This window comes from Camelus ferus, chromosome 6 (assembly GCF_009834535.1).
Source record: "Camelus ferus isolate YT-003-E chromosome 6, BCGSAC_Cfer_1.0, whole genome shotgun sequence".
NCBI classification, from domain to species: Eukaryota; Metazoa; Chordata; class Mammalia; order Artiodactyla; family Camelidae; genus Camelus; species Camelus ferus.
Window position 1 is genome coordinate 78807291 of NC_045701.1, and position 288358 is coordinate 79095648.

A 288358-nucleotide genomic window follows, 5' to 3' on the forward strand; every position below is an offset into this window, starting at 1 on the left:
GAATTTTCACAGGATAAAGGGCAGGCTCAAGTCACATTCTGTAAATGATACATTGTTTTGGTAGCTGTCTTTCATACAACCTTAAAGGGCTTTATCATTCTCATATGGAACTCACCCCTGTAATCAAATAGCACCATTCAAAGATGATAATTGCCTTTTATTCCTATGCTAACAATAAAAAGTATATCATGTAATACCCACATTTTCTTTTTACTGTTTAATGAGTAATTTAATAATTATGGAAGCCTGAGGGAGGTAAAGTAAGGGGGAAGCTAGACTATAAGCCCATAGCATGATCTGGATATATAATATTCTTGTTCTTGAAAATTATTTTGGGGTTATCTTGCCTTAGAAAAGGAGAGAGGGAAAGGTAGCTATTGAATATTATAGAAGTTTCAGAAATGATTCAATAACAGGAATTGTTGACAGTATTCATGTGACATGCACATACGATCAAAGTCCACTGTTGGCAAAATTTAGACTCATTGGAATTTTGTTCTAGCATTGTCTCTCTTCCTCAACAAGATTTCTTATTGCTAATCAGCTATACTGACACTCTCTACCTTTAGGCATCCATTAGTCTCATATTGTTTTTCTACCAAAATCTCCTCTTTAGAAACGAGCTGCAAGTTCTTCTCATGAAAAGCAAAGTGACAGAAAACCATTGAAAATATGACTTCTAGGGAATTTGCAATTTAAACAAGAATGAAGGCCCTGTGATTGAAGTTGACAAATGACCCTAAAGTGTCTCTTTGTGACCAGGAAGCTTCTTCATCCATGGCAAGTATGATTGGCTTTGCCCACAGCAAACCCAATGCCAATTTAGAGTCTGGGGAAGAATGGTAAGAGAGAGAGATGGTGAAGAGGAGGTGAATTAGATTAAGAAAAGGCCAGGAATCAGAGCTATGCCATCTCAAGCAAATCTTCTCATCCTCCATGTGTTCTTGTCACACCTAACATGTAGGCATTATTTCTTTCTGTTAAGAAGGAAAAAACCTAATAGGAAAAATAAATGTGACTTCCATTTATCAGTGATTTTGGGGTGGACAACAAATCATTCCAAGACCTAGCATTTAAAACAATGAAGATTTATTGTTTTTTGTGGGTTTGTGGATTGACTATGTGTCTTCTGGTCTAGGTCCAGTTACTCATGGGGGAATGAATTTGGAATGCACCATGAACATGTCTGGTGGCTGGCAGTGGTTGGTTTGGGGTGCCTCACTTGCCTGTCTGATGGCTGGCTTGATGTTACAGGAGCACGTCCACGTCCGTATCATCATCCACCAGGCTCAGTCTTATGGAGGCCATCATCATCATCATCATCATCATCATCAACATCATCATCATCATCATCATCATCATCAATCTATTCCAATAGATCTTGATTTCTTGAGGCAAGAGCTTATCCCTTTAAGGAAGACCCTCTATGTGGCCACAGACATACACTATGCATCTTCCCCTAAGACATCCCCAAAGTAGTCAGTGGCCGTTTCCAGAGTGACAGTGATCTCATAAAGTTAAATGCCCAGGCTTTCTTGTTGCTATTACACAGTGACATTGAACTTACAATAATCACCAGGCCTCAAGTACCTCTCTGATTCACTGGCTGCAGAGGCTTATGGAAATCAGGTGATAACTGGAGTCTTAGATAAATCTCATAGTCTCTCCAGTGGGATTGAGGGTCCATCTATTGTTTCATGTTGTTTTGTTTTTCAGATCCAGACTGTACGGTAAAAATACATATACTAAGTAATTGAAGGAATCTTTGCAATGGTTCCCTGAACTATGGTCTTTTATAAGAAATGGCATGTGGAAACCCCTGGAAATGCCCCTTCCAAGACAACAGATCAAAAGCTATATAGAATCTCCAGGAGGCTGACAAATTAGGACTTTTATCAAAGTCTTAATAGATATCAAAGTCTTGATTACCATCTCATCTCTATTTAACTTGCACATTTTGATTGGTATAGAAGCTAGATGGTTCATGAAAAATGACTTGGAGTATTGTAGACACAGTCTGGTCATGCTGTAACTCACAGTTCTAAATCCAAGTGTGGTACCTTTACTAAAACAAAGAAACAGAGACTTTAGGATCTGGTGTACAATTGCTGGCCTAGAAAATCCTTTTTTCTGCATCCTTAATGTCAAAGATAATCAGAAATTATTTTCAACTGCAGTATGCCCACCGGCACTCTCTTAACCCTGGGTTCTGACAACTCTCCCACTTTCTTATTATATAATCTAGATGGGATTTGGTTATCTTTATTTCTCCTTTCCCCCCAGCTTTCTTGAGGTATGTTTGATAAATAAAAATTGTATATACTTAAGGTGTACAACTCGATGTTTTGATAAACATATACATTGGGAAATGATTACCACAGTCTAGATAATTAACACATTTAGCACCTTTTGATTTGCAAGTTGTGTGTGTGTGTGGTGAGAATACTTTAGATATACTCTGTTGACAAATTTCAAGTGTATAATACATTATTATTGACTACGGTCACCACAGTGTACATTAGGTCTCCAGAATTTACTCATCTTATAACTGGAGGATTGTACCCTTTGACCAACATCTTCCCATTTCTCCCAATTTGCATCCCCTGGTAATCACTCTTCTACCTGTTTCTATGAGTTTGTTGTTTTAGAATTCAAGTATAAGTGAGATCATGCAGGATATGTCTTTCTGTGTCTGGCTTATTTCACTTAGCATAATGTCCTGCTGGTTAATCCATGTTGTCACAAATGGCTGGATGTCCTCCTTTTTAAAGACTAAATAGTGTTCCATTGTATATACATACCACATTTTCTTTATCCATTTATCCATTGACAGACAGTCAGGTTGTTTCTATATCTTGGCCATTGTGAATAATGCTGCAATGAACACAGGGGTGCAGATATCTCTTTGAGATAGTAATTTAATTTCCTTTATACACATACCCAGAAGTGAGATTTCTGGATCATATAGAAGTTCTGCTTTTAATTTTTTTGAGAAATTTCCATACTCTTTTCCATAATGGCTCTATTAATTTACATTTCCACCAACAGTGTGCAAGGAGGAACATGGTAATCTTGGTAGCAGGAGGCATTGTCCATTATATTAACGATATGAAGTTAACTGGACTGCATAGGCAGGAAGTATGAAGCACACTAGAAAACCTCCTAAGTTTCATGCATGTCAGAGGGTGACAATAACACCTGAGAAACTGTAGAGACTTGTATTGGTGAAGTTTCTAAGCATCTAGTGTTCTGGTGCATGTCAGTATATTACCTCTAAACTGAGAAACAAATGTTGCTTCTGCACTTTCCACCATAAAGAAGGAAACACATTTGTGTTTGATCAATATACTGTATAGCCTCAAGGCTGCCAGTTCCAAATGGGGTTCAGAGCAAAAAAAAATAAATAAATAAAAGGCCCTGAAGAAGGTACATATTGTGACCCAAGTTTCTCTTGGGTCTTATTTAGCAAAATCCATGGTAAGGAAAGTGTCTGTGGCAGATAGAGATACTGTATGGAGCCCCTGGGAAACCCTCACAGGAGAATCAACAGACTAAATGTCTACGCTTTTGAAGAAGGACAATGCTTTTCACTGTCAACAAATATTCCCTGCTGTAAAAGAGATATTTGACTTGCTATTGGGTCTGGGTAGAAATTAACATCTTACCATAGGACAGCTAGAAGCTAAGCAGCCATAACTGGGTGTGTTACCAACCATCTAACTTCCAAATAATGGAAATTATGTGGAACCCAAACCTAGGGAGATCCTGAAGTCTAATGCAAACATCATGAGCAGGTGGCTCAGGTTCTCGTGGTACCTGCTCTTCTTGCTTCACTGCTCTCCTTTATTTCATCTTTATGGATTCATCAGGAGTTCCTGGTTATAATTTAATGGAGGAGGAAGATATCCCACTTGCTACATGAATGGATCTTCATGATAAGCTCTCAGTAGCTAAAAATAAATGTAACCCTATTTAAGGGTGACCCTATAATTCAGCAGTGAAAGAAAATGTCCCCAGTGGGTAGAGCTTTGGGAACAATATCTGGTTTTCTCCTTTGTATGGAAGAAGACTTGGCCTGAGGTATGGATCTACACTACTTTATAGGCAGTGACCATGAATTTGTCATAAGAATAGCAGGTTAGAACAAGATTGGAAGATTAGTAGCAAAGAGACTGGGGAAGAGTTCGGTGAACACATCTCTCAGGATGTGCAGAGATTTTAGAGGAATTCAAGCCCCAGGTAATGTTCACCTGTTTTTATACACCATACAGGAGGCTCAAATAATTAGATGGAGTAGATGACTAAATATATGAATGCCAGTGAGCTTCATTTCCCAAACATCCTAGTGCTAAATCAATGACTTCTCATAAAAAGTACCCACAATTGAAGGGAAAGAGGCAACATATGGGCTTTAAAATTCCATATATGGGAGATCTCTAATACAAAGGTTAATCTGCATATCACCGCAGCTGAAAGCCAGTTTACCAAAACCAGAGGTTAGTGTTAAATTACAACATAATGCCCTACTGTGGAGAATTCAGCAAATTTAATGTTGGCAGGGTGATTAGAGTGACCCTCATCCATCATGCAGAGGAGAGGATATTTTCCTCTTGGGAACAGGAAGTTCCTAGATTTTCAAAGTGTCTTATCTATCACTATGGTAGCCAGGATATCAGTGTCTCTGTCCCGGGCATGTTCTGGAGAAGGACGAATGGCATAGGCTCATGTCCATAGAGTTCATATGCTCCTCCTCCCCTCATTTGCCCCATGACCCTGTTGAATGGCCTGATGAAGGCTCAGTTATGACACTAGCATTGTGACCTTTGGCTTAAGTGACAGTGAATATCCTAGGGCTCAAATAATAAATGCTTTTATCAGGCTTTATAATCAGAGGTCCAAATCCTCTTAAATTAGAAGCTAAGACTGGCTTTTAGGCTCTTTGCGCCACTGAACCAACAGTCAGGGGCAGGAAGTTATACTGGCCAAGATAATGCTTCTAATCCCAAGGGAGAGTGTTGGTTTTCTAATTCAAAATGAGGGCAAAGAAGACTAAGTATTGACATAGGAGACACTCTGAAAAGCCTCTTAGTGTTCCTTTGCCCTATAGCCCTGATCAGTTAAAAACTCTTGAAATCCGGTAAATACAGGGATGTCAAAGGATCAAATTTTACAGGAATGAGGATTTAGCTCATCTCACTAAAAGAAACACTCTTTTCCAGCTATACTGCTAGCAGTTGTTTGACTTTTCTACGTTCTGACTGACTGTTTACTTAGCTTATTGTCAATTATTGAGAGAAGTGTGCTAAATTCCCCAACTATGTTCATTTCTTTAATACTGTCAAATTTCTGCTTCATGTATTTTGAAGTTTCATATAAGGTGAATATGTGTTTTTAACTGTTATGTGTTACTGACACATTTATCCTTTTATCATTTAAAGTGCCCCTGTTTCACTTGTGGGGACACTCCTCGTTCTGATACCTATTTTGTCTGATATTTACATAGCCATTTTCACTTTACAACAGTTACTTTTCCCATGATATATTCTTTTCATGTTTGCTTTACTTTAAACCTGTGTTTCTTGGATTTAAATGTGTCTATCACAGAATACAGTTGATTCTTAAAAAAAAAAATCAGTCTAATGGTCTCTGCGTTTAATGAAGATTTAGTCTGTTTATATTTAATATAATTTTTATACAGTTTTATTTACAGTTACCATTTTGCTATATATATTTTCAATTTTTCTGTTCTTTCTCTCCTGTATTCTTTTTTATTAATCAAATATTTTTAGATTTCCACTTTAATTCTCTTTTGTTAGCAAGGGGTTGCTCTAGAAATTATAATATGCCACTTTAAATCATCAAATCTACTTAGAGACAATAGTGAATTGCCTCAGGCAAGTATAGGAAACTTGCAGCAATTTGTTTCTATTTACTCTCCCCATACTCTTCCTTAGTACTGTCGTCATGCATGTTTCATCCATATAAATATAAGCCCAACAATACAGAGTTAATTGTTTCTTTATACAGCCATAGGTGCATTTAATTAATTAAGGTAAAAAGAAAATATATATATGCACACAAATATACATTCTTATATATATATATATATATATAAAGCCTTTTATATACCAATTTATCTTCATTCTTTCCTAGGGATCTGAATTGTCCTAGAGTGATGTTTATCTTGAGCCTGAAAAATTCCATCATTTCTAGTTTGTTGGACATGTCATCATATCGTCTTCATTTTTAGTGGATCATTTTGCTTAATAGAATTCTTAGATACAAGTTTTTCTTTTTCTTTTCCTTTCATCACTTTGAATACATTACTCCAGTTTCTTCTGGTGTCCTCAGTTTCTGATGATAATCAATCACTTATTATAATTATTGTTCCTCAGTGTACAAAGTGATATTTGTATCCACCTGCTTTCAGGATTGCCTTTTTACCTTTGGCTTTCAGCAGGCTGAATATGATGTGTCTAGGGGTCGAATTTATCTTTGTGTTTATCTTGCTTGGAGTTTTATGAGACTCTTGGATCTGGAAGTATTAAATTTATTTTCCACCAAATTTGGTAGTTTTACTCATCACGTTTTTTTTCTGTCCTTTTCAATCATCTCCTTCTAGAACACAAATTACATGCTTACTAGGGCTCTTGTTATTGTCCACAGGTTGGACTGAAAGTTCTTTAAGTCTCTGAGTCTCTCTTTTCATATTTTCTTTTTATTTTGCCATTTTCCTCTATTCTTTAAATTGAATAATTTCTATTTATCTCTCTTCAAGTTTTCTAATTCTTTTTTCTGCTATCTTTATACTGCTATTGAGATTATCTAGTGAACATTTATTGTCAGTTATTTTACTTTTCAGTGAGCTAATTTCCATTTTTGATATTTCACATTTCCCTGTTGAGATTTCCTATTTGTTAATACTTTGATACTGTATTTCCTTTAATTGTTTTATAATCTTTAAAAAAATAGGCACATGAAAAAATGCTCAATATCACTAATTATCAAAGAAATGCAAATCAAAACTACAATGAGGTATCACCTCACACCAGTCAGAATGGCCACCATTCAAAAACCCACAAATGACAAATGCTGGAGAGGCTGTGGAGAAAGGGGAATCCTCCTACACTGCTGGTGGGTATGCAGTTTGGTGTAGCCACTGTGGAAAACAGTATGGAAATTCCTCAAAAGACTAGGAATAGACTTACCATATGACCCAGGAATCCCACTCCTAGGCATATATCCAGAAGGAACCCTACTTCGGGATGACACCTGCACCCCAATGTTCATAGCAGCACTATTTACAATAGCCAAGACATGGAGACAGCCTAAATGTCCATCAACAGATGACTGAATAAAGAAGATGTGGTATATTTATACAATGGAATACTACTCAGCCATAAAAACCAACAACATAATGCCATTTGCAGCAACATGGATGCTCCTGGAGAATGTCATTCTAGGTGAAGTCAGCCAGAAAGAGAAAGAAAAATACCATATGAGATCGCTCATATTTGGAATCTAAAAAAAACCACAAATCAAGCATAAATACAAAACAGAAATAGACTCATAGACATAGAATACAAACTTGTGGTTGCCAAAGGGGCAGAGAGTGGGAAGGGATAGACTGGGATTTCAAAATTGTAGAATAGATAAACAAGATTATACTGTATAGCACAGGGAAATATATACAAGATCTTATGGCAGCTCACAGAGAAAAAAATGTGACAATGAATATATGTATGTTCATGTATAACTGAAAAATTGTGCTCTACACTGGAATTTGATACAACATTGTAAAATGATTATAAGTCAATAAAAATGTTAAAAAAAGAAGTTGTGGTATATTTATACAATGGAATGCTACTCAGCCATGAAAGAGAATAAAATAATGACATTTGCAGCAATATGGATGGACATAGAGATTGTCATTTCTAAGTGAATTAAGCCAGGAGGAGAAAGCAAAATACCATATGGTATCACTCATATATGGAATCTAAAAAAAGAAAAAAGAGGACACTAATGAACTCATCTACAAAACAGAAACAAACTCACAGACATAGTAAACAATCTTATGGTTATGGGGGGAAAGGAGGTGGGAAGGGACAAATTTGGGAGTCTGTGACTTGCAAATGTTCACCACTATATATAAAAAAAAATTGAAAAAGAAAGTTTTTTTCTGTATAGCACAGGGCACTCTATTCAATATCTTATGGTGGCCTTTAATGAGAATATGAAAACAAATACATGTATGTATAGGCATGACTGGGACATGGTGCTGTACATCAGAAACTGACACATTGTAACTGACAATTGCTACGAAGCTGTTGGCTGCTAAAGTCAACATCCAGTTCCCCTCAGATTCAGATTACTTTAACTAACTGTGGTCTACTTCCTGGCTAAGAGTATACTTTCTTGAGTTTTTTTTTTTTTTTTTTAATGCCTAAATTTTGTTTGAAAAGTGAATATTGTCAATAATATATTGCAACATTGCCAAATTCTGTTGTGTCCTGAGAATTATTGTTTTTTGTTCTACTAGACAACTAATTTGCTCAAGTTCATACTAAAATTTGTCCTATTTCTGTTCTGTATTTTTGTCTTCCAGTTCCTACCTTTCTGCCCAGATCCCTGGGGTGTCTTGCTTATATCTGAATAATTTGATGGTCAACCAAAGAGTTGGGCAGAGATTATTCTCAAATTTAAGGATTTAAAGTCTATGGTTTTCTTGCTTTAGGAATTCTCCGCTCTTTTCTAGCTGCTCTGTCAGCCTTGGGCTGTAGTCTCTAATGCCTCAGACCAGGAAGCTCTAGCTTTTTACTATTAAGCTACAGACAACTGCAAATTCTCTCAGTTAAAAAAGCCACAAATTCATGGTATCTGCTTAAGTGTGTCTCAAGCTTTCAGGAGCAGGTTACTCTTTCATCACTGTTTTTCTTCTTAGCCCTGGGGAACCTTGTGCATGGGTGTTTTTGTTGTCAGCTATTGAGCTAAGTAGAGTTTTCTTGCTTTCATAATTGTTATCTGTGGGAGAGTCTGCATAACCGTATCACTCCACCACCTTTGTCAGGAGTTCTTCGTTTCTTTGTGAACTTGCCTCAATTTCCCTGTGATCATCCTACTAAAGATGTAATATTTAGCACAGTGCAAGTTCCCCGGACACTGTTACAGCACTACAGTGTTTATTCTAATTGCTCATTCTTCTGCCGTACCACTTGTTAAATCTTAGTGTCACTCACTCCTGGTCATATAAAGGCCTTGAAATATCCAGGAAATAAGAAGAGCCAGAAAAAAATAAATATCACACTGATCACCCTAAACAGTATTGTTTAAGTGATCATTTTAAAGCACATCTGATCAAATTACTTCTCTACTTGAAATCTGCCTTTAGCTTCCTACTTCCTATAAGATAATGTCCAAGCTCCCTACAATGTCAGGTAAAGTCTACATTGTGCTTATTCACTGCACAGTATCTGACATGGGACCTCGGTAAATTCCTGTTCAGAGTTATCTACAGAATTTGGGTGGTGCTACTCACTTGGTGAATTCATGCTGTATTAGTTATATTGACTTTTAAAGGAATTTTTCTTATTTCTGTAACAAGACTGGTGCATCTAGAGTATGATGATTATGTATCAGTTTGACTGGGCCACAGGGTTTCCAGATATTTGATCAAACCGTCATTGTGGGTGTGGTGGTTGGGGGTGTTTGTGGATGAGATTAACATTTAAATCAGTAGACTAAATAGATTACCCTCCCTAATGGGGGTGGGCCTCATCCAATCAGTTGAGGGCCTGAATAAAACAAAAAGACGAATGCTTACAAGTGAGAGAATTCTTTCTGTCCCACCATCGTCACACTGAGACATTGCTTATTTTTTCTGCCTTCAGACTCAAACCAAAATGTTGGTTTTTCGTAAGTTTCAAGCCTGCTAGTTTGGGGACTGAGATTACATTAATGGCTCTCCTGGTTCTCACGCCTTTAAATTCATCCTGGACCTATACCTATACCAGCTCTCCTGGACGTCCAACTTGTCAACTCATTCTGCAGATCTTAGAACTTGTCCATATCCATACTTGCATGAACTAATTCCTTATAAGAAATCTCTTTATATATCTATGTTGCTGAGTCCAAACTCATTCTGCTCACGCACGACAGGCCAATAAATCAGGAGACGAGGTGCTGGGGCAAGGAATAGCAACTTTATTCGGAAAGCCGGCAGACCGAGAAGATGGCAGACTGATATCTTGGAGAACCATCCTGCTCTAGTCAGAATGCAGGCTCCTTTTATACAAAAAATAAGGGAGGAGGAGAAGGGAAAATAAGGGAGAGGGGTGGTTGTAGCAATCTTCTTGCTGCAGGCTTTCTTTGTTCTTGCAGCCGACCCCGTGGGCCAGGTCGTGGTGTTCCTGTAAACCTCCAACAAAACAAAGGTTATTCTCTGCTACATCTGTGTCTGTATCATCTCTCTCTCTTTATTCGTCTGATCTCTTATTGGTTCTGTTTCTCTGGAGAACCTTGACTAATACATAGAGTAACGGATACATACTAAGCAAGTACTTACTGAAAGAATAAACTATAAGCAAAAAACCCCAAAGGGTCACTAATTCAGATTCTTTTTTATGTAACTACAAATACATCATCTGAGTAATTCAATCACTGATCTGTCATTGCTCTAACCCTTATTTTTTGATCCCCATTCCTGAATTAAGATTACTGATCTTGGCACATTCATGGTAAAAATAAAAATAGCTAATAAAATTTTTAAGAGAGCACCAGTATGCACCAGAGTTTATTCTAAAAGCTTTATCCATTAATTGGTTTAGTCCTCACAGCAATTATATGAGGTAAATCTTAATGTTACTTTGGAAAAAAGCAAATACACTCTGTTAGGCATCTCCTCTATGCCAGCTCTTACATTAGATTTTTTTTATAAATTATCACATTAAAATTTCACTATACATCTTCAATCATAGATGCAACACTAATTTTCAGTGGTTTTAATGATCTGAAGTTCAAACAATGTGAGAAATGTCAGTTTGAAACCCATGTCTATGTAATTCCAAAGATCTCTGCCCTGTGTTACTCTTAAGAAAATGTGTTCTTTCCATCTAAGTAAGCACTGTAGAACTTAGTTTTTTAGGACCATGATAATTTTTTTCAGGGCTTTTCCAGGGTCTGCCTAGAGAGGACATTATAAGCTGATATGGGTTCTGTGCACTAAAGGTACCGAGTGCTTGTCAGAGAAGGCTGGTAAGTAGCAAAAACTGGTAACATGTAGATCTTAATAAGCAGTAGTGTTAGAAAATTCAAAAGAAAATGGAATTTGAACTCCAGCTGCAGTAGAGAATAGCCTTTGTTTTGTTGGAGGTTTACAGGGACACCACGACCTGGCCCACGGGGATGGCTACAAGAACACAGAATGCCTACAGCAAGAAGATTGCAACAGTCAACCACCCCCCTCCCTTGTTTTCCCTCCTCCTCCCTTATTTTTTGTATAAAAGGAGCCTGTATTCTGACTAGAGCAGGATGGTTCTCCAAGACATTAGACTGCCATCTTCTCGGTCTGCCGGCTTTCCAAATAAAGTCGCTATTCCTTGCCCCAACACCTCGTCTCCTGATTTATTGGCCTGTTGTGTGGGGAGCAGAACAAGTTTGGACTCGGCAACACATACAACCAGAGAGAATGTAAAGCAAGTATAAAAATGAAACACATTCAAACCTGAATGTTTGCTGTCTCACGAGCTTCCTCCACGACTGTTTTTTTTCTCTCTCTCTAGTACACTGTGTATTTGTTGCTTCTGAACCATGACAGACAGTCTTCCTTGGCTCTAAATTGAGTCACTGTCCTTAATAACATAGTGACACGTCTATCAGATTATATTTCTTCAGTGTCCAATTCCATCCATTGTGTACTTTGTCCAATTCTCCAATTAATCCAATGATGTGTTTTTCTCTCTCATCATGTTTCCAAACATTAGTAGGGAGAGAATTGTCTGCATCCCGAGGGAAAGACAAGCCTTCACACTGTTAAAAGTCCTTTTTAAAGGTACAACCCTGCTGGGTTTTGCTCTGAGGCATTTTTCTTGCTTGTTGCAGGCTCAAAGGCCAGGTGACTGCTGATGGAAGATACGCCCATCCCTTAAGGGCCACACATTTACCAGTTGTCATTTGGTTTCTAGTTCAAAGAACTTATTCCTGATCTGGCCAGTCTGTGTCAGAAGTTTTAGCAGATCTCTTAGCTGTATAAGCCATAGTAGGTTTCTTCCCCTGCGTGGAGGCTTTAGGAACCAGATTTAATGACCCAACAACTTGCAATCTTTAATTAGAAAATAATTGCTAAATAGAGCTGTAAATTATCCTTTTGTTTTCAGTGGAGGTACTAGGGATTAAACCCAGGGCCTCATGCACGCTAAGCATGCCTTCTACCCGTGAGCTATGACCCTCCCCCTAAATTATCATTCTTTTACCATGCTTTGAAATAAGGGAGATTTGCCTTGAACTATTTAACAAGAATTTAAATTGTGCAATAAATAAAATTCAGCTGACATAAAAGATAAAATACTGAAGACGCTGTTTCTTAGAGGTACTAAAACTTTGTACATGAGGGTAATAACAGTTGGTATAAACCCATGTGAAGATCTCAAACCATTTTTACATCTCTTTCGCTAATATTATCTCAATTCTGCTGAATTATTGTCTTTTCCTTGTTTTGTTTGAGTCTAGTTTAAGCAGATTTAAATAACTGCATGTCATTATTTAAACATAGGATAGTCAAGTTTGGCATAGTTCTGGGGATCTTAAAGAGTTATTCTGTATTCCTACAAACACAGGTAAATTTGCAAATGCCCACGTCTCTTTTCTGTGGACAAAAATAAAGTAGTTTGGAGAAATATTTTGAAAATAATGATAATTTCCCACCCATGACCATATTATTTGATGAAGGTGAAAAATAATTCTGGCTTTTCACTTATTTTCTTGGCATATACACAAGCTTTGCATATTTATATGATGCATGATCATGGCTAGGAATGTTTTCAAAACTATTCTTGGAGAGAAAAATACCAACATAACTCTAGCATCGTGATATATGATGTAAGTTTAAGACTATGAATACATTATATTCATATGTATATATATACAAATAATATGAAACCTTATTCCAACCTATATTTGGTCACTTTTTAAACAAAATACAAACTCAGGTGTGAATTCTTGGTCTTTCTTTCAAATGACTGTTAATATGAGTATTTAGGATCAGAGTTACAGAATGGAGGTTTTTGAGTCAAGAGAGCTTTTGGAGGAAAACTTTAAACTTGGTGCAAACCATGTTTTTCGTATCTACAGCTCTTTGTAATGACCCTAACTAAAGTAGAGAATTATGCAAAAATGTTGCTTATAAAACGGATAGATATATGGAAATTAAAAATCAGGGCTGCATTAGTCAAAACATAAACATAAACACCTATGTTCACCTCAATAAACCAGGTGAGCTGATGGCAGAAAAGGGTAGTAGTGGAAAGCATTAAGGGTAAGTTGGGGCACAAATATTCCCCTGAGAAGAAGGGACAATTATAATAACATAAACTTTATCTGTCAAGACAGGGGACCTGGACTGCAGAAAAGAATAGATGAAACATTCCCACAAGCAGGTGGGGGCCACCAGGACCCAAGCTACACTGGAGTCTGAAAGTTAAATCATTAGATCATAAACTGATAGCATGACAGCTTCTATCAAACCACCAAGAGATAGACCTCTTTTTTTTTTTAGTCTAGGTTGAAATTCTGTGGGCAGCACCATGATTTGCCCACTCTCTTACGTATAATGATTGGAGATCTGCTGAGATTTGCTATGTCAGCTGTGCATTGTGGGTGGCGGAAAATTACTGAAAGCATCATCTTATTGTTCTGAGATACAAGGTTTCCATGCCCTTCCCTTTCCTGTCTTTTTCATCTCTCTCTTGAAAACGTTGATTTCCTGGTAAAAAAAAAAAAAAAATGAGACATATTAATCAGGGTCCTGACAGGAAACAGATGGCATAGTGAAAACAGTCATTTGAGGAAATTTAGTAGAGACTAGTTAAAAGTGCTTTGGCAGAATTCAGACACATCAGTAAGGGAACATAGAAGACCCTGGGGCTAGAAACAGTCCTGGAGGGGCAAAATGTTGTAGAAGTTCAAGAGATTTGGAAAAAGTTAGCTATGAGGACAAAAGCTCTGGGTGGGGATTGCAGCCAGACATCAGTCACCTGGCAGGGAGGAAGTTAGTCTCATATTCCTGAGACTTTCTCATTTCCTGTTTATACCTTCTGTTGGCTAAAACCATCACAGTGACAGAGCGTAAGGGATCCTCTGCTGTCATCCTCCCCAGGTCCAGAGTAGAGTGGAAAATGAAGAGGTGAAGATCTGAAGAGGCAAAAATGATATTGAACACATAAGGATAGAATTAACAATCTTTTAAAGAATTTTCATATCTGCCTTGGGGCAAAACTATCTGATGCAAATAATATGATTAGTAATTTTTCTTTAGATTTTTGGAATTCTGTTATAGTCATTTCAAGATAGAATCAGATATAGAAAAGTTTTATGGAATCAGAAATGAAGAAATCCACAATGTAGAAGGGGTTCAGAGAAGTGGGGTAAAACAGGAAAAACTACAGATTTAGAAGCCGGTTGTAGCATGAGTAGGCATCTGACTACCCAAGGAAGAATTCTCTGGAATCTACTATATGTCGAAGGTTGACTTGTGTATGACTTTGCTAGTCTTTTCTTCTTTTATCACCCTGTGTAAGGATTTATTGATTGTTTTCTGAAATTATAGCACCTGGCCAGTTCATTTGAATTTTTCCTCCAATTAAGTGTTTAGTTGAAACTGGAGATGTCTTTACATCTCTTCATAATCTCGCTCCCATCTTTGCTCGCCCCTCTAACTGAGTGTCACTTTGCAAAGGCCTTTGGTATGAGCTGCATGAAGGAGTGACTTTCTTGGAGGAGTCAGAGTGAGCCCTTATGCTATTTCCTCTCTCTATTCAGAGACATTTTTTTTGATCTATTCCCTTCTCATAAGTTGCTCTAAGAGTGTCACATTAATTGGTGCAGGTATGCAAACATTGCACAGCATCTAATAAGGGCTGTGTGAGAGATGTCCAAGGTGATCACCTAGCATAGATAGGAACGGTAATTTATAAAAAAGCAATTTTCAGAACTCTGTGTAGGTTATGTGACAATCTTTACAACAAATTCAATTCAGCAATATGTTTCAAATTGGTAGCATGAATTTGTACTCCGTAAAGTTTTAGGCATTACAGAAGAGAAAAGATGTATATAATATGCGGTCTGTGCATCCAGGATCTTTCCAACTAGTTAGGAAGACATAAAAATCCATTAAATGATGAGTTACACACTGCAGAGCATTGTTGTTTAAGTGCCCAGGGAGTGGTACTGGCATTGGAGTGTTGAAAGAGAACTCTACATAGCAAGGAAGCCTCAACAAGACGAAGGTCAGACCATGAGCTCAGCAACAGGGATGGTAAAGATTGTAAAAGGAGATGGTTTTCCAAAGGAAACATAAACATCTTCCTTTGCCACTTTCAAACTAGAGAGATAAGGAATTATAGCAGCCGCAGAGTTGGCAGGAGTAACAGGACTCTTGACCTCCAAAATCTTCCCTATCTATAATTCTCATGGATTTCCATCTGTTTCAGCAAAGATAAGAATATGAATTCTCTTGCATTGTCGTCTTATTTATCTGATATATGTCATAATTTATAGTGTCTAAGAAGTCTGAAACTATGGCCGTTTGGAATTCATGGTAAATCTAGAGTGTTTGAACTAAATCTCTTTGTGCATTTGTGTGTGCGTAAAATAATTGTATTTTTAAATGTAAATACATACATACACAAATACGAATATATTTACAGTATTATCAAGTGTTCTGAATCTGTGGGATTATGAGTAATGTACTGTTAGACATAGAAATACCACCCAGGTTTTAAAAGCATTATCAATTTTGTAGATTAAAATTCTAAATATTTTAGGAGTAACTTTCTGTTTCCCTCTGCTCCTTTAACTCTTCATCCATATTTAGTTCTCATTAAAAAATAGTATGTTTTTCCTGCTTGGGCTTCCCATAATTTCTCTCTTCATGCTTGATTATTTAATTTGATATTGAAATTGCTTGGTTTGGCAAGATCTTATAGCATCCAGGAAGTTAGAAAGCTACATTCTGCTTTATAAGGGGGGTAGGTCTTATTTTTATATATTGTCTCTATTATAACACAGTCTTCCTTTTTGAAAGTACATACAGAGGTAGTTATTTACATCCTTTGGGGCCTCCTATGAAGATGTAGAACCAGCAGAGTTAGAAGTCAGATTCCAGATGCTCTTTGTTTGTTAGTATTTATTGCCCTAGTTCAGATCCATGTCACCTTTGTGCTGAATTTTTAGAAGGCACTTTGCATCCTCCGTCCCCAACTCTAAAGTGTTTGTATAGGATACAAATCCTATTGTTGTATACTTATGGCAAAGCAAAGTTCTGAAAACCCACCCACCTCTGTCAAAAATGCTTAAGTCACTCTTGAATGTCTGCTGTTTTCATTTCCTAACGTGGCATTGGAAAACTTTTCACAATGGGATCTAACATCTATTTTCCACTCCCAATACCCACACTTCTCGCTTCACACATAGACTTGCCAATAAGACTGTGCAGTTGTAACTGAACATGAATTGGTTTTTTATCTTTGTGTATTTCGTTATATGCTATCTGCTTCCTAAAATGACATCTTCCCCTCTCTTGCTGTTGTAATGGCTGTCTTTTTAGGCCAAAGTCAAATCTCCCTGGTCATAATGTTTTCCTCTTCTATATATTTGTGTTCCATTTATACTCCAATAAAATGTGTGTCATTTTTGGTTCTGTATTATTATAATTTATATGCACCTCTCTCTTCCACTGTCCAGTACTTCACTCAAAACATTTAATATATCTCTACTGTGAGCCATGCTATTTTATAAGGAATTTTGGAAATGAAATAGAATACAACAGAATCTTTGTGCTAATAGAGTTTATATTGACTTCACGGGGTCAAGAGCTAAACACAGTTACAAAACAATCTTATATAAGTGATCATAAAAAGATATATGAAATATTATATAAAAAGAGAAGAAAAAGTACCTAAGTCTGCCTGGGAGAGTAAAGGAAGTCTTCATTAATGACAGGTTAATATAAAACTGAGACTTTAAGAATGAAGAGAAATTCACTAGTCAGGCAAAAATGAGGAAAGACTCCTAGAAGATAAAGAGATAAATAGATTTTTGGGCGAGTACGAGGGATTCAGTAAATTTAGGATCAGAGTGCTTACAGAGGAAATGCAATAAAACTCAGGTCATAAAAGAGCCATTCATGTCCTACTAAGTCTGTAAGGGATAGGAAAGAACTGAAAACAATCTGAACAGAGACGTGCGTATCTGAAATACTGCCCAGGCTGGGGCGTAGAGAGTGGATGGCTTGAAGTCCATTAGATCTGAGAAGGGGAATGAACACAGATGATTGCTTTGGTGGTTCAAATGAGACATGATTAAATAATGAACCATGGCAGTGGCCTTGAACATGGAGAGAGAAGGCAGATTTGAGGAAGGAAAGAGGTAGCAAGTAGAAATGGCAGGATTTCCTGGTTGACTGACTACAAGAATGAGAGGGAAGGAATGGTGAAACCACCCTTTGGTTTTGGCTGGGGCAACTAGAGAAGCTGGCCTTCCACCCACCCAAACAGGAACTAGGAGAAGCTTAGGCTGGTCGAAGAAGCAAGAGGGTGAGGTTGTTTTAGGACAGGCTGAGTTTGAGGTACATTTAGAACTTTATGTTGAGTTGTCAATTCGGAAGTTGGAAGACAAGTTGAAGAGTTCAAGAGAGAGATAAAGAGAGAGCTCAAGGGAGAATGAAAGTGTCCATTTGGGACTTGGGAAAAAACATAGATAATAAAATAGGTGCATGGAATGGGGTGCCTGGGATAAGATTATGGACAGAAAAGGATCAGAGAGCACTAAAAGCTCTCAGCATATAAAGAGGAAAAGGAAGCTTGTGATTTAGTTAAAAAAAAAAAAAAAGACTGAGAAGGAGGTTTCAGAGGAGTGTGGTGTGATGGAAGTTGAGAAGGTAGAGCATTTTCAAAGGTGTCAGGTAATCGTAAGCTAACAATTAAGTATTATCCTTTGGATTTGGGAATTAGGGTCCCTGATTACTTTATCAGATCATTTGCAATGGGGGTAAATCCAGGCTTCAGCAGTTTGAGAAAGGAAGAAGCAGAAACATTATTTATTGACTTCTGTTTTGGTATGGTGAGAAACGAAGAACTAGTACATGATAGGACAATAGCCAAAAACAAACAGTATTGGTGAATATTTTATTTTTGTGGTTTTTTTAATTGGTGAGAGATCTCAAGTATGTGTATCTTCTTGGGCAATGATCCAGGGAACGCAGTAAAGAAGCTCACTTGAGTAAGAGGGTACTTGATAGAAGTTATTTTCAGTTAAGAAGACTTGGAGGTTTTAGAAAGGAAAAGTGGTGGAATAGTCTTTGAAGAGTGTACGAATGAAGGCAAGATTTTAGATGGAGTAAGACACTTTTTTCTTCTGTGAATTGAAAAACTAGGTCATCCACTATGATGTGGTGAGAAGAAGGGGCCTTTGAAGAAATGGATATATATATGAAATATCTGCTGTGCGGATTCAGAGAACTTGACCAAGTGAACATGGCAGGACGTCTGAGCAGTGTTCAGGATCCATCTGAAGTCAGACACCATGAAGTTTCAATGGTACCTTTATTGACTTGGGTGATTTTTCTCCTACGTGCAGAAATGAAGAAGATAATGAGATAGTTTGATGCAGATTTGAGGAATTTAAGGTTGAATAAAATTGAAGTATATGTGTAATTGACGTAGAGGTGACACTATAAAAAGTTTGAAAGTAATGAACCATGAGGTCGTGAAGCCAGGAGTAGATTTGATTCCTTAGAAGTGGGCGGTAAGTTTAGGAAAAATGAAAATTTCTTTTTGGCTGAGCAGAGGCGTGTTGTTCTCAAACCTAACAGTATATAGGAATCATTAAGAATGTCATGTTAATCTGATAAGAACAGATACTACACTTAATCTTAGTGTTCCTGGAGAATGTCATTCTAAGTGAAGTCAGCCAGAAAGAGAAAGAAAAATACCATATGAGATTGCTTATATGTGGAATCTAAAAAAACCAAAAAACCAAAAAAACATAAATACGAAACGGAAACAGACTCACAGACATAGAATACAAACTTGTGGTTGCTGCAGGGTGGGGGTGGGAAGGGATAGACTGGGAGTTCAAAATTTGTAGATACTGACAGGCATATGTAGAATAGATAAACAAGATTATACTGCATAGCGCAGGGAAATATATACAAGATCTTGTGGTAGCTCACAGTGAAAAAAAAAAGTGACAATGAATATATGTATGTTCATGTATAACTGAAAAATTGTGGTCTACAATGGAATTTGACACAACATTGTAAAATGACTATAACTCAATAAAAAATGTTTTTTTTAAAAAAAGAATGATACAAAAATAGGGAACCAAATAAATACTTGACAAATAAACAGAAGAAAAAAAAAAAAGAATATCATGTTAAAAGTGCAGGTTTCTAGGCTACCTCCACAGATTATAGAGTGAGTTTTTGGAAGCTACATTTTTAAACCATCCCAGATGTTGATGCAGGATGTCCTCAATAACACTTAGAAAACAAACAAACACTGGGAAACTATGTCAGTTGAGAACGAAGATTGAGAATGAGTCTGGAAAAGTAAATGGGGCTTGTGTTGTCATGAGACTTGAGCATTTTATGCTAAGAAATGTGAGAGTCTTCCTTCAGATAATATAGTGGCCCAAGGAACTTAGCAAAACACTCCCAAGAACTAATAAATGAGTTCAGCAAGTTTGCAGGATACAAAATCAACAAACAAATATTGATCACATTTCTATATGCCGACAATGAACATGTGGAAATCAAAATTAAAAATATGACACCATTTGTAATCACTCCAAAGAAATTACATATCTAAGTATAAACTTAACAAAATATGTACTGGATCTGTATGCTCAAAATTATAAATGCTGATGAAAGGAAATAAAAGAAGACCTAAATAGAAGGGTAGACATATTGTACTTATGGATTTAAAGAGTTCACAAAGATGTCGATTTTTCCCACACTGATGTGTAAATTTAAAGCAATTCCTATCAAAGTCCTAGCATGACTTTTGTAGACAAGTCAAGCTTATTCTAAAATGTATGTCAAAATATATAGACCCTAGAAGAGCTAAAACAATTCTGAAAAAGAATTCCTCTGCTCAATATTGAGACTTGATTTATAGCTACAGCAATCAAGAGAGTATGGTCATGGTAGAGAGAGACACTTAGATCAATGGAATTCAATACAGGACTCAGCAATAGACATATACATGAATGACCAACTGGTTTTTGGCAAAGCTGCACACCAATTCAATGGAGGGAAGAAAGTCTGTTCAACAGATGGTGATGGAGCAATTGAACATCCATAGGAACAGAAGGAATCTTGACTAAATCTTTCACTTCACACAAACAATATATTAGGCAAAAGGATGTACAAAAAAATGGGAACAGATTGTCTTTGAAACAGAGATGGGAGGCCTGGAGTCTTTCCCTCAATGCCTAGAGACTCTTGATAGGATTCCCTCACCAGCCACTGTGACTCCTGAGTTAACTTCAGGGTTCTGCTTAGAAAGTAGATCTGAAAAGTGAATGTGCGTCAGTATCACCTGGAAGTTTCGTTTGAAGATGGATTGCCAGGCTCCACCCACAGAGTTTCAGTTTCTCTGTAAGTCTATGGGAAGAATCAGCAATCTGCACTTCTAAATTGTTCTTTGGGAATGCTGATGCTGCAAATACGGGGACCACACTGAGAACCACTGTTCTAGGTCTCCATAGAGCACTGGGGATATTTGCTATTCATGGAATAAAGAACCAAGAGAAAATTTTATGTAAGTGACCGATGTAGTGAAAATAATAATTTAATCCATATTTAGAAGATAGTTCTGAGTGAGAAGAGATTGGAAGACCAGTGAAAAGAATGCTACGTGGCCCAGAAATGCAGAAGGAAGGGCCATTTTTAAGGAGCCATATGTCTAACTAGAAGTCATTGGTAACATATTGGAAGTCAGCAAAAGGAAGGGAGGGTGGTCAGTGGTGTATTGAAATATTTTAGCTTGAGGAGCTAAGTTTCCCTTCAGTGACGTAACAGAAAATTTATCACTATCATTCAGCTATGAAATGAAACTGCAGTTATTTATTTTCTATAATTGATTTAACTTTCCTAAGCTCCTATTCCACCAACTGTCAAGGGATGACTGGAAACTTTAAATTGCCAGTTAATGGAAATGAGTCGTTAGAGGGGAAAACGTCTATTTCAAGAAGCTCCACCTTTTTCAGGTAAATGCTCAATTATACAATATATCCTCCTTCTCTCTGTGCTTATAAAAATACGTCATTTTGCTATTTGAGGAGGAGCAGGGGTATGGTGGCTTAGAGGTCTGTGAATGTCCATGGCACTGCCACCTCGTGATCTCAAATGTCACTCCCTCTGTGGTTGATTTGTGCCATCATCCGTGATGTTTGAATTCAGGATGGTCTCCTCTTTCTGACACAGGTTGCTGTTAGTCAAGCTTTCCTCTCAGCACCTCTTGGTCCTATTAACAAATTAGGTGGTAGCTTCTGCTGTCCAGCTGTCATGTGTTGACCATGGGCAACCAGCAGTGTAACCCAATTCTCTACTCAGGCATCTTCTCCCAACCATGCAGTACAACTGCTCCCAAGCTGCACGGCATCTGGACCTCAGCCAAATATGGAGCTCCTTTGGGAGGTTGATAACCTACCCCAAGCTTTTCCCAGGAAATCAAGCGATAATATTCTCAAGGTCTTCATATTTTATTTTATATTTTTATAACCTTAGATGTGAGCCCAGGTAATGGGCTCTTGTCTTACCATTTCACTCTTCTCACATGCCAAGGAAGTAAAGACCAGGTCCTCACTTTCTCTCAGTGTTGGGAAAAGAATTCCTCTATATCATATCTTCTTCATTCCTGAGGTGACGTCCATCCTGCCCCTTTTCCAGAAGCCACGCTCATAGATGAATATGGGTGGAAAATATTTATGTGAATAATGTAAGCTACGTTAGAAGGCAGTAAATATACAAAATATCCCAGATACACGGAGACACACAATATGAAAGAGGAGCTACTATGTGAGAAAAGACGGCTTACTCTGCTTGAACAGTGTTGAAATTTGTCTTACCTTCAGTCATCCAGATGGAGATCATCCAACAGTATTGGGGAAATAGATCTGAAGTTCAGAAAATAAGATTGTGTTGAAAATAGAGATATAATAATTGTCCAAGTAATTCTTCAGGTTGCCTGGTCATTTAATTAAAAGCAAAACAATCAGTTAATTAAAAGCTGTGTCCGTGGTAAGAATATATTCAAGCTAATTGGAGCGGTTTTACGATCATGTTTTTTTTCAGGATGTCAGACTAGTTAACTATTTTGACTATAATGCTGGAATAGTCTATGTTTAAAAGTTAATTTTGACATTTTGAGTTTGGAGAATTAATTTCACATGGCTATATTACAGTTAGTAACAGCATATTGTAGAAAAGATTCTATTTATTTATTACAAAAGTGATGTGGTTTCAACTCTTTCTGAGTTGCACTGAAGAAGGTACACATTTGTAATTAACTCCTGCTTGTTGTTAAGCTCAAAATTTCTATTTGATGGGGGGTTTGAAAACTCAGTCTGATTGAGGTGAGAGCCATTCTGCCTTTGCTAAGCTGCCCTCTCCTCTTTCTGCTGTCTCCTACTCCCAGTCCAAATCAGATTTTTGCTCTAAAATCCTGTTTTCCTTCTTCCTCATCAGCCACTTCTAAGATTTTTACCCCTGGATTTCCCATGTATTTCTCTAACCTCTAAATGTTGGATTTACCCAGAGCTCCAGGCTGGACCCTTTTTTTCCCCTCTTACCCCTAGAGATCTCATTCTGTCCCTGAGATTAGCTACTGTGTTAACCATCACTAATGCCATCTATCAGCAGATGACTTACCATTTATATCTCCAGCTCTGACCTCTGTGAACTCCAGAGCACCTCAACACCTGCATCTAGGCTTAGAATTATAAGAAATCTCGAATTTAAAATATCCAAGACAGAATTCTTGATACCTCTCCTGTATTAGTCTACTTAGGCTGCAATTACAAAATACCATGGGCGGCATGCCCTCAATAACAGACATTTATTTTCTCATAGTTCTGAAGACTGGAAGTCCAAGTTCAAGGCACCAGTAGGTTAGGTATCTTGTGAGGATTCTTCCCTGGGGGTGCAGATGGCTGCCTTCTCATTATGTCCTCACCCAGCCTTTCCTTGGTGCAGAGAGAGAGGGGGCTCTCTCTTCCTCTTATTATAAGGTAGCCAGCGCTATCATACTAGGATCCTACCTTCATGACATCATTTACCCTGAATTACCTCCTAAAAGCCCTGTCTCCAAATACAGTCACCTTGAGGGTCATGGCTTCAACATATGAATTTGAGGAGAAACACGATTCAGTCTATAGCCCTATCTCAAGATTCAGAAACTTTTGTTACAGGGGAAGTTGAAGACAGTGGCTACTACCAGGATAATTCCATTTTCTCTTCTTACAAGGGCACCAACCCTATCAGATCAGGGACTCACCCTTATGAACTCATTTAACCTAACCGCTTCCTTTGAAACCTTATCTACAAATACATCCACACTGGGAGGTTACGGCTTCAACCTGTGTGTTGGGGGCAGAGGGCACAAATATTCAGGCCATATAACCTCCCCACCTTGAATCTTCTCTTACCACAGTCTTCCATAGCCCAGTAAATGAAGGCATCCTCATTAACTCCAATCCACCATTCACATTATTGGCTGTATCCTCAAAAATCGGCTCTGAATTTGATCACATTTTACTTTTTCCACACTTTCCTCTCTATGTAGGCCTGTTGCAAGAGACTCCTAACAGGGCTTTCTGCTTCCATTCATGTTTGTCTACAATCTCTTCTCCACAAACATAAGTCAGATCACTTTTCTCCTGCCCAAAGCCTTTCCATACCTTTCATGTCACTTAGAATGAAATCCAGTGTCTTTGCCCTGGCTGTGAGGCCTTGCATGATGTATGAGGCTACCACCTGCCACCTCGTTCCTCCTCCTGTTACCGGGTTACTGTGCTCCACAGACAGCAGCCTTCCCGTGAGTGCTCGTGCTCCTGCGTCTGCACCACTGCACCTGCTCTTCTCTCAGTCTGGGATAGTCTTCCCCTAGCTCTGTGTGTGGTTGGAAGCCTTCATTCAAGGCCCGTGTGAAAAGCATCCAATGTTGCTTCCACATGTCACCCTCCGTGTTCACCTTGTAATCCCTTGTAGCTGGGTATCACTTCGGAGGATCAGCTCTGACTACTCGGATTGCTAAATCTAACAGAGATGTGCCGTCTGTGTGTAGCTAATGCTTGCCGCAGCACTTGGTTCTTGGACACTCACTTTCTTGAACTAGTCCTCTTTGCCTCGCGTTAACACTGCTTTCTAAATTATATATTTATTCAGGCATCTTCTAGGCGTTGTCTGCAGCCTGAGCGTCACTCTTGAAAATCCAGACAGTCTACTGAGGGCAAAGGTAGTGAATAAACAGGTGAGGGTACAGCAGGTCACCTCTAGAGAAGAGCCCTTTTCTGATCATTCTGTCTTAATAATAGTCCTTCATTTACTTTCTACCCCTTGGCTCTGTATTTATCACCACCTTACATACATTAGAATGTAAGCTCCCTGAGGGCAAGAGGTCAGGAACGTTTTTCAGCTGATCCTTGCCATGACTCTGGTTTTCAAAACAATTACTTAGCATTTTATCATAGTGGCTCAATCAATACTTTATGAGTTATGAAACCATTGCGTTATTAAGCCAAAAAGAATATCACTATTTAATGCCTTACATCTTGGTGTAACTTCAAGTAATTGTTTTTTTTCTTATTTTTGAAGTGGACAATTCAAGTATTCACAAGTTTTTAGAAAGTGTGCACAGCATCCGCAAGGTCCCAAGGGGATGTGAGTGCAACTTACACCATTGCAAATTGGAAAGCGAATAGAGAGGTATGAGATCACACCACTGATTGTCCCCAGGGAGAGGTTTATAGTGTAAAAGGTAGAGATGAAAGCGATAAACTATTTTTTCTTGATTTGAATGAAAGTCTCCTTGTGCCTGAACAGCCACTGCCTCTGCCTGCAGTTCTGTGAGGCAGAAGTCAAGGCAAGTTCACGTTCAGCTGATTGCCTTTTTTTACGATTTCTAGAAATAATTGCAATATCCCTGGTTGTGCCATCATTTTTGCCATTCCTTAAGTACATTTTGGTCAGTTGCTGGAAATAAAACTGATTCCTCAAGCTTCAAAATTTACTGGCAAACTCTCAGTGGAGCTGAGGAATTTACGAAGTTCTAGAAAAGTACCACCGTGTACAAATAGTGTCTTAGAAAATGCAAGTAAGAAAATGAATGCATTTTTGTTGTTTTGATCGTTAGAAACAGATCACGCTTACTGAATTGCAGGGTGTAAATATTCCCTTTTGAATCCATAATGAAGTCCTGGTTTCAGAGGACAAGACACACGTACACATAGAGGCACACATATTTAGAAATGAAGCATTTTGAGCATCAAGCATGGACAACTGCGTCTTGCTGATTATAATAGAATGGTAGACTCAAGCTTCTACGTGATGCCATAGCCTCCTGCTGTGTTCTTTCACTTGGTAGAGGGAACTAAAACTTGCCGTCTTTGCATTGATGGCGCTGGCGACCTCACTAATTGAAGGTATGTCAAGTCCTTGGTGGGCTATTTCTCCCAGCCCGCCTCCCACACTTGGCATGAAATCCTCCCCAGTGAGGAGCCTCCCTTGATGCTAAGTTTGAGAGGTTCTCTATCTCACTCTCTAACATCATTACCATCCGAAGACTCCTCCTAAGTGTGTGGCCATTTAGCTGTATGATTTGTGGCAAGGACTTCAAAGAAAAAAAAAAAAAACACTTTTAAATAACAAAGTTTGTGTTTTCACCATTATCACTGCTGTCTACAGGGGGATGGCTGGCGACCGTCGTGGAGGGGCAAATCCCTGACCTGACAAGATGTGATGGGCAGTATTTTGAGATGACCCCCACGATTCCTGTCTCTCCGATATACACTATCTCTCCCCCTTGAGGATGAGAGGAAACTGCAATTTGCTTCTAGAATTGGTAAAAATGGAGAGGATTTTTAAAATGTGATTACGGTCCCTAATTGTTTGACTTTGAGTTAGTCAAAGGGAGATTATTCTGGGCGGCCCAGGCCTAATCAGACAGATCCTCCTCTGAAGTTAGAGACCCTCTCTGTTGCTGGCTTTCAAAAAACAAAGTGCCTTGAATTCTAAAGCTGAAAGAAAATGAATTCTGCTAATAAATTGAAGGAGCTTGGAAGCAGATCTTCTAATCAAGCCTCCAGAGAAGAGCACAGCTCAGCTGATGTCTTGATTTCAGCCCTGTGGGACCCTAAACATAGCCCCCAAGTGCGGTATGTCAGCTTCCTGACCTACAGAACTTATGGAATAACAGACATGTTGTTTTAAGCTGCAAAGTTTGCAGTGATCTATTACACAGCATGGAAAACTGATACAAAAAGGTACAGGAAGTTAAAAATGGGTCCTGAGCAAAGACAAGTGTTCAGGGCATTAGATGTGCTCTTTGATATTAAGGCAAAAGAAAATGAAGAATAATGATGAAATTCCAGATTTAGAGTTTGTGATAAATCAAAGCTCTAGATGGTATTTTATTTTATTTTATTTTATTTCTTTATTATGGATTTTTCGGGGGGGATAATTAGGTTTGTTTATTTATTTTTGATGGAGATACTGAGGATTGAACCCAGGACCTCGTGCATGCTAAGCATGCATTGTACCACTGAGCTATACCCTCCCTCTGAGATGGTATTTTAGATGTGTCTAATTATTTGCCTCATAATATCATTTATATAAATCTCACATTCTCATCCTCTAAACCTACGTTATTTTTTTCCTTTGTATACTCACTAGACTGTGCAATTCATTTCTTTCTCAAGTATAAAATGCACCACCACCATCTGGATAGAAACTGAAAAAAAAAAAAAAAACGAACCAATGATTTGGAGAGCTTCAAATATACAGATGTTTAGTGATGAATAAACTAACATTCTGGATGGTTGGCTAATTTGAATTTCCTTTCATTCAGATGTTTTGGGACCATGCAGATATACCACCTGAAGCTGTAGATAATGATAAAACACCAGATTTATTTGTTAGTGATAACAATATATAATATGATAACATGAGTTGGAATCTTTCCAAGCCTGGGCCTATGTGTTTTTTTGATAAAATGTTTCTATTTCTCCAGTATACCAGAGTTTAATATACACTTGAAGGGAATTATAGTAATACTGACAGCTTTTCAGATGATTAAATTTACATTTGCATTTCCCTCTCCATAAATATAGAGCTTCTTATTTCTTTCTCTCTTGTTCACTGTCCCCCAGTTTCATTCTTAAATGCCCAGTCTTGTTGGCAATAATTTATCATAATGGAAGAATATCACCCTTTAAAACAGGAAAGAACTAGGGATTCAATTTGTCAGAGAAATTCTTGTTGGTCTAGCTTGGAAAATTCTGATCCTGCAAGATAGATAGTGGCATCCTGGCTTTGATATTCAGAAACAAAGCTAAGTGTTTACATGTGTAACTGTGAGGATTTTTTGGTGATACCACACTACTGGTCGCTGAGAATAACTCACAGATAGTAACACAAAATGTGTGCCTTCAAGTCTTTTCAATGAGGTGGGTGAGAAATTGCTGTTTCATAAATGGTACTAATTTAAGTGAATGTGATGAGAATCTCCCTTAAAGATGCATAGAGACTGGTAATTCAGAGAAAAGAAAGATGGGAAAGAAGGGGTTCTATTTGAGGGGGATAGAGTATGAATTCTCAACCAATTTTAAAGTTGAATTTATTATAAATATTTGATATCTGAATTTCTCTGGGATACAGGAATACTTTTTTTTTTTATTGTATTGAGCACTGGGGGTTGAATATATGTTTTAAAACTGAAAATTCTTAAGCACTCAAATTGATGTTTAGTTTGCATGTTTATACTTTTATCTGGTGAGTGGATAAGGGAAGGGGTCAGTTGCACTGTTGAAAATTGCATTTCGGGGACAATGTCTTTTAGATAACCAACCTCGGTATGTTCTGGGTTGCTTCCAAGAATCCGATGGTGGCAGGAGGCACGAGGTTGACTGAACGAGATGAAACAGGAATATTTTACCCAGAAAATTTCCTGGATTAAGTGTTTTTATGTTAATCTCTAAATGTATGGCCCTTCCAGGCATTTCTCATGCAAATAAATACCACTGTCTCACTATCAAGAGTGGCACTTTTTAATACAATGAATACTTGAGTTTTAAGGTGCGTCCATATATGTTATTTCAAGGAGACATAATCTCCTTTAGGAGGAGAGACACATTTTTGTTTTTGTTTCTGCTGAAGGTCACCTTGGGCGATTGAAAAGAAAAGCATTCCTATGCATCCAGATTCATTTATTTTTTGGCTTGAATTCTGTAGCAGAGAAAAGCACCAATTCCCCACTGTTTCCTCTTCTTCGCAGGTCCGGCTGCCTGCGGGTGGTCTGTGCAGTTGTGGGAGCAAAGCTTGTCACAGGAAGCTCGCCCCATGGTCTTTAAACTTGGGGTTCCTCAGCTGGAATTTCTGAGACTTGGTTCAAACTCTAGGGAGAGACTCTACTTTGGAAAACTCCTCTCTTTAATTAATGATTGTGTCTTTTGGTAGCCTTCTCCCTTGTTCGAAGCTGTGGTTACATTTACATATTATATTGGTTTCTTTGTGACATTGCCTGAAGTTAGCATTCTTACTATAAAAATGGAATTATATTTCCTATTTTTTTGTTCCAAGTCAAAGTGCAATGACTTTTGTCTGAATTAGTGGGTGGTTTGGCATCTTATAGATTGTTAAACATGGAAAGGAGAGGGTAGTCATTGCAACTTAAAACTTTAAAAAAAAGAATGCAAATTTTCAAATCAAATATATAACTTGAGAAAATATAAAGTTGAGTTCATGTTAAATTATTAATATGAGAACTTTAAATTTTATGCTTTTCTATCTAGGCTAAATATTTGACACCAACTTTGTTTCAGAAAGTCAAGTGATATAGTCTAGTCTTTGTGTTTTACAAGAAAAAAAATGGAACTTCTCTCTCCAGTACTATTTTATTGAACAACTGCTTGAGATAATTGTGTTTCAGAAATGGTGCTGTGTCCGAGGCATTCGGTGGTAAATATGCACCTGGTACTCACAGGCTAGTGAAGGCAAACAGACAGTACCCTCTGATAGGAATGAAATGAAGGAAGTACAATGAACTTGTAAGATATATTGTTTTCATCTTTTTGCACCAATGTGAAAATGAGAAAGAAGAACGGCTCATTTAGCAGCAGTTAATCATGTTCAGCCAACTTGTGGTGGTCGGTGGCCATTTGGTGTTTGGCTGACCATGTAGAAGTTAAAGATGAGAGAGCAGGAAATTGCAGAGAATGGGCTTCAGAGTCAGATGAGCTGAGTGCGAATCCCAGCCCAGCTCTCACTTCCTAACTCTGTGACCTCTGGCAAATGAAGAGGCCCCCAGTGCCACATGACTCCATTGCAACAGCAGGCTAATTATCACACCTCCCTCATCGGATGGTGAGGATTGAAGAGGTGGTACATGTAAGTCTGTTAGAACCCTGCCTGAAGTATTAACAATGCTATGGGTCTAGAACTGCACATTTCATGTAAACATTACAAGTAGGAATTTTTTAAAAAGTGAGTTATTGGCTCATGAGACAATTAGACACTTTTAATAAAGATAAGAGAATGCATTTGAAATCAAAATTAGACAAAGAAAAGTATCCAGCCTTTGGTGACACTGCACTAACCAATAAGATAACTAGTAGGTTATCAGTGATGAGGAAGTTCAACACACTCTGGTGAAGACTTAATATCAACTTTAAACTTATAAGAGCCTTTTCTACACTTGAAATCATGGCATTTGATAGACTCTTTAAGTAATCTCATTTAATGTGCACAAGAATCTTGTGAGATTGAAACGGTTACCCCCATTTTACAGGTGAGTAAACTAAGGATCATATAGCTAAAGGGAATTGCTCATGGTTTTACAGCTAGCAATATGTAGCTTCAGGATTTGAACCCATGACTTCTGACTCTGAAACCCCAGCAGTGAACCATTCCTTATCTCCCGTGGAGATGCTGAGCCTGGGCTGTGCCTATACAGTATGAATCTGGATAAGTCAAAAAGGAAGGGGCAGCTATCTCACATTGGGAATTAGCTGGAACAAAGGCACATGGATGAGTGAGCGAGCTGTGGCTGGGGGACAGGGAGAGACCCAGCTTGACGGACATTGTTGGGTTGAACATGGGATTTGGACGTTTGTGGATGAAATCTGAGGCTTATCCTAAGAAACTCAAAGTGACTCAAACTAATATGTTCCTTTCCATATAACAAGACATTTAGGGGTAAGTGGTTACTAGGTTACTAGGGATAGCTTAATGATGCCACCAGGGCTTCCATATTTCATTTTTACTGTTTCTCTTCTACATTTGTAATGGAGTGAATTTTTTCCATATGCTTGTCATTTTTATGGTTATATGTCAGTTCAAAGTAGAAAAATGGAAGAAACTTAAGAAAGAAGTCTTAAAAATCAGATGCGCCAGCCACATCTGTCTGCATTCTTCAGGAAATCCATAGGGGTCCCAGAATTACCACTTCCTCAACCCCCAGCCAAGTAGACTCTTGCCTAGGTCTCATGGCCTGAACTAACTCACATTGTCACCCTAAACTATGCGGGGTCTGATCAGCTTTCTGCATAATTGTTAGCTTTGGGGATGCATTATGTTGGAGTAGCACAATGACCCTCCCCCCAAATCTAGGTGGCTTTAAGGACAAGGGAAAAGAGAGCATGGAGGAGCTATATGGCTTCTCACAGCTTTGCTTTGGAAGTGATGCTTTCTATGTTAGGCACATGCACGTTACCCTTCACAGAATGCCCTTCATCTTTCCACCTTTTCCCTCAATGTCCCACTTCCCATCTTTTATACTTAGCTAATCCCTGCTCTTCCCTCAACTCCTGCGGAAAACATTTCCCAAGTCACCTGTATAGCATAGAAGTCTCTCTGACGGTTCACACCTTGTATAGAAGACTCATCATACTATATCGCTATCATTTCTTTTCTTTTTTATCTCTCTAAGTGAACTCTGAGTTTTTTGTGGCTTGGATCTTTGTATCTTTGTATTTATAAGTTCCAGGTCGGGGCTGAATGATCTGCACCACTGTTCCCTAGAGCAATGTGCTAGACCGAAATGGCAAAGGAACAGACTGAGCACTGTTCTTTTATCAGTTTCTGGAGTTTGAAGTGTCTTATAAATCTCTGTGATTCTACAGAGAAAAATATTTTCTACATGGGTCTCGAACAGAAAGGCTATATTAAAATTTCTTTTGTGAAATTCTCTGCTCCTGGTAACTTGCAGCTATAATCCCTGTAGATTTCTTGTAGTTGTCAGGTTTTTCTTACATGTTGGCAACAACATCTAAGATTGTTTGAACAATTGCTCTTTTGGTACGAAGCATATCTAGAAAGGACTTGAGAGGACCTATGATCTCTGGTTCCCTGTCACACAAGTTTATGACATATCACTGAGTATATAGCAGGATAAAACACGTAACAAATAGGCCCTGGTGTTACCTGGAAAGGTAACAAGTCCACCGTTAGTCTAAAGGGTAAATGAACAAAATTGCTCAGTGGCGCTTTCCAGAGCACAGCACGCTATGGCCAAAGAATACAGGATATGAAATCAAACAGGCCTGGGCCTGAATTTTCCCTCTGCTAACAATTATGTTTGCGTTTTGATCAATGTTCTTAACTTCTTTGAGATGCAGTTTCTTCATTGTAAAATGGTAGAATTAACATAGACTTTATAAGATTCTATGTGATATGGGTGACATATTATGGGTTATATCAGACCTTATTTTTCCCGTATCTCCCTGTGACTTGCAGAATCTCTTCGTCTTTCTGAAATCTGGGTGTTCCTTCCTGCCATACCTTTTGCATATTCTGGGATGTTCCATCATATAACTCCCTCTGTGTTTCCAATCTCTCCTCTTCCAGCAACTCCTATTGCTCCCAATTAAGCTAAGCTGTGTGGTGTTATGTAATAATCAAAAATTAAATATAAGTTCCAATTTTTGAGTTTATACTATTCACCAGAAATATTGCTAAGAATTTTCTCATTCAATTTTTATAGTAGCTCTTTAAAAATTATATTGTAGATTAAGAAGCAAGACTCCAACTATCGATAACTTCATTTAGCTAACACATAAAATTAAGTTTCTAATATGTACCCAGAATGAGGGTTAACTGACATGGGCTCCACTTTACCGTGAAAACCAGGATTCAAATCCCAGTCTATCAAAATTCAAACTCACCGTCTAACTGCTCTGTTCCATGCCCTAAACACTCAGGTTCGTCTTCACTAAACAATCTAAATTGATTATAACAAAATGTTCACAGTATAAGTGCATTCTTAAGTGTCCCTTTTCCAAATAGAGAACTTGTCCAAAACTTCGATTTTACCTCATCTGATATCTATATTTTAGAGAGAAGGAAATTAAAGAAAAGAGCAAAAACTTAGGAAATGGCAGAAATCGGAGTTGAATCAGAGTTTCTCACCTTTTCCTGCAGTTTCCCATTTTTAATGCACTACCTCTCTCAACATAGACAGTGTATTTTACATTACAGGCAGGGTGTGCTGGGTATGTCAGGCTAACAGGTGCGATATCGCAGGAGCCTCAATCCACTGTAACTTCTCACTCACTTTGCAGGTACAGCTGGTTTGGTGATTAGGCTCCACTCAGTGTAGGACTCAGGATGACTAATTAGCTTGTGTCTCCAGGATCATCGCAGCGGGGTAGGTAACATGGCAAATTACACAATCGCTCTTAAAAATGTTCTCATAGAAATAATATGTATGACTTCCACTCACATTTCATTGGCTGAAACAAGACACATGGCTCCAGCTAACGAAGGGGATACAGCATTCAATCCCATTGTGTGTTGTGATGAGGAAGAGCGCAGAACATTTGTGAAGTGTTCTGAGGCATTTTTTTAAAGATATGTCTCAACGAAAGATTTTAACAGTATTTTTAGTTCCACATCAAGCTGGAAAACCCTTCCAAGGGCCAGTGACTGTCCAGCAAAACTTTTTTCTTTTCACTTGTCCATAAAGGCAAAGGGGTTCAATGTTGTATTTCTCTATAACCAGGGAATACTTTCTGGGAAGTTTCATAAGATAGCTTTGGTAAAATGTCATTTAACACTTCAAATGCTCTCTTCAGGGTCTCCAGTTCCTTCCTCTTCTCTCTGAAATGAGCATTAAAAACAAGTCCATGAGAGTGAAGCCTAGACTAGTCTGGACAAGAGGCACTTGTTGCCACAACATAACTCAGCACATCCTGACTGATACAAAAGATTCCCTCTGTGTTGAGAGATTAAAAATGAGAAGAATCTGTGTTAGGAGGTGAAAAACCCTGATTCCAATGCTGCCTCTGCTCTATTCTGGGTTTATGCTCTTATTTACTTATTTGTTGATGAAGAGGAAGCTGTAGAGGCAAGTATTGTGTTAGTCCTGCATGCTTCCTGAGTAAATTCTTGCTAGAACAACCTTCTAGCACAACCTTCTCTGCATGGCTTTGAGAGTCAGAAAAACGTGGATTTAGACAACAACTTGACCGTATTCTCAACTCTATGACCTGATCAACTTCCTGAACTTCCCTAAAATTAATTTCCAGCTCTGATGAATGAAAGAAAACTCTCACGTGCAATACGGGGAAACTGACAAGAAGATGCTGGTAAAGAGGGGACCGTTCTAACTTATTAGGTCTCTGCAGTTTTCAGCCATTGTGTCACCTGAACTACGTGGCCCAGGGCCAACTTCAAAATGAGTGCTTAACTGAGTGAAGATGCCTAGAAATCAGGAAACCCAGGTTCTGAAAGGGATCCACAGAAGCTAACTCTGGCTTGAATAATCCACTGCCAGTCTTGGAGACGGCACTGGCATTGATGTTTGTGGGAATACATCCTGGTACCTGCCTTTATGTCTCCTCTTGGCAGTGTTCACTTTCACGCCTGCTCTTTTAAGTATTGATGACTGTGGCCTCTTGTCTACTTCACGTTTCTGCTGCTCAGAATAGGTTTGGCCTGTGCTGTGGATTCACAGTTTGTTTCTTCCCAACTCATAAGTTGAAATCTAATTCCCAATGTGCTGGCATTTGGAGGTGGGGCCACTGAGAGGTAATTTGATCATGTGGGTGGAACCATCGTAAGTGGAATTAATGCCCTTATAAGAAGGGCCATGAAAGAGTTTGCTCTCTCTCTCTCCCCACCCAGTGAGGATATAATGAAAAGGAATCCATCCACAAACCAGGAAACATGCTCTCATCAGATGCAAACCTTCTAGTGTCTTGACCTTGGACTTCCCAGCCTCCAGCACCATGCAAAGGGACCATCTCATTCTTCTTTTCAAAGAGATTCCTTGTATCAAATACCATTTCCCATTAGTGTCTCATACAGTAGTAATTAGCAATTGTATTTGTAGTAGTTACAGAAGGGAGAAGGAAGCAAAGTAGGTTGTTGTAGACACAGGCAATAGAGGGCCCTTCCTAAAATCCTACACCTTAGATGACCCTCTACCCTGGTTGTCCTCAGCTTTGTCCCATAGGACAAGAAATGCGTGAGTACAAGGGACCACTTCTAGGTCACATTAGGTTGTTTGCAGCCCTAGAATTCCCTGACTCAGTGTCCTTGAACTTACTTCTAGTCCTGCACAGGCCTCTTGAAGGCCCAGAAGAATGCCCTTCATCAGGGTCTGGGAGGAGCAGGGGTATGGGATTGGGTGGAACTTAGATGTTAAGTGATGGAGGTTCGTACACACACACAGGACATCTTTCCTGCTGAGGAAAAGAATTGGAGGTGGGTAGGGAAGAGGTGAAGTCCAGGGGTCTTTGGTGGTACCCTTTTCTCACTCAGGCCTGGCAGATTTTTAAGGGAGGGGCTTATAGGAGAGAGACGGAAAAAAAAAACAGGAGGCACGGGTGGGAGGTAGGGAAATACACAGATGCACTTGGGTTTTCGGGTCCTTGAATTTGCATTCTTATTTCTTAGGGAAAAGAGAGCTGGAGCTTCTGTGAAAAACTGGTAGGGTCGGATCAGGGAGCTTTCTCTGGCTTTATTGTGCTCTGATGGGCAGGAAGCACACATAGGCACAGCGAGAGGAGAGAGAGAGAAACTGACTGTTAAGATGATGATAATTGCTCCTGGGAAACCAAAGCTGCTGTTGTGTCTTGATTTAAGACAACAGCGCTGCCCAATTCCATGAGCCTTTAGATGTGGCTACCAAGGCAGCTTTGTGTTTCCAGCCCTCCCCAGTGGTTCCCTACAATTAACCCCGATTCCCTGAGGTTCCATTCAGTTGCTTGCAAATTCTGTTTCTGGCAACCTGGAAAAGCTGGACTAACATAGTTGCCCAGGGGTGTAATTATCCCCAACGCCACACCACTCTCCTCATGCCTCCAGAGACCCACGGCTGCGGTGCTGGGAGAGATCCTGTGTTTGGGGGTTTGGCGTTTACAGAATCAAAGTGCTTTAAGAAACTGCAAATCTACCCACTGTTCCCTAAAACTGACAGGAGGCAAGCGGCTGTGAAAGCCAATGGCTACTTTGCTGAAGGAGAAAAATGGACCCGGAAGCAATATTTCTGTCCCCAAGCAATGGCTGAATCTGTACATTGTCCACGGTACCCGTCTGACCTTCGTTCCTTCCTCCATCTGCACATTCATTCTCCTTGACTGTACATTTTAATTGCACAAGATTTCCTTGGTCTATTTCAAAAGTGTGGTACCAAATACAGTATCTAGTTCAAATCTTTTTCCTCGCCCACCCACTTTTTTTTTTTTTTTTTTTTTTTGATTGCTTCTGCAAAGCACTAAGAGATTCAGCTCATTGACCTTGCGGCACAGCCCATCCTTCTCCGAACAGTTGTAATTTCTAACTCCTGTTGAGGGCCATTGTGTGAAGGCATTGTTAGGTTTCCATGCCCACTCAATCCCCAGCCTCCCGTCTTAAACTGCCAACAGCACCAATTAGGACCACATGTAGTGTGAGTTTGCACAGTGGCTGTTGTAGCCAAGTCCCTAAAATGTGGCCAAAATGCAAATTGGCCTATAGACAAGTTCCTGGGTGTGAGTTCAGGGGAAAAAGTTTAAGTACCACAGTATAAATATCAGTCCTTTAATTCCCCGCACTTCCTGGCATGCTTTATACCTTTAAAGTGAAATGGGCAAAAAGACTTGGAGTGTTCCAAAAGAGAAAATATGACAAAATACTTTAAATAAAATTAGGACGGTAAATCATTTAAAACTTAGCTGAGAAGCATTAAAGAAAGAGAAGATGGGTGCCTGGGGTTTTGCACCTGCAACTGCTCACTTCACAGCAGAAGCCACTGAACTCTCGAGTCCAGACCATGGTGCCCCTCCCAGCTCCTTGGATCTTTTGCCAGTTACAAGAAATTCCACTGTCTGTGTCAGTTACCTTTTTTGTGAGTGTGGACATCGAATCCTGATTTCCCTGTGTGCTTCCTCTCCACGGATGCGCTCTATTATCCCGCGTTGTAACAGATCCCCTGAGTTTTTTTTGCCACCTTTTCTTCTATTGTTGTTCTGTCTTCATGCTGAATTCAAGTCTGGGTATATCTTCCCTGGAGAGTTAATAAAAATTCTTGAAAGCCTCCTTATTCAACTGTGTCCCAATCTTGGAAAAGTATGGGAAGAATAATGACTTAATAAACGGACATGATTAAATGCTGGAGACGTGCATAGGCACCTTATTATACCATTGATTTAATGATCAAATGATTCCTACAGTGTAATTATTGTTTCCCCCTTTATAAAGATGAAGAAACTGAAGCCGAATGAGGGAAAGAAATTTGTTCTAATTCATACATCTACGAAGGGGTGGATGTGGTTTTCAAACCCGTTTATCTCATCCACTAACTGATACTCTCACGGAAAACAAGCATCAGTGCGGGTGGCGGGTACTGTTTACAAAGCACTCCCAACCTCCAGGCACACTGTTGGTGCTTTCCACATATTTTCACTGAGTCTTCCTATAAAACTGAAGGCGTTACTTGCAAGGAAGGTGCAGGCAGGTTAGACGACTTGCCTAAGGCCACACAGCCGGAAGATGTAGAGATGAAAGTCAAACACAGGTCAGTTGATGGGTACCGTCTCTGCTCCTTCATTGTGCTAAACTTTCTCCTCCATTAAGAGGCCCCACTGGTCTGTGAGACACATGAGTCATGGGGCCCCTTCACCTCTCAAGAGGAACACCAGGGCAATGTGGGACATCCCAGCTCCAGCATGTCCTGTCAAGAGGGGATCTGTCAGTCACCACTTCTGTTTGCTCACTCATAAACTTAGTTCTTCTCCCGTGTAGGAGATCAGCTAACGCACTCTTTGAGAACCCTGAAACATGATGCCATGTTTCTTAAAATAGGCAGAAGACCCTCAGGCCCTGAACACTGGTTCTCACATTGCTATAAGATCCTGTTTCCCCAAGTCTCTCACTTCTGTGAATTTGCTGGGGCCAATAGGGCATTCAGTGGGGATTATTCCCATGCTCTACCCGGTGGCAGGTCATCCTCATTGAATAACTCGATTTTGGGGCTCAACTTGTGACATCACTGACATCACTCAGTGAAACTTATACGTACTTGTTCTGGCCAGTTGGCATTTTGGCCAAATTAGAATTGAGTTATTTCTCTGTATTTCCTCTGCCGGGCAAGGCACGTGGTTGTCCAGATCGTAATTTGGACTTTAGCAAGAAAAGAAAAATCTTGCTGGCCAGATCAAGTAATTTCCCTCACGTATCAAGCCCTCACCTCAAGATTAGAAGTGGTCATTCTTGATCCAGCTGGGTTTAGTCAGCGACCTGGGCTCCGTGTATATCTTATTACCAACGCCCAGCGGCACAAACCACAGCCTGTCTAAGTATTTGCATGGAAAACAACCCTAACCGAAGATTACGCAGTTTGGGCTGGGAAAAGCAATCCGTCCCATTTACAAACATCTGCCGGAAAGGTCAGATGTAGGCTGACTAGTCCCTGGGCTCTGATTCTGAAGACTATTTTGGTCCCAAGGACTGTGTCCAAGGGAAATTAAAATTCAAAGAGAGTAATCCAACTTCAGGCGGAAATCTCTGACAGTTAACTCAAATTCCATCCAAACTAAGATTTCACGGTCTTTTCTAAAGGTGTCAGACCAGAGAGACAAGTGAGAGAATTGATTACTTTTATTGAAATACATAGAGCAATAGTAGAAAGTGTTTGTATACGTGTGTGTGTGTCTTCAGAGAGAGAGAAAGAAGGAGAGAGGGAGAAATTACTGTTAGTACATCTTAAATTCAGGATCTTGTTCTCCTGTCTGTGAACCCTTAAATAAATTGTTTTCAGGTAACCAATGTGCTCCTAACAAAATATGGAACATTTAATCTAATTTTTTTCATGGGAAGTTATGCTACAACTCAAGTTAATTGAAAATAAAGTCCTTCATAATAATGTGCAGTTTAAGCAATGAGAACAACAGAGACTATCAGTTTCCATTTCAGAGTATTGGAATGAAACAGTCTTTCAATTTGGGGTCAGTGAACACATACTGTTATAATTCGGTACAAGCCAGTACCCCGAAGAGCTCATTTCCCTGATCTGATCTGACCAGGGATGTATCTGTCAGGGAAATTCATTACCAGTCTCCCAGCAATGCCAAATGAAGTGAACCGCTCAGCAGGGCACACTGCACGTGGACAAGAAGCAAAACCTACTACTATTTATTGGCTACTAAGAGAAATTTCCTTTTAGGATCCGCAAATATGGTTTTAATTTAGTGGGGTTTATTTTGAGGTGGTGGGGAAAGATGAGGGGGATAAAGGAGGAGGGGAAATTTCAGAACACTCTTTCTCATGTAAACGGAACAGCATGTTTCCACTCCTGGTCTACGAACAGGAGAAGAACACCAATACAGCCAACTTTCTTGCCTGTATCAAATTCCCGTCTCCACATTTGGGCTTGAGTGTGGTAAGGGCTAAATCCAGAGGGTGCCTTCTCCTCAATAGCTGGGAACCAGAATTTTTCATCTATCCCTTTATTTTGACTGTCTTCACTGTTATCCTAATTATGATCTAGCAATTGCCTTATCCATCAAAGTGAAGAGATAGAATTTGTTGCATTTACGTTCAAGGTTGTGCTTGGATTTGCAAGGGTGTTTGTCAGAATGGTATTAAGTCTTCACCCTTAATCAGAATTTTAGCGCAGGGAGCATTTGTTGGTTTGTTATTTGAAACCTATTGTGATTGGACGCTCAATGGGCTACCAGAGTGTGGTAAATTAAAGACAGCTGCAAGTTCTTTGAGGGATGGGGTCAAATTCTACTCCCCGTAGGTTGGTCTAAGTGACTTATTCAACTAATAGGATGTGAAGGAAGTGGAAGTTGGACATTCCAAGTAGGTTGTAAGAAGTTTAGCAGTTTCATCCCAGGTCTCTTGGAATGCTCACTCTGTTAACCCTGGACTGCCATCTAAGAAATTTGACAACCCCCCCCACCCCAAATCAAGACTTCCATCATGTAAGTTCTTGGTCAACATTTGGGCTGAGTCTAGCATTTGGGTCATCTCTGCTAATGTGCCAGAGACGCCCTGTATCCACTGGACCAGCCTATCCACCTGATTCTCAGCACCTGGAGCAAAAAAAAAAAAAAAAAAATTCACACCTCCCATGTCAACCCCAAGAATCATGAGGGCAAGTAATAAAATGTTTTAAGGCATTGCTTTCAGGAATATTTGTTAAGCACGAGTAGATTCCTGAACAAAGCATGATTCGACAATGGAAGCACACTACTTTATACACTGGAATGGTCTTCTAGTTTTTGTCTTTTTTTTTTTTTTTTTTCCATTTGTTTAATCCATTGAATTTCAGATTGATTCTCACTCCCTCTTAAAGCACCCTCTGTCCCTGTCCCTGCCCAGGAAAGATTAGATCCTCATTCTCTTTATTTACTAAGCCCTCCTCCCTCAAATCCAATGCCTTCAGGGGAGGTAATTTTAAAATTAATCGTTTGTTCATGCAGGAAACATGAATTGGACATCTACTACACGTAAGTCATCACGTTCACTGCTGGGAAGATTGAGGAACCACTCACTTTCTTTTCTGGACTCTGCAAACCTAGCACACGTGTAGTTGGAATTCGCCACATGCTGATTTTTGCTAAAATCACACTGAGGAGGTACTCTGTGTTCTCATGTAGCTAACTGGTTTGACCTGATTGCTATATTTATTGTTCTACAATAGAGATCATAACATTGATGGCAAATAGAACCTAGTTCAAATCCTGGCTGGTCAAATGTAAGGTGTGCGACCTAAGTAAAAAGCGTTTTTGCTTCCCTTCATGATGAAAGCATCCTGATGAAGCCAGAAGGCCTGGGGGTTAAATCCCAATTCCACCACATGTCCGCAAGTCCTCAGTTTCCCTATCAGTAAAGTGGGACTGGTGTTATTCAACTCCTAGGGTGATTATGAGAATTAAACTAATACGTGTAAAGTACCTTAGGACAGTGTCTTGGTAACTAGAGTAAACACTAGAGAAGCATTTGTAAATAAAATTATTTTAAAATGTACCATTTAGAATTGTACCTGGTGTAAGACAGGCATGATGAAAAGTATCTTTTCTCATGCCATGCTTTTATTTTGCCCCATTTACTTGGCCTTTTGGCATTTAAAAAGAAGTAGCAAATGTATATGTTGTTTATCTTTTTTTTTCCTAAGCCTGTGGCTTGTCTTTTCAGTTTTTTAACCATAACCTAGAGGATTTTGGGATTAGAAGACCAAGTCACAGGAGTTGGGGAGGGCAAAGGAAGAACTAGATGGTGCTAAACATTTTATTAAAGAGTACCTAGTTTTAAATGCACATTCTGATGAATTTTGACAAATGTATACAGCTATGTAACTACCGCAACCAAAATATAGACCATTACAGTCACCTCGAGGAAGGAGAAGTTCCCTCGTACTTTTTCACAGCCCGATTCCCAGTTCCACTCCTGGCCCGAGGCAACCACTGACATACTTTCTGTCACGATAGAATCATCTGTTTTCATTTCAAATAAAAAAGATGATGGAGTCTGTGCTTTTGGGTTTTGCTTCATTCATTCATTCAGAATGTTTTTCTTTTGGGATTTATACATGCTGTTGATGTATCTGTAGTTTTTCCCTCTTCAATTCTCAGTTGTAGTCTACTGTAGGGATATACCATCATTTGTCCATTCACCTACTGATGAACATTTGGGTTATTTCCAGTTTTTCGCTCTTGTGAATAGAGCTGCTGTGAACAGTAAAATTTTTGTGTAAACTCAAGTTTTCACTTTCCTGAGTAAATAACTAGGATTGCAATTTTTGGATTATATGCTAAGTGTATGTGTTTAACTTGTCGGAAACTGTGAAACTATTTTCCAAGTTGTATCACTTTACAATCCACCAGCAAATGCATGAGACTTCCACTTGCTCCAAATCCTTTTCAAAACTTGGTATAGTACGTGTTTTTAACATTAGCTAGTTTAGTGAATGAATCGTGGCATTTCATGTCAGTTTACTCTGCATTACTCTGTCGACTATTGATTTTAAGCATTTTAAATACTTTTATTGTCATTAATTCATTTTCTTTTGGGAAATGTTCAGAACTTTTGCCTTGGGTTAAATATAATTGAGCTATAAGTTCTAGTATCCAGTATATTCTAGATACAAATCCTTTGTGAGACAGATGTATTACAACTTTTTTCTAAGCCTGTGGCTTGTCTTTTCAACTTTTTAAACCATATCTTACAAAAATAAGAATATTTTAATTTTATAGAGTCCAAGTGATCAAGCTTTCTTTTATGTTTCACACTTTTGGGATTCCAATTTGAATCTATTCTAAAGTTATAAAAATGTTCTCTTGTGATTTCTTCTAGAAGTTTTATAGTTTTAGACTTCATAGTTAGCTCTGTGATCTGTTTCAAGTTAATTTCTGTGTGTGTCAAAAGACAAAAGCCTGGTTTTACTTTTTTTTTTCAAATTTATATATCTATTGTTTTAAACACATTTGTTAAAAAGACTATCTTTTCCTCACCTGGGCAACTGTGTGATATATAAATTAACTGTATATATATAGTTAATAAGCTATCCATCTATATGTTTATTCTTATACAGATACCAAAAGAGCCCTGGTTGTTCCAGTATTATAGAAGCTTTGAAATCAGGTGTTATAAGTCCTCCAGACTTGCTCTGCTTTCTCAAAATTATTTGACCATCCTAGGTTTTTTGTATTTCCATATATACTTTAAAAACCAGAGTTTTAATTTCTGTCAATCAGAAAGCTGATGCCCTAACCCAGGTAGGAGCCCTAGCAACTGACCCTCCAGCAGAGACAGCAGGTTGGGTGCATGAAAAGAGAAGCCACTGCAGTGCCCAGGTGGGATGGTACATCGCCAAGAATACCAGGTTGCCCTTGAAATGCAATGGCTTGTTTAATATGGTGAAAACATGTCCTGTGTCTTCTAAATGATGCCCAAGGCAACTGCCAATGGAGTCTGGAGCCATCCCCCAGAGTTCCTGACCAGTAAGTGTTGGCAAGTTGATTATATTAGCCTTTCTCGCTCAGGGAGGGTTTTAAATAGACTTGGTTTATGTAGACTCTGCAGCTGACCTAACACAAACTTTTCCCTGTCACCACAAAAACCAGGCTGCCACCTTGGGGGCTTAAAGAAGCCGAGTACCGTGTATGGACACCCTTGTTGAATAGACAGTAATTGGTGTCACATTTCAAAGGTCATGATGTACAAGACTGAGCAAAAGAACATGGCATTGAGTGGAGAGTCTACCCTCCCTATACCCTGAAAGCATCATGGCTGGTAGGAAGGAAAATGGAATATTGAAGCAGCAGATTAAATTATTAACAGGTGAAGCCGCTGTGGCTGGGTGGACTGAAGTACCATCCCAGGCTTTAAGGAATTTGAATGATCAACCAGTAAGGCCTATCGAAACACACTATACACGCATCATTGAAAGAGGGGAGAAAGTGGGGGTTCTGATCTGGCATATTCCACCCCCAGCCCGTCTCCTCACTCCTGACAGTGCTACCTCATTCAGCCACCACGTGTGGTATATACAAGGTCAAATTCCTAAAGCTACAGCCACAGAACTATCTAAGGATCAGGCCACAAGTGTAAGTTTTTAAAATTATTATTATTATTTTCTTTGTTTGCTTGCTTTGGGGGAGGTAATTAGGTTTATTTATTTATTTTAATGAAGGCACTGGGGATTGAACCCAGGACCTCCTGCATGCTAAGCACGTGCTCTACCACTGAGATACACCCTCCACCCCCACAAATGTAATTCTTAGAAAAAGATGAGAATTTCCCATTCCAGTTGCTACTAAATATCTGCCTTTTTGACATCAGACGTCTGCTACTGCCGTGGTATCTGGTCACGGGATGAGCATCTAATGGAGATTTCTTTTTACAGTGACTTTTGTAGACCTGGCAAAGAAATTAATCTAACTCTTAGGTGTGTGTGCAGCTGCCCCGCTCTAGTTCATCAGGAGTTTAGCAGGTATCACCACCACTCCAGGGAGGGGAGAAGGCCCTAGAGCAGGGCATTAAGAAAGAACAATCCAGAACTAGTGCTCTTAATTCATCTGATCTTACCAACACTGATCCAGAAACTTGGCCTGTGGCACACACCATCAACAACCCTAGGGAGCCAGTGCGCTCCTCAGCTCCTGTGCTGATCTCTCTCAGTGCTTCCCAACGGAGGCAGGAAAAGCAGGAAAGATCCACAGTGGTGCTTTTTAGATGCTGGCTGAGCAGATCTCAGGGATGGGAGAGGAAATCTGTGCTCACACCAGAGCTGTTCAGGAAAGGACTGAAGAAAAAAAAAAAAATTAGGCATGGATACTCTTTTCAATCAAATGACCCAGGCAGTGCAAACTGCTGGAAAGATCCAAAAAACACCAGCATTAGCGCCATGGGTGCTATGCTGAGATTTGGGATGGCTTATACTAGGTTATGGACAGTTGAACATCCAGGCAGCCGTATTCTGGGAATAGAAAAATCACTCTAAGCAGAACCAACCCAGTTGCACTGAGGATACACAATGGATAACACTGCAACAGTGTAATCATTCTGTCACATTGAAGGTTAGCCACCAGCTCGGCACTGACTGGTTGTGCTGCCCGGGTATTTACTGGGTAGCCCTGAATGGGACCCGGCAGTGTGTGGCACGTATCTTTGGCTATGGTTTCCATCTGGGGGGTTGGGCTGCAGCACCCTGAGTTTTCCCTTGGCACAGGAGAGAATCCATCACTTGGTAACAAAAATTGCTAACCTCTCTCTCCTCAAGGCCAGATAGGCATATTCTATTTTCCATTGATAGGATCATTTGGTTGCCATATTTGACCCCTCCACTGGCCCAGAGGACATTATAGCACACATAGAAGCCCTTACTAAATTTATCCAACAGACCTAAATGATAGTAGGCAATGCATGTCTTTACTGAATGCTAAAATGTCTCTAGTGAGAAAATCTGTCCTCCAAAATAGAATGACCCTGGACATTATTACTGTCTTGCAAGAAGACAGCAATGCTATTAGCCAGAGTGTTGTATATGATCATACCTGATGAATCTGCTAACGTATCATCTTTATTAAACCACAAGTCTACACAAGTGAATGCCTTGAGTGATTCAACTCCCAAGGGGACTTACCAAATCAGTGGCTTGAATCATGGTTCTCTTGTTGGAATTTTTTTTTTTTTTTTTTACTTAGTTTGGGAATCATAAACTTGATCTGTGTTTTCTCTGGTATGTGAGTCTGTTGCTGCTGTGGTCTCTACCTCCCGTACAGCCAGATAGCGACCAAACGAGACAGCTCCATACTAGTTAAAACCTGTTACTGGGACCACTCAGGGCACACAGTGGTAGAGAGGGGGGTGTATGATTCTAAGAGTTGATCACAAGGGGCAGAGTGTTGGTAGAGGTCATCGAATGTGACTGTTGGCTAATTCCATCATCTCTCTCATTTCTATGTTATCACAGTCAGTTACCAACAGTTTCTTTGGTGATATCTAGAGGTGAAGTAGGCAAATGAAATTAATACCTCTGCTGTGAATGTTTTAGGGAAAGAAATTCTAAAAAAACAACAACAAAAAAATGTAACTAAAAGCAAACCACAATGTTTGCTACCAGCTTTATTCTACACTTTGATTCTTAACATTAATCAGTCAACTTCCACATTAATAAAAGTTGACCATAGTTGTTCCCAAATAAAAAGAAACTAACTTAAAAAAAAACCTGGCTGCTATTTTTCTTCATCATGGTAACATTTTCTTTTCCCTTTGAATGTCTACTAATTTTTGAATACTTGTTAGACATTTTGACATTATGTTGTGGAATGTCTGGATTTTGTTTTCTTTCTTTAGGGATGGCTGAGTTTGTTTTGGCAAACAGTTGGGTTACTAGCAGATCAGTTTGATCTCTTTAATCCTGTTTTGAAACTTTGCTAGGGCCTGGCTAGAGTAGCCTTTTATTCAGAGATTGACCCTTTTAGTTTTTCTACTCTGGCTTGTAGAACTCAAATATTTCCCCTTCTGATGTGAGTTCAGGGAATTGCTCAGCTTATGACTTTCTGCTGCTTCTTTTCTTGCCTTTTCAAGTTTTACTTTTCACATGTGTGATCACTTTGTGATGTGCCAAGTTGTCTAGACTAAACAAGACTCCTCAGAATTCCATCTCTAGTGTGTTTCAAGTTAGAATGGGCTACAGGAGAGACAGCAGCCATTTTGTAGCATGCACACATCTTCCAGTTTACCAATTAAGCCATCTCGGTGTTGCTGTGAAGGAATTTTTCAGATGGAATTAAAATCATAATCATTTAACTTTGAGTTAATCAAAAAGTTATCTTGGTTGGGCTTTATTTAATCAGATAGAAGGCATCAAAAGAGACCTAGGCTCTTACTGAGGAGAGAGACCCCAAGCAGCAGCAAGTCTTGGCATTGCTTTCCCTTTCCTCTGGGTCTCCCTTCTTAACCACCTGCCTGTGGATGCAAGCTTCAGCTCAAGCTCATAGGGTTCCAGCCTACCCATGGGCTTCTCTTCCTAACTGGTTGCCTTGCTTCTGCCTAATTTTATCAGCCCTCACAATTTCACAAGCCAATTCCTTGTGATAATAATAATTATATATATATATGTGTGTGTGTATATATATATATATATATATATATATATATATATAAAATCTCTTTTCTGCTGATTCTGCTTCCATAGTTTAACCCTGACTTAAATAACATTCATGGTGTAATACTTATCCAATACTAATTGGAATCTCTTTAAAAAGTTCCTGAGCTCACTTCCTGGGTAGCTTCCTCTTTCTATGGAACTCTGTCATGTGAATTTCACCTGCTTTTGCATCCTCTAACTCTGACCTTGGTCTTCTGAACTCAGTAAGACTACAGGATTCTATTTAGATTCCTCCTTCCTGCTAATAATTGCCTCCAGTCAGAACACCAGGCTCGCCTCACTTTGTTTTTCCCCCTTTTATTAAGCATCATGTCCTGCATAGGATTTATTCATTGTCTGAAAAATAATTCTAGTTATCTAAGGTTGGGAGATGAAGTTCTAGATAATTACTTCAACACGGCTGAAAACAGAAATCCTTGGCCTAGACTTCCAAAATTTTTAAAATTTTTTAGTCAAGAACTTCCTTTTTAGAGCAATTTTAGGTTTGCAGCAAAATTGGGAAAGATGTACAGAGATTTCCCATATACCCTCTGCTCCTACATAAGCATACTCTCCTCCATTTATCAACATCCCCTATGAGAGTGGTACATTTATTAAAGATGGTGAACAAATATTGACATACTATAATGCCCCCAAGTTTGAGTGTACCTTAGAATCCATTCTTGGTGTTGTATATTCTATGAGTTTAGATGGTCTAGACTTTTTAATTCCTGAAAGTTAGACTGTTCTTAGATCTGAAATTTACCACAATCTTCCACACTATAACAGAGGATAGAAAGGCACTGATGAGGAAATAGAAATATACTGATCGTGCCCTTCCAAGTCCATTTGACTCACCTCTGCAATTGTATATATTACCTGGTACATAATATACTCTGAAAAAAATTTTGTTGGGCTACTCTGAGTTGCACTTCCAGCACCCATTTACATAGCACCTGATTCACAATTAATTTAAAGCAGTAAAATATAATGGCTAAGAAAAGTATAAGAGCTAGATGAAATCATATTTGAATTCCAGTTCGTTCTTTTTTTACTAATTATATGACTGAAATGCAAATGTATTCATTTCTAGTAGCCTAACTTTCTTTGAAATAGGAGATTATTATAATCTCAACCTCATTTAGTTGTTATAAAATTAAATAAAATAGTATTTGCAAAGTTCTTAGCACTGCTATCAACACATTGTAAGCACTCGATTTATTTTTGAAATTCTTGGTAGATTTTTTATTTTAAAAAAGCTTGATAAATATTTAAAGAAAATTAACATATTAAAACCCTTTTCTCCACTTTTGAAGACAAAGAAACGGGGTCCCAAGTTGTTTGGAGATTTGGGTGAGACATTGTAAGCCATCTAGATGAACCCCTTGTCAGATGCACAAAATTATTTCAGCAGATAATTGAACTTAAACTGACATGTGCAATGCAGACAACTTATAGATTAAAAGAACTGAGATGTCCAGGGGGTAAGCAAGACTCAAGCGGCGATCAGCTCTATTTCTCAAGGATTCTCTAAAACCTACCCTCTTCTTTATGTTGGTTGCATCCTCAGGCTTATTTCGTGCAAGGTAACCAAATGGCTGAATCCATTCCTAAGCTTACAGCTATCTAAAGTATGAGAGCTTCTGGCCACTCAAACGTAAAACAGTGATTTGTCCTTTCTTCAGATGGCACCACCTGAGATCACATGCCCTTCCCTTCCCTTGTAGACAAAGTAAAGACTTATCCTGACAGACCAGGGTGTGATTAAATGCCCATGGTTGAATCCTTTGGTACAATGAGTGGCCCATGGCAGTATACTTACTTTTTTGTGTTCCTCAGGTCCTACCTTTGAGTTGGGGCTGGAGTTAATCCTGCTCAGTCAACACTATTGCCGTTCATTGGGCAAAAATACAGTGTCTTCTACAAAGACCATGCACAACATTCACATTCTCTGTGAACAGACAGAGTGGGTTTGAATATTCTCTGTCATGGAAAACTTACCGCAACCTGCCCAAGTCACATGTTTTTACTTTTGACAATTTTTGATCTCTATGTCTCAGGTTTTATGTTTGAGGATGAACTGAAGGAAAAGACACCAGTCTCCCTGGACTGACTAAGGCAATTTGAGAGACACTCATTAAATGGTCCTTACATATAAGTCAGAATTCTAAGTGTATTACATATTTGTAATAATTTAATCTTCACAAACTTATGAAGCGGAATCTAGTACCATCTGCATTTTACAGATGTGGTAACTGAGACACAGTGGTTAAATAACTTCTACAAGATAAGGGTCACAAAGAAATTGGCAGAGCCAGGATTTGAGTCCAGCTATTTTGGCTCCCAAATCTATGTTTTTAACCATACAGCAATAAAAAAAATCACTTTATTAGTTGAGAACCCTTAGTCTAGAGAGAGGTGAAAAGGATTGTAAAGCCTGCTGGGCGGATTGGGAAAACTTGATATAATTTGATGGATCTATCCATCTATCTTTCTATCTATACATCAACCCTTCTATCAAATCTACCTATTTTTTCCAGGAGTACAATATAGGGGGAAGTATAATAACAATTTCTAAAAGTTTCTGTCTTTTATTTTTAATATGATGCATATGTATTACATTCATTTACTTATTTAATTACTCATTTATTTTTATTCACTAAAATTTTACTACCCATTCATTCAACCCTACACACTGGACTAGTTCCTTGAAATACAGAGATTTAAGATAGGCTTCCTGCTCTCAAAGAGATAACAGTGCTGCCTCTTAGTCCAATGTTTTTGAAATTGTGGGTCATGACTCATCAATTAAAGAAAAGGATAATAAATGTTGAGGTCTTTGTATGTGATAAGCGTGTTATCTGTTCTACATGTTTATGTGTGGGTAAGTGTTCTGTGTGTACTGGTTTATGGTATAAACTATGTTTCTCATTTTGGAGCACGTAGAGCATGTTCCAAAATATTCTAGAATGACTGCATTAGAGTCTAGTCAAATAAATCTTTAGACCTTTCCCAAACATTGACTTTCCTATCATTATATTACACTTACTTTAAGGAAAGGGTGGTACCGTATATTCTGCTTTATTCCTCCTGGAACTCATTGTAGTAATTTCCTCAGGGCAGCTACTTGATGTGATTAGTTATCTTCCTGGTTAATGAGTAAGTGTTTTATTTGAAGTTACTGGTGTCCATTATTGATTGATATCTTCTTTCCTTGGATTTAGTTTAGAAGCCATTTAAACAATATGTTTGATTGTGTGATAAGTAAAACAAGTGTTTGGTTGGCCAAAATTGTGAGTTTTTTCAACCAATTAATTTTCTTCTTATAGATGGAGCCCAAACCTAGCTTCTGATCAGCTATCACCAGGCAATAACTCTTGTTCCCTAACCTTATTAAAGTAGATTTGTTTTGTCAATATTGAGGTAAAATGGCTTTAACTAGTATTATTAAATTCTAAGCCAAGCAATGGTTTTACCATAGGAGTTTATGCTTTGTGGTTGCAGCATTTGACAGATTTATTCTCCTTGCTGTCAGCATAAAAAAGACCAGCTGGAAAAGGCTACATTAACTGAAAACCACAAGATTTTGGCCATGCCAGTGACCCAACACTGGGGAGTCTGGGTCAGAAATTTCATGTGTGGCAGATAATTTCATGAGGATATTATGTTTTTTTTTAATCATTTCTTTCTCTATACCTCTCAAATTCTGCAGGCACATAAAGATATGGATTGGTTTCTATCATTTTCTCTGAGCTAAAATCACTCTCTGGCATCTGACTTCTATGGAAAAGGGAAGAAGTAACCAAAGCAAACAATTTGTTCCTTAAGAAAATGGAGCAGAGCAAACTTTACAGGAGATTCAGGACTTTTCTACAAAGAATGCCTGTGTAGTTAATGTTCACATACTCAATCTACTTTCTTTTCTAAACTTACTGAGAGTCACCTGGGAAAGTAATTCTTTAAAGGAGTTATTCATGCTATAGAACACTTCTTATCTTACTTTCACTGCAATTTAAAAAGAGACTTTAAAATGTATCTATCCATCTATATAGCTATGTAATTCATTCATTCACTCATTCATTTATTCACTGTTTTAAACACTGCTAAAGGAAAAAGACAACCTCAGGAGCTTAAAAGACAGTAATTGCACTCCTCTGTGCTTAATCACATCTTTCACAAAATTTTCTGAGTTGCCACTAATGTAAGCATTTTTCCTTGGTAACATTGCATAAATATAAATTAATACAAAAGCCACATCCATGCAAACATCTTTAAAAAGCAGACTATTGAAAATCACCTGAAAACATTCAAAGGTAGTTCATAGTAGCATTATGTTTTATTGTTATATTTTGAAATCACTTATTAGTAAGGTAAGTTAAGTTAATATAAGAAGAGTTGAAAATTAGTTTACTAAGTCTGAAGAACTTTCTAGGGATAATTAATTTTGGTCTTGGAGAATTAATTTTTGTCACTTTCATTTGTTTTTGAAGTAAGTGTATTTATAATGAGGCATGAAATTCATCTATAAATATTGCTTTAGGTCAGAAGGGATTCTCCTACTGGTCTTTGTAGTTTTAGGCTTTTGAAAGAATGTGTTCCACTTATATTGACATAGTATACATTAGCAGCCAAGTTAGACCCAACAGTGTTTAAAGTAAGAGATTTTTGAACCCTATGCGGACAAACAGTGGAACATTTAAATATGTTTTAGCTTTTGGAAATCTTAAATGTGTTTTGGTCTATGTCTACATGTAACCCAGATTCGGTCATGCAACATACTTGTGAGTATTTCTGTCACATGCAAGTTGGGGTGGCGCAGAGTGGTTGATACCAAGTGGTTGATTTGGGGCAGTTGAACTAAACCAATATACTAGTGTTTTAACCATCAGGAATGCCATCTCTCTTTAAAATAACCCTTTAGACAATAGTCTAAACCCCATCTTGCTTGACCACAAGATTTTCAGTCTTTTGTCAGATTCTCCTCCCCAAGGATTTCTGAGTAATTTTAAATAACGTTTATGTGTTTCACAAATCCAGCCTGGCTGTCACATATCCCAGCTCCTATGTCTAAAGGCCATGATACACTCAAAATAACTTCAACCAACTATCTGCCTTCTCATGTCCTGGTCTTTCAGCCAAGATGTTGCAGAGACCACCTTATCTTCCATCAGTGGGATTGCCTTGACCTTGTCTTTACTACCCCCAAATGTCTCTATACTTTTTCAATCCTCTCTGAAGCAGAGCAAGAGGAAGGAAAAACAAAAAATACTGTTTACCTCTTACTCCCGATAATCAGCCCATTGCCCAGTCAACATAATAATAATTAGCAGAGATACAGTGTCACTCTGCATGAAAATATTTTACATATTTATTTTATAAGTTTAGCTTGCTATACTTGTGAGACTTAGCAAATAAAAGTGCTTAAATTCATATAAAGAATTATTTCTTCTTGACCCGAAATTTAAACTCAACCAGATATCCTAGATTTTATCTGGCAACTCTAGCTAATACTGAGAGTCTTTCCCCTAATACTGGTTACTTGAAAAAAAAATTTTTTTGCATAGGCAAAAATAATCAAATTAAGAATAAATCTAAATGGAAAAGAATCTGAAAAGAAAAAATATATATGTATGTATATGTATAACTGAATCACTTTGCTATATTCCTGAAACTGACATTGTAAATTAACTACACTTCAATACAAAAATAAAAAAAGAAAGAGAATAATCTAGCCTAAGGAATCTGAGTCTTCACTTAAAGAAACAGAGAAATTGATTCTTAAAAATAGCAGTTTCCCATCATCATTTAGGTATGAAAGATTCAAGGATTTTGGAGGTAAGTTTCAGATCATCCTGCAACATGGCTATTTTCCCTTCCTAACTGGCTGTTGCGATGCTCAGTGAGAAACTTTCCCTCAAGGTCGTGCCCTGACCTTGGGGTATTTCCTTTGTTTCAAGGTTGGTTAATAGGATGACTTCCTCGGATTCTCCTTTCCAGAAGTCTGAAGGAGTGAAGAAGGTTAATCGCATGTCCATACTCCAGTTTTTGCCGTCTCCAGTCCAAAGATCAGGATTGTATAAAGCATTCACAAAGTTGGGTCTTCAATATCTTCAACACCGTCCAAATGGGAGGACAACGGGGTGGGAAAAATTAAGTTTGCCCCAGGATAAAAATGACTTCAGGTCTAATCTAAATTAAGGGACTTCCCAAATACTGAAACTCTGAGTTATTTTAGAATTCTTTGCATTAATGATGCTGGAGGAGGGGACGGAGGCCACTTTCTGAGGTGTAGCTGTAAAAAGTTCTGACATCGTCACACTTGGCATATTTAGATTAATTCTGCGTTGACACAACAGGGATTCGGCTCTGACTCAGATCACCAAAATCTGCAAACTCAGTTTTCGTAACCTGTTTAATGTCAGATTTATATCAGTGTTGAAATGCTTTAGCAATCAAATTAATTCAAATCTGCCCTAGCATCTCTTTACCCCAAGATTAAAAATATTCACAATTATTGTCTTACAGAAATGTTTTTGCCTGTTTTCCTTACCAAGTTTAGACTTTGCTAGTACAACCTTTTGATTGGCTAACTACTGAAGCCTTAGCTCTATTATCTGTTACCTCAAAAATCGGTAACAGAATCTGAACCTTTGACCCCCATCCTAGCAAAGCAGTAATTAATGTCAGATACATTTTGATAACACTGTTAAAATTGTTTTCAACACTCGAGTAGCTAATTAGAGAGTAGATTCCTGTATTACTTTACCAAGCCTCATCCCAGGGTGAATATTATCTTTCTGATTAAACACAATGAAATACCTAACACTTTATGAAAATAATCAAATAAAGCATATTTTGGTATAGAGTGTGTTTACACAGGGAATGTACCTAACAAAACAGTAATTCTTTCTTCTCTGCCTTTGAGGGTAAAATGGTACTTTGACCCAAAACATTCTTTACATGACGAAGGCACTGTTTGTGTTTAGAGAAGTTATGAAACTCAGTTAAGGTCATTGTTGGGTCTTGAAATCTTGTACAAGATTAATTTTTCCAATATATTTTGTAGTGTAGAAAGGATCAGATGAGGCGTGTAGGTCATGCAAGTGTCTGATAAAATTTTTCTTTGACACCTGCTGCCCACCCCACATTTTTTTAATGAGGAAATGTTGCTTGAGCTTGATGAGCCAGAAATAGTTTGTCCGCAATTTACTTATGAATAAATAAATCCCAGAAATGTCTACATTATTTCTAGATTCGATAAATACTAAACTAGGCTTGGGGAATTAAGACATATTTTGCTCTCAAACATTTTTTTTCAACATTTCACATTAATTAAAGCCTAAGATGCATTTGGCAAAGCTATTAAAGTAATTTTAAATCTAAGACTTTAGACTGTCAGCGCTTGGTCAATGTAATCTCCAGTCTTTAATAAATCTCATGACTACTGCACACGGTATTATTGGATTTTTTCTCCTTAAAGTGGATGTGGTATGCAGGGTGATTTTTTTTCCCCTCTTCTAACTGCAAACAATAAATCAAGGATGGATAAGAAAAACAAGTTAATTTCAGTTTGAAACTTTCCAATTACCATTTTGAATACTTTGAAAAAATTATCAAAACGTGAAATGAATTAGTATACTTTTAAACGTTAAATATTGCTAAGGAAACATTTTGCAATTTTGTTAGAAAAGGAACTGGTGATAACTGGCGTCTACTTAAACATGTGTTGTTTTATCCGTATTTCTAAGATGTACTCAGTTCTATTAAAGTGGATAGATGCTGGCACACACTCTGATATTTCCCTTTGTCTTTGAGCATGTGACCGACCTCATCTAACAATTCCTCACATCTTTTATTTCACTCTCCAAACTCTACCATTTTCAAAGAAAATCCTCTACCAGGAGGACATTTCTGACCGAACACACACCAACCTCTCATTTATTTTTTATTATTTTCTTCCCAGTCAGTAAAACACTTAGTCATTCATTTTTTTCCTCTGATTATTTAGTTATACTCCTTGCAAGTGAATGCTACAATTCAGTATATATGTATGTATCACCAGAACCTTATTAGACGTAGCATGAACTGATTATTTACTATGTGCCTGGAATGCATTCATTCATTTAATCCTAATAACAATTCAAAGAGGTAAGAACTGCCACTTTCTCTCTCCCTTTTTTTTTTTATTTTTCTCTTCCTTTTCTTTTTATTTTAACTATGGCTTGCTTGACTAGCCCTTAAATTCTTTCCTGCGAGAAGCCAAGGACCCTCACTTGGCAAGGCCAGAAAAGATGATATAGGAAAAAGTGTGGGGAGGGGTGGGAGACGATGGCCGTGTCCCAGGTCTCAGTTGAGTCCCTGGGATGCCCCCCACCATGTGAGGGTTGTTGGCTTTGCACAGGAAAAAATTTAAGCGAGATCTGCTGTTGAGTAATAGATTTAGAGAGATGTATATTCCATAGAGTGTGGGCTATCTTAGAAGGCGAGAGAAAGAGTAACTATTTCTCTCTTTCTTAGCAGAGAAATCTTATCTTTAGAGATGCTTTCCCTAAAGACGTCTAGTTGTTCTACACTGAAACCAAGCCCTTTATACCATGTCTGATGGCTTCACAATCAGGGTCTACTCAATATTCCAAAGTCAACCATGAGTGTAGATCGAGGTGATGAGAGAAATGGTTCCAGAAGGCTTCTGACTTCCTTAGGGGAAATGGTCTTTGGAAACTAGTATAACCCAGTCCTCCGAAACCCACCCACATGAACTGGTCAAGATGGAAACTCGTGCACTCTCACATGCGCACATGGACACAGAGGCACAGAGGCGTTTATGTCGGGTGGTGGAGTAGGGAAAGAGGTGCATTTAACCAATGCCTCGTCTGCATTCGGGGTGCTGGGGCAGGAAAGAATCAGCAGGTTTCTGACAGGGCTCTCCGAGTCAGGTGACCTCCTCCTCTCTGTCTCTTTCAGAAGGCGAGCTTGCCGATCACCAGTTCATTTCTCTCAAGTTTGTTGTTGGATTTAATCACCGTTAGCTTATTCATCCCAAAATCAGCTAAAAGTGTTTTTTTTTTAAATGGGTTGTGGAAAGAATTATTTTAATACGAGATCATGTCTTGGTGAGACATACGAGTCCTTTTTGTGCTTTTCTTAGTACTTTGAGTTTAAAAGATTTAAAAATTGTTTTTTCCCCACACATTTTAAGGAGGGATTGCCACCAAGAAATCTTCACAGCGCTCTCAGAGTGAGTTACACACGAGGGCTTGTGATGACTGCCCAGGGGTAAAGCTGAGGTTATTACTTAAACTCTTTATCCTCTTCTTGGACTTCACAGCACAGTGGAGAGGCTGATGACAGGAAGCCTAAGACACTGGGTTAGTTACAAAACTGTAGGGACCCCAAATCTGTCCCAAAAGTAGCCCTTAGGATGACCAAATTCTAAGTTTTCTTACTAAGAACTCCGTGCTGGTGGACACTAAATTAGCTCAATCATTTCTCTTTGATTTTTGACAACAGATGAGGATAGCCACCTTTCTAGAATAGTTAGGCTTACTTCCCCACATTGAATTCATGGAGGAGTTCAGAAAACATACTGTTCCCTGCTCGTGTCGTGCACTCATGTATCAGCATCTTGCGGATAACACATGGTTCCTCCTGTGACATTGCTGCCCCGAGACTGAACAGCTGCTGTCTGTGGAGCTCCCAGCTCTGAGGTGGACTTTCAGAAGTTTATCCGTGTTTAATATTACTGAGCAATCAGTCCTCCCCTGCTGTATTTGTCAGGACTATCCAGACAAACATTATATATATAGTGAGAGAGAGATATATAGATATATAGATATATGTGTGTGTGAGAGAGAGAGAGAGAGAGAGAGAGAGAGAGAGAGAGAGAGAGAGAGATTCATTTTATGGAGTTGGCTTCCATGGTTGTGAGGGCTGGCAAGTCCAAAATCTATAGAGAAGGATGTTAGTCTGGAAATTCATATACAAGTTGGTGTTGCAGCCTTGATTTTGAAATCTGCAGGCTGGGAATGCAGGTAAGGTTCCCATGTTGCAGTTTTAAGACAGAATTACTTTTTATTCAGGAAACCTCAGTCTTTATTCTTAAGGCCTTCAACTGATTGGATGAGCCTCCCCCCACCCTTGTGGAGGGTAATCTTTTTTTAACTCAAAGTCTACTGACTTATCATGTCTAAAATAAACATCTTCACAGCAATATTTGGACTGGTGTTTGAGCAAAAAACTGGGCCCAGTAGCCTAGCCAAGATGACACATAAAGTTCACCATCACACACACTTTGCATGTTGATTTGAATGATATAGAAAGAATGTGTAAAGATAAGAAATATTAGCTGTTTAGAAACTAGGATTTGGATTTTTTTCCCTGAATTTTTAAGGTTATCTTTAATCAAGAATGTGTGAGAAATAATAACAAGCTTACCCTACTTCCACTGCCATACAGAAACAGATAAAATAAAAATAAAAGGATTAGTGAATACTATGATGCTTCATTTGAGTCACATGAGCTGGAAATAAAATATAAACTAGAGAAGGTGGTTCTCAATGTTCCTTTGTTTTGGAATCAATTTAATCAAATCAAGATATTTCAGTCTTGCAAACTTACTTATTCAACAATATCTGTTGACCATCTTCTATATGTCAGGCACTTTTTAAAGCTCTGGTGACATAGCAAAGAGGAAAACAAACTTTAAATGAACTTCACATTTTCGTGGGTATTGCCTGGTAATAAAGAAGTAAAGATGGTGCACATGCATGTTAGAAATTGATGGGAGAAGGTGGAGTTTTAGAGAGGTCTGTTATGTGAGGTGTCTCTGAAGAGGTGATGTTTGGGCTGAGACCTGAATGAAGAATGTGAGTTCTATTGATAACTGGGGAAAGAGGAAACGGCCATATTTGGAATATTCCAGAAACAGTTAGAGATGAGTATGGCTAGAGTTAGGAGGTGAGCCCTAGAGTATAATGTCAGAGAGAGGGTGGAGACTAGGATATCTATGCCTTTGTTGGTCATAATAAAGATTTTGAACTTCATTCTTAGTGAGAAGAAAGCTCTTAGAGAATTAGAATACAGGAGTAATCAGACTTCAGATTTTGATAGGATTCTTCTGGTAGCGCTGTAAAGATTTCTACTAAGAGGACATTGGGCAACAGTATTTGAAAAGAGTCAATGAACTAGCTGTGGAGAGGGTGAGAAGTGGTTGAATTCTGTATATATGAAAAAAAAAATCGATTTGAATAGTTTGAACGGTACAATGCTACAATTTGTATTAAGATATCTCCCAATGGGCAAAATAAACATAGCTCTCATTGGCAAAATGCATTTTCTTTAGATAAAAGTGTGAAACATCTATGGGTTTTAGGAGGATACACTGGAGAAGGCTTGAAGCCTACAGATGAAGTCAAGTTGTGTTGTGTCTCTTACCAAGCCAATGCAGTAAGTTAGTCATCTTCCAGCCTCATCCTCCTTCTTAAGTGAAGGGGAGATAGAGAAGTGGGGTGGAGAGAAGGCAACCCAGATCATCTGCTCTGACTCGATGTCTGCTCACAGGGGAAAATCCTCTCAAATTCTCCAACTGTGTTGGTGTTCACATGTGGGGTTCACATCCTTTCTCCAACCTTTTTGCCTGCTTGGCTCCTTAACTACAGTCCCCTTCCATGATTTTCAGGGAAAGAATAGGAACCACAAAAGCTACACAGTCTGATTTGCAAGAGGAATGGAATATCCAAGAGCATCTTATTCTACACAGGGGTGTGTTGGGCGGAGAAGGTATGACACCTCAGGGTAAGTCGGGACTGTGGTGTCGCATCCGGCAGCCCAGTGTCCTGTGACCTGAGAGAGCATTAGCACCAATACTTGGGGACAGAACCTCGTGAGTGAGTTTGTTAGGGAAAAAAGTGTTAGGTCCATCCCAGGGCTGGTTTGTACTAACAAATAATAGAAGATAAGGTTTTGAATTAGAGTTTTTGTAAATAGACTTCAAAATACTAACCCTACCATACATCTTGGTGTACATATGTGAGGGAGATGACACTACTATTTACCTGTCCTGTCTGGATCATAACTTTTTAAATGACATATATTTGATCTCATCATTCTCAGTACTTATGGTCTACCAAGATGCCTTGAACACCAAATTAGCAAATACTGAACCATCCCTCCTGCATGCCTGTAAGTTAGAATGTTTTCATAAACCACTGCACGATCTTGTTTTATGGTTGTTTATGTTTCAAGATACCTTATTGAATATGTGTATATCATTGCTTCATTAACCACTGAAATCCTGGCCAACAGGACTATACCTCAAGTCTGAGGGAAGCTTTTCTAATACATGTATTTTTCTGTAACGTAGATCACAGCTTTCTGGCTCTGAGGGACAATAGTTTCACTCAGGACTATGCTCTGAGGCCATTTTAAACAGCAAAATCACTCCCAGAGCATAAAAATGCAAAAAACAGGCACTAAATAGACCATGAAAAGGATACTTGTTTACAATATGAAAACTGAAACAAGAAATCAGAGCATCACCTTATTCGACCTCACAGAGGAACGTGCAATTCAGGCAGTGGTGACTCAGCGTTTCACCACTCTGAGTGTGTCCACTGATGATCATGATGATCAAACTGTGAGTTTGGACTTCGGGATTACAAGTAGCTCTTAGGGAGCAGGCAAATTTGCAAATACAAATTTGCAAATATGAATTTGCAAATAATTAGGATCAACTTTACTCCTCTGGCAATGGACTACAGTGACTCGAAAAATTATGAGCAACACGCATTCTACTCAAATTTCTTCCTTTCTATAATTTGCATTTGAATAGAAAACCCAGGGTCTATGTAATTCCACTGGAATTATTTCATAACTTTTCTTGAATACTAAGCAATGCATTTAGGCAGTTTGGAGTGTGAATCTTATTATCTGTCATTCAGTTTCTGTAGCCATTACCACCAATTACATATTTCTAAAATGGGCACAATAACACCTACCTCACGAAGTTGCTGGGAGAATTGAACAAAGTCTGCTCTACTGATATGTACCCCAGTTTGGAGCACCCAGTACATTTTCATAAATGTCCATTCATTTAACTAAGTCTATTCCACACCCAGCTCTGTTGTAACTCCATGGTCCCTCTGGTTATTCTTTCTCGCCATTTCTAGGAAACTCCAAGTAAAATAAAAGACTGTTTTTCAGGAATCATTACCATATTATGATATGACAAACTTGTTCCTTTTTTTAAGGCATGATTTTTTTCATCTATCTATTGAATATGATATTTTGGAACATAGTGGGGAATAAATCATAAATTAAAAACCAAGTGAATGAATATACTACTAATAAAGTCATATTTACTTCTTCAGGCTTCGGAAGAACTCGCTTTGTCTGAAAGATTTATGAAGGCTGGTATTTCTCTTCTAAATTGTAAAATATTATAAGTACAAAGAGTACCTGTGATAGGCAGTGTGAATTTAAGAGGGTAGAACTTACAGTGATTAACAGAACAATAATAATTAAGGATCAGAATTCTAAAATAGATGTTTGCCTGTTTTAGTGAAAGTATACAAAGAAGCATTTGGACTTACTGCTCTAACATGGCCGAGTATTTTTCTTCATTTAAAGTGGCATGAGAGGACTAATACTGAATGTCAATTTTAGTAGTGCAATTATAGTAACAATAATTGAATCGTTAATTTATTTTGAGCATTCATTATCTGTTGAACATTCTGCTGAAAGCGTGCACTATGTTACTTATTTCTCATAGCTATTTTGTGAAGTGGAAGAAATTTCTGTCTCTATTTTGGATCAGGAAGTAAATACAGAAAAGTTATGGAAATAATCTAAGGTCACAACGCTCACAAATGACGGGGCTGTGATTGGAACTCAGGTCCCTCTCTAAATTTTCATTTATCTTCAGTGACTGACCTTTCGGGTTAGTCCCGAATGCTCCGAAATAGTTTAATCAAAGTGCTAGGTTTGTCTATAACCTGCACAAGATCAGGATTCCAAAGCTTCTTCTAAAGACGAGCTTCAAAGCCTTATTCAAACATCTCTGTTCGACAAACAGATCCACTTCAAATCTGGGGCTCTTTCAACTGGGAAAGGCAAAGTAAAACGGGGCCAGCCCAACTGTACAGAGGATAATTACTGTTGCTAAAATGGTCTTCGACACAGACGTTTTGTCAGAAAGAACAACATAAAATTTAGAAGATACAACTGGATTCAGGTAGGAAAGAAGGAAAATTATTAAAACCAGAAAACATGGTTCATTTTAATAGAATAAAGCATTTTTTTTCCTTTCTTCCAGGTTTTCCATCCTGACCTACAAAGTATGGTTTATGTTGGAAAATGTTTTCATCTCAGTGATTGTAGTTTCAGAGAGAGGTAGAGCAGTAAAACTCATCTCTATCCTGACTGGTTTCTTTTTTAATAAATCTCAGCTTTCAGTGAGTAAAAAGTAACAGAGTGCCTGTGTGAAAACACAGAAAACAAGGAGATAAAGCTCTAAGATTTTTTTTTTCCCTCTATAAAGAGGCTTATACGATGATTGGAGCAGACATCAGGAAATTAGACCAAATGGTAGTGTTAAATCCATTAGCCAACCTACATTCTCCAGTGAAAAAATGACATAACTTTTAACAGTTTGGGTGAAAAAATTAAATATGTGGCTAGGATCTTTAATTCCTTCGTGGGTTACTCCCCTAGTAAGTATATGCTTAAGTTTCACCATATGCAACTCCTTGGCTCACAGTTCAGATCACGTGTACAGTTTATTTAACAGGCATATTCTCAAAACAGTTTAAGCCATGAGAGGTCCTTTTCCATCTCCTTGGTAGGTTTTTATTCCTTGTTATTTATTTTGGGTTTAGAAAAATACGGAAATATGTGTGTGTGCGTGAGTGTGTCTGTGTGTGTGTCTAAATGAGTTTTAGGAGATTTTAGGCTTATTTAGAAAGCATAAACGTTGAATTAACTGGTCTTCTGTTCCTTGGATTGAAATACTTTCTTAAAGTTAAAATAGTTTATTAAAATCAAAGGAAAACACGTAGAAGAGAAGTATTTCCTGTTGCTAACCAAACGTATTTGGACTTTCAGTTTTATCTCTGGTTAATGAATGCTTTTTCAAGTCAATATCACCAATAAAAAAGCCATACAGGGCCAAACATTAAATATCTTTTTAAGGGTCAGAACAAAATATTAGCCTTAGATGCTTAGAAGGTGCTTATTAACATAAAGTGGGAAAACCCCATGTGCTGGGTCTTGTTTCTAAGGAGAATCTCCTTTCTCTAACATAGGCAGAACTCGGGGAGGACAGAGTAGGTGGCTACCCCAATAGGATGCAATGAAAAGAATATTCAGTGGCCCCAGCTGTCCAGATTCTTGCTTGCACAGCCTGCCACGGTACCCGACCATCATTATGAACAATCCTTCAGTGTCTAATACAGGTTAGTCTGAACGCCAGCGGAGAGAGAGCAAAAACCATCCAGACTTGATGAGGGGGCGGGAAGACATCCAGTGGGCACACAGAGGTACAGGTTGAGACTGGAAAGGAAACAAAAGAAATTTTGAGCTGCCTGGCAATGTGAGTCAGGGAAAGCCTGGGTCTGATGGTTAGCCATTCTGACATGGATTCTCAGTAGAATCCACAACTGACACGTAGAGACAAAAGTCACTCTTTCACATCCTAGGCAGACAGGGCATACTTAATTTTGATGAAAAGATATGGCAGGACCAATTCTTTAAAGCCATTCTGTTCAAAATTTTTGCAATTTTTGTAATGTCTATCAGCAACTGGAAGACAGCCCGTGGACCAGCAGACAGGGATGAACTCATGAGTGTATAGTCACTCTGCTTTATTTGAGAAGAAGATGAGGATTTCATGTAATAGAAAGCCAATTCACATAAATGTAAACAGTAGAAGTGGATTTACTGGTTCACGACATTGGGAAGTCCAAGGAGGTGCAGCTGATTTTAGGCATGTCTCAATCTAAATGTCCAAATAAGATTTGATCTATTGGTTTCTCTCTTTCCTTTTGTTTGATCTAGCTCCTTTTGTGGTTGGTTGCAGACATGGGCATCCGAAGCCCCAGTTTGTGTCTCCCTATATCTATGATTCCAGAGAACAAAGGGAAATGTTCTCTGCTCCGGTGTCCCTGTCATTCTCCTCCAAGAGAATTTCTCTTGATCCCTCTTGTTGGATCTTACTCTAGCATTAAGCTTTCGTCCACACAGTTATGGAAAAGGTGTGGAAAAGGCCTCAGTTTGCTTCCATACTCAGGAAAAAAAACATGTGCTGAGGAGACATGGCTGAAAATGATTTTGGCAAATGTTCAGTTCTTTACTTCAATCACAATGAAAACATGCCTACCTACTGATAATTGCCATTTATCAGAGTTTTGCCTGATCTGACGAGTTCTTCCTGAAAGACATGTGCTCTGGGGAATTTCATACCCGTTCCTGTGCACACAGTCCTTCTCTATCCGTCTCCGTGGGTATCCACTGTGAAAACAATAATTTTCATGCAAAATTAAGAGGGTTTTGAAGCAAAAACAATAGTAAGCAGCACACTCTTTTTCTTCCTGCTAGTCATAAAGGGGGATCTACACTTTATAAATTCTTGAAGAATTTGAGCTAATTTACTGTTCTTTTTTACTTTCCAAACACTTAAGACAAATAAGAAATCATTGAGAGACAGGAGGTGGTGAAAACTAAGTCCAGAGAAAAACAGAGCTTGACTAAAGTTTTTGTCAGTACCAGAACACTTTAAGAAAATGCAGACAGGGGAGGAGGGTGGGAAGGGATAGACAGGATTTCAAAATTGTAGAATAGAAAAACAAGATTATACTGTATAGCACAGGGAAATATACACAAGATCTTGTGGTAGCTCACAGAGAAAAAAATGTGACAATGAATATGTATATGTTCATGTATAACTGAAAAATTGTGATCTACACTGGAATTTGACACAACATTGTAAAATGGTTATAAATCAATAAAAAATGTTAAAAAAAGAAAATGCAGATAAATCAGCAGGTAAATCAGTGAAACAACTATTGTAAAATATTTACTACCAGGCTTTTAAATATATAACTTTTGGAATCATTTAATCACTTGATCATGAACTTAAAAATAATGTGGAAGGCAGAGCAGAAAATTTTAAAATTTGGAACTAGAGTTTACTGAGAAAAAAAAAGTCTAAAATACAAATCTAGTGTAAGACATTGGGGGAAAAGTGGGATTTAATTCACAAAAAAGCTTACAAACATACTAATACACACAACTTTCCGGGAGGAAACCTATCACATAAAGGAAACATCTTGTCTGTGATACATTTGCTCCAAAACATGGAGACAGCGCAGTAGTTTACTCAGGCATCCAATAAAATGCAACCCGTGTAAATGGTGCTATTTTACTATTCATTCTTCAGCTCCAAAGAACACCATCGGCGATCCTTCAGAAGAGCTTGCGTGTCACTGGAATTATATTTTATTTATAATAATTGACTCTATTTGGCTTGTGTTCCAGTTTTTAAGAGACCACAGTAGAGAGGTCTTGATACATGTGAACACTGTAGCCCATAATGCATCTAATTATGCTGTATTTTGCAAACGGTGAGACACTTTTAATCTGAAACAGGGGCCTTTTTTGATGTATAATGATAGTTAATAGTATAACGAGATTTGAAACTACTGAACACAAACACCAGGTGACTTATTCACAGTTGTACAAGGATATAATACATACTGATTTCTTAAATGTAGTCTATCTTTACATACGTGTTAGAGGAAATTAGCTGTGGAAGCATCAATCAATCAGTCTTTATAAAGGACTTACTGGGCTCATAGAACTGTGATAACTCCTTGTTTAAAACTGAACTATAGTTGATTTACAATGTGTTAGTTTCTGGTGTACAGCATAGTGATTCAGTTACACACACATACACACATTCCTTTTCATATGCTTTTTCAGTATAGTTTATTGCAGTATATTGAATATAGTTCTCTGTGCTACACCATAGGACCTTGTTATTTATCTATTTTATATGTATTAGTTTGTATCTGTTAATCTCAAACTTTCAATTTATCCCTTTACCCACCTTTCCCCTTTTTAAGTTTGTTTTCTATGAATGTGAATATCCTGTTTTGTAAATAAGTTCATTTGTGTCATTTTTTTTTAGATTCCACATATAAGTGATATTATATGATATTTGTCTTTCTCTGTCTGACTTACTTCACTTAGTATGATGATCTCTAGATCAATCCATGTTGCTGCAAATGGTATTATTTCATTCTTTTTATGGCTAAGTAGTATTCCTATATATATGAATATATATACACACACATACATATATATACACATACATATATATAGACATACATATATATACACACACATGTATAAATATACATATATATATATAAATATACATATATATATATATAAATATATACATACTATCTCTTATTTATCCAGCCAACTGTGATGGACATTTAGGTTGCTTCCACGCCTTGGCTATTGTAGGCAGTGCTGCCATGAACATTGGGGTGCATGTATCTTTTTGAAGTGGAGTTTTCTCCAGATACATACCCAGAAGTGGGGTTGCTGGATCATATTGTAAGTCTATTTTTAGTTTTTTTTTTTAAAGAATCTCCATACTGTTTGTGATAACTACTTTTAACAAAACAAGAGGCAACATAAATGTGATATCTTCAAGCATGCTAAATTTTATCACACTGTCAGCAAATACAGTTTCTATTCACCAAAGTTACTGTCCACCATGAACTGGAAGAGACGGAGTTTAAGCTGGATCTTGAAGGATCTGTCAAATTTAGAGAAGCAGAACCATGGGTTTCAGAGAAGTGAAGGCAATATATACAAAGACAAAGTGGTAGACGTGGGAATGCATGTTCAGGGAAGAGGCATGGGATGAGGAGGAAGAGATGGAAATGTATTGTTTGGACATAGCAAGCTTGGCTGGGTAAGAAAGGCATAGATTATGGGAGGCTTTCAAATTCACTCATGAAATTTGGAATTTAGATTTAATTTAATAAGTGAAATAAAAACATTTATCATTCTGGGTAGGAGAATGATATATGAACAATCATAATGGGCAATGATATTTGTCCAACTGATGTTAACAAAGTATAATATATGTCTTAGAAGGAAAATAGAAAGTCTAAATATAGAAGAAAGTTTAAAGATTACAGTATGAACTATTGGGGATTTGGGTCAGATGGCAGTCAAATTTAAATGGAACACAAATTGAAACCTCCATTCTTAAGCAGTTTAACTTTGTATGGTCATCAATCACAAGGGCATTTTTAAGCTTGTTAAAAAGGAAATTTGCATGAAAATTATATTTGATTAAATGTAATGCAAATATCAGAGATGTTGTTTAGAAGAAAAAAAATCTTCCCAAGAATATATCTGAAATGTAGGAGAGAGAGGAGGTAAAACTACTTTTTCAAGTTCATCAGTGTGAAGCTCTTTGCATTGATTCTGCTCATACCAAGAGTTTAGTCACAAGCTAAATCAAGCTAAGAACTGGTATTTAAATCAGGCATTTGCATCAGAAATTTGTTTTTAGGCACAAACCACTAATTTGTTTGATCTGCTGTATTTTACTCTTTGGGTCACTAACTACTGCACTTTTGGGGGGCTTTCAATTTATTTATTTAGAAAAATGAAAGATTTATTGTAGCCTTTTCAACCTTACTTATTTCCAACTAGGTTTTATTTGTTTGTTTGTTTGTTTTAAATACTAGAATCAACTGCCTTCAACACTGGAGGCAACTTGATATTTCAATACCTTGACTTTCCTGGTGATTAAATTTAAACTGTATGCCACAGGGGAAAAGAGCAACCAGGAGTTATAAAGAACTTTATAAATGTGACACTTGTGACAGTAAAGATGATAATTAATTTCATGATGAATCCAAGGGGCAACTACATATCTCTCCGTTCATTTCCCTAATTCCAAGCATACTGCATTAAAGCAACAACAAAAACAAAGCCTGAATGAGATTTGTAAGATTTTAAGACTTTAGTTGGTCTAAGTTCCTTGGCACACTGCAGATAATTTGGCGCTATCTGATTGCATTTGTATAACCAAGTAGAAACATAAAACAAACTCTTTTGGATTGCTTTGGGGAGACATTTGCAGTGATTATCCCATTTGGTTAATACCTTGAATCTTCTTGATAGACTGTGGGAATATCATCAAATGATTATATAGTAATAAGTGTTTATAAAAGAAATAATCTCAAGTACTCTACATTAATTTGCATAGAATGTCTAAATACATTTTTAATATTGCTCTTCCTTTAAGGTGTTTGTTTCTTCAATATTTAGGAGTCACTAAAGGTATCCAAATTAAACTCAGAAATACAATATTTTCTTGGAGATTTTCTATCAATAAAATCAATTGTTGGTACTATCAATTGTTGGTATGGTGATTTGTAACAATCCAATAGAATACTATTATAAATAACCAATTTAGCAAAAAACAAAAAAAATCAAAGCAAAATTCTGGCCAATCTAATTTTTCTACAACGTGGACTCAGTCTTACTATTCCCCACCCCCCCAATTCCTTCCCACTATTCAACTGTGTCAACTAGTCAGATGATACACCAGAAGATCTTTGAATTGGGCCCAAGTTTTGAAGCCTTAGATCTTTGCTGTTATCATTTGCCCTACCAAGGAAATCTTCCCGTGTTAGCCTCTCAAATTATATCCATTTTTAAATTCTCAATTAAAATACCATATTTTCCTGGGAAGAATTTTTCACTCTTCCATTAGAGTTTCACTTGGCTTGTCCTGAAATTATTTTGGTGCCTCTCTTACGCTTGCTAGAAAATTATTAGTAATGATGGTGGGTGGGGGGATATTGTATCTCACTCCTTTTTTCTAATCTCTTGTGCTTCTGTTACCTGAAGAGTTCCTTGGAAATACAGATGTTAAGTAAATATCTTCCAACTGGAGGTCAACTTACTGTAAATTATTAACAAAAGCAAGAGCAGTTCTGACCTGTTACTTAGTCTGTCACACATTTGTGTTCTTTTCTGTTCATACTTTAGTTAGGTAGCTAGAAAGGGAGCACCTGCCAAATATCACATTTGTTGTTACTTAGAAAAGACCAGCTCTTGGGCTCCCATCGTTTCTCACTCACGCATGCTAGCCAAGAGGGTGGACTTGGGGTCAAACCAACCTGTTCCTGTGTGCCAACTTCACTGGTTGCTAACTGAAATTACTTAACTTCTTTCTCGAAGATCACATTTTCTTGTATGCAAAGTGAGAGTCAAAAGAGTACCTATTTCCAAACCTGTTCTGAAGATTAAATGCACAAATGCTGGCAATCGGCTTCACACAGTAACAGTATATATCAAATGTGCCACAAAAATTAGTTGCGTCTAGAATCTTGAGGATAGTTGAATACTCTTAATTCTTCCCTGCCTCACCTATGTATTTCAACCCTGGCCATTTTTTAATTTCAGGTGCATTTTGCCTTGGAATCTCAGCAGATAACAGATTTCCAAACTATCAAGCCTTCTCTACCACGTGAGCCTAAGAAAAGGAACATCTTTTATTTATTTTTATCTTTATTTTTATTTTTCACCTGTAATTGTTTCTGCTTTTTTTTTTTTTTTTGGTTGTGGTATAGTTGATTTACAGTTTTATATTAGTTTCAGGTGTACAACATAGTGATTCAAAATTTTTATAGATTATATTCCCTTTATAGTTATTATAAAATGGCTATATTCCCTGTGATGTACAATATATCCTTGTAGCTTATTTATTTTATACATAGTAGTTTGTACCTCTTAATCCCCTACTCCTATCTTGCCCTTCCCTCCTTTTTTGTCCCCTCTGGTAACCACTAGTTTGTTCTCTATATCTGTCATTCTGTTTCTTTTTTGTTATATTCACTAGTTTGTTTTATTTTTTAGATTCTATGCATAAGGGATAATATGCAGTATTTATTTTTCTCTAACTTATTTCACTAAGAATAATACCCATCAGGTCCATCCATGTTGTTGCAAATATGACTTTCATTTATGACTGAGCTGTACTCTATTATGTGCATACCACATCTTCCTTATCCATTCATCTGTTGATGGATACTCAAGTTGCTTCCATATCTTGGCTACTGTAAATAATGCTACTGTGAACACTGAGTTTTTTTCAGATATATGCTCAAGGGTGAAGTCACTAGATCATATGGTGGTCCTATTTTTAGTTTTTTGAGGAATCTCCATTTGTTTTCCACAGTGACTGTACCAATTTACATTCCTACTAACAGTGTACAAGATTTGCCTTTTCTCCACATCCTTGCCAAAACTGGTTACTTGTGGTCTTTTTGATGATAGCCATTCTGATAGGTGTGAGGTAATAGCTCATTGTGGTTTTGATGTGAATTTCTCTGATGATTAGCAATATTGAGCATCTTTTCATGTGCCTGTTGGCCATATGTATGTCTTCTTTGGAAAAGTGTATATTCAGGTCTTCTGCCCATTTTTAATTTGGTTGTTTGAGTTTTTGCTAATGTGTTGTATGAGCTCTTTATATATTTTGCATATTAACCCTTTGTTGGTCATATCATTTGCAAATATTCTCTCTCCCTCAGTAGGTTTTTTATTTTTTCATTTTTTCCATAGTTTATTTTTCTCTGTAAAAACTTTTAAGTTTAATTAGATCCCATTTGTTTATTTTTGTTTTGGTTTCTTTTGCCTTAGGAGACAGATCCAAAAAAAATATTGCTATGATTTATGTCAAAGAGTGTTCTGCCTATGTTTCTTCTAGGAGTTTTACGATTTCTGGTTTTACATTTAGGTCTTTAATCCATTTTGAGTTCATTTTTGCATGTGGTGTGAAAAAATGTTCTAATTTTATTCTTTTACTTGTAGTTGTACAATCTTCTAAGATTGAACCAGGAGAAATATAAAATATAAATATACCAATTATCAGTAATGAAATGAAATCAGTTAAAAAGCTCTCAATAAGCAGGTGAATTCTACCCATCATTTAGAGAAGGGTTAACATATATTTTTCTCAAACTATTCCAAAAGTTGCAGAGGAAGGAATGCTTTCAAACTCATTCTACCAGGCTATCATCACCCTGATACCAAAACCAGAAAAATATATCACAAAAAAAGAAAATTACAGGCCAATATCACTGATGAACATAGATGCAAAAATCCTCAACAAAATATTAACAAACTTAATCCAATACATTAGAAGATTCATACACCATGACCAAGTGAGATTCACCCTGGGGATGCAAGAAGAGGGACATTAATTAAATTTCATTAATTTCTTATATCTCTCCATAGATCTACTTTTCCACCCTAGATGTAAAGACATTGGGGAAGTGATGACTGTGTTTGAAGGAATGGCAGATTAAGAAAACAAGGAGTTGGGGATGGATGATATGTTGGAAACTTACATTGATTCGAGATTAGTTGAACTTTGTTTAAATCTAATATTTTTCTTCTCAAATGATTACATATTTTCCTACTTAATAATGACCAGTGCAGAAAGGCTGAGAGACCTTTGAAGTTCAATTGATAAATTATCTCCAGACCTTGTAAAACTATCATCATCCAGCTGGCTTACTGTATATTCAAATTCAATTTGGGCAATAAGAAAATTGTAGCCATGTGTCAACTTTAAGGCTTTAAGGCTATATGTTGTGTGTGTGTGTGTGTGTGTGTGTGAGCGAGTGAGCAAGTGTGTGCTTGTGTGCACACATGAGGTGCATATTGCATATATGATTGTTAGTAGTATGTATGTGTAACTGATTGTAAACATGGCCAGTTGAAAACTGAGCGTACATAATGAATGCTCAACAGGAGATTTCTATGTTCCAGGAAACTATCTGACTTGAAGCTGTTAATTTTCTCTGGTATGTTCCAACACACTGCCAGGGACATATAGGGTTTCTCCCTGGTGAATGCTATTGAGCTATTTATTTTTTATTCTGCTGCACAAGTGGAGACAAAGACCACAGGATCTTTGAGAGTAATTATTTCTTAGTCATATCAGAAAAGAGACTGCATTTTTATATATACAGATGAGTTTTTCTTTCATCCCAGTGGCCTTCTTTCAAAGCCCTGAGAATTTCAGCAAGTGGTCTGTTCAGCTCTCCAGCTAGTACACACAGGCTAATGCTGTGTTTTTGTTATCATGGTCTTTTATGGTGTTTTTAGCACTTTCTCTCTCCCTCTCTTTATATATATGTGTATGTATATATATATATATATACATACACACATATATATTTCATGTACAATGAAATTACTGTCTACTTTTAACAGTAAAATTCATAGTTTGTGTTTCACTTTTCACTTTTTTTAAAACATTTCTTTTTCTCCCCCATCCCAAATTCACTCTTCTGGAAATTGAAAATTTACTTCTCTGCTAAACCGCAAGGCATGCCAAACCCCAAATAGCTCAGGGATCATAATTCAGAAGCCACTAGTTTAGCCTCTTGTATGAAAAGTCTGTAGAAGTAACCGTGGACCCTGGGATAAGTTTCTCGGGACAGCCTGGAAACCCAGCAGGAAGATACTAAATTTGCCTGAAAGCACTTTCTGAAAGAATAGTCAGGGTGACGGCTTCATGTTTTAAACCAGATGATAATGCAGGCTGTGCTTTTCTCAGGTAGGCAAAACCTCCTTCTGCATGAGACAAGTGATTCCATGGGAAATAGCACTTGTTTCCCACCTTTTCTGAGGATTTAAGAGGACGGGACTGGGACTTAAGAGATTCAAGTTCTAGTCCCTGATGAAAAGTTAACTAACTGTGACCTTGGGAAAATGGCACACTCCCTTGGTCTGTTTCCTCATATGTAATTTGAGGAGTTTGGAAAGAACGATCTCTATGGCATCATCCAGCTCTAAAATCCTGAGATTCTAGGCTATGACTCTTTTCTACACACCTTCCCTCTAAACAAAAGAGTCAGAAGGTCTTTGTGTTTTGCTTTGTTTGTGAGTGGGTGTGTTCTTCATTTTATGACTTCTCCCTCTGTAAAAATAAAAGGGAATTCCCCCTGTGGTCTATAAGAAGGTTTCATGTTGAGCACTGTGTATATTAGCCACTTTTCCATTTTAATCCTGTAAAAATACCTGCTACTATAAAACAAGGGTAGATTGTTACCAAGCCTCTCTCTGACTTGCTCCATTCTGAGTAGGCTGCCCTCCTGACACACAATTTTCAATTGCTAGAAGAGTTGAAGTTTAAATATAGGCTGATAACCAGGGTCTGGAGTTATAATGTTGTTTTGTGAGCTCTGGATAAGTCATCCTGTGGTGCCCGGAGTTGGAGCAAGAAGAAGAAGCTGGGATGAATAACTATCTTTAATTCTATGCTTATTGTCCCTCTCTCAATACTTTCTCCTTATGAGGGAACCCTCCTACACTGCTGGTGGGAATGCAGTTTGGTGCAGCTACTGTGGAAAACAGTATGGAGATTCCTCAAAAGACTAGGAATAGATTTACCATATGACCCAGGAATCCCACTCCTGGGCATATATCCAGAAGGAATCCTACTTCAAAATGACACCTGCACCCCAGTGTTCATAGCAGCACTATTTACAATAGCCAAGAAAACAGCCTAAATGTCCATCAACAGATGACTGGATAAAGAAGATGTGGTATATTTATACAATGGAATACTATTCAGCCATAAAAACTGACAATATAATGCCATTTGCAGCAACATGAATATTCCTGGAGAATGTCATTCTAAGTGAAGTAAGCCAGAAAGAGAAAGAAAAACACCATATGAGATCGCTCATATGCGGAATCTAAAATATATATATATATAAATACAAAACAGAAACAGACTCATAGACATAGAATACAAACTTGTGGTTGCCAGGGGGACCGGGGGTGGGAAGGGACAGAATTGGATTTCAAAGTGTAGAATAGATAAACAAGATTGCACTCTGTAGCACCGGGAAATATATACAGGATCTTGTGGTGGCTCACAGCGAAAGAGAATGTGACAATGAATGTATGTATGTTCATGTATAGCTGAAAAATTGTGCTCTACTCTGGAATTTGACACAACATTGTAAAATGACTATAACTCAATAAAAAAAGTTAAAAAAATACTTTCTCCTTATGAGATAAAATTAGTTCATGCATTTTAAATAAATAAATTAAAAAATACATACATGTTTGTGTATGTGTGTGTGTGTGTGTACACTTCTATAAGTAAATCTGTAATGGGTAAAAGATATGCAACAATTAAAGGGCAAGCGTGTTAGGAAGAGCAGAAAGGAAAGCAAAACTAAAACAGAAATGATGGTTAAAGGGCTTGTAGGTAAGAACTTGGCAAATGATGGGACATGAGACAGGAGAGGAGTGGGAGGCATGGCTGCATCAGTTTTTGAACCCGGATAATTGGGAGGTGGGGGAACATCGTTAGCAGTGAGAAGATCTGTTAAAAGAAGAGTTTAGACCAGGACATGGGGAATCTGAGAACTTGTGAGGATGCCTAAAGGGAGATGTTCAGCAGAAAATTAAACATGAAGGATTTGAAGGCTCTGTCTTAGGTGATACACTTTAATCCATAGGAATAAAAAAAAAAAAAAAGACTAGAAAAGTGGTTAATTTAGGATTACAATTTTGTAAATAATGTTTATTTTAAAAACATATGAGTCTTATTCTGTGCTTTCAATGAAACTAGCTGATTCCATTAGGCTTGAAACTGAAGATATCTAAACTCATTGTTAATGAGTTCAAACTCATTCTACTCACCACATGACAGGCTGATAAATCAAGAAATGGGATGTTGGGGCAAGGAATAACAACTCTATCTGGAAAGCCAGAAGACCGAGAAGATGAGGGACTAATTCTTAGAGAACCATCTTACCCATGTCAGAATTCAGGCTCCTTTTATACTAAAAAGGGGAGGGGGTGTGGTTGGATGTAGCAAACTTCTTGATGTCAGAATCTTTTGTTCTTGCAGCTGTCCACATAGGTCGGGTCATGATGTTCCTGTAAATCTCCAACAAGACAAATGTTATTCTTTGTTCTGCAACTTTTTATCTATATATGAATGGAAAAGTGTTATACCCTTAAAGGTCAGAGCCTTGAGAATGGGCTCTCCTGTATATTTCAGGCTAAAGGCAACAGTCTTTTACAAAAGGTGCAGAACCAGCATGACTAAGCATAGGAGACAGAGCACAGGGCTAAAGTTAGAGGAACCGATCTAATATGGAATCAGATTTGTTCTTCCCTGTTACATCATGAGAGCATATATTAGTAACTGATCTTTATTTTATAAATTATTTTACTTTTTGATATTTCAATTGACTAACAGCCTAATAAGAGTTTTCCTACTCATGAACCAGTTTCCAGTCTACAAAATTCAATTTTATTTACCTAGCTATTATATGTACCTACATAGCCAACACTATGCTGAGGGTACTGTGGGATAAGGGGGAAATATATGATTTTGCCTTAGGTATGGCCAATTTAAGTCTAGTTGGAGAAATCACACACACTGGGAAAAATGGTAGCATGCAGAATAATAAGGTCAATCAACCTTTATAGACCAAACACTTAAATATATTTATTTTTAATAGTCATTATCCAGTGATATTCAACATATTGGATAAATATACCTAGAGGTTGAACATGAATTTCAAACTCAGAATGAAATCAAACTCATCATCCACCTGCTCTCACCAGTCCCTTCTTTTGTCCTTTCTCTTTCAGTGAGTATCTCCACAGTTCTCAACATCACCAAGTGAGAAGTCTGGAAGTCTAGAATAACTCCTTCCAGTCTACTTAGCCTTCTCTACCGATCCCCACCACCTCTACTCCCAGCCAATTTGATTATGTTCCTTTGCTTTATATTTCTAAGCAGCCATCGGTATTTTCATAATAAAGTTTAAATGGAAAGCTCTCTTAGTGCCAGTGTCCTCTCCCACCACTCCCTTGATCTCGATGTTAGGCTCTATCCTATATGAGATCCTTGGATTTTTAAATAATACGCTTCTTCGAGTCTGTTTGGTTTTGTATTTGCTGGGACCAATCATCCAAGCCTGCTTCAGCAGATGAAAACTTAGTTTTCCTTTGTGACCCCAGTTTAAGAGCCACTTTCTCCACACAACCTCCTCTGATTCTCTCTGGCTGAATCTATTGAGCTCCAATACGCCCCTTGTTTGCCCTTGACAAAGAGCTTATTAGTTGCTGATATCATGGCTGGTTTTCTTACCTGCCCCCTCACTGGACTCTGCTCTCCTGCAGGCAAGTAGTGTCTCATCTCATTACTGGGATTATTACAATGTTTATTCAAATAGTGTCTGATTCAGTATCTATCACACTGTAAGCATTTGAAGATGGAAGTGAATTGAAAAGATTCCCATTAATTTTCCCTTATAAACATATTTCTCTTGCTGCCTTTCTTAAATCACTGTTTTTAACACTGGGTTTAGGTTTTCCTCTCAGCATTTTTTATCTATACTTTTCTCCTTCTTGTTTTCACTCTCCATCCCCCAATCTCTCAAATTTCTTTGTCGATCAGAATGGGAAAAAAATTTCTTTCTCCCTGTTTTTTTTCCAGCTAGCAAAAATTCCCAGAACTTCAACTATATCCCCAACACAGAGCTGGGAGTTTTCATTAATTATCTCTTAAACTTCATAACAACTCTATGAAATAAGTTCCATCCTTTGTTACATTTTACAGATGAAGAAATTAAAGCCAAGAGAAGTTAAGTAACTTGTGCAAAGTCACACAGCAAGTAAGTGATAAAAGCCAAGGCAAACTGGGTCCAGAACCAGTCTTCACAACTGTGCTTTGTTATGTTGAATAGAATTATGTTACTTAATTTTGTTTAAAGTGATTTATTCTCTCTACCAAATCATAAGGGAATAATACTGTGTGTAGGTCCCCAAAGGAAAAGGACAAATAATACAGAGAGGAAAAACGGGTGAAATTTGAGGAGATTCTGTAAAAGCAATTTGTATCTATCTTAGTTCTGATCTAGTTACCACGGAAATCTAAATCAAGTACTTCTGACTTAGGTGCTGTTTCACCACATTGACCTGAAGGCAGTTGGGCTCTGGGACTTGAAATTCTGCAGTAAATATTCCTCATTCCAAGGTTTTTCCCATGCCCAGTATGCACCTCTCCTGTGGTTAGGTTTGCACACAAACAATACAAGCAGCAGACAGACATAAAATATCACACACACAAGGACCACATGCTTGCACAAAACATACGACCCTCTCATATTACTGGAGCTAGGTGAGCAACCAGCTCAACGTTGCCCTGTGCTGGATTTCCTCAGCATCCGACCGAGCTGCATCAAAGCACGATACAGCATCTCACTCAAGACCCTAAAGGAAACACTGCTGCCCTGGATCTATAGCTGTGTCAGCTACAAGCGTTTCAAGTTAAATATATTCAAGGGTTTCGCATTGGATTTTTGCTGGTAGGCTGACATCCTGGATGTGTTAAGTGCTATATTAAAAATAAAATTCTCGTGTTGCTGTACGGAATTTTGTAGGTAGACCTTGTGACTGGAAGGAACCTCCCTTTGACATCATAAACCAAGGTCAAGGCTGAGTTGCAAATGAGTCAGTTTCTTAGAGCAAGAAAAACATGGGCTTATTGAACTTTTGAGTCTCATTACACTATGATTGATGAAGGTCTTAAGCACTGGGATGGTCCTCTTCACACCCAAATCCTTGTGTCATATCACTGCAAACAGAAAGTGGAATGTTTAGGTTGGAGGCATTAAGCTAGATAAAAGTTTTGTACTTGCTAAATGTGTTTCAAATATCAGGCAAATTGTGCTCAAAGCCAGTGGGGACATACTTAAATGTAGTTGACCCTCTGTCTGTAAGTACTCACACTCTTAAAAAGAAATATGTTCATTTTAGTCCAATCTGGCTATAACTGAAGAAAGTAGGGTGGCTTTCATGTTGTCTGTCTTCAGTATTACAGCATAGGAGGTTGGGGCCTGACCTCACTTTTCAGTCTTCTAGTTTCAACTTATAAATGAATAATTAAGATCGGATTTGGCAGATAAATGAAGCTTCATAAATTAAAAAAAATAATAATAAAGTTAGTGCTGCAATCTTAAGTATTAGACAGGGATTGCTACCATAAATTGCCATAAACATTTTAATATGGAAAATTATAAACCCTACAGAAGAAGAGAGAGGATTATGCAGAATCCTAATGTTCTCACCAACACGCAGCTTTGAGCATTATCAACTCAGGGACACACTCACTGCATCTATATTTCTATCCACTCCCCTCAGCCCCATAGCGTTATGTTGAAATTTCTTTCCAGGCTATTTCACTTTGCCTGTAAATATTGCAATTTGTATCACTAAAAGGTACAATTCTAAAACTGGAAGCAATACCAGTATTTCTATAGTTTTAAATATACAGTCAGGTTTCATCCCCTACAATTACAGAAAATATTTGAAGTTAGTTTGTTCAAGTCAGGAACTGGGATATTTATTTCATATGTATTTTAAGATAATTTTAAATCTATAAATTGCTTCTCTGTACTTTGTTGAAGAAATTGGGTTACTTGTAATGCAGAATTCTCCACAATCTGGATTTTGCCAAGAATGAGTTGAACATTATGTTCGATTTTGTTATTTTTATTTTAAAAAAAACTGCTTCAGAATAAAAGTGTTCCTTTTATAAGATTCATCATTTTAAATAATAAAAATAAGAAGAGTATTTACCTCAGACTAGACATGTTTTATTTCCTCTATTGAAAAGCATTTTCCTTTGTGTTTGTGTCTCATGATAAAAGAACATTTGGAAAAGAAGTGATTTATCAGTTGTACGAGGCCAAACAAGTCTTGTTTCCACTGGTTGTTACAGTTGTGAAAGAATTTAGGGAGAAGTCTGTTTTGTTGCTTTTGATGGTTGGAAGAACTGAGGCTCACAAAGCTCAGGCTAGAATACTTATTCTCGAAGTTTGCTTTATGCAGGCTGAGAGTTCCTCAGAGATGATCAAGTTCCTCGGAGATGTTCTACTTCATAGGGTCAGAAGTGGAGACGTGGGGAGTGTGGGTGGTATATGGACCATAAGCAGAATCTTTCTTTGGTTCTTCACTGGCAAGGCTGACCTCTAGTCAGGGATATCCATGGTACTGCTGCTGACTTCTTCAGCAGCATAGTTTAGTACAGAATAATGAACACTGGGACTTGAATCTAGCTTTGAGCTGAAGTCCACACTCTGATCAATGACCACCTATTGTCTTCAAATTCCACTTTCCTCATTTACATAACATAGATTGTGTAGTAGATTGTTTCATATCTCAAATATAATCCTTAAGGGAGGATTATACATCCCACTGACATTGACATTAGGCTTGGCCTTGGGACTTTGCTGTGCCCACTCTTGGGGAAGGTGAATGCATCTCACTCGGAAGTCAGGAACTTGACCAGTAGAATATGGGCAGAATTTGAATCATTTCTGAGATGTAGTGGTTCACCATCGTTCTCTTTTCTTGGGAACTGTAGTATATTAAATAGAGACTGCAAAGACACAATGAATCTGTAGGACACATGGAATGAGCAAGAAATCAATGTTGGTTTTGAAAAGTCCCTGGGATTTGAGGATTCTTTGTTTCTGCAGCGTAACGGTCCATCCTGCCTGAGAAAGATGGCATGGCATGGTCTATTACCCTCATGGGGTTGTAGTGAAAATCAGATCCAGACACGGAGTTGGAAATTTTAAGTCACTGTGAAACATCTACCTTCTTCTCTGGACCTTATTTCTTGAACATCTATTTTATATCCTCAACCCAGAGTGTAAGTACCTAAGGAAAACTTCAAATTATTCTGCATTTTGATAGTTTAGAATTAATGGCCTGAACAATATTTTGTTTGCCCGAGGTTTAAAGTTAGAATTGTGTTTAGGGTGGGACTCTGACAAGTGTAAGCTCTATGAAATTAGGCAAATCAGTTAATTTCTCTGGGCCTCAGAGCTGTCCTGCTTTTGGCAATAAAGGCTATAACTATGTGAAAATATTTGTTAATGCCTTAGAACCAGATCAATTTTTTTTTTAAATTATAGAGGTTTTGTTGCATTTTCTCATACCTGGTAAGGTTATTTTTTCTTTTTTGTTTTTATATTAAAAGACTTTATTTTTTATATCACTGTTTTATTTTCAAAAATTCTCAAGCAAATGTGGTCAAAAAGTTGAAACATTTAAAAACTGATGATGAAGAGCAGATAAATTAAAAAGAGAAACATTTAAAATGCATATTAGTGCTTAGAAAGAAATATATAGTATTGTAAATTTTTGATGAGACAAAATTAAAATATATATAATGTTAAATACTTTCACAATGCTAAAATACACATTTTATAGGAGCAGAGAGTCTCTACTCCTACCAGCAAAGTCTTACCTATTTCACATTTCCTGTAGGTACTTCTGACATTTGGACAAATATCTTCTCAAAGAAGTGTTGTTAAAAGTACAAAAATCATCAAAAGACAAACCTAGTTTACACTAGGAAACTAGCGTAAGGAAAAAAAAACCTAGTTTACACTAGGGAACTAGTGTAAGGAAAAAAAAAAGAAAAAGAAAAAAAGAAGAATATGATATTTGTCAATTTTATTTCACATGGCAGTATCAGTATAATGTGAGTTGAGTTTGAGGGTGGTGTTTCAAACTGAGTTTATCTCTAGAGTCAGAGTAAAGCCAGTTTGCAGTGCCGACCACTATCAAAGGTGCTGGGGAAGCCACAGTGAACAAGACAAATGCCCCAGTGCCACGGAGATGGCTATTGTCGGGGTTGGAGATGGGGAAGGAGATGAGGATTCATGTATGTTATATATGCTGAGTTCAGAACAGGGCTTAGGAAGGGAGACCGGTGGGTGTCTGCTCTAGGAAAGTAACGTTGGATCAGAGATGTGAGGCAGTGGATGACATAGACAATGAACCCTTAGATAAGTGATGAAGAGAGTTCCATACAGAGGGGATAGCAGGTAAAATGTGGGACGATCATCTGTATGTCTGAAGAGTCATAAAGAAAGAAGATGTCTGGAGCTGGTGAGCAAGGGAGAAGAGTGGTGGGACCTGAGTTCAAAGAGGCGGCAAGAGAGGAGCCGCCTGAGAGTATTCCAGGTCATTGTCTGGAGGTGCAATTTTAATCTGAATGAACTGGACAGCTACCTACTGCACGATTTTGAGCAGAGAAGTGGCATGTTTTAACTTAATTTTTGAAGAGATGACTCTGGCTGCTCTATTGAGAAAAGATTCCTGAGGGTCATGGATGGAAGTGGAGAAGTGAGAGGTGGCTTGTGCAGCAATTTAGATGGGAAATCCTGACACTTGCATAAGTGTGGTTCTGGTAGGTGTTTGGAGAAATAGCCAGATTCTGGTTGTATTTGGAAGGCATAGAAAAGAGAGTAAATTGATGAGTTAGATGTGGGACTTAAGAGAATAAGAGGATGATGGCTCCAAGGTTTCAAGCATGAGCAGCTAGAAGAATTGAGTTGTCACTTATGATTTGGGGAAGGCTGAAGGTGGGCAAGTTGGAGGACTGTCTTCTATGTATCTCTAGAGGCTAGAATTTTAGGGTGATGTCCCCCAGGCACCACACAATGTATGGTGAGAGAGTCAATGGGCCTCTTTTTTTTTTTTTAATTTGGAAAACAAGATTGTTTTATCTTCTAGTGTATTGTATTTGCTTTTTTTCCCCGCTAAAGTATGTTTACTCATCTTTTTAAATTGTTGTATAGTCAGTTTACAATGTTCTCTCAGTTTCTGGTATACAGTATAACGTTTCAGTCATACATATACATACATATACTTATTTTCATATTCTTTTTCATTATAGGTTACTGCAAGATATTGAATATAGTTCCTTACGCTAGACAGAAGAAACTTGTTTTTTTATCTATGTTATATATAGTAGTTAGTATCTGCAAATCTCAAATTACCAATTTATCCCTTCCCACCTTGTCTCCCCCTGGTAACCATAACTTAGTTTTCTATGTCTGTGAGTCTGCTTCTGTTTTGTAAATGAGTTCATTTCTTTCTGATTCCACGTATGAGTGATATTATGATATTTTTCTTTCTCTTTCTGGAGATCGTCATTCTGAGTGAAGTAAGTCAATGGCCCTCTTGCTCCATGCAAAATCTTTGACTTCTAATCACTCTAAGCTCTAACTTTTGAGTGACATTCTTTAATACATGACCTTATACACACCTGGTGGGTCCCTTCGTCCAACAAAAGACCATTGTTCACAGTGCTGTGACAAGTAGTAAATTTCTACTCATTATTAAGCATGCATTTTGTTTCCTCAATCGGATTGTAAATACCTCAAAATGCGATTCCAGACTTACAACTCTATCTCTAATTGTACAGAGAATACTTTGACCACCTAGTCTTAGCAAATACATGCTTGTGCCAGTTTGATTTAAACTTGTTTACTTCTGAAAAGTATCACGCATCTTTAAGTCACAAAAGCACAATATGACAGAGCATCCTTCTAATACAAACTGTGGACAAATTGAGGGGACGTGGTTCAGGATAATGTTGGTTCATGAGTACTTCAAGCTGTGAAGCATCCTTTCCTTTATGCTTCCCTTTAGTTTACTTTCCTACAAGATCCGATTTGAGGTTAGTACTGGTCTCTAGTTAATAAGGATGATGATAGTGATCATCATTATTATAATAAGTATAACAGACTGAACAGTGTGCTGTCAGACTGTAATAGTATCCGTATCCCAGAAGCACCTACAAATTCTAAATTTTGTAGAGTTCTTTTTTACTTAGGAAAAAACATATTTAAAGAACATTTCAGATATGAAAGGGTAAACACACCGACCATGTTCCAGGCCCAGGTCCTTAGCAATTGTTCTTCTATTTGCTTAGTGCACCCATCTTCCAGACATGGGTATCTCTTTCTGGTCACCGCTCAAGTGGCAGCTCCCTGGAGAGTTCTTTCTTGATCACCTATACAAAATAGTAACTAATACCACTACCCTAATCCCCTATGAGAATGTAGCCTTGTTATTCTCAACAGTGGCTGTGTAAATGCCCATTCTTGTATTCGTTATTTGTGCTTTACCTTTTACTCTTCCTTAATATCAGCTCCTGGCTTATGAATTGCTATGTGTCTAGACATCAGAAAAGTGTTCAAGTTAATTAAATATTTGTTGAATGAAGAGCTGAATGAAGGTTTAGGATGGGAACAGTTGACCAAAAATGTTGTAAACGCCTTTCAAGAAAAGTCAGGTCTAATGTTTTTTTTGTTGTTGTTGAGGGCTGAGCAGGGACTCTGGAATGATTTGAATGCACTGATCAATCACCTTCTTGGGGGCAACCTAGAGACTTGGGTTCAACTGCCTTTGGGACTGGAGGCAGCATGAAAGCTTTCCTTACTCATAGTACTGGCCTCTACGACAGATAGGGAACTATGTATCAAAAGAAATATTTGGTTCATGACTTACACTGACTGCTGCCAAGGTCAGTTGAAGTTTCAGTGGCTCTCTGGTAGTGAAGAGCTCTTGAACTTGAAGTCCCCATCCTCACCCAAGTTTATTTCCTTCATAATATCATTGTTTCCTTTGGCAAAATTTCCTGAAGGCTCTCCTGCAAGGTGAAGCTGGATGGTCATGTGTGTCTCCACCTTGAAGTCATGTATTAGCTGCTGGTACAGGGAAATGGAAACCTGCACGTATTCAGTTTAGTTTGGATGTGGCTTGAGCTGTGCTCTTGGCTCATCTCACTCGAGTTTGGCAAGATTGTAGTCTCCTTTCCATATTCCTTCTTATGCTGTATGATTTCTTGATGAACATCAATATTCTCCTGTATTAAGATTTTACACATCCTATGTTCATGAGTCCTTACCCATTCCTCTTCTCCCATTAAGTCCTATTAGGCTAATGCCCTTTTAACAAGAGTAGTTGCAAGCAACAGGGAGCCAGGCTTGGCAGTCAGAAACCCTGTTAGTAGATATAGCCATTGACAGCTATTGTTTTTCATGCAATTCCCCACAGTAAACTGTAATATATGTTGACTGCTACTAGTCTGTTTACCAGTAAATGAAAGGCGAGCTTGTGGTCCCATGTTTTGGACCAAATTAGATTAGTGTGACCAACGGCTACAAGAAAAGTAGTGACAAGTTAGACAGGGTTGATCTCAGAGATGGATGGAAAATTAGCCGTCAGAGAAGTATGTTGAGTGGAAATCACGGCAATGTACGCATTAGCTAAGGAACCGCAGATGTATTATGGAGGGGAGAGGAGCTCTTAAACTTTTGATCACAAAAATGTAATAATGATATAAAAAGACATTTATTATTCAATTTATTACTTTGTGTCATCACCACACTAAATACATTTCATTAATTCTTTTGTTGAATTTTCACAATAACACCATGGAATAAATACCCTACTCAGTGCTGCCTTCTCCATGTTAACTATGTATGACAAGCTTGATAGAAACCTAAAGATTTTTCTCTGTTCAGGTGTTTGGTTAGCATTTCCTTGAGCTGTCCAAAAATGGACATTCCATCTTCAGGAATATGGAAATATTCTTATCAGCTTTCCCAATAGTCAGAACACAGTTAACTTCCCAATGAGAAAACATCATTATCTTGGCACAAGACAAAAGCTAATACATCCCTCTTTGATCATGCAGAATCTCATCTATGCATCTTATTTTTTTCATATATGCAAACAATTTAATCAAAGTAAAAGTTGGAAGCAGATGAATCTGGAGTTTCTGGTGCATTTTTAACAATTAAGGACATGTAAAGGATCTGGCAAATAAAAAGTATTTTTACTACTTACATATACTTTCAGATTTTCACAATGGATGTTGTACACAATCCAAAAGAGCATTTAAAACAATGAATATTCAAGTGTGTTAGCTAGATTAGACAGAAAACCAATACAAATTGAATAGAACTGAGGCATTTGGGTCTAGAATTTGTTCTCTGCTCCCATTTATTTACATGATTTGGCCCATTTCCTTTACCTTCTTCTCAGCCATCCCTCAAGTTTGATTTTTCCATTCTAGGATGTTTTCCTACACTTTGTATTAATTGTTCTCCCTTGATCTTTCACTCTTGATTTATTTTCCCTCAACTGAATGTGTTACTGTAAAGCACTCTAGGCCATGTGGGAGATCGAGGAGCCTAGAAATAAAACTCTTCCTGGTTCATTAGTCTATGCTCAATTCAATCAGGAGAAAAGTAGCCTTTCTTTCTCTTCCTTTTATTCCATATTTCTTTCTTGAGTTCAGATCCAAGTATAAATTTTGAGGGTCTATGAAATCAGTTAGCTAAGTGAAGGAAAGGTCAGTGAATTTACCAGAGTTGGTATGTCAGCTTTGGAAAGATATATTTCTTAGTTATGTTCTCTTTTTTCTCAAACCCCAATACGTCCCCTAATGAAGTAATATCTTGAATAGTGCTTGAGTCAGTGGCAACTAAATGACTTCTACATTCTAACATTAACTTTCTAGATTTTAAGATTTTATGGTGTTTAGTAATTACTTGAGGTAACAATAGATATTGTTTAGATAAGCAAATTTTTTTTACTTACACAAGAGCTGTATTCAGCAATCAGCTGTTTACAGCTGACAATACATCTGTTTACAACATACTTTACTAAATATTTTAAGCCCACTGTTGAAACTTATTGCTTAGAAAAAAAGAATCCTTTCAAAACATTACTGCTCATTGAACATGTACCTTGTCACCCAAGAGTTCTGATGGAGATGTACAAAGAGATTAAGGTTGTTTTCATGTCTGGTACAGCAGCATCCATTCTGTAGCCCATGGATCAGAGTAATTTCAACTTTCAAGTCTTAGTAAGAAACGTATTTTGTAAGGCTATAGCTGCCACAGAAGTGATTCTTCTGATGGGTCTGGACAAAGTAAACTGAAAACCTTCTGGAAAGCATTCACTGTCCTAGATGTCATTAACAACATTCATGATTCATGGGAAGAGGTCAAAATACCAAGATTAGCAGGGGCTTGGAAGAAGTTGATTCCAACTCTCATGGATGACTTTAAGGGAAAGACTTTAGTGGAGAAAGTAACTGCACATAAGGTGAAAATAGCAAAAGAACTAAAATTAGAAGTGGGGCCTGAAGATGTGACTTAATTGTCACAATCCTGTGACAAAACTTGAATAGATGAGTTGCTCCATATGGATGAGCTAAGAAATTGGCCTTTTGAGATGGCAACTACTCCTGGTGAAGAATCTGTGAAGATTGTTGAAATGACAACAAGGGATTTAGAATATAACATAAACCTGGTTGGTAAGGCAGTGGCAAGGTTTCAGAGGATTGACTCCAGTTTTGAAAGAAGCTCTTCTGGGTAAAATGCTATCAAACAGTATTTCCTGCTACAGAAAAATTGTTCATGAAAGAGTCAATCAATGCAGCAAATTTTATTCTCTTATTGTAAGAAATTGCCCCAGCCACCCTTACCTTCAGCAACCACCACCATAATCAGTCAGCAGACATCAGCATAAATGCAAGACCCTCCACAAAAACAATGATGATTCACTAAAAGCTCAGATAATGGCTTCTATTTTTTTACAATAATGATTTTTAAGTAAGGTATGTGCATTTTAAGATGTAATGCTGCTGTGCACTTAATAGACTACAGTATGGTGTGAACATAACTTTCACGTCTACTGGGAAACCCAAACTGTGTGACTCACTTTATAACAACATTCACTTTACCGTGGTGGTCTGTAGCTAAACCTGCTGCATCTCTGAGGTGTTCCTGTGGAACCTGCTGATCTTAGCACTGACCATCAGTGATGACAATGGAAGATGTTTCTGTCTTATGTTTGAAAAAGGACAATAAAGTTGTTCTTTGGAAGTTGAGCTTTTAGACCATAAACAATATTGATGTAGAAAAGCAATTTAAAGAGATGGTGTACTTTTCAGCTCTTTAAGACTTACATGTAACTCAGTCAAATATATGAAGATATCAAAAGAAAGAATGTGCTCATCAAAAATGGAATTGGACAGCCATGGAAGCACAGAAAAGGGAATCATAGAGATATTGTGTTATAAGTCCCAGCAAAGCACTGGCAAGAGAAAAGGTGCTGTACTCAGTGGGTCTAATGGGCAACATCCTGCTTGCAGCTGACACATTTTAATTAAGCCCTTCTAACTGGACCAACTGGTGACCCTAGCCCTGACTTCATGCTCAACAAGAAGTGATCTAAGTAAGATTTTGCTTTCCAATACACTGATCAGCTCATGTGCATATTCCAGGCTTTGAAATAGTCATCTTTCTTATTATTAAATAACTTTTTTATTTTAGACTTAGATCAGTCTTGGTTGATGAATGCATTCTTGGTGTGCTGAGCAAATAAAATTATTCACAGCTTAGAAGTTTGAGGGCCAGATTCTGGCCAGAGATGAATTGACCAAAATAATGAATGACATATTTTCATGTCAGCTTTCTAGGAAATAGTTTACTTATTTCTTTCAACTTATTAAAATCTCCTCTGTATCACTGCAATGGCTTAAACATTAGCTTTTTTAATTTTTAAATTTTAGAAAAATCTTAACTATCATTTAATACCAAAATCACTTTACTCAAATGAGAAAAAAACAATGAAAAAGGAAAAGAAAATTTAATAACTTCAATTGGCTAGATCAAGAATGCTAATAACAGATGTTGCAAAATGTATTCCCTATTCCATTTGAGTCTTTAGAAAAACAAATGTTACCTACAGGCATTATTTATCCACAGATATGTTCATGAATATATTTTGTAGATTATACAAAAGTAGATAGAGGCAAAAACTATAAATTTTGCCCACTTTAGCCCATAAAGAAATGCTTCCTTTATTGCCAATTAACTTACTTGGTTCAAATAGGCTAAATATTTTAAGCAAAACTGCTAATTTTTAGCAAAATTATTATTGTATCAGTGAAAGTAAACATTCTTGTGGTGACCTTTGCTGCGTTGAAATAGAAGCTTCCGTTCTGAGTTATAACAGGATTGCTTTCAGACACCTCTAGCTGTCAGGGACCTCATGTGGTTTAGGGACTACTCTGGATTCTGAAGCTCGAGTTCGTGTCACAGAGGAGGGAGAAAGTCTCTGCAACCACCACGTTCATTATAAAGTGCTTGCTCTGAGCTGAGAGCTCTCCTGTCACTGGTGAGCATGTGCCCCAGACAGAGTGTGGACTTGAACCCCCAATCCAATTATCCTTATCGTCAGTGGGAATCCAGTTCCCTCTAACTTTTCATCACTCTTAATCATCTAGGAGACTCACATAGGTTCATTTGCCAAAAATGTCAAAGTTTTTATTTTCACACTGATGGAATTCAAACACAGTTGCTATCCATTCCATCAAAAACACTGGTGAGGCCAATATCAGAACGTATCAGGACCCTGGTGGTTAGGATACTTCATGGCTCTAATTTCCATGACCTGCATTTTAAAACTTCACTCAATGTAAGGAATTCACACTTGATCTGACTACATGGTAAACACAGAGCTGCAGGCTTTGGTTGGGTACCGAGTCCTGAGTTCTAGTTCTGACTCTGCCTTTCCCGTATAGTCCATAAAATTGGCTGCGTGTTGATTTTGGTTCTCAAGATTTTCACCATCAAGACCCCCTGCTATTTCTTTCCCTTCACAGTTTATATGAGTTTGTCTACCAGAATTTGCTGAGACAAAGTTTCATGGAAAGTGAGGGTTGGGGAAATCACATTTATTATCTGTCATATCAGGCACAGTACATATTCACAGCTGCTTTTATTCCCATGGCCACACAACATGGTAGATTGTCTTATCCCCATTTATGGGAAACTAAGCTGAGTTTCACTGGGGTCTAAATTTAAAAAGCTAATAAATAGTCTTAAGGCTTTCTAACTCTGAACCCAAATTCTGTCCACACTGCAAATTTATAAATGAACTATGCAGTAACTGTCGTAATAATTTTGTATTTCATGGTCAAAGATGAGAATTACCATGATTTAGAACTTCTAATCAGCATTTGATAATGAATCCCTTGGTGAGAAGGAAGCCTGAATGATTGTGCATGTTCTAAAGCAAGCTTGGTGGGTCTAGGAAAATTGGAGAAGGTGAAGGTCAGATCTAAAGGAAGACACACATTGCCATGGATGAGGCTGGTTAAAGGTTGGTTCTATTTCAAAGGAAGGCATCTTAAGTTTCCAGTGGGAAGAAGATCAATAATATGATCTGATTTGTGTCTTAGAGAAGGTGCTGGAAACCAGATGGTCAGTAATTAGCCTTTGGAAAGGAAGGGCAAGAGGTAATAAGATTCTCAATAAATTCTCAGCTTATACAAGATTATCTGGGGGAAAACACGCTCATTTAGTTAGGTATTTAAAGCAAAAGAATAGTTTTCAGTTAGTGCAGTTTGCTAATATTCCCTTTAGAAAAAAAAATGTTTTATTTTTAGATAATTCTAGAGTCATAGGTAGTTATAAAGCAATGTACAAAAGTACTGTGAGCCCTTCACCCAGCAGCCCCTCCGGGTAACACATTGTACACCTATTAGTAGTGCCCTTTTGAAAGAAAAAATATGTTTATCCTTGCTTTACACTGTATACCAAATTGATCACCACTCCAAAATGGCTGTAATTTAAAAAGTAAGCAACAATATCATTAAACTACTAGAAAAAAATAAGTACAGAGTGATAGCCTCTTGAGTAAAAGTTCGAATGCTACACAGAAAGCAAATACCCTAAAGGAAAAAAAAATAGATTATAGTACATATATTTTAAAAAACTTCTTTATATTAAAATACAAACAACTAACTAGCCAAAATCCTATGGGTGATATTTCAGTCCCGATCACAGGCAATTCCAAAGACTTTACCTATCAGGTCTCATGGAGGAAAGTGGCCCATTCATACACCGGACTTGTTGCACAGACAATGCCTTCCATCTTTGAAAGAAGTTGCAGTCAGGGATGTAGGCAACCCCTGGCTGGCCATGTTCCTCCCAGACTTCGTATTCCGAAGGTAACACGTCAATCATCATCTAAAACACAACCTGCAAATGATGTAGGTGCTACAGAGAAGAGCTTCTTCAAGATTTGAGCGGATATTTCTAAGACCAGAGAGGTCAGGGAATTCTTGTTTAAAGGAATTCTAAAAACTGCATAGTAAATTAGTGGAGGAGAGGAGGAAAGACCATGCTAGGCAGGAAGGCAGCATGTGCAAAGGCCTGGTGGTGAGAAGAAGCATAGGGGAGGCCAGTGGAGGCCAGCTGATGTTCTGCAGCACAGAAGAGGATGGAGAGTGAAGTGATGCTCAGGAGGTAGGTAGCAGCCAAATCGTGTAGCTGAAGGGGAAGCAACAGCATATGTTCGGAAAGAAGAGATAATAAACGTCCCAGCCTTTCCTAACAGGCAAAAACTAAATTAGGAACAGTATTGAGTGGCCACCTGAGATCCTGCATTCCAGAGACTCTTAGAGGGTAAAGTGATCAAATCTGCATGTGTTGTCCACAGTGTGTTACAGGCTTTTCTTGCTCTGGATCCTAAATCTGAATGACCAGATCTGGTTAATTTTCTGTACAGTCAAGGTTTGAGATGTAGCTTGTTACACAAAAGCAGATCAGTTTGTGTCAGTTCTCTACAAAGAATCAATGACTGATTCCCCATCAATCTCAGAGTAAACATTTATTATTATTATTATTATTATTATTATTATTATTATTATTATTAATTATTATTATTATTATTAGATATTGTTGGCTTGGCATGTGTGTCCCTAATGATCTGACCTCTGCTTACTGCTCTTGAATCATCTGCTCGCCACTCTTGACTCTACAAATACCAAGAATCTGATGTTTTCCCAATGTGCCAGCCTTTCTTTCAGGTAGGACACTGAACTTTTGTTCAGGTGCCTTTTATCCCCCTTTCCCTTCTCCTCCTAAGAAATATTTAGCCACCCTTCAGCTTAAGTAAATCTCTTAGAAACCCCCCCCCCATAATCGCCTTTTGCCTTGACACCAAAGCTATACTCCTATTTGCTTTCTTCACACATAGCATCTTAATAACTAAAAAAGTTCTCTATCCCAGATCTGTGATGGCATGACGAAAAGTATATTTTGTATTTATTTCAGTATCCATACTTAACACGGTATCTGCCACTTATTTTGAATGAATGAAGGCATCTGTGCATATATTAAAAATTTGTTCCTCATTATTATCAGTTCAATGAATTCCTGTCTTGGTACAGAAGTAGAGAAGTTCCTATTGATGCACAATGGGTTGTTTTTGAATGACCATATCTGAGTCTATTTTAATCATTTTATTCTTAAACTATTTTTATGGACATTGTACTTTTATGGGAAGATCAGATTTAAGCTTCTGGTGGAAAAGATTGTGTTTGTCTCATCTTTGTATTCCCAGGTAGCACCAAACATAGATTATCACATATAGTTGACACTCTTCAATTATTTATTTCTTTTGAAAAACATAAAGACTGAGATTTAAGGGTAGGTTTTTACATCTGACACTGGATCAAATTCTCCTAGCTCTTGCTCATGGGGTTGAGTCTCCATACAAGAGTATTTTCTCCTATTCCCACAGCCAAGTTGAAATGGAAATTTAACTCAGATTTTGTCCTTGACATCCCTGCTTAGGCTGTTCTTAATAAATGCAGTTGTTATTTCTAAGCCAGTTGTTGTAATTATATTTTTGTTGGCTTTCTTCATTATATTTCTTCTCCAGATGGTCCACAATTTAGGTTTTTGGCTTCCTTCCTAATATCAAACTATAGGAATATTACACCATCCTCTTTTAAAAACAAATCTCAATTGGTTTCTTACTTGCCAATGGCTAGAACTTTGAAAGTCCTCCTCCTGGGGCCCTTCGTATCTCAATGATTTCATTATGGAAGAGAATCCCCTGGGAGATCCTGTTTTTCATTTCAGTCTGAACAAAGTTCTGGCAAAAGTCTGATACCGTGGATTAGATTTTTGACATCCTTACTTTCATATAAAGCATTATAAAAGCATTCTCCTTGGAAAATTCTGCAGAATTGAAACTCATGAACTATCTGACTCATGACAACATTAAATGGAAAACAAGGCCATTTTTTATAAAACAAGCAAGAATAGAGATCTGCGGTGAGAGGCTTTGAAGAGTTTAGCTCAAATACAAAGATGTTTTGAGTATGTATCTAAATTTTAAAGAACGTCATGTTCCTGTTCATTTGTTTAACACATGAAAGGCCAACATAAGTGCATCAATTCTCTGTGCTTAGGTTTCCTTTTATTTTAAAATAAAAATAATAATAGTACACATAGTTTCATTTTTTCCCTGAGAATGAAATAAGTTAATTCACAGAAAGTGCTTAGAAAAATGTCTGATTAAAACAAACACTTCAATAAATGCTGTTGTTAGTAGTAGTGGCGATATGTCCGTATTAAGATACTGTGCTAGCAGTAAGTGTTAGCCATAAACACAAAATTATTAAGTGTTTGTATAGAATTAATGGGACTTGCCTTTGGTCATATCTTGCAGGCACTCTTTTAAAGAAAATGAATAGTAAGAACCAAAATCACATGTCATTTTTTTTTTTACATGATCAGTTAATTGAACTTAGTCCTGGACAGAAATGCTTCAGGTTTAAGTGCTACTTAACCCTCACATTTCAAACTTTAACATGTTAACAGTGAGAGAATAATTGGGAAATAAATGAATGTTTCTGGCAGGAGAAAGAAAAAAAAAAAAAGGAATTGAAAGGGGAAAATAAGAAAAGCTCAGTTGGCTTTTAGAGGGAAGGCGCCTGAACACTTTGGGAGAAGGATTCCTTGTCATTGTCAGTGAGGTGCTGGTACCCCACGATGTCACTTCAGAAGCAGCTGTCTTCATGGCTGGAGGCAACTTCCAGTCATTCAAAGAGATGATTCTGTCTGGGTTGTCACACAGGGAGATGATGGTGTCATTTTGTGTAATAGACTCTACCATAGGTGACGATAATGGCGAATATAGTGGGTCCACCCCGGTCCTATTTACCAGCCTATTTCCTGCCGCTGCAGCATGGTGCCTGGCCCCTTGACTGGGCTGATACTCAACCAATACTTGGGGAATGAAAGAGTAAAAGAATGAACCTAAAAAAAAAGAAAGAAATATCACATAATTGAAACATTTACACATTTCACAAATTAAAAATAGTAAATCTATAAGTAGTGGTTCTGAACCTTAACTAAACACCTGGGAACTTAAAAAAAAAAAATCGTAATGCTCAAGCCGTGTCCCAGACAAATTAAATCTGAATCTCTGGCAGGGAGATCCAGGCTTCAACATTATTTTAAATAATCTTTTTAGATGTTTCCACCAGGCAGCCCATGCTGACAATGACTGGTCTAGACCAAAACCAGTGGAACCCAATAAATGTGACCCGAAGGAAGGGCTGATGCAAAGGAATCAAGACTGCCTTGTGGATTACTGCTATAGAAAATGAATTTGGGTTCAAGTTCTTTTACCAGGTGTTTTTATATCTGAATGTCTAAAATCTCAGCCTCAGTGTTTTAAGGATTGTGGTTATTTAGCACTGTGTATTGAAACTTAAGTCACTGAAGCAGTTCAGCTGAACAAACTTAACTTATACCATTAAAGTGATAGCTTACCATTAGCACTAATGCATTGTACTCTGCTTTGTGCTACCCTATAGATTCAGATGCAGTGTAGCTCACGTCCTTCAATGGTTGTTTCAATAATGGACCACACTTTGCTTTTTGTGGCATTGTCTACTATAACAAATGTAACAATAACAATAAAGCAAATACATATATGACTTCCCACCAGAAGTCAGTCTGCCTTCGCTCACTGCCCCTTTCCAGACAAGTACATTCACTCATGTCTTATACTTAACACCACTCTCTTATCCATATCTTCTAATCCCCATTCCAAGAAAAGAAATGCAGAATATTACTGTGTTGGCTCAGTAAAGCTTCAGGATTTAGGTCACATTACTGCTTTCTTCATTAATGTAAGAAATATTGACTGAGCCATATTATGTTACAGATTCTCTCAAGCTCTGGGAATAAAACAGTAAATAAAACAGGGGAAAAAAATCTCTGCTGTGTGGAATTTATATTCTAGTGGGAGAGAAAGAAAATAAACAAGGTGAAGTATTACAATATATCATATCTGAGATGTGAAACGTGTTTAAGAGGAAAATAAAGCAGCACAAGGAGATAAGTGTTAGAGGGTTGACATCACCAAGATGGTGCCTGAAAGAATCCAACAAAGATCAACAATTAGACAGCTATCCATGAATAAAAACAGCTCCTAGAGAGTTCTGGGGTCTACTTAAGAAACTTCAGCAACACAGTGAAACAAAAAACGTGAGAATAACATCGTGAGAAGGAAGACAGTTTCATTTTGCCTGCATCACCCCATCCTCCAAGCTGGCATTTCTCAGTGCCAAGGTGGAATGCCCCAGCTGGAAAGAGTTTCCTTTGCTGGAAAGGAAGAGCAGGGTGAGCAACCGACTTACCCAGCCTTTTGGAGGAACTGCACAAAGGTCTCTTCAACTTCACCCGACTCAGACCATCAAAGCCGAGACACCCAGACAGCTAGCAATGAGGAAGTAAAGCAGGGGCCGTCAATAGGAGCCACAAACAGGAGCAATTCTCAATTCAGTGTGACCTGTCTGACAGACGAACCCAGCGGCATTCCCTACTGAAGAAGGAACCGATGGCCAGCACAGCCGCGTCAGAGCCCTGCTGATTTCACCAGCTGTTGTCCCAGGTCTTCGCGTTCATTGATGCCAGGCACCCGAGGGCCTCCTCCTCACCGACCCCCAGCTGAGTGCAGGAACTCTGCATCAGCAGACATCTCAGGCCTCAGTGACTACATAAAAACAAGATGCCAGTCCGGACTCCTGTGGCTGACCTCCACTGCCATGCACCTGCTCGGGGCTGACGCCTCCACCTTGCACTTGCATGCCACTGGCCTAACGCCTGTCACCAGCCTCCACTGTGCAAATACACCTGTTGGGGGAGGTGGCACAGCCACAGGAGAGCACGCCTGACAGCCACGGCCTGCATAGCTGCTAGTGGGCTTGGATCAGGCCCTGCCTGCTGTCACCGGTCTGCATCACTGTGCTCACCTGCAGCTTGTTGCTCCGGTTGGGCACTTGCATGCCTCCAACTCAGCCCCTATCACTGGCTTCCACTGCCACGTGTCACATGAGAGACCTACTAGCCACGGTAATCTGCACTAGCAGCCAGGGTTCCTGCAGCCACTGGTGTGCCCACAGTTGGCCCCAGCCCTTGCTTCCTGCCCTGGTCCCCACCACTATGTATGTGTCTGCATCTGGGCCCTGCCACTGCACAGGCACCTGCAGCTGGCCCCCCAGGCAAGTGTGTGCACACCGCAGACTCGGAGCACAACTGCTGTCCCCTGGTCCTGAGACGCTGGATCTGAAGGCAAAGCTGAGGACCCCAATAGCTCCTGTAGATATCACAGACCTCCTGCAAGTGCTTGCCAAGGACCACACCCTTATCAGTGCTGATGATCTGAGCCAAAGGGACACTGCTTCCCATGATCTGGTGCCACTACACACCCCCACACTTGATGCCATGAACCACTAGACCCGAGGTCACAGCATGCTCCAGAATTCCCCTTCCTACAAGTGAATGTCTTCCCTTACCAATCAGTTCGTAAAGTCTGGAAGAAGGGCATACTCCTTGAAATGTGCAATGCTTATGCAAGACTACAGAGTGCACGAAGAATCAGGGAAATGTGACTCCACTAAAGGAATTAGGAAACTTCCAGTAACTGCCCCCCTCCAATAGAGATTCAGGTATTATCTGTTCTAAAGATGCTCAGAGAGCTACAAGAGAACACAGATAAACAAGTTAGTGATGTCAGGAGAATAACACAAGAACAAAAGGAGAAATTTAACAGAGATAGAAAACATAAATAAACAAACTTTGGAGCTGAAGGATACAATGATCAAACTGAAGAATTCAACAGGGAGTTTCAACAGTAGACTTGACCAAGTAGAAGAAAGATTGGGGACCATTAAAATAACCAATCTGCAAATTCTTGAATTCCTAGGATGAGAAGAGAGGGAGGAGAGGGTATAAAGCTTATTTAAGGAAATAATGTCTGTGACCTTCCCAAACCTGGGGAAAGTTTTAGATCTAAGTTCTTGCAGCTCTTGGGGCACTAAACAAAATCAACTTAAACAGATCCTTTCGAAGACCAGGTATAGGCTGCCTGCAAGACACTAACTTCAGTTTTAAGACTCAAAAGAAAGGGATAGAAAGAGATAGTTTGTACAAGTGGGAGCCAAAAGATATCAGAAGTAACTTTACTTATATCAGACAAACTAGACTTTCCGCCAAAATGGTAACAAGAGACAAAGAAGTTCATTTTAAGATGATAAAGAGATCAACTTATTAAGAAGATATAATAATCATAAAAAATATACACCCAACTTCAGAGTACCTAAATATATTAAACAAATACTAAAAGATCTGATGGGAGAAATAGACAGCAATACAATAATAGTAGGGGACTTCAACATCACACTTGTAACAATGGATAGATTTTCCAGACAGAAAATTCACAAGCAAATGTTGAACTGGATCCATACTCTAGCTAAATGGACCTAACAGACATATACAGAACATTCTATCCAACAGCAACAGAATACACATTTTCCTCAAGAACATATGGAATGTTTTCCCGGAAAGCTCACGATAGTTCAAAGAACAAATTTTAGCAAATTTAAAAAGATTAATATCATATCAAGTATTTTTTCCTGACCACAGGAGTATGAAACTAGAAATCAATAACAGGGGAAAAGCTGGAAAATTCACAAGTATGTGGAAATTAAAAACACACTCCTGAACAACCAACAGGTCAAAAATCAATCAAGAGGGAAATTTAAAAATCTTGAAATAAAGGAAAATGGAAACACAACATAACAAAATCTATGGGATGCTGCAAAATAAGTTCTAAGAGGAAAGTTTATAGCAATAAACACCTACATTAAGAAAAAAAGAAAAATATTAAATAAAGCAACTAGAAAAAGAAGAATAAACTAAGCCCGAAGTTAGCAGAAGGAAGAAAATTTGAGTCATTGAATTTTTTTTTTCTTTTTTTTTCTTTTAGTCAGTCTGGGTAAAAGTTTGTTAATTTTATCCTAAAAACCAATTTTTGGTATTATTGATATTTTCTGTTGTTTTCCTGTTCTCTATTTCATTTATTTCTGATCTAATCTTTGTTACTTTCTTCCCAATTCTGGCAGTGATGTGAAAGAAGATTTGAAAGGAACATCCAGTTAGGACACAGGTGTATCTGTCTAGGGAAGAAAAGTAGTAAAGACACCGAGGAGGTAATAGCTTTGAGAAAAAAACTTAGGAAGTGAACTAAGGGCCATGCCAACTGAGGGGAAGGGATGAGTGCTGGAGAGCAGCCATGTTCCCTGCTCTGTAGCGTGGACAACGGTGTGGTTTCAGAGGTCTAAATCAGAAGCAGATTAGAGAAGAAAGTCCAATTGCAGGAAGCAATTAATGAATTAGTGTTGGATGTGTTGAATTCAAGATGATAGATGAGGATCACTGAGGTCTAGCAGGTTATTTGGATATAAAAGTTTGAAGCCAAAGCTCATGGTCTGGCAAAAGGGAGACACTTAGGAATTATTAGCGCAGGTTTGTTTCAGAAACCATGAGAGTTCTGGGTGACTTGAAAGAGTCCGCAGAATCAGAAGAGCATGGGCTAAGGTGGGAACCTGAGAAGTCCTAGTGCTTACTGGGTGGGCAGGGGAGGGGGCTTCCATGAAGACAGCGAGATAGCGGTGGGATGGAAGCAAGAGGTAAGCTGAGCATTGTAAAGAAGTGAACATACTGACAAATGAAGCAGAGGACGGATTCATGCAAGTTAAGGACTGCAAAATGGCTGTTGGATTTAACAGCAAGGAAGTTACTGCTGACGTTAGTGACAGCAACGTTACTTGATTTGTGGTGGCAGAAACTAACTTCAAGGTTGAAAGTGAGAAAATGATTACGTGGAATAATGTCAAGTCTGTCCTTTCCAGGAGTTTGCATGAGCGAGGCAGAGGAGAGCGGGGTGCAATTAGAAGGAGTTATGGGATCAAAAGAGATTGTTTTTTTATTCTCCATCTTTTTATTTGGACTTTAGTATGGGGCACCTGATCTTAAAAAAAATGGAAGGGAGGTGTAAACCAGAATTGCATGAGAAACTAAAAATATAGAAAAGATAGTTGGAAGGCTTGAAGGCGCAGTCATCAGAAAGAATCTGTATGAGTACTGGTAACACATTCAACTTTTTCCTTTTTTGATGGTCTCCGGCAACCTCATCTCTCAGGGCCAACGTCACTCATGTACATTACCTGTCCTGGCCCACATTAAATCATATGATAATAATACTGACAACAAATAAAACTGGTTGAATACACCCTATGATCTAGACACTGTGTTAGATGTTTTACACATTGTCTATAACTGAGAAACGACCACTCAATTCAAAAGTGCTTACCCAACTTACAGATGGAAAACAGAGGCTCAGACTGCTATGAACAAATCCCCTAGGGAGACAGTGAATGAACAGCTACTGGGATTTAAATCCAGCTCTGTCTGGATCCAGAGCTCTACTCATCCCACTAAATCCAACTGACTTGACTCTTGTAATATTCGTATTTAAAAATGTGTGTCCTCTTGATGAAAATCTGGCAGTGATCAGTTCTTTTCTTAGCTGTTCAAGGAGGTAAAGCTTTTGTATACAATTCATCAGCTTTTATGTCCTGAGAGTAAAGAGTGAGCGATCTGTACTGCTCATTGTCCCTTGATGCACTAAAGCAGATTCAACTTCAATAAATCAAAGAAGAATTCTTCTGTCCCTTCCAAGCATCCACAGCAAAGCATTCGATGAATGTCTTTTCTAAGCATTCCTTATTACTAGCTACTAAACAGAAAGGCAGAAAGATTGGCTATTTGGTGTGGCTTTCTAATAAAGGACACTCCAGGCCTTAAGACATAATAAAACATTGTACTACTTTTATGGCCTTGGTTTATTTGAGTTTGGCTTGGCTGAATTTTAGCTAATATACTTTGCAAACAATCTGTATTTTAAGTAAGTACCTTTTAAATTTCACTGCTGCTTCTTTATAGATGAATTTGGAAGAGCAAAGGGAGAACAGCGTCTATATGAATCATGCCATTAGAGAGATTGTTCTCAGGCAAATCGTACGCATCACAATTAATGGCACTCCTTGGAGGGCTACAGACATGTTTTACCGAAGATGCTCCTGGGGAAATTCATGGGGCCAAGGGCACTCACTCTGGGAAGTGAAATCAAATTTGGGAGATCCAAGCTGCACATAAGTATTGACTATTCTCCTTGAGTAGCAGATACAGCAACCCTCCTAACCCCAAGGCGTGACAGGGTGTGCGGGTGGACATAGATGGCTCTTATGTCTCTTAAAGGCAGCTTGATGTCATCTGTTTCAGCTGCGACCTTTCTAATTCACTTCTGGAGCCTGTTCATTGATTTTAAAAGAATGAAGGCTGCCGAGTGAGATATTGTTCAGCTGTGGTTATGATGTTCCCTAAAAAACAAAAGCATAACCCTCTATCACACCTCGATCCTCTGGGTGAAAAAAATCACTAAGAACCCTTGGATGCTCTCACCTTTATCTGACACTTGGATTATATTAACATTTAAAAATTTTCCTTTAACTTATCCGTTTAACAAATACTTGGTGCCTATTCTGTGCTAGGCCATTCATTGACTGGGATGATTTTCTTGTGACTTTGGCATCTTTGTTGGGAATAAACTTGAAGCAAACAATTATAAAAATATACATGACACTAAAAATTGTAATCAATGTGGTGAAGACCAAGAGGCTAGGAGAAGGTGTAATGGGGTAGATAGATATCATTTTTATTAAAAAAGACCTCGAGGAGGCTGACGTTTAGAATGACATCTGAAGTAGGAGGTTAACCTGGTCCAGCGGAACAGTGAGAATTCCCTGGGCCACATGACGTGTGGGAGAATCACATATTTAGTGACCTGAGGCTGTGTGTTTGAGACAGTCTATGCAGGAAGGAGGTTGATACAAGGTGGAGATCAACACGCATTGCAGACAATACTATGTGCTGAGGATTTTCCACATACTATCTCCTTTACTCCTCACCACAAGCCATCCTCATCGTAAATACAACAACAACAACAACAACAACAACAACAACAACAACAACTACTGAGGTTCAGATTAAATAAATAGATTATCTAAGATAATGTCTTCAGAACTGACTGTCTGGGGATGCCAACAACTTTTTTTTCTATACATTTCTGTCCAAAATGTATTCTGATAAGACTTGTTCCATAAGAGTTAGTATTAGACATAGACACACACATGCACGGAGGCACACACAGACACAGTCATACACACACATGCACGTACATGAACACTGGGTTTTCTTGGCTATTGGGCAGTTGGAAGGAAAGCAATGCTAACATAGCTTGTAGCGCAAACAGTTATGCACTGAGCATCTCCCAGAAGCATGCTAGGCCTTTAGAGGGTCAATAATTAGCACCTCACTTCCCAATCCAAATTCAAAATGAATTAAAAGAGAGACATAAGGGTCTTCAAAATATCAGCTTTGTTACCTTTTGAGTAAGTTGGAGGACTTAACTTTAGATGTGTGGCCCTTCTGGACATGCTAATACTTCAGTTTAGAATTAGATAGATGTATCCAGCTGGTCTCTGGCAAAGCTGGGTTACAGGAAGGTCACAGCTACAGGGCCTGGCCTCTATAGAGACCAAGACCAGAATGGATCCATCCTGCAAAGATGCACACATGAAAAGAGGAGAGACAAAGTGGTTGATCTGAGCATCTTCAGCTCCTTTTCCCAAATACATTCATCAGAGAAGTAATTCTTCCCCAGGAGACTAAGGCAGCAGAGAGAGGCTGGGAGTATGTTTCTAATGGAAGTTCCTCCATGTGGAAACAGGAAAGTAGAGAGGAAGGAGTTTCCTAGAGTAGAGAATATATCCTAGATTTTTAAAAATAGATTTCATTTTTCAGAGCAGTTTTAGGTTCACAGAAAAGATTGAACAGAAAATATAAAGAGTTCCCATATACCCTCAGGGAACAGAGTTTTTTCCTTTCATATTTGATGATAAAAATAAATATTTGAACACTTCACTCTGTGCTACAAATTGCTCTATGAGTCGGTTAAGTTCATGTTCACAACAAGCTTATGATGGAGATACTGTTTTTTTTTCCCCTCTTTTACAAATGAGGGCACTCAGGCATAGAAAAGGTAACACAAAGGGTTAGGCAATTGGTAAATGGTAGAACCATGATTTGATTCCACATAAAACCAATCTCCAGATTCCAATGCTCTCAGCCAAGGCTATACTGCCTTTTGTCTGTACCTTAAAACTTTAAAATCTTTAGTTTGGATGATTTTTTTTATCATTAATATTTCATAGTTTATGGGGCCCATGGCCGTCCATTAAGCCTGAGCCAACTAGACAGAATGTTAGTTCAGATGAACCAAATGAACGAGCCTGAACTCAGACAGACTGTCAAAAGCGTGGGCCTCAATGGGTATTACTCTTGGGCTGCTCTATCCCAGATTTTTTATAATGTCATCCTCTTTTGAAGACAACCGTGCTTGTTAAAACATCTTAGGATAAGTTCTAGAGGTCTGAGCACAAGAAGTGTTTGCTTTTAACTTCTCCAGTTTTCACGTTGCTCATCTCCTGTGGTGCTTTTCCAGTGGTTTCCCACACTTTTATTCAGATCCTTTTGAAATGGGTGGTGGCAACCTTGGCAAAAAAAAAAAAAAAAAAAAAAGCATCATTTTGTAGCACAGGTTACTAAATGATTGCACATCCATTTTCTCTAGGAAATTTAATTAATTATTGAGTAAACATGGCTTCCTATTGATTCTATGTTGATTACTTTCTAATATGAAAAATGGAGTCGTGCCATAATGTCATTTGAGAACGGCTGACTGGAGGCTCGATTGTGGAACAAATGAGATAAAGGACCTCAGCATTTCCGTAGAAAGAGGGTGTCTGTTTCCATGTGAGAGAGGCTGTCTTTCTATAATCTCAAAAATAAACAACCGTGATAGGAAGGAAAAGTCGTATTAACAACAGGGTTTGGGTGACACAGAGGACTCCATCAGTCTTTTATCTGCCCTGTGATTTTGCAGTGCCCCTTAAACATTATTGAAGTCAATATGCAATCAATGACTACTTAGAACCAGCTCTAAATGCTCCAGGTAACCTCTGATTTTCAAATCAAAGGAAGGAGAGAGGAATAAGAAATGTTTACCATTACGTGGATTAAACAAACTTCTTTCATCCCACGTAGCATCTCCCCACCTAGCATCTGTGCTCCTGTGTGTATATCAAGGAGCTTTATAGCACAGCCACTATGAACACAAGGGAGAAAACTTGCTTTACCAAATTTAACAGTAACCCAAAATTAGTGCATCCATTGTAATACGCATGTTACAATTTTTTTGATGTACTGTGCATAGAACACAACAGTCACCTCTTAAAAGACAGTGTCCCCTAACCTTATTCTGGAGGCCAAACCTGCAAATGGAGGAAAACAGAGCATCAATATAGGAATATCCATTGAGTATTTAGTCATAAATCGAACAAAATTGCACTGATTCGTTTCCCAGGAGAGAATAGATTGACAGCTTTAGTTTATCTTTTATTGAAATTAAAATGTCAAGAAAAATATGAAAAGTTTATGCTGGAACTTTATTTGTATTAATAACTGTTCCATAGACTTGTTTCCAAAGGATTATTGCTGGAACTTCATGGTTGTATAAAATGAAAGGGGGGATTTAAGAATTAAAGTAATTTCTCTTCAGCTAAATAAGCTTTATACTGAAGTCCAGACACATGTGGATGTATTTTTCTATATATTTTCCACAACTGTGAGATTTTTCAAGTTGAAATCTGAAGGATTGCTATGAAATTCAAAACACATTTTACAGTAAATGTCTAGCAGAGTCTAAGTTGTACAATTTTAAAAGTCACACTTATTTGAAATGGGAACCAAGCAAGTTTCCCTCTTTAAATATGTTGTTTTGTGAGTGTAACAGTAATCCATCAATACATGTGAAGTAATTTCACCGAAACTATACAGAAAAATCAGACACGTTTTACATCAAACACAGTAAACAATAAAAGTAAAATCAAGATTAATAATCGTTAATAATTTGTGTGTAAATCCACACTGATATGACCCTCCTTTAATGTACTTACATTTGCTCTTATTTCAATCTTTTATTTATTGTTAATTTTGCTATTTTTTCAGTAATGCATGGAACATGTTTCTGTTGCTTTATTTTCTTTAAGATAGACAAGAGTTCCCAGCTTCACTTTTCGTAGAGGCTTCAAAGATCGTTGATTCTTCTGCTCCATGTAAGTTTGTAACGTATTTGGTTAGTGTGAACTTTTGATAGTTCAAAAACCATTCTTTTCCTTTTTATTTAGAGCCTGCCTCCTCACTCCATCCCTATTTTCTTTGAAAAAAATGAAATAGATCTGAATTTTCTAGCTTATCCCAAAAATCATAATTCCTTCTTTTCTTTTTTGACAGCAGTAGTAAGTTGCTGGTGGAGAGTGACATGGCCTAGGTGTTTTGAGTCTTCTGAAGGCACTGGCATTGTTCCTATCAGCATGTTAACAGATACATCTACTCTGTGATCTACGTGTCACTGTTAATTAACACAAAACAGATACACCTGAAATACTTGAAGTCAGTGAAGATGATATATTTCTGATTTTTTCAAAAATACAGATTTGGTATGCCTGGAAAAAAGAAAATTGAGACATAATTATTTAGACAAATAGAATAATTAGAGCCCACAAATAAAATATTTACTATTTTAAGAGTGAAATACGTTACTTAATGATTGGGGAGATTTAATCTTGACCAAGTTCACTCACAGACTCATGAATGGTTAACTGAAACGTACCAATGTTAAGTCAAATTTGAACAAGGAATGCTTAAAAATTGGCAATATTAGTAATACATGATGGAGTCCACTGGTCTGGCCTTTCATGGTGACTAGTTGGTAAAGGGTTGACAGGCGAAAACTAATCCTGCGTCACTTAAAGCCCTCCAACGTGTCAGGATTAAAGGAGAATTAGCCTAGTGACTGCTTGATCTCTAAGCAATTTAAAGCACTGAACTTTTGCTCAACAAAAGCCAGTTCGTTACAGTTATTTACTGTTTGTTAATAAAATGGAAGAAACAATCACATAGAATGACCATCTTTTACTCTTATAATATATGACTTCCTTCCATCCCAGAAGATTTGGAGCACAAATGAGGCCATGCTCTCCACAGCTCCCATCAGCCAGGCCAGAGGACACAAGGGCCAGGCTCAGTGTTCCAGCCACTGGCTGTCCAGCTCCAGCCTGGGTTCCTGGCTGACAGAGTAAGAGATGATAATCAGTTTCATAGTGATGGGCAATTAACCTGGATGACAATAGAAACATTCCTTAGATTCTTGGGGCCTCTGACCCCTCATTTGTGATTTAAAAAAAAAATACTATTTGTTTACTCATCAGAATTTTCATGAGCATAAAACAAGATAAAAAACTGAACGAGTATGGTTTGTAAGATTGCAAAGTGCCATGAAAGGTGTGCTGTTAATCACTGTAGTAGTATCAGTCCTCTCCAGGCAAACTTGAAGACATCAATGACAGATGCCCTTTCAGTTCCAGAAAGGAGCGACCATTTTGCTGTTTTAACGTGTCTATGATAATCACTTCTTATCCTTGAGTTTGTTTTTGTTGATTCAATGGAAGTCTTGCCAGAAAAACATGTGCCCTTTTGTTTATGACCACATCATGCATAAGCGTCAGCAAGTCTTTAAAACAACGAGATTTGAAGAAACTTGGTAGCATTGGTGAAGTGGTATAAATAAGGAATGCGTGTCTTCTTGTTTTTGGAAAGGAGGGGTCATTCCGACCTTCACTGTCTTAATAAATCATAATGCCTTTGAAAATGAAAAAAAAAAAAAAAAAAAAGAGGTACTTAGAACTGAAAGCCAGTTAGCGAAGGTGACCATTTCAAAGCTATATTTTGTTCTTCTTATCCTTTACTTCTGGGTGGGTCAGGGAGGAATTTCAGCTGCAGTGCTGGCATTTCTCTGTAGTTAGAATGAATTGCAGCCGTGGTTGCAATTGTTTTGTGATGCCTGTGGTGTCATTACCAAGATGCGATTACCAATTGCTATATGAAATTAGTTATGCATGAAATGAAAAGGAATCATAAATACTAGGAGGGAGAGTCTGAGCACAGACTTCATCCTCATTGTCTTCCGGATCCACTGATTCTTATGCATGATAGGGTCATAAAACTTTAATTTATTTCAGAGTCATAGGACTAGAAGGGATCTTTAAAGGTCATGCAGGACATCCCCCTGTTTCCAGGCCCTTGAGCAAAACTAAAAAGATAATGAATGAACTCTTTTCCTCAGGACAATATTAAAAATCTTCTAATGATTATAAGATGAGCTGAGGCAAGTTGTGGTAGTAAAAGGAATGTCTACCATGTAGTAATGCATGGTGCTCAATGACAAATGACTACAATGTGTGTGTGTGTGTGTGTGTATATGTATATATGTATATAACACAATATGTGTGTATATATATACACACACAATATATATAAAGTACCAAATTAATGTAGACATATATCTCTTAGTTTTAAAATTTTTTAATGTTAGAATATAATTTCAGCATAAAGCTTTGGGAAATTGATTGTCTTTATGTGTCCTTTTGAGAAATGACATGTTCCTAAAATTTTGTGTTAATTGGAATTTCTCAATGGAATATTTAAAAATTCAGTAGAAATAGTTTAAACGCTTTAGAGGAACATGTTTCACACAATGCAGTGAATCAGTCCATAAAGTTAGGCAGTTCAATAAAATTCTAAAAACTAGATTTTTGTATATGGAATTTACTTAAAATAGGATGTAACTGTAGATTTTTCTGAGATGAAATAATAGTACTAGTATGCTTTTCAGTGATTTCTAAAAAAGATTTTCATTTCTCCTTCTTAGATACTTTTTATGGAATTCAATTGCTATGGTTAATTGTTTAGTGTAAAAGGAGGAGTCATGTTCCATATTTAAAAATCCAGGTCATGTAGGTTAATTTAAAAGTTAGTCAAATCTCTTTGAATCCCATACTGTAAGATGATGTCCACCAAAGCCAAATGCCTTTGAAAACATAGGTTGATGTTTTTTTCTTCTGTAGGAAGACTTCCTTAGTGTGATGGAGTGAACACTGGGTTACCATAACTCAATGGCCTGCTCTGTGTCTCAGCGATGCTGTTAGACTTAAGTGGGCCAATTATTCTTCTTGGACTCAGTTTCTTCCTGTTAAATGGAGGCCATAATTCTGTCTTTTATTATGGTGAGGGTTGCATAAAATAACATACTCGGTTTTCTTAGCAAATTGCTGAACATATGATAGATGGACTGAAACTTGAGTTCACTGTCATACTTCCTCTTTTAATATAATGGGCTACAAAGAATAGTGACATATAGAAACTTTATGATTATCTGAGCTCTTTATTTGGGGCTAAAGAATATGATCAAATAAAGAGATAGTGACTGTCTTTGTGACCCTATGCCTCAGACTAGGAAACTATTGTACTGACATAAATGTTTGAAAAAAAGTACTATGCAAGAGAGAATTCTTTTTCATGCTTATGCATACATTATATTCAATGTTAGTAACCCAGGATCTTAATATAATTATGTTTTGAATGCTGGCTCATAAAATGTGGCTAATATTTACTCATCCTATGTGATACATCGATCTTTCCCTCCACCACATTTTCTCTAGAGAAGCTAGACTATTATTTGAGATTCCAAGCTGTGGAACCTTTAACCTTAGTATTCAGACTTACATCATTTTCCTTGTTAGTAATTCTGAGATTCTCAGACAGCTCTTCCAGCCACACATACATACTATTTTCCTATTTCTTATTAATAGGGGAACATCATAACACTGACCTTTATCTTGAGGAGTTTGGTGAAGTTATTTTGGCCACAGAATTGTCAAATTGCTTCCTACTGCATTCTCCTCTTTGCTTTGCTATCCTGGGAATATACAGATGATGATAATGAAACAAATAATCTACAGTGTCCATGGAAGTAATCTTTGTGGAAACCGAGCAAAAAACTGTGTTAGGGAGCCTTGAATGCAAAGTAAATGAAAGGATAGTAAAAGGATGAATAGGTCCTGAATAGAGTAAGGAAGAGAAAAATGATACTGTGTGATAATACAAAGGACAAATTAACCATGCTGTAGCCACATATTGGGGCCGGGATACATCTGTAACAAGCATATTTATTAAGCCAAACTTTCTTCTTAGATTATAAGACATGATAAGTATAATGGGGAATGACTGAATGGTTGAAATCAGGGAAGTGGCATGATTTGATCTACCTTTTAAAAAGAACACTGTATTGGAGCATAGAGAACAGACCAAAAAAGACAAAGGTAGAAGCAGGGAGACCAGTTAGGAGGCTGTTGCAACTGACATGTGAAAGACAATCATAGTTGGGATTAGGATAGTCATGGAGGATGTGGTAATAAATGCCCAGATGTAACATATTTTTTGGAGTTTTGATCAGCAGGGTTTTCTATGTATTGAATGTGGGTGTGAAACAAAGAAAGAAAGAGGGAAGTCAAGGATGGCCCTAAGTTTGGAGTCTGAGAAGCTGAGTAAATGGAAGTGTCATTTGTTGAGATAGGAAGGAAATCAAGAGTTGTGTGGGAGACTTGTGAGTCTGAGATGGAAACTGGATAATCAAATGGAGACATCATGGAGGCAGCAGAATATGAGACAGTTTTCAATGGAGAGGTCTGGGTTAAAGATGGAGATCACCCAGGAAGTCAGTACAAAAAAGCCTAGTTCTGGGAACAGAGTTTTAAGTCATGTCAACATCTGCACATCAAGAGATTATGGGATCTTAGCAGCACTGTATACAATTACTAAGACATAGAAACAATCTAAATGTCCATCGACAGATGACTGGATAAAGAAGCTGTGGTATATTTATATGATGGAATACTACTCAGTGATAAAAAATAATAAAATAATGCCATTTGCAGCAACATGGATGGATCTGGAGATCATCTTTCTAAGTGAAGTAAGCCAGAAAAAGAAAGAAAAATGTATGATATCACTCATATGTGGAATCTAAATAAACAAAAAAAGGACACTATGAACTCATCTACAAAACAGAAACAGACTCACAGACATAGTAAACAGTCTTATGGTTAACAGGGAAAGGGGGTGGAAAGGGATAAATTGGGAGTTTGAGATTTGTGAATATTAACTAGAATATATAAAATAGATAAACAACAAGTTTCTTCTGTAAAGCATGGGGAACTATATTCCATATCTTGTAGTAACCTATGATGAAAAATAATATGAAAATGAATATATGTATGTATATGTATAACTAAAACTTTATGCTGTACATCAGAAACTGACACATTGAAATCAACTATATGTTAATTAAAAAAAAAAAGAGAGAGAGGAATTATGGGGTCTGACAAAGGAGATTGAAGAGGAGTGAAGTCAGAGGAAAATCAGGAATGACTGGTGTTCCAGAACTTGAGGGCAGAAAACATTGTAAGGACCAGTTGATAACCTGTGTTAAATACTGCTGATGGATAGATTAAGGTGATCGCTAGGAACTGACTACAGAAATTAACAATTTGGCTGGTATTACTGATTTTGAACAATGAATTTAAGCAAAAAAAAAAATAGGGATGAAAACTTAAATGAATACTATAGTGAGTGTAAGAGGTGATGAATTGGAGATGATGGCAAAATATTTTAAAGAGGTTTGTTATAAAGTTGAGGGAAAGGGAAAGCAGTGGGCATAACTGATCTGTGGCAGCAAAACAAAAATCACCTCCTGGGAATGGAAATAGGTGGGAAACAAAATCAATCTACTTCAAGTCTGTTCAAATTTGACTTTATCCCATTAAGTCTTTTTTTTTTAATGAACACAATTTACAGTTTATTTTCTATCATAAGAACTTGTACATGTTTTTGTATGTAATTTGAGACACAAAATTTTGAGTGTTGGGGTTGCTTTAAATATATCTAATTTCCAAAAACACAAAAAATAAAGCAACTTAATTTTTAACGTGTTTCTCATGGTCATCCTGGAATCTCAGAACCAGCACTAGGATTAAGGTCTAGCAATTCTTTCTAGTCAAGTAATAGAGAGTTTTCAGTGTCATAAGTTTAAATTTGAGGCTAAAAGAATAAATATTTCAGTGCTTTGCTGCATCAATTCACAAATAAATCTGGAGCTACTTGTGTAGTACTTGTGTCTATTCTTTATTTTTGCTTGAGACAACGAGAATATTTTATTTGTATACTTATTAGTAATGAGTCAGTTTATTTACCTAATTATCTGTCTATCTGTCTTTAAGATTTACACCATTTAAAGCAGATGTCTTAAGATTTTCTAGGGTTTTTTTTTCCATCATTCTTAGAACATCTATGTTTAAGAGAGTTTTTGAATAAACACTTCTAATGCCACATCAAACTATCTTAAAATGCACTATTACAACTTTCACTATATAGTCTTCAAGACATGGAATTGTTTCTGATCTAAAAGCATTTACCCCCTTAAATGTCTTTACTTTATGTTATGCTTACCTGGCAAGTAAATTACTCTTCTATCCTTAAAACTTGCCAAGTTACTTAAAATGCAGTTAACAGGTTGTAGCTAATGGAGACACTTACCGCGTGTTGTGAAGGGGTTGTAGTGTTTCTGAGAAAGATGGTACTAAATAGTACGTGGTTTGCTGCCTCTCCATTCCAAATACTTTCGCGGTAATTTTGTCCAACATGTAACCTGTAAGCCTCTTTCATTTACCTCATTATTGGTGAATTATATTCTTCCAAAATAGCCAAGTTTGTAACCAAAAGGGTACCCCTTGGCACAACTCAAAACACCTTTAAAGGAAAACCTGAGAAACACTAGTAATAATCTCAATTTCTTTTGAACTCTCACACTGACCTGTCATTTGGAGAACACGTTTAACTGATTTCATTTATCAAACGTCCATAATGTGATGTGTTAGGTTGCAACTACACATAACAAAACAACATTCAAACAATTAGATTCAAAAAAAAAGAGAGAATTCAGCGATTATATCAAAGCAGTCACTTTGACTGATAAATGCTTTCCATGAGAGCAGGTACAACATTAATTTAATAAGATTATTGTGTAGCTTCTATTATGCCAGGAGTTCTTAGCACTTCACACAGATTAACTCATAGTTACTCCTCACAATAACTCTATGAGATTATTAATATTAGTATCACCATTTTGAAGATGAGGAAACTGAGGCAGAGTGAGGCTGGATCATTAATTTGCCCACTGTGTCACAGTCAGTGGTGCAGCTGAGGTTCAAACCCAAGAAATATGCTCTGAAGGCCCTGTGCACGTCCCCCGGGCTGGCCTGCCTCTCTCTGAGTCTGGAGGGCGGTATGTTTTGTAATATTTTACAGCCTAGGCTCTAGAGCCCAATGGCCTGGGTTCAAATCCTCTCTGGGCCAGAAGAGGTTTATTAGGTTGATGATCATGTGCAATTTATCTAATCTCCTTGTGCTTTAGTTTCTTCATCTGTAAAATAGAAATATTAATACATATAAATCATTAGAACATTATTTAGCATAGACTCAGCAGTTATTAATCAGCAGTTATTAAAAATTGTGTTGAGGGAGATTATGATCTAGCTGTGACATCACATTTTGTTAAGGGGGGTATGGTACACAGGTAACCAGCCTTTTCTAATACCCCTTATAACGTCCATTTTTATGATCTCTTCCTTTCTCTTCAGGACAGGTGATGGATTTAGAATAGCTGGACGCCCACCTCACAGATGTGGAAGGCTAGGCCATAAGAGTTCATAGAGTCTGACCACACGTAGTAATTGGAATTCAGTTTTCTTGTATTTGATGGTTCTGTCCCAAAGGTCAGTGACTTTCCTTTGAGGTTGCTTGTTATCCTCTCATGACTCATAACTCATCATTCTTGTCAGATTCTCATACCCGTGAGTATATCTATATAGATATATACACACACACATTTATGCATATACACATATATAATATAAATATTTCAATGCTATACACACATATAAAATATATATATATATATATATTCAATATAAAAGCAGAGTGTTGATTATTATGCAAGCAACACAAATTGTCTAGTCTTTAAAGTCCACCCAGTATAGAAATTCTTGAGCTGTTATTGCTGGGGTTAATTCACCCGCTCTCCTGAAACTAACTCTGAATTCTACTTAGAATGAATTTTAAAGCTTATACAAGTTAGCTTATAGATAACTTAAAAGAAAACTATCTAACGTACCTGAAAGTAGTTTTCTTTTGTAACCTAGGGTGTAATATGTCTCTCTATGGGTTTGTTATTGCCTCACCAAACACACCTTTAAACAGAAAATTGCTCAACTTTGTAATTTACTTTCCTTTGCCTTCACATTTCAGAATAAGTTTACTGCCAGTTGCTTTTCAAAGCACTTCAGTTTATGGAATACTTTTATTTTATGCATGCCTTAAACTTCAATTTTATCTTCAGTGAATATCCATGTCTTTGCAACAAGGAAACATACATGCACAGGCAGCAATTATTGGTTGTCCTGAACAAAATAATAAGTCATACATTGTTTGAAGAAACCATTGGGGAAGGCTAGTACTGTTTTTATTTGACTTTAGCTGGATATAGTGAAAGATTTATTTAAAAACAATACATTCTGGCTGAAGTTAATTTTCTTCTCTCAACAGATACAAGATGTAAATATTGAGTCCATTAATTTTTCCAAAATAGAGTTTAAAAACATATCTAAACACAGGTGTGTGAAATACCCTGATAGACCTAAGAAGTTATGGATTTGAATAAAATGTAAATTCAGGCTTCCAGAAACTTGAGCTCTAGTCAGGGCATTTGCTGGTGTGCAAACCAAACAAGACACATCATAGACATCAAGTTGCATCGCCATTTAAGAGACTTCTGACTTGGGGGATAACATCTGAAAAAACTACCTTTTTTTCTATGAGAAAGGAAGATTTGAAAGTTACAAATTCTACCTGACATGCAAGCCAGGGGAGCATTACTGGGCACAACCAGGTGGAGGGCAGTCCCCACCCAGAGAGGTCCAGAACTGCTGGCGGTTGTTGCTGTGGTTGTTATTATCTTCACTGACTATTTTGATCTGCCACTTGAGACAGGATTGACATTTTAATTTTAAACACAAGTTCCTGGGGGGCGGGGAAAGGTATAGCTCACATGGGAAAGACTATACTTAGCATGCATGAAGTCCTAGGTTCAATCCCCAGTACCTCCTCCAAAAATAAATCAATAAGTAAACCTAATTACCTCCCTCTCCAAAAAAAAATAAATACATTCAAATAAATAAATAGATAAATAAATAAATAAATAGTTCCTTCTGGAAGTGGCAGGTCCCTGTGTATCTGGAATATGAAACTGTTGAGGCCAGAATCCCAAACCCAGCCCTGACCTGCAAGAGACCCCCGTCCTCCATTCCTTATGCAGGAAACACGCTCCCCATGCCTTGTCCTGACTTTCCCTTTATGTGATCAGGGGGATTGTTCCCAGACGCCCCATGACAGATGGGCGATCTCTTGTCTCTCTTTATAACCTGATTTTGACAAACAGCCCTGACAACTCCCATTGGCTCCCCACAACTTTACTGAAGCACGTATGTATGCTCGGGATAGCTTTGATTCAAGTTTTAACCAATTTGAGGGATGAGTCCTGACTTCTAATCAGAGTGTAGTAAAAAAAAAACAAACAAAAAACAAAAAACAAACAAGCACTCATATATACCCTGACTCAGCCCAGAGCTGGGGTCCCGCAGTCCTAATGCCTGTGGGTGAGAGTACCCTGGACCTGCCTTGCGTTACCGCCAGCTGGGTTGTAGGAGGTAACTTCACTTCCCAGAAGCCATTTGGCTTGACTCTAATTAATACTTCACCTAATCTTCTAGTAATACCATTAATTGTCCACAAGCCGACAATTTAATCAACACTCTGCTCACAAGCAAAGTTTTCTTTTTTTTTTTTCCTCTCCACTTTTTTTTGTGCTCTGACACAGTGCGAACTTAGGCAAGTATGTCCCAATTGCTTTGTTTCCGTGTAATTTAACAGCAAGACATTATTTTCTCATAAGAGGTGCTTTGAATTTTTACTGCTAATGAATAAATTAACTAAAAAAGGTTAATCTGCCTACATGTTTATGAAACATTATGCAAATCGTTCTTTGAAAGGTTTAATGGTAATTGAAAGCAATTGAAAACCATGGTACATTTCCCCCAATTTTCATTTATTTTTATTTTCTTTCAAGTGTATAGATTACACAGATTTTTACATTTTACAGATGTGTATGTAGAGGGGATTTTGATACCACTTCTATGGTTTAAGTACATTAATACAAACATTCAGGGCCTCCATTTTTGATCAGGAAGAGCACTGACTTTCGTAGTTAATTCCAAAGCAAAGCTGTAAACATGAAAAGAATCTGTGTGATTAATATTATTACAGTGAGCAGCAAGGGAAGTAATTATGTTTAGACACTCATTGTAAAGCTTTGACAAAATGGTTGTTGCACTGAGTTCAAATTGCGTACGGTTTCTGACCGGCCATTCACTTTGGAGGTATTCCACGTGAATGGCACAGATGTTGAAGGGTGAAAAGATGTGGATCACTAAATATTTATACTAGTGTCACTTTGTAAGGCAACTTTGGCCTAATAAAAGGCCTATTTTTCCACTTCACTCTTCTCTTTTCTGCAGTGAAGACGGCTCGACTTACTGACTGGTAAGAGCATTTTAGAAACGAAAATGGGAACTCTGCGTGTGTGTGTGTGTGTGTCTGTGTTTAGGGGTTATCAGAGGGCATGCACTGGGGATGACATACTGAAATAAAAAGAAAACCACAATTTACCTATTTGAGTCTGAAATGCTACATATCAGAGTATCTGAAGAAATGACTGACTGGCTGATGAAGTCTATATCACAATTATTAAAAAGTGTATTACATAAAAAGATCTTCATCCTTTTAATCTCAGGACAATTTTACAGTCTTCAAAGTTATTGAAGACCCCAAAGAGCTTTTGCTTATGTGTGTTAAATCCGATAGTGCACTGGTGAACAGTTTAACCTTAGGCTCTCTAGGGGAGAAACAAAGCCGTTAGAATTTGTTGGTATCTGTGCTGTAAATGTGCCCATAATGATCGGCTGCAAGCTACCAACATAAGGTCACTGACGTCAGCTGGTGTCAGCTCCAGCACACAACAGTTGCCATATTGGAAGTTAAAACTCACGAGTTAAAAAATATCAAGGAAAAGAATGATGAGCTGCTTTAATTCTCCCTTTCCTTCTATACATCACCATCACTCAGTGTAACTGTTTGGCTAATACAGGGAAGCAACAAAGGTAAGAAAGGACATGATGGAGTTCTTTGGCTGTTATGGTTTCTTAGAATGCCACTGCTTTCTGCCTGCATTTAAGGCAAACTCTGATTCAAAGAGAAAGCATGTCCATTCAGAGCTGTCAGCCAACAGTCTCTCCAGACCCGAGTCTTAGAGGTAACATGCTCACCTTGCACCTGCTTTGGCTCTGGCTGGACTCCCATGCATGTGGGCCTGCCGAATTTTGTGCTCACATGGCACTGTGAAGGCTCTATACGAATGGGGTGGCCATGCATGTTGCACCAACAATCAAGTTTCATCGTCACATTGGACTTCTGCCATTAAGCACAAGTTCAAAGATAAAATAAAAATATTTTAAGATGGTGACAGCAGAGCATTTAGCTCAACCTGGAGCCCTTCTGGGTGCAGAACTCTGGACCACTGCCCACACATCCAAGAAGCCAGTCCTGAAAATACCAATAACCAACCCATGCCATGTCCATGTAAATATTTTCATGAAAAATAACTGTGTTTTCAAAAAATATTGTGGGGAAGTGACTTTTTTTAACTTTTTCAAATATCTTTAAGGTCTAATTTAATAAGACAGCTGGAATTTCATATCTGTTTCTGTACTGAATTGCTTGCAATATCTTGTTTTTGTTGAGGTGTTTAAACAATATCTGGCCTTTCACAAATACATGGCTGTGTAATGTAGGAGTATTTTAATAACCTTATCAGAAATTTGTGGATATTTTTATTTGAAATTGCACTAGAACTCAATAAATTGTAGTTTCTTATAAATTAATTGCAATATGCAATATGATACCATACTAATAAACATTTTTACTCTTCTGGATTTTACTCCATTGGTCTATCTTTGAATTGATCTTTGCCCAATGCATGATTTTATAACATCATCCACTGTTCATTGGAAAACACTGGCTCACTGAATTATGCAGATATTACAAATTTTGACACATTTCATTGTACAGTCTTATCAAAAGCTGTCAAGCTCACAGTGACTGATACAAGATTTCAAAATTTATAATAACTTTTGTTCAAAGCTCAAACAGTATCATTGACAACACATGTCAGCTGTTTTCCTTGAAATGACAAGATGAGGCTTCATTTATTTTTGAAAAAATATCTGCCTAATACCTACGTCTGGACAAAGCCAATTTGTCAATCATTTTTCCAAGTAAAAATTGTGTATCATGATAAAAGAGGCTAGTTCAGCTGGCAACCTAAATGTCCATTGACAGATGACAGGATAAAGAAGTTGTGGTATATTTGTACAATGGAAAACTACTCAGTCATAAAAAAGAGTAAAATAATGCCATTTGCAGCAACATGGATGGAACTGGAGACTGTCATACAAAGTGAAATAAGCCAGAAAGAGGAAGAAAATACCATATGACATCACTTATATGTGGAATCTAAAAAAAGTGAGACAAACTTATTTACAAAGCAGAAACAGACTTACAGAAATAGAAAAAAAAATTATAGTTATGGGGTGTTGGAAAGGGGAGCAAGGGATAAATTGGGAGTTTGAGATTTGCAGATACTAACCACTACATATAAAACAGATAAAAAACGAAGTTCCACTGTATAGTACAGGGAACTGTATCCAACACTTTGCAATAGCCTAGAATGACAAAGGAGATGAAAAGAAATATATATGTGTGTGTGTATATATACATATATATATATGTATATGTACATACATATGTGTAACTGAATCACTATGCTGTATACCAGAAATCAACACATTGTAAATTGACTATACTTCAATAAAAAAATTAAAAAAAAAAAACTCAACACAGACATGAAAGCTTTACAGGAATTTGGAAATAAAGGATACTTGATTAAACAAGGGCTTTCTCATCAGAGACCTCTGACTTCTTAACCCTGCTCTGACACTGGCCGTGTGACATGGCGTAAGTGTTGAAACTCTCTAACCCTCAAAATGAGAATAAAAATGCCTACCTTGTGAGTGATGACTTTATGAGTTTTGACTAACAGAGCATAAGGTAAGCCCTAGTCCAGGGTCATTTCTACTAAATAAGCAGAGGGCCCTTCTTCGTAGTTGTGAGTCTAGTGCTAACTGCAGGCCTGAGATCAGAATCCTTGTTGTGATGACCTTTTCCTTGACTCTGAGAGTTTACACAATTGTGGAAAAACCGTCTGAAAGAATAGGACTCTTTACATGTTCACATCTGGGGTTTGCTTTCATTCTCCCCTCCAGTCTAATAGCTGAAACCTGGGAAAAACCAAGAGTGTTGAAAGACAAGGAAGAATGAAAATAGTTTATCCATTTTCTACAACCAGAGCAAAAGGTGTGTTGTTACTATTTTGATGAATTGAAAGTTTGTGATGTTTCAGAACACAGTTCTCCAAATTTTTGGCTAGCAAAAGTCTGTGTCATGGGGCCACTGATTTTCTGCAGAAAGGAGACAGGTGGAGTAAAGTTTGGAAAGAAGACTTGATATTTACATTTGAAGTATCATCCATGTGCCCTGAAGCCTATAGCAGCTCGAAGGAGGCTGTATGTTCTCCTTCTAAGGAGTCAGTAATGAAGAAGTAGACTGACTGGCCTTTCACAGTAAACTAGATAGTAGGTAGAAAATTGAGGCAAAGAAATGTGAGTGCATTTCATACCACTCAGAGAAAAATTCAGTGATGGAACTGGATGTGAAACAACTTTTGGGTATCATTAACCTTGCTACTTAATATTTAGCCACTGTTCTAATACAGGTACATGTTTAGCTTGCCAATATATTGCCTGTAGATTTGAATAATTTTACCAATATGATTGAAAGTAACACTGTATATATTTAATATTTCATAGCACTCCTATTTTCCTCGTGATGACTGCTTGGAAACCAAGAGAAAGAGAATGAAATGAAAGGTACTGCAAGCTGGAAACAAGCAAAGAAATTCATATTATCACGTCAAAGAAGTTAGGCGAATTCAAAATTGTAACAACGATGTTAACACAATATGCAAAAGAGACTGTGACTTCTGTAGAGTGCTCTGAAACCTTAAAAGTAAAACAAATGTAAATATTTAATTTAAATATTAAAACCCTAAAGCGTAGAAAACAATGTCGGTAATCTGGAGAGAAGAGATGTCACCATTGCTACTTTCGGTGACTCGGATGGATGGCAGTGTTGTCAGAGTACTTCTATCGCATTTACTTTTGACAGCTAGAATTGTGATTTTAGTTTCAAACTGAGATAGAGGCTTCAAATAATTCACTACTTCATGTTTAATTCAGTATTCAGTTTGAAATAATCTGTAAGTCACATACTGTAAAGGTGTGTGTTTGTGAAACATGTCTTCTGTTTTACTGCTTTCACAAAACTTAATCTGTCACACGAATATTTTGAGATTTTGTTGATTTTCCAAACTGTCTTTGCAGTTTTTCAGTCACGGTGGTCTCAAAATCCAAACCATTCGAGCCTCTGGTTTCATTTTCACACAACACATTGGACTGTACACAGTCTCCTGATGTCAGAGAATAGATTGGATGTGATCCCTGTCATGCATCAAAATAAACTCCTAGAAATAATAGGGGTTTCATTTAAACAAGAAAAATTACAATTCTCCATAATCTTTTTCTTTTAATTTCTATTCCTAACTCATAAAACCATGAACCAATGTGAATGTTTAGCTTCCCTTCTGGTCTGATTTCTTTCATGCCAAGTGATGCCCAAGGGAGTATTTCCCTTGGTGCTATAATCGGAAACTTGGCAGATCTTAATATATCACTGCAATGTTTTTCTCAATTACATACTCTTTCCCCTGTATTTTTGGACATATTTCAGATGGTCTTGACCATTAAGTTTCTGTAAATGAATCTTTTTCAGAAAGTTCCTTAACAATCCCGTGTACAGCAATTTAATAGCTTCACGATAGACTCTGTTATCAAGATAGACAAATTTCCAGTTATTGAGTATGTAAAGATGTTATATAGAGGTGACTCTGGTTGAAATTACCTGATGTGGTTACGCTAGATAAAATAAACAGTTACATTTTCTGATCTCTGTCTACTTCTGAACTCCATTGTTGAAGGAGTTTGAACAATGGAGTGGCATTTCTGGAAAGACAGAAGGATGAGACCAACTACCTAAGGAAATGGCTAAAGATTACTTGAAGTCCTACGATAGACAATGAATGATAACTTTGAGTTTCATTCTTGATTATTTTATATATTGCATGCCTTATTGTATCATTCTGACATCCTTGCTCTATGTTTTCATTTACTCATTCATGCAACAGCTATTTTGAGTGTCTGTCCCTTATGTGCTAGGCAACATCCAATTTTAAGGAGGGAGCACAAACAATAATTAAACAGGACAATTAAAATAAGTAGTGACAAATATGAAGAAAGAAATGTGTACAGACTGTGGAAGTATAGTGAAAGAACAGTGAACCCAGACTTGGAAATAAAGCATGGTTCCGTGCAAAAAGTTACAGCTACACCGAATTTTAATGTCTCAAGGATGTTTAGGACTAGTTGGAGTGAGTTAGCATGGGGGAATTTTTAATCACATGTAGGACCTTTTGCCATGAGATGAGTAGTCAATTAATAGGTTAGAAGGGAATGGTCTGTGTGCTGTCAGTCAATTTATTTCAGCCATCTTCATAGACATAAATAACCCTACAAATTCAAAATGTCCTTCAGTTGCCTTTGGATATGTGTGTAACAGAATACAATTAGTTCTTATTTAAAATTGCCTGGAACACCCTCTGCCTTTGAAGAGGAAGGGAGGTGGTGGCAAATTTCTTCCATAATTTCATATGATTTTGTATCAAAAGATTAATGAGTAGTGGGAAGAAAAGGCTAAGCCTTCTGTCTTCTACTGATTCTTCAGTACTGATAAATTATCAGAATAAAAAAAAAGCAAATTTTATTGAAAGCATATTGGAAACATAAAGATAGACCCAGAAAACTAAGCAAGAAAAAGCTACGTAGTGAAGTATCATAAGGGAAGGAGAGTGGAGAGGTACAGGAATCTTAAGGAGAAGTGGATGAGCAGTTTGGATAGGTGGCCAAAGCCATTTAAGTCTCAAGATATCTATGACTTACTTTTAATTTGTCTGGGTTTAGTGATTCCATATCTTGATATGGCACACACTTTACCAAGCCTGCTAAACACACAAATGTCTTGCTTTTGAGAAAAGTGGAAGAGTAGGGCTGACTTTCACACATGGTTTAGTGTGGAGCAGAGCAAAGAGACACACAAGACACCAATGAATCACATGGTATCCTGTGCAGGACCCAGGGTGTCACAAGGGATGTGGGTCAAAGGATTCAAGTCAGTTCTGCACAGCTCTCAAAGGTAAGATGACCTCAGCTGGCATCTGGCTGCCACAGAAACTTTGAAGAACACAATGCGAAGTTTTTACATATCGAAGACAATGTTAGAGGGTCAACTTTCAAGTGTGTGTGTCAGCGAAGGGGAGTAGCCGTGGCAATAGTCTCAAATTGTTCATCTGCATTGTAGAAATACGGTGATTAATGTTTGGTTTTAAATATATTTTTCAGCTGATTTAACTCTTAATTACATTTTGCTTAGGCTCATGTTAAAGTGTTTTTTATCTCCTGGCACACTTGGCTAGGCACCAGGCATAGACTAAGCTGTTTTCTAAATGGTATATTATCTTAAGATACGTGACTGGAAATTGGCTGAATTTTGAGTATTGCATTTTATTCTTGTCGATTCAAACGGTTAACTTTGCTGAAAAGATCTTTGATCAGCCATCTCATGCATGGGCTGAAACCAACTGAATATATATATTTTGATTCCCCAACTATCAGATAAGCGTTAATGTTCCCTAAACAGTTGTTTTGATTACAGACCACACTTATACAAACAGCGAGTGTGACTGCACACTTTAAGCTTACTAATGTGTTGAAGAATACTTTAATTCGTAAACGGCTCCAAACACAATTCATGATTCCATTGCATTTTTCTGCCTGTTTGCAACTCTTTCAGGGTTAGAGAAATGGGAACAAATATTTGTGTTCCATGACTTTAGAAAATCGATGCTGGACCAAGATTCTGGTAGGAATATTGTCTAGTCTTTTCAGTATGATAACAACAGCAGTCAAGGCTCCCCAAAACCGAACAGAATCAAATAAGCCAATTTGCTTTTTAGCCTTCAAATCGTTTACTTTTTGCATTTCATTTAGTTGGGTCCATAAAAACATCCAGGCCTTTCCCAGTGTGGTCAGTTTTTTATTTTATTATTCAAAAAAAATTTAGTTTTTCACGTTTAGCATGAACTTTAAACCATTCTCAGTGGGCCTCCAGAATGGCGTTGCAAGATTTAAATAAAACCAGAGTTTTAACACCAAAAATAATCTCATCAGAGTTTTATTCTTACTAGGTTTTATAGCTCTTCGATCTCCATTCTTTCGTGAAACTGAAATTATGGATCAAAGCTGAATGGTCAATGTCTTTTTTAATTTTGAAAGCATGCTATAGAAGCAGCTGACCTCTAGCCCGTACCATTTGGGTGTGATCTTGTCATTTAGAAGACGCTACTGACTGCATCAAATGCCCACAGATGCATTTGAGAATGCGAGCTGTCTCCAGACTCATCACCACACTGCTATCCGCATGCAAATAAAAATCCCGAAGAACTAGTTGTACATGAAGGTTAACTCGGCTTGATCCTCATGAAACCTTCTATTTCCTTGATTTGGATTTGCTGATTCAGAGCAAACTGTTTGGTATGGCAAATAACAAACTGAAAGGAGAAAGCCGGAAAAGATGACTCTAAATAGCTGAGAATAGTGTCAAATGTTTCTGGGTCCATGTCTCTCCTAAGGGTCTCTAAGAACCTTTAAATCCTGGATAACTTCTGGGCACTTTAGTTCAGCCTTGAATTGTATTTAATTGAAAAATGGAGTGAGGAAATAGCAGAAAGCAAAACTGATGAGATTTCCATGGTCAAAGAACGTTAACTCATTTGATTTTCCTGAAATTCTAGACACAAAGCAATTCCACACACATTGCTAGATGTTGCCTGTGGCTTGTATTAGAAATGTCACTTAGCTGAAGCCCTTTGAGGGTATTACATATGTGTACAATATAGTGTTGCTCCTCTAGGGTAGAGGATTTCATTGTATGATCAACAGCCTGGGACTCCTGCACTGAACTCGAAAAAATACTGGTTTGCCAAAGTGGCTGCTGTACTCTGCAAATGTATTCGATCCAAATTTTATTTTTTTTTCTGAATTCTTCTCCTTAGGTGTGTATTCTCCCCAGACTTTCATAATGGTGTTCACTGAGAGAGCAGCATGTCTCTAATTTAAATGAAAAATGAGCAATTTAATTGGGAAGGAGAAGTGGAGTCTGCACATCCTTCACGGACGCCTCCTGAAAGCAGCACCAAGCGACAAGACACAGGAAAAATCTGGATCAGCGCTGTGAAAGTCCAGTCCCCAAGCCTTGCTTCCCTCTCTTATGTTAGTTAGTTCTCTGCTTTCTCAACTCACTCACTGTCTCAACATTAGAATCTCTTCTATTTGCCAAAACTGTGCTAATTTCAGTGAAGAAATCAAAGGAGTGAAAAACACCGTTCTGTTCATCAAGAAATTGTGAGCTAGTTTTTGTACAGAGATAATCCCAGCACAAAATCATAAACAGTGACAGTTTACAAGTGATGTTAGAAACACCTGTATGTGAATAGGTTTGTGGATGCGTATGCACAACATATAAACACATCATCTTTTCATCCTTCCACAAACTGATGTAGATATATATTTGCACAAATAAATTATCACTTCATATTATACACACAATTGTCAATAATAATAGTACCATGAATTAAGCTATTTGTCTCCCCACCAAACTATCATAAGAATAAATATAATCTGCTTTGAAAGCAATCTCGTCCATTTTCCTACTCCTTTTATTTAGTTATTCTGCTTAGTGTAGAACCAGAAATGGCTGTGTCCATTGTGCCTTTTGAACTTTTCTTATTTTCTTGCCATAGGCGTAAAAGAACATGGTATTTTATTAGATGGAGTCACGCAGTGTGAACATTCCCTCTGATGGCCCAGCTGGAAATTCAGACTAGATACTCGGAATTCCTATCTTCTTGTGGGACTGAAAAGCCACAGCCTACAGGTTTTCAGAGGAGAATCAGTTCTGGAGAAAGACAACATATTCAGATTGCTGGAGGAAGTTAAAACGTTTCATCTGGGACATCCTGAAAATGTACGGTGAGCCGAAAGAAAAATCAAATGGTAGCATCAAGGGAGAGTTCGTCAAGAGATGAGCCTTGGCATGTGGTCCAACAGGAACGGACACTCCATCATGTGGGAAGGAGCCACCACCATGTTCCTGCTCCTTTTATTTGAAGACAGTGCTTTTTGGAAGTTATCAATGAGCAAATAGTGTATTGTCAGTGAATGTCAATTGGTCTTACAAACACGCACCTATCAGATTGCAGCGATAGTCTGTAAACGCCTTATGATCATTTAATGGACAAGACACACGTTCTCTTTGTGATTAACATACTTTGTATCAATGCCTGCCCGACATGCCCTTTTTAAAGCACTACTTGTTTTAATAATGAAAAGATGGCTGTGATGCTAAATGAGGAGGTGATGAAAGGATTCCTGTTGGAGGGATGATCAGCAAGCGTATGAAATACTGTCATACACTAATTGGAGGTCAGTTGTAATTCTTCAAGGAAAGCAAAAGCACTAGAGTGAAAATTATGGATTATGTTCAGAAAAGGTCAGCTTGTTCAGAGTATAAAATTTGTGTAGAGAAGTAATGGAGCGAAATGGCAGATCCACTCCCAGAATCTCACCTCCTACAGCTTACCGTCCTTCTTTCTATATTCTAGAGAGACCAGTCTACATATTTGATTCAATTTATGTCCCTTAAAAATATAGTACATGCATGCACTTTTCTCTACTGGCCATTCACTGGTGGGAAAAAAAAAAAGAGATAAGTGCCTGCTTTCATGGAATTTCAACTCAAACGTGTGCTTAGGGATGGGAGTGGAGAAGAAGCATGTGGACTAACAATAACGAATTAACTAATTAAAATATAGCACATGGAAGATAATGTCCAGGAGTCCTTGTTATTCTGAACATGAGATTGTAGTCCCTATTCTCACATTGTTGGGTAGCCTCGGATCAGAGTATGATAAATAGGGCTGGGTTGTAAAGTGTTTTAGCGACTAAAAAACTTAACTTATGAGTTGGAGTCAACAGGAAGTGTCATCTGATGACCTGAATCTCAACTGAGGAAAGAATATTATGGAGACAAGAGAAGCCTAGAGGAATTGAAATATTGAAATATCTTTTTAAATATGTAGCGAATGCATTTGTACCGTGGACTGTTTTAGGATTTAGCAGTGATGTAAACAGAAAACCCTCTGCCTTCTAAAGTTTACCCTCTGGGCAGGGAGGGAGGGGTAAATACACAAATCAATCAGTCATTCAAATATATAGTAGACTATGGAATGTGTGAGTTACTAGTAAGTGCTCTGGAGAAGGACAAACTAGGGAAGGGGATGGTAATGCAGAGATGGTGGTGGTACAATTTTAAAAGGGATGGTCAGGAAACAGTTCACTGAAGTGGTGACACTTAAGGAAGAGTCTGAAGGTGTAGCCTTGTGAATGTTTTTGGGAAGAGGTTCCAAGCAGGAAAACAACAACAAAAACCCCAGAAAAGTAGACGGCTCCTTGTGCCCGACAGGTTCAAGGAAGCACGCGAGGATTCACGTGGTGGGAGGAATGTGAGCAAGGGAGCGATCAGTGGGCCCTGAAATCAGAGAACACTGGCCAGCCAGGTCATGGGAGTGAAACTGGTCAGTTAAGTAACTTACTTATGTTGGTATTTTTAGAGGTAATTTATTTATACTCATCAATGCCTTCCTGGTAGTGACTGAGCTAGCATCTTGCCCATACTAAGGATCCAGTTAGAAGACTGAGAGGTCAGCCATGAGATAGTCTAATCAGTTAGAATGTTAGCTGAGGGCTGCAGGCACAGGGTGGAAATGTGTCTAGTGCTCGTTCTATAGAATTTTCCTGGCTGTGTTAAAGGTACCATATGGATGATCAAAGGAGACTTATAGGAAATTCACTATTTTCCTTCAAACAACCACAAAGGGCTGTGATCTCATTATTGAGTTGACGTGTTTACTGCAAAAATGATCCACTCATTTCACGTACCTTACAAGGTAAGGGGTACTATTTGCATCACTTTGATGGACATTCAACAATGATTATAAAGATGGCCGCAGCTAGAGGTTTTGGTTCTAAGTGCAAACAGTGGTGAGAGAATATTTTGAACCCTACTCTTTTATGCAATTATGTATCTGGAGAATTAAAGAGTGTGCATTATGGGTTCTGAAATACTGGCTGATTATTTTATTTAAATACATACTAAATTAATATTTTAAACAATTATCATCAATGGAATGCTTTTGCTTTACAAATGAAAATTAAGTGGCTTTCTTTAAAAAATATATGGGATAGCTGAAATATGAGCACTTATTATGGGATCTGAAGAGTTTATAAGGATTAATTTTGGGTCTAACGATCAAACGACTTATCAGACTAGTTGGAGTCATCCTAACCGCACTAAGCTGATAAAATCAAAATGAATCCGGAGCAATAGATTTTTTAAGAAATGTCTTGGCTCTTATATAAAAAACTAAATGAAAGATTTTTATATGTCGGTCTCTGGTGTGTTGAAAAGAACATGAAATGAGATGAGAGGAACTCTGAGTTCTGTGTTTGGTGATTTTGTTAACCAATTGATGTGACCTTTGGAGAAGACTAATGTATCTGTTCCTGGTTCCTCATCCATAAAGCAGCTCCCCTGACAGAGTGCTTACACTGGATCTGTGTCATTCTAAGTATTTTGTGTATACTATCTCATTTAATCTTCCTCCTAATGAAGAGGTTAAATAAAAGTATTATGCTATTTCTGAGGTTTTTTTCTAGCTCTAAAATTTCAGTTTATTCAAATCAGTTCATTGATTGCCCCCAGGAATGGGAAAGAAATACCACGCAGTTGAACACGTTGGTAGCTGACCAGGCAAGAAATCTGATGTCCTTTCATCACCTGCCTGAGTATCTTAATAGCTGCGTGAATATTGAACTACAATGTTGATGCATAGTCTAGATTTCTCAACCTCTGGCTACAGTGTTGGATATGAGTACATGAAATATGACTTCTATCTGTAATAACAGAATCACCAGGGAATGTGAGTTAATTAGAATATCGCTGCAAAAGTTTGGGCAAGAGCCCATTAAATGTCACAACTTCAGCAAACATGGGTTGTTGAAAAATGCTAGTTTCTGGGAATATGTTCATATTATCTTATTAAGGGACAACTTATAACTCCTGTCACCACCCTAACCCCACCGAATGATTGTTACTGCCGGTCTTGAGGGAACGGAGGTATGTGTTACAGCAACACAAGGCAATGGTCCATGTATTACTTTTTCCATTTGCATGAAGACACGGATGAGACAATTGTAAGAAAATTTCTCGTCACTCATGCTACAAGTCACACGCACAAAATGATTTTTTTGCGAATAGATGTTTTCCTTATCGACAGTCATGGTCTTTGTTTTCAATGTGAAGTCTTTTCCAGGCAGTTTCAGTATAAAAAAAGAACTGCTATTTTGTGTCTGTCAGTAATGCTTAGGTGTTAGGGACAAAAGAAATGTTTAAGTAGATATAAATAGGATAATTTGTCTAAGTATAAAGGAAGAAGGGAAAACAAATTCTTATTTAATAAAGCTTTGAATCCAGGCATGTTTCCTGTTGCCAGCAATTATTGCCTAACTTAATAAGCCAGCAAATCATTATTGGAAAACGTTTGTGAAAATATAGTATCGCTTTACCGCTATCAGCCTATAACTGCCTGCATGAATTACTCTTGAACACTGATTTTGCTCTGCTCTGAAGAGGAAAGGCAAAAGTGTGGGTACCAAATTCTGAGAACAGAACTGCTCAATTACCACTTGTATTAATTTGAATCCCACAGGACCACACCACATTTAAATGATTGATATTGATTCAAGAAATAGACCTCAAATGAGCTGGTATGGCAGACACACGATTAATCTCCATTGAAATGTGAATGAAATTGTGATGAGGGAAGCTGGCCAAAGGTTTGCCCAATCACAATGGGATCACCAAGGTCTATGATAATTTTTAATATTTGCTCTAGTAATTAACACCAGAAGTTTGTCAGGATAACGGACTAACAGAAACATTTAGGGAAACACTTAGAGACTACATGTGGGGAAAGCCAGTGGAGAGCTTTCGGTATCTGAAGAGTGTCTGAATATAAAATGTCTGGAAGGTCTAAGGGTAGTACATCAGATCCTTTACAGAAGCTATGCCATGGAAGAAGTTTTTCACTTCCTTCAAATTATTGTATTTTTGAATAAACTGTTTTCTGTACTATGCATTTGATCTGAGATAGCAGTGCTATGAGGAAAACTAAAAACATGCTAAGGATATCAAGCAATCTTTAAAGACAAGAGAAGTTAATTAAGTTTAGGAAAGAGAAAAGATATGAACTGTCAAAAATAATAAAGCAAACTTAGAACAATTGTTAAAGAGAGGACTGTATAATTCACATACTGGAGGCACTTGGATCAGAGGAGGAGAAAACAAAGTATTTTTGTTTTATGTTTGGCATGTCTTGCTTTGCATTAGGACCAAGACTCCCAACATTTTGGATAGCCAAGCTTTTTCTACCTAACTTACGTATTTTGAGCAGTGTCTGGCAGATGGTAGTGATTCAGTCTCGTGCTGCCACCAGGGGGCGCACTGAGAGACGGTTCCAGGGTGGGGCTCTTCACATCACATCAACACGGACTGCCAAAGTGTTCTCCTGGTTGGCTGAGTTATTGCATTTTAATATAGGCATGAAAACATGGGTCTTTGTTGATCACAAGGGTAGAATACATCTTTTTAATTATTAAAAAGTTTGGGTTTTCTGCAGGAAATTAAGAGCAGGCCCGCTGGAGACACTAAATCTATTTTCATAAAAATAGCAGTTACAGACCCAGTATTAATCTTTGATCAGTTTTAATCAAGGCAATGATACTACTATATTTATATATCAGAACTATTCTAAAAGAACTGAATGTTTTCCATCAGATCATACTCAAACTCTGCCTTTCTAGTTGGTGTTACTGGCGGTGGCTTCACTTTTAGTTTAGGAATTTCAGAAAAAGTTGAATTATTCTCCAAAAGAAGACTCTGGTGATCAAAAGTTAATAACATGGTCAGTTTTACCTATGATTCAGATTCATCACTGACTTATTCTTAACCAGGAACTGGAGGCTGGGGTGCCCAGGAATGGTACCAACATCCTGGAATCTAGGCTGAAAAGATTCAGAGCTGAGCTTCTTATGGCGTGTATCTCTGGTAAGCAGATAGTTCATGGATGGAAGCTAATCTACTGAAAACATTTGTCTGCATGCTGGGTGCAGATACAGTCCACACAGTTTCAGATCATATGCTTAAGACTCCTGCTACAGGACACTGGCATTATCTTTCACTTTTTTTTTTTAAATAGCTTTTTTGAAACAAATTCATATACCCTGCATCCACTCAAAGTGTACAATTCAGTAGTTTTTTTTGGTATATTCAGAGACTTGTACAAGCATCACCGTAATCTATTTTAGAAACTTTTGTTTACTCCATTTCCTTCCAACTACTTCATAGCTGAAAGAAAACACTAACCTATCTCTATATATTTGTCTACTCTGGACATTTAACATTAATGGAACCATAATATACGTAGTCTTTTGTGTCTGGCTTCTTTAGCAAAACGTCTTTGAGGTTCTTCATGTTTTAACAGGTATCAATATGTCATTCCTTTTTCGTTGCCAAGTAATATTTCATATACATGAAATAAATATATATAAATAAATATTTTTATTTCAGATATTTTATATTTTTGGATATACCACATTTTATTATCATTCATTAGTTGGTTAATTATTGTTTCCACATTTTGCATATTATAAATAATGCCACTGTGAACATTCACGTGTGTATATTTGTGTGGACATAGGTTTTTAGTTCTTTAAGATGTATTACCTAAGAGTACAACTACTGAGCCACATGGTAACTCTATATTTAACTTTCTGAGGAGCCATCAGATTCTTCAAAAGTGGTAGCACCATTTTACATTCCCACCAACAATGTATGAGTGTTTCAGTGTCTCTGTATCCTCACCTCTTGTTATTACCTCTTTTATTACAACTATCCTAGTGGATATGAAGTGGTTCTTATGGTTTTGATTTGCATTTTCCTGGTAACTAGTGCTGTTTAGCATGTTTTCATGTGATTATTGGATGAACTCATTGACCTGTTCTATGTAGAATATATTTCAGAAGGTAGTATTTGCAATTACACCAACATTTAAATAATAACCATTTAAAGTAGATATTGTGTGTTACATAAAATATTAGTATGTGAGTTATATATCAAATGTAAGTGCATTCCATACATAAGATGTGTAATCACATATAATAAATAATATGCCGTATGCAGATATATTAAATGCAGCGTATCAAATACTTTGGTGTTTCATGTTTACACGTATCTAAGCTGACAACACAATAATGTGCTTCCTCCTTGCAATAACACTGCAAGGTAGAGAGAGAGGCATCTTTCTTACACTCATTTTAGAGACAATAATCTTGCAGCTGCTCTTTCAGACCTACCTAAACTACTGAAGTACATTTTTGGTGAGTTTTTTTCCGTGTACCCTGAGTGTAATGCAGTAAAAAGAGGGATGTGAGTTTCCTGGTCACACTAAGAAGGCAGTTTCCTCCAAATCAGGAAGAAGAGAGTTTGGGTTTGAACAGGATTGTATCAGATTAGATAAAGAAATGGCCAAGAGATTTTATTCTTTTATCATTTTTTATTCTAATTATCATTCATTCAACTTGCATCATATATAGATAAGTGTTCTGCACTGTAAGTAAATGTGATATACATATGGTCTAATATTTATTATATGTTATTATATATATTATATGTGTTCATAAACATTCTCAGGTAATGCATGTATATTAGTATTATATTTTATATAACCTGCTATACCTAATTACTAGAAGTCCTTTCCTAAAATTAGTCAATACAGATGTCAAGTGACATACCTAGCTACCTGAAATTATTCCCATAAAATTTCAACAAATGATCCATATTTTATATATGAGAATGTGGAAGAATTAGTTGTTTTCTCTATTATCTATGCTCTTCTTTTTTCATAGTAATAGTGGCTTAAATCTACATTTCTTATCCTCCTTGTAGTTAAATGTGGCCACATACTTAAGTTTTAGCCAATGGTTATGAGTAGAAATATTTGAAATTTTAGGTCTTCCTCTTAAAAAGAAGGCTCATACTTTGCACCTGCTCCTTTTTTGTTGTTTTCTGCTGCCTGGATTGCAGATGTGAAGGTGGGAGCTGGAGCAGCAATTTTGGGCCAAGCTATGGCAACATTTTGTGGAGTCCGGGAGAGCAAAATAGAAAGATCCTGGATTCCCCAAAACTTGAAGCTGCCATTTCAGCCCTGACCTGCCTAGTTCATGTTCATTATTTTCGGTCTCTGTTAGAGCAGCTGAAACTATCCTCACCAGGAAACTGCTTCATCCACAAGAAGTCTTTGTTCTCCATCAGCCTTGCAATAGGCAAAAGCTGATGTACTGTTTGTCTTAGGTATTGTCTATTCTAGAGCATTTTTCTTCAATTCCTTCAACCAGATTTCATGTGACACCATTCATGGACATCTCACCTTCTTGGACCGATTGTTTATCAATATTTCTCTGAAATTGTGTTGCATAGAATGAAAAAAACATTACTCTAGATACACACTGAGACACAGAGAGCAGACTGCTTACTCTCAGGATAGGAAGGCAGTGCAATTCTGAATTGGCTTATCTAAAAATCTCATTTATTTATTGTCAGTTGCTGGGCTGAGATTATATCGCCTGACAGACTGCGGGCAGGGGGCTGGAGTGATCAAAGGTGAATATTCGCTGAATACTTATGCAATTTGCAGTGAACGAAAACATGCCTTCATAGCCTGTTCCCCAGTCAGAGCTTCCCCATACTGTATCAGTAACATTAATACTTTAAGAAACTTTACACATATTTTCATAATTGTAAAATTTCACTGGGTTATTTGCTGACATGGGGCCAACCTGTTAAATTCAACGGTTGGTTTTGAGACTTGAGCACGCCTTGAGAAGAGACAAGGATTCTAACTGCCCTTGGATATTTCTGGGACTCAGAATGAATGCATACCACCGTATTGCCAGGCCTTGAGGTAGTGGGAAGGGGATGACTGAAAACCTAGCCTTCTCTTTGCCATTCCTGCAGTCCTTAGAGTCTTTTCTTTGCAGATTTATGACTTCGATCTGCAGACAGGACGTTCACTTCCATCTGAACTCTTGGTCCATATGCGACTCTTCTTTCTGCTGTACTTCCAAAGGATGGGATGCTGACAAGGGCGTTTTAAGTATGGGGTTGTTTCCCTTGAGCTGCTTACTATTTTATTCTGCTTAATTTTGGATTCCTTTTGAATTTCTCCCCTCGTTTGCCTGTACTTTCTCCTCGAAAGCCCCTCTGCTAATAGCGTCAAATAATGCCATTCCTAATCCATCATTCCCTTTCATTCCTTTATGGGAGAACTAGGGCGAGAGGTGGTGAACAACTGTTACGCTCCAACCATTGAAACTAAAGAAAGCAACTGGAGAGCTGCCGTGAAAGGGCTCTCACCGGGAGCATGTGCGCAGTTGTGAGCAACTGTGAGCTTTCTTCAGCTCTTAATTACGCCCCCACAAAAGGCAGTGTTTGCTCTCAGGCACATGGGATTTACCGCCTACTTTTCATTAGGGTTAATGGGGGCTCTATGTATAAATCCCCTACCCTTCCCCCAGTATCAGTGGTGGAATAGATGCCAAGAGAGCTTTGTGCAGTTTTGCTCACTGATTGGTTTCAGATGGAACACAAAAGCCAATCTCTGAGCGGGAGCAGGCTCGCCCTCCACACGCTGCACTTCAGGCTTCATTAACACTCGTGGGACTTCTTGTCTCATTTGCTGTCCAGGGAGGGGCCGGACATGATCCTTCCACGGTGCCCCGCTTCACCGCCCTCCCAAGCCACTGAAAAGCACTTTTATTTTTTCCCACATCAGCTTGACTTATTCTACTTTCCTTGGTATAAGGAGATGGATAGGAGGAACAGAAGCCAAAAAGACACAAAAAGACAAATTCTTCTCCCTTAGACCCCACAAATATTCTCTAATTTCCCTTCATTTCCTCCAGGTGCCCAGTCCCATCTGGACGTCCTACCCGACCTGAGGCTATTCACTGGATAGTGATGTCATCTTGATGTGCATTTCTCTCCCCAAATCCGTGCTCTTGCTTTTCAGGACACTCATATTTATACCTTAATTAGTTTTAGGATTCCTGGAATCTCCAAATCCTCACCCAAATATTTCATTCTCAGCTTGTCAGAATATTATTCATTAGTAGGTAGGAACTGAACAAGTTCCCATCAGTGACACATGGACCTCTCTCCATTGTTATTCAGGTTGGCCTTAAATCATATAGCCCACATATAATGCCTTTTCTTTCTTTAATGTTATTTGTTGGCTTAAACCTGAGTGTACTTACTAATGAATTTTTCTATCCACCCTAGGTGTAATGCGGTGAGAAGAGGAATGTGGGTTCCCCTGGCAACCCTAAGAGTTTGGTTTCTTACAAATCAGAAGGTTATTCCCAAATTAGGACACATAACCCCATTTTTTTTTTAACTGAAGTAGAGTCAGTTTACAATGTTGTGTCAATTTCTGGTGTACAACATAATGTTTCAGTCATACAGATACATGCATAAATTCCTTTTCACATTCTTTTTCATTATAAAAATCCCAGATTTTTATTCAGCTGCTTACTGAAAGTGATTACACAGTTCCCATCCCATCTGCAGGGATGAGAAAGAGAATGACGAAAAAGTTGGGGAGAGAAGGTGTGATGTCCTGGAGGATTTACGAGTATCATCTCTTTTGTCAAAAACAAACACGAACAACATTCTTTTTATTGAAATAGTTGAAATATAGAATTGATGTTTATTGATTTGGGTATATCTGTCTAGCTCCCACATATTTATGCATATATAAACCTATCATATTTCTATATGTAGGTTATATGGAAATAGGAATATATATGGAAAAATCTTCCCCTAAGCCCAAAGCCAAAATTAGATTTTTTTTCTTAGTTTAGTTTTGCTTACCAGCTCTGATGAAAACAGATTAAAATTTTCAGGGATCATATTGCTTATTTAAGCACTAAACTTTTAAAAATGTTACTCATGGTAATGAATGTGCTATTTACAGGTTTACCAAACTTCCATGTATATTATTGTAATTGATACTTAAAAAAAAAAAAAAAGCTGTTACTCAGGAATCACTGTCCATTTTAAAAAATTTGGGGGTGGGGTGGGAAGGAGGTAATAAAGTTTATTTATTTAAAAAATTTTTTTTTTAAATGGAGGTGCTGGGGATTGAACCCAGAACCTAGTGCATGCTAAGCACATGCTCTACCACTGAGCTATACTTTCCCCTCAGTCACTGTCCGTTTTTAATAGTAAGGTATGAATCTGTTTTTTTGAGCACCTCTGACACACGTCTTTTGCCCCAAGTCGATAATGTTTTACATTGTTCTAAATTTTCTCTGATGAAAATGAACCTAAGTCATCAAGGTGATCAGAAACATCCTGCACTTCAGACCGCTCCCCTCTGGAGTGCTTCCTAATTTCACTTACTTTTCAAGCATTTTCCCTTCCCTATCTGTGACTCCGTCCTTTGGCTCCTAAGGGTGGAATAAGGAAAAATATTAAGTACAGAGTAAAAATGTTACGCACAAAATGACAGGAAAAAATTCTCATTCTTAAAATCCCAGGAACTCCCTCCCCTTCCCAGATGCAGATTTAATACATGATATGCATGGTGGGAACATTCCTCCCTGAAGTCTGGAGGTCTGGACGGCAAAGGATTATTGGTCCTTTGAGGCTGTTGGTTTATACATCATTGGACTTATGCTTATAAGGGATTGGTTCAACTTTAGGCATGACTTCAAGGTTCTTTGGTGATTTGTTAATCCTTCCTGTTCAAAGACTGTATAATATTTGTATTTGTTAATTTTTCTAAGAATGAGATACATTTGAGAAAGTAGTAGATCTGATTTACTGACCAAGGCCATCTGACTAGTGTCGAGGAGTTCTGAGTGTGTCTGTGATGTGAAGTGTCCACCTTTCCAAAAGCACCACAATAGCTTGATAATTAAGAACAAATATCTTTGCTGACAAGGTCTACAGTACTTAATAAATTTTCTATGAGTAGGAGCTACATTGAAAGATGGAGTGGGGCACCTGGGGGTGAACCTCCAAGTCTGACTCAACATGGGAAGGTATAAAATGTCAATTACTGCTACCGATGTGGGCCTGGTGGGGCTAGGAGTTTGAAGGGACTGTAGTCATGGGACAATCTGGCTGATTATGTAAAAGTGATAAATGCCTTAACGAAAGTATGCATATGAATTAGAAATGAAATAATTTGAAAGTCAATGCAGCATAGACTTCAAATTGCTTTTGGCCTACAAGCTTAATACACTGGCACACTCGCATAATAATTAAACCTGGGAGTTACGTTCTTAGAGAGCGAAGTGATCACTCTTCTTGGACAGGCAGGAAGCCTGTAATCCTTACATCCACACAGCTCTTAAAAAAAAAAAAGATAAATTGAAAGACAGCCTTGTGTCTTAAAAAGCCCAACTCTTTTGTGTATGTGTAGGGGAAGTGGGAGTGAGTATGCATGTCTGCTTATAAGTATAACTACCTTTCCACACAAGCTCAACATTCATGTATGGACATGATTAATGCCCAGGAGTCAAGTCTCTCCACTCGGCAGCTCCAGAGGATGTGGTTTGGTTGGTTGTGGGTTCGCTAGTCATTGTTTTCCACCTGATGAGAAAGGACTTTGTATATTAAATATCTTCCCATTTCCCTCCCGTCCACCTCCACTGACACCGAGGCTGGCTTGTTATAAGTGAAATGAAGAAAAAAGGTAAAACTCAGCAGGGCACAATCATACATCTGGTAAAGAAGCTCCTCAACCAGTGGTTGTTGCTGCCTTCTTCATCAACATTGTGAATAACCTTAATAAATTGGCATCTTGAGCCATGAAAGGACTTGCTCAAGAGGACAATTGAATCACTGAAGGGCTAGATCTGTATCATTCCCTTTAAAAAAAAAAATTGTTGAATGCTTATTATGTATGATCCCTATGAGTAATACAAAGATGAGTAACACACACATCCATCCTCAAAACTATGCATGATTCTGTGGGGATGAGGAAACAGAACTCCATGTTGACCAAAAATAAGAGGGCTAAATCAAGGGACAGAGAGAATGGGGAGCACAGCGAGGTAGGGAACCCAGAAAAAGGCCTTCTCCAATTTCAACTTGAGACACAGGGAGATGTTAAAACATCTCCCAGTGACTTTGTTGGGAAAGTATTAGATGGTCCAAAAGTGAGGAAAAAAAAAAAAAGGAACAGATGCTCTGGGTGGTATTAAATCCTCTTCTAGCTCATGGGTAAGAGGGAAGCTTACCTGGGTTTACAATGGCATTGCTCAAATTCTGGCGCAAAGGCCCCCTGCCTCATGGTTACTTAGAGTGTCCATTAGATACAGATCTGTGGTATCTTCCTTGAGCGTCTAATAGGAATCATTTAAGGGATAAACCCAGAGCCTGCATTTGAAACAAGCTCCTCAGATTATTCTTCTATCCACCAGAATTTAAAAGGAAGCATTCCGGATGGAATGACATTGGAAAAATTTGCCAGTGAGCTCATGGAGACGTCTTGGTTAGATATGGAGATATTACCTGTTTTCCATCTCTGTAGTCCCAAATTTAATTAATGTAGAGTAGATACAAGAAAGAGAAACAACTAAATAAATGATGGAAAGAGGTGAAAAAAAAATAAATTATCCAAGGATAACTATGAGATCTTCCATCTTCACTCAACTGCTGGAGAGACATTCTAATTATATGTCAAGGCTTCATGGCCCAGATGGCAAATAACCAGCACATGTGCTTCTTTTCATACCCTCGTGCCCATCACAACCATCATTCATAGGTAACCGCTCTTCCCAGCAGAATCTTAACATTGTCTCAGAATTCATTCAGGCACATCCCTCCATGTAACCACTTCAGTCAACTGGAATTACTGTGGGTGATGAAATCTTCATGCCATACATGGACATACACAATTAATCGTTGTCTCCTTGGAAACAAACAGATGAAAAGCCAGTACTTTTACAGGAAGTGACTTTGGGGGGATGGTTTCTGAGAGTCCCTGGTGTTATAAAATAGATGAGAGCCTATGTCGTGTTTGGGATCACATTTCCTAAAATATAAACATTCTCAGATGGTCATTTGATTCAGTGGGTAAGAGGGAAAGAACTGTGTGGATAGACAAACAGAAAACTTTAGACAAGTTTTCTGCTGAATCTTCATGAGGAATGCTCTTACAGTCATGTATAACTGGTGGTCAGGAGACAGGCTCTGTTACCAGGATGCATGGGCCACATTCCTGCTCTGCACCTTTCACACGGTGTGGAAGGACAGGCTCACTGCTGCATCTTCAGCTTCCTCCTCTGTGAAAGGAAGGTGATCATATTTGCTACCTCGTTGACATATGAGGTGGATCCGATGAAATAATGTGGCATCTGGCACGTGAACGCTGGCGATCAGTAACCCATGTGTGCGTAACTACTGTGCTTCTCTTCTGCACTAGAATATTGAGACCCAGAAGGACTGAGCAGAATATTGAGATAAAAACCAAAACCAAGCCAAACCAAAACATTGGTATTTTTTTTTTTTTTCATTCTAGGTTTTAAGCTTGGGTGGCAAATAGAGTCCCACCAAAATCACATATGATCCCATTTCATTTACCGGAGCAGAAGAACACATATGTGGGCAGAGTTCAAATCCAAGCATAGGGGAATATGCTTTGCGTGTTGAGACCTCTGGATTATCCTAGAGGATTTAGGTTGGATGGCCATGACCAGGATGGGGTTGCGGGTATGGGTGGCTGAGTGACAATTTTAAAGAGAAATGGCACACAATACATAGAAAAAAATGTTGTGAAGGAATCCATGCATCTTTTAAGCAATACTGAAAGACGGACAAGACCGCTGTAATTCTAAGTCTACCCCTCATTGCATCAGCAGCTTAAGAGGCCAACATCCTCCTAGACTTCTCTTTGTGGGATTCCCTGCGGTCTGATTTCCAGACCTGCTCTCTGTTGCAGGATCTGTTCTGAAAGTGCGCACTGGCCAGCTTCCTTCCTTTCCAGGCTGGCAAAGTAATGAACTGTTGGTTATAAACAGTTGAAAACAAACATTAGAAGGTCATTGTGCTGCTCAACTTTGATATATTGGGAAATGTGAACTTTAGCAGGGCTTCTAAAGTATCGTCATGCAGGAATTGGGAAGGTAAGCGGATGCATCTATCACTGGCGAAAACATGGGCACAGCATCACCGCTTGAAGGTTGAGCATGGAAATGCTCAACCCTGATTAAACAGCCATAATTCCTCAAGGCTGTGACACGGCTGGCAGGCATGGGAAGCTGGGGCCTTAAAATATAAATTGTTGGAATTTATAATACACTGTCAGTCTGTCAGAAAAAAGGAAGTGTAGGATTCTCTCGAAATTCAAACTATTGGCTAATGATTTTAGCATTTTCAAATGCGGATTTGCACAAGTATTTTGATGGTCAAGGGGAAAAACATTTTTTTTTCGCATTTTAACAGAAATCTGAGCAGTTTGCATAGAAAGATAATACTTAATGTTTCTTTAAAATGCGTGCCCTCTTTGACAGGTTGGGTGATTTGTTAGTAGCATTACCTTAAAGTATGGACTGTGAAGTTGGGATAATTAGGGATGCTGAATAGGAGACTTGTCCTTGAGATTTCAGACACTTGTGTTGCAGGAATGAAAACTCAGCGGGTGAGTACATTTATTTTCTTTCATGACGAAGCCTCCCATATATACACTGCACTTATTTCAATTCTTTCAAGGGACAAAAGAATGCACGGGTAACTTATTGGAGCAAGAAGGAAGGCATACATCTGGCACTTAGAACTAAGACCTGGGTCACGCTTGGAATGATATTGAGTTCTATTTCTAGAGGTCAGGGTTGTGTCAGTATCCCATTTATTTTATAGCACTCAGCATATGTATATAGAAGTGATGACTAAATGCTAAGTAAGAAAAGATTTGATTAAGGATCTTAAGATTGTAAGTCAACAAAAGTCATTGCTGATGAGGATTTCAAAGGGATTTTTATAGATGTAAGATATGTTGCCTGGTCAGAGCAATAAGTAGTTTTTTTAGCTCTCATTATATGTCTTGTTACATACCATGGAAGCTACGACAGAAGAAGAGGGGGGCAGTTTCTTCAAGTCGTTTAACACCAGGGGAGACAAAACTCAACCGAATAAACTTTAAGCGTAAGCAATTCTGTGCATATAATTGTTTAAGAAGAATTGTTAGAATTGTTCAACTCAACTTGTATGCATTTAAAGAAGAGAAAGCAAGTTGTTGGGAAGGTTAAATAAAGGTAGGACTTCAGAAGGACCTTGAATGATGAGGACCATTTTTAAAATCTGATGGACCATTCCTCAGATAGGAAATTTGAAAGGTAAAGGCTAAGTCCATGCATAACATTAAGACTCTTTCTGTATTTGCTCCACATAATGTTATATTCTGTACGTTCCTTTATCTTTCCTGAAACTGCTCTCTGAACTCTGTTTTCCAGCCTCAGGCATTAACTCAACAATCCCTGCTCTGCATTTTCCTCTAGTTACTCTTTTCTTCATGCAGGATCTGGTATGCACTCGCCTGATAAACGCTACACAGTTCTGCAAGGGTTCCATCAAATCTTTGTTCCTGTGACAGTGGCTCCTAAGGGGATGGACTCTCCCCTCCCCACACTCTCTTTATCTTCACACTCATGTATGTGTCTTCCTTTCCCCCTGTCTCACCGTATTATGCATCCTTGGAGTCTCAGCCATCTTTGCATTCCGTGACGTACCTAACATAGTGCTTTGCTTATACAAGGTGTACAATAAGTGCCTATTGGATTAAATGTCCGTCTTTCTATGAATAACAGAAAAGTCACATCATGCTCAGGGATTGAAAATGGAAAAAGCAAATGCCATTTTCCTCAGGACTGAGAAGTTGAGTGCTAGTGGATTAGATCAGAGCCCCTGGAAGTTTGGGCCTGTCTTGTTCTCTATTATCTTCCCAATGCTTTTTGCAACACCTGGTACAAAATAGGTGTTGGAAAATGTTTGCTCCATGAATGAATAAAAATATGCATGGGTAGCCACGATGCTATCCCCGTACTTTACAGAGCTCACAAGTGTGTTATCACTGCACCTGTCAGTATGTCTGGCTTTGCCAGGATCCCACAGGTGGTTCTAGTGAGATCATTCAGCACTTACCCAGATAGTGTATGTGGCACTGAGGTCTAAGCCTCTGTCCCTTCTACCCCTGGAGACAGTCTTTAACAGAGGAAGCTGTAAATTGGAAGCTACCATGGAACTAGGCAGACATAAACTTCATGGCAGATTGTGATTCTTACAGTCAGAAGAGCATCCCCTGCTGGCGATGAGAACATATAGCAAAACCCAGAATCTTTATCTCATGAGTTAATTCCAAGTGACTGAGATTTTTGTAATTCACTTCTTGAAAGGAAGTATCGTGTTCCTCCAATAAGCAAGGCAACAGCCGGGCTGTGGCTTCAGTCATCAGGGTAAAGCCTCCGTGTTCTAATGCCGCTACAAATGGTATGTATTCTCTATGACTTGTGGGTCTTCCCTGTTCAGGAGCCTGAAGGGGCACAAAAAAGCACTTTTTTTTCTGAGGATACACACTTTTATTTGGGACTTTAAATGACAACAGATGATTATACAGACACATGATACTAAGGTACAATAAATAAAGAAATAAGCCAAAATACTATTGTTAAGTCCCTGAATTGCCAATGGCAATGACAAATCTCATTTGGATTAGAGTTATCCCCATTTCAACAGAGAACTCTAGAGAAATCTAATGCTAAATGAATCATAATCACAATGATCAGAATTGCAATCACATAAAAGAGTAAAATTTCAAAAGCCAGCGTCAGTTGTATCCATTGAGAACTCCGAATAGCTTTAAATGCACGTAGGTTCTTCTTCCTCTTTATTTTGTGGCTATACCTTGGCACTTTACATGTAGGTCCTGTGCCACATCTCATGTTGATGAAGCAAGAAGACTTCTCCCCCAGATACGCAGCTGCCCTTGACAACTCACAAAGCAGCAGACGACGTGGCTGAGTGAGCAGGTCCAAGTGTTCAGCCGGTTTTGTCACACTGGACCCACATGAGGAATTGCATTCAGTGGTGAGGACATATCCGACGAGTTCAAAGTGATTCATTAGCACAAAGAAATAGCAGAGTGAGAACAGTGCTCAGAGCCTTTGGCGAGCGTGTTAAAGCAGGCCCATGACAGATGAACTCAATGAACTAACAGCTTAAATAGCAGTTGGGAACGAGGGGCGCTGGGAAATGAATGTGCTGAACTTACAATGGTTTTCATGACTAGAAAACACAAACTTTCAGGCTCTTGTGGGAGAATGTACCCCATTATGTAGTATTTAAGGAGAGGAGAAAGGGGCTATCCATTTATACATGCCGTTAATTAAATGCAGCCCAGAGAGACCATGGTATCTACCTCACTGCCTGATTAACATATTGGGTCAAGAGCCTTAGATGTTTATCCACTGTTTTTGCATCAGAAACTATAGGGAAAATGGCCCCTCAGAAGAGCATCTATAATTCAAGGACCAAATCAGGAGCTGTGCGTGTAGACTTACATTGCATTCTTTCCCCTCCGTCGAGTGGGGGCCGGCCATGCATGAGAGAGGTCCTGTCATGCGGTGCAATTCCATTCCTGTTTGTGTTGTTTTCAAGATGCTTTGGATAGCCTAAGGTGTGGCCAAGGACCATGGCGGGGGACGAGACATGTAGGTTAAAGGAAGTATATTTATTTTAGTGACTCTTTCAAAGACTTGTAGGCATCTATTTATACAAAAACACATTTTTATAAACCTGGAATGTGTAATGATGCCTCATAGACATGATCGGCTTAAATTGTAAATATATACGTGCAATACATTTTATCTCTTTGATATGTCATGATTATTCATTATTGTTGTTGCATTAGCCACTGTGATTTTTTCCCCCCAAGCATTTGTATATGTGCCTCCAATTTTATAACCTGTTGTACAAAAAGTGGATTCTTCGCATAATTTTAAAATATACTTTGGAATATGTGTATGTTGTAAAAATTTTAAATTAATATATTGACTTTGAAATTTTCAAATCAAATCTCTGTGTAGGAGTCTTTTTCATTAAGTGATAAGCTACACATTTTGAAATTTTTCTGACAGAAAATTAATAATTTGTAGTAAGCCATTAATAGAAATTAAGTGAACAAACACACAGATTTTTATATTATGATGGAATCTCTATTTTCAACTGCAAAGTATTAAAGTGAGGATGATAAGTCACCCCCGAGGGCTGTGTAACTAAGAAATTTCACAGTTAAATAGCAGCTCAGAACCATCCTTCCTGAGCACCAGGGAACAAACAGCCTGCCAGGCTCTCTAAGTAACTGGGGAGCTAACCAAATCTCTAGCCAAAGTTAAGGACAGTATAGCTGGTAGACAGCTGACCAGAGACCAGAATAAAACACAGGCAGTGGAGATCTGCATAAAACATTATCCAGCACTGGGCTTTCCTCCCACCCCAAGTCCCTTCTGAATCCGTTTTAGTGTAATTAGTTTGAAAAGATAAAAACGATCACTTTCCGGTAACAAATTCAAATCCTAAAGTACGTACAAACTGAAAGTGGCCTGTTTCTAGTATTATGTCTCAGCTTTCAGTCTGTTGAGCCTGTCCGTGTCCAGGTCAGGCAATATAATGCCAGGAAAGATAAGCATTATGTGTGCTTTTCGCCTTGGATGCTGTAAAACAGTATGGACTTAGTTATGTACATGCATTAAAAAGTCTCTGTTCATTCTCCACTGATTGCTAGGTGTGTAACTTTGCCTCCCACGTTATCTGACTCTTGGTTCATAGCAATGCCCAGCTACCTCAGCCAGATCTTGCCTCATTTTCTTTCAATGTGATTACTCCTTCCTATGTGTTTGCCAGCCGGCTGTCTAAGCCTGCCTTCCAGGCCCATCAGACCACTCAACATCCATCTGACTTGACTCCATATCCTGACCCAGCCTCACATCCTCACTTTACCCCTCATCTCAGTTAAAATCCCCCTCAGCCTGTTTCCATCAGCCTGTAAACCAAGGAAAGACATTGTCCCAGAGACATTCAAACGCATCAAGGGCTTTGGATTGGCCACGTGGAATTGGGTACCATTCAAAGATGTCTCTGCCTCTGCCCAGGCTGGCTAACCGTGGGCAAGTCATTGCACGTCTGCAAGCCAGCTGGCCTTCGGCTCCACCCTGTCTGGTGTAGGAATCCCAGGAGGTCAGAGAGAAGAGCAGCTCAGTCCTCTGCTGCACCGACAGATGGTGGCACAGGTGGATCTTTGCCCAGTGCAAGTGTCAGAAAGCAGAGAAGGAAGGGTGGCCGTGTTGACCCTCCTTCCTATTGTTTGCATCTGCATCATGTACTCATGCAGCTCTGCGTATCAGTTAAGACAAGTGCCCTAGAAACCGGAAGCCTTTGTTCTTTTTCCAACCGGCTGAAAACCACCAGGCGGATCTAGGCAATATTCCTAGATTCTTTGTTTATTCCTTCATTTGTATTTGTAAATGCGGCATAAATCAGGAGGATGGCGGGAGTCATTTTAAGTTTGCAGAGGACTTGGCCAACTGTATTTGTTTAGAGCATGAGAGGCATCTGAGTTTAGATTATTCCTTCTGAGGATGGCGGTCACCTCTGACATCTAGTCTGTTGTGACCTCTGGAGAAAACTTCAATCAAAATGGGAGCTGAGAGTGACGTGGAAAAACAGAGGAGAATTAGAGTCGAGGAGGAACTTGGATGAAATATGTGGGAGTTAGCAGAAAATATTAAGGGTATTAATGATAATTTAAGAGTTTCTTTAAGGGGGTCAAGAATAATATGAAAGAAGCAAAGACAAATTTCTTTTGCGAGACAAGCGATTAGAAGGAATGAGTAAATCAGACACTAATGAGCAGACTGAGATTCCCTTTGGGACGTCTGAATTTAAGTTTCCTCCCAAGTCTCAACTCGAGTTGCTCGTTTGAAATCCTGTAACAGGCATAGGCAAGAAACAAGCTGTGGGGCCGCCTGCCCCAACAGCGCCCTCAGGCATCTGCGCCTGCAGGGAAGGGGGTCGCGGTGACTTTCCCAGACTATGTTTCCTCATTCTGGGCTTTTCCTCTATTCTAATTTTTCCCTTTGTCCGCTTGCCACCACCACCCTTGGAAAGGGAGCTAATGAATTCAGTTGCCCTATGGAATTTATTATTATCTTTCCTTCCTGGGATAATTGTATTTTAGTCTCAGAAAAATTTCCTTAATAGCCATTGCTGAGCCCAGCAGAACAGAGGAATTTCAGACGTGTTGGTGGGTGTGTTGGGAGCTTGTGATATGTTTCAAATCACGCCGGATATCACCTCTCTCAGGTAAAGCCAGCCGCGTGTCTATGTTGGGCTCTGCGCAGCCAATTTAAAGGGGGAAAAATCATCATCTAACGGTAAGGCATACATGATGGCTGTGGTACCAACACAAAAAGGAGCGCCAAAAACCAGTTTGGAAAAGGAAAGGAAGAGATTTACATAACATTTTTTTTTAAATGGAAGTCTAGTCAGTTTACAATGTTGTGTCAATTTCTGGTGTACAGCATACTGTTTCAGTCAGACATGCATACATATGTTCATTTTCAGATTCTTTTTCATCAAAGGTTACTGCAAGATATGGAATATAGTTGCCTGTGCTGTATAGGGAAATACTTCTTGTTTATCTATTTTATATATATTTTGACCAAAGCCGTTTCTCTCTTAAAGAATCAAAAATAATAGTGGCTAGATTCTTTGGGGAGTAAGAAACAGCTTGAATTATCAATATGCTTCCCTATTTGTTTTACAAAACCAAGCACTTTTCTCTCATTAGTGGAAATTGTAACACTATGCAAACTTGCATCCCTGTGAGTATGTGGAATCTGCTTTTCTCTTAACCCTTATTTCAGCCTGGATTCTAGGAGACTCGTATCCTCGCTCCATGGAAGCTGTAATTGAACAAGCTCCTCATTTTAATGTGCCTCCAGATATTGGTTTGCTTTTCAAATTAATGCCGCGAAAACACACATTATGATCTCTACCTGAAACACGTTTTGATTAACAGCGATATCTATGGTTTCGATTGACGAACGCACCCTTTTCCCCCTGCAGAGAGGCTGTGCTCTGCTAAACAGCTGCTTCATTCCACCCCAGAGGTTGCTGCCTTTGGCTAACTGTAAAAATTATGTTTATTTATGATGGAGTTAACACAGTTCTTCATACCAGTTGAAATAAAATCCCCACCCCATTCTCTGAGATGGATAAACATCTCTCTCTCTCTCATTCTTGCTCTTTATTCTGATCTCTTTCTCATTCCGCCGTCCTCTCCCTCTCATACACAATCTCAATATCTGTGTAACATCACAAAATAGTAGAATGCCTGTGAGCATTGCTGAAAAACGCCTCATAGTAATAATGACAATAAAAGTCGTGGCAATTTATTGAGCGATTCCTATGTGTTTGGCATTATTATAGAGTTCTTTGAATTACGTTACCTCACTTGTTTCCCAGACAATCCTATAAAGTAAGAAATATTAACGTTCCCCTTACACAGAATAAAGCAGCTGAAGTTCAGAGTGGTTACACCGTGAGTGGAGGAACAGCTGTACTGAGCCTGCTCCTGATCTCTCCATGTTTTTGAGTAGAAATCAAGCTGTCTACCTGCCTACCGGTAACTTGGCTGAGACTCCAGGAGACACAGATCGATCTCCATGTAGCTGAGTGTTCTAAAGAGAAAACCTGATCATGATACTCTCCCAATTTAAAATCATTCAGTTGATCCAAATGTCCCTCAAAATGAATTTCAATATCTGTATCATGGTGTCTCCAACTTTCATGGTTTGGCTTCGGCTTACATCTTGGATTCCATCTCCCCTCATGCCTACACATCCCTGTGAGTTGATCTTACTGCCAAGGCCTTGTCCATTTCCCTTTCTCTTCTGTCGGCAGCTTGCTTCTTTCCCTCCCCTGGCTGGACTGCACTCTTCTACAAGTTTTCAATGTAAACGATTCTCCTTCTGGATAGACTTCCTGACAGCCCTTGCCTCCTGAGCTTGGTTCTCTCGTTGTATCCTTGTAGCACCTGATTTGCCTAGAGCTTTATTCACCTACTGGCTTTTCCTCTCATTAACTAGATGAAAAGAGAAAAGATCCTCAAAGGCAGAAGCAGCTTCTCCACCACTACATGACCTGGCACCACATAACAATCAAACAATATATACTCACCTGAACTAAAAGAAAGCCTTGATAAAATTTTAAGGAGTTAATATATGTTAGTGCTTATCACCTCACTTATTAATGAGTAGATTCCTGTCTCCTTTTAAGTTAAGGTATGGTGGTTGGTGTAGGGGTGGCATGAGAAAAAAAGTCTGGCAAATGAGTTGAGTTAATTTGGTTAAAATTATTGGGAAGCAGAAGTTTTCCTTTACTGAGGACATTGAGCTGGGGGGAACACAGATCTGGATCTGCGGATGAATAAGCCTGATTTTAAATATATATATAGATATATTTTTGTCTAAGTCACTTCAAGTTGAGTTTCTATAACTTCCTACTAAGATAAACCTAATGCCTTGGCTTAATTTATATTCTCACGACTCATCTATTCTTCACTCCTTTCAATCCTTAAATGTTTGCCTGAGTTATTCTGTAATGTAAATGCGATCATGCTGCTTTCTTCTCTAAAATGTTCCAATGATTTCTTCATAATCTTTCAATGAATGCGTTAGTATTGAACAGATCCCTGGACCGCCTGTGCAGCCCTGTTACCCCCTCATGGGTCACAGCGCTAACCCTTACAGTTGATACTCCTGCTCACTCCTCCAGGCCTAGCCCATGCATTCCTTTCTGTCTGAACATCATTCTCGTCCAGCCTTGTGAATGAATGTTTCTACATTAAGATGCTCATCAAATATCACATTTCCCTGCTCCTATACAGTCAGTCGCTTTGTCCTCTTCTCTAATGTAAAATTTACACCTGCTTCGTTTAGCCTCCCTTGTACTACATTGTAATTGTTTAATTTTATGACCATTTCTACGTGGAACATACCATCCTAGACTCAGTTTTGGCCTCTTGTTTATCTTTGTAGACTTAATGTGTAACACATTCTTGACACACAGTATATCCTCATTAAGTGTTCATAGAGTGAATAAATGAGGGTGCTCAGTTAGCTGGTGATCTTTTTATTATTTTTTTGGTGTAAGCAGGAGTTGGCAAACTTTTTCTGTAAAAGATCGTAAAGACAGTAAATATTTCTGACCTGCAGGCCATACCATCTCTGTCATAACTACTCACTTCTATGTTGTAGAACAAATGAGCCATAGACAGTACAAGAACAAATGTGCGTGACTATGTCCCAAAATATTTCATTTACAAAATCAGATGGTTGGGCCTTACCAACCACTGGCATAAAGGAAAGAGACAGAACATAGTTCTTGGTTTAACTACAGATAGATGCTGGAAAAGAGTTCCCTGTGTGAAATGGAGTAGGGAGTGGTACATAGATTTTAGAACAACGTATTGAAGTCAACGTCCTTCATACCATGAAAGCTCTGATTTGCAATTGCTTTGATACAGTATTTCTCACCAGATGTTCCCCATAGGTCTATATTTTATTAAAATCTATCTAGTCACATAATCAATAGGTGTTGATTGAAAACCTAATCATACTTTCTTATTTAAAGAGATTTCAAATAAGGTGTTCAGATTTAACATGAGTATGCTCTCTGTCAGCAGAAAATATATTCTATTGTGAAAAGTTGATGGATATCTAAGTGTCATTTTGAGAAATACAGAGCTTCTTTTATTTTCCCTTAGTTTTCAATGAAATGACATTTTCAAACACTGTTACTCTGTAAGTTACCTGTTTCCAAAAATCCAAACTAAGTGACAGTTCCCCAAACTAAAATCAAGCTAATGGCATCACACTTAAAACAGCCCCATCTTGCAGATCAGATGAGAAGGGCCGACCATTATGGTTTTCTATTTTTTTTGAAATCGCTCAATTGTAGAACATGTAACGTTTCTAATTGTGAGTCTCCTCTAAACACTGGGCCAGCACAGTCAGAAGCAGTGGGGCTTGGAAAAAGACGGCAACGCTCCGATTAGAGAACTACACAGGAGCAAACATATGGAAATCACTTAATTATTTGGAGGTCATATTTTGGGTAGTGTCTGCTGGGCCCAGCGGGAGCTTCATGCGAAAGCCCCCAGGTTCTAGCAGTGCCCTCTCCGCCCTTCAGTGCATCCCACCAAAAAGCCACACAGAGCTTAATTAGGTTAAGCTTTTGACTGGACTTGTCCAAATCGAAGAAGACACTTTTACTCAGATATGCTACAAAATCATCATGGCTGCCTCCCATTGTCCTGTGTGTGTGCATGCGTGCGTGCGTGTGTGTGTGTGTTTTCAAATGCCAGATTGCACATATTATGCTCTTTGTTCTGTTTCATTTCTATTTGTTCATCTTGTTAGACATATGATGGAATTTTGGATGCTTTGGTTTTATAAAGATATCACTAGATTCTAACGGTCTTTTGCATGAACAATGTATAAGCTGCTTTTACTTTTTAAGTTTTAAAGAGAATTGGCATCAGGGCATAGAAACACTTTAAAGGTTTCTTTTCTATATACACAGATAGAGCCTTTTGAAACAGTGAGATTTACAAAACATGGGCAGTTTAAACTCACAAATGTAAATCACTTTTATGTGGTCCCAAATTAAATGCCATTCCCTTATAGGCCAGATACATACCCCTGTATTAGTCAGGGTTCTCCAGAGAATAAAAGCAAGAGGATATATTTATATAAACATATATATGCACATATTACATATATATATATACCTATATTTATATAATGGTATCAAATGATATTATATAATATGCATATTTATTCTATATTTATAAATGTGTATATATATGCCCACATATTATGCATATTAACACATATACACTTATACAATTATGTATTTTTATATATTAAACTATGCATATATGCATTATATATTCTTATAAATACATATACTTGTTATGTATGTATGTGTGTGTATAAAAAGATTTATTTTAAGAAACTATCTCATATAACTGTGGAGGCAGGCAAATCTGAAATTTTTCTATAGGGCAGGCCCTCGAGCTGGGAACTCAGATGCAGCCTTGAGGGAGAATATCTCCTTCTCCAGGAAACTTCAGAATATTTGATTTTCAGAACTTTCAACTTATTGAACAACACCCACCCACATTAGTGAGGATAAACTTTTTCTAAAGTTAACTGATGGTTGATGCTAACAGCATCTACTGAATACCTTCACAGCAACACGTAGATTAGCGTTCATTTAAATAACTGTGTATTACAGCCTAAACAAGTTGACATAAAACTAACCATTGTACCTCCCCAAATGCAATAAGATAGATGAATAAATTTCTCGACATACATAGCCTTTAACAAGAAACAGAGGGGCAACATATATTGGCTAGAAGTATAGACTGGTGGTCATCAAACCAAGGTTAAATCTCTCATTCTGCCACTTATTAGCCGTGTAAATGTGGGAACTAGTTGTAAAATTCTCCTTTTCCCCATGAAACACTCCTTTTAGTCTTCATATATCTGCATAATCTGCCCCTTTGCTTGTTGGCTGGCCTGGTGAGGCACTGACTTATGTTTGACCAATTGAATATGACCAAGACGACACAGTATTATTTCTGGGGCTAGTTTAGAAGAAGACTTACAGCTTCCACCTGGTTCTCTTGGATCATTAATTCAGGTTTCAGAATTCTAACTAACCTGAGACAGCCATGCTATAAGAAAAGCCAAGACAGCCAGGTGGAGATACCACACGTCAAATTAGATGTCCAGCTGGTGGGCAGGTGTTCCTTCCATAGTGTGCCAGGGCGCCAGACAAATAAAGGAAGAAGCCATTTTGGTGGACATTTGGGCGATCTTAGGCCCAGCCCCAACTGACAACAGTTACCTCAGAGAAGAGACTCTCAGGTAGAACCACACAACTGAGACCATTCAGCCCACAAAACCTGGGGAGATAAAAACAAACTATTGCTGTAAGCCGCCAAGGTTTGGAGTGATTTTTAAGCAGCAATAGCGACCTCACAAACGAAGAAAGCAATGGCCTCAGGATAGCGATCAATCCAGACTGAGACTGTTACCAGTGCAATAGAGACATCGGGATTAAGATGCCAAGTATGTGACCCTTTCCTAAGACCTGGCAAAGACTTGAGTTAATGTCTTGTAGCATCTGTCAACTAGACAAAAGGGCTTCTAAGAATCTTATGGGCATTTGACCACAAATCCCTGACTCTTAGCTCAGGTAGCACATGAACTTTATTGCAGGGGTTTCTGTCTGTGATTTTGATACAATGGGATGAAGCTCAGTAAGATTTATTGGAAACCCACAAAGGTTTGTTTGTTTGCCTATTTGTGTGTATGTGTGTGTGTGTGTGTGTGTGTGTGTTTTAAAAACTGTATCAGTGGAAGCACTATTTGCTTAAACTAAAATGGAAAAAGGCTTTTGAGCCCTTAACTTCTATGAGGAAAATTAATCATTGCAAACTCATGGCATTTTTCATTAAAAAGGAAGAATGACTCAGAGATCAGCTATAAGAGCCCTGGAGAAACGTTTAGGGCTTGTAGACTGGGCCCCAATTGCTAGCACACTTCTACCTTTATTTTAGATTGTTATGGGCCATTGCCCACAGTGTGTGTTCCATTTCCTCCCTTCTGCATAGGAGAATCTGTAGTGGTTTTCCTGTCCCTGTCTTACAGTGGTGACTGCATCTTAGAGGAGACAAGGGGGTTAATTTTCCCCTTTGCTTCGTAGTTAAGAGGTCTTTGGATTGAGAGGAATGGCCCCTGAGTTTTTTTTTTTTTTCCTCACCAGAACCTGAATTAGATGATGTGATCTTGGTCTTCAAGCCTGATTGTGTAAAACGTTTAGGATCTTGAAATGCATTGAGTATCTTAGCTTAGGAGAAGAATGTAAATAATCTGTGAACAGAGGGCAGGCTACCTCGGTCTATAAATTGTTATAAATTCTTTATTATTCTCCTCCATGAAGAGGTGGAACTTCCTTTCTCTCCTCTGAAATAGGGGTGGACTTTGCGGTGGTTTCACCAACAGATGGCAGTGGAAGTGGCAATGTGTCAGTTCCAGGCCTAAGTCAATTGCACTCATGTGACCAGTCACATTACCACTAGATAATGGAGAGGATACTCTGTATGGCGAAGTTGTTCTCTTTAAGGGCACAGCTTCAGTGAAAGGGGTGCGTATGTAGCTCTAGGGAAGGAGGAAGACTTGTGTCCTGCCAGGGAGTTTGATCAGATATTCAACACATGTTTATTGTAAATCAGCCATGCTCCAAGCATTTTTCTGAACAGCTGTATAATTGATGTTTGCATCAGACTACCCTTAATTCCCACATACAATTAAATTCCACAGACTCAAAGAAGGGGAAAAAAGTGAAATATTCCTCTTAAAAATTTGGATCTGATTTTTATTCTATTAATTGAACATGAAATTTATTTTATGATTTTTGATTTATAATATCATGATGTAAAACTAGCTTAGGATTACAAAAAGCCAGGTTAGGGGTTAAGAAAGGAATGAATTATAATAACCATAATACAGAAAAAAGAAGTATTTATTTCTTAAAACTTGAGGAAAATTCAATATGTGAAGCTTTTTAGTTGATGAATTGTAATTTGAGATCATTTTATTAATAAAAAATAGAAAATACGCAGTTTAAATTTAGTGGCTAGAGTAGAAGTCAATTCATTTTTCATCAATAGTGCATTGTGTTTTATGATTGCTTCACACAAAATGAAGTAGCAGAAAGTAACTGAGAAAAGAAAATGCAATTTTGGCAAAAACTAAACAGTGGTAAATGTGAGATACACAATATAAAATTTTAGAATATTTGTCTGTAATAATATAAAAACAATACCTAATATTGTGCTAGAAATTTTACATATATTATCTCAATTAATGCTAAATTATTCTAGCAAGTCAGAACTAACAGGTAGGCACTGTTATTACCCCTACATTCACAAATAAGAAAATTGAAACATTAAACATTTTTGTAATTTTACGAAGTCACTGTTTCAGTTGCTCATTACTTTACAAACAGAAGAATGGAGCAGTGCTTTTGCCCAAAAGATGTGCATAATCTTAAAGATCTATAAAGAACCATGTTCTAACAACCTGAGCCATCACATAAAAGTTTGACTACCCTGATGGAAAAACCACATGGAGAGATCATGTGGAAAAGGGAAGCATTGGAAAGTACATGATGGGAAGAGATGTCCAACCATCAGAGCATCCAAGAGTCCCATAACTACTAATTGAGTCTGCTAAAATCATAGAACATGAGATATAATAAGATGTTTGTTAAAATGTTTCAAACCACTAAATTTTGGAGTATCATTCTGCTATAATGCTGAATACTGTTCCATTATGTAAATCTACCACTTTTCCTGAAAGAGAGTTTTCCCTATAAAAATTGAAAATTAGCATCAAATACCAACCCTGTGACTTTAAAGAGTCAATTTAAAAAAATATTCTGATTTTACCTGAGCTCTGAAAGATGGTAAAGCAAAAAGCATACTGAACTGGAAGTTGAGAGAACTTGGCTTTAATAATTTAACAATTTTGTTAAAGCCTATCTGATGACTTCAAATAATTAACACTTTAGATTTAACTATTCACATAAAATGATAAATTTAGTCTCAATTTGAATCTTTTTTAGAAATCATTTTTTTTAACCTCTAGTTTTAAATCGCCTAGAACAGAGCTTCTCAAAAAGATAGGAAGAGTCTTCATTTTGGAAAGATATCTTTTTCTCACTCAGCCTTGTTCTCTAGCCATTAAAATCCTCTTTGCTCCTGCCCCATTATTAGGTAATCAACCCCCCCCCAACATCACCCCTTACACACACACATTCCCAAACTTCCTCAGGGAGCATTGTCACCTGAATTGAGAATCCTCTTCTCAATTTCTAGAAAATAATATTTTGGGGAATTTTATCTGGGTTGTATTGAATCTGTGTATCAGTCTGGGAAAATTAATGTCTAAATAATATTAAATTTTCTAATTTAAAAACAGAACACATCTTTCCGTATATTTTAGTTTTCTTTAATTTCTCTATGTAATACTGCTTAATATTCAAAATGGAAGTTAAGCATGCTCTGATGAATGTATTTCCAGGCACTTTCTGTTTCTGATGATGTGAATGTTTTATTTATTTTTTTCTAATTGTTTCCAACTAGTATATGGAAATAAAGATGAATTTTGAATGATGCTAATGTACTACTCTATTTTGCTAAATTCATCTATTATTTGCAGTTTTTCTTTTTTGGAAAGTTCCTACGATTTTATCTTTTAACAATTTTTTGTTACCTAGTAAAAGCTGTTTGATTTTTGTCCTTTCCAATATGAATGCATTTTATTTCTTGCCTTATTGCAATATCTAGGAATGCCATTCTATTGTTGAGAAAATATAGTGAAATAAATATCCTTGCTTTGTTCTCCAACATAGAGGGGGCAAATTTAATATTTCATTATTAATACAATGTGAAATTTTTATAGATGTATATTCTTTAAGAAATATTTTGTCTCTTCCTATGTTGCCAATAATTTTTATGTAGAATGGCTAATGGACTTTGTCAAATGTGTTTCTTAAATCTATGACTTTTCTCTTGCTCTATTAATTTGATAAATTGCATTGATTGATTTTTAAATATTTGATGAAGTGGGTTAAACACTACTTGGTTATAGTATATTATCTTTTATGTTGCTGGATTTGATTTGCTAATATTTTAAAATATTTATGAGTCTATGCTTATGAGTTTATGTTTAGGGAATATTTGTCTATAATTTTTCTTGCAATATCTTCTCAGGATTTTGATATGAGTTGTTCTGGCCTCATTAAAAAAGTTAGCAAACCATCTCTCTCCTCTATTTTCTGAAAGAGCTTGTTTGATTTTTATGTATTTCTTTTTAAAATGTTTAATAGGATTCACCAGTGAAATCATATGTGCCTGACATTTCTTGTTAAGAGAGTTTATGATAACAAATTCAAATTCTTAATAAATATTAGGTTTTAGATGTGCTTTTTACCTTTTGTCACTTTTGATAAGCTTTGTTTTTAAAGAAATTTTTCTGCTTCATCTAAATTGTGGAAATTATTAGCATACAATTACTTATATTTTTAGCTTACTCTCTATTTCATACTTTAATTCATTCCTGATATTGATAATTTGTATTTTCTCTATTTCTTGGCCATGAGTTTATTTTATATTGCTATTATTATACTGTTATATTATGTGTACGTATATATACTTGTATTATATATACAATATGTATATATATTATGTATAATATGTATATACTTATACATATTATAAGTATGTACTATAGTAATATCTTTACATTATATATGTTTATACATAATAAATTATATTATTGTTATATATTGTTTTCTATATTATATAAAATATATTTTTATCTATATCTATGTGAATATAAATATACCATATATTTTGTATTTTATATTATATATTGTTATTGTATTTAACTTGTTTATTCATATTATTAGACTTTTCAAAGCAATGTGGCTTTGTTAATTTTATTTTTCTATTTCATTGATACACTCTTTTCTTTATGTCCTTCCTTCTATATATTTTGGATTTAATTTTTTCTTTTTTACTTTCCTAAGAAAGAAAACTTGATTGTTGATTTTGTAAAAGTCCTCTTTCTAAAGTCTTTTAAAATTATTTTTCTTAACCATTGCCTTATATTAAGGGTCAATAAATTTTTTTCTGTAAAGATTCATATAGTAAGTATTTTAGGTTTCATAAGCCATATAGTCTCTGTCACCACCACTCAACTCAGCTGTGGTAGTACAACAATAGCCATAGACAATATATAAATGAGCAATGTGGCTGGTTTCCAATAAAACTTTATTTACAAAAACAGGCATATAACTGAATATGACCTTTGAGCTATACTCTACCCATGTCTTTATGTGCTTCTCACAAATTGTGTTTTATATTTGAATTATAATTCATTATCATATATAATTTCTTATGGATTTTTTTCTTTGAGCATGGACAATTTGTAAGTAGTTGTTTAATTTCCAAATACTTTTTACTTTTCTGTATCTCTTGTGTGTTGATTCTTAATTTAATTTTTCTGTGATAAGAGAGTGCAGTGAAAAAATTTTAATCTTTTGAAGTGTGTGTGAATTTTCTTTTTTATGCAGGAGCATATATGAACTGTCTTGATCAACATTCCATGTACAATTTGAAATGGATATGTGTTCTGCAATTGCCGAATTAAATATTTTATAAATATCAAATATTTCAAGTTGTTTAGCACTGTTATTCAAATTAAAAAAATTCAAATTCAAACACATAATTTTTGTTTCTCTGTATGTGTTTTTGCCTGGATGATCTCAATTACTGAGGGAGCATTAAAACTCCAACTATGATTGTGAATTTGTCCCTATGTCCCTTTTACACTGTCAGTTTTGTTATAGGAATTTTGATGTATATACATTTTGAGTCATTAGGTTTTCGTAAATCCGCTTTCTAGCGATTGGAAAGAAAAAAACATTTCACAGGTTTGGACTTTCCTATGAAAATATGGCCAAATAGCATTTTGAGTGACAACCTTCCCATTGTTCAGGAACTATAAAATGTAGCTACAACAATTGGAAAGGCCATGGACTAATGATGTACATATAATTTTATCATCTTCATCTCACCCTGTGTATTCACTATTCTCGCTGCATTCTTATGTTCAGTATAATCTAGCAGCTAAACCATCAGTGCAATGAAGTAATGACAAAAAAAAAGAAGCTCTTTGCAAGTGACTGATAATCTGTTGAGGCCCCCAAGCCAGGAACCTGTCTGTGCTAATGTGTATGAGAGTCTAGCTAAATATGGTATTTATATTTAAAGTAATGTACCTACTCTTAAGTGACAACATATGAGAACACTTTTGCTTTTGCAAACCTATAAAAGGAAAAGTGAATCCACATAATCTGGAGGAGAAACAATAAATCCAATTTAGATCAAAACTGAATTGGGATTAAAGACAAGCAAGTGAAGGAAAGAAAAGCAGCCCATGAACCCTGGAAGGAATTTGTTAGTGAAATCCAACTGGGGAAGTAAACTTTGTACACTACGCAACTGGGCTCAAGCACAGGATCATTGTTACTGTCTGCTGGGTAAACGGCTCCATGTGTGAAGGACTAAAGACAGCGACCTAGTTGGGGCTCCTCACACGCAGGATCTAGGTTCACGCAACCTAACCCGTGAAAAGAGTGATTTATTGCACAGTGTCAGTTCAGTGCCGTTGAGAATCTGAGGCTAAACACCAGGGCATAACTAGGTCTCATGACAAATGGGATCCAGAACAGTTTTGACATCAAGACCAAGACGGGTGGTGGGGTCCTTGAGGGACGTTCCAATCCCGAGAATCTATTGTCTAATCCAGCTCTTCCTGGTCTGTGGACTGTAGGTTCATCAGAAGTGGGGAAAGAGTAAATGCAAAGGGTCTTTGAATCCATATGCATACAATGTACTATAGTTTGAAAAATAATCGCATATTGAATGAGTGCATATTTTGCCGCATGGAGAAATACACATCCCTGGGGAGCTTAGAATTTAGCATCTTTCCAAGTCGTTATTTTCATGAATTACTCACTATCTATTTAGAAGTGGGGACGGGGACACTTGAAACATAAAATTTCCACTTGAGGCCATTATCTACTGCGAGCAGAGAAGTAGGAACAATTTACAATTCAATGAGAATTTAACAAGTCAAATTTCACCTGAGTTAACTGGCAAACTATTTTTATTTCAGTCGTATTTTAGTGCCCTTTATAGATTAGCATTCTGATCAACTGTCTGGCATGTCTCTTTAATCCAGCTTCGTCAGTATGCAGCACCTTTTTTTTTGTTTGTTTGCCTGCTCGCTTATACTGCTGTGACTTTTTCTTTAATGTTTTAAAGTGTCAGTAATTTAGAATAGCTCTTAGTCATTTCACAAACATTGACAGTACATTAACTATATTGTGGATCTCTAAAAAATTCTTGGGTATCTAAAAAGAGTCCTCAGACATGTAAAATGTGAAAACTACTGTATTGAACTGTAAAGCTACCAGCTGCAAAAACAAAAGCTATTTTTATTTTACTGTGGGATGTATTTTTTTATTTATAAGCTCAATCTCATTTATAAATGCAACCAGAGTGTCTTTTTTTCATTCAGAGATTGCTCTTTCGTTTTATTCATTTACCCAAATATCCACTTTCCCTATTACAGAAATTGTTTCTCATTTGAGATCCCTTTTTACCCCGACCCATCTCCCACTGAATAAATCAAGGCAATGTCATTGTAGAAATGTCAGAATTTACATCATCATCTATTTTTCTCTCTCAAATAGTTTTGAATCTGTGGTATTGTGAGAGTCTTTCAACTTAAACAATTGTGAAATTTTTCATAGAGTTTTCCAGATGTTGTTTTTCTGAATGGAAACTTTGTTAAAGCATAATCTGTCCGGACCTCAGAAAAAATATTTGGTTGGTTGTTTTTCCTCCTTGTCTCTTTGTTCAAAATTAAAAATGAGTTCTATACCATCTTGGGTTGGAAATATTTTTCACACTTCTTTTCCTTCCCCAATGGACCACACTATGCTGTTAGTGTAATAAAACATTTAAATGAAAAGTACAAGGCAATAACCAATGAACTCAATGCCATTAAATATTTATCAATACAATACTACAAGTTTGACTGTGAAATAAACATCAGGTCTTGTAAACTTAATAGTTTCCTGTAAAAGGGAAAAAAAATCCTTTCCAAGATTTGCAGCCCAGAGTATTGGACTTAACAAATAAATAGTTCATAGTGTGCCAAAACTGAATTACCAAATGGTTGACCACATCCTATACTGCACAAGGAGAAGGCCACTGCTGTTTGTACAAGTGTGTTTCATTCAGTGTTTGACTTTGGTAGATAAATAGTATGAAGTTGGCATTTCTAAATTAACCTAGTTTTCAACTAACTACAGATGGGGGAGTATCAGTGCAGGGAAAAGAAGCTGAAACAGATAGGGAAAGAGGAACACCGGGACGTCTTGAGCTGATACATCCTGCTCACGTGCAAGAATTGCTGATTTAAATTTGGGGGGATTACCCAATTTAGTGAATGTTTATACTAGCATTGGTATATGAAAAAAAAAAACCACTTTATCACTTCTTGGTTTTTTTTTTTTTTCCTGAGGAAATAATAACAAAAGTAAAATTTTAAACAGAAAGGTGGTGGTTTTAAGGTACTAAATGGCAGATGAAATTATTCTTTGTGACCACACTCAGAACCAGTGACATTACTTGAGTAAAAGCTGTTTTTTGGACAACTGTCTTACATTTGGTCAACCTATCTTACGTGGGGTAATTGTTCCCATTTTTTATTTGAATTGAAAACACTGCATTCTATGATGCTTATATGGATCAGTTCAATCGCAAAACACTAAGTTCAGAATATCTTTTTAAATTTCAAAATATTCTAGATACACACAGACAACACCTCTATTGGCCTGTTGACCTCCGAAAGCAATAAATTACCTATAGATTACAGATGATGAGTATTGATATAATTATTGTAAACAAACACCATTACATGTTTGATCCTAGAAATAGTTAAGTATTTAAAAAAGAAGAAACATCTTTGTTATAACAATGATAATTATGAAAGTAAGGATAGCATTTATAGCATAAATTATAGCTCACAAACATTTCTCATCTTTCAACTTCATTGATATATATCCCTATACAGTAAAGATAAAGCACGGTGGCATTTTAACTTTACAGATGAGAAACCTATGACTCACAGAGCTTAAGTTACCTGCTCAAGGTCACCACAATTAACAGGGGCCAGGGCTCAAACTTCCAATCGGAGATGTCTGTCTTCTGGTACTATGATACTTCTAGTCAGATAATTACTTAATATTTTTATAAGTAATTTGTAGCAGAGGCTTTTTGCAAATAAAGAAATTTTTAAAAATCATCTTGCCCATATATGGTAATGATTTCAACAGCTTTGTCTGCTTTTCCAGGAACTCCCCCAGAAGACTTTAAGGTCATAAAATCAAAGAGGAGAGTACTCTGGTCTAGAAGGTGGCTGGAAAAGCAACATTGACTGCTATCACGACTTTCCTGAACTGCAAAATGGACACATTACAAACAACATTTTGCTCAACACTGTTCTTTTGCATTCTGCATCTAAGGAATAAATGACACCCTCACCTACACAGTCACACAATATAAAATCTGGGCGTCCTTCTCCATTTCTACTGTGAACGAAAAATGCTGCAAGCCATATCAGTAAACAAAGAATGCTAAAGCCATCAAGTCGTTAGCCACTGCCACCACCCTCAGTGAAGACAAGCCTGCAGCCCGGCCTCTGCAGCCACTCACAGTGGTGCACCCTGAGGGGACTCAGAATAAGAAAGGACAGGATGCTGCCCCTAGAAAGCTAGGTGCTTGTCAAAGGAATGAGTTCAATGAGCCCAAATGTTTGCTTCCTCCCATTCATAGGAAAGCGCTAAATTCTTTATCTTGAGATGCCTAAGGTTTTCTTTAGTTAACAAGTTGTCTTTTATTGTTCCCACTACCTGGTCTTTGTTGTAAAGCTCCTATATATCCTGGCTCCTTCCCTACCTCTTCGGAGCAGTCCCTCAGAGCCATCTGAGAGGCTGTCATTGTGACTCCAGTCCTCAGAACTGTCCACCGAATAAAACATAACTCTCAACTTTTATGTTGTGCATTTATTTCAGTCAATACTACTATGTCTTCTTACCTCTCACTGCTTCAATTTCTTAACCCACTTGTCAGCTAAATATGGTTTCCATCCAATCTCACCTTTGTCAAAGCATCAACCAAACTGCAGGAGACTGGTATCAAATGTCTTCTGGAATAGGAAGGGTGAGAGATGGAGGGACGAGGAGGTGGGGACCACTATGGTGTTCTCCCATCATATTTGGAACCCATCATCCCCAAATCCAACAAAATCCTCAGGTTTCAGAACCTTCCACGGTCATTATTCAGTTCTCCTGGCCTGGCTAGTGGGCCCTACAGAGAATTTCAACAGCAGTTGGGGAGCAAGTTGCTACAAGCGGGTCTTCCTAGCATCTTTTACATCCTAGGCTGATACGGCAACTTGTTGGTCTGAGTGCAAGGCTATTGTGGTATCTGTGATGTGCTGTAAAATATGTCATTCAGGATACTGGGGGAGTACACATGTGATCATAAGTCAAAAAAAAAAAAAAAAACCCAGAGCCAATATCCTAACCCAGAATCTGTGTCAAAGGCAGAGCAGAACTGATATGAAAAAGACTATATTCAAGCCACAGGGCTATAAATTCACCCTTCATCCACACATGCATGATGAATATCAGAAAACAAGATTTCCATTCAACAATGTAATTGTTTGTTAACCAGCCTGAGAAATGATAGACGTGGGATCTCATTGCAGAAATTAAAATTATTCAAGATATGGGGACTGACTAAATATATTTTAAAGACTTTCCTTGCACTTGCATGAAAATGCCATTGTAAGAATTGAGTGAGGTCTTGATCCTTTATCCACAGGAATGGTACTCAAGACTCAACTCCCAGATGGCTCTGCTGCTGGCTGTTACTTCTGCGGGCCTCTGACTGTCTGATGCCAGCCTGTGGAATAGTCTTGAATCTGCAAGCCTGGTGTTTATCTTGAGTGAACCCTCCATGCAAGGTGGAAAGGGACTTGAGTATGCGTGAATATGTATGAGAGTTGTTCTTCCCTCCTTACTTTCTAATGCATGTGTAGTAAATACACATCTATATTCATGGTAGAATTCGGCCTGAGACATGATTTCCTTATAGCTTAGATGCAAGGCTGTGCAGTGAGCAGTTAACCTTACTCGCTGCAAAGCTTCTCTGGCAGTTATTATTAACTCCCAGGAAAGCCCTCAAAGTTCAGCAGGAACAGTTTTGCAGGTCACCTTGACTCCATGTGTGCTGATGGAACAACTGGGTGTTTATAATGACAGTTCATATTAATATTTCTTTCCAGGTATTCTAATCAGACAGAATTATCACAATCGCTTTTCATTTCTTGAGAAAAAGAAAACGGCAGAAAATATACTCATTAACTGAAATTAGTGTTAACTTGATTTAGTAATATAATTTTCTATTAATTTCCTATTGAAATGAAATTTTGTTAATAATAAAATTTTTCTTGCTTTATATTTTCACTGGCAATACCTCATTTGCCTTTTTCTTGTGAGGTTATTTTGGAGATTCAGCTTCTCTCCCTATATTGGAAAATGTTTCTCTGGTAATGTTACTTCTTTTTACAGGATTCCCCTCTCCCCTTTTAGGGAAATGGAAGCACAAACAGGATTTTTACAAATAAGGGTTCAAAATGATTTTTTATTTCCTTGTCATTCTATTTTGTGCAGATCTTTTAAAGTGCTCTGCAGGGCTGTGTAATTTTTTTCTTAAAAATGACTTTATATTAGCAGGTAGGCTTTATAAAAATGTATAAATAATGATACATATTGTATAAGTATATATATTCAATACACATACTGACAAACATGTATACATAAACATTCTTTGTATATGCATATGTGTGCATGTATCTGTATCTATATCAATATGTTTTTAGATTTTCTTTAAGTCACCCATGAGTAACTAGATATCACATTTGATAAGAATCATATGAAAATACAAGCTGATAAATAAGAGACATGCACTGGAAATGTCATAGTCAGCAGAGAACAATGTGACATAGATACCTAGGGAGCTGGAGGGAGGGTCTGGCTCTCCAGTGAGGACTACCAGAGAACCCGAGGCTCCTGGATTGAGATGTAGAAGCCAAGAGTGGAGCCAAAGGAGCAGCCTAAAAATTGGTAAGTAGGAATGATGCATCCTGGTTGTTCTAGAACCTAGGACATCGGCTTGGGAGTTGAATGCGTTTCTCTAAATATATGAAGTTACTCCAGCTCAACAAAGTTGATTTTATGAAATTGCAATGTTGGAAAATGTAGAACACGTATCCTGTCTGGGTTTGCTCGTATGGACAGCCACTGCCAACCTTCTGAAGTTTTAGCAGAACCCATTGCCTCAGGTTGCCATAAAGCCAATCACTCCACCGAGCGTGTAGTGAGAAATGAGTATTTTACTGACGACCTCTTTGAAAAGAAGAAGATGTATATTAAATGTTCACAGCAAAAATCAATACAAGTTCCCATTTGTCACTTCTGGTGTTTCCCAAACATTTGCTTTGTCCTTCAGACACCAAGTCTTCTCTATAGACGCTTTCAGAACAGTCTCTCTATTTGCCCTTTTAATATTTTGGGTCCCAGAACCAGGAATCTTCATTCTCGATCTTTCTATAGTTTTTATTCCATATTATTTATTTTACAAGTAATTTACATCTGTGACAGCCCTTACTCACTGTAACCCCAAAGCCCATTAATTCTTCATTCAAAGTCAATGGCAAATTGCTATGTCCTTTTTTTTCTCATGTCACAAATACAACATTTCTTATATATTATATATAATAACATTCCCTGTCTATATATGTATAAATATATAAAAGATAAATACTATTATTATTCTTGAACTCAGAGAGGTTAAGGACCTTGCATAGCATCAAATAGCTAGAAAATAATAAACTAGCTATTTGATGCCATGCAAGGTCCTTAACCTCTCTTGAGTCTCAGGAAAAATAACAGTTATTTCAAAGGGAATCAAAGGAATATATGTTTACAGGGTTCAGAATAGTGCCTGGCCAAAGTAATGGTATGTGAAGTACATAAGAGCTGTATGTTGCTATTAGTTTTATTTATCGTATATGACGTCATTGGTGTTTACTAAAGGAGTTTTTAAAAACAGATTCTCAAAAACAAAAGAAACATGTAACCTAGCTTAAAGTCTAACTCAGTACACAACTTAATAAAAGTATTTAAAAATAGCTATAGTATTTTTTCCTCTTCAGGAGATTTGGCAAGACTGGAGTGTAGCTCTCGCTTCCTCCTTTGTACCCCAAGATAAACTCTTATCTTCAGTAGAATCTCTACCTTCTTTGTGGTTGCGCTTGGAGGCAAGGATAAGATATCCACTCTTTCACTTGTTAAGTGTCAAAGTTTACACAGAGCCTTAATCATGAGCTGTCCTTGCCTTGCTTTAGGCATTGTGCCAGGCTGTAAAGTTGAATATTCAGTTGGGTTTGTATCTCATCATTGCAGCTATGGCCTTCCAGGGGGGACCAAAATGGCCAGACAGAGACGAATTAATGAAGCTCTGTGGGGAGTCTAAATAGAGACAAAAGTTTTCATCTATATTTGTTTAAGAATGTTGAAATAGAGATTGCTTTCCAAATGCCATGTCTAATTTAAGAGCAGGCCTGCAGTGGTAATATCCTAGTATCACCATGTCTCCACTGCCTGCTAAAGCTGATACCAGGCGATGTCACACTGGGAAAACAATTATATCAACATAATTGGAAAATATTTTTTCAGTGCAGTTCTGCCTTAATTAAAGCTCATTTTACATCTTGAGGAAGGAAGTGTTTTCTCCAAACTTTGAGGTATATTCAAATGTCTTTGGGAAAAATAAATAAAGCCTAGATGAAACACACAAAAGAAGGCTATGTAGATTAGGGATATAGAGAATCAGAGAACTGAATGGAGATTTTTACTTCAGGGGATCCAAGTGTGAATCCCAGTTCTGCCATTTACTTAGGCAAATGACCTTGGGCAGGTGATTTCAAATCTGTAAGTCTAGGTCTTTTTCCCCCTCTGAAAATGTCCATGAAGAATGTGTGCTTTTGAGTAGTATTGTGGGAGATGACAACTTGCTCATGAAAATATCTTGAGAAGTATAGAAATTGAGGGTGAGATCCTGGGGACATATGGTGGTAACTCAGCTGCTCTGCATGACCAAGTGAGATAAATTGTGTCATGCTCCTGAGAGTAGGTAGCATAAAGAGGGGAAAGAGGAGATGAATCTAACAAAATGGCACAAGGCTGGTCCATGAGGGTTCAGAGATGTTAGGCAATAGTGACTGGACTTTTAAGACATGAAATAACAAGAACATCTAACATACAATTTTTGTACAGCTATTCTCTGCTCTTGATACAACTCCTCTTATTATTCTAGAATTCTCCATGATTAGTTCCCTATAACATTAGGGATTATGTGAGCATTATTGTTGGTGGTGTCAGTGGTGGGAAAGTAAGGAGAGGGGAGATTTATCTGAGTTTTAACTCTGATTCCATACGGTTTAGGAAAAGGGCACTATTGGAATCAGGAGCTTGGTCAGAGAGGTGACAGTGACCACCAGAAAAAAATCACAAATACCTGATGAGATCAGGTTTGCCACTGAATATGGAAGAGGTCTCAAACATACAACAGTCAACACACAGACTGGCATGGATGAGCACTCAATCAGTTTTTATGATAGTTGTTAAACCAAGGAGAAAAGCTCAAAACAATAACATTATGGTTTGACTGTATAATAGTTCACCCTTTACAATGTCATCTCATTTTTGTAATCTCCTACTCTCATGTTTCAAGTTGTTCCTTCCTTCTGCAATGGTTTTCCAGAATGTCCTCAGAATATTAGTCATTACAATTTACACAAGCTTGGTTCCACATTTGTTCTAGATGACACTCTCCAGGAATGAGGTTATCTCCATCTTGTATACCTCTGTCTTCACAAAGCCTAGTAGAGCACCTGGTGCATAGTTGCAAGCAACAAACATTTGCTAAATGAATCAGTATGTTTGATTCTCACAGTAATAGATAGAAGGGATATTATATCTTTTTACCTGTGGGAAAAATGAAGATCAGACTGATGTGCCCAAAGTTGCAAAAATAATAATAGTGTCATGACTTAGACCTGGGCCTTGTCCAAGTTTAGAAATCCTCTCATTGTGCTTTTCGTGTCACCACAAATTTTTTCAATCAGATAAGGCAAAAAGTAGTAAGTTTTAACATTTCTGAGATAATTACCTAAATTTTATGGAAAATTAGACAATTCCCTCATCCTAATGATTACTACTCTAAAAAGTCTGTTTAATGACAAATTTTATAAATTTGTATCTCTTTGGTGCTGGATTTAGCCTTTATCCCTCAAAATGAAGTTGCATAGGTTTTAACTTGTTATGACATTTCCAGCCAAGAAGAAATGAATGTTCCTTGTGCTTGATGTAACAAAGTCATGACCTTGAGATTTATTCTAGGAACTTGAAAATCTGTCCCTAGGTCATCCTTACTCTAGATGGTTAGCTACTGGTTACCCTAGACATTGCCTTTAAATGTTACAAAAAAAAAAAAAAAAAAAAGCATTTTGGCCATAAAGAACAGACGGAGGGGACAGTGCCAGGGGGCTCTCAAAAGCAAATACAAGCCAAATCTATGGACACCTACCATTTACTTTCCTCTTTCCTCTTATCTGGCTTTATCATCAAACCCTGCTCTAATCTCAGATAATTGTTTGAAAGTCAGTTCTTAATTTCACCCTTTCTCAGATTAGCCATCTTGCTATTCACTAAGTGCATGATTTTGGCACATACTTTTATCCACCTATGATACCGTGGTGATTGTATCAATTTCAGAGCTCTTTGGCTAAAAATGGTAGAAAATAGAAATGTAGTGGCTTAAAAACACACAGGTTTATTTATTTTCTATGATAATAAATCCAGAGGAAGCCACTCAAGAGCAGGGAGGGCTGCTTAGTGATAATGTGCTTTTTTTTTCTATTTTTTCTCTTTCTAAAGAAATTATCATTTTATTTTATGTGATGTTTCTTTCTTCATTAATGACTGACTGTGGCTACAAAATGATATGATGTTTGGGTTCCATACTGTATGACATTCAAATGAAATTTCAAGATCTTTCCAGAATTTTCTGCATCATGGACTTTCTGGTTTGTTCCAGCGGCCTAACTTCAACGGAATGCCAGCACAAGTGAGGACACGCTCCTTTCTGTCCTTCTGCTCAGCCCAGTAACTCTTCCCCATGTAGTTTCATGACAGCAGCTGCACCTTCAGACATCCGCTGTGCATTTCTCAGGGAAGTCTTGCCTTTTCATTCGTACAGATCATAGTCTAGATCTTTTTGATCAGATATATATCATATGGTTAACACTAGCTGGAAGGAGGGCAGTGAAAAAAGGGTTGCGGATAATAGCTGGATTAGAAAACCAATAGTGTCCATCTAAATGACGTTACTGAAGGTCATCACAAAATTTTAACTTTTCTCAGTGCTACTATCACAGATATCAAAGGGGTAGGAGAGAGGATAAGTAACTCTAATATACCTAATTTCTACAGTAAAACTTTGTGTCCCAGAATCTCAGAATCTTAAACATGGCAAGGACTTTAGAGGTCATCTTGATCAATTGAGTATTCAATGCTGATTTTCGTGAAAACGAATTTGCTTAACCTGCCTTATAAAAATCTTCAGCAATCTCCATGAGCCAATGGCTGGCTGAGGTTGCCATCAGGAGAGTGTGGCTTTTGATTTGCTTTAGTTCTCCCTAATGGAGCCACCTACCAAGTAAAGTGTCTCTCTGGTCAGCTTTCCCCCTGGGCTCAGCAGGGAGGAAGAAAGTGCATAGCAGAATACACAATAGCTTACTTATCTGGAGTTCTTCTCCCGGGTAGATGCTGCTGGCCTGGCATACTAACAGATAAGTGGAATATTCGAAGGGTGAAATTAATGGGAAGAAAAAGAAATGCTCTCAGAGAGACTGCCAACAAGTCCCTTTCCTAGAACATTATCCATTCTCCGAAGGTGATGTGGGTGGGAAGCTAAATTGTCAGTTCATTTTGCTGAATTAAAAAGGGAAGGATGTTAGAAATAAGGAGTCTGAAGCTGGTTCCCCCAGAGTATGACTGGATAAAAGAAGCTGTATTGTGTACTGACAGGCTTGAATTAGCTCAGCTAGATGGAGACAATTTAATATTTCATTGCAGCCTAACTGTATTTGTATACGTATACACACACACACACACAAACACACACACACACACACACACACACACATACATATGTCTACATATGTTTGTCATCTCCTTGCTACTCACTAAGTGCATGATTTTGGCCATGTACTCTTATGTATGTATTATACTTTGGTGATTGTATCATATAAATATGTGTGTGTGTGTGTGTATATATGCCTTGGTAACTATCATGTGTGTGTATATAAATAAATAAATATATATATATATATACATATATACATATATGCTGATCTGGTCTTTATAGTCAAGGAAGTGAAAATAAAAAAGGGGCCTTTTATTTCTGAGTGAGCAGTTCATCCTTTTTTGACATAGCACGTAAAATGAACATTCTCATAAATTACCTGTTTTTGAAAAACAAAGCAAAACAAAACAATACCAAAAGATCTCTCAACTCATCCACCACATTGTCCCGGAGAGATAACATCAAAATATGCACATTGCCCTTTTCAAACTGCTGTGGAAATTGGTATGACTGAAAACAACCATCTCTATGCCCTTTGATGCCATAGTTCTGACATATTTTAGATAATGTGAAAGGCACCCAAAAAAATTTTTTTTAAATTCTTTTAACCTGGAAAGAATTTTCTGCTATATAAAGTCTCTAATAGAATGCAATTTATTTGATATGATTTATGTTACATTAGGTTGGATTTCCAAATCTTTAAAATATACGTTTTCCCTCTTGCCTCTGAGGGATAGCAAAAGAATTAGTAGAACTTGGTCAACAATTCACAAAAATTTGATTGACTGCACAGAGATATTTAATAAACCACTTAACTCATATTGTTTTTTACCCAATTCCAAATAGTTTTCATTATCACTATGTGTTTATATGTTTAATACTTTATTGACAGCTTAACTTTTTATGTACATAAGAAACTACTGATCTTTAATTGTCAGGGGAGAAAAGGAGGTTAATGGGAGCTTTTTTATACACACATAGCATCTTATATTCAGCCGTATCATAAAAGACCGACTTTCAGAATTTCTCAGTTCTTCTTTTTAAATTTACTCTGTTTTATCCATCAGAATGCACTGACACTTTTGCCCACATAACCTTAGGTAGGTAAGACAGGAAGGTAGGTATATAGAGAGGTAGTTGGGCAGATATACGCTGTGGCTCAAAAAAGAAACTCAAGTTGAGTATCTGTTGACATAAGTTTCAGAAAAGGATTCTTGTATACCACAGGGAGCTCTAGTAGAGTTCTTGCTAGAACATTCCTCTTGAGGGAAATTCACTGGCTTTCTGACTTCAAATGGCTGCTTGAGCAAGAGAGGTACTTTCCCTCTTTTCAAGTTTAATAATTATCCAAGATTTCCACAAAAGTATTATTTTGGTGATATCTCCTGTAACCAAAACTACAGTACATTACTTACATCTTTGAATTTATTTTCTTTTGATTTAGTGAAGTGAAATATTTACCTGAAGTAAGATTACGAGGACATTTATCAAATATAGACCAAAGGACCATAAAAAAATGCTTCATAATATTTAAATGAATGGGCAAGTTCTGAATATCCATTGGCCTTCAATCTGCTAGCAATCTCTTTAGTTTCTGTTATAACTGATCCAATCTGATGCACCATTTTTATAATACTCTACAACACCTCTCTGAGGATAGTCAATGATTTGTACATTCACTTCCATCTTGGGAAGACAAAGATGAACCCCAAACGGTTACAAATATTCCGAGTATCAGGTAGCAAATGAGAAAGAAATTAATATTCAGGAATTCAATTGATGGCCCTACTGGTATTTTGTTTTGTTGGGCCTGAAGGCTTGTTACTAAGGAAGAGACAAAATCTACCCTTCCTCACGGTTTATATACCCTTTGTTATTGCCTAAGGTATCCAATGGGTTGTTCCTTTGTTTTTTGTTTTTTTCTCCTTTCATATTATCTCTTGATTCTTCTGTTTTCCCTTGTATATGCAAAATAACTCCACGAAGCTTCTGGTTTATATTTTCTTTTTAGGCTATTAATATCATTATAGGTAAGACATAAAATCTAAATCCATGGTAACACGTATGACTTTGCCTTTATACCACTGTTTTCTCCAGTGTAAAGCTAGGTATGTGCGGTAGATGCAAAGACAAGATCAAACTGAGTTGCATGCATGAGCAATCAAGCTCAGTGGTTTGCTGACAGAGGTGCTTCATTGCATTTGGGGAGAATATGAAGAGATCACTTGGAGTAGGTAGTATCAAGTTTCTCCACTGTTGAGTTGCTCTCTACCGCCACCTCCACCTCACTCACCACACTGTGCTGTTTAGAAGGAAGTCATCATGCATAGCCCATGCTTAAGGAGTGGGGAGTTATGCTCCACCTCCTTAAGGGTGAAGTAGCTACATAAGTTATCTAGAATTTTTCTGTAGGGGAAATTTATTTATTCTCTCTCATTTTAAACATTTATTTATATCAGTATGCACTCAGGATATTATTTAATGCTTTTGGTTATAACCCAATAATTCTTTGCTTTATATATAAACATATATATATGTTTTACATGTAAGTATACATAACATTCTGTGTATATATTAAGCTAAATATGAGTTCGTACTAATATCTTCAACTCTAATCCATTATCTCCTGAATCATTTTGCCTTCTCTCCTTGTCATCTGTGAAACCTGCCACTCCAAAAGAAAGAAATCTCGCTCTCATGAATTGTCTTATAACACTTTATGCAAGACAAGTTTGCTAGCAATAAAAAGAATCCTTCAGGTTTTTTTTCTTCTTTTTTGATTTCTTCTTCACTTTTCCATGATAACTTCACTAGATATAATATTCTAGTTTGGTGTTTTGTTTTGTTAATGTTTTAAATATTTCACTCCATTCTCCTTTTCTTGCTCGCATGAGTTCTCTGATAAGTCCGCTTTAATTCTTGTCCTTATTCCTCTATAGTAAAATTGTTTTTTTTTCAATCTGGATACTTTTAAGATATTCTTTTTGTCTTTGGGTTTCTGTAGTTTTAATATGATATGCTTTAAGAGTGATTTTTTTTTTAACATATTTAATCTGCTAGTTCTCTGAATTTCCTGGATTTGTTTCTTGGTATCTGTCATTAATTCTGGACAGTTCTTAGCCATTATTACTTCCAATCTTTTCTTTACTCCATTCTCTGTAGCTTCCTAACAACAATAAATATTTTGCACCTTTGGAAATAATACCATGATTCTTTAAATTTCTGTCTTTTTTTTATTATTCTTTTTTCTCTTTGCATATATTTTGGGAAATTTCTTATCCCTATGTTCAACTTCACTTATTTTTCCCTCAGCCATGTGGAGTTTACTAACAAGCCATCAAAGGCATTCATCTTTTTCTGTTGCAGTGTTTTTTTTCCCCTAGTATTTCCTTTTGTTTCTTTCTATTTTACATATGTTCTGCTTGGCTCACAGAAACTTCTGTTGTCTTTCCATAAGATTCTGAGTGATTAAGTAAATTAAGTCAATCATGTAGGCGTATTTCAAATGTCTAGATTTTTGGAAATGATCAGATTAAGCATTAAGATTAAGTTGTCTTATTTAAAACTAGTTTATTTTCTTTGCTTCATTTACATATGTTCTTATGCCTGTCTTAGAAGGAAGCAGAATTTAATTTTAGTTGTATGTTAAAGTGAGTTTGGAGTAACAGTGCCAAGACAGGGGTCGAACCACAGCATATGCTAAAATCTAAATTCTGGAGTCAGGAGTTGATCAAGGGCTAAGTCAGAGTAAAGAACATAATTAGAATTACCTACATTTGGGGACTGAAACTGTCACGATACAATCTTTGAGTCATTATCTGGACCAAGTCAATCGGATCTAATGTGAACACTGAGTGATGGAATAAGACTGAGGCAAAATGTAAGTGAAAGAAATTTCTATGAGCAGACTTTGCTGTCTTTCTATAATGAAGGCTGAAAACTACACCCTTGTTGGTTCATTTTCATACAGATTAAAGGGCTAGTATAAAGACTAGTAACCGGTGAGAAGTGGGCAGAATTTACTTAAATCCTTTCTTGAAAAAGGCTAATTATAAAGAAACAAATAAATACTGACATATAATCGATGTGAGAAACCCTAAATGCAGATAGCACATGTTACAATAAATTTAAACAAATGCTATACGGTAATATAATTCATTATACTCACTAAATGCTGTTGCGTAAGACACATAAACACTTTTACACCTCCCCCCCCTCCAAATCCCTACTTTCAGCCCAGAGTGCACCGTTTTTATAATCAAAGTTTCTCCAAGCATTTCCTTTGAAAAGGTTAGCATCAGCATGACACATGGGGGAACCTGCAAAAGCAACGCTCAATTCCAGCAGTTTATTTTCAACACAAACAACGAACAATTGCTCATTCTTCGTACTTTGAACTGAAAAAAGAAGAAAGGTGCTGAAATACCAAACCTCCAAAATAGTCTAGTTTTTTCTGAAAGAGCAAGAAGAAATGACTCTCTTACAACCACTTGGAACAATAACACACAGGGACATTTACAATAGGGTGAAATTTTTTGCAAAACCCATCTCTGGACACTCAGCTTAGGTGTCTTCATGCGGTGACTCAAGAGTTCAATGATGCCATTTTTAAAAATAAACAACAATGAAGCTCTGAGTCTGACAGACTCCATTCCTTTCTCAAAAAAAATCAACTCCATGCTAATGTAGAGCTGGCTCTATGCATCCTTTTAATTACTGTCAAAGTTATCACAAGCAAATTGCTTTCTAATGAAAATAACAAAAGCATTGTGTCTCCTTTTGCAGACAATTTTTGGGAGAAAACAAGAGACTGGAATACTGGCAACTTATTTTCTGGTGGTAGGATTAGTTTGCTGGGAAAAAAAAAAGTGTAGAAAAGTGAGATTGGAAGGTGGGCAGAACTAACTGAGCCTTGGAGAGGAAGGACACAGTTTTTTTTTTTTTTTTATCAGTGTATTCCCAGTCCAGGGCAGGGTCATGTGCTCAATTATTGTTTGTGGGATGAATGAGTGAATGAATGGACAAACTATGAAAATTCCCACAAGAATGTTTTCTACAACACAAAGTAATTTTTTTTCCACTCCAATCATGAGATCAGAGCTTATGGATACACTTCTCATGTTCAACATGTCACTTGAGATAGCTCCCATGGGGAGGTCATTCTTTCATTGATGAAATCTGTATTGAGAACAGAAAATTCTGTGTTTCAGGAAATTTACTGGGCTTGTGAGGCACATTCAAGAATACTACACATAGTTCCCTTCCCTCAGAGAGCTACAGTATAATGGAAGAGACAGACATTAATCAAATCACTTCTTCAATATATAATTATAACTTGTGATTATTGTCACGGAAGAAAAGTACAGAGGCCCGTAGGAGTCCCTCGAGGGCACTCATCTGGTTGAAGAGCTGGTGAAGAAGCATCCTTGAGAAATGGTGCTGGAGCTGAGACAAAAATTGGAAAGAAATTGACTATAATTGAATATAATGTAGGAGGGTGGCTATTGGATAGGAACGAGAAAGAAGGTATTAAAACCCTGAAGTGGGTGGGGAAGTCAATAGAATTTACAGCTAGACTTTGTAGAGCTAGGTCCAGACAGAACACGCCAGATGGATTCACGTATATCTGCCTGAGAGTGGGACAGTCCCAATGTATCAGAACCCCCTCATTTACTGAAGCACTGAGACAATCCCTGGCCAGACCAGAGCCCAAATAATAGTACTGTTTCACACAAGACAACTACTGTGTTTGCCTAAGCCAGATACAACTGTGACTTCCTACACTGAGGATTTCCAAAATCTTCCTTAGAAAACACGCCTGTCTTCAGAGAGTCTTTCAGATTGAATCTCTCCCTTTTTTAAATCTGAAACTTTTCTTTTCTCACAAATTTGTTCTCTTTTCTTATTAGATACCTCGGTAATGGCTCTACCAGATATATTCTCACCGGGCCTGCTGGGACTTCCATCAGTGTGCAAATCCAACCACGCCATTTCCCTGCTGAAGCTTCAGTCTTTTTCTGTGACTTAAGAAAGCCCAGGTTCCTAGTTGGACATTTAGACCCCTAATGATTTGGCCCCTTTCTCTGTGCAATTTATAATCACATGACAAAAGCATTGCTTTAGAGTCTGTAAAAATGCAGCATGCGTCCTCCTTTTGGTATGTAAGTGACATTCCTCCTGATTAAATCAGCTTCCTCACTCTACTTCCTTGCCTGCTTAATTTCACATTTGTTTCCAGATCCACCTCCAGTTGTGTCTCCTCCAGAAAAACGTTCCTGATAACGAAGTAGGTGGATGTAAAGCAGAGGGTTAGGAACCTGGGCTTTGGGTTTAAATAGATATGATAGTGAATCTTGTATTTTCCACTAACAAACTGTAGAAATAATACATTTACCGCTCAGATTATATTTATTTTTGATTAGAATGAGGACAATTATACCTACACTCTTCAGCGAGGACTCTAAGAGTGTGGCATATAAAGCACTTACCAGAGACAATGGGACGCAATAAACATTTCATAGGTGGTGTTAATAGTCATTGTTTTGCTGTTTGTTATTGTTGTTATGTACATGATCTTCTATTTACATGATCTTCCGACAACACATCTACCATGATATTAAACATAAGAGACTGAAAATGTATGTTTGTACACCCATGTTTCCCTTTAAAGTGCAAGATCCTTAGGGCAGAAAAAACTGGCACCCAGCAGACTGGACTATAGACATAGCCTACATCTGTTCAGTCTCCTCTATTCTCAAGAAGTAAATAAACTATTTTTTTTCTTTCTGACTAAACATCTGTATTCAGATAACATTCATAAGTGCCCAACTCGTTAGCTGTGTAGGTGTTAGAAATTCTCCATCTGTGTCAAGGAAATAAAGCCAAATTGTAAAGTGATTAGCCAATTGTATTTGTGCTTTTATTTTTTTTCTTTTGGCTCATTTTAAATAAAGACAGACTAAATAATTCTCCAGTTCGTCTTTGAAGCTTTTTTTTTTAAGTGCACAGCTTGTATTGTAGGTATAAATAGAAAAATTATATCTTTTCCATTTTTAAAAATATGCTGAATTCAATAAAATTATAATGTGTACTTATCTGTGAATTCTGGAACAGATAATACATGCTTTTAGGACAAACTCTTTGGTTAGTCTAAAATGATAAACAGGAATTTTTGTTACTGAAAACCTCAATCTTTTTAAAACTTTTCTACAGTACTTTGTTAAACATCAATTCCATGACATTACAGGAAACTCAAGAGAACTAAAAGTCATGTACTGATAAAGTTTTAAACCATAGAAGTCAAGAAGGTAGACTCAAGAAACCAAAAGACAAGCCTCTGATGTTTTCTCAACAAAATTCTCAATACACATTAGTGTGCAGCAGTAGAAGAATATGAATGCCAAGTTTTGATTAACATAAAAGTATCCTCTTTGCATTTTCTTTTCTTAGCTCTATCAGAAGCAACTCATTCAGCCCCTTTTTGAAGAGGATTAGGAATGGGTGGTTGGGATGGGATGCTATCTTCCCAGGGGCAGAATGAAGATCTCCCTTAACAGTAAGTATCACCTACACAGTTATTCAGCCCTCATTGCACTTTGTGAGAGGGAAAAATCTTTTTTTTTTTTCTGTTACTCATTATTTGGTTTTAATAGATTATTATCCAGATTGGCTGTCAAGCGTTACCAGTTCAGGAAAGAGAATGATACATTTTTGTGGCAGGGAGCAGAGGGCTATTGCTGGAAAGAGACAGAGTCTGAGAGATATGGGAGAAAAAAGGGGCATGTGGATGTAAGGATTCCTCTAACAGGGACATGGTCTCCAAGAGGGAACACTTTGCAAAAGAACCTAGAAATAGGGAGAAAAAATTCAAATGCCAAGATGCATTGTTTTATTCCTGAAAAGCTCTGTTGAATGAAAGTTCTTCCAAGTCATTCATTGCTCAGGTTCCCAATAACTAAAACACTGTGCCAACTTCACTAATAGCCCTCAACATCCTGTCTTCTAACCAGCAAAAGGCTATTGTCGCAAGAATTTGCTCTGTGATCCAGATATTCTTGAGTGATGCTCCTCTACAGTTCATCCTTGAGAAATTATAAGATCAACTGAACCTATGAGTACCTAGTGCAATAGGAAAGAGGAGCTCCTGCCCTTCATACTTGGGGGTTAAATGGTGATTACTCCCAAGCTCCTATTGCTGAGACAGTTGGGGATGGATACTCCTGATGTACCTGTGGCTTGGTTAGGCACAGATCATCATTATGGAAATTCATGTATTTTGTACTTCTAACTATCCACAAAGGGCTATAACAATAGCTTATGTAAAGCATACAGGAAAGTTGCATTATAAGGGAGATATTCTATAATTTTCCTTATATGATATGAGCATCAGTTGGATTGTATAGTCAAGGAAAAATAAATTTCTCAACAATTTTAAAAGAATGAAATGATAACATGGAAGACTGAAGAGTAGGCACTAAATAACTGAAGTTGAGAAGATTCAGATATTTCACATGCCAGTTGATTGTCTCACGCAGAAATGGACCCTGTTATAACAGAGACAACTATTTCAAAGACAGTCTTATGACAATAGAGTACAACTTTCTGATTTCTGACCTAAATCTTCCCCTTCCAGTCCTGAAGAGTATTTATTGTAACTTTTTTTTTTTTTTTAGGATAAAAATTCAATGAACTACCCACTCTTCCTTCCTGAGGAATTTTTCCCTCTTCAGGCTTTAGAAGCAAAAGTGCCAGAACAATTGTAAAACTATTCAGAGAAAGAATGTCAGCTTTAGACAATTTGATTTTCTCTCACTTGAAAGGACCTGAGGAAATCAGCAAATGAAAGGAAAATTGATCAAGCTCTTGGCACAGAAAATCGTATCTACATCCATTGCCTCTTGGGGGTGCTCTAACTGCTACCCACTTTGTTGACCATAAACTACTCCTTCGATAACAACTCTTGGATGGTCTAGATTCTTAGACGACCTAGCTCTCCTGGACTGACTGTGTGGTATTGGAAGTCACCTTGGTACTGACAACTGAGCAGCAATTCATTTCTACAGAAAAGCTGATTTTCCTCCTATTGAACTACAGACAGACTGACTAAATTGAGCTAATAAATGGCTGATTGTAATTAAGTATAGGAACCAACCTTAATTTGAACTTTCCCAATTACAAAAAAAAAAGTTTTCTTACACAAAAGCCCAATTTTGGCTTTCTTAATGATATTTTATTTAACCTTGTTTTCAAAAGTGAAGTTAAATGTGGAGCACAAAAAAACTTTGCTGAAAATTATTCACAAACTCACTCAAGATGGCAGACTGAGCACTCAGTTTACTGCTTCTTCTTCCTCAAATCTCTTTGGGATTATAAGACGGTATAAAAGGAACGAGAAGACTAACTGCGGGAAAACAAATCAGTGGGCCAGAAGCAGATGGGTTGATATTAATGGAGAAGTTCACTCACAATCCAAAACACCAGAGGTAAGAACAATCTTTACTGAGGGAGGCCTAAAGGCCCTGAAACCTGAGCTAATTGCACAGAGGACAGGCATGGGACCCAGGGAAATTATGAGTATAATTAATTAAAGAACTCTATTAGGAATAAGCCAGCCAGTTAGAATTCCACCCTTCTATTACCATTTCTCCTCCCCTCTAATGCAAAATGGCAGCTTTTTAGTCCCAAGATAAAAACATATAAACTGCTCTCTGTAGAAAGGAGATGGCACCAGAAAGACTCAACAACTCTTAATTCTTTCAAAAGAATTAAATAATTCAGAATATGTTCTCTAACCACAAAGGGGTTAACCTAGGATTTATTTTATTTTAAAAATATTTTTATTAAAAAATAAGATAACAAGAAAATCCCAAATTCTAAATTCGAAACTCCCATGCATTGGGCAAGATATTTCTAACTATTCTAGAGTCAGAGAAAAACTCAAAATGCAAATTGGAAAAGATTTTCAATAAAAGTTAATGAAGCTATAAAATATTTGCAAATGTGGAATACAGCTAAAAATGTTTTGAGAAATTTAGGCTTAATGATATATATAATGTAAAAATGTAAAGATTGAAAACCAATGATTTAAGCATTCAACATAAAATCTGAGAAGAAAGTCAAATCAAATCCAAAGAATGTACAAGAAAATAAATACCAAAGATAAGAGAAGAAATCAATGAAATACAATATGATTACACAATGGAGAATACAAACAAAACTAAGATCTTGTTCTTTGAAAATACCAACAAAATTGATTACCCACTAGGAAAAATACTCAAGAAAAATGTTAAATGACATGAATTTACAATGTCAGATTTGCAAAAGAGACACAAATAATTCCATGTCAAATAATGGTAAGAGTATAGCATGACAAATTGCATAATATTCAATTTTATAATTGAGAAAAATTCACTGAATAACACAAGGCTCAGGGGAAAATGAATATAACATCTGATTACTTCAGTATTTGTTACAATATTATATTTATAATTTGAGTTATTTTATAATGGAAATCTCAGGAACAGATGACTTTTGTAGATAATTTTTTCAATAATGCAATTTTACCTAATCTTTTTCTAAGAAAAGAAAAAAGGGAAAAGATTCCTAACTTTTTACAAGGCTATCAGAATTTTGATTCCAAATATTGACAAGTATTCTTCAAGAAAAAAATATTATTGGTTAATCTTTCTCTGGAACTGAAATGAAAAAAATGTAGCTATATATTAAAAATATGTTGAGGCGATTAATAAAATGTTCATATTTATAAAAAAGGGAAATATAATTAGATAAGTTAACACATATTCAAAGGCAAAAAGGCATTTTACAATATTTAACACCTATTTATAATTTTAAAAAACCCAGGAAACTAGAAGAAATTCCCCTCAATCTGAAACCCCCCGAAACTTACAGCAAACATTATGCACAATGGTGCATATTAACACCTTTTCCCCAGAAATTGGTAAAAGTAAATGAATGCCTATCATCAGCAATTCTGTACCATATTTCAATGAACCAAGGAAAGGAACAAAATCATGGTATGGAGAAAGTTATAACATCAATACATACAGATGATGTGATCGTGCAGATATATACTCCAAAGAAGTCTGTAAACTATTAGAATTAATAAATTTAGCTAGTTTGTCGGATAAAGATCAATACAAAACAATCAAATACAGTTCTAGATACCAACACCAAATAGTTAGACAATATGATTAATAAGTTATCATAAAAAGCATCCAACACCTAGTAATAAATGTAACACAAGTTCTGAAAGACCCTTAAAATATATATAAAATATTGTTGAGAGGAATTGAAGAATATAAATAAATGGAGGGATGTACTGTTTTCATGGATTCAAACCACAGTATTTTAAAGATATTAATTTTCTCAAAGTAAACTATAAATTAAATGTGACATCAACAAATTATTTCATCAGGATATGTTATGGACGTAGACAGGCTGAATTTTAAGTTTTACAAATACAAAGAATCAAAAAACAAAAAAAGAAAATAGGGTAGACTCAAAGAACAGAATTGAGAGATCTATACTAACATCTCAGAAACTAGGTTCTGTGTGGTCCTGTGGAGAAAAGCAGTGAGGTTTTCCTAAAACTGTGGTTATTAAAACAGTGTGTTCCTGGCACAGGGTAGGTAAGTTGACCACCAGGATCAACCAAGGCATAAAGAAACATTCAGCCATATTTCATCCTCTGGATACAACAAATTCTACATTTTAGTATAATAAGTTATACCAAATTACTTTGAATTATACCATATATGATCTCGAGTTAATTAATATCTATTTGAAAAATAATGATTCTAAACTCCTGTCTCACACCCTATACAAAATTAAGTGCAGATGAATTGCTGGTTGAAACATGAAAAGTAAAATAATAACACATTTACAGGAAAATTTGGAAACTACCTTTATGATCTTAATAATAGACAAAAATGTTCTTGACCAGAACACAGAAAACACAAATCACAAAAGATGAAATTTATCAATTTTGTCTTAAATTAAAATTTCATTAAGAACTCAAAATTAAAAGCTCCTTTTGTCAAGAGTGAAAATGAATATAGACATATGTAGTATAAGTACATAGCTATAGAAATCTGACAGTGAACTTATCTACAGGATGTGTATACTCAGAAAACAAGCCTCCCATATCAAAAGGAACAAGATAGACGAACTAATGGAGAAAAATAATAAAGGCCACATGACTTGAAAATACATTTAACAAAGGAGGGTAGACAATAAACATATGAAAGATGCTGAACTTCAACTCGGGGAAATTTGATTCCATATGCAACTGTCAGATACCTAAAACAAGAAAAACAATACCCAGTCTTAGCAAGGATGCGAAGCAAATTGTAACTCTTGCCATTATCAGTGGGAGGAAAATCACTTTGGAAAACTCTTTAGTTTTACCGACTGAAACTGAACGAGCCCATAATCTATGTTTCTGTGACTCCATTTCTTAGTATGTATGTAACAGAAATGTGACATATATTCTCAAAGATGGATGAACTAGAATGTCCATAAGAGAGTTGTTCTATAATAGCCTCAAACTGGAATCTACCTACATACCCATTGAGAGTAGAATTTTTTTTCAATTCACACAACAGAATACTCTTCAGTAAGGAGAATAAAAGGTTAGCCATGAAATAGAATGATAATATGGACAATATGAATATTCACAATATGAGTCAAGCAAATCTCACGAAGCTAACAATGAGCAAAAGATACCATTTGTCAAAAGAAACCAGAAACAAAAGAAGACACATTGTATGCTGATCATAAGTGGGGATATTTAGTGCCCTTGGTGGAAGGTTTGGGTTGAGACCTCAGTGAAGGTTTCTCAGCTTTTAAAAAAATTTTTACCTTCAGAGATGACACAGAAAGGCTGGAGAGAGTTGGGGTGGTGGAAATGTCCTCCCGCCCCTCCCCCAGATTAGATCATGTTTTCTGTCATGAGCCTGCTTATCAACAAATCAGTAATGTAAATTACCACCCTTTTGATAAATACGGCTATAAAACCTGTACATTCTTATCTGGTTGTTTTCTTCGCTGGATATTATCTAGATATTTCCTTAGGATAAATTGCTTGGAGGAAAACTCCTCTGTTAAAATATATAATATTTCAGATTCCTGATGACTATTGTTTTAAGACTGTGATCCACACCTGCAAGTCCATCTGTCCCCACTACCTACCTGCCGTAACACAAGTGGTCAAGGCAGCCTTCCCACTGGGGAGGGGCAACTTGTTTAAATTCACCACTTACCCAGCTTTTCATAGCTGCTACTCTCAGACAACGGTCTTTGCTGCATATTTAGCTGCTAAAAGTACTTTTTGTTTACTCTAAGGTCCTAACAATAATCCCATTTTCACTTAGACATATTTTCTGCAATGCAACTGTCAATAAATGGCACTGCTCCTTAGAAATTTAGATAAATGCATATTGTAGTTGAATCTGTCTGTCATGTACGTGTTTTCAATAAAATTCCTTCATTAAAATTGTCCAAACTCATTGTGGTAATCATTTCATAATATATGTATGTCAAGCTGTTACGCTATATACCTTAACCTTATACAGAGGTGTTTATTAATTGCATCTCAGTAAAACTACGAAAAAAAAAAAAAAAGCCCACCCAAATGAGTGTTTTCCCCCTTAAAATTAAAAAAAAAAAAATCACACTGGACTCTTTTTGCTTTTCCAAGCTACATGAAATGAAGCATATAGAAGCAAAAATGAGTGGCAAAAAGCAAGCCAGATTCACTTCTCAGTTCCCAGTGACAGCACTTCCTGGAACTCAGCAGCAACCCTGCTTTTGGGTCTGTGACACTTGGCTTTACTTCATAATCAATTAACCAGCTCTTACTGGTTTCTATATCTACCATGAAGAAAGTCCTGACAAATAATAAGAGCTGATTGAGAAAGCGAAGCAAGGAAACTGAAGGTGGGAGCCTGAAATAGTTCCCAAGACAAAGATGAGGGCAGGAGCTAGAGTTGGGAAGGATGGAGAAGATAAGGAGGAAGGTGGAGCCAGGTGACTCTTGGTGAAAGGGACAGAAGTTCTGGCTTGTTACCGAGAATATGCAAATGAGAGAGAGCTTAAAGGTGTAAAATTCTTCTGTTCGACAATTCACACTGAGAATCTGACCCTGACTTTTGATCTTGACCCTACTCAAGCAAATCGTGGAACTTGAATAAGTCATTTGGATTTTAGCTTTTCAGTTTACTAGTCTCTAAAATGGTCTGGACCAGAAGCTATCCAACACCTATTTGTGGTCTTAATAGTGGAAGAATATTTGTTTTGTTGCTCAACAATGAGCACATGGGCTACTTTTTGTGCAATTGTTTTGTTTTTAATCTCGGTGCCTAGTAGAGCATCTTGCCTTTGGGTAATCATGATTGATGTGCTTTGATACTTTTCTGCATGCAAATAGAGAGAGAAAAAAAAATAGAGAAAAACCTTAGACAAATACTTCCCATTTGTTTTCTCCATTTCATGAAGCTGCTTTCAGTCCTGCCTTGGAGCGTGGCAGCAGTCCATCCAGGGTCAGTGTGGCTTTCACATTGACAGGACTGAGAAAAGTCCCACCCGAGTCCCACCAGGACCGAGAAAAATCAGACCACCACTCCAAGCTGTTGCTCTAAGGCTCTGAAGCAATGGAAACCCTTATTTTTGGTAACAGTCGGCCCTTCTTCCCAAGACACCACCCACATTTTTCTTTGCAACCACAAACTAGAACTGTGGTTCAAAATAGTAAAACCCACTTTAAAAAAAAAAAAAAAAAGAAGCAAACCATAAGGTTGATTTTATTTTACTTATAGAAACTCAAGACCCCTTCATACAAAGACAGGTTTCAATAACCCGTAATAAGAAATGTTTTGTGAAGAAACATAGGGCAATCCTATATCTCTTGTTCAAGAGGTCCTTGATCCCTTTGTTCGGCATTATTGATTTCATCCTAATTCTTAACTTCTCGATTTGCTGGTATCACAGAAAAATTAATCTGCATTTGGAAGAAAGAGTTAATTATTGATTGCTATTAGTTAGCTCAGATTGCCATAACAAAATAGTACAAACTGGTTGTTTTAAACAACAGAAATTTATTTTCTCATAGTTCTAGAGGTTGGAAGTCCAAGATTAAGGTGCCAGCAGGGCTGTTTTCTGGTAAGATCTTTCTTCCCGCTTTCTTGCTGTGTTTTCACAGGGCTTTACCTCAGTATGCGCTAGGAAACTGACAGACCTCTGGTGTGTCTCCCTCTTCTTATAAAGATTTCAGTCCCATTGGATTTGTGTCTTGCCTTTATGAGCTTATTTAACTTCAACTCCCTCTTTAAAAGCCCTCCCTCCAAATATAGTCACATTGAGGTTAGGGCTTCAACATATGAATTTCAGAGAAACAATTCAGTCCATGTTTATTTCATTTTATTTTATTTTTAATTGAAGTACAATTAGTTACAACACGTCAGTTTGTGGTGTACAGCATAATGTCCCAATCAGTCCATAATGTTAATATTTGAATACTTTAAAAAAAAAGCAACAATGGCATAAAATTGGATTTTTTACATATGGATTTTAGATATGCCTGGATTTAACACAACAAATTTTTAATTCAAAGGAATAAAATAATGCCATTTGCAGTAACATGGATCGCCCTGGAGATTCTCATACTAAGCGAAGTAAGCCAGAAAAATAAAGAAAAATACCATATGATATCACTTTTACGTGAAATCTTAAAAAAAAAAAAGAACACAAATGAACTTATTTACAAAACTGAGACAGATCACAGACATGGACAAAAAACTTATGGTTACCAGAGTGGGGAAAGGGAGTGGGAAGGGAAAAATTAGGAGTTCAGGATTTGCAGATACTAACTACTATGTAAAAAATAAATGAACAACAATGTCCTACTGTATAGTACGGGAAACTATATTCAGTACCTTGTAAAAGCCTATAGTAAAAAAGAATATGAAAAGGAATATATACATATATATTAATCACTATGCTTACACCAGAAATTAACACATTATACATCGACTACACTTCAATTTAAAAAAAGTTACAAAAAGTTTGATAACAAAATTCTAACTTTGTGAGCTATGTTACTGATGTAAACTTTAACATTAACTGGAGCACATAATTATTAAAGAAACTTGCTCCAACATATTTCACGTAATATCTTAGCTAAGTTAATATTAATACTTCTCTTGGCATCCTAAAGTGATATGTATTAAGAAAGAAAATATTGGTCTGATGTTTACTTCCTTGAGACTGCTGAGAAGTGACAGTGTCTAACAGTACTTAGAAATAGTATTTTTAATGTTCATTTGAAAATTAAAGAATGTATGCGTGTGTATGTGTGTGTGGCCCTTTAGCGTAGGGACAGAAACTTTTCAAAAACCTTTTAAAATGGTTTTGCCTAATTATTGTCAGGGGAAAAAAAATAAAGATTAAATTATGGTTTAGGATCCTCAGTTTCAGCACCTGGAAGTGTGTGAAATATATTTTAGAAAAAAATTCTGACAAAAATTAAAAGGAGCAAGGGTATTATTTGACTATCTGAAAATCATTGATTTTTGTGAAATAATCTATTCTCCCCTCATGCTAGGAAAACAAGCATTCTATATCAAATCAAATTGGAGAAACTGTCACTGCTCTGGAAATACTGTGTCAAGCTATGGATCAGTATTGTTGACTACCAAAAAAAAATTCCCCAAAGTCCAATTTTATTATTATTATAATAAGTTATGCTTTTTATAATAAGCATAACCACATAAGTTATGCTTTGATATTTGACATTTTGATGTTTTGGTGCAAATCTTACAGCAGCTGTTAAGTATTTCTTGAGTAACTTCAAGTTATGAAAGCTGATGAAAATTTCCTCTAGGCAAATCAATCATGTAATTTATAGCGGAGTTGATCTAAATTAAATATATAGAGTTGATCTAAATTGAAGCCATTTTATTTCACCCATCAATGCTGAGTTAGAGCCACACTTAATGTCTTTCAGCCAAATTGATCTTGTGATTTTACTTTGGCAAATTCCAGATTTAAATTCCTGAATATGATATGAATAAATGTTTCAGGTGGTGATGCTGATTTTGTGCCGAGGGGAAGTTGGGTGCAGGAGGTACTAGGAAGTAGAGAATGTGCTTTTAAAGGTGCAACATTCTCATACTTCGTAACTATAGGTTCTTCATTCTGTTCTCTTATGCTTATTTAGCTATTCAATTATTTTGAGTGATGCCCGAATTCAAGATAAAGTTGTCATCACTAGGAAATATGAGCCTGGAAATTGGAAGAAAAATCTGTTGAATTATAAAACTGGAATTCAGGTGTAAACCACGGCCCTTCAGAAGATTTTGTTGTTAGCAAAACAGGGCTCAGTTTAAAGAACATACAATTTGGGGTAGATAAGTCTCTGTCGTAAGCAACCTCAAACGTCTGGTTCTAGCACCAAACTTACTATGGAGATTTTTATGAATGCATATAATACTGTGATAAATTTAAATCACATATGCATCTTTTTGCTTTGTTTTGTTTTTTTAGCCTTTAACATGATTCGTGATCTAGGAGGTTCTGCTGCTGGTAGATGTCAGTTTAACGAGGCGATTAATTACCTCAGTTAGGGCTTTGTTCGTCTCATGCATTTTGCAGAGACGCCTACACAACTTGGTGAAAGTTCTGATTTCGGTTGTTCCACAAAAACATTATACAGAATGAAAGGATACTGACGCTGGGGGCTGCTTGTTGTTGGGTACTTCTTTATTTCATTCACATCATTTTTCCTTACCTTTTCCTGTCATTCTAATATAAAGTTATCGTGATCACATTATTTTTCAAATATCTTGTAATTATACAGGTTGACGAGGAAATATGTAACAGTTCTCAATGTTTTGATATCATCCACATTCAATCCACTGTCCAGAATCACAGATTTTTTTTTAACAAATCCTTGACAGAGAAGCCATTGGATCCCACTATTAATCCTTCCAAAAGAATATAGAATTCCAGGTGGGAAAATGGGTACAGTGCTACTTTTCCCAGCACATTCACGTCTCAGCTATCTTCTGAATTCCATAGTTTTCCTGGCTTATACAGTGTCTCTAAGAGCTTTCATTTCTTTTTTTGAACCTAATCCAAATAAACTTTCATCTCATCACTCCAGTTGGGCTATAAATATCAATTCAGTACTGATGACTCCCTAAATTCTATTTTCACTTGTTTATTTATTAATTGTCCACTCCAATAGGATCTAGTCTACATCAGACCAGGGGCTTTGTCTATATTGTTTATTGCTGTAGTTCTAAAATATAGATGGGTACTGGTAAATAATAAACACCCAGTCAATATATTTTAAAGAAATATTTCGTGATTTTTTGATGAGTATTTTAAGAGACATTCTAGTGCTACTTAGAATTTCCTCCAAATTCCAACCAAAAAAACATCAAAATGATTATTTTTCATAGGACATAACTTTCTCCAGAAATACATCCGTAGTTTCTAACAGATCTCTCTGCTTCCTAAAATAACCCTTTATTCACAAATTCCATGAAAATCTGAAGATCTACACTTACCTGACCCACAGAAAGTGTTTGCTGACACTGAACAGCTTAAGTCTTAACTCAGTCATATAATAGCTGTGTGGCTCTTGTAAGTCACATAATATCTGTGAACCCCAGCCTTGCAATCAGACATAAACAATTCTTAACTTGCAGATATGGTAGAAGAATTAGAGATAGCATTAGAGATAGTATACATCAAGTGAAGATCAGAGAATCAGGACATGTGTCAGGGTCTCAACAAAAAGAAATATAATTATTTCCATCCATTTTATTATTAATTTAAAAAATGTTTAAATACTCTTGATAAGAACAAAATTTAATTATTTTTATTAATTATCTATAGAGTTCAATGCATTTTGCCAGGCTCTGTAAGGTTATTTACTTTTGCTTCTGGAAAGCAGCTATGGTGGGGACGGACCACTGCAATCCAGTCTGATTTGATGGAGGGCATCAGTCTTTCTTGGGGCTGGTCTGCTTCCCTTCTTCAAGTAGAACTTCAGGGGTCTCAACTGAACCGGCGGTGTTCACTGGGATTCCTACTTCACGTTGAGACTTGATTTCTAAGTTCTGTTCCTCATCACCCCTACATTGCTGAAAGCTCCCTACTCAGTCCCTAGACCTCCACTTGTGTTTTAACAAATGCCTCCAAGAGAAATGCAGTGCTAGTCATTGGGCACACTTGAGCATCCAGTCTCTTCAAGATTCCAAACCCTCAAGTTCTGGCTGCCTTGATTTTTCATCAATACCTTCAAACAAATTGTAAAAAAAAAAAAAAAAAAAAAAAAATTTCTCTAGCTCTTCTTGTTGTTTCCAGTGGGGGAGTCAATCTGAAATAGCTTATTTACCAATACCAGAGGGAACATCTGTAACATCAGTATTTATGAAATAATGTATTCATCATTTTTCTCAAAATCATTATTCTCTTTAATAACATAAACCACGTAACACATAACGTTTGTAAATTGATGTTTCACAAAACATAATCTGAAACCAGTAGACATGGACTATGCCATTTAATTTCTACTTCAGTAATGATTGACGCCAACTGCAATCAAAGTGTTAAGAACTCCTCTATAATCTTACTATCATTGAACTTCATTTCCAATTTTTTAAAAAGTATTTCATACTCCACACGGGTTGTTAAAAAAAATGAGGTAGCAGAGCACAAATGAATCAAGGAAGATTTAGGGTAATATTGACTAGGTGGCTTTTGATGGTGGCTAAGGAAAAGAAAGAACCATTTCTCCTCCAAGAATGGGATGGAAATAGATGCATCTCGTGCACAGACAACTTTCAGCGCATATTTGCCTGAACTACTTTGTTTACTTAACACGGCTGACTGGCCGGGAGGGCCTCAGTGTCAGACTGCATTAGCATGCACGTACATGTAAAATTAATCAACTGACCTAGCAATTCGTCGCATAGTCCCCTTAGAGCCTGGGGTTAAACATCTGTCTGGAGTGATGTTCCCTAAAAGGCTTTATGTAATGGCCAGAGGAGCTCGGAGCAGGCACTTAGTGTGGAAGGAAGGGCGAGGCAGACACTTGAGGGGAAGTGCTGGGTTCCAGGGGGGTGACAGCCTCACCACCATCCCCAAAGGATACAACCTTAGTCTCCAAAAGCTTTTAAAGCTTCTTGCATCTGTGTTGCCTGACTGCCTTCCACCCTAAGCACTTGTGCCCAGGATGCTCTGAACATATGTCTTTTTCAGAGTATCTTTAATGTGGATGAAAATGTTTGTGTCTTCCTGACATACCCATTCCAGAAATCACAACTTGAACTTTGTTGTATTGGGCTGAACTATTTGGTTTTGCCATGTTTTGCAGCTGGGAAAAGTTGGACCAAGTAATGCATTAGACACATTTTGCAGTGGTTTAAAACATCAGCAAGGTTTGCTTTTTTCCTTAATAGTTGACCAAGTTTGTGATGTGTTAAAAAGGAGCAACATATAATTGAAAGAACTTGAACTTTGGGTTCAGTTCTTGGCTCTATGGCTTATTAGCTGTGTGACTGACCCTGTCTCCTCGCCCACTGGACCACACCATGCCATCTCCTGAGGGGTGTCCTCCCTACGTCTGGAGTTGGGGTTATCCATATCATATTCTGTTTGGAAGGTGCTCTATAAGCATAGTTATGAACCAGTTCAAGCCATCAATCTTACTTGGTTGCTACCATAACTAATAGTCCTAATGAATCTGAGTTCTGTACTGACATCCCACAGACATACAAATAATTAATAGTGGGAGAGGGAATCTTTAACAGTGACAGAATAACTCCTTTCACTTAGCTGTTTGAATGCTGCTTGGAAAAATGTTGCAAAATGATAATCAACTCATCTTAAGGCAATTTATTTGGAATAGAGAAGATTTAGAGACATGCATGGGAAAGAGCTCCCGGGGTGAACAGATGCATCACCAAGTATCAGTCATTTGGAAGTGAGTAATCGTCAGCTGTCACTGAGTTGAATAGCAGAGTTTCTTATTCAATGCAATGTTGATGTTTACACTGAATTTTAAAGGTGCTTTATTAGTGAAATAAGAGAAAAAGTGATGAGGTTTTTGTACAAGTTTCTTTAAATTAGTCTCTTATTAAATAATAGATTTTCCCCCCAAACTTAAAATAAGCTCAATTTATATATGAGATCTGACAGAATCTTCTTCTGGGAAATAAATGGACCAGCAGTCATGAGCTTTGAATTTTAACAGGATTCTGCTCTTATCGCCCATGACCTTGGGCATGTTAATTAAACTCTCAGAGTATCAATTGCCTCGTCTTTAAAATGAGAATTATAAAGGAGATAAACTCTCAAAACAAGTTATTGCTCAAAGAGTAGGGGAAAGACAGTGCAATATTTCGATGATTTGCTGGCTTGGTGATGAAGCAGCTAATTGGAATTTGGAGAGACAGCCACAGTCAGGCAGCATTATAGACCTCAGAAGCGCAGGTGCACAGTGTAGGCTTGAGTCTGTGCTAGGCAGGAGAGTGCCCCTCCCAAAGATGCGCAAGTCCTAATCTCAAGAGTTAGCAAATATGTTACTTTATGTGGGACTCCGCAGGTGTGACTTAGCGAGGACCTCGAGCTAAGGAGATCATCTTGGATTCTCCAGGTGGGCCCAGTGTAACTGCAGGCATCTTTAAAGTGGAAAAAAGGAGGCAGAAGAAGAAGTTAGGGTGCCGTGATGTAAGGAGGACTCCCCCTGCCATTTCTGGCTTTGTAGATGGAGGGAGGAGAACACAAGCATAGAAATGCAGGTGGCATTCGAAGATACGAGGAGATAAATTTTCTCTTCTAAAGACTCCAGAAAGGAATGCATACCAGCCGTTATCTTGATTCTAGTCCAGTCAGATCGTGTCATACTTCTAACCTACAAAACGGTCAATTAATAAATTTGTGAGATTTTTTTTTTTAGCCACTGTGTTTGTGGCAATTTGCTGCAGGAGTAGTAGAAAATTAATACAAAGCCTTACATAGTAACCAACACATGAAATCTCTTTAAAGGAAGGAATGTTTAGATTTCTTAGGTGAATAAATGACTGTGTAATGAAGAAGTGGATTACTAGGATAAACACCAAAACAGAGCTTCCTGAGGAATCTGGTTAAATGGATCAAGGACCTCTCACTGTCACAGTCTTTGTGTATCCTTTGAATCCACACTCATGTGTCTCCTTTTGGGGACAATATCTCTCTATTGAGAGCTCACCACTCTGCCCATCAACACAAATACGTGTTCTTAATGCAGATCACACTATAATGCAAATGCCATCCCACAAGACTGTCTTTTTCTAGAGTGGGAGATGCTGGAAGACAGGATTGTGTCATCTTCATTACCATCTTCCCAATGCCCAGCACAGAACCCGGCTCAAGTAAGAATGTAACAGACAGTAGATGATAGAATGAATGAAATGAAGGATGGAAACCAGGAAATGACTGAGAGTTCTGTTTGCTCAGCTCTGAATCAAATGCTTTGCAAAATTTATACATTGTTTAGTATTTTGCCCACACAGAGCACACACTAATTCCATCCCCAAGGGAGGAAACATAAGGTCCAACCTAATCACTGCTAGCTATGGAAAATCTAGGATCTCCTGAACTTGAACAGTCGTCTACATTTGAGCTGACTGGGGTTTCCTGTGATCTGGCTGCCCACAAACTGAAAAGACCAACCTTCCCCTACTACATACGGAATCACAGATACAATAGAGAATGTGCATCACAGAGAGGAAGGATGAGAGACTCTAACCTTTTGTAGCAATTCTGAAATCCCACTGGAGAAATACTATGAATACCTTTGAACCCAGAAGAGGAAAAATAATCTTCGTGGCCACGGCTCTATCCTCTAGAAGTTCTTTTTCAACTATCATGCTCCATGGCAGTGTCTGAAGCAGGAATAATACTCTTTTAAGAAATTAAATGACTTTTAAAGTAGCTCTCTGTACATGACAGTTCAGAGAACCAAAGTTTGTTGTAAGTCACAGAAAGTCACGTAATTTTCAATCTGCCCCATGGTTTCTTTGGCAAAATTACTCCTTCAGAAATTTGGTAGGCTTCTAGTATAATTTCAGTTATATGTTAATAATAGTCATACTTAAATTGTTTACACATCTCAAATGTATTTTATTTCTTTGTTTCCTCACTCTTCGATGCCATAATTTTTAAATTAATTGTAACTACGTTGAAGCTACCAAGAGTCAGTGGAAACGGTACAGAGTTAATCATCTTTTCTGCAAAGCAGCATTTTCCATCTCTTGAGCTATAATTTACATACAATTAAGTTTACCAATTGCATGTGTACAATTTGATGGTCTTTACGAAATATGCACTTTTGTAACCGATGCCACAGTTATGACATAAAACATTTCTGGCACAGCAAAAATCTTCCTCATGTACGTTTGCAGTACACCTCTACTTCATGCCCAGTCCCAGGCAACTGCTGGTCTGCTTTCTATCAATCACTAGAGATTATTTTATTTTCTCTATAATTTCTTATAAAATGCGTCATACAGCATACACTCTTTTGTATCTGGCTTCTTTTAATCAGCCTACGGATTCTGAGATTCTTCCTTGATAGTGTGTGTATTCGTTCTATTTTCTGCTGAGTAGAATCTCATTATACAGATACATCAAAATTTGTTTCTCCATTATCCTCTTGATGGCCATTTGGGTTATTTCCAATTTGTGGTTGTCATACTCTAGACCTATGACCGTTTGTGTGCAAATTTTTATTGGAACATGTTTTTCATTCCTTTTCGATAAAGATGAGAGTGATAAATATGGTACTTGCATGTTTGACTTTACAAGAAACTGCCAATGTGATTGTATGATTTTACATTCCCACCAGCAATTTATGAGTTTCAGTTATTCTTTCCAACATGTGCTATTGTCAGTCTTTTTAATTTTAGCTATTCTGGAAAGTGTGCAGTGATTTTATTGCAATGTTTATTTCCTGTTAGTGATGATTATGTTATACGTCTTTTTATGTGCTTTATATATCTTCTTTTATCTTCTTCTATAAAATGTTTCTTCAAATACTTGGTCCCCTTGCTTTGTCCTACTGAGTTATAGAGTTCTGTGTAAATAGTTTGTAAAAAAAAGGTCCTTTGTCAAATTTTATATTGCAAATATTTTCTCCCAGTCAGTGACTTGCCTTTAAATTCCCATAAAAGAGTTCTTTGTCGAACAGAAGTTTTTGATTTAGTTAAGTCCAGTATATCAGTTTTTGTCTCTTGTGGTTTGTGCTGTTTGTGTCCTATCAAAGATATCACTGCCTTTCCCAAGGCTACAAAGATTTTCTCAAGTGATTTCTTCTAGAAACTTAATCGTTTTAGCTCTTATATTTAAGTCAATAATGCACTTTGAATCAACTCTTTGTGCACGGTGAGGGGTAAATGTAGTTCATTATTTTGCATATGGACATCAATTGTTACTTCCTTACTTTAACAAAATTACGAATAGCCTTCTTCCATTGAATAATCTTGGAAACATGTTGGATGTCAGTAATATATCTTGATATTGTCTATGTATATGTGTCTATTGTTAGAGTCTTTATTCTGTCCCATGTGTCTATCTTATATGCCAGCACCACGTTGTCTTGTTTATTATTATAGTAAGTTGATAGATGTAAAGAAAGCACTCCAACTTGGTTTTTATTTTTAAAAATTGTTTCTGCTATATGGTTTATTTTAATTTCTACACAAATTTTTCAATAAGTTTGTCAAAAAAATTCTACCAAAAGCAAAAGCGAAAAAGAAAGTCTTAGTTTTTTAATGAGAATTGCCTTGAGTCTATAGATCAATTTTGAGAGAGTGAACATCTTAATACTACTTTGTCTTTCAATCTGTGATTATGGTACGTATTTCCACTTCTTTTGGTCTTAAGTTACCTGGGCAATGTTTTGTAGTCTTCATTTCACACATCTTGCTTATGTTTAGTTAAATTTGTCCCTCAGTATGCCAATATCTTTGATGCTATCATAAATGATATTGTTTTTATTTCTAGTTCCAATTCATAATTGTTAGTATATAGATATACGATCATTTTTATTTTGTTCTTAGACCCTGTGACCTTCATATATTCATTAATCAGTTTTATCATCTTTGATATTTTCACTATAGACAAACATGTCATATGCAAATAAAGACATTTATACTTTTTCTTTTCCAATATGTAAGGTTTTTTGTTTTTTTAGTTACCTTTTCTTAACTTCAATATAATGTTGAATAGAAGTCGTGAAGGTGTACATCCTTGCTTTGTTCCTGATCATAAGAGGAAAGAAAGCATTCACTCACTTACTATAAAGTATAATGTTAACTATAGATATTTTTGTAAATGTCTTTTGTCAATTTGGAGAACTTATCTTTTATTTTTATTTCTAGATTGTTTTTTAATGAGTATGTGTTGAGTTTTGTAAGAAAATAATTCTACATTTATTAAAAGGATCATATAGTCTTCCTTCCTTCCTTCTTCTTTCCTCCTTAAACTTTCTTTAGTTGTCTAGTTGTTTAAGAAAAAATAAGTTGTCCTACATTACTTCATCATTGCTGGAAGGGATCTTTCTTCTGCATGGTTGTGTTTTAATATGATTTTTGTTATCTAAGTTTTATTTTTCATCATATTACCCTCTGTATGGAGGTCAGAAGCAATTAGCTTTCCCATAGAGAGTGTCTGAATTTCCAGACACTCTTTCCTATTTCTGCTTTTAAAATGGCCAATTCCCACCTAGATGTGTTTCTTTCTTGTAAGAGAAAAAGATTCAATAGTAGCCAAATGACACTAATACCCTGATTCTTCTCAATCTCTTGCCCACAGCTGTCAGTACAGTAGACATGTGATCTTCCCTCAGGAAATTGCAGGCAAGAGTTTTACCAAATGGTTGCCATTATGTAATATGGATCATCATCTCTTCAGCCTCTGATAACAGTTTTATTATTTCTTATTTCCTGTATGCTAAGCTTTGGCCACATGTTTTAGATTTTTTTTGTTACAAAGCATGTCTCTTGAGTTTATCCTTGGCATTGACATCCAGCTGGCAGTGGGAAACCAAAATGAGGGAGAGAAAAGGCATACTAGAACTGATACATCTATTTGACTCACATTCTACTGGAGAAAATTAGTCCCATGTCATACCTGTGTACAAGAGGGATTTATTTAGCTATGCAGTCAGAAAACAGAGAGTAGATTCAGTGAACTGTTAGCACATCTTGGGTGCAATGCTGTAACTCCTTTTCCTGAGGAAGTCGCTCTGTGAGTGCACACTGACAAAAATCTTGTAAGGACTCATGACCAAGACCTCCCCCATGTGGAGGAAGGTTAATGTCTAAATGTCCATTCACTAGACACATACTAGAAAAGAAACATACACTAAAAGAATTTTAAGAGTTTTCTAAATCTTATCAGCTCAAAAAGTTGCGATTAGATTTCGGAATAGACTGATGCTGTTTGACTGAAAAAGAACGTAATTTTATATCAGTCTGAATCCACCAAAGTGGCTAAAATTCTGGGAGTTTTTGGATTCAGTGTGTTAGCTCAAGCACCTGGAGATAGTAACTAACAATTGTTCGATTATAATTGTTCACTCAGTGGTGTCTCACACTAAATCTAGTAGAGATGTGAGCATTTAAAAAATAATGCTAGTGAAGTACTCCACATAATGAAGAGAGAGTGAAGTGATGGAATAAATATGTCATGGGTGGCCAGCCCATTGACCCACTGCATCCTTCATGACAGCCCAGGAGACCCACAGCTGCGAGAAACACATCAGTGAAGGGAGCGGCAGCACATTTGAATAGTGATTAGTGACTGTTTTTGTCAACTGAGATGCTAGTGCATTTATGGTTAAAATGAGTCTGTTGTTATTAGGAGAATTGGAAGAATCCTGGAATGGTTGCACAGAAATAGAGGCACATAAACAGAAGTTATTATGAGAGGTAAAAGGGCTTCCATGGAAATAATGCTCCAGCACGCTGGAATATTTAGCAGTTTAATTAATCTTTGGAATCCTAGAGCTCAGATATACAGGCAGCCTAATATATGTAATTACAACTAGAACAAAATCTCATGATTTATATAATTGCTACCTTGCTTTAAGACATCACGGTAGTGAATTGCAACCCCTCACCAAATGGTTAAATTTGAGTAACTTCACAGGTCTAGAGCCATTTGAATGAATAAGAGTGAGTATAGTTGAAAAAGGATCTTGTGAAGAATATATAATTGTGTGTCAATAATATTCCTCTTGACTGTCTTCAAAGGGACTTGTAACTGTTTGCCCCGGCTAACTGCACACAGAGAAAATAGAATCACCCAGGGGATTATGATTTTTGTCATTCATTAGACCTTGGCTCTGAGTTAGCAGTAAAACATGGACACCAAGCACTTCCTTATAGTTTGCTAGTGAGAGATGGAACTAATGACGAGCTGGTGAAAGTATAATTTCATTCATTCATTATTTTGGTCACTAATTTAACAAATTAGTATTGAATGATCTAGTATCTCTCTGGCTATGTTTTGTGCCTAGGATACAGAGGTGGGGTGGGGGGAACCAGGAAAAAAGCATTTGCTGATTACTTAGTGAAGAGAAAAAAAGAAACACCACATGTAGACACAATAACTAAATTATATTGTATTTTAGGAATTTAGGAGTAAATTAAAATAGTAGAGAAACATAGAGATACTGGCAATGCTTTGAGTCAGGAAGGGGGATACAATTTTAACAAGGGTGATCAGGGTAAAAACATCAAGTGAAAAGCTGAAGAATGTGTAGAAGTTATTCATATGGTTTATCTGCCGATAGAGAATGACAGGCAGAGGGCTGAGCCAATGCCAAGACTGTAAGGTGAGGCCTTCCCTACTGTGTACTAGGAACAGAATAAAAGCCAAATGGCTGTGTCAATACAGTTAAGGGAAGAGTAGTAGGAGATGAGGTCTGATGAAGCCTAAATTTCTGAATAAGACAGAGAAGCACAGGAGTGAGCTGATGAATCTGACCTTTGTTGCCGTCGGACACCTCTGGCCACTCTATCATGCACAGACTTTGAGGGGTTAAGTGTAGCATCAGGGAAATCGTTGAGGAGGTTATTGCAATTAGTAAGGCCGGGATGATTGTGGTTTAGACCATGGTGGTGGTAGTACAAGTGTTGAGAAAGGTTCTGGATATCTCGAAGGTAAGGTTAATAGCATTTCCTGGTAAGAAAAAAAGAGAGTAATTAAAGATGATGCCAAAGTTTCTGATCTGAGCAAATTGTAGGAGGGAGCTGCTATCATCCAAGATGGGAAATCTTAAAGCAGATTAGAGAAGTTAAATTTGATATGTATTGAATTATGTAAATTATGACTTTCAGTACTGGATATCCAACTGTCTATCTATATCTATATTTATATATAAGTTTATGTTTATACATATATATTTATCAATCAATCAATCAATCTGTAATTTAGGAGAGAAATCCAGAGGATAGATTTTATATGAGTTGTGTTGAAAGCCAGGAAACTGGATGAAATTATAAAGGGAGTGAATGACTAGCAAAGAGAAGAGGCCCAAAAGGTACTTGCACCTAGGCTATTGCAAATTAAGCATTCTTCTTCTTTTTTTTTTTTTTTTCCTTTTCTTTAGTTCCCATGTATATAAGTGGAAGAGGTATGAGTAACTGGCAAACATTTCTCTCTCTCTCTCTCTCTCTATATATATGTATATATATATGGCAAACATCTAATATATATATTCCATGGATTCATCCATGGAATAAGAACTAGTTTGATAGGAAGGGCTAAATGGAAGAGTCTACAAAGTGGTCCCTATTCCAGAATCGATGAATCAAAAGAAAAATCACATTTCAGCAGTGGGAAGCCACCCATTTTATGGCTAAGACGAAAACTTGAAAGATGAAGAAGTTACGGCTATGAATAAAATGCTATTTAATGCTCTAACTTGGCTGATGCAAAAGACTTTGCAAAATGGCAGTGGGTTCACACAAGCTTAACCAGATGGTAATTCCAATTGTGATGATGATTTTAGATGTTGGCATAAATGAGTATAAACATCTGCAGTGCCTGATACTGATGTTTTAATAGGTAAATTTAAATGTTCTTCCATCTTTATTTCAATAAATAGAAAAAATTGAGAGAAGTTTCTTATCTTCTTCTTAGGCACCTCCTCTTTGCTATAGCTTTGAAATGAATTCTTTCAACTTGCATTTTAGTCCACAGAGATCTTAATCATCACACCAAACCTCACTACTCTGGTGACCTCATTCTTATAAGATGTGTAGAGAAAGGAAAAAGCAAATAGCATAGACACTTTCATAAGACACATACATTATTGAAGATGGGGGAGGTAGAATTCCATACAGCCAAGAATACCGCTTGACATAGATAAATTTTTTTGAGAACTAGATGGATCAATCAATAGATAGATTAGATGTGGCTTTCTTATAAATATGTATAAATACTAATGTAGATAAATACTATGCTTATTGCTATAGATAAAAATACAAATAGGACATAGTTTTTTTTTCTTTTTTCGGCTCAGAACTTAGAACCCACAGAATCCCCAGACATATTCAGATAACATTATGGATATATTTCTTACATTAAAAAAGAAATTCAGCCTGGAATTCGACAGTGTTGACAGGCACAATCAACAAAAGACAATATCTAGAGATTGATGTAAAAGTTTTGAAACTTTAAAGACAAAAGCATTGTCTTATGAGATGCCAGTAATAAAGGAGTAATAAAATATAAAGGTAAATAATCTTTAATCTCAATACTAAGCCCATAGGAAAGAAGAATGTGGGGGCATCTAAAAAAAAGATAATTGAATTTAAATCAATATAGCTTGGCCAAAATGATTTTTCACTTTAAAACAAAAAAGTGAACATATTTCAAGTCTAGGGACAAAACAAATGTCAGCCAATAATTTCTATTGCAAAATACAAAGCAAGAGACAATTAAGAACTTAACAATATAAGTTATGGGAAGATAATTGGCTTTAAATGTTAACATTGATTTAGGTTAGTTAAGTAAAATATATTAATAAAAATAAGGCTATATAGTGTGACAGCATTTAAGTTTATTGTTCAAAACATTTTTAAGCAAGAAATAATAGCAAAAGATACATAAGGATTAGGAAATAGTGTTAAGCTACTTCTTCAATCTTTCATAGTGTGAACTAAAAAATTATGTAGAAAAAATTAGTGAATAAATAATATAGTTATCAAAAGTTATTTTAAAATATTTGTTAAAATATTGAGAATTACTATATGATGTACTATAGTATATTTTAAGAACTATATGGCAAAATAAAATTTGGAAAATAAAAAACAAATTTGTTCATTGCAAATTTATAACTATTTTCATGTAATGCATGCCCCATCAGCTTCTGGACTTAAGTAATTATTCTAGTTCAAGGAAATAAAGAGTTTAATCTCATTAAATATCAAATAAATTTATAAAAAGAAATAAGAACAATTAAAGGTAATTTTCTAGCACTGCTTATGATTTCATACATACATACATAACACACATAAGCACAAACATATGTGTGTGTATGTACATATATATGTGTTTGTACACATTTGTATGTATGCTTTTATATATATATACACACACATGAATATTATATATACACATATAACACATGTATGCATATATAAGATTACATATAAATGGCCTTAACTTCTCTATAGAAATATATGGATCACTGACTAGATTCTTAACAATTCAAAATGACTTTGTAAGTACAAGACATATATAGACTAGAAACAAAAGAATAACTTAGAGTTTACCAAGCTTGTGTGGATAACAGATAGGCATCCATTCCTAACTGTGGAATCAGATAATACATATATAACAAGAAAAGTTACTTAGAAGAATGAAATAGTACTCTAAAGAATGTCAAATATATAGAAAAAAATGAAACCAAAAAAATCATAAGCAAAATTTAATGTATATATCTCAAACAATATAGCACTGAGAAGCCTTAAGGGAAATGGCAAGAAAAGCAAACAGAATTACCTCTAGATATAATTGCAATTTCAAATTCCAATTTGAATTAATTTATTTACCTTGATTATTAGATCAATATATTAAGAAAATACAATAGAGAGCATGAGTCTGGACTTTAACAATGTATTGACCAGTTAAGTCATAATAGCATTATATTGGGAGATATATGGCTAGATATAATAAAATAAGTTGGGTTCATAAGTGATTGAACAGCTGAACCCAAAAGGCTTTGGTTAGTGGATTGAAATCAAAATTAAAGGAAATTTCAAGAGACATCCCCAGAACATTTTTTTCTTCCCTGTGTAATGCAACAGTTCAAATAATAAGTTTGAAGGTGGCATTCTTATCAAGTTGAAGAGCAGTATCAGTTGGATGACAGAATCAGACTCCAAAAAACATTCATTTATTCATTTGCTTATTCAACATTATTTAAAAATTATTTGATAGAATCACTTCCATAAGATGAGTGAAAATCTACTGATGGATTTTAATAAAATTCCTTATATGTTATTATTCATGGGACCAAAAGGTCAGATGTATAATTATAAGGCTTGTAAAAATAACATATAAGTTTATCTGAAAAAAATGTTATGTGTTGTAATGACAATAAACTCAACACTGACAGTATCTTTAGGAACCAGGAAATCTACTGTAAGCATAAGATACACTTGAGAGCTAGTGTAGACTGAAGTGGGAAAAAGGATCAGTTTTATGGACCAATAAATAAATAAAGTCCAAGAATAGTCAAGACATAATAAAATACTGTAAAAGTCACTAAAATAAATTTTAAAAGGCAAATGCCAATGGGTTCCATGAAGTGTTATTACAGATATTGAAACAATCTGTGTGTTTCATAAGCTGTTCCAAACATATGTATATATATATATGAATTAGTAGAAAAATAGCCAAAATAGCACAGAAAAATGAGAGTTACACACTATTTAAGAATTTAGACACAGACTAAAGGGAATTCATACATTACATAGAAGTATTACTCAGTGGTTAAGTACTTTTAGTGAAGAAAGACATATTTAGTATCTATAAATTTTCTGCACCACAAAGTAAAAGAAATTTATGTGTGTTTATATACATACATACATTTAAAAAGAAATGTATATATAAAGAGATACATATGTATTTTAAATTCTGCTCTGATCTCCATTCATCTGGCTGGAAGAAATTGACCTCAGCAATGTTTTGGGGGTTTCTCCCCTTGTAGAGTTGGTGGAGGAGCAAAGATATAAGTTGGGAAGAACATTCCAAGAAATGTCTTCTGGGTTTAGTATCCCCTTATCATGGCTCATGGGTTCATTGCCCAAACATCCATATTCCGTTTATTATCTGTGCTTTCACTGCCTCCTTGCCAAGATTGTGCAAGGATTTTTCAATGATTCCCAAAATCTCAGTTTTAATTATCTCAACTGTATGTTCTGCCCTATCAAATTGCCATCACTCTTAGATACTGTGTGTTGAAGCAGATAATGGATCTGTTCCATTTAATGACATTCCTCTAAATCCAGTTCTATATTCCTCTTACTTAGGGAAAACCTAGACAAACCTTCAGCCCTTCCAATATTGGCACAAATATACCACTTTCTACCCTTAAAATCCTCCCTCTCTGGCAATTTAGCAATCATCATTCTATAAGCCCATTTTTTCAAAAAGAGAAAATTACCTTGTGATATTTGCCTTCTCGGTACTTGGAAATTTTTCCTTCAGAATCTGCAACTCTATAGCTTTTATCAATAGATATCTCTAGTTCTAAGATCTTAGAAAAGAGACCCAAAGACTTGACTTGGCAAACGTCTTAGATGAGTAGTGAGTAATCTATTGCAAAGTGATCTTTAAAAAAGAAAAATAAGAACTCTACATACAAATTCAACCACATGATGATAACCATCAGGAAATTATTAATGTAATATGTCACATAAGATGTATGCATTTCACAGGTATTATGCTATAATTTGATTGGCATCTGATATCATTCTACATCTGTAATACTGTGAGATATTATAAAAGCCCCTGATATTTCTAAACATGTACAAAGCAAAAATATACATTAAGAGAATAAGAAATAATTCTATTTAATGAGTAAATGCCAGTCATTCCTCTTAAAAACAAGATATAGAAAATTTAGAACATGACCCTGCCACTCTTTTGGTATTGGAAATTCTTGCAAGATCTATAACAGCAAAAAAATAAAGTATGAAAAATACAACAACGGGAAACAAAGAATAAAAAAAGCACTTTTTGTAGATGATGACTGTGTATGAGAACATCCAAGAAAAATCAACAAAAATTACTACAGAAAAAATTTTAATTAGTTAACCTACAGGGTACAAGTAACAGTCACATAGGAGAATAATGGTGACAATAACAAAGAGATTTATATTTATTACCTGTGAGGCCTGTAACAGATTACAACAAACTTAACTTAAAGCAGCAGAGATTTTTTTTCTTTCTGTTTCTGGAAGCCAGATATCCAAAACCAGTATTACAAGTCCTAAAGCAAGATGTCAGCAGGGCCCTATTCCCTCCAGCATCTCTAGGCGGGACTCTACTCCTTGACTCCTGCAGCTGCTGGTGGCTGTTGGCAGGCATTCCTTGGCTTGTAGCTGCATCACTCCAAGCGCTTCTGGTCACATTGGTTTTTCCTCTCCTGTCTGTATAGTTAAATTTCCTAATAATTTAAGTCCTCTTAGAATATTTCATAGAACTTGACAACTTGTTAGTACCAATAAATTAGAAAAGTATATTCATTTAGTCAATAATCAACACATTTTTAATTAATGATGACAAATTTACCATGCCAGCTTTTAAAATACATGAAAAATTTTAATCACCATTAATTTTTTGATATAATATTAGAAAGAGTAAAAAATGTCCAGTGGAAAGAAAGTTAAACATTGACTATGCAATTTCCAACTATGATCAAAAAGCAAGGCAGAAAATTAAGTATGTTTTCATGGGGTTGAAATCTGAGTTTAAATATTAATTAATTTATCTCATCCTTCATCCTGATGGTGAAATAAACTGCAAGGGATATACCTATGTAGAATCAACTTGTGAAATTAAAGGAAAAAACTACAATATTTATGGCAAATCTGAAGAAGTTTGACCAACAATGAGACAAGAAGAATAGTAAGGTTATGATGGATGGTTTAAGTATATTGTTCACCGTGTCCCACAGCAAAATTGTGCCAGGAAGACCCAGATACAAATAATAGAAAACCTCACATAGAATGACTTGAGCAATAGTGATATTTAATTATCTTAAATAAAAGGAAATTTGGAGATAGGCAGTCCAGAGCTGGTGCATCTCAATAATTTTACCAAGGACATTCTTCTCCCCCACTGTCTGCAGCATGGCTGCTTTCTTTGACTACAGGCATATTGAACTGTGGTTTCCACATAGCTGCAACGCCTGTAGACACCATGATTGCTTTCAAAGCAAGGAATCAAGGGCGATGTTGATAAAAATGGATTTTTCCTCAAGTGATTTTCTTTCTTTCTTTTTTTTTTTTCCCAACAAAAGAAGAAGAAGAATTCCAAGAAGTGTTTTTCAGAAAACTTTATCTTAGTCGCAGTGGTATGAAATGGGTGACATGGCCGTTGCTGGATGAAAAGGTGGATGTCTGGCAAAGAAGAATGTAGGCATAGATAGTTACTACCAGTTTCTGGAGTTGGGCAAATAATAGAACTGTCATGTTTTAGCCTGGAAAAACATGGCTATTGGTTAAAAGTAAGAAAGTGTGTGGCATCAACCTGTGACATTAATGTAGTACATGGTGGATAGTATATGATGATAAAATAATAAATTAACATGTGAACATGAGCAAACTCTGATGCTAAAACACAGCTATTCAATAAACAGGGGTAAGTTAAAATGGTGGTGTATAACCTTTCATTCATTTATTCATCCATTTAGCAGCTAATTATTGAGTGTTTATATCAGCATTATGCTAAGACTTCGGTATATATCAGTGAATCAAATGAACTTTGCCCCAGTGAAGCTGAAATTTAATGGTTGATCCAGTAAAAATTGATCAAACCCTGGGAAATCGAATATACTTAAATATCACCAGTAGTATTTAAAATAAATTGCTGCAATTTCCTCAGAGATTAATCTTGAAACTCTTAACAGCATCTGTAAAACTATAGGGTCATTTTTATGAATGTACTTCGATTGTTCAAAGTTTTTTTTTTTTCTGAAATGTACATGACAATTTAATGAAACACTGGAAACAACCAGATATCTAATCGCAAGTGAACAGTTTATTAAGCTGTGCTTCATCCATGCATTAAAATGCAATATGGCTATTAAAATCATGATGTTTAGGGCAATAAGCTTGTATAGAAATGTGTATATACAATAAGTGAAAAAGCAGATCAAATAAAAATATATTGAAACAATTACAACCTTCCTTAGCTCTCATGGATTTGAGAGCTCCTTTTTTAAGTAACCTAAGAAATGTCTCCTCTTCTTTAGTGGAATATTATCAATAACATAACAGCTGGGAAGTCTTCCCTGATCCCTCTCCTATTTAATTCATTGATTTTTCTCTTAGCACTAATAATCTTTTTATTAATTCATATTTTATATATTATTGTAATATATCAAATTCAGCTTTGTATGCTTCTATCTCTCTGATTTGTCAACACCTCTTTAAAGGACAAAGCAATCTGTCATTCATCTCTAAATTCCTGGGACCTGAGAGATGACATCTCATTCTTGTGTTCTCATTATCTACAAATACATCTGTTATGGGGAAAGTGATCAAACATTGGTGACTGAATGATGCTAGCCAGTGCCCAGTAAATGCCGGCTGAGTGAGTGAATGGATCCTTATAGAATTTCAATCAAATTGATGATCAGTATTGAATTTCAATTTGCTTAATAAAATTTAATGTTCATTATTTTTTTTCTGGAGAAAATGTAACATTTTGACTACTTTACATACAAAATGTTTTTATGATGTGACATCTAATCAAATATATACAGAGCATTCAGTATCTTTTTTTTTTTTTAACTGGTGTTAATTTATCTGAACCTTCATCTCTGGCTTACTGAACTCAATATCATACCTAACTCAGATTTGCTTGATTAAGTCTGCTGTATAGTTGGCCAGACTGGCTGCTGTTAATGTTGCTCATTATTCTTAAATAACTATGTGTACTTTCTTCCCCAGTTTAAGATCCGGGATAACTGTACACTTGTTTTTTGTCGTTTTGCATCTACATGAAAGCCGAACAAGGAGGACCATGGTTACATATGCAATGAAATAAGAGAAAAGGATCTCATCCTCTTTTATTATATCCCTCCCAACAGGTTACAAGAAAAAGTTAATTGATATTGTATCCTTACACACATTACAGGAGAGTGTATTTTATTTAAAGATACTGAAGGCAAAGTCTTCTCAGTCATCCACTTGAATTAACAGCAGGCTTAAACAAAGGAAAGAGCACTGAATAAGTGGTTCGAGGAAGAATGTGTATATCCAAGTTTTGCCAGAGTCTCTGAAATTGACCTAAAATATCCTAGATCTCTATCCCAAAGTGTTAATTACAGTGCCAGAGCATTTCTATTTTTTCCTTTCTTCTGTGGGGGATTTAGTATTTTATCCAATGAAGACAGCCATCTAGATGGCTTTAAAAACTGCTGACAAAGACAGACTGATCTGGGTCTTTGATGTCGAATAAACAGTACTGTTTTCATTACGTGTGTTTCTACAAATCTCCATGAAAAATTAAGGTTGGGCTCCTTTTGAGGACTAGAGGTATGTGTGTGTGTGTGTGTGTGTGTGTGTGTGTGTGCGCATGTGTGTTGTGGTACCGAGGAGGTGGGGGAGTGATATGAAAGGATACAATGCAAAAGGGAAGACTTCTGTCCCCCTTCTCTTAGACAAATAGTTTAGGTTTAACTGCCCTTGTTTTTGTTGGACCTGAATTGAAAAGTGAGGCATTTTAATATTCTTTGTCAAAAAACACAGTCTTATGGAAATTTAAGTCAACAGCTGTTCGACCGTCAAGTCACAAGCTAAATTCAAGTCTGAGAAAAGAAGAAAATCTGTTTAAATGAAAGCTTGTTTGAATGAAGGCCATGGGTTTCAGCATTTGTGTTTGAAAAAAATTTAAACTGTTTCTAAAGTAAAGGATCTTTTCCTAGGATGACCTTTCTTTGTTGAAAATGTTAGAAAATCAATATTCAACATGAAATCAGAAACTGAATTGTGTCGACTGTAGGATCGCCAGAAGGTTGAGGGAATTGAACACCATCAACTCCCGAACTCCTCAAGGTCAGAGGTTTAACATAACACAATTCCCAGTATATAGGAAGTGTTCTAGAAAAATGCATGTTGGCATAGTGAACAAAAGGACCAGGCAAAGAAATCAAGTGGTCACCTTTTTTTTTCTCATTTTCTGAAGGCCTTATATAATTGAGTTCTACTTTAGAAAGATTAATGATAGTTGGCAGGATATATAGTTGCGTGAAAGATAGGTAATTGTTTGAATGTTTTTTAATAGTTCAGAAAATTAAGATATAAACTCTTGGTCGAGTGGGAATAGCCTGTCTCATTATAATACTGATTAATAGGTTGATTTTTTTTTTTTCATTTATGATAAAAATCTGTGTTCATATGTGTTCTGTTTGAAAAGGTATGATAAGGTAATGTAATTTTTTTTTTCCAAAGTAGACTGTCTGGCTGCAAGACTTTGCATCTCATAAATGTAATGACCTTGATGAAAAGATACTGATTTAAAGACTGGACATCAGGTTTGCAGATGCAGAAAATCAATTGTGTTAATATACCAAAAACTCATTGTACTCTTACAATGACTCACGCTAAAAAGACTTAGGGAGGACTAATATATAAATAAAATAGTAATATATTAATTTATTATGGTGGTAGTTTCTCTAACCACATTTATCCCAGCTGTATATCATATAGACAGAGTTGCAAACTACTGGGACTGTAGTCATTCCTGCTGAAAGAATCAAATGATCAGATCCCTACGTTCAAATAACACTCTACTCCAAGGGGTTCTCCATCCATCATTGCTCTCTTTTCTGTTTAAATTGGCCAATGCCCCATGTGCAAGGCTTAGGGATTTTTTTTTTATCCTGTACTGTACTCCTGGACTCCCCAGTGTTCTGCACGTTCTTTCCCTAGACCCAGCTCTCTACCACACCCTTACCTCCAAAAACTTTTGCCACCATTATTTGTAGAAGTATCAATCTGGACTCATCAAAAAAACCCTATCATTAGCTTCTTCACTTCTTTGCCATAAGTGAAACTTGACTCAGCAGAAGATACCACTTTAACTTGCCCTCTTAAATACCAGCTGCTTATTTTCCCACATCCATACCGCTGGAGAGTGAGGTAGTCTTTCTGTGTTCTGTACGCTCCAGTAGTACTTCTAGCAATGAGTTCCCCACTCTCTTGTGAACACGTACAAACACGTGTACACTTCAACTCATCTGAGATCCATGACATTTCACTGTACATTTCTCGCCGCCTTCTTATTGTCATCATCCACAGAAACGTCTAGTATACTTCCTGATATTTATCAAAACTTTTAGTGACTGTCTCATTAACGTGGTCCCCACCCAAAGCCTGCCTTTACCATCCTTGGTGGCACCAGTGTAAACGTGAACTCTCTAACGTCTTCATCTCCAAAGACTTTGTCTCAGCCCCTATCACTCACATTCTGAACTTTATTATAGATGTTGATTATTTTTACTACAGAATCACTAAATTCAGGTATCGCAGTCTCAGAGTACAACCTGCTTTCCTAGCTGTGGTTGTCTCCAGACCTCAGTGAAAGTCCCAGTTCATCGCCTTTCTATATTCATGTGGTCCTTTACACATCTCATTTTTGTTATCAACATTCCTTTCCAGTCGTAAACACTTGCAGTAAATCTTACTCCAAGTTTATTCTCTATGATTTCCTTACTATATTGAAAGTGTCAGATCTTTTTCACATTTTTCAAAACTGGAACCCAGCAATGACTCCCAGTCTTCCACAGAAAAACCATTTTATCTCTTACTTCATAGAAAAAATGTGACGATATCTCCCACACTTTTCCACTTCCAAGGATATGAATACAGAACTACTTCCACCTGCCTGTTTTGTCCCTTCTTTCTCTGCTTCAGCACATGCGCTTGGAGACTATTCCCACCCCTGTCCCATCCTCAGAAACCTTTTCTTATAGAGCTCTCCATTATCTTTTTCAGCATTTTAAAAAATAAAGTGCATATTCATATTCCCTTTTCTTTTTTTTTAATGGAGGTACTGGGGATTGAACCCAGGACCTTGTGCATGCTAGGCACACTTTCTGCCACTGAGCTATATCCTCCCCCCTCCATTATCTTTTATATATTTACCAATATCCTCACAACCAGATCCTTGCATCTGCATCTACATATATATGTATATATACATGTACAACATATAAATACATGTAATACGTATTTATAGTTGTTCCACTTTAAAATTTTGCTTTTTAATTTCACAGATTTTTTTTACTTTGATTTCTATTTATAAATATAAAGCTCGAAATACACTTTTATTTAGCTTACTGAATATTAAATAAATTAAAATGCCTCAAAAGTTTCTTTTTTAACTTGAAAATGAAACTTCTTTATGCGCTTGGAAAAAATCATAACTGTTAGTTTACAGATAAGAACTTTGCAAATCTTCTAAGGACAGATTTTTCTCTTCATATGACACTTTGATATAAATTAAGATCTATTATATACAAATGAAAAACTATTGTTAAAACAACAGTCCTTCCTCTAGTGAAATATATGTGAAACTGTCTCTTCTGTTAACAGTGGCATCTTGTTCCACAGTGGGAAATAGCAATCAAATGTCTATAATTCTTTCCTACTGCCTCTGCTCCTATTGTGTATATTTTCTTTTGATTCTGGAAAGAAAATTTAACTAACCAAATAACTATAAACACACATGCATGCATTTGTGTGTACATATACATACAGATGTATGAATATTTGCATATCTTTGTGTATATCTGCACACATGTTTATGGCACAGTGATAATACATATAGTATTTACGTGGCTCCCCCTCACCTTCTATTGTAGGAGCAGCTATTCTTAAAAAAGCCTTTATTAACAGATATCCTCAAGATTTGTTCCCGTGTGTGCACAGGAACTCGATTTCTCTCCTTTTGTGTATCATCTACCACTTTTTTTCTTCTCTTATTTGTCCTGGGGGAAGATACTGCAGTGCAGGAACAGGGCACTGACTTTAGAAGTGAGTCAGTCATTAACAGTTGATTTACAGGCTCTGTGGTTCTCTGTAGCTTCTACTCTGGACCCTTCCTGATGTCTGAGACAGGATGCTGATAACCTTACATTCGCGTGGAATCCCATTACATCACAACTCTTGCTGCTGCTTTCCAGTTATGCACAAGCCACAGACGTTATCCACACCTGCCAAAAGACACACTGGGCTGTCCCCAGAAATGAAAATTCTCACCCTCTGTCTTATTAACCTCGAAAGCCCAGGACCACAAGTGGCCTCTCTTGGCGTAGACTGCGATTCAAAGTGCCTACCATGTACCAAGCAGGGTGTTGATTTTGGAATAGAAAGATTAATTGATGTAAATCCTAGTCTGATAGATTTTATTGCACAATATGGGAGACAGGTGTGTGAACAACTAATGTGGCCATGGCTCTAATGAAAAAATGTTGAAAGTAATAATGTATGTAATAAAAGCACAAAGGAAGATATTTTATTTTGCCTGAACATTAAAGTTAGTTACAGAAGACAGAGTCTTTAACTGTGTCTTTGATGATTAGAATAAATTCACCTGAAAGAGAAGACAGAAAGCAATTGCAAGCACCAAATTGAATGAGCAAAAAAAGCAAGCCATTAATATTTATTCATGTGGTAGGGATTACAGAATATTCTGACCTGATTAGACTAGAGGTTAAAATCTCAAATACCTTTATGGCTAAGGAAATTTCTAAAGGCAAACTGGCTAGATGTTGGAATACAGAAAGGGACTATTCAAAAAGAATATATGTGCAGGACTTGTGTAATCCAATCTGTGAAAGAAGTTTCTAATGTTTACTCCCCATAATTGTTACCATGTTGAAGTGATGGTTTGGCAAGGACAGATTTTTTAATTTTACTAGAGAAACTGAAACAATATGGATTTTTAGTGTAAAATATCCAGTTTTAAAATATTGGCAACTAATTATGCCCCTCCCTCAAACTCAGTGCAGAATAAGCAAGTGAATGCTACCAAATTCAAGCTTTTCTCCTGGAGGAAAGGAAGATGTGGAGGATCCACCCAACTTTCTAGCTTTCTGAGGGGCTTCCTGAGGGACCTGTCTTGCCTGTCTTGATGCACTGATACTGGACAGACACCAGAGAGTGTCAGAGATTACAAACTCTCTAAAAACAAAAACAAAAAACAAACAAACAAAAAACCTGGCAAATGCCTCTAGGAATTTACATGCACAAGTCCAGCGAAGACACATCCACAGAAAATGTTGGAGGGGCCCCCACAATCTCTTGTCAGTCTGATTGGTGAAGGTCTTTTCCATATGAAGCCAGTCCGTAAAGACAAGAAATGGTGACTGTTTCAGCAAATGCATAGAATACCAACATAAGGTGTCAAGGAACACAAAGAAATAGAGAAACATGGCCCAAACAGGGAACAAAATGAATCTTCAGAAATCAGTCCTAAGGAAATAGAGATATGAATTACTTGACAAAGATTTCAAAATGACCATCATAAATATGCTTAAAGAGCTCAGAAAATGAAGAATGAATAAAATGAACATTTCAAGAAAGAGAGGAAATATATATTTTAAAAACACTGAAAATTTGGGCTGAAGAATGTAATAACTTGATGGAAAAATTCACTAGAGAGTTTCAAAAGCAGACTTGATTAAGCAGATAAAGGAATTTTTTAATTCAAAGATAAATCATTTGAAATTATCAGACCAACAAAAAATAAATAAAAGAGGGAGTTTAAGGGTTTTATGGGAAACCATCAAACTGAGCAATATATGCATTATGGTAATAACAGAAGAAAAAGAGAGAAAAAGAAGCAGAAACACTATTTTGAAAAATAATGGCTGAAATTTCTAAAATCTGGGGGAAGAAATAGATAACCAGATTCAACAGGCTCAAAATTTCCAAATAAGAGAAAACCAAAGATGTCCACATGAAGATTCATTATAATCAAAGGCAAAGGATGATTTCAAAGGTTTCAGTCAAAGGTCGAAATCAAAACAAAGAGAGAATTTTGAATGCAGCAAATGAAAAGTGCCTTGCCACAGACAAGGGAACCACCATAAGACTATTAATGATTTCTCAGAAGAAGCTTTATAGGCCAGAAAGGAATGAGGTGATAGATTTAAAAGTGCTGAAAAAAAGCTTACCAATCAAGAATATTATATCTGGCAAAACTATCCTTCAAAAACAGAAAAATAAAAACTTTCCCACATGAGCAAGAGTTGAGAGAGTCCATCACCACTAGGCCAGACTTTACAAGAAAATCTAAAGGGAGTCCTTCAAGTTGAAATAAAATGAAATAAAAGGACACTGAATGAAAGCATCAGTAACATGAATGTATCTGAAAGAATAAAGCTTGCCAGTAAAGGTAAACATATAGAAAATACAGAATACTGTAGAGTTGTACTAGTAACATGTGAATCACTGTTAATTATGGTATAGAAGTTAAAAGACAAAAGTATATGAATAATTATAACTATAAAATATGTTAAAAAGTGTACAGTGTAAAAGGATGTAACTTGGGACATCAACAACATTATGTATGCCAGGGAGAGAAATAGAAGTATTGAATTTTTGTATGTGATTGAAGTTCAATTATTATCAGCTGAAAACAGATTGCTGTAACTATGAGATGTTTCTTGTAAGCCTCATGGTAACCATAAAGAAAATACCTATGGAAGATATACAAAATAAAATGAAGAAAGAATCAAATCAGTTCACTATAAAAAAAATCAAGAAAATGCAAAAGAAGACAGCAAGAGACCAAGAGAAACAAAAAATACTACAAGACAGAAAATTGTTAACAAAATGGCAATAATCTCTCTCCATCGATACTTACTTCAAATATAAATGGATTAAATTCCCCATTCAAAAGATAAAGCTGATTGGATTAAAAAGAAAAAAAAAAGGTACATGCTGTGTAAAAGAGAATCCAAAGCAATAATAAGCAAGTGGAATTACATCCATCTAAACAATCAACAGAGTGAAAAAGCAACCTACAGAAAATATTTGAAAACAGTATATCTGTAACTGTTAATATCTAAAATATTTAAGGAACTTCAGTAACAAAAACAAACAAATAACTTGATTAACATATAGAAAAAGGAACTGAATAGACAGTTTTTCCATAGAAGACATACAAGTGGCCCACAGGTTTTTGAAAATTTGCTCACCTCTAATTATCAAAGAAATTCACATCAAAACTGCGATGAGATATCATCTCACATCTGGTAGAATGGTCATCATCAAAAAATTTAAAAAGATAATGAATGTTCACAAGTATGTGGAAAAATTGAAGCCCTTGTGCACTGTTGGGAAAATAAAATGACGTAGCCTTTGTGGAAAACAGTATGGTGTTTCCTCAAAAAAAATAAATAAATAAAAATAAAAAAGAGAGCTATCATGTAATCCAGCAATCTACTTCTGAGTATCTATCCAAAACAGAAATCAGGATCTCAGTGAGATAGTTTTTATCCCATATGCATTGCAGCATTATTCACAATAGCCAAGACGTGGGCACAATCTAAATGCCCATCAATGGATGAAGAGATAAAGACAATGTGGTATGTATATACAATGAAGTATTTTTCATCCTTTAAAAGTAATGAAATCCTATCATTTACAATATCATGGGTGAACTATAAAGACATTAAGTGAAGTGAAATAAGCCTGTCACAGAAAAATAATACTCTCTGATTCCTCTTACACGAGGTCTCTGATGTAGTCATACTCACAGAAGCAGACAGCAGAATTGTGGTTTTCTTGGACTCCGGGGAAAGGAGCAGTTGCTATTCAATGAGTATGAGATCTCAGTTATGCAAGATGAAAAAGTTCTAGAGGTCTGATGTACAACATTGTGCTTATAGTTATTAATACCGGTTTGCATGCTAAAAATTTTGATGAGAGGCTAAATCTCATGTTATGTGCTTTTTTTCCCCACCCCAACAAACAAACAAACAAAAAAGAAAATGCATTGATGGATTTATTGTTAAAGATCATTTCACCATCTATATATAAGGTTCTTTTCCTCCTAAACTGAATAGCATCATGTCTAGAAGTTGTATTCTGCATTTAACATAAAATAAGCATTGGCTTTCTATTTACTATTGACGTTGGCCTTCTAATTGGTTGCATTCGCCTCCTAGAAGCTTACGGTTCAGTGCCCATTACCTTGACAGCTCATCTCTCGTGGTGCAGTTTCATTACACCTCTGTGGTTTCCTGCACTTCCTCAGGTTTATGATCCAGACATCCTTTCTTCCACAGCACTTTAGTCAAGGATGAAATTTTCATTATTTTCAGTGAGAGAGAAGCCAAGTAGCAATTAAGGCTTATTTCTGATGCTGCTGCTAATGTCATTACTATTAGTGGTGGTAAACACTGATTAAATGCCCTTTGTGCAGTAAACAAAGTAGGATATTGAAAACTGGCATCCTTTCACAGGAAGCTTCTATCCTTAAAGAACATGATAAACCCCTCCCCCTAAAATACAGTACTACTTAAATTTGCAGGAACTATAAAACTTAAACTTGGAGGAATGTCAGTTGACAGCTAACCCAAAGTCCCCTGCTGGGTTTGAGTTCCTGTTCTCAACATCCCTTTGCTGCAACAGTTCTGTGCTTTTCCAGGAAGCAGGATCCATTATTTGATAGCTCTAAATATTATAGAATCCTTTCTTTTCTTGAGATAAAATTTGGAATAAGTTGTAAGTGAATTTATCTAAGACAGGGTTATGGTCTAGATAACCTCTGAATATTAGTACCATTATTTTGAACACAACATAGGAATTATTACCTACTCCTCCCCATGCAGACAGAAGAAGTCAGGTAGTAAGGTTAACAATAGATTGTTGGGAGGCAATTCAGTATAAGGCATAAGGAAGATGCATGAGGTATCTTCGAGATGATCAGTCTATAGTCTATAGTTGGTGTTTATTTCTTGGTCGGGGTGGTAGGGACGAGAAAACAAAACATGATAAGAGTGACTCTGCTTCCTGTGTGTAAATGCCTAAATTTATCACCAAATTTTTACATAATGTCAAACTGAGGACATTTTATTTAGAGGATATTTCTGGGTGTACATCTGTGGTTTTAAAGAGATTAATGCATTTTATTAGAATGTGAATTTTTAAGACAAATAACTCTTTGGATCTTGTATTTGCTTTCCAGGGCTGCCATAACAGAATGCTGCAAACTGGGTGGCTTAAACAATAGAACTTTTTGTCTTCTAGTTCTGTAAGCTAAAAGTCCAAGGTTAAAGAGTTGGCAGGATTGCTTCCTTCTGAGAGCTGTGATGGAGAATCTGTTCCAAGCCTCTGTCCTAGCTTCTGGTGGTGCGCTGGCATCTTTGGTGTTCTTTGCCTTGTAGATGAGTCAGCAATATCTCTGTTTCCATGTTCACACAGTGTTTTCCCTGTGTGTGTTATCTCTGTCCAAACGTCTGCTTTTTGTAAGTTTACCAGTCATATTGGGTTAAGAGCTCACCTTACTCCAGTATGACCTCAACTTAACTAATTACCTCTGCATCAACGGTATCTCTAAATAAGGTTATATTTTGAGGTGCTGAAGAGGTTAGGGCTATAACATATGAATTTTTGAAGGACACAGTTCAACCTATAATAGGTATGCAAGTTACATGTCCAGTGCTTTGGGGAAAAACCCAATCCATGAGCCATGGGTATCTTTGAAAACTCAAATAGATGGTAAAGAATTCCAAACATAGTGACAATTATAAGCAAAACTCCAAAGAAATATAGCTGCATACCATACAATTAATTGGATGAGTGTGAGGATTAAGCATTCCTATGTATGATTTTGAATCCTTAGATGTAAGAGAATACCCACCTTGTGGCTTTAATCTGTGCAGGATTCCATGCAAAGGAAATAAGAAGTTTTTTTGTTTGTTTGCTTTAAAGATTAGAGTTAGGTTTCAATTATGTAAATGAAGGGAAAAGTGGTACGGATAATTTAAAACAATGAATAAAATGTCATTTTTAATAGAATTGCAACAGATTTATCTTCTAATGTGTAGTTTGCCGAGCTTGTTTATGTGTTACGGGAATTGTCGATGGCCATCAGAGAACGGTGGAAAATGCATCGTCATGTTATTTACTTACTAAGGAAGTTGGGGCTTGCAGCTTTTCCTTTGAATCTATAAACTGTAGAAGGAGCATTCCCACATATACAGTGGGCAAATAAGTTCACTCATAACGATGATGTGGTTAGACATAGATTTGGCTCCCAAAATATTAGTACTGTTCTTTAGTTTTCTCTGGTTCTAATTTTACTCCCACTCTCCTCACCGGGAATGTGATTGGCCATGACCCCAACACACACTCGTTTTGAGGAAGGGGTGGAGATTATTTATAAAGGTCTATTAGCTGTAATAAATAGGCAAATATGCACATGCAAATATACTCCATATGCAATATACAAGATTCAGTAAATAAAATTTTTAATTTCTCAGATTGATTTTCTAATAACACCCAGTATATACATTTGTTGTAAAACTATTTGCCAAGAAGACAAATCTTGAAAATGAAATCTGGAAAATTTGCAACACACTTATTTACTTAATATCTGCTTTTGTTGACCAGATCTCACAGCTTCATAAAGCTTTAAAACTCCTAACATTTAAATTTCTTTTTTGGCTTTACATAATTATTCTAGTAAAATAATTTTTAAAAATATCTGTTAATCAAACTCGGTGGGAGTGCAAAATACAAATATCCCTACTCCTTAGTGACAGTAAAAGTAGCAACAGTGTCTTTAATGCTTTCAAAATATTTAAAACAAATGAAACTTGTGAAACTCTTTATCAATAAGAAGTAGTGCAAAAAGTTAATTGCATATCTGGTCACTAAACCCTGTTGAGATTATTCAGCTTTGGGTCTTAAGATGCTAATGATTACATCTTAGCTCAAATCTATAACATGAGGGAGAATGAGGAACCAACAGGCTTTTCTAGAAAAAATAAATTTTCAAAGTATTTCCTTTGTAAATAAGGGAATGTGTATCTTTTGTTTAAAATAAGGTTCTCTTTTATTTTGTATTTTAAATGTGTTATGTGAATTGTAATGCATTCATTTCCTTAATGGGTTGGTGAATGTCTTTGCATAATAAAATTTGACATAGTCCCTTTAAATAGTGCTGCCTGGAGTTTTGTTGTTGTGATTAGGTCCTGTGAAAAGGTGATTAGTAAATATTTTTTAATGCAACCACAATATTTGCTTCAAATTAGTTTTGTGAATAAGTTGTTATCTTAACCTCTAGCTCATTTCTGAATATCCTGAAAAGTCAGACAGCCATCTCCAGATCTTTAAAAAATAAAATAAAATAAATCTTATTTGGTGATTACATATAATTAGGAAAACAAAAGTAGTTGAGAACGTCAAAAATTAAACATCAACTTTTGAAATAAGATACATGACCTACTTACTGGACTTTAACTTAGAAAAATCAATTTTACTATTTATTGGGCACATTGAAATATTATGAGTCTTCATCATGGCGATTTATCCACTTGTTCATCATTTGTTTTTCTTTGTTAACGTATGATTATTTTTGGCCCAAGTGCAGAACGGAAGATATTTTATGCAGTCGTGTATGCAAATGCAACTACAAACACTGCATCAAGCGGTATTTGAACATTTATTTTCACTTTGTATTCAGATTTGTTTAAATACCAGACACAGCAGGTGTGGGTTCACAACCTCATACCTGCAGTTCTCAAATTCCCAAACCAGGAAAACCAGAATTTTTTCCACAACTCCTTGATGGCAAAACCTGACCTCAGGCGAATCAGTCTGGTTTTAACACCTGAGGTCACTGCCACTTAGTGTGAACACGCAGATATTTCACTGCAGAAATGTTAATATTTTGACTACCAGCCTGTTGGAAAAGTTTATTGCCTTTCCAAATCCTCCAAAATTCTGAATTCCTAAACAAACCTGGCCCCACGGAGAAATTGTGGACCTGTGTTTCCACTCTTCTTTCTTAGAGACACTCAAATAGCTTTGTAAAAGTCACAAAAATACTCAGCACAGTGTGATTTTGTTTGTATGTTTTTCTCTAGGTATGAAGCAGACATCTTCATGACCCATTTTGTGGACAGAGTCAGATACATTTTGAAAAACAAGTTATATTTCCTTCAAGAGGATTTACAGCATTGTGATGAAGTCAGAAGAGATTTCCTAATGATTACATGGTATGTAAGGTGGTCTTCCAACAGCAATGGTGATGATTTTGGCAGAATTGGTCTTTATTGTTGCTGTTAATGGCTATGCATATTGTTATGAAGTGCGTTATTGGAATGATTAATTCATGACAGGCAAAATAACTCATTGAACTTAAGTGTCTTTGTGGCTTGAAAACATAATTCATTCTGCCATCGTGATGCATGCGTCAGGGAGGCGGGGATGCTGCAGGGTCAGAGATTTTGGCTTTTGAGATTGAAAAGTTCTGTGTTAGATGAAGAAGGTCTCCTGGGAGACAGTTTCATTATATCCTCAATATTAGCAGCATTTCTCTGACAGACACAATTTTCATTTTCCTGGTTTCATTCCATTGGTCCTAGCCGTATTCCTTTGCACTACTCTAAATAATTCAATATTTTAGCTCCTAGTAAAGGCTCCTTTCACTTCCATTTTCTGCTCCCACACTATCCAATAAACCCTTTGGTTTAAATTTGTTCTTTTTAAAATATCTTTTAATTTTATTCTCTGAACCTTAGCTTCTGATTCATCTGCCTTTACTACTTGGAGTTTCCCTCATAGTTATGCTCACAGTTCCTTAATGAGAATAATAATATATCTTCACACACAAAACTAGAATCAAAAGTAAGCAATCCATATCTTTATATTGCTTTCCCTAACAGTTCTAGGCTATTACAGGTTTTCTTTTTCTTTCCTGCCAAAAAATCAGCTGCTTTCCAGTTGCCACTAAGACAAGTAAAACCTAATAAAAATGATGACTTTATAATAATTAAAAGCCAACAAAAAAATAGCTGGACTTTTCCCCATGTAACAGTTGTAAACACCACACTTTCTCTTCTATAATTAGCTAACACTTGACAATTTTTTGTGTTTTCTTTGCCTGATTTTTAAAATGCTGTTTTCTTCACTTAACCTAAAGTATTTTATTTCGAAAGTTTCAAACTCAAGTTACTTGTATTGTTGCTTGTTTTTCTTTTACTCTATTTTCATTTATTTTAATGATGTTAGGGGAAATTCACTGAAAATTCCCACCTCCGCCCTCACTTTGTTTTTAATATCTGGTGCTTAGTGAAATGATTTGCAGGATAAAAGAGTGAATGTCACATGAGTTATAGTCTTAACAAAACTTGCAATAGTGTGCAGAAAATAGATATATAAAACATTAGAAAGGATACAATGCCCTAAGGTAGGGGTGAATATATGTGGATGGAGGGAAGGACAAGAGATATGAAGAGATGAGTGCGAACTAGTGTCAGATTTTACATACAAATTATAATGATGATGTCACTTTACATTCATTTACTTGCGATCTGGTTAAGATTAGAGCCAATGCTGGGACATATCATGGATTAAAGAGGACCACACAATGTTTTCAACTTCTCACCCTCAAGAGATGGAGATCTTTTTTTTTTTTTTTGTACTTGAATCTGGGGTGGCCTTGCACCTTCCTTTAAACAATAGAATGTGTTGCAAGTAATGTTGTAGTTCTGAGTGTAAATCTCAAAAAACCTTAAGACTTCAGTTCTAATCCTCTGGAAACACTAAAGCTACCATGTGAAGAATCCCAAGCTAGCCATCTTGAGGATAAGAAACCATACTGCTAAAAGGGCTCAGGAGATTGCCAGTGACACTCATCAGGACTGTGGTGGCCAACCTGGCCCATGCAACCCCAGATCAGAGGCCAGATGACTGACCCCTGGAGAGACCAGCAGAAGAATAGCTTAGCTGAGCTCAGGCTGAATTGCTGACAGCCACATCTCGGGCAAATAAATTTATTATTATTTTAAGCCACTAAGTTTTGGGGTTGGTTTGTTAATGAAATAAAAGTTAACTGAGACAGAGAGCAAAGAATATGCAAATAAGGCAAGGGACATTTTGTTTAATAGAGAAAATTCTTTTAAAGTGTTTTTTTTTTTTTTTATGATAATATAGTGTTAGCACTTTCTCTGGAGGAACACACTAACTTCAATTGTACCACAATCAAAACCTAACAATCCTGCCATAATCAAGCTCTTGTTTGCAAGTGGTAGCAAGTGTTTAAAACATGTGACCTTTTCATTAAAAAGACTATTAAAGCTTTTGCAAACAGTTGAGAAAAATTATATCAACAAAATGATTGCACTTCCTACTTGAAAACAATCAGCAACTGATATACACATTTAGCAATTTTTTTAAAATTTAATTTTATGTGCATCAGAGTAATGTATATACAAACACATTTTTCACTCTTCCCCATTACTGATTTTCACTTTTCAAAGCCAATCACACTCTAACACTTTCAGATATTTAAATAAAACAAAACAAAACAAAACAAAACAAAACAAAATACTGTTATCCTTTCAGATATTAATTTTTTTTTCTTTTCAATTTTTCAGATTCTCTTTTACTAGTACTTCTATTAATCACATTCTAGGTTTATTCTCTAATTTACATGTTCTTTTCATCAAATTCATCTCTCTTTATTTTTTTGTTTTACAGGTTTTTTAAACTCCCCCCATGTTATTGTATTTTAAAAAACCTGCTGTCATATTTTTACTTTCTAAGAGGTTATTTTTATTATATTAATGCTCTTTTCTAGAACATTCTCCTATTATTCAATTGATGCAATATTTTTCTTATTTCTTTCAGAATATTAATTATAGTATTTTTATATATTTTTTCCTGCATCAGGCATTGTCCCTGTTTCCTCAAAGTTTCTATATTTTGTAGGCTTGGTTTGTTTTCTTTCATTCAAGAAGCTTTTCATAAACACCTTATAATCCTTGGCCAGTTTTCATTTCTAAATTTATGTGACTCTACACACATTAGTGGGTATTTAAGACATTTCCAATTTTTTTTTTTTTTTTGTTATAACAAATGATCCTTCAATTAGTATTGCTTTAGAAAGAGCATTTTATTCAGGAACTTACATACCTGTAGGGCAATACATTAAAATTAGCGCTATATTCCAAAGGTGTGAATTTTCATGGATGTCATTCAAATTCAGATTCCACAGGCATTAAGTGAGAGCAGCATTTTCTAAAGCCATCATCAACACTGGGTTTATAATTTTTTCAATTTTGTTCATTTGATAGATGGAAAATTATGTTTTATAATAGCTTATATTTGCATTTATTTAATAGGAGGTTGAATAGATTTTCATATTTTTAAAAGCCATTTTTTTCCTTTTCTACCAACTATCAGTTCATATTTTTTTGTCCATTTTTAGGCCATTTTCTTCTTGATATCTGGGGATTTTTCATACATGATGTAATTTTAATACAAGCTACAAATTATTCACCAAATTCATTGCCTTTCAACATTGTCTATGTAGTGTTTTTATTACACAGAACTTTTCTTTTGAACTTTTGATGCAATTGTATTTATCCATCTTTCCTTTTTTGGATTCTGGATTATTTTCTAATAGATACATCAAAGGCTTCCTCACTCAAAAGTACTAAAATTCTCCATATATTATTCTAATTCATTATTTTGGCTTTTTTTCTTTCTGGAAATAATTTTGGTGTAAGTTATGAAGTAGCATTTCAATTTTTATTACTATGGTTACCATTTTTCCCCAAACCATTTTGAATACTAAGTCTTTTCTGAAACTGACTTGGAATTCCATCCCTATCACATACTAAATTCCCTTATTTTTTTTTAATTGAAGTATAGTCATTTATAATATGTCAATTTCTGGTATACAGCATAATATCCCAGTCATGCAAATATATACATATATTCATTTTCATTAAAGGTTATTACAAGATATTGAATATAGTTCCCTGTGCTGTACAGAAGAAATCTGTTTTTTATCTATTTTTATATATACTGGTTAACATTTGTAAATCTCAGACTTCCAAATTTATCCCTTCCCAGTCCCTTTCCCCTGATAGACATAAGATTGTTTACTGTCTGCAAGTCTGTTCCTGTTTTGTAGATGAGTTCATTAGTGTCCTCTTTTTTATTTTTTCTTTTTTTTTTTTAAATTCTGAATATGAGTGATATCATATGGTATTTTTCTTTTTCTTTCTGGCTTACTTCACTTGGAATGATGATCTCCAGGTCGATCCATGTTACTGCAAATGGCATTATTTTATTCTTTTTTATGGCTGAGTAGTATTCCAGCACATAAATATAGTACAATTTTTTATCCAGTCATCTGTTGATGGACATTTAGGTTGCTTCCATGTCTTGGCTATTGTACATAGTGCTGCTATGCTGTGTTTTGATATTTCTTGAACATCTTGTTTGATTCCATTATTCTTTTTGTTTATTTTTTCATTGATGCCATTTTGTTTTAATTATTTCAACTTTCAAATAAGTTTTAATAAATGTAAGAGCTAGTTCTCCTCTCAATATTCTTCAAGTTCAGATTTTCCCATCTCTTCTTTCTTATTTACTCATATGTTTATATGGAAGTTAGAATAAGCTTGTCATTTTTCAAAAACAAATGTTGAATTTGTTTATACAAAATTTAATGGAGAAATTGTATTGTGTAAACCATCCTATACACATTATAGTTTATCTTAGTATTTATTTAAGTTTTTCTTTTCTTTGTGGCTTCTAATACTATTGTACATTTATTTGGTATATGTTGTATATTTCTTCTGAAGATTATTACTGGATATTTTATTATTTCTGACTCTACCATAGAAGTATTTCAGTTTTTCTCAATGATTATTGCTTATATATCATGTTTAATTTTTGTACATATTAACTTTGTGTCAGTCCATGAACTAAATTATATGTATTCTATTGTCAAAGGATGTTTGGTTGTTTTCCATTTTTGGCTTTGATTAAAAAAGTTAACTTGCATGTTCTTGTACAAAGTTATTACTTGAATAGAGTAATTTTGAACATTTATTTTCTTATGGATATATGCACTCTATTTATTGGATTTTTTTGTACTCTTTTTATTTGAATGTGGTTGATGAATTATATGGTAACATATGTTTTACTTTAACAAATAATTCCAAATAGTTCTCCATGGTGGTCATACCAGTTCACATTTCAATCAACAATGTAAAAGAACTAATTACTTTAGTGGCTTTACATCCTTGCCAATACTTGGTATTATCAAACTTCTAATTTGGCCATTCTGGTGCCTGTGTAGTGACACCAGACTGAGGTTTTAATTTATACTCTCCTGATGTATAAATATGTTCCATTCACTGACCATTTGGATATCCTGTTCTTTTGAAGTGCCTATTCAAGTTGTTGCCTAATTTTCAATTGGATTGTTTGACTTTTTAATGTGGACTTTTTTTTTTCAATACATTCTATATAGGAATTTTTATTGGGTATATGTACCTAAAATGCATTTTCTCAATCTTTGAATTGTCTTTTTGCTCTCTTAATGTTTCATAAAATCCAATTTATTAACTTTTTAATTTTAGGGTCAGTGATTTTCCAAGCTGTTTATCCCAGTGTCATGATGAAGTTATTGTGTGTTGTTTTCCTCCAGAAGCTTTGTTATTTTAATTGTCACACTTAAATCTATGATTCATCTTGAATTTTTGTGTCTGTGTACATTGTGAGTTATGGAATGTAGACTCAGTTTTTTCTTGTAGTATTATTTATTGAGAAGACCATCTTTTTTTCCAACAGAGGTGTGGTGATGTTTTTGTCATAAATCAGGTGACCATTTGTCTGTGGATCTATTTATAGACTCTTATTATTTTCCCTTGTCTATTTCTCTATCCTTAAGGCTATAAATAGCATACTGTCTTAATTAGAATAGTGTTTAATAGATCATTATGTAGCTTAGTGTAACTTCTCCAACTTTTCTCTTCTTCAAAATTATTTTGGCTCTTCTAGGTCCTTTGAATTTATTTATATCACCTTGTTAGTTTACACACACAAGCATTGTGTTTGAGTTTTACTAGGATCAAACTGATTCATGAAAGTTAAAATGGAACTTTTTTGCTAAGTTCTTTTCATTCACTAATTTTCAAAACAGCTCTGTGATGTTGGCACTATGTTACTGTCATTTTACTAATGAGGAAACTAAGGCTTAGAGATCTAAAGAAAAACGAAACAAACAAACAGGAAAAACCAGGTTGAGCCAGTTTGCATCAAATAATATAGACTAGATCAAATGCTTAGTGAAAAACTTGTTGAAAGCTAGTCTTTCCCAGGACATCTGTGAATCTGTAACGCAGAACATTGAAGAGACAATTGAACAATGAACAAAACAAACAATATAAACATAATTAAACGATATTTGACCTTGGATCAGAAGCACAACTAGAGGTTCTCAGTATCAGTTTAACACCTTTTATTGTTTTCTTATAAATATTTAACCTAATGCAATATATTGTTTTAGATTTCCCTTCAAAATAATATAACTGCAATACTTAAATTCATTTACTTCTAGAGATTCTGTGACTGAAATTTTATGCCATCATTAATTAAAAAATGAGGCTAGATGAGAAGGATGTAGGACATATTTTATACTTCTCTTTTAAAAATTTCTCTCCTTTCCCCAATTTTCTACTTGACTGGTGATACCAGGCAAAAGTGAGAGAAACTTATTTTTTTAAAAGTTTGTCTTAATTCTGGTAACCTAATTTCAACCTTAGTATTCTAATTGAACTAAAACTTCATCAGTGGATGATTTTTGTTGCAAAGATACCTAACAGGTTCTCAAAAACTGCAATAATTCCTCTGTTACCGTTTACTTTCCTTTCTGGACCATTTCCTTATTTTATGCCTACTTCATCTACTCATTTTGGTGTCCACTAGTGTCACACTGCCTTCTGAATGCCCAAATTCTGTGGTGACTCCGTCCATGGCTACCGTCCCCAACAGTCTATCAACATGCCATCCTCCAAAGCCAATATCCATTATTTTGTGTTCAATTTTAAAACCTTATTCTCTGGTTGCTACTTCTCCCAAATTTTTGACTTAATTTTTTGATCAAACTAAAGTGATGTTAAGAAAGTTAAGATAAGTAGAGGTCCTTTCTTTAAAGATATTAAATTTTTCGATGGAGAGAAACTTATCAAACAAGTACAGCATAAACAGACTCATGCTTGACATCTACCTTCTTCCTTTTATTATTTCAAGTAACCTCTTTATTCTTTTGAACATGTTGACTTTTTTTTTTCATCGTTGATTCAAAAACACTTCTTCCAAGTTTCTTGAGACAAGGATTTATATCTTCTGATTCTTTATCTCTACTCTTACTCTTCAGCATTTAGTCCTGTGCAAAACTCAGTCATTTGCACGGTAGAAAGAACACGTTTTCAGTTAGGCCTTGAATTAGATAAAAGTTGTATTGGTTATGACTTATTATTCTGTGTACGGTTTTTTTCATTTTTTTTTCTTCCTTTACTCATTCTTACATTAATCTAAACATTCTGTTCTACCTGTTAACTTCATCCTTGGAGAAGCATGGGCACAGGTATCCTCAGAGAGGGACAGAAGGTGAATATATGTTGTAGTAGAGAGGATATAATGAGAAATGAAATCTTCCTGCTCAGACCATCCTTGATCTTAGTTGACAAAGATAAAGAAGTTCCCTATGGAAATCACAATCATTCTCCATAAGGTGCATAAGGGAAGGAATACTTATCTCTTGTCACTGTTGTAACTTCACCACTTACAATGGAATCTGAGACCCAACAGGAACTCAATAAATACAACTTGGCTGATTGAATTCATTTCCCATTTATTAGATTGTGATCATGCTGCCTGGCTGAGGTTGGAGATGCTTTTTACAATTAAACATGTGTCTGGGGAAATCAGGGCCATGAGTATGGGAGGAAGAAAAATTCAGAAGAAAACTAGATAACTTAAGTAAAGTTCATTATCAGTTTTCAGGTTTACCTGTTATTCAAGAGACAACATCTTCAGCAGGCAGCAAGGACCTCCTACTCAGGACAGAGTCAGATCTGCAGAGTGAGGTGGTAAAGAGAAGCATTTTATCAGAAACTGGAGATCATGTAATTTATAGTTCAAATGATCTTCTAATTACTGCCTCAGGCCTCATACTGAGCCAGTCATTTGTGCAGAACCTTCCCGTATAATATCTTAAAGTCCCTGAGAATTATCATTATTATTAATAATATTATGAAAGTAATTAGTGTAATAATTACCATCGTTGTGCATTTTGTACACGACAGGGTTCTAATCACTCTATACAATATTCACAAAACCCTTTCTGAATCATTATCTCAGTTGTATAAAAAAGGAATCAGAGTAGGAGTGTGTAAATTGCCTGAGGTCACACAGCTGGTATATGACAGAGCCATCTCCTGAAGCCCATGCTTTCTGACCACAACACTCAAGTTCTTCAGAACTAAGGAATTCTGTACTATAAAAATAAAATCTCTGACAATTTACATTTTTCCTCAGGTTTCCTAAAGTAACCATCATTTGATTCACCTTGAACTATAACATTTTCTCATAGGTTGAAAAATTAAAGCTTTCCCCATCTTGCAAGCTCTATCGTTCTTACAAAAGAACATCTTGGAGTTTTGGATCAAATCATGCTGGGCAGATGTTTTGGGAAAGTGCAAGAAATCCTGGAACTGATCAACCATCCCTAGAGGTTTTAGACTCTGGAAAGCAAAGGCATCACAAATCACATAATCTAGGTCTCTATGCATGATTCAGTGGTGGGTGGGTGTTTTCTTAATACTTCTTTATACTTTTATAAATCATCACCCTTCTAGTCACCTTTGGATTATTTTATCACGTATATCTGTCTGTATTCTTAGTGCTCAAATTTCCTTCTGTTTTGTTTCAAAGATAGTATTTCAGATTACTCCCTATATCCCCAAGGCATCTGCTTAATACTGAGAATCCTGGGTTTGCATGAAGAAAGAAAACGGAGCTGCTAAGTACTTTTAAGTATGCAGGTGACCACTTTGATGGGTCCTCAATTGTTATACTGCTTTCTCTTTAAGGAAAAGAAAATTCTATAGCCATTGCAACTTCCTAATATCACTTATGCCTAAGAAGGGCTAATCTGCAATAGTCAAGTAAGCACAATTTCTGGAACGTTGCACATTCCTATTGGTAGTTTGACAATCTATCTGTTGAAAAAAGACAGACTCTTGAGACAACTATTTGTAGTCACTGGGTAACATTGATTATCCACATTTGCCAGTGCCTGGGAAAAAAGGGAAATCATTGTGAATGATTCAAATCGCATACAAATATGTTGATAAATATGCTCAACCATGTTGAAATATATTTTCTCCATCCTTGAAAGAAAATTATCTGCCAATTTATGGAAGAGGACAAATGACATACACAACATAAACTTGTTCCTTCTTTAGATCCTTCTTTACTCAAGGCTAACATTTCTATTTCTCTGCAAGATGACCTCTCCAGGCATGCTCATAAAAGCTTTTTGCCTCCCAGGCACCCTCAAATGGCTTTGAAATTTGCTGTGAAAAGATATTTGCCCATTTCCTGAGGACCAGCATTTCCAGCATGACTCATAAGAGCTGAGCACATATGGGACTGGTTGAGTCTCTGGATTCTGTGAGCTGTTTCCCATTTCTGATAAGTTATTCTCTTCCAACTTGTATATGATTGTCTTCCAGATAACAATCTGTATAGGAAGGAAAAGAAGAAAGGGACAAGTTGGCTCTCTTGAGACAGTCTTCAAACAGTATATTGGATGTGGCTAGGTCTTGGGAAAAGGCTGAAAATAAATTGAATCAAATTGTGGCAAATGTGTATTATCGTCCTTCTATGCCAACTTGTTCACATCTTTTGAAAACAGAGGACAGTATGTACTCAAAGTATTTATCATGGCACATAATGAGCCCTGAAAGAAAGCTCCAATACCCTTGGGGAGAGCTTCCATTACCAAGATATCTCATATTCATCTTGCCCTAAGTGCACCCTCTGAAGATAAAGTCCTACTTAAATAATCAATTCTTCTAGTCGCCCCACCCAGCAATGACGGGAAATGACTCCAAAGAAATGAAGAGTAGGATAATCAACATTAAAATAAATCCATCTTTTTCTTAGATTTGAAAATTTTTTGTTTTTCACTCTCATCATTTGTGTTTGCCAGTGCATACTGTAAGCAAACATTTGCTTCAGCATATGCACTCAACGAATGTGTGCATTATATCAAGGCCTCTGTATGGGCTTGGTATTTGTTTAGCAGAAAAAGAAAAAAAACAAATTAAAGAACATTGAATTATAAAAAGCAATTTATAATGTAGCTAGATGTTTGTGATAATTTTATTAATCAAGTCAACTTTGCATTGAGAGGAGAGAACTTTTTGGTGTGTTCTCACTGTTGGACATACATCAGAGGGTGAAAATAGATGCATGGGGTTAGAAGGTTTACTATGAAAAAAGAATTTACCTGGTTAACCAGGGAAATTAACTGGTTATCCTGACAGTGCAAAAACCCAACAAGTCTGTATTACCACTACAGTGAACAACCTTGAGGACCTGGAAGAGCTCCAATTTATGACGAGATGTGAATTTCCTTAGTTTATTATTCTTTATTGATCTAGAAAACTTGGCAGTAATGGAATTCTCCTTCATTATGGTGCTGTGTAGAGAAAACCACAGCCAGAGTAACAACAATCAGAGGAATAGTTCATGATTATAATAATTCTAATCTTTTCACAACACTCTGTGCTCCGTTCTTTCAATTTGTCCTTACACAAAATGTGTGGTCTTGGCAAGAGGCAATAAAGACCTATTGATGAGTCTTTTGGTGCTTCACAGAAAGCCTGACTTTCCTTGGTTGTGTGGACATATGTGACGTCCATGTTGAACTAGTGTCACTCTGGAGAGTATCTGAGTCATACGCAGCAAATACTGGTCAATTGGAATCTGTCTCCTTGGGTTCTTTTTCACTATTTTATACTGGCATGGCTTGTACTTTCCTGAAATTCTGGTTGACAGATTAGTATTATAGATCCTGAGGAAAATTCCACTCCCTTCAAAATCCTGTTCATCTTTCAAATAGAGCTAATGTCTCCCTTGTCCCTCATCAGGAGGTTTCCCATCACCCGCAGGGCTCCCCTCAGCTTAATGTCATCAAATTCCTTTTCCAATTATATGGTGGAAGATAGATAAAGGACATATTTCCTGAGGCATTTGCGAAATTTAATTGCATTTCTGGAACTTAGTTTGTCCCCAAAGAAGGTTTTTTTTTTTTTTTTTTTTAGAAAATAATGAAGTTAAATAAAATGGAAGATTGGAAGATAAAATTGGAGTAAATATTCCTGATCATTAAAACTATTTTATTAAGTAATATGCAGTGTAATTGTCTATGTGCTTTCCTGTTCATCATTGTTATGTATGAGCATTTATTTATTTAATGTAGATGTTGTTTTGTCACTGTTTTCACAATGAGACCAAAATGCATCTGCTATTTTCTAACCCTGGTTAATCAAATAAATCAGTGTTTTGCTTTGTTAATTCCAGGGGGTTGGAGTGACGTAGTGGGGTAAGATGTTTACTTTTTTCTGTTGTAACTTATTATTTTGTGATTACCTCTGAAGTTTTTTACATTATTTAAACAGGGAAAGACAAGTATTCTAAAGGTACATGTAATAGATCTGTTTTTCTGGATAAAATATTTCACATTTCCAACTGTTAAGTTGCACTGGTTTTATTTAGGATAATCACTGTGTTACTGAGTCCGAGCTCATACTGCTCACATGACAGGATACGAGTTGTTGGGGCAAGGAATAATGGCTTTATTCAAAAAGCCAGCAGACTGAGATGGTGGACTAGTGTCCCAAAGAACTACCATGCCTGAGTTAGAATACAGGTTTCTTTTATACTAAAAGATGGCAGGGGAAGTGAAGTCAAACATTTCCTGTTTCCCGTCAACCTCTGGAGGTTATGTGCTAATTTCTTCCCGCCTCCAGTCATTCACAGGTGGGCCTGGTCAGGATGTTTCCTGTGAGCTAAACAAGGGTATTTTAGCTTAACACTCATTGTCTGGGAAGCAGGGTTCTCAGAGATGGGCCATTATTTATAAATTAAGCATATAGGCAACATCCCTTTAGTGATTATCTTGTAGCAGAAGCAACAGAACATGAAGATTAAAGTAAAAGAAACAGACTAACACAGTCAGACCTGTTCTTTCCTATTACAACTGCCTCTCAGGAGGGATGTGACCGAGAGCTGGTAGATGTGTGAGGAGGAGATAGGCACCCACACAATGTTAGGTGCTTATTTACTTTGAATGTGACAGGAAGGAAAGGATGTCATTGAGGGCCATGTAAGGAAATTCTGTTACTTATGTCAGTTGAATGACCCTATACAGGGTCAGTCTATGAGTGTGAACATAACTGAGTCCTTTATTCTCATTTTAGACACTTTAATACAGTGATGGAGGTAAGACAGTGTGGGACTATGTGGTATGGGCATTTCATGCACAATCTTCTCTCATTATTGGATTGACAAAGCAGCTTTGGGAGTGCCCTAGGCTGGTTTCTCTAGAAAAACAGAAGCAATAGGATATATAAAGCTAAGAAGTCCCAAGATCTGTAGTCAGCAAGCTGGAGACCCGAGAGAAGTGATGATGTAGTTTCAGTCTTAATCTGAAGACAGAAGATCAATGTCCCAGCTCAAAGACAGTCATGCAGAGAGCTAATTCTCACTTACTTTGCTTTTTGTTCTATTCAGATCTTCAATGGCATCTTAATCACTCAGGCTCTATAATATTGACCAAGTGGCTTATAAGCAACAGGAATTTATTTCTGTTCTGGAGGTTGCAAGTCCAAGATCAAGGTGCCAGTAGGTTTGGTGTCTGATGAGAGCTTTCCTGGTTCATTAATGGCTGCCTTTCAGTTGTGTCCTCAAGTGCCAGAAAGGCAAGGGATCTCCCTGGGGTCTTTATAAAGACACAAATCCCATTCATTAGGGCTCAGCCCTCATGATCTAATCATGTATTAAAGACTACCTCCAAATACCATCACATTAAATTTCAAAATATTAATTTTGGGGAGGACACAGGCATTCAGTCTATAGCAAATTGACAGATAATCCCCACTCATGTTGGGGAGGGAAATACGCTTTATTTAGTTTATCAATTCAAATATTAATCTAATCCATAAACACTCTCACAGACACACTCAATATAATGTTCAGTCAAATACCTGGGCACCCCACAGCCCAGTCAAGTTGACACACAAAGTTAACTATGATGGGGGAGGGGATAGCTATGGTCAGTGTTAAGGCTTCTTAAAATGGCTTGTTTAAAGTAGCTTTTTTCTAGATCACCTCTCCAGTGAAGATCCATGCACATTGCTATGGAAAGTGATTTGTCTCAGATCAATTCAATTTACTACACATGTGATTTGTGTCTGCACTGACAAGATAAGGATGCTAAACTGGAGGAGAAAATAAAGGCAGAAGCATTAAAAATTTATAATCTGGTGTTGGCAGATAAATGTCCCCTAATTGGAGTGAAAGGAAAAATATAATGTGACATAAGATAGGTGTAAAATACTTTCAAAGGAAGATTAAAGAAGGAAGAAATTACTTCTACTGAACTATGGAACATATTAAAGAAAGGTCTGAGTAGCCTGGATGAAGGACGAAAACCAGGGCTTAAAAAGGGTTGATTTTGTAATTAGTCCACTTTTAAATGAATTTGATTCTGAAGCTGAGAAAATTCCCTGGATGAGTAAACGTGAATAGTGGCAAAAGACAGAAAGAGATCATTAATCCTCTCATGGGATTTGTACTGAGACATTTCTGGAGACTAAACTGTTTTGAAGGAATCCTCAAGAAATTCCTGAACGGTTATTTCTCATCTTCCCACTCACCTCCAACCATAAAGTTCAAAAAGTGGGATGCTCACTGAATTGACCAGGGAAGGAACACAAACCCAAGAGGAGTCTTAAATGTAAATATCAACTACTTCTCTACAGAATATGTCCTCTGTATTATACACAATTAATGTTATTCTCTGAAGTATTGAACCTGGAATAATAATTCAATGAAACTTTTGGTTACAGCATATATCTGTGACAAACAGTAAAATATTTATCTAGGAAACAATTAAAAAAAAAATTTTTTTTTAAATTTAATGGCGGTACTGGGATTGAACCCAGGACCTTGTGCTTGCTAGGCAGATGCTCTGCCACTAAGCCATCCCCTCCCCCTCCTAGAAAACAATCTTTATAATTAGCTTTCATACTAAGTGGGAAATTATTGCACATTCTTCCTATTTTGTGGATTGTAATAGATAAAACTGTACCACCAATCAATACTCTGTAGAAATTAATATTTAATTTTTATTGATTCTGCCTCATAATTTTGATCATTTATAGTTAATGGCTATAGTATATATGTACAGGTTAGCAGGAGGGGATGGAAAGGATAAATTTTCATCAGGGTAATAAGAATAAGGAGTACACAAGATATAGGTGTTCTTTTCCACAAATAAAGTCTAAAAGGCAAGGTAATATAATTAACAATGTTGTATATCATTTATTTAGTAGATACCATGTAATGGGTCTTGTGCTAGGCACTTCAACAATATTATTTACCACCTTTTACAGGGAAAAATCTGAGGTTAGGAGAAACATTTACCCAGACAGTAAGTGACAAAGCTGATATTCAAATGCAAATTCAAACTTACTTCACTGGTTTCAAAGCTCAATGTACTTTTTTCATTATATGTCAATTTCTCAGAGTAAAATTGTAAAACCAAAAGTAAAACCAAAACCACACTTACATATTTTATCATTGAGATACCTTTTACATCCATTCACCTCATCATATATTTCCTCTGCCTCACCTTTGCCTTAACTGATTTTTTTTTCCTCTGTTATTGCAATGGCTTCTGGGTTGACTGTTCTTACTCTTGTTTTCCATCTGTGCCAGTTGTCAGTTGATTACTTTTTCACTCTGAGCTGTTCTGCTGGGCCTGAAGAGCAGAAACATATATGTCTTGGAACCGCAGGGAAATAAACTTTGCCTTAATATAAATAATAATTTTATTGCAATAGAGATACCTCACCAATAAATGGGATATTTGTGCTTATAGGTACTTCATTTCAGAAAAGTCATGCTTAACAATAGCTAGAGATTCCAGAAAATAAATCAAATGAAGTCAGAGTGGCTATTAAGGGAATGAATGTTGCAGAGTAATTCATACTCCAGATAAGAAGTTTAGTATTGGTAGCTGTTCATATCCTTTGAACACTTAGATCTTATCCTTTATTTTATAGAAAAACAGCCCGCTGAAACAATGTTTACTGCCTGTCTTCTTAGCTACCCAACTTTCTCATGTACCTGTCATTCCTATTGTGCTCTGTTTTCATTCTAACAGTGTTCTTCAGGCTACACCACTCATGTAATAGTTAACATCTGTAGTGACTCAAGATGTAAGTTTCTACTTTTAATTTTCAGTCTTAATTACCAGAAAATGCATGGTTGTTTGATGGAGAATACTAGATGTTATTATGAATATCTTAAGGCCAACATTTCAGTTTTCCCTCTTGGCTTTGTTTCCCTAATAAATTCTACATTCTCCGATGTTTCATAGACAATAATCAGTGATGTGACTTACTAGAAATAGTCAAATTGGAAAGGATATAGTCTCTCTGAAGTTTCAAGAGTTGAGCTAAATACTCCATTTTTTTACTTGACCTCACCACCCCAATCCAAATCAGTCAAAATAAATGTGATATGAAACTAACAGCAACACAAACAAAGTCTCTGGGGAATAATAATATAGTGGGTTAAAATCACTGATAGGTAGAGTGAGACCACACTGACCAGGCCATATAGATCTTCTCTCCTCTGCTCCAGAGCACACTTTCCTTCTCAGCAGTATAAATCTATCTCCTTTGGTTAAAGGGAGGATTTAATCTCCAGAGCCCAGAAGAAATCCTATTGGATCTTAGAATCTAAAGAGTTCTGTAAATTGCAAACAGTAATTTACACACACTAATGGTCCATCCAGTGGAACACCCTGCTTCCCACTGAATCTAATGACAGATGTTTTAGGAGAACTCCATAAACCCACCATAATGCACCTAACTGAGAAATATTGAATCGCCAAAGAAATTTCTTCTAAACTCTGGTAGCTGGTTTATTTCATGGTGCCTGAGGCCTGATACCTATTTATTTCTATACTATAGTTACAGAGAAACCCTTATTTTCCCTAAGAACACACTATTAAATTTCTCATAAGCACCTAATCTTTAATTGAATCTCATTAACCTCTTTTGATTAATAACTCAGTGTAAAGTGAACAAGTAATCACATTCCACCTTTTAACTTTGCTTAAAAACTTCCAGCCAAATGTACATAAAATAGCTCTATCTCTCTACATTATGGGTTTCTTAATATAATATTTCTAAAGAAAATAGAACCCACTGGACGTGAACATTAAAAAAGCACTCTGTAATTAGGTGTAGAGGGTAATATTTGGTTATTAAGATATAGGGAGAGAAAGTTCAGTGCAAGACTTGTGAATGTTTCAAGTGCACTTTGTATTATTTGCTTAAACCTTTCAGGAACTCCGTATTTCTTTACTAGGAGAAAATTGCCACTGAGCTAGACTACATTAATATGAAATATGTTTAACAATGTCCTTGCTTGGAAACTACTAACAACGTGTTAACAGTTTTCCAGGACACTGTGGACAGTGTATTTTATTTTTTTGACAACAGGGCTGCAAACCACTTTGTGTGATTCTGTATAACGTTAAGCCATTGGTGGAAAAACTGTAAGTAAACAAGCTATGTCATCAACGGACTCAGCACACTGTCATCACATTTTAGAATGTGAGCAATGTGGGCAAGGTCAAAATCTTGCATTAGGACTTTGTGCTTCTCTGGGTTAACTGCTACTCAAGCTTGGAGAACAGGCGTTTATATTTGCTGGCAGACTAGTTAAGGGGAATAATATGTCAGGAGAGTTCTCGCCTCATCATTTTTCATGCTTGAGTTTATTCATAGCTATGCCTGAGTTAGTGGGGAGAAGAGCTAGAACAAATACAAATCTCCTAATGATTCTCTGATTCTGTTTTCAAAGACAGCTGAACTTATCACCTGTCTTAGTGGAGAAGCCATAAACTATTTCCACGTAGCAGTAAAATATTCAGTCAAACACTATCGTGGTTCTGAATGGCAACACATCAATTGTCAAATATTTCCTTTATTTATATGACCAATATGACTAAAGCTGGGGTTTACTAAGACATCATAGAAGAAGCATCAAGAACACAGAACTTCCAAATGGATGCCCTAGATTTGAGTACTCGGCCCAAGCTGTCACTGCTGTATGGCATTGGGCAATTCCTCTATCTTCCGTTAATCTGCTTCTCAAGATTAGAAGTTCTAACAGCAATTTCCAAGTCATTGTTCTCATTGATAATACCATGTTTATATTTTGTGATTTATAAATTATATGATTTACATGAATCAGTAAATTATAGGAACAGAACTTATTAAACTCATTAATTTGGAGAGCCAGCACAACTTTGAGCTGTTTAGGGGGAAAAAAAAAAAACAACAGAAAGAAAGAAAACCTTGAAAATAATACTTTACACTTAGATAGCAATTTTTTTTTTTGTTTCCTTCATTTGAGTCTCACAAACATCTTAAGAGGAGTGAGAGAAGTATTGTTATAAAAATTTGATAAAAGAGGTGTTTTTATTCCCCCTAGGATCCAAGATTCTTTGGGAAATGACCTGAACATTCTTTTGTACTGTTACAAGGGAGTACTAGGCTGACAAAAATCTTTCTACCAAGTCCCTTCCCCTGTCATCATAACACTTCTAGTTGGAGCAATATGGTTCTAAAAATGTCATCAAATTGTTTTCAAGAGAATATCATTTTCTTTAAGCCCAAAATATGTATCTATAGACATCCTTGTAGGGTTAAACAGGTTGACTAGAAGTTGTTTCTTTACTCAAACTTTTAATTACTTGAGGAGTTACACAGAAATTTGAGAAGATGGCAACTAACAGAGTTAACCAAAAGTTTAAACGAGCCTAGCATGTGTTGGCATAATTAGCATGATGAACTTAGGATGCATACTGTCAACCAGGTAAACAGAATCTCCAGAATTGAGAATAGACAATGGTACGTAATGAGTGCTTTGTGATAATTTACTTGAACACACACATACATCCACATATACATGCTACATGAATATCTATTACGTTTGTATCACTGGAAATTTGAAAATAGAGAATTTTTTTAAAAAATCACTCATAATTCATTCTTTTGATGAAATTTGATGGGGTTTTCTGTATAAACTTTTATGTCATCTGCAAATAGTGACAGATTGACTTTTTCCTTTCCAATTTCAGTGCCTTTTATTTATTTTTCTTTCCAAATTGCTCAGACCAGCTCTTCTAATACTGTGCTGAGTAAAAGTGGTGAGAGTGTTCATCCTTGTCTTGTTTCAGATCTTAGAGAAAAAGCTTTCAGCTTTTCACCCTTAAGTATGATGTTAGCTGTGAGCGTGTCATATATGGCCTTTATTATGCTGAGATGTGTTCACACTATATCTGCTTTGTTGAGAGTTATTTTTTAGATAAATTGGTTTTGAATTTTGTCAAATGCTTTTCCTGCGTCTATGGAGGGGATCATACAATCTTTATCCTTCATTTCATTAGTGTGGTGTATTACATTGACTGATGTGTGAATATTGAACAATACTGGCATTTCTAAAATAAATTCCACTGGCTCATGGTTTATGATCCTATTAATGTGTTGTTGAACTTGGCTTGCTAATATTTTGTTGAGGATTTTGCATCTGTGTTCATCAGGATTATTGGCCTGTGATATTCTTGTGGCATGCTTATTTGATTTCGATTTTAGGGTAATGCTGGTTTCACAAAATGAGTCTGGAGCAGTCCTCTTGTCTTTTATTTCTTTATTTATTTTTGAAATATTTGAGAAGGATTGGACTTAATCTATCTTTGAATGTTTGGTAGAATTCAATAGTGAAGCCATCTGACTCTGGACTTTTTGGGAGATTTTTAAATTACTGATTCAATCTCCTGGCTAGTAATTGATCTCTTAAGGTTTTCTATTCAAACATCATTCAGTCTTAATAGGTTGTATGTTTCTAGGTATTTATCCATCCCTTCTAAATTATACAATTTGCTAGCATATAATTGTTCATGGCAGTCTCTTATGAGCCTTTGTATTTCTGTGGTATCAACTGTAATAGCTCCTCTTTCATTTCTGATTTTAATTACTTGAGTCCTCATTCTTCTTTTCTTGGTGAGTCTAGCTAAAGGTTTATCAATTTTCTTTATCTTTTCAAAGAACCAGCTCTTAGCTTTATTGATCTGTTAGTTGTCTTTCTAGTATCTACTTCATTTATTTCTGCTGTAGTCTTTGTTATTTTATTCTACTAACTTGGAGCCTAAAAATAATTATAGGACCAGTTTTAAGAGCAATAGCTCCTTATATTGTGCTCATATTCTTTCTTTTCTTCTTATGAAAAATTACTTTATTTGCCAAAACAAAAAACCATAATGAGCTGCATTATTTTACATTTTTGCAAATCTCTTTAGTGGCTGATTTAATTGAAGATGTTCTCATATTCTTCAGTCTTGTTTCAAGGGAAAAAAAAAAACAACCCTTTCACAAAGGAAAATAATTTGTAAATAGTGAACTTGTATTTACCAGAAGGAGAAAATACATCGCCAACTTCAATTCAATTAAGTGAATTCACTTTGTCTTGTTTTTATAATTTTTTCATTGTTTCCTTCTGTATCATTTTTGCCCTTTCCCTCTGTGTTTTGCACACAAAACCCTTTTTGTATCCTCAACACCAAGTTAGCCAGCTTTTTTTAATAAATGGGAAATCTTGTTACAAAGAACATCAGGAGTTCTCTTGAAATAATGGGGACAACAATCCTGAAAGGCTTGTATTATTTTGGGCTGACCACTTTGTGACTGTACTTTACATACATCCTCATTGGAATGTCAGCTCCAAAAAGACAGGGATTTTGAGACAAGCCTGATGTTTGGATCTGCTGAATGATGTTCCTGGAAAATCACCTTCATTTGATCTAGCCTTATAAAGGTACTGGAATTTGTAGGAGTATTTTGCCCCAATTACTTATACCTATTGAGCAAATGAACATATAGGAGATTATATAGATTAATTAGGACTAGGGGAATAGGAGATCATATAATAAAAGCCAGAAATCTAAATCAAGTCTAATTACAGCCATAGGTTTCCTTTTAATCTACACTCTTTGGCATGGGAAAAATAGGATGGAGTTGATCCTGTAAATTTTTTTCTTTATCCAATGTTTATAGGATGATTATGTGTGTGTGTATGAGAGAGAAAAAGTATTTGAGGAGTGAATTAGAATATACCTTAGAATTCTTTTCTCATGGGTGATCCCATCAGTTAGAATTATAGTGATTCATCCATCTAGGAAAACCAGCTCAAATTTATATCCTTCATAATGCATTTAGTACTGCCTATCAGTTAAATTTGATTTCTTACATATTTTGCCCCTATATAGCGATGCATCTATCTCTATTTCTTTTTATCACAATATAATGGATTATTTTGGAGCCTAAGAGTTTTGCCCTTCACCAGTCATAGTAAACATTCCCAGAAGCAAAAAAATTGTGTCTTATTTTAAATCTACCAGAAACATAGCCAGGTCTCAATGACTATTTGCTGAATTAAGTTGTTGAAGATATAACAACTGCTTCAGTTACAGAACAATAATAACTAACAATAATAATTTACCAAACACTTACTACGTGCCAAGCACTGCTCTAGGTGCTTTATATATAAAATTACATCTAATCCCCACAATAATCCTACCAAATAGATACGTTAATTATTGTCATTCTCATTTTCCCAATGATGCAATTAGGGCAAGATAAAATGCCCGAGATTACACAGTTAGTAAGGAGAGCTGAGGTTTCAAATAAGATCCAATTCTCAGCAACGTTCAGCTAAGAAATGAGCCCACGTCTTACCCTAATGTAGGATCCTGCCTCTTCATGAAGGTAGGAGAGGTGACCTGTGCCATGCTGTTCACTAGCACAGTATCCAGACGTAGGATCCAGGTCCCATCACAGCTAACCTAGTGGTATTCATACAGCTTCACTAAACTCTGAATTACTATAGCTGAAACCATATCTGCCTTACTGAAAGTCATGTCCCCCACCTTGCTATAAGGCCTCTCATTTAACTCATTCTAAGTAAGCATTTGATTGTTGAATTAATGATTGAAAACAAGTTTCCTTACATTTTTGTAATAATTTTATCCTAAAGTAGAAAGGTTGCTATTTGAGGCACACAATTGCAGTGTTAAGGTCTCTGTTTCTAAAGAAGCACATTCTTTATGGCTTTGTAAGCCAATGCTCATTTAGAAACTACATTTATTATTTTGGATAGCAAGTCTTAATAATACATTGAGCTAGTTTCTACAGTGACATTAATTCACCTGTATATCTAAAGCAACCCCTGAGGACTGTGTAAAATCTGAATGTAGATACTACAAGATTCCTTCCTCCGCCGGGCATCTGAGAGGTATGTCATGATGGCTAGTATTCAGCCACACATCAGTGAGTGAAATTTGGAAATGTCAAAGCTAGCAAAGAAAATGAAATCTGCGATTGAAAACTCACCCAGAGGTTTCAGTGAGGCTAACGCTTCTGAGTTCTGCAAGAGGCAGCGTGCCAAGTCCCAGTGCTATCTCAGCCATCACACAAACACACATGTGACAGTGACCATTAACAGACGCTCTGCAGGAGCCTGTGAGGAAATACAACTCCATTAGCACCTGACTTGGCGCTTTTCTCTGTTTTATGCAGCGGGCTGACTTCTGTTTGGCTGCTTAGACAGACATACTTTCTTGTAATGTTGATATGTGGCCACAGTTTGGGTCTTTTTATTCCATGTTCTCATCAGCTTTTCTAATGTATAATTATTCCCAAAGGCTCCATTTGGACAACTAAGATGCAGGATGGACATAATCAACCTGAGAACCACATAACTAAAGGCTACATAAGTCTTATTGACAGGTAAGAAATAATTATATGATATCTAATGCTAGAGTGTTTTACTTTTTTACTTTTTTTTTTCTTTATTTTTGAAGTGGTAAAAAATGCGTTTATTGTTAAGAGTGTCTTTATTCCCTGATCACTGTGGCTATCAGGAGGGACAGGATAACCATGAGGGAAGAATAGGACAAAAAGTCCATAAGCATGGATTCTAGCTGGGGCTCTGAGATTACGTAGCTAGGTGCTTTCTGCCCTGTGCATAGAATTACTCTTCAGTAATATGAGAATTAAATGATCTCTAGAGGTCTGTCCTTTCCTCTGTAATTCAGTAATATTTTTCTTTGGAATATCATTCCACTTTTCTGAAAAGATTAGTCAGCATTCTCAACATAATAACTTCATACAAGGGAAATCTGTAATTCCTAGACTCCCTTTTGTGTGTGTGCATGTGCTATGTAGATTAGTTCTTGGGTTTAAGTATTTCTATGAGTTTGAAATACTGGCTATAATATAGATATCCTTAAAATATATTTCTTTCAAGTATTTGATCTCATTTATTTTCTTCTTTCTTCCTCTACTTTTCCCATGTAAGTTCAGCACAGTCATGTAAAAAAGTAAAATATTGAAAAAATTCTTAACATGAACTACACAATTAGGAGCAGTTTTTTTCTGAAGCTTCTGCATCTGGCTATGGTCATTAGAAGCATAGCCATGGATTAGCCAATTGTTAAGCCATTCGTCTGGCTATTATAGAATCACTAGGTTTGGAATGTCCAACCATTAAGCCATGCATTTTCATTATCATTATCCAATCAGGGATAATAAATATATTTAATGTAATTCTCTGAAGGCATCAGCACATATTCCAGGAGCTAGGACTCCAAGGGACTAGAGGAGAAAGACGAATTGTGGTGACCCTAATTTTCCCCAATGCTTTTCTTATTAAAGCATAGGAAACAGCAAGTCATGAGTTAAAAATCTAAGGAAATATTTTGATAGATTTACTGTTTCAGGGAAAAAAAAATCAGAAATGTAGTTTCCATTGAGGATAAGGAACACTGGAAAATATTTCTGGTTTCAGTTCAGATTCCTGAAAGATTTCTTCCTAGAGCAAAAGCACTAGAAGTGGACCAGGCCTCACTCAGAATAAAATCATCTATTAGATCTATTGAAATAAGATGATATTCTAGAAGAAAATCTTATCCTCTCAGGGGAAAAAAAAAGCAAAACAGAAAAAATACAATGTCTAGAGACTATACAATGTTTCATACACTCTGTCCAGAATTTAAAAAGAAGTTACAGACATGCCTGAAGACAGGAAGAAATGATTAAAAACAAACAACCCAAAATTCAGACAATAGAAGCAGACACTTGTCTACATGTTGGAGATATTTACAAACTTTTAAATTACTGTGCAAAAAGTGATCAGAAAATAAAACACAGCATGCCTACTTTTCTCAGAGTATTGTAATCTACATAAAAACATGAAATTAAGTTAGAATAAAAACTCTAATAACTAAAATTATTATTTAATGAGCTAAACAGCAAATTAGAGACAACAAAAGAGAGGATTAGTGAACTGAAAGCTAGCTAAGTAAAAACATATCCAACTGACAAAGGGGAAGCATTATAAGCACAGAAAAGAACTTAACTAGTCATATGAGACAGAGTGAGAAGTTTAAGCATTTGTGAGTTTAAAGTATGAGGAGAGAGGAAATAGAATGAGACAAAAACGATATTTGAAAGTTATTTGGAAAGATTTTTTTCAAAACTGTTGAAAGATATCAAGCAACAGATTCTCAAAGACCTATTAACTTGAAGCAAAATATTTACAATAAAAACACAGCAAAGTTTACCATACCAAAATTTCTGAAAGCCAAAGATGAATAGAAAATGTTAAAAGCAAGACCACAGAGCCTTCAAAGGCATAATAATAAGACTGATGGCTAGCTTTTCAATAGAAATAAAGTCAAGGTAAGTCTTTAACATTAATTACTTGACCAGATGAAAACAAAAACAAAAACAAAGACTATACACTTCCGACAATAACACAGGTTGAAATTTATAGGAAGATAAAGACATGCCATGTAAGCACCATGAAAAAGAACCTTTTTATGACTACATTAATAGCAGATGATGTAGCTCTGAGATATAGTATATATTTTAAAAGATAAGTTTTATAAAGGTAAAATGGTCAGTCTGCTGAAATAATTAACTCAAACATTTCTGGGCATCTAATAGCATAGATTCAAAAAATAGAAGGAAAAAAGTGAAACTAATAGAAATAAAAAAGGAAATAGATATATTTGAAAATACAGTGAGGGATTTTAAAAAACTTTCCTTAAATACTAAAAGATCAAGCAGACAAATATTTCACAAGGATATGCATCATTAACCAGGCTGACTTAATTGACATATACAGGTCCCTAAATAACCAAACTGCACAACAAATATTCTTTTTTCAAATGCACATGGGACACTTAAAAAATTAACAATATGCTAGGCTGTAAAGCAAGGCTCAAGAAATGTTAACGGATTTGACTTGATGAGATTCACTAGTCTTGGATTTGAATGTAAACCAAAATTGCAAGACAAATAAGCTTTATCCACCACCACATTTATTTAGCTTTAAGCAAAGACACAAGACACACATATGCATGCTATATGTATATACGGATAGCAAAAGCCCAGTAGGAATCTCAGGCACAATACGCTATACACTCTTGGGATGTGCGTGATGAAGAAAGATGGGGCTGTATGTGTGTGAAGCCACTTCAACCCAGAGGGGCTCTTTTAGCTTTTATTAGAATATTGGTTACATACTCCCCTCTCGAAAATGTGCCTCAATCCCATTGCTCAGAGTAGCTCAACCTTATCAGTCGCAGGTTACTTTGAAAACAATCTCAACAATAACTTACAGGTGCTCAGTCAAAACATAGCATTTATTATAGATCCAGCTGGCTTCTATGAATTTCCTGACTTAATACTGCAGAACGATTTTGGCAAACATCATCCTTAGGTGTTTCTGAGGGTAGACAAAAGAATATAGATCAACTGTTAACCAATCTTCCAAATGGAAAACAATAACATGAAAATAATTATAACAGATGCAAATATTTGCATGCAAAGATACCTGCACCCAAGTGTTCAAAGCAGAACTATTTACAAGTGCCAAGACATGGAAGCAAACTAAATGTCAAATGACAGATGACCAGATAAAGTGGTATATATATATATATCAGAATAAAAAAGAGTAAAAATAGAATAAAATAATGCCATTTACAGCAACATGGATGGACCTGAAGATTTTCATACTAAGCGAAGTAAGCCAGAAAGAGAAAGAAAATTACCATATGGTATCACTTATATGTGAAATATAAAAGAGATGACACCAATGAACTTATTTACAAAACAGAAACAGACTCACAGACATAAAACAAACTTATGGTTACCAGGAGGAGAAGAGGGCAGGGAGGGATAAATCTGGAGTTCAGGATTTGCAGATACTAACTATTACATATAAAACAGGTAAACACAAGGTCCTTCTGTAGAGCCCAGGGAACTATATTTGATATCTTGTAATAGCCTATAATGAAAAAGAATATAAAAAGGAATATATGTCTATATATCTATAACTGAATCATTGTGCTGCATACCAGATATTAACATAACATTGTAAACTGACTATACTTCAATTAAAAATAAATAAATAAAAATATTTGGAAATAACACAATACAGTTTTTAATAAGTGATAGTCCAAGACAGAACCAAAAGAGATAAAACTTTGTGGGATATAGATAAACTTTAGTTTAGAATGAAGTTAGAACAAGATTAGCAGATTAAACCCAGTGAATACAGGATGAAAGAAATAGTAAGGAATATAGCAAATGTACAATAGACATTATAAAGCAAAGCAAAGGTTATTTCTTTGGAAGTTATAATGTATTTGCTAGAATAGGTGATCGATAAACTGAGACTGCACAAAGTAGCAATGTTCACAAATTTTAAGGGGACATCACATTAAACTCCTTACATTAAAATAGTAAGATATTATGAACATTTTAATACCTTTATGTTTGGAAATCCACATAAAATGAACAAATTCCATGTGACAGAGGTCTCGTTGCATTGCATTGAGGAAAGAACAATCTGTTTAATAAATGGTGCTAGGACATCTGGATATCTCATAATAATTTAAAAAAAAAAAAAAGAAACACTTGGTTCCTACCTTACAGTATTCACTAAAGTCAGCTGCAGATAGCTGTTTAACTTAAATGGGAAACATAAAACAGCAACGGTAAAACACAAAAACAGGAAACTTTCAACTTCTAGAAGATAACGTAGGAAAATCTATTCACAGTGTTCAGGAGACAAATATTTCTTAAACTGGACAAGGAAAGAACTGACTTAAAAAAAAGTTTAGAAAGTATGACTATACTAAAATTAAGAACTTTTGTTCATCAAAGAGCAACACTGAGAAGATCAAAAGGCAAACCAGAGAGTGGGAGGAGATATTGGCCATACATGTATCATCAAAGAATTGAATAAAAGATTGAAAAGTCACTCTACAAACAAGTATATTCAAATATCCAGTAAAAAGTGATTGACCTCATTTATTTGGCAAATGTAAATGAAAAGCACAATAAAATATTACTACTTATACTGACTCAATTAAATAGCAAAAATAGAAAAATAAAATACTTAAAACTACCATGTATTGGTGAGGACGTGGTACAACTGAAACTCTCTTAAATGTTAGTGGGAATTTCAATCAATACAATCATTTTGATCAATTGCTCTGTATTATTTTCTAACTTTCAGTATACACACACCTGCAAGTACACTTCTATGTATTAGTTCAACATGAGTGCATAAATACACATACCAGAGGATACGTCCCGAGCAGCAGTATTATTACAACTCGAAAAGAAAATAATGCAAATGTCCATCAAGAGTAGAATGCAAGATATGATCTGTGGTACCGTCATCCTACATATTAATAATATTATCAAATTGAACTTAAATACATGAAATAATACACATGAATCTCACTGACAAAAATCTGAGTTAAAAAAAAGATACGAGGGAGTACACGCTCTCTGATTTTTGTCATGTGAAAATGAAATTGGGAAAAAACTAACTGATGGTTAGAGAAGTCAGAATAATGTTTATCTCTCAGGAGAATAAATACGTGGGGTGGGCCTGAGGCAGTCTTCTGGAACCCTGGTAATGTTCTGTTTCTCAATCTGGTTGTAGTTACACAGATGTGTTTACTTTTCAATAATTATCAAGCTATGCTATTATGATTTGTGAACCTTTCTATATATATTCTCCATTTCAAAAATAAAATAAAATGAGAAGTATTCTTCCTGGAGCAAAGAGATCACGTCATGAAGAATCTCTATTTTGTTCTCTATACGCTTGAAGAGCAGTGGGATCAGGTACTGCTAATCTCAAGGGACCAATTAGAAGATGAAAAATTATCTAGTTGTGTTTCTTAGAGAATTTGTGGATAACTAGAGGACTGGAATTGAACCAATGTTCTGAAATATTACAGCAGTTTGGCTATAAAGATTCAGCCTTAGGGATGTTAAATAGCTTTGCCAAATTTTTAAATAAGATATTCAGCCATCTTAGGGCTGGTTGTATAATCAGTTCCAGGAGACTGAGAACATTTTGATGGAGAAAGAGGTGGAAGGAAACAGAAGGTAAAGGAAATCACATTGCCTGTAAGATTATATTCTGTAATCAAACTGAAGCTACATTTGTCTTACCTCCTGGTGTGAGGATAGAATAGAAGGTAATAACTCATAACTATCTCTATCTGTAAACTAAAAATTCTGCTTCCCAGCTCTTGGCTTTGCCTAAATCTGAACTTAAACTTAGAAAAATAGGAAACATTCACAACATCACACTTACACAAGTACTTTCAGTTCTTGTGTAATAGTCAAAGTTCACTTATCCATTCATCAATTTTATGACATAGTCACTCACTAAAGTACAGTTGAGAGCCAGAAAATGAGTAGGAAAAGGGCCTTAAGCAAAAGAGATGTCAGCAATAAGATTCATTCATATGCTCTCAGGAAAGTACCTCTGTATCTAACTCATGTCCTTTGATTTTTAATACTTTCTTAATTATCTGATTTCCATAAAATTGCAACATCAGAATTGAGTGTTCTGATATTCTAGAATATCAGTCGTGTTTTCCATGCAGTCTGTTATTTCAGATCCTGATTCGTGGCCTCAGTCTTTCTATTTGATGTGAAAGAGTTTGGTTCGTTTGTCACTTGTGTTCTTCCTCAGTGTCCCTGAGAATATAACCCTTTCTACACTATGCCTCGACTCTAGCAAAAAATCCTGCCCATTGTCCACACCAAAGGAAAACATGAGCATTGCTCAGATCTTCTGGGAGGACCCTCTGAAGCAGCTGGATCTTTCTGTAGGAAAATAAAATGTATTAAGGGTCATGTCTCCCAACTTGGGGTGACGGAAAACTAAAAGTGCTTGACAGCGAAGCTTCCTGGAGTGGTGGTTATGAACGATCCAATCAGGAAAGAGCAACTCTACAGGAGCCTATTGGACCAGGGGCACTGAAGCAATTAATTAAATTTAATTTGATTGAATAAATTAAATGCTGAGAGCAAAGCAAGAGGAAGTGGCAGAAATAAAACTAGAACAAAGCAGGAGAGCCAGTCTGGCTAATACTTTCTATTGAAATGACTAGCCTTGTTTAACATTTATAATAGAGCAAAGTTGTGTTTTTATTGTAGTTTTGAAATATTTATAATTTTGTATTAGAAATACATTCATTTTTGTCTCATTCGATTTGCTTCATAATTTGTTTTATGAATAATAGATATAAACCATTTTATATTCATATGTTATAAATATAAGAATATAAAGATATACAAACACTATGTCAGTATAAAAATAAAACATCAATGTTTTGATGTACAAAATAAATACATCTGCATGTATACAAATGTGTATATATATATATAAAATTCATAGATTACATAGATGAATAGAAAAATGCAGATCACTACGAGATACAGCGGATTTAAAGCAAACAATTGGAAATACAAGGTAGGTAAAAGCAGGTTCACCAGAGGAAAGTAACAGTGAGTCTGACAGTGATATAAAAGAGAAATATGTATCAAAAGGAAATATAAGAAATAAAATGAAGCCATCCAGTGAACAGCAAGTATGATCTCCTGAAGGAAAGTGCCACCATAGCCCAGAATAATTTTGACATCCATAATGATGACCCTGAGGAATATAAAAAATATTTATTGCACTTTTTGAAAGTAAGTATCAAATATTATAGCTCTGAGTTTATAAGAGTAACTAGGTTTCAGATGTGTCTGGGAGACTTGCAACGGTACAAAAACATAATTGATAAAGTAATTTTCTGAAAATCAAAAAAAAAAATGTGCTCATCTATGCCTCCGTTTTAAAATTATCCCCTGGCAGAAGTTCACTGAACGTTTCTATTTGAATCGAAGAGGCTTCCTTTGGTTAATGCACTTTTGTTAATTGCACGCTTAATGAGCCTCCACGGGAGACCCACCGGGAAGGAGCCGAGGTTGTATTCCTCAAGGAAATGCTTCTCAAGCTTCTCTGACATGTGTCCCCGAATGAACCTTTCTGTTCTACCAAGCCTCTAATAGTGTGGAGACTTGGAGAAATTCAACAGCAGTTTATGCCTCTCTGCTTACAAATATTAAAACAGCAGAGGTTTGGGAAGTTGCTGTTTTCCCCATATTGACTACCAGTTATGGGAGATCTTAACGATGTATAAAAATGTCACTAGTTTTATAAATCTTAGTAAAATATTAGAAATAGTTTTATATTATTTGTTATTACATTTTCTTCAAGGATGACACTATGAAGACTTCTATTATAAGCTGGAGATTTGTCAGCATGGTATATAGATTTATGGGCTGGTTAAACGATAAGCTTCATACATCCCAGTTAAATAAGTCTGTAAACAGACAAGTTTTCTATATTATCTGAGAAGATGAGTAGAAATTGATGAGCACATGTGTTTTTAGCTTAGTTGTTGCAGAGCTTGGTTAATACAGAGTTGCAATGAAGACATAAGAAGTAATGTCTAATAGATTTTTATTAACAGATTTTAATAAACTAATATTTATTAGCTGAGGAGTATACCATTGTGATTTAGTGACATACATGGATTCTGTAGTGCATATTTTTAAGTCTTTTAGATTATATTATAACATGAAGAGTAACTGAAAATTGGCATTATAAAGCAAAGATTTTGGACAGTTACTTTAATGAAAATGAGTAACTTGTAATTATCACATCTTTAATTATGACTTCCAGTGTATTTAACATTGACCTTTTTCTTTGAGCATATTGAACATATTAACTGAAAATATCCTTAAATTACTAATTTTCTTGCTCATATTTCTCTTACAGAAAAAGAAAAAAATAGCAAATTCTAGCCAAGCCAATGTTCACAAGCATTAGATTTCAATTAGTGGAGCCATGAGGTGTTCATTTTCCCTCAAGAAAAAGTACTTAAAAAAAAAACACAATAAAAATTCAACTTTACCAATAACAAACTTATCCAACAATTTAGTAGAACGGTAGTGATTGGAGAACAGGTACAGATTATTCCTGTGTCTGAAATAGTACTGGCACGTAGAATTGTGGGAAAGGCAGCTCCTAAGATGTCAGGAAAAGAAGAACTGTATGCATTTCTTCCAGAACCGTCTGGTTTTTAAGACCTCATAATTACCATTTACTTGTGCTCACCAGTCCTCAGTTTGCTGGATGGGTGCAACTGCTCAAAAACAAAACTAAAATCGAGAAGAGAAACAAGTCTCTATCTATGTATAGGTAGATTTCAGGTTGGTGTTGCCAATTGAAAGTTGGCACTTGCCATCTGCCTCTAACGAGGATTAAATTGTGAGCTGCTGCAGCCACTGACCTTCAACACACCCTGAAAGGAGTTCAGGGTGGAGATGAGGAGTGAGGCACTCTGTGCTCCGGAAAAAATTGGCAGCACAAGCCTCCAGTTAGACATTTTTAGAAGATATTATGAGCCCAAATTCTTGCATTTCTTCACACCTAGAAAAGCACTAAAATCATTAATGGATCCATCTGCTCCTTGTGACGAGCAGTAACCTTCACAAGACTAGTTGGTAACCTTCTGCAAAAATGTGTGCTTGATTATATGTACTCCCCCTTCACCAAAATCACATATGTACTGACCTTCCCGCCGCCTCTTCAGAGCAGTTCCTCAGAGCCACCTGAAATGCTGTCTCCTGGGCTACAGTCCTCATTTTGTCCCTTATAAAACTTAACTCACACCTCTCTTGTTGTGCATTTTTTTCTTCAGTCAACAGTTGTCTCTTTAGATGTAATGTGAGGCAGCTCTGCTAAGCGGGAGTCCTGTGTGTGAACTTGGCAGGTAGAATGAGCTGGAATGAGAGGATATCCAGGATGTGCATGCTGCCAGAAGCCACTATCAAAGTTTAAAGAGATCTAGGGAACACTGAGCCTCATAATCCCATAGCCTCAGCTTATTTCTTCATAGTTTTGTGATAACATAAATTATATTATCACTACTTTATGAGAGTGCAATTTTGGGGACTCCCATATTAACAGAATATTTTATTATTCAGTTTATTGCTATCACTAGTTAGGCACTTCCAAACCAGAAACCTATGATTCCCATTTTTCTCTTTTGGGTTCTTCTCATTTTATTTGCATGTATAACATCTGCTTAGCTCAGAGCTGGATATATGTATGATGGGACATTATGCTATACACCAGAAATAGACACATTATAACTGAATATACTTCAATTAAAATAAAACAAAACAAAACAAACTTTGCTGGTAATAGGAGCCTAAGGATTTTTATTTAGATATGTTTCAAAATTTAAAATATACACATTCAGAATACACATAAATACAAATGCATGCAAGCAATCACACCTTTACTTCCAGTCCATGTAAATGCTTAACAATTATTCTTAACATTTATTGTTACCAGCAGTTTGCCTTTTCATTTATTATCTTGGCTTCAAGTGGAATATGAATGTGATGTGAAGGGTCTTAGAATGGGTTTCTTAGAAAGAGATTCTGAAGATAAGGGATGACGTGTAGATTTATTTGGCAGTGACTCAGAGATTTACAACTAAAAAGTTAAGAAGGCAAGATTGAGCACGGGGAAAGCTGGATTGGAAGGCAGTTACAATTGAGATTTAGGTGGTCCTGGGAGATGCTCTGGAGCTGAGATGACTTGTTAGGGTGATCGCTCTTAGTGGGCAGATTGGGGGTGAGGAGAATGAATGGTGGCCTTGGGTCAAGAAGTTCCAAGGCCAAGAGCAATTCCCAAAGGCAGAAGCAGCTATAAGCCAGTGACATCTGATGTTCTCAAAAATTCAAGCACACAACCATGTATGACATGGTACCAGTTTTCACTGCAGAGGGCTTTGGTTTTGTTTGTTAATTCTTCCTATATCCCCAAAGTTTAGAACAGTGCCTAGCAGAGAGCATGTGCTCAATGAATAAGTGCTGAAAGAAAATGATTTATCAAAATCTTGTCACTTGTAGCTTATTAGATCTATAAAATTCTGACAAATTAATCTATGAATTACGGTACAGACTGAGAAGAAAAACAACTTAGTGTTCTATTAAACATAGAACATAGACAGAAGAATAACTGTTAGAGAGGGGTCAGTGATGGTTGCTTCCGAGAAACTTTCAGTAGATGATAGAGAAATATTTGAGAAAATACAAATACTATATTCAAGGAGTTCTCTTTATTAAATGACAAAAGAAGACAGTATAGGTGAGACTATTTGGAGTTTTTTAAATCTCAATAAATGTCTGTGGTAACTTTGGAAATAGATATGCCAGTTTATACTAGCATGTTTCAAATAAAAGTATTTTAGAAGACTTCAACTTGCATACCAATCAGAAAGTGTATTTTAAACAAGCATCCTAATTCATTGTTTAGGAAATTGTGGTGTTTTTGATTTGAAAAGTCTTATTTCATGTAACTGAATTGAAATCCTCAAAATATTTATTTACTAGGTCAACCAATTTGACTATTCTGATAAAGATGAAGTCTGTGCAAAAACTGAGTGCTTATTTTCTTTGATACACGTTAAAATTGGAATGATATAGAAAAGTATATCATGGCCCCAGGGCAAGCACAGAATGCAAATATGTGAAGCATTTTATGTGTATCATTTATAGAAGAGGAGAAATATCAAGCTGATCAAATCCCTTCTGGTAACATTTAACATCCTAAGAGAATGGAGCAACAGCAATCATATATTCAGGGGAAAATTATGTCAGCTGTGGAAGGTTTAGTGAGTCAAGCTTTCCTACAATTATCAAGTCTATAGACAGTTCCTTACTGTGAGAAATCAAGGAATATTTTCCCCATGATCTCTTCTTAAGAACAGTACATGAATATAAATGATAGCCAATCAAAGGATGTCTGGAGAAACTACATACAGGACTGGTACTGAATGCCTGATAAATGCTTACGTGTAAAACTTAGTACAAATGTGAGATTAGGTTACAAAACGGAATGTAAATACAGATGCTATGATCATGTAAACAACCCAACAAAACTTAGGAGGAGAAGGGATAAGGAAGTTAAAAGATGGAGAAAGTTCAGTGTTTGCCCCTTCTCTAATAGCTGATGGGTCAAGTGATTCATAAACATTTAAAGTACTTAGAAAGATAAATATTTAGGAAATCACATAAAGGAGGACAGAGAACTGAGGGAGAAGGTGGAATAATGTTATTTTATCAGTGCTTATATTAGGTAAATAATAGCTCAGCTGAAAAATAGATGGCTAAGTTTTTATATGGTAAATTCTTATATAATATTATTGTATAAAATGTAACATTTAAAGTACAGAATAAATACAACATCCTTATATATTAGACGGCCTGTATACATATACACACACAGATACGGACGCAGTAATGGAAACCACATAGCAAGGCTTGTATGTTAAAACTATAAAAACAGAAATTATAACCTAAAGTTGTCTGACAAAACTAATATGAAACACATCTTCCGTGCAATAAATATACAGTGAGTAATGACACATTAAAGGAAAAGATTTATAAAATGGGACACAAAGTAAACTCCAAATCTAAGTAATAAATCTAAGATACAGTAAAGAGACATAGATAAGACAGTGATTTAGGAAGTTTAACAGTAAATGGAGAAGCAAGGGTATTTTAAGTAAAAGCAAACAAAAAGGAAGTGTGCAATTTACAATGTTATCCCTTTTTGCATAACTATATACTGGATAACAGAACATTAACATTCATGAAGCAAATATTAAAGGTAAACTTGTTTTTTTCAGAGATGCCCACTTGTATCAGCAGAGTTTAATTCTCTCTCAGTCCACTAGAGATTACATATGGAAAAGAAAAAAATAAAATAGTTAGATCTGGTTGATACATAATTCTGAAAGTCATAAAAATAGAAAACATAATTTCCTTTCAGATGTCCATGGAACAGTCACAAACATTGACCATATTTAGTTTGCAACAAATTAATCATAATGCCAAATGAAGTTCCCTAAATTAATAACAAAACCAGAAATGATCCTCCCACAAAGAAATTAATATACTAATATAATCTATATTAACTACTATTGAATAAAAGGAAAAATACAAATATAAACAGTAAAGTTTCAGTAAAACCAAAATAATAGTTAAAAATAACAATTATTCAGAACCAAGAGGATTCAGCAAAATGAATGTTCTGAGATAAAATTATAATCTTGAATAATTAATGAAAAATAAGTTAATAAAACTTTCCATACAAAAATTAGAATAAAAATGACTAAACATATGAAGAGAGTCTGAAGAAAATTATTAATGACTATAAAAGAAATTAGTTTAAATTAATCAGTGGAATTGTCAACAATTGTAGGCAAACAAATGTTTGCTCTTTAAATTAAAATAACAACATAGAAACATCGAATTTAACCTATGTGGGAAGAAATATAAAATCAAAAAATTGCAAAATAATAAAAAATGAGGATGAAAAAGCCCGAGTTAATTACAAGAATAAGAAGATTATATTGCACAACACAAACTTGACAAACTCTATAAAAATGGATAAGTTTTTAGGAAATGTTTGTTACCAAAATTTACCACATAAACAATTAAAAGCTTAAAAGGTCAACTTTCCATAGTGGTCATAGAGGGTGTGTTAAAAAAATTAATTAAAGGAAACAGTTTAGATGGTACAAACTTCAACACTTCACAGAGGAAAGTCCTTTTGGAGAACTGCAGAGTGGGATAGAAGGCAGGAGGTTTTTATAGGAGAAGGAAACACGAACAAGGAAGAGAAAAACAGAAACTATCTGATTGGCTGATGCCACATAGTCAGCCTTGTTTGGAGTGAGATGGCCCAGCGACAGCCTGTTATTTGGGGATTGGTGGACTGGACATACTGTGTTTTGTGTCAAGATGAGCATCTACTGGGACATGAAAATTATTTAAGTCTTGTTTTGCTGACTGCAGACCACAGGGAGGAATGGCTCCATCTTGGTTTTAGAAATTTATTTCAACAGATGTTTTAAAACAACTACTGTCCACAAAATACCACCACAGCCAACTCTTTTACAAGGAAAATTTGCCAAACTATTTAAAAAGAAGATGATTTCTATGTTGTTTAAAAACTATTTCAGAACACAGGAAAAAAAAGGAAAACCTCCAAACTCCATGTATGAAGCAAGTATAACATTGATTATGACATTTAACATATAAAAATTAAAAGAATTTTTACTTATCACTATTAATAAAAATCATAAAATTCTAGCAAAATCCTGTAGAACATGAAAATAAAAACATATGGCTAAGTGGAGTTTATTCCAGGAATACTAATGTGTACTAGAAAATCTATTAATAAAATGGCAAAGGACAAAATAAACCATGACTGTTAATTTAAAAATAAACAGTCCCCCCACAAAAGAAATCAGTCCTTAGTTAGGAATGGATGGATATCTGTTAATACAACAATAATACACCTAACTCAAACACAAAACCAAGAACATGCTTACTGTAGAAAAAACTTCATAAAGTCTCACTGAAGTCAGGAACAAGAAATGGATACCCACACCAACCACTAGTATCAAACACTGATGGAAGATATATTTGACAAGAAAAAGAAATATTTATAAAAGCTGAAAAGGAAAAGGAAAACTATATTTGCAGATAATATGTTTATATGATAAAATAATTTAACTAAATAGGATATAAAATTAATATACAAAGACACATATATATATTTATTTATAAAAAACTCATTGGAAAATAAATGAGGAAAAGTTAATTTATAATAGCAATAAATAATTTAAAAAATGAGACAATACCTAGAAATAAATATATAATAACTGTCAGGAAAAAAATTCTACTAAAGGTAAAGTAACAAGAAAAAAGAAAATTTGAATAGCACATTCTCAAAAATCATGCAAATGTCAATGTAACATGTAAGTATGATGAAATCTGTTTACCTAGAGCAGAAGCCTATGGAACCATCAACTGGTAGGAAGATTCAAATGGTAATTTTGATTGGTTGCTGGAGACTAAGTGTGGATTAGTGTGAGAATGAAAAACTCCTTATGGCTACAGTCTTAGGAGGATCCCCAAATTTTCATGGGCTTTTCTTTCTGACATCCCACAGGTTTTCACAGGGAAAATCTGAGAAACATCCTTTCATGTGGCACTGGCAGGGAAAAGAGAAGAGAAAAAATAAACAAACAAAAAAATCCTAAACCTTCCAAAACAAAAGCCTACTTCACAGGGGAAAGCAACTTATCAGAGCTTTGTTGAAAAGCTGAGGGGAAAGACATTCCTCACTTGCAACTCCTTCTATCTTCCAGTTTTCCAAAGGAGATGGGGAGAAGCTATATAAGAAAATCACTTGCAGAGGTTGTAGGTTAGAGACCTAGGTCTGGTAAAAGACTGGGATTAAATCATAAGATTATAGCATGCTTTCCCTCCACCATGTCTTGCGACTCTACCATCTAGTCTCTAGTGTAATCATAGTGGACCACACCTGAAATGCTGCAGATACAGATTCTACAAAGAGGAACATATAGGTCTATTAGTCAGCTAGGGCTGCCATAACAAAATCCCCTAGACTGAGTGGCTTAAACAAAAGAAATTTACTTTCTCACAGTTCTGGAATCTGGACAGTTCAAGATCAAGGTGCTGGATGATCCTGTTTCTGGTGAGGACTCTCTTCGTGGCTTGCAGACGGCTGCCTCCTTGCTGTGTCCTCCCATGGCTGAGAGAAAGAACATGAGCTCTCTGGTTTCTCACTTTATAAGGACACAAATCCTATTAGGTTAGCAATCCATCCTTATGACCTCATTTAACCTTAATTACTTCCCCACTTTAAATAAAGCCACATTAGGTTAGACTTCAAATTATGAATTTTGGGAGATGTAATTTAGTCCATAGCCGTAGAGAAGCCTAGAGTCAACAAGGGAGACAAACCATGAGTACTAGAGGAATTTAAAGCCTCTGATATCTAATTATAGCAAACATGAAGCAAAGCCAAACTCCTGGCCAGATTTGCATAAACCCTCCCACTAGAGGATTATTTATCTCAATTGTATTACCTGAGACAACTGGTCCAGCTAAAAACATCACCAGTTAAGAAAACTACAGAGCATGATTCCTTTATGAATATTGATGCAAAACTCCCCAACAAAAATATTAGCAAGTTGAATTCAACACTGTAAAACAAGAACAACACACTGTGGCCAAGTGGGACTTATTCCAGATATTCAAGACGGGTTCAGTGCTTGAAAATCAATTAATGTTATGCACAAGGAAAATTCATATAATCCTATCAATCATTGCCAAAAAAAAAAAGCATTTGATGAAATTCAAATTTTCTCATGATGAAAACTCTCAGCAAATTAGGATCAGAGAGGAACTTCCTCAACTTAATAATAAATGTTTATTGAAAACCTATTACTAACATTATACCTAATGGCTAGAGACTGGGCACTTTTCCCCTAAGATTGGCAATAAGATAAGGACAATCTCTTCTCACCACTCTTATTCAACACTGTATTGAAAGTCTAGATACAAAAGGACAAGAGAAAAAAATGTCTGCATATTGAAAAGGTAACTCTTTTTTTCAAGATAACTTCATCATCTATGTAAAAAATCTCAAAGAATCAATAAAGAAATCCTGGAATTATGTGACCAAAGCAAGATTATATACCAACAGTGAACAATTGGGATTTTTTAAAAAATATCACTTATATTAGCACTTAAAGAGTTAAGTATTTAGTCTGACAAATACGTATATAATATAAAATATACATTATATACATGTCAACCTACAAAACAACTAATGAAAAAGGTTTTAAAGTGATCCAAATAAAAAGAGATATTCTGTGTCCATGAATTAGAATATTCGATATTGTTAAGATGTCAGTTCTTTTCAACTCAACTTGATATGTAGATTGCACACTATCTCTATCAAAACCGAGCAAGCAATTTTGTGGAACAAACTCATTCCAAAGTATATTTGGACATCAAAAATCAAAATATCCAACCCAACAGTAAAGAAAAAGAGCAAGGTTTAAGGATCTACACTACCAGATTTTAAATCTTATGATAAAGGTGCAGCAACTGATCCATGATGGTGTTCATGAAAGAAAGATACATAGATCAATATAGCAGAATGGAGAGCCCAGAAATAAATACACACAAAGAAATTGTCACTTGATATTTGACAATAACAGTTCAATGAAGAAGATATAGTCAAATAGTGATGGGACAATTGGATGTCCATATACAAAAAAAAAAATCTAGACCCATTCTTTATAGACCCATTCTTTATATCTTTCACAAAATTATCTCAAGACGAGTCATAGACTTAACTGTGACAGTCTGGAAACTACAGAACTTCTAAATAATTTTAAAAAATAGGAAAAATTCTACATGACATTATGTTTGGTGATGAGTTGTTAAATATACCAACAGGACTACCTATGACAGAAAGAAATAAATTAGACTTAATTAAAAGTGAAAATATCTGCATTATAAGTTATTGTTAAGAGTGTGAAAAAAAAACATGGTGAGATAATACATATCTCACAAGGAAATCAGACCTAATACACAAAGAATCCTAAAAACACAACAAGAAAATAAATCACACATTAGAAAATGGGTCAAAATCTATCAGATACTTCATCAGAGCAGATATACTGATGGCAAGTCAGCATATAAAAAGATGCTCAATGTCTACTGTCATTAAGGAACTGCAAATTAAAAGAAGATACAATTACATGCTTATTAGAATAACTAAAATATGGAAAAAGAAAAATACCAAATACTGACAAAGACATGTAGCACAGAAACTCTCATTCATTTCTATTATGAATTCATTATGGTATAGTCACTTTGGAATATTGTTTAGCAGGCTTTTGTAAAGCTAAACATAATCTCACTATATGATTCAACAATTATGTGCCTTTGTATTTAATCAACTGATCTAAAAACATATATACACATAAAATTCTACACATAAATGTTTATAGCAGCTTTATTCATTACAGCCAAAAATTGCAAGCAACCAAGATATCTTTCAGTAGGTGAATAGATAAGTTAACTGTGGAACATCCATATAACAAAATAGTATTTATCAGTAAAAAGATACAGACTATCAAACCACAAAAGGATATTGATGAGTCTTAATACGCATACTGCTAAGTGAAAAATCAGTTAGAAAAAATTATGTATGATACAATTCCAATTGTATGATCTTCTGGAAAAGGCAATAGTGTAGAGTTTTGTCCAGGATTTGAAGGGTTGGAGGGAAGATTGAATAATTAAAACACAAGGGATATTTTGGAATGGTGAAACTATTCTGTATGATACTATAATAGCAGATACAAAATATTGAGAATTTGTCAATATCCATAGAGCTTTATAGAACAAAGAGTAAACATTAAGGTGTACAAATCAGAACAATGTGTTTAGGGGAGAGGGGACTCTAAATGTATCACGAATGACTGAGAGAACTTCACTGAAGGGGGTGGGGAAATAAGGTGGTAACCTAAGTAAATCTGGAAATGAGTGGGATCTGTAAGTCTAATGGCAAAAGGAACTGTACATAAGCACCGTCCTCTAGCTGGTAAGTTTGTTTCCCACCAGGGAGCATGGCTCCCCACTCCTTTAATTTGATCTGCCATAGTGCCTTTCTTCCAAAAAGTACAGTAATAAAAAGGAGAATAAAAAGATTAACTGTACAGGGGAGAAACCTAAACAATACTACCTCAAACTAGGTGATCAAGGCTAAGATCAAAGGCATTTAACTATGTTGACAGTGTGCACTCAACATGATGTGATGAGAATTGCAGTACATCCCTGTGCCCTCCCCAGAATGTATTCCCTCAGACTAACCATCAGAAAAGCATTAGACTAATCTCAATTGAGGGACATTCTAAAATATCCTTGACTGATAATCCTCAAAATGGTCAAGGTCATCAAAAACAAGGAAAGTACAAGAAACACTCACCAACTAATGACATTCACTAAAAAAAAACTTAAGAAGACATGACAAATAAGTATAATGTAGCATCCTAGATGCAATACTGGTAAAGAGGAAATACATATTTAAAAAAGGAAATCTGAATAAAGTATGAACTTTGGCAGTAATAATGGATCAATATTGGTACATTAATTGTGGCCATTGGTTCACAGCCTCTGGAGCTTGACAGGTGAAATCTCAAACTGACCCCCCTGAGAGCAAGGAGAGACAGAAGAGAGGCAGCCCACTCTGGACTGGTAGGTGGCACGTCCCAAGTCATGTCCTCTTAATTACCTCCTTCAACCATGACAAATGTCTCATAGTAATAGAGATGTGAATAAGAGTGGAAACTGGCTATAGTTCACACTGGAATTTTCTCAGCCCTCTTTCTAATAATTTCATAAATATAAAACTCTTAAAATTAAAAAAAAATTACCTAGTAAAAAAGAAAAAAGAATTGCCAAGAAATTTGATGATGGCCTTTAATATGACATTAAAACATATGAAAAATTTCCATTATTAAAATAGTTCATTTGCATATTAATAGAACAGTTAAAACAAGAAAGTCTAAAATTAGATTAGATTGAGCAATATGGAATATTAAAGAGGAGTACTATGAAATCGTTGGTGAAAGTAATACTTAATACCTAGACGTGAAAAAAAAATGAAGGTAGGTTCATATCTCACATTGTACAGGATGCATTTCCAAATGGATAAAATATTTAAATGTATAAATGAAACCATTCTGATATCAAAAAAGATACATACATATAAATTAATTTATAGGTTTTACATATGGACATTCTAGTTCTCAAAACCCAGTTGTATAAAAAATATGACTAATGATTTTCTACATGAAATTAAAAATCATATACACGGCAAATAAAACCAACCTATATATATCAGAAGACAACAACAAAGGATAGTCATATTAGAAACTGATTTTCAAAATTCCCTAACATATAAAGAGTATTTAGTAATTGACAAGAAAAAGACTACTTACTCAATAGAAAAGTTGAGAAAAGTAGAGTTCACAAAACAGTGAACACAAATGACTTTAACTATATTTAAGTGTCATCAGACTTCTTCCAAAAAAAAAAAGAGAAATGTAAATTAAAAACATGGAGAACATCTAAGACAAAAACTTGAGTTTAACAATCGATTTTGTTAGTGAAGTTTTGGAGAAATAACCATCCTTCTGTGTTGCTGTGGGGAGAGTGAATTTGTACAGATCTCATGCAGGGCAACTTATCAACATCCATCACATTTACAAATGCACATACTCCATTGACCCAGCCAGCTCCACTTCTGAGAATTTGTTCTAAGATTTATTCTTCCAGATGGGAAATGTTTTCACAGAGGTATTTATCACAATCTTGTTTGTAAGAGCAAAAGATTATTGAAAAAAATATCCATTAATAGCAAATCAATTAAACAGATTTTGATACATCTATGTAATGAAAATGCTATTCAGATGTAAAGAATAAGAAGCCAATATGAAATGAGTGCAGTTATCTTGACTGATCAATGACAAAGGAGAATATAAAATAGTAATTTTTATCGTGTTAGGAATATATAGTCACATTTTCATACATATGTATAAATCAACTCTGCAGGTTATAAAGAAGAAGTGAGAGTGGTCACCTGAGGGAAGAATTGATGATGAGAGATGGGAACTTAAAAATTATACACATACATGTATATAATATATTTAATTTTTAACAATATAAGTCTATATCTATTTTAAAAAGTAAAACCATTTGACACTTGTTTTGGTATTTTTACTGATATCATCATCAAAGGATTGAAATGGTATATTTAAGCTCCATCTATATCTTAATCAATGCCAAAGTAAACATAATGAATTAATGGTGCAACCATTGATATTCACAATATTACAAAGCAAGATGATATATTTGGGAAAAACAGTGTTTGCCTATATGTAGGATTTTCCAGTGGAACTCACCTTAGACCATAGTTAAGTTTGAACTGTTCTTTTTTATTTTTAATTAAAGTATAATTGATTTACAATGTTGTGTTAGTTTTAGCTGTACAGTAAAGTGATTCAATTTAAGTTGTTGGTCTTAAAGGAAAATGTATTATCACAAAGTGTCATTACTGATCTCCTATTAAGTCAATATCTTACATTTTAATTTGGGGTAAATTTTTTTCTTAGTTTAGGATGAGTTTTTACTCCTTCTCCCACTTCCAGAAACACTTGCTAGTACTAAGTGAATAATGTTTTATGGCTGAACAAAATTCTCACAGGAGAGACAAGATAATGTTTGCAATATAGTGAGTTAAGTGTCCTTTAGTCAAAATTACACTGGATTTAAATATCAATTTTTAAGTTTGAGTTTTTAATTAAAACTCCTCAAATACCGTAATTGTATGACTTCAGCAAATAACTTTTATTTCAACATTTTTTAATGAGATGTGCCAAAGATCAGATGATATTATGTGTAAGAACACTTTATGAATTTTAAGGAACTTACTTAAGTTAACTGTAAGTTACTATTAGGACACACTTCATTTGATAAATTGTATGCTAGAGTTTTAAAAACAATGGACAGACTTCCTAAAAAGAAGTCACCTTTTGTTTATCAGAACAAAAATTAGCAACACTTGTAGCCTGGATGTTGTTTGTTTTCTCTAGATGCTGCTGACACACTTGAGGAATAGACACAAAGATGGCAAAATGTGTGGGAGGACACATGAGCTTTGAAGGCAGGACCATAGGAGAAGGAAATGAAAGTTAAAAGTCGAGAGGGAAGAAAAGAAGGCATATGGTGACAAGAAACTACATTTTCAATGTTTTCAGACATCGTTTACCCCTGCAGATTTCCACCTGAGGATCTTATTTATAAAAATCATTGAAATATTTGTTTATTGCAGTTATGCAGATCATCATAGTAACTTTTCAAAGGAAAATGTGAAAATTAATGAACTTCAAAGCTTGTTCTTAGATGTTTACATGAAATGCTCTTAATAATAACACCAAAGTATAGTAATAGTTTATGTTTTTATCCTAATGAGTTGATTTAGCTACTTTTTCTGGTAGTCCTGTCTTCCAAGATTATAAAATGGCTGTTCATGTTAGCATGATATCTGTGCCTTATTATTTTATGATTTCTTTTCTGCTTAATGTATTGATCCAACTCTGTGGTTGCTGATACATCATTCTACTCCCATATTGTTTGTATGCCAAGAGAGATGTTTTCTCTATATTCAGAATTCCAGTTCTTTGAATTTGTCCTAGACTCTGAATTGCTGGCTGTCTGCTTAGGGGGTTACTTATTTCAGAAAATGAATGAAGAGATTCCAACTATCTAGTTTTTTTTTGAGGCTAGATAAGACTTTCTCAGGTTTTGGAATTACAATGACAAATTCTTATGTATATACATGATGCTATCACACCACAGACAAAGAGAACAAGAGCAGATAAATCAGTACTTCCGCCAGTTGATTCACAGCTTTTTCACCAGGGTTTGGATTTAATCCAAATTGATCTTTGCATACTTTTCATCAACTCAACTAGACAAGTTCATAGTAAACAGAGAGAAGCAAAGACATACTGAAGATGAAAGGGTTTTACGTGTCTGGCCTAACCTTGGGCAATGTCACTCTTAATAACAACAGATGGAATTACTCCTTCTGAAGTCCCGTTTGCTGATGTTATAAATGATGAAAAATTGGGATTTTTAGCGAAAGTGCTGACAAAGATTATAAGAGATCATCTCACAAGATAGCATTTACTTGCATTACTGGTAGCTGTAAAGACAGGTATTTTCTCTGCATTATAATTACATGGCATTGCCTATAATCCAATACTCAAGAACATTTCAAATATGAGAAACAATGGGAAGTTAACATTGCAGCAAATTATAAAAGATTATCATATCAGCAAGATGTAGAATCACTGATTTTTTTTCACAATAAAACATGATCTCTTCTTTACATGTCAAAAACAGAAAAATCAAAAAGAAAGAATTCTAAACTCGAATTTTGGAAGAAAAATCTCAACTTTCCAGCAGCAGTTTGTTTGGGCCTGCTACTTTCTGGTTTTGAAAGTTAATTTAGCATGAAAAGAAGACAGCAGCCAGTGATACAGCCGAGACTGGACGGGCCCCCCTTCCTGGGCTCTGGTCATGTTGAGGAAGGAGTCTCAGTGATGGTTGGCCATGACAGTTGTCAGATGCCAGTCACATCGGATGCCTTACTCATAACTGGTGTATGTAGAATTCAAAGAGAACTTACAGGCTATCATGACATAAATATGGTTTATTACTATAGATAATATAATCATGAAGAAGCCAAGTGCTAAAGGTGAATAGAACTCTCCATATCGTACTGCACCCCAACATATTTAATAAGTCAATAGCCAAGCGTGCTTAGCACTCAAATGTCTTTAGTCTGACTTAGACATTTTTCAACTCTATCCCTATTTCTATTACAAGAGTAGTTGTTAGTACTGAGAGTAGCAGTTGTTTGTATTTAAATGGTAAAACTACTGCTTTAATATATGTTATCTCATCAACAAACCTCTGAGGATTTAATGATTAGCTACCTGTGCTAAAATCCCAATGGCGTTAAGAAACTGAAGAAATGGAGAAATTTATATATATATATATACACATATGTCACATTGTGTGAGAGACATATACAAAGCTTTATGAAATTTTATTCTACTTCAAAATAGTTCTGAATGTTAAGTTTTTGCTTTAGTACTTAATGCATACAGGAAACAAAGTTCAGAGAAGAAAAGTAATGTATCCAAGTCACATAAGATGTGATGAAACTGATTTTGAATCCACCTTATTGCTAACTTTCCATCTGAACAAGCAAATAATCTGTCCAAGGTTAAGCAGTAAGCATTAGAATGAAATTTCAAATACAGGATTTCATATTCTGTATTGCTTGCATTTTCCCCAGCCTTGCACTTTAAACTTTTCCCAGAAGTTCTTCAACACTTTTTTAAGAGGAGAAACTATTTTTTTAATTTCTAAGGCTTTGAAGTTCTGAGTGAGCTATACTTCTTTCCACATCCCAAAATAATGGGTATTTGTGGTGAGTAACAGAAATGGGAATTTGGCAATATTCATCAGTTTGAATGTCTACCCAACACTCAGATCTTCTTTTAAGATTTTTATTGTTTGGCTAAGAATTTTTATTATACGTATTCTCCTGGACATTAAATGACTTACATATATTCCCTATCTATCTATCTATCTATCTATCTATCTATCTATCTATCTATCTATCAATCCACCCACCTAGCTAGCTATCTACTTCCCATCTACCTATCTACCATCAATTTAACTCTATTGGATTGACATGGGATAAAAATGCAAATATATTCATATTTCTTCTGTCTTTATTCAAATAAATGCCATAAAAAGCATTTATCTTCTGTAGTATATGGTTATTTCCCAACAAACTAATGCCCAAATTGATCGTAGATAGTATTTTATAATTTTTCTGTAAAAGGAGGACACACATTGAAATTTCTGAGCTTGCAGCTCAAACTGTATTTTTTTCTGGCAAAAAAATACTAAGTTTTGAAAAAGATACATATTGGAACATATCCCAGGATCTCAGCCCAATGAGCTAAGTGGCAGTTATGTTTTGGTAAAGGAAGGTAAATATAATAAAAGTCATAGTAATAGCATAATGGTTGAAATGTTATCAAGAAATGAAATTTAAGTGAGATCTTAGAAAATTCCAATGGGCATCTATAACAAAGGATTATGTAATGGCAGCCCAAGATATGGAAAGAACTATGTTTTTTTTTAATTCAAGAAGGATTAAAAAACCCCTGCATTGTGATTAAAAAAATCACTTACATAATCAGGAGATGGACCTAACAGATATAAAATAAATTCACTTGAAAATTTTGAGGAAAATATCAGTGAACAATGACCTCAAAGAGTTAAAAACCTACTGGAAGTGATAGCCTTAAACGAAAACATAATAACCTAGTGAGCAGTGTAAAAAATAGTTTTGAAGTAAGAAAAATGAAAAATTCAAGAAAACACTTGGAAGATTATTTTAAGAATGTTACAGATAGTAATACAATCAACACTTTGAAAGATTATAGTATTCCAGCTACTATAGCCATTGCATGCATTATTTTATTTAACCATTTGAATTATCCAGTGAAGCAGATTATTAAAATCCCAAATGATAGTTCAAGATCCTTAGAGTTGAATTACTTTGCTCACAGGCATGGGAGATAAAGATAAGACTAGAATCCAAACCTGTGTAACCCAAAGGCTGTTTTCTTAACAGAAACTCTCAACTGCTCCCAGTGCCATCCAGTTACTGCATGGTGCCTGTTAAATCACACTGCCCATACTAGACTGCAGCCAGAAAGCAAGAGTCAAGATTATTTGGCACGAGGAAGGATTAAGCAGCCCAAGAAGAGGAGATTTTATCCTTATGTATAGCCAAAAGGAGTTCAAACCTAGAATGCACAGCATATTTGATAAATACTTGGAGAAAACACAGGATAATGGTTAATACCAATAATCAAATAAAACTCAGAGAGAAAATACTACAGGAAAATGCATGCAGTAGGTAATTATGAAACCATTTTCAGTTATCTTGCTAGCAATAATATCTCCTTTCTCTGAATTCCCATACCACTTATCCATAGCATTATTTACCACTCATTACTGACCTCCATGCAATGCTTTCTCTCATATTATAAGATAGTTTCATTTTTTTATATTAGATTATGATATCTGTAAGAGTACTACTGAAAGGAAACTTTGAGGGGTAAAGAATATATTCATTATCTTGATAGCAGCGACAGTTTCATGGCTGTACACATATGTTAAAATTGATCAAATTGCAGTTTAACTATGTGCAGTTTATTGTACTTCACTTACACATAAAAACATTTTAAAAAAGTGCATTTGGCCACAAGTTAGTCAGAAACCCAAATGCCATTCTAAGAACCAGAGAGGAGGGAAATGAGGGGGGGTCTAACTGAGCTGGAGAACAAGCACAGCTTTGGAGGGCAGTTTCTTGGAAAGGATAACCAGGGAACAGTCGCAAACACAAGGCACACTATATTCTGTGCTCCAGAATGAATGGGACCACGTCAGGGACATGGTGGCAGGAGCCTTTATGCAGTAGAGTTTTTTGTTGTCAGGTGAGTGGAAACTTCCTGTTTCTAAAGATCTCTTTCTGTGTTGATTCATGGATTGTTGTATGATGACAATGAAGGGTCTAGTCTCAGTCCTTGGGGATTTCTGATATTTAGAGGTGAAGGAAAGGAAAATAGTAAAACAAAGGAGATTGAGAAAGGGTATCTCATGAAGTAAGAGGAAAAAACACAAAATGTGGAGTTTTGAAAACCATGAGGAAAAAAAGTACATATTTCTATGAAATAGAAAGTGGACGCTGTCAATGCTGTTGACAGATCAACTACAACTGGAGCAGAGCTGGAGCTCATCCCTGGCATGCTGTATCCTAAATATGAGACAAGATCGATTCTAAATCTCCCCTGCTGGGGAAGATAAGATTATACAGTCTATTGCTAGTCTTGGTTATGACTGGCTCAGTGGTTAAATGGACCTTGCAGGTAAAATCTTAGAAGGATTTTAAGGGCTGGGACAGGGGAAGGCTGAGAGGTAGAGCCATTTATACTATGCCCCAAACCCCTGGCATAGTATTACTGGCAAAGCAGGTGCCTGATAAATATTTGTTGATTGATTGCCACATAAATCGAATCAAGGAATTTGCATATGATAATAGGGTTGAATATTTCATATGACTCATCTGCAAGAATGAAGGGTAAAAGATATGATTAAAGTCTATGAGATTTTGAAGGATCTGAGTTGACTGAATGCAAATGTTCTCATTAAACGCGTGATTATCAGTGTGTTGAGGATCTCTTTAAACTTGAAGGAGACAATTGAGAATAAATTAAAGTTAAAAGACTAATGATAAATGGTTAATACATTCTTGGATCTAAAGGTTCAGGATGGGGTGGGCAGATAGGTAGGCTGGAGAAGAGTTAAGAAAAGTTGATAAATGATCAATCTAGAGTGGAAATTTAATATAATTTAAGTCCATAAACATTTGCGGACAATCCTATTCCCATTCGAGGCTGATGTTATGGACTAAAACAACATGCTCCTACAAGAGAGAATTTTCATTCCCCCCACTGAGAAGTTAATGATGATCTGAATGGACAGAGGTTCTGTCATCCCTTCACACATTTTCAATGAAGGACAACTATGTAGAATGAGAATACACTTACTCAAGGACCTTGTAACAAAGAATGTTTCTCCTCTGTTTGGGAAGATTTTCTTTAGAATCAAGGACACAGCTTTGGTGTATTCTTGGCATCCTAATCACCTGAACCAAACTTGGAAATGACTGAGTAAGGGACATTGCAGCCAAATAGCTTTTGCCCACAAATGGAAGAATATAGATTTTCCTTATGGTTGAATGGTTTGAATTCCATGGGTAAAAGCATCCTTGATTAAGAGAAGAAGGAGATTTTTTTTCTATTGAATATCCTAAATTTGTGTATAACTTATACTATCAAAATGTACCCATCCCATGAAATTTAGATTGTTTTGTACTAAAAATACCTAACATGGTCATAGTATTTTACTGAATTGATGGTTTTCTTTATATAAAAATGATTCAGGTACATACTAAAGAGGGTTTTCAGCCAAGGGCATTAAGTAGTGTTTTGTATTTTTGCTTAGTATTTTATTTGATTAAAAATAAATTCTATATTTTTACCTCCTAGATTACTAAAGAATAGTAGCAGTCAGGTTGCAAATAACTTCAGTAGTGATTTACGTATACCGTTTATAGAGATAATTTAGCACATGTGACTGTTTCGGTGGTTTTTAATATAAAACTTAAAAACAGTTCAATAGTTATAAGCCATGTCTATATTAACTAATACTATCGATAAATGCACTTTACGTCAAAATTGCTTCATTCAAATCTATTTTTGGAGTCCAAGTACGTTTATAAAAAAAAATTATTAGAATGCAAAAGCTTGTTAACTTATAATTCTAAAAATTGTTTCTAGAATTCTCATTCTGAGATAATACCTGTGAATAACGTCTATTCTCTAAAGAACTATCTATAGAAATAGATTCTTGCAAAGAAGGTTAATTGTTAGTATTTTACTTGACCTGACAGGATGGCCAATGTTTTCCACTTTCCAGTGTCAATGTGCCAGCACCCCCTGGTGGGCATTGTTCAAACTAAAAATTAATTCTATTGATTTAAGAAAGGTTAAAGTTGTTCATTCTTATTAGGTTTATTGTGTTGGCATTCATTTGCACAATGCAGATAGCTTTATATCCCTGACTGAATATTGTCAAAAGAACATTATGTAGCTACAAATACCTTAGTTAGAATGCAGTTCAGCTACTGTTGCCTGAAACATTTGTGTACTTTAAAAGTTTACATATGCATTTTTGTATTTATGTATGTGTGTGTTTATGTGTATGAAGTAATATGAGCTATTCATCATTTGTATTTGTTTGGCAAGCTTTTTTTTATTTAGGTTGGTGCTATACATACTTGCAATTATGAATAGGATTTTTACTTCTAACTGGGGATATTGTGGTATAGAAAAAAAAAAAAAAACATGGATTTCTACATGAGACTAATTTTATTTGAACTCAGATTGTCCCAATTATTGGCACGCTGATCCAGAGCAAGTTAATTACCCTTTGAGAACATAATTTTCTTCATCTGTAAAACAAGGGTAAAAATATGCACCAATATGACAAAGTTGGAAATGGTAAGGCCTCTCCCCAAATTTTTAATGCAAGTTTTTCCTGGAGTCCTGTGGCATCTGTGCTTAATAACACACATCTTTGAAATGCATAAACATGTATGCATTTTTATTATTAAACATCAATAATGATAAAGAAAACCTAAGGAATTCTAAGATCAAAATGCATTATAGATTGCACTTTTGAATATTTCTTTTGATAGGACTAAATTATACAATTTTTCTGTATTATTCAAGACTAGTGACAAAAGTTAGTTATTTAGAAATGTATGATAAATGCTTATGAATTAATTGATAGAATGTGCAGGAGCACTAGCCAAATCAACTGCTAGAGAGCTTATTAGTAAAATGGCATTCAGCTTGGCAGGGTTTATGTAAATGCTTTTCTGTGAAATTATTTGTAGATGTGAAAGAAGATCACTCTAACATTAATTCTAAGACATTTGACTATCTCTATGTTGTCTGAATTCTGTCAACGTTCTGTCAATGTTGTCTTTCAAAGGGGAACAGGAAGACACATAAAGCAAACTCCATCTTCTGCAGTTTTGCCCTGTGATATCTGGAAGCTATCTGGCACCGTTGTTTTGGTGAGTGCACGTTAGAATTTCTTGGTTTTATGCTTTAGAAACAATCTGGTTTATGGTTCATTGAACAAAGTAGATCTTCTCTGACCACAATGGTCTGTGGCAAAGCCTATCAACCGGTGGATTCCAATGTTCATTTCCATAGGCTACGCCCTTAATTTGCCATATGTTACATGGTATATTTACGTATCTTTTAATGCTTCAATATTCTTGGAACTGCTAGATGGGAACTTCCTCTGGGCATCAACATACTTTTCTGTTTTTAATGCCACATGTTATAGATAACCAGGTCAGATTTTCCAATAAAACTGCAATTGTTGTAAGACAGAGTTCCCCAAACATTTGTGGCCATAAGAACTTCCTAGAATGATGTGAAAATAGAGATCACATGAATTTACTCTGGAGAACTGAATCATAATTTTCTTTTGTAAGTGCTTGGAAATGTCTATTTACAAGACACAGCCAAATTTATTCTTATGGCTATTTAAACTTTAGGTTTATTAAATTGGTTTGATTCAGAACAAATTTGCATAGAGAGAATGTGATCAGAGAAAGCTCAATTTAAACTTTAAAAAAATACTAGAAGTCATTAAACAAATAGTGAAATTGTAGTGCTGTTCTCTCTCTTTTTTTTTTATCTTTAAGTCTCATTGTTTATCCTTTAGAGTAAGCTAATGGGGAGACTTTTTTTTTTTTTCCAAATTGCTGTACATTTTGAATAGGAAGCAACCAACAGATAAGTTAATAATTCACCTTTCTTTCTTCTATTTTCTCATTTTATTTTTGGCTGAGATAACACTCCTGCCAGCGTGAGAAATCACTAAGATGTCAACATTTTTAAATTTGTTAAATTTAGGTAAGTAGACATCCTGATTCCATAAAAAAATAAAATAGAAGGACCTAAGGCTCATTAGTTAGACACTGTATTATTTTTCTTTCGTTATGTCACAAGTTACTACAAATTTTGTGGCTTAAAGTGACAAAATTTTATTATCTCGTAGATTCCGTGGGTCAGAAGTCGGGCAGATTTTAACCAAGTTCTCCACTCAGGGTCCCAAAAAGCTGAAACCAAGGTGCCAGCCATCTAAGTTATCCTCTGATGTCCTGACTGGGGAAAGGTATGTTTCCAAGCTCCCTTAGGAGGTTGGCAGAATTCACTTCCTTGTGGAGGGACTAAGATCCCGTTGCCTTGCTGGCTGTCAGCTAGGGCCACTCTCAGCTCCTAGAGGCCACTTGGAGACTGCCAGCAACAGTTAATACCCTTCACGTCAGATCCTTCTTACACGTCAAATCTCTCTGACTCCCTTTAGCTGCCAGTCAAAGAAAACTGCTTTTAAATGGCTCACGTGGTTAGAACAACCCCATCCAAATAATCTCCATGTTTTACAGTTCATATGTTTGGGACTTTAATTATATCTGCAAAATTTTTTGACAGCAATGCCTACAGTGGTGTTTGATGGAGAGTGGAAATCTTGGGACGCCATCTTAGATTTGCCTACCACAGCAGCTAATGCACTGAAGCGTTTTTTCCACATGAAAATTATTTAAAAATATGTCATGAAGTCTGGCCCTAGACTCCTATTTTACTTCCACAGTTTGTATTAGAGTCAAAATGAAAGAAACAATAATTCTAACGGAGAGTCAAGGACCACTGTATGATGTTGGATGAGGAAATGTTTCTATACAGAGGTTCATAACCTTTTCTGGTCGAGAATCCCTTTGAGAATATGATGGAAGGTTGGAACTTATACCCCACTTCCCCAAATGTATACATAAATTTCAGGGTTTTCTTGAATCCCAAATTGTTTCTAATCTAAGTGAAGGGGAACAAAATGAAATTAATCAGTGTCTGTGTATACCTCTGGTAAAGTATCATCAGAGAAGTGGGGAAAAAGAGTAATTGAAAAAAATTAGAAACAGAGAAGGAATTAGAAGAAAAAAATTAAAATGAGAAGAAAATCTAAAAGATAGAGGTACAGAGCAGATGTTTAGGAGTGGTTTCGCGGGGAGGGTGTAGCTCAGTAGTAAGTGTGCTTAGCTTTCATAAGGTCCTGGGTTCAATTCCCAGTACCTCCATTAAAAAATAATAAAATATAAAAATGAATAAAGAAAGAAACCTAATCATTCCCTCACACAAAAAAAGAAAAATAATTTTTTAAAAAAATTTAAAAGATTATGAAAAAAAAAAGAGTGGTTTCAAGCACCAATTTACAATCCAGTATGAGAAGTTGCATTTCAGTACTTCAGTACATGATAGGATTTAAAGAAAAGTTATTTTAAAGTGCGTAGTTTTGTAGTTTGAAAGATGTTGCTGACATATTACTTCGTTTATTAATGCATGATATAAGGAGATATTTTGTAATTGTAGACATTTTAAAGTCTAGGTTGTGAGTTCATTTTCTGTGTATTAAACAACTCTTTAAAAAGACATCATTAGAGCATAAACCACCATGTGTGTAATGCTATTTGAAGGTCATTCAAATGGCTTCCCGAGAGGAATCATGGTGGTGTAGTGGAAAGACACACATTTTCAAAGGATACACAGTGTGATTTCAGACACCCCCATTATCACTTCCCCAGTGCACGACTTTCAACAGTTCAAGTCAACTTTCTCTGTGCCTCATTTCCCTTACCCCAAAACATGAAATCTAGTTTTGGAAACTTCTGTGATGCTTGAATGACTAAATGTCTAGTATGTTGTCGGCCTTACTGCGGGTGCTTTACATATGTGTATTCCCTTTTCTTTTCCCAAGAGCCTGAGTACTAGTCCTAGAATTTTATGATTTCTACATCTTTGAGTTTGATCTCCAAAGGTTACCCATTTTAGTGTCTCTAAGATGTGTTCCACTAATACATTAATAAAATTCATACCTTGTTTGAAGAAAAAGTCTCTTTTAATTTCTTTAAGACTTGGGAAGAAGTGGAAAACTTTATATGTAGGATTAGATAAGAAAGAAGGTAGAAGCTGTGACAAAGAGTTTAGGCTGGAGTAACCTGTGGAGATTCTAGCAGATGGGTACATAAATCAGAATAAAGGACACCCTTAGTGCCAGCACATTATACTGACTTTAGAGCTGAGCTCAGGGCCTTACTTACCTGCTTCGGTCTCAGTGCAATTATGTGTATGATTTAGTCACTTTTTTTTTTCAACTATAATTTGTACACTTCTTTTAACAATTCCAAATGCATTTATTTTCATTATTCCCTTTACTAAAAAAATAAACAGGCAAAAAGAGATGAATCTCTAACTTCGTAGTTTGGAAAATGTTGATCAACTAATGTTAACATAGGATTAAATTTACTAAAGACACCGATTCTAGTAAAATATTTATTTATTTATTTGTTTACTTACTTACTTACTTACTTACTTACTTATTTATTTATTATTGAGTCAGTTACAATTTGTCAGTTTCTGGTGCACAGCATAATGTCCCAGTCATGCATATATATACATATATTTGTTTTCATATTATTTTTCATTAAAGGTTATTATAAGATATTGAGTGCTGTTTCCTGTGCTGTACAGAATAAATTTGTTTTGATCTAGTTTTATATATAATGGTTAACATTTGCAAATCTCAAACTACCAAATTTATCCTTTCCACCCCCTTTCCCCCAGTAACCATAAGACTGTTTACTATGTCTGCAAGTCTGTTTCTATTTTGTAGATGAGTTCGTTAGTGCCCACTTATTTCTTTCTTTCTTTTTTTTTTTCTTTTCGGATTCCTCATATGAGGGATATCATATGCTATTTTTCTTTCTCTTTCTGGCTTACTTCACATAGAATGGTGATCTCCAAGTCCATCCATGCTGCTGCAAATGGGATTTTTTAATCCTTTTTTTATGGCTGAGTAGTATTTTGCTGTATAAATATACCACAAATTTTTTATCCAGACATCTGTAGATGGAAATTTAGGTTGCTTCCTTGTCTTGGCTATTGTACATAGTGTTGCTATAAACATTAAGGTGTTTGTATCTTTTTGAGTTAGAATTCCCTCTGGATATATGCTCAGGAGTGGGATTGCTGGATCTTATGGTAAGTTTATTTTTAGTTTTTTGAGGAATCTCCATACTTTTTTCCATAATGGCTGCATCAAACTACATTCCCACCAGCAGTGTAGAACATTTATTTTAATCTAGCTTTCTTAGAACATTTCCTTTGGCAATAAAAAATAATTCCCTAAAACAAAACCAAACAAAACACTGGCTTACAAAGACTATTAGAATCAATTTGCCAATTCCTAATGACTTGGAACAGATGCTATAGCCAGCTAAATTTGTACTCAATTCTTTTTTTTTTTTTTTTTGAAGGAAGGAAACAAAAATTGAATTTAGCTTGACCAATGAGAGGCTAGTTATTGAGCGAGAAAAAATGAATCTTCCTTTGTTGGCAAACCAGTTTTTGTGTCCATTTGGAGAATATCATTCTTTTTGTTTCCAACCTTACCAGTTAATGCATAGCTGTAATTTATCACATCCTCATGATCAAAAGGAAAATAACTGGGCCAGACCTAAAAGATAGCTTATTCATCTGACAAACTCACAGGATCTGGTTCTCTGTGTGGAAAACACTTGGGCTCTAAGTGCTGAATTTTTTCATTATGATCCAACAAAATAAAATAAAATATCATGTGGAATGAAAGCAGGGGAATGTGCTGGAGAAATAGATCAAATATCCTCAGTGGATAGCTAGTGGCTGCCACCTCCATGGCCTTTGGAGGAAGATTTGATTTCTTTCTCCCAAGATGCAAAATGGCAGGTCCAGGATGTGTGTTAACATATATAACATATATAAGTGACTATCTTCATTGTTCTGAGGCAAATGCATGCCTGTTTTGTGGAAAGTCAAAAATTAAATACAGACATCAGAAAGATGGGAGTGAGAGGGATTTGTTGGGTGTTTGCACTGAGATATTAAAGAACTCCCATTAAGTTACATGTTGCAATAATCAAAACATTGCTTTGAGTTGGTTTCAAAACTTAAGCAGATCCAGAGAAACTAGAGAGGGAATTAAGAACTAATTACATTAAAGTACTGAAGATCAATTTCTCATGGGTTGGTAGCTTCACATTACTGTTTCTTTTAGACAGTGAAGGCAAATATGAGAAGGAAATATCAAAGGATTTTTTTTTCCCCAGGGCTCTGAATCATTCATCAATATTAAGCACTTTTGTTTAATTGAGTTGGCTTATCTTTACTTTAGTAATAGACATTGCACCCACTATGAAGTTTCCTGCTTTTCTTAACAACAGCAAAATATACCAAAAGACATTTATTTGTTTTTAAAAAATCAGTTTGGAATTTCAAGGAGCTGGATTTCAAAACAGTACCTTCCAACTCTGAATGGAAGAAGAAATTCATATATGATCAGTAGAATCTAATCAAATCCAGTCAGCATTATTTTATTCTTTTATTTTCTTCTTCCCAAAGAGTGACACTGATATTCATTGAAATCAACCATGTATTGACCCCATGGTCCATAATGAAGCCATGTTTCCGTCAGCTTCCTTGTGGTTCTTGGTGATTTTGGAGGCCCTTTTAGCTCTCCCACACTGGAAAGGGGGAGAGTGTGAATGAGAGTGGGCTGACCTCCGTGTGGTGTGCAATATTACCACTAACCTCGTGATTCTGGTTCATGTGCTCTATCACACTATGGAATTTCTTCCATCCTGCGGACCTTTACTCTTCCTCTGAAAGATCGATCCTACTTTGTCCCATAGGCGATCAAGGCTGAAGGATATTTTCTAGAACTAGTTGTACTTATGGCAACCATGAGAATGTACCCTGCAGGCTTCCAAGTAGAGAGGATGCAATGGAACAAGGGTTCCAACTGTTTGCTGCATTAGGCAGAAACTCATCACTGCATTGAACAAAGCCTACATTTCCCACGGGCTGCTGTCCAAACTAGTGACTGAGTGTGGCAGGCATACAAGCTTGTTCCTGGGAGGCACAGGACACCTCAGATGGCTCACTTTGTCTCAAGAACTCTTTGATGGTCTTGACAAACCTTCCTTAGTTTTCCAGTTGTCTAGAACATTTACAACATCTCTTCTTCCCTGTCTCCTTCACTTGGGGTTAGACCTACATTGTGGTGTGACAGCTGTCCCAGTGTTCTCCATTTTCTTTCCCAACAAATTTCCCCTAACAAAATTGTTGCCTGTTTAACCTGATTTTGAACTCTTTCTCAGAGGACCTGGACTATTACAATCTTTTTTTTTTAATTACATAATAATATGATTTCTAAGTCTGGGAGAAAAATACTAGGAATTTTTTAAGGAATTTTTAAATAATTGCAGAATATTTACAGAATTTCAAAACTGTAAAAACAAAAAATGGGTATAATGATGAGAATAAGATTGAGAAAGTTCAATCTTATCTTATTGTTCCAGGTCCCTACTGTGATACTGGACTTTAAATGATAAGAGTATTTCTTCTCCTACTTATTGGATTTTGTTGTCAGATCTTTGTGGAAATCTAAACACACTTTTTGTTATATTTAAAGAAGTACTGAATTTAAAGTTTATATCTGAGTTTATAGGCAGGACATAGATGAGTTGAGCTCTATTATATATTTAGTTTATTCCAACGGTGTTATTTGATGTCATTTTTCTTTTTGCTTATCTCCAGCTCAGCAGCCAACCTTCACCAAACTAAAGGCAACAAAAACAGCTAACATAAAAGATAAAGGCAGCCCCATTTAATAAGCTCTATTGGCATCTCTCTCTCCTTCACATAGAAAAAAAAAGGTTCAATAATACTTTTTAGAATTATGTGGGAAATATATGTTCTGCTGAACACTACGTACCATGGTGAACAAAAGGAGAAAACAATTTCAAAGTTATTTTAAAAATAGAATTCCTTTTACAAATAAAATGTGTAATTATAATTTTCAATAATTATTCATAAACAAATCATTTCTATTCTACTTTTTAAATGGACAGTTTTGTAGTTCAAGTTAAATATGTGGTGGATAGACACACAGAGACATATAATTTTAATAAATGTATATGTTACTTTGTGTATAATTTTAACTCTGCTGTGCTTAAATTACACATATTTAAATATGTTTAAAATTAAGTTTGAATCAAATTTTAGTGGAATTATGAAGTCAATACATTGGAACTGGAAGATCATATTTTGAAAAATGTCACTGAGCTATTCATATATATATATATATTTGATATACACATAACTAATTTATATATAACATATTTATGAGATCTCTGATTACTTATTTTCTCTTAGAGAAATGTGCTCCAAGAGTATGTTTCCAGAGAGAAAAAAATTTGCCTAAAAATCAACAAAAATGGGAAATGGGATGAGGCACAGTGATTCAAATGGATTTTTTTTCTTTAGATTAAATTGACACAGAATATTTATTATATGCATGTAGCAAACCAAACTTTGGTAGATCTTTCTTTCTGTCACTGAATTAACTTGATTTCATAGAATTATGAAAACCGTTTGCAAGTCTATTTTAGTGCTTTGCAGAGTTGCACTCTTTTTTTCCGGCTGGGTCACTTCACTTAGAAAATAAAGATCTCAGAGTGTAACCTTGACATCCCCAAGTGCATATTTCTCTAATTGGGAAATTTTTCTTCCATGTTTAGTATTTATTGAAATACAGGATTTGACACCTAGCATACACACACACATGCACACACATGTATGTTTCAAAGATTATGCTACTGGCAGTGTTTTTGATCAACGTGTGAATGTGATTGGGAAAATATATGCACCATTAACCATAATTCCCACACTGAATGTATAATGTTTGTGGTTAGAAGCTTTTGAAAACCCTGTTGAAATTTGCTCTTGTCTTTGTCTGTTTGGTGTGAAATCTTTACTCAGAAAGACCTAATCTATATTGGGGTCAAGGTTACCTCTAATAGGGAATTCTGATCTGTTACAACATAAGATATGCCAGCTGCAGGAAATACAGAAAGAGAGCTGGGAGGTTTGTTCCATTCTTGTCAATCTTAATCCGTCATTTAAACAACAGTAGGATTTATTGGTAAAATTGGCAAAATCATACAAAACAATTTTGCTAACGTATAGCATGGGTAGATAGAAATTTCCATTGATTGGAAAGGCAAAAATAACATGCACTCACATTTGGTGGAATGAAAAGTGGATAAAACTCATAATTCTTTAGTGGTTAAACCACGCATCCAGTGAACACACAATAAAAGTTGGATGCAGTGTTGATGCTGTTACGTGGATTACATGTTCGACTCTTCTAAACTTTGGTCAGTAGGGAGTCAGACACTAAAAGCCGTGCTATTTACTGGTGCTCCATGCTGCCTCCACCCCCTAAGTCCTCACAAATGTACTGTGAAGATTTACATTCATAACAAGTATGGAATCCTGGAGGGAGGGCTGTAGCTATGAAATTTACTTTTTACACCCTCAGCATATCTTTGGCAAGGAAATAAGCTACATTAAATTTCCCCCCAACCCCTCTTCACCTTTGAGAAAAATAATGTCCTTAATTCTACCACAGCACAAGAAAAGCTAGGACAAGTCCAAGAATCTGCCAAGAGGGGAAAACTACCAGGTGTTTAAATGGCAAACATCCATGGGATACAGTTGAATGAATAAAGATGAATGGGGATGAAACATTTAGTTTGAAATGAATTCAAGTGAAAATTAAGCCTGACTATGACCAAAATATAATTTAATCTGTTCATTTTGCTCTAGTTAACCCCCACATATAAAAATATGCACTGAGAAAACAGGAACTTGGTATAATATATATTGTAAAAACATATGGTAAATTTCCAAAGAGAAGTGTCAACCTCAAAACCAAGCAAACATAGTGCTCCCACTGGACACAAATTAAACCTGGGAAACCTGTTAAGTGCATAGCCAGAAAAAATACGACATATGTTATAGGAAATGGGAAAGATAAACCAAATAGGGAGAGATAAAACATAAAGTCACCAAATGTCACAAGACATTTTTACCAGTGTGGACCCCTTTCCTTCACAGACAGACCATCATACCTGTAATGGAAAACTACAAACTAAGGATGAAAAAACTACAAACTAGCATCAAAAAATACTCTTTGTTTTTTGTTTCTTTGACTTTCTTACTTTTGTTAGGAAACAAACCATTGATAGAAGCATAATTGGAGGGGGGATGGCAAAAAGGGATGCAATCCTTCACAAATCCTGTCTGTAGAAACTATTTTGTTTCTAGTGGTAAGTTATTGAAGTGCTATCTATCTTGGATTTTCTGAGAGTTCTAATTTCAAATATTCTCTTCTGTTTCAGAGCTTGAGGTTTGTGACATAGAAAATTCAGCATTTACTAGTCTCTAATAGTACATTTACCCTATATATCTATATTATATATATAGCTATAATATATATTATATATTATATAATATATCTATAATATATATAGAATAAATAAATGTGCACATATACATACAGAAAGAGAGAGATAGAGACAGGGAGAGATGGGGAGAGAAAGAGAGACAGAGACAGACAGAGACAGACAGGGATGGAAGCAGAAAGAGAGAGAGAGATTTTAAGATGTTGACTCTGGCGAGGGTTCATTTGAATTGAAGTCTTTGAGTTGAAGGCAGTCTAGTGGCAGAATTCCTTCCACTTCAGGGGACCTCAGTCTTTTCTCTTAAAACTTTCAACTGATTGGATAAGGCCCACCTATATCATGGAGAGTAATCTGCTTTACCTGAAGTCTACTGACTTAAGTGTTATTAACATCTAAAAAACTCCTTCACAGAAACATCTATACTGGTTTTAATTGAATAATTAGGCACCATAGCATGCCCAAATTGACACATAAAAGGAAAGGAATCAAACTTAACATTGTAAATGGGAATAACCTAGGAGACTAAACACCCATTATGAACTTGTCATCCTATGGCCATAAGGAGTGGGGACAAAAAAATAGGTGTTAGTAGCAGAGAGAGTGAATGTTTGACAAATATCTATTTGCTCTGTGTGATTCCAAATTTGCCAGGCAGTGTCTACTAGTACTGTTCAGCAGATTCTACATTTGTCACATCTAGACTGAAATCCTTAAAAGCTAATGTATATTCTCTATTTCTTTGCTATTGAAAGATGGAGGAAGAGTGTCTAATCTGCACTGTAATTATATGAGATAGGTAAACCTGTATTTTTTTTTAAGTCACGAAGATGTCAGGGATTTTCTATTATATCAGCCTGGTTAAGATAGTGGCTTATACTGTATATAAAAAACTCATTCTCATTATAAAAGAGATCTTTGTTGAACATTAATATATATATATATGTGTGTGTGTGTATATATATATATATATAAAGAAGGAAATTAAGATTAGATGAGCATTAGTTTTATCTTGTTGCATTTTCTTCCAATACTTAAATATGTATTACATTAAAAGTGCAATTGTTCTTAACTGTGACATAGTCACACAAACACAAATGTGAAATTACAAAACATACACACATGCATTTGTTGTGTCCTTACATTTAAAGACATAACATTGTTTATTGTGCTTGATTTCATACCACTAAAATTCTTCAGAAATATAATTAAATGGTCATGAGAGATACTCCTAGGAAATTCTAAACCCTAAATGTTTTTATTTATATTGTTTCCAACATTATTTTAATTGTAAAATTATCTGAAAGCATCACACATATTATTAACAGGACCACATTATCAGCACTCCTTTAATATGCAGGATATCATCACTGCTTATATCAGTCAGCTTTCTAACCTTCTCATAGGCTGGAATGCTAAAGACACTTCATTAATTTCAAAACATTTTTTAAATGTGAACAATTACATATATTTGTACTCTGCAGTTGGAAAAATGATAACTTAGCTCCACATGTTTAATATTTATTGTTTTTATTACAATATTTTATGAGTAAATGTCATAAAGCATTATTGTAAAAGTTTAGCATTATTAATATGTTTTAAAAAACAAAAACATGATTGCCTTCTTTTATATTAATAGCCAGATCTTCTGTATGGATGAAAGTTTTTCAATTGTAATGAAAGATACAAAGCTAAATCTTTATCTGTTTTCAGTTTCTGCTTTCTGGCCAGAAAAACAAAATAGAGAAAAAAAAATCTTTCAAATTTAATTGTTAGTAAGTATATTATGTAAATTGATGGTGCATTCATTATTTTAATTTGTATCAAATATGTTTCACCAAATCAATCCTTTCCAAATTTTCTTCAAAATTTTATTTTTTTTCTTTGTTTCCAATATTGTGCTTGGTGACCAAATTTATTTCCTCCGAATAGTGATACCTTGAAATTTACAAACTACATTTTAATATTTTCTTATTTTGACTTCAGACATTTTATATCATATTTTATTTCAAAATCTGAATATTTGGTTATTTTGAGAAATTTTTCAATTTCTAGAATTTTGAAATCATCCTGAAAAATTTCTCCATTACTCATTGTACTAATTCAAATATGACAGAAATTTATAGTAGATTCTTCATACACATGTAGTATTTTTGGAAAAGCATTCATTTTTATAGTTACTCATATTTACATGCTGGTAGTTCAGTGAAAGATGAAGTTGATTTATGTATCTTTTTTGGAAACAATGATTCCATGGTATGTTGTGCCACAATTTAAAATTTCAGCATGTAAATATCACTGGCTCTTTTCCAAGCATGTGACAGTTCACTTTAATAACAAAACTGCTTGGATGTTTAAATCTCTTATTTGATATAATAACATAAATTTAAGATAAAATTAAATAATCAGAAAGGCCACTATCAAATACAAAATTAAATAAAATCCCCAGTTAAATCTCAAATCTAATTATTGAAACTAAATTCGATGCAAAGACACTGAGCTAGTTGTCAGAAGACAGAAATGCGCACAATTTGATCTGCATCTGACTGAAATTTTTAAAGTTTAAAAGTTTAATACTTGCATTTCACATATGCAGCTCACACAGCATACACAAACTAAATTTCAAAGTGTTCAACGTGATGTTGTTAGTTGCAGTGTAACTACAAATTTGTCATTTCATGCAGCCTATCTTACTTATAGGGGACAAATTTAAGATATCTTTATATTTATAATAATATCATTAAAATAAAGAATAAACTAAATATTTTAAAATTCATCCACTTATTATTTTAATTATAAATGGGTTATCAAAGTGATTTATGTAAATTAACTACTAGGGTCAAAATAAGGTATTCCAGCTGGCCACACATTTGTTCTCCATCTTAAAATTTTCAAGGATAATCACACAGTGACCATCCTGGGAGCCACTGTTCTTTCTCAGGCTCTGGATACATCTGCCTGGCTTTATCTTCACTAGGTACAAAAGGAATCCTTTAGCCTTCTGTGATTTTTAATTTAAAGGTGAAATAACTCACCTATTTAGGCTTCTGCATCTATAGACCCTTATCTGCCAAAAAAAAATGGGCATAACTTGTAGTTAGAAAAAATATGAACTAATAGCCCCTTAATTGTTCTCCCGAATCATGTGAGAAGCAGATTCCAGCTGCCTTTGAAAGACTGATAAATAGATTTTAAAAGATTGATAAAAGGCAGATCTTTGAGCCATAAATAATACTCTCACCCAGAAATCATGCTTCTAAATATTTTAACTTTCTGGAGGCCTCCTTTCTCATAACAGTATAAGGTAACATCTAAGATAAGCTATGATGTGTGCATACCCTAACACTAAAAAAATGCTACCCAATTTTATAACTGATTAGATGTTGACTGTTTGGCTGTTGATTAACAAAGCACAGACATCTTAAAGCATTTTTCGGAGAGAATACAAGGAAGGTCATTCCGCTAGGTTTGTGCCTTGGGGATGTCACACGTGTACACCCCCGGGACAGGCGGTGGGAATCCACATGCATAATTTCCCCCCAAAAAGGCTACTGAAGTAAATTATATTTTGCTAGATGAGAGATGTAATGCCACACTTTATAAGGAGATGAATAGAGATGGAGAGAGATGACTATGACAGAGAGAGATGGTTAGTGAATGGACTCAGACGAAGGATGCCTCAGTTGTGTGCTGGCTCTACCACTCCTGACTCACCCTGAGCATGCGGCTTGCCCTGCTCTTTGTAAGAACAGGACTGCAAAGCCTATGATAGGATGGATGCAGAGGTAATCTACTGCTAGTGACTCACGTGGTACACTCTTGTTAAAATAACCCTAATGCAGTCTGACACATTGTCTAAAACAAAAGGGAAAAAATAAGATAATAAACCTCCTGGTTGTAGTAATAATGCCTTTGTCTACTCATCTGAGTATTCTTTCTTAAGAAAGAACTGCTTTTGATCCAGCCTTCGGAATAGTTGCACCGATATTTTTACTCATCTTTTATATGGATTTTTCTCTAATAGATGTTATCTGCTGAAGCTTCCATGGTGTAGTCAGAAGAGCTCTGGAATTGGAGACGGAAGTCCAGGATTTTGAATCCCATACTAGCATTTGTCAGTTGGCTGCCTTTGGGCAATTTCCTCATCTCTCATTGCTGTAAAGAGAAGATAAAGTGATGTATATGACAGCTACATGCAGATTATAAAACTCTGTTCAAAAGTGATTTGTTTTCATCACGTCCTTTATAGGAGGGAGGAAAACTTTCAATTATGTAATGGGGTTTTAATTAACAAACTGTAAACCTGATTACAATTTGTACTTCCCTTTGGTCATTGCATTTTTTTTGTTTTGTTTTGTTTTTTTCCTCATAATCAACCAGTAACAGCCATGTGAGAGGTTGAGGGGAAAAGAAACCCACATTTGTTCTTCACATAGACCTTGCATTTAGAAAGTAAAAAAAAAAAAAAGAAAAAAATCATTATTTCAGGTCAGAGTCTCCCTGGCATTTCACATTACAGCATGGTTCTATGGGGCTGTAGAAAGTGTTATTAGTCTTAATACATTATTTTTACTTCTTAAATGAAACAAATCTAAGACATATAGACTGGCATTTTAGTTAAAACAAAAAGGAAAAGAAAGAAGAAAGAAGAGAAAGGAAAGGGGAAAAAAAGAAGGAAAAGAAAAAGTGTAAAACACAGAATCTTGATCTATGATACTAATACTGAAAAAAGTATCATAAAATAAGAATGAGACAATATTACCTTAGTTGAGCACTATTTTAATGCCCAATAAATGTAAACACAGAAACAAAGTAAACACACACACACACACACACGCACACACATTTGACAGACTTTGACTAAGGGGGGAAGCAACTCTCAAACAGATGTTTCTTTTCCCCCTTTTGCACAAACATTTTACTGAGCGTCTTCACACCAGATTTTACTAATTAATTTGGAAAAGGGAGTGATGGGTGCTGCTGATGCTAATCATAGGAAACAGACACCAAACTGCGGTCCATTTTCACCGTCTCTGACAGCAGCATCTGGCTCCTTGGCAGGCTCTGTCAACCTTTGCATTGACGTCCTAGGAGCTGCCTCAGGTCTGTCAGTTTCCTGGGATGTCGCCACTGGGCTGAACCTCACCACAATCATTTTATTTCGTTGTTGGTCACACTGGGTCTTGAAGAAGTTCTTCCTTCTGCTTCTGCAATCATAGAAATGTATACAGAGTCAACCCATGGTGTTTTTCTGTGATCCTGAGATGTCCATATAGGTGTTTTTACTTTTTAAGGTGGAATTTCAGCTTAGATATACTTTGAATTTTAGCCTAGAAGGAATGGCCAAATGGAGAAGAGTCAAATAATTCTTAAAGCAAACAAGAAATTATTTAGAGGACCTTAGGAGTATATCATGGGCCCACTGATATAAAACTAAGCCAAGTAAGGTTACAAGGAATGGGAGAAAGAGCTTCTAAATTCAGATTCATTAATGTATTGATTGCTAAGAAAAAAGAAGAATACCCCAAAATGAAATTAGACATCATTGACCAAAAATTAAAAATCTAGCATAGAGGAGAAATGGAAACACAGAAGGGATTACTCTTCTCAATTTCAAAATTTATAAATTATAAATAAATGTAATATAATTTTGGAATCTCAGGATGTACCAAATGGAAAGCTATGGGTCACAAGTTAGGCTGCAGGATATTAGTAGCCATCAATTTGAGAAGCTTGCATTCGTATTTTATATCATATATTTAATTTATGTAATTTTTTAAATGATTAGGCCCCTGCCCATGTTCTCTGGTAAGAAAAATAACATGATTTAAAGGGTAATTGGTTATTAAAAATATGAATATTCTCATTTCAAGGAGTATGGTTTTAACTTTAAAATGTGAAAATGCTTTTCAAAGGAGATTGTTTGTGGGTTTTTAATAGTAAAATACATATATTTCATATGATAAAACATTTAAACTATATTGAAAAATATAAAAAATAGAATATGCCCCATTTTCTTTTCCTCACACAATCCTCTCTGAAGAGACATCCCCTCTTAAAGGACTGGTCAATATCCTTTCTATGAATTTACATGGTTGCATTTTACACAAAAAAAGTTATTTTTTCTAAACATAAATAGATCATGACACATGTGTTCTTAGATCATTTTATATTCAACAGTATGTTCTGGGAACATTTCAATGTCAATTCATAAAGACTTCATTATTTTGAATGGTTGCCTCACATTCCATAAAGGTTCTAAATGAGCATTTAGATTGCCTCTAATACTTCCAAATTGTGAGACAATATCACAATAAACCTCACAGTTATCTCATTGTCCACATGGAAAAATATTTATCACAGATAAGAAAATATTTATCAAGGATAAGATTAAGTTTCTGAATTTAAGGAGAGACTCATTTAAAGTTTTGGTGTATATTGCCAAATTGGCCCATTAACCTTTGCTAATATACATTCTATGAATAGTAAAGGAGAGTTCTTATTTCCCCATATCACTTTTTAACCCTTTAAAATGTTTGCCTATCTAATAACATATCTCATGGTTTTATTTTTTTCCCTTGATTCTGTATAAGGATGTAAGTTCTGTGGGTTTTTGTTATTGTTATTTGTACTTATTAACTGTGTATTGACTGATTAAATCTTACATTCATGTTCTGTTGGAATAAATGTAACTCCCTTAGTTATTAGGATGCTATATATTTCACATATTAATTCTTTGCTTATTAAATATGGTACAAATTCTTTTTTCAAACTATAATTTATATTTTAATAGTTTAAAATCTGTCATAATGAAATTTTAAGCATTGGTGTAGTCAAATCTGTTGGTTTATTCCTTTATGGCTTTTGGTGTTGTTTCTTTTTAGGAAGAATTTCCATAATCCAAAGCTACCTAATCTTTTATTTAATACTTTTCTTCAATAGTTGTTTAATTTTAGTTCTTTAAACTCTTAGGTGTATATTGCTATGTATGACACAAGATATGGTTCTAACTCAATTTTTTCCTTTATTATAGCCAATTTTCCACTAACTATTGATAAAGAAATAATTTCTCAAATTTGAAATTATCTCTTAAATTAACTTTTTAGAAAACAAGGTGGTCGCTTTACTCTATTTTTTCATTTTGGATTTCGGTATTGCTGTACCCTAAATTGATAAATATCATAATTTTGTAAAAGTACTTAGTAGCTTAAATAAAATACTGTTTTTGTCAAAAATAATTATCTATTTTAACTTATTTTTTCTTAAATTAAAACAAGAAGAAAAACAACTAGCTTGTGAAATGCCTTATAAGTCTATATCTTCAAACAAGTCATCTATTTTGAGAAAAGTGCCATTATTTCAACCAAAAGGGTGAAATTAGAGACAGTGCAGCAGACATGGGTAAATTACAATCAGTGTCTCTTTGTTTGATCATTAAGCTGAATCATTTCTAAGAAGCTGTGGGAAGTATGGATGCATACTGGGTTAGACGGTTGAATGTCAATCTGTTGGCTTTCTAGCATTTTCTCTCCAGGTAGACACAGTTTCCTCCACTGCCATATTTAAAGCCAAGTACACTGAACCATTTATGGGTCTTTTGTGAAAGATTTACAAAGTAACTGTGGAGCCAGACGCCTATTGTTATCTCATCAGAGATGATTTCTCTTAGGATAACTCTTGACTGAGAAGAAACTTCAGTGAATGTTATTCATGTGTGTAAGTACGCCAGAGAGAGATCCAAAATACATTCCCACTTACCACACCCCATTAATAGCAAAAAGAAAACACAAACCGCTTAGATAAATTGCCTTATGTATCTTAGAGTACTCTGTTTGGAATATTATGTATTTATTGGGACGATTGTGTTACATCAGTCAAAACTAAATAGGACTAGCCGTGTGAGAGCTATTTGCATTCATTTTTCCATTCATTGGTGCATTTCTTTGAAATGCATTAGCTGAATATGAGTGATAATGCAGTCAGGTGGTTATCAGGATTAACAGGCAAAAGAGCAAATTCGCATGGAGAAGAAAAAGCTAAGGAGGTTATTACTGAATGTTATATTATGTTTCTGAGGGTTTAGGAGGGGTTTGAGATACTTAAACTCTCAATGTAAACTTCTGTTCATAGCCCAAGGGAAATCTTCTGACAGTAAAGCCATTCGAAAGAAGTACGTGGCCACTCTCAATCTGTCTGCTCAGAGGACGCATAGTGTTCAGTACACCCAGAAGCATAACTTTATGTATTTTAGAAGAACATTTAAGATGAGGACCTCAACATGCTTTTGTATTAGTTTTCTATTATTGCTATAAAAATCACTTCAAACGTAGTGGCTTGAAAAACATACATTTATTATTTTACAATTCCAGATGTCACATGTGCAAAATGTGTCTCACTGGACTAAAATCAACATCCTGGCAGGATGGCATTCCTTCTGTTGGGTCTAGGGGACAATCTGTTTCTTTTCCTTTTCCAGCTTCTAGAGGCTGCCTGCTTCCTTGGTTCAATGGCTCTTTTCTCCATCAGCAAAGTCAGCAGTTGTGAATCTCCGAACTGTGCTTCTTCCCTGACACCCCCTCTTTCTCTTTGCTTCCTTTATCACATCTTCTCTGATTCTAACTCTTCTGCCTTCTTTCACTAACAGGGACCCTGGTGGTTATAATTGGTACACCTGGATAATGATCCAGAATAATCTCCCCATTCCTATCTCAAGATCCTTAATTTACATCCACAAAGTTCCTAGCCATGCAAGGTAACATATTCCCAGGTCCCAGGGATTAAGATTTAGACATCTCTGGAGGACCATTATTCTGCTTGTCAAACAAGTGTACTTTCTGATTATATCAGCCAGAGCAGGCTTCAGGGTTTGAAATCAAGAACCGTAACTGAAACATGAGGGTTTCTAAGAGTGTACTCAGTGTACCCAGAGCATCTTAGACCTACTGAGTAGAATTGTTTGAAAGTGGGCCAGTGAATCTACACTTATTTCCAAGTAATTCTGCTGCACAGGAAATATCTGAATCTAGGATTTTAATGTCGTGTTTACAGAAGAATAGATTTTATGCCTTCTTCCCTTTCAAGAATGTGCCCACCATTTGAATTCCTAGTTTCAAATAGGGAGGTTTAGGAGACAGGGTAGTTTAATGAAAAAACCCCGGGCTTTGGAAAAAGAATTTGAATTTCAGGTTTCATTCTTTTCAGCCATAATCCTTCTTATTTCTATCTAGTCACACTTAGGATGAATCAAATCCTTTTTCCTCTAACAGTAGTTTTCTCATCTGTAATGTGGAACTACATTATCGATTTTAACAGACTAATAAAAAAATAAAATATAATATTTACATAGTAAATAATAGTGCCTACCATATGGTAGGTGTAAAAGAAAATGTTTCTTACCAAAATGCAACACAATACATATAGTTATAAAAAATAATTCCCCATTAACTTAATGTACTGTACTTAATGCTTTTAGCTTCTCCAGACTTTTGCATTTTCTAATTTTCCTTTGGTCCACCCGAGCTGTCAGGATTATTTCAACTCCTCCTTCCTATCCAGATGTCCCTTCTCTCCATATTTTCACTTCAACAACTTCTGGATGCCGCCTCTGTTGCCTGTGGATTTTCGTTCAGGGTTTTTGATTAAGAGATTGTGGCATGTTAATCTGTGTGATGCATTTCTCTGTGGACTTTTCCAGTCAGCCCCTTTCATCTGGACCTCCTTTACTCTTCAAAGGCAACTCTCAGGGTCACATCTAAGGTAGGTTTAAGGCCTGGAATAAATCACATTGGGAGGCTCCTTCCTTTTTGGTTAAAAGGAGAAAAGGAGAGATGATAATTCATAAAAGGAAGGGTCCCCAAGCTTGAGAAGCATGAAGGCAAAGGCAGAAATATCCCAGGGATCTGGCTTCTGTGCTGTTTAATACTTGTGAGATGATTGTGTGTATTTCAATGTGCTCATTAAGTTTCAGAACGGTGTCATTGTAAACTGTTTCAATAAATAATTAATTAGTATTGTAGGCTGTCTAATGGCATTTCTAGAGAACTCTCAGTAATTTTCATATTTTTTCCTCTAAAAATTATTTTATAGCAAATCCTAAAATTGTTATCACTAGTAAAAAACTGACAATACACATTTATAGTTGGCATCAGATGACCTTATTTTTATAGAGAGTAACTGAACTACATCAGCATTGGAGAAGCAACTCAACCACATTGCAATAAGATAGATAGAAAAAGATGTCAAACATCTGGTCAACCAGCAGTATTTTGATATATAATAACCCATGGAATTAAACTAATTTTTAGGAATGACTTTTCCCCTCTGTTTACAATATACTGATCATAACTTCATTTGCTTTGGAAAATAGCTTTTCTGTTTTCTTTGGAATGTGCATGTACATGGATCTGAGCATCTATGTCTGCATTCTGGGAAGGGAATGATACCCTAGCAGGTGGGTCACTCAGTGCCCTGTTGAGGATTTTCAGGTCAGATTTAGATAACAGAATATCAGACGTGCCACCAAAATTTATTACCTACACTTTAGAAAAATACTTAATAATTCACTTGAACAATATATAGCCAGATTCAAACTCCTTGTTCGCCTACAAACAAGTAATCTAAACAAACTTCTAAAAATTCAGGGTATCTTCAGTCCCTTCACCTGTTGCTATATTGAAATTAATAGATAATCTCTTTGGCCAGCGTTTACAGAACTATCCATGTTATAGTCTCTGAATGAACTGTCTCCATTTCCATTATCCTTATATGCAGCTGATATACCTACAAAGCACTACCAGTGATTTTAAACTCTGTCCCTCAGTGTCTTGCTCTCTGGAGAAATGACACAAATTAGTTTCCACTCCTTAAAAGGACAAGACCCACTTCTTTTAACTTTTCTTTTTCAAACTTTTTCATAAATTGAAAACAGAGCTATTAAACTAATGGAAGCATGTATTAAAAACATACAGATTCATTATAGATAAATACAAACTTAGCAGTGATTCAAGCTTTGAATATTCTCTCTCCTTGTACGAGCTCTTTCCCCTCCCGCCTATTTTCTGGGATATACGGCAATCAAGATATAATTTTAAAAACCCAATAGATTCCTTCCTCAATTAATGTTTTTTGCCTCCTTTTAAATTATTAATTATTAAGCACCTGCCATATGCCCAATATAATATGGGAGACACAAGAAAAGTCAGTTTCTTTCTCTTCGAAAAAAATAATTAACTTCTTTAATTAATGTCTTTCTCCTTCTTAGCCACTGACTTCACTAGACGTTACTTTGTACTGAGCTATATCATAAGGAAATAGGAACTTATTTCATTCCTCTTTTATTTAATGTGACACCTCCAAGTTTTGTAATATCCTGTAATTTGCTGTTTTCCTCAAATATGAATCTTAATCCTGAGCTGCCAGGCAACGGTGGGAAGGATTTACTTTCCTAGTAAATATGAGCAGAGGATACGATGTGAGTGGTGTCATTAGCAAAAATGAGGTTCAAAGAAGAGGAAGGAACCTGAGACAGAGTATCTCCCACTTCATATTTCATTATTCTGAAAGAGACAGAAATAAAGCATGTGTGTGTTTGTGTGTGTGTGTATGTGCGTGTGTGTGTGTTTGTATGTGTGTGTGTGTAGTGGGGGCTGCTATTCGGCCTATGTTTTCCCACTGAAGCTGGGAGAATGGCATTCTATTAAGTGTCACTCTGATGTTGGAGGGGTAACAGATGAAAGAAGGCAGCTGAGACCATCAGCCGAGATACAGCTGGTTTGCTGGTTTGGGGCGAGAGTAACAGATGCTGGCAGCTATACGGGACTGGTGATGGGGGGGAGGGGTAGTGACCTGTAGAGTAGCACTCCTCAGAGGAGTGGGGCAAGCAAGAGGAAGCTCTGACAAGGGTACCAGGGAGAAGACATCTGCATCTCACATGTTTCTCTTTGCCCTGTGCTGCTGCGTTTGCGAGGGATGTGTGCATTTGAAGTTACACTTTAGCATATAATTTCACTGAAAAATCCACTATAGGGTTGATGTCCATGGATTTAAGAGTTTACATAGATGTCAAGGGTCTGTTCTACTAGATTCTATGCCCATCTCTCAAACAGCCTTTGACAGGTAGGTACCCTCACCCATCAAACAGATTTCTCAATTTGCTTAACATGTAATCTGTCTTTCCTATTACTTTGTAAAATTTACACAGATGCATGCATTTACACTTTTTTTTTTCTGCCACAAGCTCGTTTTTAGGAGACAGAAACAAATTTGTCAACACTTTCTGAATGAAAGAATAAATGCAAAATACACTGCTCTTAACGTGACGACGGTGAAAAATTAATGTGAAGGGAAGAGTGAAATATGAAAATACACTGCAACTGTCGTTGGCAACGAAAAAGATGAAAACGTGAAAAAGATGAAAACGTTGAAAGAGGTAACAACGTACTCAAGATTCGCGATCGAAGCGCTGCATCCTGTATCTCCAAGCGGTGGAAACAGCCTCGGTGCTTGCAGCAAATAACTGGGCTTTCTGTTACTTGTTGAGCAAATTACTGGGAGCTGGAAAGTAAGAGGCATGCAAAATCATCTTACAGCTGACTTGTTCTGCAAGGTTCAGGGGATGTAAAGGGTGAGAGCCATGCTTTGGCAACGAATAAGAGAAATTCAGCAGGTTTGGAAAGAAAAAGGACTGCCACCCACTGCTTCCTATTAAAGAAGTATTACAGCATTGGCAGTGGCACCTGGGTTTTGTTCAAAGTGGAGGGGAGAAAACTGAACCTTGGCAAATCAGTGCAACAGTCATGCCGAAAACATAAAGACACATCCAGATACACATGCGCATATAGTATATAATTTTTTTCATTTGTTTCTCTTCAGGCAAATTAGAATGTGGACTTCCCAGCTAATTAGCCTTATCCTGACTCCCAGAGAGCCGACTGCCTTCTCAATGACTTACAGGTGACTTTTTTTCTTTTTTCCCTGCCAGTTCTGCTCTGTGTTTAAACCAAAAAGGCAGATCACCCATTTGTATCAAATTATGCACGACAGTTTGGGGAGTGGGTAATACACATCTATGAAAGGCACAGAAACACCCGAGCTGTTGTGTTTCATTACCAACACACTTTCAGTTCCGGGGGCGAGGGCTTTGTAGCTTTTAATGATAACTTCTGGCGATCCCGTTTGCCTCATTGTGAGGAATTCAGAGAAATTTACCTCACAAAGGTTTAAAGGGATGTAAAAGGTCCACCTTCCTGTCTGCTCTCTGTTCTTCGAGTTCAGGGGAGCAAAGAAAAGTAAAACAAAGACCACAACAAAAGAGACAATACAAAACCCAAATAACAACCACAAACATAGCATATGAGGCAACTTTAGTCATTCTGCGGAGGATGGAATTGTTTTTCTCTGCAAAGTCAAGCAGCTGATTTTGAGTTGAGTGCCACGTGAAGTTATAGATATGAGATTAACTAGGGGTCTCCTTTTGGGGGCTGGATGTATTACTTCCTTTGTTTCTGGTCACACAGACTTTGCCTGCATTCATGCTAGAGTGCCCGTCCATGGGAGATGGTTCCAGCGACGTGGTAATATATGCAGCCTCTACCAGAGCCAAAACTTTGTTTCAAAAGGTAACGTGGATGCCCAGGAAAGCACAGCTTTGCTCCATAATCTGAAAAGCTTTGCACATATTTTATGCAGCGTTTTGATCTGTGTAGAAATGGCTGGTTCACAGTGCTAAGGAGAAAGGCGGCTTGTACTTTGGCCAAAACCAGCCGCAGGTACTTTTCTGGCCCTGGGACACTCCTGCAGTTCCCAGCCTTTGGGTCACCTGGTAAATGTAACACAGCTGCTCACCTAGATGTGCCACCTGTTGGCTTCAAAATCGGGGGGTCATTATATAACAATGAGAGGTACAAGGGGCAGCAATGGGTTCTTTACCTTCCAGGTGGGGTCCTGATGCATCCCTGATCACTTGATCCCCAGAAAATTCAGAGACAGTCAACTCCTCTTTCTTCATGGTTTTTATCTCCTACCTTCTTTAATGTGTCTAAGACATCTTCTGTTTCTTGCTCTCCAAATCCAACTAGCATGAGACTGTCAATGACGTGGACCTGTAGGCAGTTCTGTGGGCTGTGAAATGGTCAGTTTCCTCCCCACTAAACTGTGTCTCGTAGCAAGAAGGCTGAGATAATCCCAAGGCAAAACAATGAAAGTATATGTTCCTTCAAAATGACAGCAAGGTAGATGTAGAGAGAAGAGCATACTTCAGACGGCTGAGTGCTGCCAGGTATGGAGGTTTGGCTCATCTGCATCATGGGCTGCTGTTGAGGCCCTTATCTGGTGATGCTCATGGACAGTCCTCCGCTGGTCTCCAAAACCTATCTCCGTCCGCACCAGCTGAACTGAAGAGCTAGGCGAGATGTGACCAGAATCACTGCCTTTGCAAAGTTCACACCTTTGGTAGTGGTGGTAACGTCTGTGATCCCGCTAGGAATGCAATTATGCTTATTTATGCTGGCATGTGAAGGAAGTTCCAGAGACTTCTATATGACTTTTCTATCAAAACAGTCCATGGTCCAGGGAACTAAAGGAGGAGCCTGACAGTTGCTAAGGACATAGTCCAACTATGCATTCAAGAACTGGGAAAATAAGCATGTGATATGTTTGGAGTCCTATAGGGTCTATTATGATATAGACAAATAATACAATGCATTTATTATCACGCTTTATAAGTTACAATGGCTTTTTTATATACCCAGGAATTAATAGAAGCTGTAGCCACAGGCAGAAAAAAAAAATCCACAATTTTCTGAGTATGTCCCTGTCTCCTTCCTTATGGATGAAGATTTACAGAACTGACCTCAAGGTTGTGTCCTCAAGGTTATCAGGCTTCTTTTTCACTTAAGGGTCTGTGAGTCCTTGAAACAATTTAAGAATAAAAACTGGGTGAAATGTCCCAAGTCCCTACAAGGGTGAGTTATAAAAATCAAGCAGGACCTCAGTGGGGTGCTCGTCTGTTTTTGC